General features: G+C 47.4%; 1 protein-coding gene and 4 long non-coding RNA genes across 5 annotated transcripts; 3 read left to right on the top strand and 2 right to left on the bottom strand.

Moving 5' to 3' along the window:
* Positions 1-13,792: 13,792 nt before the first annotated feature.
* On the top strand, positions 13,793-15,645 carry LOC119523579 (PC4 and SFRS1-interacting protein). The gene has a single exon (XM_037822390.1). It carries the CDS (start codon positions 13,942-13,944, stop codon positions 15,532-15,534), a length of 1,593 nt encoding a protein of 530 aa, XP_037678318.1. The 5' UTR covers positions 13,793-13,941; the 3' UTR covers positions 15,535-15,645.
* Positions 15,646-39,915: 24,270 nt separating this feature from the next.
* Positions 39,916-60,729, bottom strand: LOC119523484. The gene is made up of 3 exons (XR_005214634.1): positions 60,698-60,729; positions 40,325-40,360; positions 39,916-40,008 (listed from the first exon to the last, which is right to left on the bottom strand). It is a non-coding gene; the product is annotated as an uncharacterized LOC119523484 (long non-coding RNA).
* Positions 48,163-66,667, top strand: LOC119523483. The gene is made up of 3 exons (XR_005214633.1): positions 48,163-48,318; positions 52,286-52,417; positions 66,534-66,667. It is a non-coding gene; the product is annotated as an uncharacterized LOC119523483 (long non-coding RNA).
* Positions 66,668-99,590: 32,923 nt separating this feature from the next.
* LOC119523818 lies at positions 99,591-251,881 on the top strand. Its single transcript, XR_005214668.1, has 3 exons — positions 99,591-99,847; positions 242,242-242,553; positions 251,670-251,881. It is a non-coding gene; the product is annotated as an uncharacterized LOC119523818 (long non-coding RNA).
* Positions 125,200-127,587, bottom strand: LOC119523817. Its single transcript, XR_005214667.1, has 2 exons — positions 126,450-127,587; positions 125,200-125,453 (listed from the first exon to the last, which is right to left on the bottom strand). It is a non-coding gene; the product is annotated as an uncharacterized LOC119523817 (long non-coding RNA).
* Positions 251,882-288,358: the final 36,477 nt, after the last annotated feature.

Genomic DNA, 288,358 nt, shown 5'->3' with positions numbered 1-288,358 from the left:
AGGAGACAGGGCACCCCAATCCAACTCTCTAGTTGCATCCTGTGGAGAAGCTGGGAGGGCAGGCAAGGGAAAGCTAGGGAGTGAATGTGTAGGAAGATGGCATCAGAGACTGGGAAGAGGTACAGGGTCTTGGGGGAGATTTTGATCCCGGCTCCAGCATCCTCCCACATCCCCTTTTAGCAAAGAAGGATGACTCACCAGTGTTTGAAGGACCCCTCTACTGGCAGGAGCCCCTGCTGGGCTTTCTGTGCCCTCATTCTGGCCTGTGGCTATTTGGAACCCCCTTCCCAGCCGTCCTCCCTGACCCTGCCCTGTGCTCTCCCCTACCCACCCGCATCCAAACCCACTCTGGGCTGACCAGATAGAGATCATTTGCTGTTTAATTTGCACTTCCATAGGGGATAATGGATTATCGAGAGGAACGAAGCAGCAACTTTAGACTTTCAGGCTATTTATGGCTAGCGGAAGAGAAGGAGAGCTATTTCAGTACTTCTCGAATCATTCCAGAGAGGCCACAGTTTTTACACAAGCACTTCTAGGGAGGAGAATCATGCAAAGAGAAGAGAGAAATGTGGGCTGGGGATGAGCTGGCTGGGGAAGTGGGGGTGGGGGGGTGGGGGGGAGGGTGGACAAAGCAGGCCCTCTTGGTGATGAGTACCTTAAAAGTCATCACAGGCAATAAAGACAAGGTTTTCCCCAATGCCAATGAGTTAATTGCTTATGCACACCTGTTCTCTTTTTCTTCCTTACTGTGCCAGTTTGAATGTATTATGTCCCCCCAAACGCCATTATCTTTGATATAATCTTGTGTGAGCAGACCTATCAGTGTTAATTAGATTGTAATTCTTTGCGCCCCACCCAACTGTGGGTGATGACTCTGATTGGATAATTTCCATAGAGGTGTTGGCCTGCCCATTCAGGGTGGGTCTGAATTAAATTACCAGAGCACTATATAAGAGCTCAGACAGAAGGAGCAGTTTGCTACAGCCAAGGAGGACATTTGAAGAAAGCACAGGAGCTGCAGATGAGAGACATTTTGAAGATGGCCTTTGAAAGCAGACTCTTGCTCCGGAGAAGCTAAGAGAGGACAAACACCCCAAGAGCAACTGAGAGTGACATTTTTGAGGAACTGCAGCCTAGAGACAAACATCCTGGGAGAAAGCCATTTTGAAACCAGAACTTTGGAGCAGACACCAGCCACGTGCCTTCCCAGCTAACAGAGGTTGTCCGGACACCATTGGCCATCCTCCAGTGAAGGTACCCAATTGTCGATGACTTACCTTGGACACTTTATGGCCTTAAGACTGTAACTTTGTAACCAAATAAACCCCCTGTTATAAAAGCCAATCCATTTCTGGTGTTTTGCATTCTGGCAGCATTGGCAAACTAGAACACTTACTAACAGAATTCTGATCTTATTTACCCAGCTAAAAGCTTCGCCTTCCCAGCCTCCCTTGCAGCTAAGGATGGTCGCATGATACTGGCTGGCCAATGCAATGTAAACTGGAATTCTTGGGTGGAATTTTTGGGCAAGCTCCTCAGGAGAGAGGCAGATTCAATTTGGGGGCATCCTCCTGCCCTTCCTCTGTATCCCGCCTGGAATTCTGATGTGATGGCTGGAGTTCCAGCAGGCATCTTGAGAGTATGGGGATGAGGCTGACACCCTAAGAATGGAGGAGATCTCTCTCTAGCTAAGCCAACTTGGCAGGTGAAATCAGTGCCCTCCCTCCTATGTGGGATCAGACACCCAGGGGAGTGAATCTCCCTGGCAACGTGGAATATGACTCCTGGAGAGGAATGTAGACCCGGCATCGTGGGATTGAGAACATCTTCTTGACCAAAAGGGGAAGTGAAAGGAAATGAAATAAGCTTCAGTGGCAGAGAGATTCCAAAAGGAACCGAGAGGTCACTCTGGTGGGCACTCTTACGCACAATATAGGCAACCCTTTTTAGGTTCTAATGAATTGGAATAGCTAGCAGTAAATACCTGAAATTATCAAACTACAACCCAGAACCCGTGAATCTTGAAGACGATTGTATAAAAATGTAGCTTATGAGGGGTGACAATGTGATTGGGAAAGGCATATGGACCACACTCCCCTTTGTCTAGTTTATGGATGGATGAGTAGAAAAATGGGGGAAGGAAAAAAACAAACAAACAAACAAAGGCATTCAGTGTTCTTTTTTACTTTAATTGCTCTTTTTCACTTTAATTATTATTCTTGTTATTTTTGTGTGTGTGGTAATGAAGGTGTCAGGGATTGATTTAGGTGATGAATGCATAACTATGTAATGGTACTGTGAACAATCGAATGTACGATTTGTTTTGTATAACTGCATGGTATGTGAATATATCTCAATAAAATGAATTAAAAAAAAAAGAAGAATGGAGGAGAAAATGGCTGGCTGCCTGGTGACCTCATGGAGTGGCCGTATCAGCCCTATTTGACCCTGGATGGCCTGCCTCTGGAGAGAAAAATAAACCTCTATCTTGTTTAAAGCTACCAGTTTTCAGGTCCGGGTTACTCGCAGTTGAACATAATGTCTAACTGTCAAGGCAATAAGTACTTTGATTTTCTGGTTCTAGAAACGTGCTCCCTGCAGTCTGGCACAGCAGTTTATAGGGTGGGGATTGGATGGAGAGGGAGATGGCCAAGTGGGAGACAAATCTCTGGCACTGAAGGAAAGGAGGTAGAGAGAGATACTGCACATTGGTGACTCTGTAGCTGGGAAACTGGCAGGCAGCATTAGCCCTTCTGAGGATCTCGGCACAGCCGGTGTTTGAAGTGGGGTGCCATCCCGCGTCTTCTAAGAAGCACCTGAGGATAAAAGCTCTGGAAGCTGAGGTGTCTGTAAAAGTGACACACAGAGAATTGCTAAATGGCTGTGAAGGTGGCTCGGGTCCTTTCTGCTCCCTTGGCGTGGAGCCGGGGGCCTCTCCACTTAGCGGTCCTACCCTCGAGGGGTCGGTGTGAGTGGCGTTTGTCTGGTGGGGTGACACTGGTGGGGAAGGAGAGCAAGGCTTTCAGCAACCTCCTCCTCCTCCCCGGGCAGGCACTCAACATACCAAATGAACCCGAAGCGGGGATTCATACATGACAGCAGGGAGATAAGCAGGGAAGAAAAGGCACTTGGGGGTGGGGATGATTTTGTGACATTTTTCCTGTATTCAGTCAAATAGAAGAAAGTGTTCAAATAATGAGCAGTCACTTTGGTGGCTAACGTGGCAGTTCCTTGGTAACGTGGCTCTTAACATGCTCCCTTCTGAGAAGGGGCAGCCTTTTGTGGGGTGCTGGGGGGAGATGAGGGGGCGTGGGAACAGGGAAGAGATTCTGGGAGAACATTCCATGCCCAAGTCTGCCCCTGATTTTTGCCGTAAGGCGTCGCTGAGCCTTTTTGGTTCTGCTGTTCGTCCAGTGGAAGGAATAGAAGGGAACCAAATGGGGCCCCCTGGGTGGGGGGTGCAGTTATGAATACTTGTGATGGGACAGTCAGGGGTTTGCCTTCCCTGGCGTGGGGGATCGTTTCACTGCTGCCCCTCAGGCTCTGGGGCTGCTGCAAGGCATGGTGGTGAGAAGGCAAGGAGGCTGGCTGGGAGTGGTGTTAGGATGTTTGTCTTAGGTTGAGTTCCCACAGGCCCTGAGACAAGGATTGGAGTACAAGTGGTTTATTTGGGAGAAGGTGGGCAGAGAGTGAGAGGGAAGGAAAGGAAGTCAGTGGTGGAATGTGTTAACGAGCAGATTATCACTGTGGGCAACCTGGGCTCAATCCCACAGATTGAGGGTGAGGAAGCTGCCAACTTCTTTTTCACGGTGGATTGGGGGCTACTCCCAGGAATGTCACCTCCCCAGCTCTTCCCAGCTGCCTAGCACGCCCCTCAACATGCCCCTGTGTCTGGGAAAAGTCCTCAGGCCAAGCTGCAGGTGTCCACAGTAAGACCCTTCCGGCATGGGATTGGTGAATGTCAAGGGGATACGACTGGGGCACGGAGAGCGACTGCCAAAGTGCTTGTGCAGTGTGTGTGCCTGGGTGTGTAGATGTGTCCGGGCCTAGTAAAAGCTGTTCCGCTTACCTGTCTGTGCTTTAGAGCCATCCCCGCTCTTTTCAGCCCAGCTCTGCTCTCAGGCACCAAATTTCCTTGGTTTCTTTGTTCTTTGGCATCCTGGTATGTTTGGGCCAATGGGATCACAGAGGGAGACACTGTTCAGTGACTTCCAGGCTGCAATTCTACCATCTCCTCCTTCTGTTCTGCGAGCTTAAAAGGTAGTTTCGCAGTTGGGCTCCCCCCTTGCATCTCTGTCATCACCATAATAACCCCCCCACCCCCAGTGTGTGACCTGACCCACACCCAGGTGGGCTAACAGCCAGAAGCAGAGCTGCCCAGTAGAGCTCAACTGGGATGAGCTGACCTCCAGATGCCAGAATAAGTGAGTATAATTGTAAGCCACTAAGTTGGAGGTGGTTTGTTACGTGGCAAAAGCTGACTGATACACTGCTCACCCTGCCTTCCTTTATAACAAACATGACAGAATCATCCAGGGCAGTGAGAGTCTGGGGACAGGGAAAAGGAGATAACATTTTGTAGAGGAGCTGTTGTGTGCCAGGCACCATGCAAAATGCTTTGTATGTGCTACCTCCTTGAAGCCTCATGAAAGTCTTGTGAGATCTGTACTGTTTTCTCCAGTTGACGGATGAGAAAGCTGAGGTAGAGCAATATTCATTCTCATCATCTTGGAAGTCAGAGGCTCTTTCTCTCTGCTGGCCATGTTCATTCTCATCATCCTGGAGGTCAGAGGCTCTTTCACTCTGCTTGCCACTCTGATGCCCATTTGCTCATCAGTCCAGGATCTGGGGTTGCATCCATTCTCTGTAGCCATGCCCCAAGAACCCGGGAGCATCCCCAGCCCTCACCCTTTGTGGGTAGGGGCTACTCACCCAACCTGGCTCTGTTAAAGTCTGTCCCTGAGAGCTGCCAGATGTAAACTGTTTCCCAGAGATTCAGACATTTCTGGGAAACTTTGAATGAATTTATTTCACCAGGATGTGCTCACAATCTCTCTCTTTTAAGACATTTTCCACAAGGATCAGATTAGCTCCACCAAACGTTCATCACATCCAACACGTGTCTGTACAACATCAAGACTGGAGCTTTGATGCTTGAAGTTTTTCGATAACTAAAATTAATCCATTTGCCAAATAATTACTGATCACCCTCTATGAGGCAGGTATGGTGCCAGGAGCCAGGAATGCAGACATGCATAAGTCACCATCTCACTGGAATTTGAAGTTTAGTAACATCATTTTTCTTTTGGTATGGCTATGTAAAATATCCTTATAGTTTCTAGTTGACGCTGAGTGCCATTTTGGGGTCACCTGTGGTTTTTTTTTGGGGGGGGGGTTATGACCAAAAGGAAGACTCTAATATAGATGGAAGACAGTGGTTTTTCTTTCTTGATTCCCCTGTGTGGTCCTACGAATACACTTACTTTGGCCAAATCAATAACAGTTGGATGCCTTTCCTGAAAGTTCTGCTTTACTGTTTGCTGTTTGTTTCTCTGTCTTCTATCAAGTGTATGGTGAGGAAAGGTCTGTGATGGTTAGGCCTGTCCTTATTCCAGCCAGTTAACCCTCCCAAGCCGGCACCGAATTCTGCAATTTGGGGCTGAATCATCTATGGGAATCTTCTGACATTGAAAACACCATCCCGTTGCCACCATGTGATAATACCCCCCTAAAGCAGTGCTTTGCAAACTGTGGCCCACCAAAAGCCTACCTCAGAATCACATGGGGGCTTGTAAAAGTGCAGATTCCTTGGTCACATTCCAGATTTACCGAATCCAAGTCACTGGGGGAAGAAATAGACCTAGAATTTTATCTTTAAAATCTAAAACTAAAAAGACAGGTTATAAAAGGGAAGGTACACTTTTCCAGTTATCTATCATGGCAGAGCAAACCAGCTTCAAACTTGGTGACATTAAGCAACAGTTTTATGATTATTTCTCATTAATCTGTGGGTGGACAGAGTGCAGCTGGGTGGTTTTGGCCTGGGGTTTCTCATATTTTTGCAGCTAGAAGGCAGCTGGGGCGGGAGCCATCTGGAGGCTTGTCAGGGCTGGAACTCCCACATGGCTCCTTTGCTCCCATCCCTGGTGCCCCAGTGTTCTTGTATGTGACCCCTCTTTCCAGCAGAATAGCTTGGACTTCCTTCGTGGTGGCTCAGCGCTCCAGAGGCAGGATTTGGAATTGTCCAGTACTCTTTAAGGCAGGGTCTGCAACCAACGGACTTTCCTTCTAGAGAATTCTACTGGTCAAAGCAGTTGCAGGTCAGACCAGATTCAAGAGGTAGAGGAACAGATTCATAATTTGTGGGAACCAGTGCAAAATGAAAACGCAGGGAACCTTGTTCAAAAACTAGGGGAAAAAACTGCCATTGATGGTACTAAAATAGAAGGCTTTTTCCTTTCTTCTGGGGTTGCTCTCTAGACTTACGATGTTTTTATATTTGCTATGGAATGTTGTTCTAAGTAAAGAAAAAATTAAAAATTCAAATTATTAGCATGAATTTTAGCATCTGTCTTTATATCGTGCAGTGCCACTTTCAAATGCAAACATAAGAGCATTTAACTCACAGGTGGAGTCACCGAAATTACAGTTTGTATTTCGTAGCTTGTACATGCATATGCATTTCATTCTTACCAGAAACAGTGGAAATGCTGCAAAACACTAACTCGACCATTTTTATTTGACTTCTTGATACATGTCCTTTCTACCAACACTCTACTTTCAGTTTACTGATGAATAAAGAAGGACTGAAAGGAAAGGAAAAGGAACTCTTGTTTGCCCCATCTTTCCCTTTCCTTCTATGTCATCATTTTCAGCATAAGTAGTTGGCTAATACAGGGAAGTAACGTGAATGAGAAAGAATATGATAGAGTTCCTTGATTGCTTGTGTTTCTTAGAACAGCATCATCGCCTTCTGTCTGCATTGGAAGCAAATTCTGGTTCAAATGGAAAGCATGGCCTCTCGGGGCCATCAGCTCCCCAGCTCACTCAGTCATAGATGTAAAATGCTTGCCTTGTACTCACCTTGAGTCTTGCTGAACTCGCACACATGGTGGCTCCACTGAAATTCTGTGCTCATGGGGCATCGCCAACACCATATGTCCCCTACTTTCGTGCATGCTCTGTTGTTCCAGCGGACGTCAGTTACAAAGCACAAGTTCAAACCTCAAGTTATTAAGAATTTCAAGAGGGCAACTCCAGAGCATTCAACTTTCTAAGCGCGGGGTGCTGTGCAAGTGTTCACAACCCAGCTCTTTGAGAAAAGGAAAAACAATCAAACAAACAAAGCCCTGATTTGTAGCCTTTGCCACCGGGGCTGATTTCAAGTTATCAACCTGATGTTGTTGATGGCAAAGTTGGGACAAGATACACACGATCGGTTCTGGAGAGCTGGTGTGAGCCGTCTCCAGACCATGAGGGGCTCCAGTATAGGGAGGGAAGGAATTGATGGCAGAGTGTTTGAAGATAAACTACCACATATACTATGACCCCACTAAAAAAAAAAATATATATATATATATATATATATATACACATGTGTGTGTATGTATGAAGAGAATAAAAAAAGGCTGAAAGGATATATACTGAAACATTAATAGTGCTTATTTTAATTCTTGGTCATAGGATTAAAGGTGATAATAATAAAATAATTATTTTTGCTTATCTGTAGCATCCACATTTTGGAAAACAGCTCTGCATTTGTTCTAGTTTGCTAATGCTGCAGAATGCAAAACACCAGAGATGGATAGGCTTTTATAAAATGGGGGTTTATTTCACTACACAGTTATAGTCTTAAGGCCGCAAAGCATCCAAGGTAACACCTCAGCAATCGGGTACTTTCACCGGAGGATGGCCAATGGCGTCCGGAAAACCTCTGCTAGCTAGGAAGGCAGCTGGCATCTGCTCCAAAGCTCCGGCCTCAAAACGGCTTTCTCCCAGGACGTTCCTTTCTAGCAAGCTTGCTTCTCTTCAAAACATCACTCCCAGCTGCACTCTCTTTTCTCTCTTTGAGTCAGCTCATTTATATAGCTCCACCAATCAAGGCCCACCCCGAATGGGTGGGGCCACGCCTCCATGGGAACATCTCATCAAAATTATCTCCCACAGCTGGGTGGGGCACATTCCAAGCAAATCCAACCAGCACCAAAAACGTTTGCCCCACACAAGACCACAAAGATAATGGCATTTGGGGAACACAATACACTCAAACCGGCACATTCCACCCCCCTGGACCCCAAAATGACATTATCTTTCCAAATACAAGATATATTCATTCCATCACAATATCACAAAAACTAAATCATTTCAGTAACAAAAGTTAAGTACAAAATCCCATCAAAATCAATTTAGGGAGGACTCAGGCAAGATGGCGACATAGAGAGGAGTGGAAGCTAAGTAGTCCCCCTGGAACAACTACAAAAACACAGAAACAACTAGTAAATAATCCAGAATAACTGCGGGGGGACAAACGAGACCATCCACTCATCATACACCAACCTGAATTGGGAGGAATGCCCGAGAACACAGCATAAAATCTGAGGAAAGGGGCAGGGCCCTTTCCATTCAGAACCAGACCCCAGAGCCTGGGGGAACACGGCCATACCTCCTCACACCAGTCAAGAATTATAGGCTAACAGGCATCACCTGCTGGGCAGAAAAGCACAGTGACCCGAGGCATCAAAGGGTGGAGCAATTTTCTAAGACACACCCTCAGGGAAACCAGATACTGAATATTTCTTCCCTCTGGGACCTGAGCCTGTTCTGGTCTGGGAAAACCTGATTTGGATATCCAAGGAAACCATGCCTAGACAACAGAAAATTACAACCTACACTAAGGAAAACAAAGTTATGGCCCAGTCAAAGGAACAAACGTACACTTCAACTGAGATACAGGAATTTAAACAACTAATGCTAAATCAATTCAAAAAGTTTAGAGAAGATATCGCAAAAGAGATAGAGGCTGTAAAGGAAGCACTGGACATGTATACGGCAGAAATCAAAAGTTCAAAAAACCTACTAGTAGAATCTATGGAAATGAAAGGCACAACGCAAGAGATGAAAGACACAATGGAAACATACAACAGCAGATCTCAAGAGGCAGAAGAAAACACTCAGGAACTGGAGAACAAAACACCTGAAAGCCTACATGCAAAGGAGCAGATGGAGAAAAGAATGAAAAAATATGAGCAACGTCTCCGGGAACTCAAGGATGAAACAAAGTACAATAATGTACGTATCACTGGTGTCCCAGAAGGAGAAGAGAAGGGAAAGGGGGCAGAAGCAATAATAGAGGAAATAATTAATGAAAATTTCCCATCTCTTATGAAAGACATAAAATTACAGATCCAAGAAGCGCAGAGTACTCCAAACAGAAGAGATATGAATAGGCCTACGCCAAGACACTTAATAATCAGATTATCAAATGTCAAAGACAAAGAGAGAATCCTGAAAGCAGCAAGAGAAAAGCAATCCATTACATACAAAGGAAGCTTAAGACTATGTGCGGATCTCTCAGCAGAAACCATGGAGGCAAGAAGGAAGTGGTGTGATATATTTAAGATGCTGAAAGAGAAAAACCACCAACCAAGAATCCTGTATCCAGCAAAGCTGTCCTTCAAATATGAGGGAGAGCTCAAAATATTTTCTGACAGACAATGAGAGACTTTGTGAACAAGACACCTGTCCTACAGGAAATACTAAAGGGAGCACTACAGGGTGATAGAAGACAGGAGTGTGTGGTTTGGAACACAATTTTTGGAGATGGTAGCACAACAATGGAAGTACACTGAACAAAGGTAACTATGAATACGGTTGAGAGAGGAAGGTGGGGAGCATGTGAGACACCACAAGAAAGGAGGAAAGATAAAGACTGGGAGTGCGTAACTTGGTGAAATCTAGAGTATTCAACAATTGTGATAAAATGTACAAATATGTTCTTTTACGAGGGAGAACAAGCAAATGTCAACCTTGCAAGGTGTTAAAAATGGGGAGGCATTGGGGGACGGATGCAATCAGCATAAACTAGAGACTGTAACTAATAGAATCATTGTATTATGCTTCCTTTAATGTAACAAAGGTGATACACCAAGGTGAATGCAGATAAGAGGGGGGGATAGGGGAGGCATGTTAGACACTTGACATTGGTGGTATTGTCTGATTCTTTATTCTACTTTGATTTAAGGTTATTTTTCCTTTTGCTGCTTCCTAGCTGCCATTTTTTTGTTTCCTCTTTCTTTTGCCTCTCTACCTTCTTTGACTCTCCCTCCTGCCTTGTGGAAGAAATGTAGATGCTCTTGCTTAGTATGAGCAGAATGTTCAATTAGGATGAACTTAAATGTTTGGAAATGAACAGGGGTGTTGGTAGCAAGATGTGAGAATAACTAATAGTGCCGAATGGTGTGTGAATGAGGTGGAAAGGGGAAGCTCAGAGTCATATATGTCACCAGAAGGAAAGTTGGAGGTCAAAAGATGGAAATGTATAAAACTGAATCCTATGGTGGGCAATGTCCATGATCAACTGTACAAATAGTAGAAATCACTTCCATGAACCAGAACAAATTTATGCAATACAATTAGAAGTTAATAATAGAGGGGCATATAGGGAAGAACTATATACCTATTACAAACTATATACTACAGTTAGTAGTATTTCAACATTTTTTCATAAACAGTAACAAATGTACTATATCAATACTACGAGACAACAGTTGAGGGGGGTTGGTTAGGGATAGGGGAGGTTTAGAGTTTCCTTTTCTTTTTTTCTTTTTTCATCTTTCACTTTATTTCTTGTCTGGAGTAATGAAAAGTTTCTAAAAATTGAACAAAAATTAAGTGTGATGGATGCACAGCTGTATGAGGGTGGGTGCCCAGGGGCAAGTGATTGTACACTTTGGATCTTTGGATAATTGTATGGTATCTGAACAATCTCAATAAAAATGAAAAAAAAAAAAAAAACAACAACAACAAAAAAAATCAATTTAGGTTTGGTTAGTCCTAAGGCATAATTCCCCTCTAGCTGTGAATCTGTGAACCTAGAACAAGTTATGTGCTTCCAATATACAAAGGAGAGACATTCATAGGATGAACATTTCCATTGCCATAAGGAGAAACAGTAAGGAAAACAGGGTTAACAGGAGCAAAACAGTTCCAAAACCCGCAGGACAAACTCCATTAGATTTCAAAGTCTGAGAGTCATTAACAGAACAACGTTGCAACCTTGGGGCTTGAGAGAGCGGGAGCCTAACCCTTCCCAAGGACCTTTTTGGCAGCTGTTTCTTCTCCAAATGCTTGGGTGAGTGCTCCAACATATCCACACATTGGGGAGACCACCTTCTCGGCTCCACCCTCCTCAAACCTCGGGGCAGCTCCCGGATTCCCTTCCATCTCCGGGGCACACGCTCAACCCCTTCAGAACAGTGGGGTGGCAGCCAGGCTCTCCCCAATTCCCTGGAAATGTGCTCCACCCTCTTTGGGACCTGAGGTGGCAAAACTCTTCCAGAGCATCGAGGCGGAAAGCCCGCCCTCGACCTCCAGGGCAAACTCACCCTTTCCATGCATGTTGGCTGCTCCGCTCTCCCAGCCCGAGACCTCCTGACTCCAGACCTCAACCTCCATGGCTCTGTCTTTGAAGAGATTTTTCCTTTAATTTTTTCCTTGTCTGTCTCCTCCAGTCCAGACCGGCAATGGCTCCGTCTATAAAGATCTCGCAAAAATTCCGCTGGCCTTGCACGAAGCACGCAGGGGTCAAAGCCATCAGACAACAGGAGTTTCCACAAATCCTTCCTGCTTAACTCCTTATCCAATCTTGGCTTGTCCTCAGGTTGGGCTGTAGCTTCTGGGATTCTACCCACTGGAAGCCCGTAATTTTCCAAGCCATCAACTTCTGATTTCTTTGAACCCAAGAGTTCAGTTCTAAGTTTATCTCTCTCTGCTCGCATTTTACTATAAGCTGCAAGGAGAAGCCAGGATACGTCCTCCACACGTAGTCTGGAGATCTCCTCAGCTAAGTATTCCAAGTTGTTGCTTCCAGATTCTTCCTTCCATCTGACACCAGGACTCAATTTTGCCAAATTCTCTGCCACTTTAAAACAAGGATCGCCTTTCTTCCAGTTTACAACACATTCATCATTTCTGTTCAAGTCCTCATCAGAAGTATCTTTAGAGTCCATATTTCCACAAACAGTCTCTTTAAAGCAGTTTTGGCCTTTTCTATCAAGCTCCTCACAATTCTTCCAGAGTCTTCCCCTTATCCATTTGAAAAGCCGTTCCAACATGTTTGGTACTTGCAAACACAGCAGCAAAAGCACCCCACTTCTCTGGTACCAAAATCTGTTCTAGTTTGCTAATGCTGCAGAATGCAAAACACCAGAGATGGATAGGCTTTTATAAAACGGGGGTTTATTTCACTACACAGTTACAGTCTTAAGGCCACAAAGCATCCAAGGTAACACCTCAGCAATCGGGTACTTTCACCGGAGGATGGCCAGTGGTGTCTGGAAAACCTCTGTTAGCTAGGAAGGCAGCTGGCATCTGCTCCAAAGCTCCGGCCTCAAAACGGCTTTCTCCCAGGACGTTCCTTTCTAGCAAGCTTGCTTCTCTTCAAAACATCACTCCCAGCTGCACTCTCTTTTCTCTCTTTGAGTCAGCTCATTTATATAGCTCCACCAATCAAGGCCCACCCCGAATGGGTGGGGCCACGCCTCCTTGGAAACATCTCATCAAAATTATCTCCCACAGCTGGGTGGGGCACACTCCAAGCAAATCCAACCAGCACCAAAAACGTTTGCCCCACACAAGACCACAAAGATAATGGCATTTGGGGAACACAATACACTCAAACCGGCACAGCATTACTTTCGTAATAAAAAAACGATAAAGGCAGCCGTGGAATGCCTAGAAAAATTTCGCACCGTCTTGGAGGACTAGGTTTTGGTAGTGCGAGTCTGTAAGAGTTGCTGCATGCCATGAATAATTTACAAATTAAATTGATTTTAAAGCCCAGCTAAAATAAATTCGATAAGATGGGCCACAGTTATGTTCTTTCTTATCATTCACATTTGTACATTTTATAGTCAATGAAAAGTGACAGCAACTATTTAGAATTCCAGCAAAGAGCAACCATAACTATTTGTCACCTGCTCAGCCTCTAAACAATGGCCCTGCTGTTCACCTGCCCGGGGGGGCCTCGGCAGGAGCGAGGACAAGCAGAATTTGCACTAAATAACCGTGTCTGTGACCTGCGAGGCAGAAAGGCAGGGAGGAGGGTCTCCCTGGAAGAACTGATGAGAACAGTGGGGAGGAGTTGAAATATGGCAGCGATACTAAGGGGAGCGGAGAACGAAGGCGGGCGGAGGGCGTCAGCTGTATCAGAATCTTGCTCCGGGAAAGGTTGCAGGCCAGGAAGGAGAAACAAAGCAACAAGGGCTGGAGGGAAGAAGGGAAACCCAAGAGCGAGTCTCTCTCGGAGTGACCAGTTTGTGTCTTGTGTCCATGTGAAAGACGGATGATCAGATGACCAGCCAGAGACATTCCTAGTTCTCCCAGGGGTGGGTGGGAATCTGCAATATTCTAATAAAATAAACTGTGGAGCGGCGGCGGTTGTGATTCCGGGCCGTTGAGATACCTCTGCGGCATCTGGTGGCGCAGGTGGCTTGCGTGGACGCGGGCGGAGGCGGCCGACCCGTAACAGCAGCCTCTAGTGCCCGCGGCCCCGGCAGGCGCGTCTGGCCGCCAGGAGGCATCCTCCTCCTCCTCCCGCCAGCCCCGGCTGCGCGGCCAGGCTCGCCGCCTCGGCTCCAGTCTGCCCTCCCGCATCCCCTCGCTTCCCGCACCGCCGCAGCTCCTTCCTGGCCTTGGGACCCGCGGCATCACCCTCGAAACATGACTCGCGATTTCAAGCCTGGAGACCTCATCTTCGCCAAGATGAAAGGTTATCCTCATTGGCCAGCTCGAGTAGATGAAGTTCCTGATGGAGCTGTAAAGCCACCCACAAACAAACTACCTATTTTCTTTTTTGGAACTCATGAGACTGCTTTTTTAGGACCAAAGGACATATTTCCTTACTCTGAAAATAAGGAAAAGTACGGCAAGCCAAATAAACGAAAAGGTTTTAATGAAGGTTTATGGGAGATAGATAACAATCCGAAAGTTAAATTTTCAAGTCAACAGGCCTCAACTAAACAATCAAATGTATCATCTGATGTTGAAGTTGAAGAAAAAGAAACCAGTGTTTCAAAGGAGGATACTGATCATGAAGAAAAAGCCAGTAACGAGGATGTGAGTAAAGCAATTGATATAACTACTCCAAAGGCTGCCCGAAGAGGGAGAAAGAGAAAGGCAGAAAAACAAGTAGAAACGGAGGAGGCAGGGGTAGTGACAACAGCAGCAGCATCTGTTAATCTAAAAGTGAGCCCAAAAAGAGGACGACCTGCAGCTACAGAAGTCAAGATTCCAAAACCAAGAGGCAGACCCAAAATGGTAAAACAACCTTGTCCTTCAGAGAGTGACATGGTAACTGAAGAAGACAAAAGTAAGAAAAAGGGGCAAGAGGAGAAACAACCTAAAAAACAGCTTAAAAAGGATGAAGAAGGCCAGAAGGAAGAAGATAAGCCAAGAAAAGAGCCCGACAAAAAAGAGGGGAAGAAAGAAGTTGAATCAAAAAGGAAAAATTTAGCTAAAGCAGGGGTTACAACAACCTCTGATTCAGAAGAAGAAGGAGATGATCAAGAAGGTGAAAAGAAGAGAAAAGGTGGAAGAAACTTTCAGGCTGCTCATAGAAGGAATATGATGAAAAGCCAACATGAGAAAGAAGCAGCAGATAGAAAACGCAAACAAGAGGAACAAATGGAAACTGAGCAGCAGAATAAAGATGAAGGAAAGAAGCCAGAAGTTAAGAAAGTGGAGAAGAAGCGAGAAACATCAATGGATTCTCGGCTTCAAAGGATACATGCTGAAATCAAAAATTCACTTAAAATTGATAATCTTGATGTGAACAGATGTATTGAGGCCTTGGATGAACTTGCTTCACTTCAGGTCACAATGCAACAGGCTCAGAAACACACAGAGATGATTACAACACTGAAAAAAATACGGCGATTTAAAGTTAGTCAGGTTATCATGGAAAAATCTACTATGTTGTACAACAAGTTTAAGAACATGTTTTTGGTTGGTGAAGGAGATTCTGTGATCACACAAGTGCTGAATAAATCTCTTGCTGAACAAAGACAGCATGAGGAAGCAAATAAAACCAAAGATCAAGGGAAGAAAGGGCCAAACAAAAAGCTAGAAAAGGAACAAACAGGTTCAAAGACTTTAAATGGAGGATCTGATGCTCAAGACAGTAGTCAGCCACAGCATAATGGAGACAGCAATGAAGAAAGCAAAGACAGCCATGAGGCCAGCACTAAGAAAAAGCCATCCAGTGAAGAGAGAGAGACTGAAATATCTCTGAAAGATTCTACAGTAGATAATTAGGTTGGCATACCTAGAAAGAAAGAACATTTGAGAAGTTTGTAATGGTTTTCATTTGAAATACTGAGACTGCTGAAAGTTTTAAATTTTTGTAAGCATAGGTTTTGAGGTTTAAAACTCGTTTTGAGGGAGAAAATCCCATTATCTTTGTTTAAAAGTAATTAACCATTATTGCTATTTGTACTTGTGCAGTATTAACAGCTACATTATACAGTAAATGTGGGAAAAAATCCATTTAGAAAATGTTAAACTGCTTTTCCAAACATTATGGTTGTAGCATATTTTCAATTTGTGTATGTTAATGTGTAATTGATAGTAGAAAAAGGTTACATTTTAAAAACTGCTACTTATATAAATCTTTCCTCTTTTCCCAAATACCGTGTTTTTTGTGCATAGTTTTTACAAATCTTGGATTTACCTATCTTTTCACTGTTTGTGGGTTTTGTAGAAGTTGAGCATTTTTATGGTAGATAAAATGTTACTTCTATACAAGTACTCACTCCTTTTTATCAAAAGTTAATTTTAATCTCATAGCCTACATTGTGCAATTATCCTGCTTCTTTGTAACAATGTGTGGTCTGTATGACTTTTTGTATGACAAATAGCTATCCAACTAAAGTTGAACTGGCAATCCTGTGAGGTACAAAACTTGTGTTAATTTTTGAAGGTAATTTAGTTTTGTGCTGGGAATCCAGTGAAATGATATGACTGTCCTGCAGAGAGCAGAATGGGTTATAATTTGGAATGAATCTGGCTTTAGGGTTATTACCCCTCATGAAATCAACCATCAAATATTCTTTATAAGCACTAGTAACTAAATATTGAGAACTAAAAGATTAAAGTTTATTTTTGAGAAATGTCTCAAACTTCTACGTTAAAAAAAAAATCAATCCATGTTTACGCAGTAAATATAAGTAAAAACTATAAAGAAACTAGACTGTTTTGAAAACATGGCTACATTAGAAGGGAATTTTCATTTATTTCTATACCATATATGTGACAGGATTGCAAAGAATAGAAACGTAAGTTGCTTTGAGGCAGTAGACAAAATACGTCACTAAGGACTATGAACCAATGTTAAGAAAATTAAGAGTTCTAAGACGTTTTGAGTATTAGGTCAGTTAGTGTTTTTCAGTAGCGAAAAGAGACTTCCAACATTTTGAAAGTAAATCAATGTGTGAAAATGACTTAATACGAGGTAGAGTTATACTTGATGCCAGTGGTTTTTAAGTTGCCAATAAAAAAAAAAATGTATGTATGTCACATGTATTGCCCCTCATAGATAACTGTTTTCAACTAATTTTGAATTACAATAATTGGATTTCTGATTTTGAGGAGCTTTACAATGGAACTAGGACCCACTGTTTTGAGGGGACTCTGCTTTAATATTGTATAAACCAGTCATTATCTGTTTGGATTTGGACAGATTTATTCTAGTTAAGCCATAGTGTCAAGACCTGTAAACCTGTTTTCATTAAAGAATTTTTCTATCAAACTCTACTAGTTAATTACTTCTTTGCTGTTTACAAGAGGAAGTGACAGAATTCTAGATTTGCTGCCAAGGAAATGCTTTCTTAAGTTAACTGGTCAGAGATTGTGTTGTTTGGGGGAGACTGGAAACTAAAAAAGCTCAAAATGATAAAAGTAAAGGAAATGTTTATCATTTTGTTCACCTCCCTTTTCTTCCGTGCCAACAGTGCAATTTTAACAAGAAGCCACAGAATATTTGGTTTTACAGATCTAGCAGCATTCTGATCATGATTTATGTCTATTTGCATGAGTTGACCCTGCTCTAGCCAAACGATATGTGTTGTTTTAAAGCAGTTACCTTCTCTTTCATCTTAACCCTCAGATTATTTCTCAAAGAGTGATTCACAGATAACTACCATTCTAGTACTCTTAAGAAGTCATCTAAGGTAAGGAATAATTATCAAGAACTTTGAGGAGCATTGGCTCAATTTAAATTGTGTATTTGATCAAAGCTCCACAGCTGAACAAGTCAAGTCACTAAGAGATGCCTTCTTATTTAAAGGTAGCTACCCATTCCCTTCAGATATCAAAAACAAAACCTACTTTGTTATTGGATAACATTTTTAAGAGTAAGTTATTTATGACCTAGCAGAATCAACTGTTAATTTTCTCAGCTACTCGGAGAAATTTAAGATTGATCATTTGAATTGGAGAAGCTGATTGCTGCTCTGTACGTAGCAAACAGCTTGACCTTGAAACTTAAAGCCTTATAATAACTATTAAATTTTGTGGTTTTATATTTTACCCAAGTTTTTCCTGATACAGTGGTCTAGTATACTAAACTTGGGTGTACTCCACATACACTTAAAAAAAATAAAAAAATAAAATAATAAAATAAACTGTGGTGTGTCTGAGAGATTTCAAGTGGAGTCGAGAGGTTACTCTGGAGGGTATTCTTATGTGCTATATAGATAGCACCTTTTAGTCTTTAGTGTGTTCAAATGGCTAGAGGGAAATACCTGAAGCTGTCAAACTGCAACCCAGTGACCTTGATTCTTGAAGACGATTGTATAACTATGTAGCTTGCACAGTGTGACTGTGTGATTGTGAAAACCTTGTGGCTCGCACTCCCTTTATCCAGTGTATGGACAGATGAGTGGAAAAAATGGGGACAAAAATTAGATGAAGAATAAGGTGGGATGGAGGGGATGGAAAGTTTTGGGTGTCCTTTTTTGCTTTTATTTTTATTTTGAAGTAAGGAAAAGTTTCAAAAATTGATTCTGGTGATGATTGTACACTGTGGATGACTGTAGGGTGTGTGAATATATCTCAATAAAACTGTTTAAAAAAGTAAATGAACAATGAGGGGACGAGGGGACTGGGATGTTTTGGATGTTCTTTCTATTTTAGTTTTAATTTTTTTTTTTGAGTAATGATTGTGGTGATGAATGCACAACTATACGATGATACTATGAACAACTGATTGTACACTTTGGATGATTGTATGTTATATGAATATATCTCAATAAAATTGCATTAAAAAAAAATCAACTGTGGTCAACCAGAAACCCAGCTGGGGAACACGGGGTTCCTTCATCCAAAGGAAAGTTCTCTTAGTAAGCACCTTGGTGGGGGAGCGCTTTCTTGTTTGTCTGAAGGGAGGAGAATTAAGAAAGAATCTGTTGGACTCATCCGTGTTGCATTCTGCCAAACACCAGGGACCCCTGCCTAGCTATTCAAACTCTAATGTGTCTGGGAATCTTACAATGCACATTCCGCAGGTTGGGGTGGAGGCTGAGAATTTGCATTTCTAACCAGCTCCCAGGTGAGGCCGGTGAGGGTCGCAGAGGGCCGGTAGCTGGATCGGCAGGTTTTCCTCTTCCACAGCTGGGCTCCAACGACCCCCAGGCTCTGGCCGCCGCGTCTTCCCCGGTGGCGTTTCTTTTGCAATGGGCTGTTGGTCGGGAGAAAGCAGCCAGGGACATTTCCCCACATCCCTTCTTCCTGTTTGGTATACGGTTTCTCTCCCGCCCGCTCTCGGCTTTTCCTCCCTCGGTCTTGTCTTCTCTGCACGTCTTCCTCTTTGCAGCAGCCTAGTCATTCTTGCAGGAGATTTATTTTTAGAGTCAAGGCCACAGACTCGCCGATTGGGCAGGGCCTAAAACAGATCGACAAACGGAAAGTGTTTGTCTTTGAAGCGGTGTGAACGAGGGGCCTGCTAGCTCGGGCCTGTCAATAAGCTCTTATCTCGGCTTGTTTTCCACCCCCAGATCAGAAAGTAGATTGAAACAAAAGAAGCAACTGAAATCTCATAATACACACACACACACACACACACACACACTCTGCCATGAGAGCTTGCCCCAAATCCCCCCCCACACACACACACACACACTCTGCCATGAGAGCTTGCCCCAAATCCCAGTTTCATCTGACCACCACAGAGGAGGTGGGTTGCACACACACACACACACACACACACACACACACACTCTGCCATGAGAGCTTGCCCCAAATCCCAGTTTCATCTGACCACCACAGAGGAGGTGGGTTGCAGATTGCAGAAAACCGGCAAATAGAAATAATAACACAAAGTTGATGCCACGTCTTGGCCCCTGATTCCAAGTTAAGGGGTCAGGGTCAAGAAATAACGTTACTAGAAATAGCAAAGTATGAAATAGTAAGGTTGAAGGTGGATGTTATATAGGTTGTGAGAATTTTCTTTCCTTTTTATAGGGTTCCGGAGTGGGGACTCGGGGAAGGACGTGCAATAGTGCAATAGATCTTGCCCTCATGGTTGATGGCATTTGTGTAAGAGCCCTTCCAAGCCCTCTGCTTGGGAATTGCAGGGTGAGCATGATGGAACAGCAGCTCAGCTGACTCTTGTTCCTTTTTTGGGGTGTGGGGCCCCACTCTCCTCAGCTCCTGTTGGGTGGTGTCATAGTTTTCCAGGCTGCTAAGACAAATACCACACAATGGGTTGGCTTTAACAACAGGCGTTTCTTGGCTCATGGTTTTGAGGTTAGGAGAAGTCCAAAATTGAGGTGTCAGCAAGGCAATGCTTTTCTTCCTGAAAACCGTGGTGTTCCAAGGCTGACTGCTGGCGATCCTTGGGTTCCTCGGCTTTTCCGTCACATGACAGAGTCCTCTCCTTTCTCTCTGGGTTCTGTTGACTTTCAGCTTCTGCTTCTCCAGTTGGCTTTCTCTTCGTAAAGCCTCTAGAAATAGGATTAAGGTCCGACATCATTTAGTTGGGCCACATCTTAATGAAAAATAACATCTTCAAAGGGGTCCTATTTACTATGGGTTCGCATCCACAGGAATGGATTCAGAGTAAGAACATGTTTTTCTAGGGTGGATAATTCAACCCGCTATAGGCAGTAACTACCTCTTTTTACTGCTGGCTTTTCCAAAACCTGAGAGTCACACAGGAACCAGATCAAAACCACCTTTCCATTCTCAGGGGGCCCTGGGCCACAGGCATCCTAATTGTAGGACAATTAATTATAAACTAGAATGTATTGAGTGCTCCCTGTGTACCGGCTACTATGCTAAATGTTTAGATATGAATTTGACTATTCCCCTTAATTCTCATGACACTGCTCTCATTATACCCATTTTACAGATGAGGAAGCAGAGGCTGTGCTGGGCCTAGAATGAGTTCATTCTAATTTATGGACTCCTGATGATGTGTGCTTTGTGTTGGGATATACTGATGAACAAGTGTAACTCCCACCTCCTCCCCCACTCTCCAACTTCCCAACTCAAGCCTCTGAATTCCCTGGTTTTCAAGATTTCCTGTCTTCATGGGCCTGACCTGGGAGTCCCAGAGGTGCCTGCAGGTGTGGGGTTGGCAGGGTAACATGTCAAGTGTGCCAATTCCAGCCCCTGGGCAGACACTTTGAATGGGAAGGTCTGTGGAGCTTGGGGACCTGTGTAATAAGTTGCACTGGTGATTCCTAAGTGGGCGGGCCGGGGCCACACTTGGAGGAGCTTGGCTCTGAGCCTTGAACTTGGCTCTGAGCCTTGATCCAGGTGGTATAATAGTCACAGTTAGTGTCCCAGCCACAGTTTCTCAAGTGTCTCTGCTCAAGGGCCTTCTGTGATTGGCTGCCCGCAGGGCGGGCCTGAAGTGACAGGGCAGTCAACACCTGTCAATCAGTGACCATCAAGGAGTGGATGGATAAAGGCCGTGTTGCCTTGCCACTTGGTGGGCCATTGGGAGATGTGTTCCACGCAGTTGCCCACAGTGGTAACCCCTTCATGGATGCACTCCCTACTGGCTTTCTTCCTCTGTCCATCTCACTCACTGCTGCTTCCTGGAGCCATCGCCCAACGAAGCCACTGACACCCGAATCCTTGTCTCAGGGTCTGCTTTCGGGGGAACCCAAATTGAGGCGTTTGGTCTGAATGACAAGCAAGAAGGCCCCATCTGAAAGTCCCTCTCTCGTAAGTAACTGCATGATCCAGTTGTCCAGAAATCTTGTAGTGAGGTACATAGAGGGTGGGGGGTACTAGATGGGGAAAGGGGTGGAAATAGCAGTTGGGAGGGCCACAGGGAGACCCGGCCCCTCCATGATCCTGAAAAAGGAGGGCTGGCAGTGCTGGCAACCTTACAACCTCTACCAGGACCCCAGAAGTCCTCGGGAACATGGGCTCCAAGGACAGAGAAAGTGGATTGCAAACAGACAACTGAACTGACCAATTGAATCACTGGTCTGTTTTGTTCACTGCTGGCATCTCGTTGGTGTTCAATAACATTTTTGGAGTGAATGAATGAAGCAAAGAAAAAGGTCAAAAGCCATGGGGTCCTGTAGCATGAGAAGCACCTGTTGATGGTCTCCACTCTCTCATCTGGCCCTTCCTGAGTCTGCTTGGCAAAACTTCCTTGGATTCTGTGAGATGCCCAGTGCCCTTTTTCGGTCATCTCCATCCAACTTTTCCTGTTCCACTTGGTCACTGGTGACCCTTTTACTAAGATAGTAGCACAACACTGAAGACTGTGGCAAGGCCAAGACTCTGTCCTTGCCATACCCATTTCCTCATCTCCGTGGGTCCACAGCCAGACTACATTTCCCAACCTTCCTTGAAGTTAGGTTGGGGTCATGTGACTGAGTTCTAGCCAATGGAGGGTAGGTAGAAGTCACGTGCCTGGCTCATAGAAATCTCCCAGTCAGGATCGTCCATTCACTCTTCTTGTTCTGCTTTGGCCATGGAAGCCACATATTGAAGCTGGTGGCGCTATTTTCCACAAGATAGTGGAAGCCAGGGCCCGGAGGGCTGGCCATGGAACACCTGGGTGGAATGTAACACAAATGAGAAATATGCCTTTTGTACATTATGTTAAGCCACAGAGAGCCGGCAGATGTTCACCACAGCTTTTTGCCTATCCTGACTAACTGAAGTATCTTGTATCTCAGGCGTGGCTGGTAGACATGAAAGGCAATGGGGAAGATTCCTCCAAACCCAAAATATCTTTGAGGCATTTTCTGTGATGGAAAATGGGAGGCCTCCACTCTGTACCCTATAGCTCTAGGATTTCCCATGGAGTCTTTGAAAAGGAAAACAAACAAGAATTCAACCATGGATTCTCCGGTTGTACCAGTTACAGAAAACCCAAAGTGAGCAGAGCGCACCAGAAGTGGCAGCTGGAATGGCCCCAATTGCCCCGCTCAATCAAATGGTGTTTTTGAATAGGGAAGACTTTACAATTTTATTTCTTCACCGGTCCTTAGTTCGGATGGTCATGATGGCAAAATCTTACATTATTTATGGGACTGTGGAAAATGGGAGAGTGGGCTGGTTTGGTGGTTTGGAACCCTGGATCCCTCTCCCAGCCTGTTTCTGGTTTGTAAAGAGATGGGGCAGGTCGGGGGTGGGGGTGGGGGTGGCTGGAATAGACAGTTTTTGAGGTGCCTTCCAGGGCTAATATTCTATATCATTCAGCATCCACAGTCCTAAAAGAAAAGATGATGGATGCATTTTTCAAATGAAATGAAAACAGCATAGGTGAACCCATGGTGATGTGTCCTGTGCCCTGGGACTGAAATCTCGAGGCTGACTTTTCTCCCCTTCCTTCCCAACACCCACCCCACCCCATTCTGCCCCAAGAAGCTGACACAGTCACCCAGGGGCAGCAGGAAGACATCCATGACGACTGGCTTTCAGAGTCCTGGGGGACGGCATGGTGGGAGGGAAAGATCATCATAGGAGAAATGAGGAAGTTGGGGCCAAAAACCGAGCTGCCATATCTGTGACCCAGACTGACTATCACAGCGGAAAAGGCCAAACTGGGGAGGTCCAGGGCGGGGCCAGAGCTGTCACCGTCTGGGCATCTGAGCCCAGGGAGCCCTCGGGGTCAGCTGTCTCCCCAGAGTGGAGAGCAGCCCAGTTCTCACTGTCTCAGCTGCCAGCTGCCACCGAGTCATGGCAAAGAATATAAGGTACCAAAGAGTACACACCTTGACGACATCCTCCTGCCTGACTGAAGCCAACGCTGGGAGGAGGCCCTGGTGCACAGGAGTTGCTGTCAGGGAAGTTTTGTTGAGGGGGCTTAACCTTTTTCTTTTTGACCATGGACCCCTTTGGCATCTGGTGAAGCCTACAGACCCCCTTCTCAGAATAAGGTATTTAAATGCGTAAAATCGCATTACCAAGGAAGCCAATTATATCGAAATACGGTTATCCAAATCATAAAAAACAACTTCGCGACCCAGTAATATATGTGCTTCTTTATTAAGGCATTAAATAACAAGATTTAGTGACAGATCTAATCACCACTCTAATTTCATACCATTGAGGTGCGTATGTAAGCCATCTTCAGAGCCACCTGCAGTGACGACAAGGGGCTCTGAAGATAGCTGTGGCTTCTACTGGGGCCAGGCCTCCACGTCCTGCAAAGGCCACTCTGATTCATTGCCTACGTTTATAATGGAAGAAAATGTGCAATTTCAGTTAGAGGTTAGTGAAAGTGAAGATGTGATTCCTGCACCCCCCCACCCCCTGCCCCAAGTTCACGGATCCGTGAATACCAAGGCACAGCAGCCCCTTTGGTGAGCTCGGACGGGGCTGCCAGGGACCCCTGGGGAAAGTTCTAGGGTGTGGCTGGCCAGGGGATGGGGTGGGCACAGACCGGCCCGCGGAGCCGTTCTTTCCTCATCTGTCAGGGGAGCCGGTTGGAGTAGATCAGGGTTGGCTCAGGCGAGCCAAGCGCTGCCTCCCGCCCCCCCTCCCGCCCACCCCGTGGTAAGCATCGCTAATTGATCAGGCCCGGCTCCCCGCAGAGCTCAGAGATGCCCCAGAACGCTTCTCAGCCCAGCGCTTCAGGCAGCCATCACTAAACGATTGTAGCTGGCACCAAAATGAAACCGATTTGCTGTTCCCAGGCTGGAAGCTCTCTAAGGCCCATTTCAGCCCCGAAATGATATGATTACCCATGATTAAAATATGGTCCCTGCCCTCAAGGAACTTATGAACTGGTGAGTCTCTTAAAGGTGGGAGCAGGGCGAGGGGTGGGGGTGGGGGTGGGGTTGGCATGGTGGGGGTGGGGGACCGTCGCAACGCAGCGTCTCACCAGGCATTCAGTCATTTCACAGTCAGGGCATCGATTTTACTTTTCGACTTGTAATTTCCACCTCCTGGATTCCATTATCACTCGCTCAATAGACGACGATTCGCCATTTCTCTGGCCACGGCTCTGAGACGCTGGCATTGCTGAGCATAAGCAGAAGACATGGCCTAAAATGCATTACTACCTGGAAGTAATGATTGGGTTTTAACACAGCCAGGACCTTATGGTTCTGTATATAAGCAATAATTCCACCTCCCTTGTTCCCAGTCACGTGGTGGACTTCTCAGAAGGAATTCAGAATCGTAACCCCCTGTGCTCAAGCACCCCACCCCCACCCCCCCAAATCTGGCCTGCCCCAGCCTCCTTGTCCAACTCCCTTCCTTTATGTGTGAAACACCCAGCAGCTGGAGACTGCCACTCCCGCCTTATGTTTCAGATGCGCTGCCATTAGCAGATTCTTTGGAAAAGACCCAAATCTGTCCAGGCCGTAGCTGCTGGGAGCATTTCTTTATTAGCACAAGGAGGAGGTGCGAGGCAGTGTGGCAAAAGCTCTGGGCCCGTGGATCTCAAAACAGGGATCCCAGACCAGCAACCTCACCCTGACCTGGGAACCTGTGAGAAATGCAAATTCTTGGCCTCAGAAGCTCTGGGGGTGGGGCCCAGCCATCTGCGTTTTAAACAAGCCCTCCGGAGGCTTCTGATGCGAGACATCAAGAACAAGTGCTTTAGGCTAAGATTTAGAATCCTGGGATTGAGTAAGACCCAAGTTGACCACACCTGGGCCTCTTGGCTCACCTCCTTGGGTCTCAGTCATCTCCTCTGTTAAATGGGAGCAAGAAAGCCTGCTTCGCTTGAGCTTGACGATCAACTGGAACAAGTGAATGTGAAAAGTTTGCCAAGCCCAATGCAGAACAGCTCTGATGATGTCGATTAGCCTTCAGTTGCAGGACGTTTGTGGGGGGTGGGGGAGAGTTAGGGATGGGGGTGATACTTTATTTTAAACTGAGAGACTCGAACAAGAAGAAACTTGTTTCTCCCAGCACTGAGAATCCGGGTCCCAGCCCTGGCCCTGGCCTCACTCCATCCCCCCAGGGCTCGCCTAGCTGAGGCCGTCTCACCCCCCAGCCCCACCTCTGGATTTCTCCGGACTTGCCTTCTCCCCCCTGAAAGTCACGGGGGCGTTGGAAGCCCCCTCCGGCCTTTCTCTAGCAACTCTTGTTGACGAAGTGTCTAATTCCAGGTCAGTTAAAATTCTTAGGTCTGAGCTACCTCGGGTGTAATGACAGGGTGGCAGTCGTGGCAATGGACCCCAAGAGACCAAGCAGGAGGGCTGTTTGCAACCCCAGAATCCCCCACCCCACCCCCACCCCGCAGTGAGTCAAAGCAAAGAACACAATGGCTGCCTCTTGGCAGGTAATTGGGCAGATGTGACGACCTTACTGTCCCAGTTGAGCGGGCCAGGTGGTCTGTCAATCTCAGATCAAACCAAACAGAAGGCGGAAGAGGGAAAAGCTGGCAATGAACCCCAGTGGGCGCAGCAGGCCCGTTGGTCCTCTTGTGTGCACCCCTCTTGGGGCAGGGCCAAAGAGAGCACGTGTTTCTCTGTCACCCTCCGACTTCATTTGACACAGGAGGTCAGGCTCCAAGAGCTTTACTTAGACAAACTTAGCTCACATAGGGTACTAATTAATCTTCTTGACAAACTCTATGAGGTGGATGCCAGTATTATGCCCATTTTTCAGATGAGGATGTTGAGGCACAGAGGATTAAATAATTTGCCCAAGTGACAGAACTGGGATTCAAATTCAGCAGTCTGGCTCCAGAGCCCATGCTCTTTTTTTTTTTCACTTTTTAATGTAATTTTGTTGAGATATATTCACATAACATACAATCCTCCAAAGTGTACAATCAGTTGTTCACAGTATCGTCATATAGTTGTGCATTCATCACCACAGTCTTTGAACATTTTCATTACTCCAAAAAATAAAATAAGAATTAAAATAAAAAAGAACATCCAAAACATCCCATTCCCCTCCTTCCCCCCATTGTTCATTGACTTTTTTTTTTTTTACCAATTTATTATTTAATGTAATTTGTTAACTTATTCAGTTTCTCTCAGCAGCAGTTAGTTAGAATCACTAATGACACTGTGTGGATGAAGATTTGAAATTAAAGATAGTCACAGCAAATGTTTCATTTACTTTTTAAAATACAGTTTTATTGAGATATATTCACACACCCTACAGTCATCCACAGTGTACAATCAATTGTTTGCAGTACCATTGTATAGTTGTGCTTCATCACCACAATTTTTGACATTTTTATTACTCCAAAAAATAAAAAATAAAAGTAAAAAAGAACACCTAAAACATCCCATCCCCCCATCCCACCCTATTTTTCAATTAATTTTTGTTCCCATTTTTCCACAGATCTGTCCATACACTGGATAAAGGGAGTGCGAGCCACAAGGTTTTCACAATCACACAGTCACACTGTGCAAGCTACATAGTTATACAATCGTCTTCAAGAATCAAGGTCACTGGGTTGCAGTTTGACAGCTTCAGGTATTTCCCTCTAGCCATTCCAACACACTAAAGACTAAAATGTGATACTATATACCACATAAGAATACCCTCCAGAGTGACCTCTCGACTCCATTTGACATCTCTCAGCCACTGGAACCTTATTTTGTTTCATCTCTCTTCCCCCTTTCGGACAAGAAAGTCTTCTCAATTCCACAGTGCTGGGTCCAGGCTCATCCCCAGGAGTCATTTCCCGCATTGCCAGGGGGATTTACACCCCTGGGTGTCACATCCCACGTAGTGGGGAGGGCAGTAAGTGAGTGGGCTTAGAGAGGGCAGAGCCCATGCTCTTAAATGTGACGCCTTCCCCGGGGGCTCTTGGGGACAGACAGAAACCAATGCCATCTAACCTGTCAGAACGATTGCATAATTTCTTAGGAGCTGCAACATTTTCCTCTGAAGGATACTATCTTGAAAACATGTTCCACTCTGGGGAAGGATTTTTTTTTTTAATTTAGATGTGATGGAGGGAACCAGAAAATAAAGGCTAGCTAGACAGATAATCAAAATACTTAACACCAAGGAAATAAACAAAAAAAGAAGACAACCAAACCACATTCCAGTCAAATTATAAAAACAGGCTGGACTAAGGGCAAAAAAAAATGTGGTTGATGTAGTTATTTGATGAGAGAGCTCATCCAATTGCTAAGAAGATATTAATAGATGAGCAAAAGGCACAGATAATTCCCAAAAAAGAAAAGAGAATCGATTAAAATGATTTTACGTGTAGTTACCAAAAATTTAAAAATAATTATATCCAATGCTGGAGGGGATCGGGGTCAAACTACACTTGTCTGTAGCTAGCTTGTGGTGGTTTAAAAGGTGCAGCAACAGTGACACCTGTCCTCTTTGTCCTGGTGATCTTAATCCTGGGAATTTATCCCAAGGAAGGAGAAGTGTAGATAAATCAGCTGATACGACATGTCCCTCCTCTTCTGTGTGTGGGCTGTCAAGAGAAGCCATGGCTCCTAAACACTGCACTGTCCCCACACTCCGGGGACACTCCTGGAGTCCCTGCTCCTGCTTACCAAAATCCTACTCTTGCATATTGGTTTCATTCCAGGGTAATGATTTCTGGGAATGATCAACAAATTTTTTTTTTTTTTTAAAGGACCAATAAGCACATGAAACGTTACTCAACCTCATTAGCCATCAGGGAAATGCAAATCAAAACCACAATGAGATACCACCTCACACATACTAGGATGGTTCCTGATGAAAAAAAAGAAAAGGGAGATAATTGCTAGCGACGATGTGGGGAAATTGGAACGTTCATACGTTGCTGGTGGGAAAGTAACACAGTGCAGCCACAGTGGAAGACAGTTTGGGGATTTCTCAAAAAGTTAAACGTCGAATTACCATATTATAACCCAGCAATTCCACTCCAAGGTGAGAAAGGAAGGAGAAATGAAAACATACGTCCACCTGGAAACTTATATGCGAATGCTCATAGCAGTACCATCCATAATAGCCCCAAAGTGGAAGGAAGGCACACATCCGTCGACTGATGAATGAACACACTAAATGTGGTCTATCCATACACTGGAATCCTAGTCAGCTATAAAACGGGATACAGTTCTGATACATACTTCTACACGGATGAACCTGGAAAACATTTGCTGAGTGAAGTCAGCCAGACAAAAGGACAAATATTGTGTGAGTCCACTTACATGAAATGTCCAGAATAAGCAAATCCACAGAAACAGAGAGCAGATTTGTGGTTGCCAGGGAGTGGGGGAGGAGGAAATGGGACAGGGTTTCTTGTTGGGGTGATGAAAATGTTCTGGAATTAGGTAGTGTTAGTTGTACAACAATGGGATTATATGAACTGCCACTGAATTGTACTTTTAAAAGGTGAATTTTATGTTATGTGACTTTTACTTCAATTTAAAAAAAAAGTATGGCCATCCACCCCAGCTCTGGAGCAGGCGCTGTGGTAGGAAGGCCACCCTGTTACTTCTAATTCTTAGAACAAGCCTTTTAGGATTGAAGTAGGTATCGATATCCTCATTTTCCAGGCAACAATTGGGGGACTTGTTTCAGGGACTGCTTCCGGGAGAGCCTAAGACACTTCCCTTTGTCACTGTCTCATTGTCAGACCTTGGGCAAGTCACAGAACCTCCTGGAGCCTTTCAGGGGTGTTGTATGTGAAGAGGCTGACCCAGGGAAGGTGCTCAGTTACATATAGATTATTCATCTGACCTGGAATGATTTAGGGGGCGGAATAGTTATTATAGATTCTATTCCCACAGACCCAAGCCCATGAGATCACAGCAGCAGTGAGGGATTTTCCAAACGAAACCTGACCACTTTGGGGTGTGACCCTGCTATCATTGAGAAAATTTAGCCGGAAGCTGCCCCTCCTTCCACCCTTATTCCAGTCCACAGGGCAACTTCTTGGTCAGTACAGGTTATTGGGATGGGAGAGACAAAGACCCTGTTTTGATATTTCAGGTGTCACCAAAACCCCAAAGAGGGTGACCTTTGGGCTGGTTTTGCCTGGGCTGCCACTAGGCTGCCCAGAACCTTCCGGAACAGGGTTGACAGGACTGGGGGCTGTGGCTGGAACTCCACCATGGTGGATGGCCTTCACCTACCTGGGCCCAGCCCTGCCTCCCCCGGCTGTGTTGGCAGCAGGCTGGCCTTGGGGCTGGGGCCAGGGTAGGGGGCTCAGGGGCACTTCTTGACACCTCCCTGCTTTCTTTATCTCTCAGCCCACTGCAGGCCTGGCTGCGGACTTGTTTGCTTTTGGTCCTGTGTGCTTGTTCCTCATACACACAGCTGACTGACTTCCTTTTCAGAGTGTGTTTGAGTGTGTGTGTGTGTGTGTGTGTGTGTGTGTGTGTGTGTATGTGTGTAGGGAGAGGGGTGGGTAGGGGGTTGGGGGAAAGCTTATCTATAAATAGGAATGGAGCCAATAAAAAGCTTCAGCGGGGTGGGCCTCTGTCCTATGTTTTCAGGCTGCCAGCCTGGCTCCTGCCCCAAGGATTCTGGGTAAAGCCCTGGCCCACAGAGGAGGGAGGCTGTCAGAAGGGTGGGGACAGAGGTGAGGGTGTGACTGAGTCCAGGCCCTTGCCCTCTAGGCCCTTGGGTGACTCTCCCGGGTGTCTGGCTGGTTTTCGCGAACTCTGAAGCTGCTGGGGCTGTCTGCCTCTTTGCCACGTTCTGTTTCTCAGACAGATTCCTTTGCTCACTGGAACGGCAGAGCAGGAGGAGCAGCTGTGAAAACAAACACGCGGCAGCTGACTGGAGGGCTGTGGGCTGTTTACTGGGGTCTGCCCGGCCCAAGAACTCCCTCCCAGCCCCAGTGGGTGCCCTGGCTCGAACCCAGGAAAGGGAGGGTGGGCCTTGTCCCTTTGCTGCCTGGGAACGGGCCAGCCCTGCTCCCGGCGTTTTCCTCACAAAGGCGGTCCTCAGGTGGCTCTTGGCAAGCCTGGGTCGCTTTCCGAGCCCCCTGACCGGCTGTGACCATCTCCAGTCAAACCAGGAGAGAAAATATTTAGAGAAGGGGCCTCTCTTCCCTCTCGAGCAGAGTGGGCTCTTGGTGCATTGGTAGTGACCCTGGGCCTCCCTCCTGAGACCCTGCAGGGTGCTTGGGGTGAGGCGGCCTCCTTGCCAGGGGGGAAAGCAGGCCGTGGTAGGCTTGCCCACACGTCCCGAGATTGTGGGCCTCGTGGACAGCTTTTTATATCTCTAATTATCTCTAATTATATTCTACAGCGAGCGGTGAACCATTTATGTATTGGAACGGAGAAAGGCCCCCCAGGGGTGAGGGCAGCGACGGTGGCCCACTGCCTGTCAGAACGTTCTCTCTTCTTCCCTTCTTGGGGTGGAACAGCCAGCCCCGGGTTTACACGCCATCAAGGCTCCAGCCAAGAGCCCTCAGCAGTCAGCCAACAGCTTCCCTCTCGGGCCAGCTCTCCCCGAGTCCAGCCATGTGGCAAGCAGAGCCCAGGCCTGGCCAGGCCTGGAACCTGAGTGCACCCAGCGGTTCCACAGGGAAGAAACCACGAAAGGCAACCGCCTGCCAGCACCAGGGGAGGGGGCTCAGTTTGGGATTCTTTATACATTTACTCCACCAGACTCCCCCTGACCTTTCTGTCCCCTCTTGCTTTTCCTGCCTTCCCTGGAGGAGCAGTTTCCACTTCTGCCAGCAGCTGTGATGGAAGGGGCAGGGTTCTGCTGCAGGCACAGCCTTGTGGCCCCATGCTTTTCTAGAATGGGCTCAGGGAGAGTTACTTGGTGCTTTCCCATCTCCCCATCTCCCAGGGACTGGGGGCGTTGAGGGTTGGGTTTTTCTGAGAAGCAGACTCCAGAGATGCAATGTAGCCTGCAGGGTGTTTGCTCTACATCCGGAGTGGGAGCGGGCAGAAGGAAAAGCCGAGCTGTGTCACAGGGCAACGACAGCCTCCACCACCACTCCCAAGGGCACTCTAGGGCTCCGATGGCCCATCAGAGCCGTCTCCCTTTGATACTCTTACAGGGATCAGCGTCTGGGTGCTGGCCGCCCTGGAAGAGCATGGCCTCAGGCCAATGGCTCTCTGCAGCCGAGGTAGATCCTGAAGGGGCTGGGAGCTGATGGCCTTCTGCTGGCCATGTTCCCACAGCTGGGTGGCAGGTCCTCCTTTGAAGGGGAGATCTGGGTGGCACATGACAGCACCCACCAGGGGGATACTGTTCTGGTTTGCTAATGCTGCCAGAATGCAAAACACAAGAAATGGATCGGCTTCTATAAAAGGGGGTTTATTTGGTTACGCAGTTACAGTCTTAAGGTCATAAATGTCCAAGGTAATGCATCAACAATTGGGTACCTTCACTGGAGGATGGCCAATGGTATCCAGAAAACCTCTGCTAGCTGGGAAGTCACATGGCTGGCGTCTGCTCCAAAGTTCTGGATTCAAAATGGCTTTCTCCCAGGATGTTCCTCTCTTGGCTGCAGTTCCTCAAAAATGTCACTCTCAGTTGCTCTTGGGGTGTTTGTCCTCTCACTTTCTCCGGAGCAAAAGTCTGCTTTCAACAGCCATCTTCAAACTGTCTCTCATCTGCAGCTACTCTCTCAGCTTCTGTGCATTCTTCAAAGTGTCTCTCTTGACTGTAGCTCCTCTTCAAAATGTCACTCACAGCTGCACTGAGTTCCTTCTGTATGGCAGCTCATTTATATGGCTCCAGTGATTTAATTTAGACCCACCCTGAATGGGTGGGGTAACACCTCCATGGAAATTATCCAATCAGAGTCATCACCCACAGTGAGTGGGTCACATCTCCATGGAAACACTCAATCATACAATTACAATCTAATCAACACTAATATGCCTGCCCACACAAGATTACATCAAAGATAATGGCATTTTGGGGGACATAATACATTCAAACTGGCACAGATACAATGATGTCATTAACCCTGAACTTGTGAGCACTTTTGAGAGCAGGCCCTTGACTGCCCAGTTTTCACCCCTGTCTGCCCCAGTCCCTCACTTAGTGTCCAACATACAGTAGGTGCCTACTCATTATCTGTGGGAGGAAGGAGCTGCAGTAATTGTGCTCCATTTCATCAAGAATGTCTCTTTTGTCGATTCCTGGGGCTAGAGAGAGACTCTTTCACTTTGCATGCAGCGTGGATAATTTTTTTTGGAGTATTTTCATATGTATTTCCAATGGCTCTCTGAGCGTTACTGCGAAAGTTATTGCTCCACTTTTGGTCAAATTTTTGCTTTTGGTTGAATCCACAGGAAGAAAATAGGGTTGAAAGTCAGGTGTTGTCCGGAGAGAAAAGGGTTTTTTAAATTCTTTTAGTTCCTGCTTTGTGCATCAAGAGGCAAGTTCCAACCAGACAGGAAGAGAAATGGGGGAGAGGCGGTTCCTTCTGGTTTGGGGGGACTGTGGGAAGATGGAGCTGGAGCTGGGGGAGGGGGCGGTGATGGGGGGAAGCAATCAGAAAGAGTTCTGATCTGCTCTGGGATCTGGCAGAGGGAAGTACATTCCAGAAACGAGGGGGGCAAGCCATGTGCTTAGTATGTTTACTGCTCTTTGTATTTGGGGGTTTGTATTTGTATTTGGGGGTTTACCCCACCACAACTACAAATGTGATCCCGGGCCAGTGCCAATCCATGAACTGTCTGGCATGCCACATTAAAGAAAACCCAATGGGTCCAGATGGGGACATCAGAGTCTCCATGGGTTCCATAGCGCCTAAGATCGCCGAAGGGCACAGAGCTGGCCAGGGGCCACAGGGGACGAGACAGTAGGACCAGGAATTCTCTAGCCTCAGATTTAGGTTCAGGAAGGGCCGTCTGCACCTCAGCAATCGCCATTCGGGAGGCATTCCACTGTGGCAACCTGGAAGCTTCCGGGGGGTGCTGTAGGGTCCAAGGATCTGAGTACTCTCCCTGTATAAGGCCCCAGAAGCTTTTGCTACTCAAAATGAGGTCTGAGGACCAGCAACTTTGGCATCACCTGGGAGCTCATTAGGAATGCAGAATCTTGGGCCCCAGCCCAGACCCGCTGAATCAGCAGCTGCATCTTAACAAGATCCCCAGGGGATTTGCGTGCACGATAAAGGTTGAAAAGTGCTGGCATAAGCTCTGTTCTCCTCCATACACCCAGTGGCCGACTTGTGGAAGAGAGGGGCAGCCAGGTAGAAATCCGAGACTGGCATTTGCCTAAAGGGACCATTTAAACAATTGCACTGGACTTGATCTACGCGATAGAAATAAAATTTGATCATCCCGCCCTCTCCCACTATGCTGAGAAAGAACAGGATGGATTGGCTATCAACAAAATTCAGATCTGACATTCTCTTTCGCACCTCTGGCTGCTGTGTGGGTAAATTTGTGACTCTACTGGGTACAAATGACGTAGGGTGGCTTAGAGGGGGCAGCCACACAGCCAGTTAGGGGCAGAGGAGGGATTACAACCTGCATGCTTTTGACCTCAACTTTACCCCACCACGACTACAAATGTGGTCCCGGGCCAGTGCCAATCCATGAACTGTCTGGCACCTGCCCACAATGAGGTGCAAACAGAAATTGGGAGCTAGTGTTTAGAAACTTTTATAGCAACTTGATAGAGTTTTTTGGTTATGTCCGTTATGTCTAACGGATAAAAGTTCGGGCTTGCATTTTGCGTGTGATGTTTCTTTTTCATTTCATTTTGTTTTTCCTAGCAAATCACCTTGAGCGGACTTTACAGAAGTGTCAGTCCACGACAGAGTAGAAATCCACCAAAACGCAGACTACCAAAACCCCAGCTGGTCCCAGGCTGTAGATAGTTTGAGAACCGCTGCTTGAGGCTGTGCCATTTCAAACCGAGAGCAGAGATTCTGGAAAGAAAAAAAAAAAGAGAGACTCACCTTATGCTTGCCCCAGCCTGGGCAGAACACCGAGCTCTTGTCTAAAGGGCTGGGCTAACTCGAAAAGTTGGGGCCATCGTTCCCATGGTTCCCCAAGTTTCTCAGAGGCCTTTCTGCCCTGGGGAGGTGGGGGGTGGGGCAGGCATCAGTGGGGACCTCCAAGTAAGCCTCTCTGCCTCCCAGCGCCCCAGTTTCCTCACCTGGATCTGCAGACACAGCGGATCTCTGCAGCGGGGTGAGCAGCTTCTCCCGCCCCCTGCCCTGCAGGAGCGCACTGCCTTGGGCATGAATGTCCCGGCACCAGCAGCGCTTTGCTTCTCCTCTCTGCAGAACCTGGCGTGTCCTCCAGTCTGGCAGAGGAACAAGCGATTTCTTTTTACGAGCCTGCAAACCTCCGTCTCCCAGCCTCCCAGCTGGCCGGGCGCCAGGGGCCGGGCTCAACACACAGGCTGACACCACCACCCAGCCCCGCAGCCCCGACTGCTCTGAATTCTGGAGCGTCTGAGTCACCCCGCCTCGGCCGTCTCCATGAAAGTGTTCCAAAGAATAAAGGAACAGGCTCCTAGGGGCCTGCTTTTTTCTGCCACCCCAACAGCCTCTAACCCAGCCCAGTGGGCCGTGGGTGTCAAATGGTGGCTCTCCAAGCCGGGGAGGGAGCTCCCAGCAAAGCTTCCTTCTCCAAAAGGCAATCACGGTGCCGCGGCTAAGCCCCTCGCCTGTCCTTCCTGATGACAGCCCCGTTTGTTTCTGTGCAAGCTGAAGGAGGGCGGGAGAACGAGGCTTTTCTGTCCTCCTCGGGCAGCCTGCACATTTGTCCCGAATCGGGAGACCACCCGGCACTCGCCGGGCCAGGCTCAGGACCGAGGCGCGCCCGTCCACCTGCAGCCACGGGGCGTCTGGAGGCGGCCCCATCAGATTAGCCCCGCGGCTGGCCCCGTGTTTAATGAGTGTGGCGCCTGGTGTGCAGCTAAAGCCCTGCTTGTTTAGACAGCCTTGCTGGCTGCGCCACGCGTCCTCCTCCCAGGCCGAGGCGGGGCCGGCCCCCAGGAAGCCTGCGCCTTTCTTCTTTCAGAACCGAGCCCTGGCCGGCCCCAGCTGGGCTCCAAAGGGGTCTTGGCATGAGGCCTGAGGGTCTGAGGCTGGCCGAGGGGGCGAGGGACAGCAGTGGGGGGACACTCTCGGGCTGCAGGGGGCCGCAGCCAGTCCCTCCCTTCACTGACCTGCTTTCCGCAGCTGAGCTCCGGCCACAGGCTCCAGCCTCGCCGGGCTTTCACATCTGTGGCTGCCAGGGAAGGGCGCAGGAGCCATTTGGATGGCCCTGGCTGGGACCCTTAGTGGAGCAGTGGGGGACTGAGTGGTTTTCCTAAGATGAGAAGCCCTTTGGGTCTTTGTCCCCTCCTAGCAGGGTCCCCTCGGCCATGGGCAGCTGCCTTTGACCCTGGCCCTGCTCTGCAACTCCTACCCTTCCTCCACCTGTCCCCTTCCGGATACTTATTCTCCACCCAGCTGCCAGGGTGATCCTTTTAATTTTTACTTTATAAACGCTTGACTTTGAAATAATTTCAGACTTAAAGTTGCAAGTAAGAGTGCAAAGACTCTCCCTTTGTCCAGTGTATGGACAGCTGAGTAGAAGAATGGGGACAAAAACTAAATGAAAAATAGGGTGGGATGAGGAGGATGGAATGCTTTCGGTGTTCTTTTTTACTTTTATTTTTATTCTTATTTTTCATTTTTTTGGAGTAAGAAAAATGTTCAAAAGTTGATTCTGGTGATGAATGCACAACTATATGATGGTATGGTTGATTGTACACTGTGGATGATTGTAGGGTATGTGAATATATCTCAATAAAAATGGATTAACAAATAGTGCAAAGAGTTCCCATCTCCCCTTCACCCTGATCCCCCAAATGTTAACATCTCCTCATTCTCTCTGCTCCCCTACTTTTATTTCCTGAAACTTTGGGGAATAACAAGTTTTAATCTTTACCCCTAAATATTTCAGGGTGCATTTCCAAAAACAAACAAACAAAAACCAAAAAAAACAAAGACATGCTTTTAAAAAGCCACAGTACAGTTAATCAAAATCAAGAAATTAACATTGAAACAATACTGTTACCTGATAGACAGATCTTATTCAAATGTCACCAGTTGTCCCCGCTCGTGTCTTTTGTAACAAAAGAAAACAATATTTTTTTTTTTCTGGTCTAGGACCCAATCCAAGCTGGCATGGTGTATTTAGTTGCTGTGTCACTTTTGCCTTTAATCTGGCATAGCTCCCGTTGGGGCTTTGTCTTTCATGACGTAAGTGCTTTTGAAGAGTCCAGGCTAGTTATTTTGTAGTCTTTCCCTTAGTTTGGCTTGGCCTGGTGTTGCCCCGTGACCAGGTTCAGGTCATGCATCGTTGGTGGCAACGTCACTGAAGCGATGCTGGGTCCTTCTCTATGCCTTGTGTCCCCTTCCTGGTAGAGTTGTCTTTAATCCCTTGAGTAAGATGGTGCCTGCCAGGTTTCCCCATTTCATTGCTATTTTTTCCCTTTATAATAAATAGGTATCTTGCAGGCAGAGCAATCTTTTAAAATAGAAATCTGCTTAAGTCACCTCTTCTCCCTAAATCTAAACTCCTTCTTGCAGTCTACCAAGCCCTGTGGGATCTGCTGAGGTCTTTGATATCACCCACCATCTTCCAGGGGAAACCCAGGCACAGTTGGCTGTCCAAACACCGAGCTCAAGCCTGCCTCAGGGCATTTGCACTAGCTGTTCCCTTGGCCTGGAATGCTCTTCCAGCCAATCATCCCATGCCTGGCTTCTTTGTGCCTTTCATATCTTGACTTATAGGACACCTGAGGAAGAACTTCCCTGGCCACCCATCTAAAGGAGCTCCCCAGTCGTTCCACCACCGCACCCTGTTTGGGTTCTTAGCCGAGGAACGTCCTATCATTTGCCATTTGCTCATTGATTTGCTTGTTGCCTGTCTCCCCTAGAAGAATGGAGGCTTCTCGGAAGCAGGGACCCTGCTCACAGACCTTGCTCAGTGATGTGCCTGTGCACCTAGCACAGAGCTTGGCCCACAATTGTGAAAGGAATGTTGATTGGGAATTTGCTGAAGAATCTTGATTGGGAATTTGCGTGAAGAAGGACTGCTTAGCAAGCTGGGGTCTTAACCTGGAAGTCTTGTTTCTGTTGGTGGCAGTGCAGCTCTGCCAGGTTTGTGCTCAAATAGAGGCAGATGGCAACAGGGTAAGCTAAGGGGCCCCTGCACGGTGCTCTTAAGGGGGAGACAGAGGAAACACGGAAAGGCATGAGATGGGATAGGGAGATAGGGTCCTCTTTGAGTCCTGCAGTACAGCTCTTCCCTCCCTCCTTCCCTCCCTTCCTCCCTCCATCCCTCCCTTCTTCTTTGCCTCCCTTCCTCCTTCCCTCCCTCCCTTCTTTCCTTCCTTCCTTCCTCCCTCCCTCCCTCTCTCCCTTCTTCCCTCCCTCCCTTCCATCCGTCCTTCCTTCCTTCCTTCCTTCCTTCCCTTCCCTTCCCTTCCCTTAAGGAGTTGGGGGTGGGAGGTGGGGAATCAGATATAAATGCACTTATATTCAAAGCACAAAGGCAGCCCAGAAGAAAGACCTACAGATGTTGGCAGCTGCAGAGCAGCAGGAAGTGGCAGACCAGCCAGGCCATTAGAATGGAAGAGGGCAGGCTTGTCTGAGCTGCCAGGTTAGCAGCTTCAGGAAACAGATGCAGGGGAAGCCAGGCACTTTCTTCGCATGTCCCTTCCCTTGTGCCCCGGTCAGAGGGTTCCCCCAGCCACCCCAAGGCGAACAAATGCACGTGGGCAGGGGGAGGGGGCGGCACCCTGGTGGGGGGGAGTTCGCATTTGACCACAGGATTGCAATGAGAGGGCAATGCAAAGAGGGCCTGCTGCTGGGGAGAGCTGTAAGGATGGGGCTTTCCCAGGAAATGTTCCCCCAGTCACGTGCCATGGGGGCCCCTGCACGGGGATGTGCTACCAAGGATGCACCTAGACAAAGATGTCCCCTGCGTCATCAACGGCGACAATGGCCTGGAGTCTTCTCTCTCCCTTGCTGCCTCCCTCTTTCTTTCTCTCTGACTCTGAGCTGCTAGGGCTCCAGGCTTCATTCTGAGGAACTCTTCCAGTAATGTCATGTCCACCTAGGAAATGCGATCAGCCTTAATGAAATGGGATCCAGGCCTTAGAAGGAAAATCTTCAGGTGTCAAGATGGGGAGTGGGCAGTGCTGCATGAGGACCCCGGGGCTGGGATTCTGGCCTGCGGTTCACCTTCTCCCGTGTGTGAGTGTGTGAGCGTGTGTGCATGTGTACTTGGGTGTGAGGGTGCTCTCTGATTAGAACTGGCAGGTAGGGAGGGACAGTGGGCTTCCTCTGCCCTGAACTCACTGTCACCGTTTGGAAACTTGAAAGCTCCAGCCTGTGTCCCCTTTAGCCCTCCATCCCAGGTGTGATCCAGGACCCTTGCCTTCTACTCAAGAGTGCACTGAAATGAGGTTGGAACTTTCTGGAAGCGTCAGTGATAGCAGGGCACCATATAGGCTGGCATGCTGGCTTGTAGGGAGTTGCAATACTCTCTTGCTATTTAACAAACCATCCCCAAACTTAGTGGCTTAAAATAATGATGACATTAATTTTGCTCACAAATATACTATTTGGGCAGGGCTCAGCAGGGACAGCCCGTCTCTGCTCCACGTGGCGTCAGCTGGCGTGGCTCGAAGCTGGGGGCTGCGTTATCTGAAGGCCCACCCACTCACAAGTCTGGGGGTCCATCTGACCATAGGCTGTCAATCAGAATGCCTGTTCATGACCCTGCGAATGGCTCCTGGGTCTCCTCACGACATGGTGGCTGGGTTCCAAGCATGAGCATCCCAAGGGAGAGAGCCAGGCGGAAGCTGTATCATCTTTTATGACCCGGCTTTGGAAGTCACACAGCATCACTTCCACCATATTCTATTTGTTAGAAGGGAGTCATAAGCCTGGATGAGACCCAACTTCTTGATAAGGGCAATGTCAAAGATTTTGCAGACATGTTTTAAAACCACCACCTGGTGCACAGCTTCCTTCCCATTCATGTGGGACTTGGCATGCTCTCGTCCTAACGCTCAGTCTCCTTCCTTGCAGGGTCACTCTCATACCACCTGCCCGCACCCCCCTGGGGTGCCCTTGCAGAAGCCAGACTGGGAGAGAGAGATGGGTTTTCTCAGATCAAAGCCAGATCCAGACTCAGCAGCACTCTGCAGGGAATAATTTGATGTCCCTTCATACAGGCGAAAAAACTGATTTCCTATCAGAACCATGTTGGGCTGTAAGTAACAGAGAGATCTGAAACATCAGTGGCTTAAATAAGACACAGATTTATTCTTCTCCCACATATGAAGTGTTCAGAGATCCAGGCTACTTCTGTCATGTTGTTCTGCCAGACTTGGCCTCCATTCCCAAAGTCACCTCATGGTCCAAGGTGGCTGCCAGAGCTCCAGTCAGTGTGTCTGCATTCCAGCCAGCAGAAAGGAGGAAAGGATAAAGAAGCAGCAGAAGGTTCCCACCAGTTATTTTTAAAGGAAGTCTCCCAGAACTGTATCATGATAGTTCTATTATATCTCACTGGCCAGAACTTACTCACATGGTCACTCCTAACAGCAAGAGAACCTGGGAAAGTTAACTTTGTTCGGGGCAGCCATGTGCCCAGACAAAATTGCTGAGTCTCTTTGCATAGAAGAAAGGGAGAAAGGCTACTGGGGGCAAAAAGCAGACTCTGCCAAACTTATTCATTGAAACATTTTATCCACAGACAGATTTACTCACTCATTGGCCTCCTCTGGCTAAAGAAAAGCGAATGGTCTGAAAAACAAAACAAAACAAAACAAAAAAAAAAATGATTAAATGTTTATAATTTGGCTAGTTCTTTTCCTTACATCAAATTTCTTTGACAATTTCTTGAGGCAGATAATTTTTAGGGGGGGGTTCAATTATACAAATTATATGATAAAGTGAATCATTGTCTGTGGCAAATAGGAAAAGGACACCAGGCTTTATTTGGTTTCAGAATTTCAGCTGATTGTAACTCTATGTGTGCCTTGCAAAAATACCCCAAGGGAGGGGTCAGTGCCAGCCAGGAGTGTTTTTAAAATGCCCATATAAGGCTGCTGTTTACTCTGGTGGGAGCGTGTGGAAACTCGAGTCAACTGGCATGGGCATTTCTATTTATTCCAGTGGTATTTTGGACCCTCTAATAGACTGGCACCCTGGGTTGTTGCCCAGCTGGCCTGCCTTGTTGGTTCTGTGTCTGAGGATACCAGGAGGGACTTTACAATTTCCAGAAGACTCGGCCCACTGCCCAGAGGTATGATCTTGGCCTTGTGGTTTTCAACAGGTGAACTGTGCCTCAGTTTACTACAACAATCTCGAAATCCCTGGAAGAGGTATCTGCACACAGGATCATTGTGTGTGTGTGTGTGTGTGTGTGTGTGTGTGTATGAGACTTTGTGTATGTGTATATTGTCTCTCTATGCTTTCCCCTAAATCTTTCTGAAAAAAAATTTTTGGGGGTGGGGTGGGCACGGTCTTTCCACCAGTGATAGCAAGATGGGCTGAGGGGGTAAGTAAGGGGTTCGCAGGAAGGCCTTGGTTTCTCTCCCAGCCAAGACAGGGTGGCTGGGATCTTGGCAATATCTAGAGATGGGGCCTTGCCATCTCTTAGAATGGGCATTTGCAGGTGGTTTTAGTTTTAGTCAGTTAAAATGTAGCAGGAGGCTTGCAGCTATATTACACGCTTTCGGCTCTAATAACAAATATCCAGCCTGGAATGATATAGACAAGAGGGAGATTATTATCTCCTGTAACCAAGAAGGTTGGAGGCAGGGCCATCTAGGGCTTGGGCCATTCAGTGCTCTTTGGTGCCACCAAGGGCCCAGGTACTTTCCCCACTTCTGCTCTGCCATCCTCAGCCCGTTGACAGCGACCCCCGGCTCACCTCCTCGTTTGTTGCCGCCCCACCCAAGTTCCAAGGCTTGACGAGACAGCGCCCCTTCCTTGTATCCTTTTGAGAGGGCCCCAGCCAACTTCCTCTCACACCTCATTGGTCGGAATTGTGTCGCTGGGACAGGAAATGGAATGACCATGGCTAGCTCTGACTGATGAAGGCTCACCCTCTGGAGTCAGGAGGGGGTTTGGTCACAGGTGGCTGCCCTCACCCTGAACAAAATCAGGGTTCGGTTGGCAGGGAAGAAGGGATGGAGCTAGGCCTTTTGGGAAGGCAGCTCCCATAAGCTGCCACACAGGCCCTGTTTAATGGGGGAGGGCCAGGAGCTTCTCTCTGACTGAGGTTAGGGTGAGGTGGGTTGGCAGAGATGGAGAGAGGGAGGGAACACCACATAGGGCCATCCGTCGATACCTTCTTAGAACAACAGTTCTCATCAGGCGCTGGGTCTGACTTTAAGCTGACAAATGATTTTCCTTCACAATAAAAGTACAAACAGAATCCTAATTAATGAATTTGCCAATAGCTGTTGCCTATTTTATGGGCTTTAGCCCAGATTCGGTCTGTGGACAGGATGAGTGAGTGTGTGCGTGTGGAGGTGGCCATAAATCACCCAGGGCCCAGGACAAGGTCAGTCGGGTGGGCATCTTCCAAAGCAGCCCTTCCCGAGGGAGCTCCAGTTTGCCCCAGCAGCCATGGCAGCCACGGCAGCCAGGGCATCTGCTGTAAACTCAGCAGCCAGTGGCAGCGTAGAGTGCTCCGAGCTAGCTGCTTCTACTTCTTGGGGTTGAAAGGACTAACATTTTTTTTTTTTCCTCAGGAGGTCAATGGCCAATCTCCTGCTGCCCCTGGATGGGTATTTTCCCTTTTACAAATTCCCATCTAGGCGAGAGGCCGCAGTCCCTTTAGCAGTCTATCTGGCTTGGAGGAAATGCCTAGAAGGGGTCCTTCCGGTTAGGGGCGGATACTGTGCATGAAGCACTGGGGACAACCATGAAAGAAGCCAGCCAGGTCTCTTTCTCAGGGGCTCAACACTCTCGCCTGAGTGCTCCTCAGAGGGACCACGACAGAGGAAGAACTTTCTGCCAGCTCTTTGTTTTTCGCGGAAGTTGACGGAAGGGGAAGTCTGGTGAGGCCTGCTTTCAGCATTTGAAAATGGGAGTTTGGACAAGACAGTAAGACAACAGATGTCAGACCCCAAAGTGAGCATGAGATAGATCACTCTGAAAGATTTGCTACAGATCACCAGGTAAGTCTGATAGGATCACCCTTCCCTCTTTACACACCCCCCTCCCCTGCCTCACTAATAATCACCAAATTACAGGAAAATAACTAATAACCTCACACCTCCTTGAAGACAGTTGATTGCCTCCTCTTTCCACAGCCTTCTCAACCCCATTTCCTTTCATCTGCCTGCACAGGCCTGTTTGCCAACTGCCGTTAATGATTAATAATTTGTTTAGCATTAACTGAGCTTTTCAATTTTTTTCGGTCCATATTTTCCCAGCCATTTGCTACCATTTTTCAAAAAACACAATTCTTTGCCTTCACATGACATCGATAAATTAATTTCCTTTATTTTTGTCCTTGAGGTGGCTGAGAAAGCCCAGTGTTCCGTTTGCAATAACTGGTCCTTCAGTTTTTTTCTCTTGTCTTCCCAGGGGTGAGATGAACGGTGCAGGTTGGCTGTCAGTGGGGTGTCCCCTAGGCGAACCCCGCAAAATGAAGTCCTTCAGGGGATGTTTTCATCTTCAGGGTCAGGCGCTGTTTAATAGATTCCCCATCTCTTGTCTACACCGGTCCTACTGAGATGCTTCATTTCCTTCTGAATCTTAGTTTTGCTATCATGTTTGGGGAGTTAAATATGGCGGTCATTACTACGGCTCTTCTGAGAGGAGGTTGGTCTCTTTGTCTTCATTGCCCCCCTGCTACAGTGGGCTCCCGGGGCTGGAAGTCTCCAAACCCCATCGGTGCCCTGCAGACACCCTTGCCTTCTTACCTGGTCCCCTCTGGCAAAGTGGGGATCAGGGATCTGTCACTTACAGCTGTTCCATACCTACTCTGAGACTGTGTCCTCGCCTTTAATATGGTCTTTGTGAAGATGGAACATGATCATATTTGTAACTATCTAGGGGTATGCCTGGTACATATCAGGGTCTAAAAACCTACCGCTTCCATTCCATTTCCATGCATGGCCACCTGCTTTCCAACAGCCAGAACCTATGTCTTCTTGCTTGAGGGCTTTCTTTGGTCACCAGAACCTTCTCAGTCTGCCTGGGTAGCACAGCAGCCTGGGAGTGCCAAAGAATAAATGCCCTTCTCCCCCAACTACCTCCAGGGCAGACCTCCACCAATGAGAGATAGAAGTCAATATATAAATACCCCAGCTCCCTGCCATTCCTGTGGGATAGCTCTGAGGTGAGGTGTTTTCTCCATCGTCTCCCAGAGATCCCCAACAAGATAGAGCTCCAGTTGCCCACTTCTTTGGCTTCCTTCTCTGCCTGGTCTCACTTCCTCACTCCTCTACCAGTGTTTCTACCTCCCTGTGAACTATCAGCACACAAATCCTTGTCCTCGAGTCTGCTTCTGGGGAAACTCAAACTAGGGCATTTTCTCTAGATGTTCACCCTAAACCGGTACTCATCTCTAAAGTGCCTCCTGGGCACCCTCTGCTCACATCGAACTCAACAGGTGAAATTATACTTCCTCTCCTCCCTGTTCAAACTAGCCCATTCTCCCATCTTCCCCCCATCTCTTAGGAATTACACACCATTTCCCCCCAGTCATTTGGGGTGCAAACATGGACGTTATTCCACCATATCCAGTCACTGTTGAGAACGAATATTTATCAAGCTCCTTTAGCGCGAGAGCTACTCTGCATTGACTTCCAAGTCAGGAGAGTTTTTGTTTAGTGGTATTTCTTCCCTCATCTTCCATGCCCTCCTCACCTCACACCCAGCCTACCGGCTTTCCTGCCATTGACATCTTCCAGAAGAGATGTCTTCAAACTCTTTACTACTTCCTCTTTTTGCTCAAAACCCATCCACAGCTCCCCACTGGCTGAATAAAGATGGCGCTCCACAGATGGATAGGAAGGCCCTGTGATCTAGCCCAGCTGTCACCCAGAGTCATGGCCATGTCTTTGCTCATACTAAGTTCTAGCCATACCTTAGGGTTTGGGTTAAATCCCACTTTCTCCGCTGCAGCCTGCCCCCACTGGGAAGGAGGCCCCCTTCTCACTTCTGTCACATTATCGCTAGCACTCAGACTTATTCTTTTATTCACCAGAATACTATGTCCCAGGCACCATGATGGTTACCAGTGAGGATATATATTGAGGAACAAAATGGGCAGGGTCCCTGTCCTCATGGAGCTTACAGTATAGTGGAGGAGGAGACAAGAGTCCGATAATCACAGAGATGTAAATTATCATTTGCGTTAAGGGCTGTTATCCAAGGGCCAAACAAAGGGAAAGCCAATTTGCATTAGGGAGTAGTGGGGGTTTAGATGAGATCCCCCTAAGACATGAATTATGAAAATTAGCAAAGGGGCAGTGAAGACAAACAGACCAACCTCCTCTTGGAAGAGCCATAGTAACAACCACCACATTAGCTTGAATAAGGGTAGAAAATAGTTCCGGAAGGACAAACCTTTCATGAGAAGCCCGTAAAACTTTGGGGCACTCAAAAAGGCCAGAGTGGCTAGAATTGGGTGATCAACTGAGGCAGTGCAGAGGGAGATGGGGTTGGAATGGCCATCAAGGGCCAGATTCCTCAGGGTCTTAAAGACAACATCAGTCAGTATTCTGCTGCATTAATGCCACTTAACAAGCATCCCCCCAAATCTCAGCAGGCATTGATTTCACACTCAGGCCTTCCGACTGCCTGTAGTTCAGTCGGGCTCAGCTGGGACTCTGCAGACCAAGGCTGGGCTCCTGGCTTCGGGCTGGGCTTAGGTTGGCTCCACATTTCTCTCATTCCGGGGCCAAGACTGAAGGAGAAACAGCTCCTGGGGCAAGCTCTTCCCATGGCTGAGAGTGTACACTCTGGAGGGCAAGTGGAAGCAATGTCTCTTATGGCCAAGATTTGGAGTTGGCCCACTCTTACTTTGGTCCACATTCTGTTGGTCAAAATAAGTCACAGGGCCAAACCCTAAATCAGTGGAGCAGGAAATATACTCTGCCTGGTCAAGTAGGAGGTCAAGGGCGTGGGAGGGTGATTCTATCACAGGGAGAGGGAAGAGAATTAGGCACAATAATTCAGTCTCCACATGGATCATGATAAGGAGTTGGCTTTTTATTCAAATGGCAACTGAAAGCATTTGTATATTTCTCTCTTCCTTCCATCCTTCCTTCCTGCCCTTTCTAACTTTTTTCCTTTATATTTCTAATTACCCAGTGAACACAAGAGTTTATTTCTGCTGTAAATTATTCAAGCTATGTGGATAAAGTCAGAGGCCCCTTTTTTTATTCCTGGGTCCCCTAATCCAAGTCTCTATTCCAGACATGATCCCTATTCTCTTCTTGGATGCCTCTTCTCCAAGATTTTTTTTTTAATGCATGTCCGCATGCATATATGTCCACAGAAATACATACTTTTGTTTTTATGAATGGGTTTTTATCTAAAAGATAACCTACTGCATGTGCTGTTTAGCAGTTGCCTTGGATTTTAAATTTTTCAACAAATAATTTCTTGAGCGCCTAGTCAACACCTGGGGACAGCTGTGCCACAACATTTTCAAAGCTAAGGGTCTGCAAAGGTCTTAATTTGGCCTGGGTTAGATGGTTCAAGTTTGGTCCCAAGAAATATGCCTTGGACAGTCGGTTGTATTTTCTAAAAATAGCCACAATATTTCCAGTCCCACATGCTCTTCCAGAACCTCAACACTCCCCATCAAGAGATAAAGTCTACATCCCCTCCCCTTGAACCTGGGTGGGTCGTTGTGACTGCCTCAACTGAAAAAATATGGCGGAAGTGATGCTATGTGACTCCTGAGGCTGGATCATAAAAGGGGATTCAGCTTCTGCCTGGCTCTCTCTTGGGATGCTCATCCTTGGAATCCAGCTGCCATGTTGCAAGTTGGCCCAGAATATGCACAGAGGCTCAAGTGGAGGGAACCAAGACCCCGGGCTCCCAGCCTGGCTGAGCTCCCAGCTAAAAACCAGAACCAACTTGCCAGCCATGTGATTGAACCGTCTTAGAAGTGAATCTCCCAGCCGGGTCGTACTGCTCTGGATGATGCCACATGGAGCAGAGACAAGTCTTCCCCACCAAGACCTGCCCGAAGTGCAGACTTGTGAGCAAAATAAATGGCAGTTACTGTTTGATGCCTCCAAGTTTTGGTGTGGCTTGTTATGCAGCAAGAGACAACTGGGAAGAGGAAGCTGTGGCAAAGCTGAAACCCCATGCTTTGATTTCAGGAGCCCCTAGGTTTCTCCTGAGGAGGGGTCCATGTCCCCACAGCCCAGTGTTGGGCTGAGCCTGAGGGTGGGGCTGAAGCGGCCCCAGCTGAGAACCTCGAGGGGCCTGAGCACAGCAAGCCTGTCTTAGCACGGCATGGGAAATATGGGATGCAATGTGAGATGCAGTCCCTGACATTGTGGAGTTTGCAATCTCATTGGGATGAGAAGACTTGAGCATTTCCAAGGTCAGCCAGTGTCCCCAGGCACCATGCACTAAAATTCCAGATGCTGGTGGACACCAGGGGCCAGAGGTCTTCAGATATAGGAAGTGATGGTGGTAGCCTCAGGATGTGGTGAGTGGTTGACATCATTGGCAGTCACCAGAACTGGGGAGGGCTGCTAGTATGGGGGAAAGCAATGGGTTTGGTTGTAAATACACAGAGTGTGAGGAGGTTCAAGGAGGAGCTGCAGCAGGTGGAAAGAACACCAAATGAGGAGTGGGGGACCCTGAACCCAGGCCACTGACTCTGACAAACCATCCATGTGTCTTCATGTTACTTAACTTCCTTGAACCCCAGTGGTAGGGATGCCAGATAAAATATAGGGTGTCCCATTAAAGTTGAATTTCAGATAAAAGACAAGTAACTTGTTTTTTTTTCTTTAGCATAAGTATATCCCAAAGACTGCAGGGACATACTTATACTAAACAATTATTCACTGTTTACCTGAAATTCAAATTTAATTCTATTTTTGTTTGCTAAATCTGGCCACTCTACCTGGTGGCTGTATTTGTAAAGGTGGGGGCTTAAGGACAGCATGGTTTCCAAGGCACTAAAGCCTAGAAGCAAAGCACACAGGCTGTGAATGAAATAAATGCCCTACCTGGATGTGATCCCAGCTCTGCCACATATCACTGCATCTTAACCCCTTCCAGCCTCATCTGTAAAACGGGAGTAATCCCAGCCCTTATCCCACAGGGCAGTTGTGAAGATTGAATGAAATAATGTGTATGTGGTGGTTTGGAGCTATGTACCCCAGAGAAACGTATTCTCAAACTTAATCCATTCCTATGGGTATGAACCCTTGTAAATTGGACGTTTGGTGAGGTTACTTCAGTTAAGGTGTGGCCCAGCTGAATCAGGGTGGGATTCTGATTTAATCCTATTTTTGAAGGCTTTATAGGGAAGGTCAGAGAGAGAAAGTCATATAGAGGGAGCAGCCAGAACCTGGAAGTCAGCGGAACTGGGAAGAGATGGGAGAAGTCAGGAGAGGCCGCCATGTGCATGGCCATGTGACAGAGGAACCCAGGACCAAGGATCACCAGCAGTCAGCCCCAGAACAGCACAGTCTTCTGGGAGGAAGCATCGCATTGCTGACGCCTCGATTTTGGACGTCTCCTAGCCTCGAAACCGTGAGCTGGTAAATTCCCATTGTTCAATGCAGCTCCATTGCATGCTATTTGCTTTAGCAACAAGGAAACTAAAACAGTGTAGAAAGCATTTAATATGTTCTGGGCACACAGTAAGGGCAAAGTCAAAGTTAGGTATTGCTATTACCCTTTCCAGAGCCAGAGGCAACCATTCGTTTCGTTAAGCAGCAGACGTTGGCATGCCTTTGTGGGTAATGGGTAAGGCTGCGTGCGTGGGAGTGGCGGGGAGTGGAGGTGGTGGGGTTATCGTGTAAAGATAAATAAGCTGTAGCCTCGTGATCCAGAAACGGGAAGCCAGTGTCCAGCCAGCAGTTGTAGACAAGTCCCATGACCTGCTGTGCTCAACCCCCACAGTTACTAACGTTGCAAAATGAGGGTCGTGGAGGCATTCTCCCTTCCTTGGCAGCTTTGTGGGCAGGTTTTTAATTTGAAGCAGGAGAAAGCCCATCAGGTTTTTGAGGCTCCTGGGGGGCAGCTAATGCTTCCTGTCAAACACTCCCCCTGAGGTGCTTTGTTACCCTGACACCTCCCGAACTCAGAGTCAGCGGCAAATTGCAGGACAAAATTCTCATGCTGCAAGTTTATTGCATATTCATAGAATTTAGGCCATTAGGCGACATTAGCACTTTTTAAAAAAGGAACTTTTTATTGAAGTATAACCTACATTCAGAGACTTGCACGTATCCTAAGCATACAGCTTGGTACGTTTTTACAAACCGAAAGCACCCATGTAAGAGCACCTGGGTCAGAACCCGGAACATGACTAGCCCCTTGCAGAAGACCCCTCATGCCCTCTCCCAGTCACGGCTTCCCCCATGTGTGGTAGCCTGACGACACCACAGAGTAGCTTTGCCTACTTCTGAACCTTATGTAAATGGGATCATACCACGTGTGCTCTTTTGGATCTGGCTTCTTTCATGCAATGTCATGATGGCAGGGATTTTCCATCTTGTAGCGTGTAGTTAGTTTGTTCATGCTCATTACGGAGTAGCATTCCATTGTGTGGCTGTTTCACCATGTATTTATCCATACCACTTTTGGTGGACTTTGGGGTAGGTTAGCTTTGCTATGGAATGTTCTAGTACATGCCTTCTGGTAGATATATGTAAACTAAGGGTTTGTGTATTCTCAGCTTTAGTGGATTAGGCCAAACATTTTTTCTGCAACATTAGCTTTTCATTCCTAAGGCTGAAGATGTCAAAGAAAGGGGAAAAAATATATGTATATAGTTAAAAATTTGGGGGGCAGGGAGAAGCTGTATGCTGTAGTGGAAGAGCCAGCAGGCAGGGGCCCTAACTCAGAGGGCCTTGACTGCTACACCAAGGAGCTCAAATTAGTACCCCATGTGCCAGCTGGACACAAAAGTATAAAATAGGCTATGAGTTCCTTGACCATCCTTTCCAGAGCCTTTTTTCCTCCTTCAAGGAAACCCCCATCCCTGTCTTCTAGCTTTGGTGTGCCTAAAACACTAACACTCTTCCACCCCTGTGACTCTAGAGGGGGGTCCCTGGAGACCTCAGAGAGTGGGTGAGGGCATGGCTGCTCACACCACTTCCAGACGGCCACGGGGTGGGCTCAGCCAGGCCCCGCACTTTGCAGGGCTGCCCTGCTCCTCCACTCTTTGTTGCCCATCACGGCCCGTAGGATGTCTGGCCCACCGAGTCTTGCCAAGCCTGAGCCCAGAACGTGCCTTCCAGCTGCCCCACGGGGAGCAATGAGACAGCCTCCTGGAGCGCCTGGAGCCTGCCGGTCACCTCCCCTGGCAGAGAGTGTGCTGGCACCAGCCAGGAAGCCGAGGAGACTGTTGGGTTTGGCTCCTGAAGGCAGACATTGGGCCAAGGCATTGTGTCCAGCCAGCCCTTGCTGGGGGATAAACCGTGTCACCCGCGGCCCTCTAGACTTGGCCCTCTCCTTCCGGATCCAAGGCCAGGGCCAAGCCAGCTTCCCTTGCCTGTCCTTGGCCCCTCTGAGGACAGCGGTGTCAGCAGGGAAGGGGGTGACTTGATCCCCTCTACTCTGAGGCTGTACACATTCTTGAGTTTGAAGTCATGGAACCCTTTTGCTACACGAAATCATGTAAGTCTATCCCCAGATCAGCTGAGGGTGGAGGCCTGCACCCAACCTTGGCCTCCACCAGCCCCACTTCATACAGCTTTCAATGCCATGACCTGGGCCAAGCCCCTTATCACTCTTCAGTCAAAATCGATGCCCCAAAAGGGGCTGGGGGAGGACCAAAGAGAGGCAGAGGGGGCACAAAATCAGTGTCCGCTGTCTCTGGCGGCCAGCATCATGGATAGGGCAGCTCCTTGGTCAGTCGCTCCATGGAGAAGGGGGGCTGGTTCAGGTGACATGAGCCCCAGTATTCCTCCGGTTCTCCTGAAGGAGGGGGACTCCGAACCAGAGACTGACTGGATGGCGGGGTCACTGGTGGGCAAGGGGTAGAATATTCTACGCTAGGCCCTATGCCTCTGGGGTCCCTGGGAGCCCCTCCCCCTCCCCAGAGCTCACGCTGGCTCTGTGCCCTCTCCCCGCTGGGCCTCCGGAGAGACCCCTTTATCTCATGGGGGTTCCTGCCTGACAGGCCCCTTCCCCTACACCCCTGACTCCCCCTCTTCCCAGTTATTATTTGGGTAGCTGCTCTATTAGTGTTCCTTCATTCTGAGTGGGCCAGGGCTATCACTGCCAGGTTTTTCCTGCCCCCTCTCCTAATGATTAGTTCTGGCAACAGAAATATTACAGCGATGATTTCATGTAGAATTTCATTTGCTGTTTTTTTTTTTTAAATCCCTTGAAGAAGGGGCTGTGCGATTAATGGGTCTCCAAGAGATCAAAGCTCTATATAGCAAAGAGCGGATAGTAATCGCAGCTAACATTGATTGGGGACTTTGTACGTGCCAGGCACTGTCTCACTGTCACCACCCTTTGAGGCAGACACTGTTATTATTCCCATTGCGGGGACCTGGAGGGGGTCCCTGGGTGGAAACGGGGTTCTTAGCCAGGCCATGTGGCCCCAGTGTTCTTGATTACCTTGCTGGGCTGGGAGACGGGGTCTCGGGTCCTGTTCAGGAAGCTGGACAAAAATGAGTGTTTGGGTCCCTGTCCCCCTCCCTTTTCTGTGAGCTCCAGCCAGAGGTCAGGCCAAATTCGAATCACCAGGAAGCCTGAAAGATTCTGTTTCCACAGGTCTGATGGGCAGGGACGAGGCTTGGTTGGTTAAGGACTCCTCTGGTGGTGCCTTGGCCTGGCTTGCTGTCCATGCTGGAGTCTAGAGCCCCCAAACTGTTTCACTGTCCGTTCAGGTCACCTGGGCCTCAGTTTCCCCACTGCCTTTCACAAGAGGTAACAATGGTTACCATTTATTCAGCACCTCCCCTTTCACAGATGGGGAGACTGAGGCTTGGAATTCACTACCTTGACTCATGACCCCACGGTGAGTGGTTAAGCAGATTCCAACCCAGACCTGTTTAGACGCCAAAGAACAAGCTATTTCCCACCACCTCTACTTCACTTCCTTAGAAAGAAAAGAAAAGATCTACCACATGCCAGCCACTCTTTGGAAAGGAGCTCGTTTTTTCCTCGGCACGTCTGAGAGGTAAAGGTCTTGAGTGCCATTTTTAGGAGGAGGAAACAGATTCAGAGAGGTTTCGTAGGTTGCCCAAGGTCACACAGCCCAGTGTTGGGTCTGGCTTTCCAACCTGGGTCCATCTGCCTCCAAGCCCTCCCTCTTTCTGTGATGTCGTATGTGTGGAATGGCAGTTAATGAAACGTGACAATTTCCTACAGCAGGCCACCCTGCTGTTTGTTGTCTCCTGAGGAGCAGAGAAAAGGGAGTGTTTTAAACTCAGAGTTGGGAGAAAGAAAGCGGGACACTTGGAAACCCTCCCGATTCTAAGAACTGTGAGACTCCCGAGCAAGAAGCCAGAAGGGGCTAGGAACTCGGTCCATCTGTCCATCCAGCCATCCATCCATTGCTGATCATTGAAGGGAGACCAAGAAGTCTGGGTGTTCTGCTGGTCCGTCTGCTCAGTGTCTGCGTCACCTGGCCTGGCTATGACCTCAAGGAAGGGAGGTGCCTCCAGAGTGCAAGAGGTAATTATATGTGGGCGCCTCAGGCCCCATGGGGGGGGTGGTGGAGTGGGTGGAGTGGGGTGGGGTGGGGGGGTGGGGGTGGGGCTTTTCCTCACTGGCCCCGCCCCTCCCCAGAGCAGAAGGCAGGTCTTAGGGAGCACTTAGGGAACAATGCTGGGGGGGTTTGGGCTAGGCCCTCACTTTCAGCTCAGAGACCTGAGGCCAGAGAACCTAGAGTGAGGGTTGGGGGGAGAGTTTGGTAATTTTCTGGGGTGACTCTGAGACCCCCATCCTCCTGGGCCTAAGATTGACACTGGAGAGAGCGTCCACTAAATCTTCTCCCTCCCAGGCCACTTCTGCAAGGCAGGTGGGAATTTAGGGTGGGGTGGGGGGAGGGAGAGGAGAGGGAAGACAGTAGGCTCAGGAAGCCCATTTGGCAGTTTCGGCTGCTATTTCCACTTCCTGGAACAGATTTTTCCCAAGCCGCCCATCTTGGATGACGGATCCAAGAGATTGCTCAGGGCTTTTTGGGGATTGGTCCACTAAGAACCTCAGCCCCACTTCTGATTCTGCTACCCAGCCTCCAACTGGGGATCCAGACCTGGCAGCCCCAGCTTTTTTTTTTTTTTTGTAACTTGGTTCTCTCCTTTTCCTAAACTATCTCCACACTACTGGCCGCCACTGGCTTCCCTTCAGAGAGCCTTCCGGACCTTCACTGCTTTGTCTGATACTTACCCAATGCTGTTTCTTTTTTTTTTTTTTTTTTTCATTTTATTGAGATATATTCATATACCACGCAGTCATACAAAACAAATCGTACTTTCGATTGTTCACAGTACCATTACATAGTTGTACATTCATCACCCAAATCAATCCCTGACACCTTCATTAGCACACACACAAGAATAACAAGAATAATAATTAGAGTGAAAAAGAGCAATTGAAGTAAAAAAGAACACTGGGTACCTTTGTCTGTTTGTTTCCTTCCCCTATTTTTCTACTCATCCATCCATAAACTAGACAAAGTGGAGTGTGGTCCTTATGGCTTTCCCAATCCCCTTGTCACCCCTCATAAGCTACATTTTTATACAACTGTCTTCGAGATTCATGGGTTCTGGGTTGTAGTTTGATAGTTTCAGGTATCCACCACCAGCTACCCCAATTCTTTAGAACCTAAAAAGGGTTGTCTAAAGTGTGCGTAAGAGTGCCCACCAGAGTGACCTCTCGGCTCCTTTTGGATTCTCTCTGCCTCTGAAGCTTATTTCATTTCCTTTCACATCCCCCTTTTGGTCAAGAAGATGTTCTCCGTCCCACGATGCCAGGTCTACATTCCTCCCCGGGAGTCATATTCCACGTTGCCAGGGAGATTCACTCCCCTGGGTGTCTGATCCCACGTAGTGGGGAGGGCAGTGATTTCACCTTTCAAGTTGGCTTAGCCAGAGAGAGAGGGCCACATCTGAGCAACAAAGAGGCATTCGGGAGGAGGCTCTTAGGCACAACCATAGGGAGGCCTAGCCTCTCCTTTGCAGCAACCGTCTTCCCAAGGGTAAAACCTATGGTAGAGGGCTCAACCCATCAAACCACCAGTCCCCTATGTCTGTGGTCATGTTAGCAACCATGGAGGTGGGGTAGGCGAATACCCCTGCATTCTCCACAGGCTCCTCAAGGGGGCACTACATCTTTTTATTTTCCTTGTTTTTTTTTTTTTTAACTTTCCCTTCTTTTTTAAATCAACTGCATGAAAAAAAAGTTAAAAAGAAAACAAACATACAATAAAAGAACATTTCAAAGAGACCATAACAAGGGAGTAAGAAAAAGACAACTAACCTAAGATAACTGCTTAACTTCCAACATGTTCCTACTTTACCCCAAGAAAGTTACCTAATATAGCAACATTTCTGTGAACTTCCTCCTACTATATCCATCAGAAATTAACAGACCATAGTCATTCCTGGGCATCCCCAGAACGTTAAATAGCTTATCTGTTCTTCTTGGATTATTGTTCCCCCTTCCTTAATTGCTCTCTATTGCTAGTTCCCCTACATTCTACATTATAAGCCATTTGTTTTATATTTTTCAAAGTTCACATTAGTGGTAGTATATAATATTTCTCTTTTTGTGCCTGGCTTATTTCGCTTAGCATTATGTCTTCAAGGTTCATCCATGTTGTCATATGTTTGACGAGATCGTTCCTTCTTACTGCCGCGTAGTATTCCATCGTGTGTATATACCACATTTTATTTATCCACTCATCTGTTGAAGGACACTTGGGTTGTTTCCATCTTTTGGCAATTGTGAATAATGCTGCTATGAACATTGGCGTGCAGATATCTGTTCGTGTCACTGCTTTCCGATCTTTCGGGTATATACCGAGAAGTGCAATCGCTGGGTCGAATGGTAGCTCTATATCTAGTTTTCTAAGGAACTGCCAGACTGACTTCCAGAGTGGCTGAACCATTATACAGTCCCACCAACAGTGAATAAGAGTTCCAATTTCTCCACATCCCCTCCAGCATTTGTAGTTTCCTGTTTGTTTAATGGCAGCCATTCTAACCGGTGTTAGATGGTATCTCATTGTGGTCTTAATTTGCATCTCTCTAATAGCTAGTGAAGCTGAACATTTTTTCATGTGTTTCTTGGCCATTTGTATTTCCTCTTCAGAGAACTGTCTTTTCATATCTTTTGCCCATTTTATAATTGGGCCGACTGTACTATTGTCATTGAGTTGTAGGATTTCTTTATATATGCAAGATATCAGTCTTTTGTCAGATACATGGTTTCCAAAAATTTTTTCCCATTGAGTTGGCTGTCTCTTTACCTTTTGAGAAATTCCTTTGAGGTGCAGAAACTTCTAAGCTTGAGGAGTTCCCATTTATCTATTTTCTCTTTTGTTGCTTGTGCTTTGGGTGTAAAGTCTAGGAAGTGGCCGCCTAATACAAGGTCTTGAAGATGTTTTCCTACATTATCTTCTAGGAGTTTTATGGTACTTTCTTTTATATTGAGATCTTTGGTCCATTTTGAGTTAATTTTTGTGTAGGGGGTGAGGTAGGGGTCCTCTTTCATTCTTTTGGATATGGATATCCAACTCTCCCAGCCCCATTTGTTGAAAAGACCATTATGACTCAGTTCAGTGACTTTGGGGGCCTTATCAAAGATCAGTCGGCCATAGATCTGAGGGTCTATCTCCGAATTCTCAATTCGATTCCATTGATCTATATGTCTATCTTTGTGCCAGTACCATGCTGTTTTGGTAACTGTGGCTTTATAATAAGCTTCAAAGTCAGGGAGTGTAAGTCCTCCCACTTCGTTTTTCTTTTTTAGAGTGTCTTTAGCAATTCGAGGCATCTTCCCTTTCCAAATAAATTGGATAACTAGCTTTTCCAAGTCTGCAAAGTAGGTTGTTGGAATTTTGATTGGGATTGCATTGAATCTGTAGATGAGTTTGGGTAGAATTGACATCTTAATGACATTTAGTCTTCCTATCCATGAACATGGAATATTTTTCCATCTTTTAAGGTCCCCTTCTATTTCTTTTAGTAGAGTTATGTAGTTTTCTTTGTATAGGTCTTTTACATCTTTGGTTAAGTTTATTCCTAGGTACTTGATTTTTTTAGTTGCTATTGAAAATGGTATCTTTTTCTTGAGTGTCTCTTCAGTTTGTTCATTTCTAGCATATAGAAACATTACTGACTTATGTGCATTAACCTTCTATCCCGCTACTTTGCTAAATTTGTTTATTAGCTCTAGTAGCTGTGTCGTCGATTTCTCAGGGTTTTCTAGATATAAGATCATATCATCTGCAAACAATGACAGTTTTACTTCTTCTTTTCCAATTTGGATGCCTTTTATTTCTTTGTCTTGCCGGATTGCCCTGGCTAGCACTTCCAGCACAATGTTGAATAACAGTGGTGACAGCGGGCATCCTTGTCTTGTTCCTGATCTTAGAGGGAAGGCTTTCAGTCTCTCTCCATTGAGTACTATGCTGGCTGTGGGTTTTTCATATATGCTCTTTATCATGTTGAGGAAGTTTCCTTCAATTCCTACCTTTTGAAGTGTTTTTATCAAAAAGGGATATTGGATTTTGTCAAATGCTTTTTCAGCATCTATTGAGATGATCAATTGATTTTTCCCTTTCGAGTATTTAATGTGTTGTAATACATTGATTGTTTTTCTTATGTTGAACCATCCTTGCATGCCTGGAATGAACCCCACTTGGTCATGGTGTATGATTTTTTTAATGTGTGTTTGGATTCGATTTGCAAGTATTTTGTTGAGGATTTTTGCATCTATATTCATTAGGGAGATTGGCTGGTAGTTTTCCTTTTTTGTAGCATCTTTGCCTGGTTTTGGTATTAGATTGATGTTAGCTTCATAAAATGAGTTAGGTAGTGTTCCATTTTTTTCAATGTTTTGAAAGAGTTTGAGTAAGATTGGTGTCAGTTCTTTCTGGAAAGTTTGGTAGAATTCCCCTGTGAAGCCATCTGGCCCTGGGCATTTATTTGTGGGAAGATTTTTGATGACTGATTGGATCTCTTTGCTTGTGATGGGTTGGTTGAGGTCTTCTATTTCTTCTCTGGTCAGTCTAGGTTGTTCATATGTTTCCAGGAAATTGTCCATTTCTTCTACATTATCCAGTTTGTTGCCATACAGTTGTTCATAATATCCTCTTATAATTTTTTTAATTTCTTCAGGATCTGCAATTATGTCACCTTTTTTATTCATTATTTTGTTTATATGGGTCTTCTCTCTTTTTGATTTTGTCAGTCTAGCTAGGGGCTTGTCAATCTTGTTGATCTTCTCAAAGAACCAACTTTTGGTGATATTTATCCTCTCTATTGTTTTTTTGTTCTCTATGTCATTTATTTCTGCTTTAATCCTTGTTATTTCTTTTCTTCTACTTGGTTTAGGATTGGTTTGCTGTTCATTTTCTAGCTTCTTCAGTTGATCCATTAGTTCTTTGATTTTGGCTCTTTCTTCCTTTTTAATATATGCGTTTAGTGCTATAAATTTCCCCCTTAGCACTGCTTTTGCTGCATCCCATAGGTTTTGGTATGTTGTGTTCTCATTTTCATTCGTCTCTATATATTTAGCAATTTCTCTTGCTATTTCTTCTTTAACCCACTGATTGTTTAGGAGTGTGTTGTTTAACCTCCAGGTATTTGTGAATTTTCTAAGTCTCTGATGGTTATTGACTTCTAATTGTATTCCATTGTGGTCAGAGAATGTGCTTTGAATAATTTCAATCTTTTTAAATTTATTGAGGCTTGTTTTATGTCCCAGCATATGATCTATTCTGGAGAAAGTTCCATGAGCACTAGAAAAGTATGTGTATCCTGGTGATTTGGGATGTAATGTCCTGTATATGTCTGTTAAATCTAATTCATTTATCAGATTGTTTAGGTTTTCAATTTCCTTATTGGTCTTCTGTCTGGTTGATCTATCTATAGGAGAGAGTGATGTGTTGAAGTCTCCCACAATTATTGTGGAAACATCAATTGCTTCCTTTAGTTTTGCCAGTGTTTCTCTCATATATTTTGTGGCACCTTGATTGGGTGCATAGACATTTACGATTGTTATTTCTTCTTGCTGAATTGCCCCTTTTATTAGTATGTAGTGGCCTTCTTTGTCTCTCAAAACATCCCTGCATTTGAAGTCTATTTTATCTGAGATTAATATTGCTACACCTGCTTTCTTTTGGCTGTAGCTTGCATGAAATATTTTTTTCCATCCTTTCACTTTCAGTTTCTTTGTGTCCCTGTGTCTAAGATGAGTCTCTTGTATGCAACATATTGATGGTTCATTTTTTTTGATCCATTCTGCGAATCTATATCTTTTAATTGGGGAGTTTAATCCATTTACATTCAACGTTAAAACCGTGAAGGCATTTCTTGAATCGGCCATCTTATCCTTTGGTTTATGTTTGCCATATTTTTCCCTCTCTCTATTAATATCCTTTATTGTACCCATACCGAATCTTTTTAGTACTGAACCTTTCTCCAAGTCTCTCTGTCCTGTCTTTGTTTCTCTGTCTGTAGGGCTCCCTTTAGTATCTCCAGTAGGGCAGGTCTCTTGTTAGCAAATTCTCTCAGCATTTCTTTGTCTGTGAAAAATTTAAGCTCTCCCTCAAATTTGAAGGAGAGCTTTGCTGGATAAAGTATTCTTGGCTGGAAATTCCTCTCTCTCAGAATTTTAAATATATCGTGCCATTGCCTTCTTGCCTCCATGGTGGCTGCTGAGTAGTCACTACTTAGTCTTATGCTGTTTCCTTTGTATGTGGTGAATTGCTTTTCTCTTGCTGCTTTCAGAACTTGCTCCTTCTCTTCTATGTTTGACAGTGTGATCAGTATATGTCTTGGAGTGGGTTTTTTTGGATTTATTCTATTTGGAGTTCGCTGAGCATTTATGATTTGTGTATTTATGTTGTTTAGAAGATTTGGGAAGTTTTCCCCAACAATTTCTTTGAATACTCTTCCTAGACCTTTACCCTTTTCTTCCCCTTCTGGGACACCAATGAGTCTTATATTCGGAGTTTCATATTATCTATCATATCCCTGAGGTCCATTTCGAGTTTTTCAATTTTTTTCCCCATTCTTTCTTTTATGCTTTCATTTTCCATTCTGTCATCTTCCAGGTCACTGATTCGTTGTTCAACTTCCTCTAGTCTTGTACTATGAGTGTCCAGAATCTTTTTAATTTGGTCAACAGTTTCTTTAATTTCCGTAAGATCATCCATTTTTTTATTTAGTCTTGCAATGTCTTCTTTATGCTCTTCTAGGGTCTTCTTGATTTCCTTCATATCCCGTACTATGGTCTCATTGTTCATCTTTAGTTCTTTGAGTAGCTGCTCTAGGTGCTGTGTCTCTTCTGGTCTTTTGATTTGGGTGCTTGGGCTTGGGTTATCCAAATCGTCTGGTTTTTTCATATGCTTTATAATTTTCTGTTGTTTTTGGCCTCGTGGCATTTGCTGAACTTGATAGGGTTCTTTTAGGATTTGTAGACCAATTGAAGTCCTTATCTCTAATTTATCAGATCTACTGCTTCGTGGAGTACACTTTCTCTAACTAACCAGCAGGTGGCGTCCACGAACCACCTGTTCTCCACAAGCCAGTTCTCCCCTGCTTAGCCTTTTTGGTGAGTGGGGGAGTGAGTCTTGTGGGGTCCAATTGGTGTACCAAGCTTGCGTGTGTAGTTGGTGTTGCCTGCCCTGTGTACGGGGCGTGTTTCTGGGCAGTCAGGGAGGGGGGGGTGGCTCTAACAATCAAATCTCCCTGGTGATCCTAGAGTTTTAAAGCTGCTGCAATAGTCTAATCCTTCAGTTCAGTCCTGCCACAGTTTGTCTCTGCCACTGACCCACAAGTCCTTGGTATTGGCGTATGGCTCCTGAGACTTGCAAGTGGGCCCCTCTTCCAGGCCGTGCACCCCGGGCTGTGTAGGGAGGCTCCCAGTCTGCTGGAAAGATGGCTGAATGGGGCTTTGTTAATTCACACTGCTCTACCTTCCCAACTCTGGGACAATCAGCTGAGGTTGCAGGGAAGGCTAATGTCCACGCCCAGTTTTGTGGTGTGTGCCTGTTATTTGAAGCACTTCCGTCACACTGGGTTGTCTGGGGCAGTTCTGGGCTATGGGGCTGGCGATGGGCAGGAGTGTTTCCTGTCCACCAGGATGATGGCTGTGAGCGGACACTCCCCTTTTCTTGGGAAGTTGTGGTGTTTAGTGAATTTTCTCAGCCACTGGATTATTGCGTTTTGTCTCAGAGCTCTCCTAGTTCTGCTCTTGACTTGACCTGCCCAAATAGCAAGTCTTTGAAGCTTTCTGTATTGGGCTTCTTAGAGTAATTGTTTTAGAAAAAGAAAAAAGGATTAAAAAAAAAAAAAAAAAAAACGGGCCCTCCTCAGAGATCTAATGGGTTATTGAAATGCTAAGAGACAAAGCAACCAGGGCCATTAAGGAAAGGTCCACAGGGCAGAGAGATCAGCTTTTCTTCGGGATTTGCATATGCGCCTCAGGGCCCTTCCCCTTTCTATGTTCACCAGAACTCCAAAAATCCTCCGCTTTTATTTTGGAGTTTTTCGTGTTGTTGTTTTTCTATGCCTGTCTCCTCTCTGCTGGGCTGGCTGCTCTCAGATTCTCTGGTGTCTGGTCTCAGTCTATCTATGGTTGGAGTTTGAATCAGTAGAATGAGTTTCTGATAACGGCAGCCACTGCAGTTCTCCCTTCTCCTTCCCGGAGCTGACAGCCCCTCCTCCCCCGGGACTGAGCCTGGCAGGGAGGGGCGCGGGTCCCCTGGCCGCAAAAACTTACAGATTTCGCTGATCTCAGCAGTTCCACGTTTTCATGAGTGTTGTATGAAGTATGCCCAAAGTCAGATTGCTCTGTGGTGTCCAGTCCACGCAGTTCCTGGCTTTCTACCTACTTTCCTGGAGGAGTAACTAAAACATACAGCTCACCAGTCTGCCATCTTGACCCGCCTCTCTACTCACTTCCCAATGCTGTTTCACAGTGAGGCCTCTGTGTTTTTAATTTGGTTCTGCAAATATTTACTAGGCCTGGCCTGTGCCAGGCACCATGCAAGTTCTGAGAGGCAAAAGCAGCTTGCAGCTGGCGGCCTGAGGCTGATGCCAAGCTCTCCCTTTACTGGATGAGCACTTCTGGGTCCCTGGGAACCCCTGATCACTAGCTCCACCTACGAGGAGGTGGCCCTGGGACCCTCTTTCACATGGGCGATCTCATTTAGACCCTCCCAACAACTTGGTTAGGTTGACTTTGTGCCCATTTTTCAGATGATAAAACCGAGGCCTCAAGAGTTTCTCATTTACACTAGCTCACCCAGCTCGTGCTGGACTGAGTTGAGATTTGCGCTCACGTGGCTTGAATTTCAAAATCTGTGTTTCCACCACACCCTGCTGACTCACTTCTGCCAATTTCCCAAAGACTCGGTTTCCTTGGATGCAAAATGGGGACAATTAACCGTCTTAAGAGAACCTTGCGAGAGTCTAATGAGGGCTTTGGAAAATGCTGCCTGGCATTGCTTTCTTCTTATTATTATGAAATGGGGTCTCTAGGGATCCTGGAAAGCTGCTCTGCTGTGTGAGAGAGTTAACTGATCATATGACGTTATCGCAACCTCAGCAGAGCCCTGGAGGAGGAGGCACTTAAAACTGGTACAGGGAAGCCGGGCCGCCAGCCCCCTCCCCCACACCGCCAGCCCATCAGGATGCCTGGGCTCCCTAAACAGGACATTACTTCTAGGCTTTAATGACTCCTTAGAGCCCCGTGAAAGTGTCCCTGGGAGGGGGAGGGTCAGATACAGCCCGGAATGTTAACAGAGGCCCTTCAAAACCATTTGGTGAAAATCCAACCCCATCATCACACACAAAAGGAAGTTGAGGTCCAGAGGGGGGCAGAGACTTGCCCAAGGTCACACAGCTGGTTAAAGGCAGAGCTGGGGTGACCAGGCAGCTGTTAGGACTCTCCCGGTAGGGCTGAGGATTTGTTGATCATGTTTACTTCTCAGCATTTTGAGAGTGTGGAGCCCTGGGGGAAAGGACCCAGGGAAGGCACCTGTAGGAGGGGGAGGGGAGGGAGAAAAGATGGGAGGCTTTGTGGGGTGGGTGCTGGGCAGTGCCTTCTGAGAACTATTGAATATGGCGGCTGAGTCAATCAGGGGACCCCCGAACTGGCCAGGTGCCCCAGGATGCCCACCTGTAGCAAGCCTGGAGTCTGGCACGGGAATCTGTTTTATAAACAAGCTCCACGGCGTGCTTGTGGCTTTCCAAATCCCTCTTTCTGGCCCAGCCCCTCCTTTTGACAAGGAGTGCCTAAGGCCCGTGGGGGTGAGCCCGTTTGTCACTGTCCCACTGTCCCCGGCAATGGGGCAGATCCCACCCCTCCCCCCATCCCACCCCCAGTTCCATTTCCCCATGCTGACCAGGGTCCTGTCTGCCTACAGCCACCAAGGACTCCATGACAAACACACGGGGCCCGGACCTGGAAGATCTATTAGTGCCACTCCTGTCACCGCCTGCAGAGCGGGAGGAGAGGCAGCCAAATGCTGTGCTAATTATTCTAGCTTCCAGCAGGGTCTCGGAGGTCTCAGCCATGGTAAATCTTAACTTTCATGCTATGGTGCACCAGGATGCAATTTACTTCAAAGAGAGCATAAATCCCCACTGCGGTGTGTATCAGAGGAGTGTTACATAAAAGTGGCCCATGTGCTTCCCACCCTGGCTGCCTTCTCTCTCTCTCTCTCTCTCTACCCCCCTCTTCCCTCCCTCCTCCGCGCTCCCCTTGTAAGTTTGAAAAAGCCAGCCCGCGGTTGGCTACACATCTCGCACGCAAAAACATTTACACACACGTCTGCTCCCAGCCTTATAAATCACCGGGCTTGGCGACTTGGCAGTGGGAACACAGGCGAGCTCTATTTTTACCAGCACGGGCCGCAGACAGCACCCATCCCCCCGCAACGGGCCCCTCCTTTCCTACAGTGACATTTACTGGTGCCAGCTGCGGCCAAAGGCAGCGGTTCAGCTTCGGACCCATTTCTCAGGCTTCGGAAGACGGTCATTTACCCGCGATCTTGTCCTTCTTTCAGTTCTTCCTTCCTGAGACCCCCTGTGGCTTCTGGGGGGAGTTCCTCCAGCAAGAAATTCCATCCAGGAAGCCCCACCCCATCGCCCCCAACCAGGCTTGCTGGGGACCCGGAGGGTGGAGACTGGTGGGCACCAGTGACATAATAATTATCTTCCACGGAGCTGGGGGCTGCACAAGGTGAGGCCAGCACAGCTCATTAGGATGTCAAAGGATCATGGGAATTGGGGAGGGGGAGGCATCCAGGGTCACCCCCACCCCGCCCCCGTCCCCCAAAGCCAGACTCCCTTGCTCTAATGCAACCTCCTGGGGGTTTGTCCAGTTGTGTTTCAAGCAATTACTTCCCCGTGAAAGACATCTGTTATCTTCGCTGACACACACGGGGCTGGCGGCCGACGCGGTTTCTGCGAGGGGCTTGTGAATCCTAAACATTGTCATTGCAGCCCTGGCTGGGAACGGAGCGGGGTGGGGGGTGGCTCGGGTGAGACAGAGGCGCGTCTGTCTCCTGTCCCTCGGCCCCTGCCCCGGCCTTCTCCCAGCGACCTCTCCAGAGGCAGCCGTGCCAGGTCTAATGCGTCTACTGTCATCTTGGCCGATCCATTTGTGATTCCTGGATGCTGTAATTACCGCGCCTTCGCTCCGCTCGCAGCCGCTGCCATTAGCTGGGCAGACCGCAGGCTGAGGTGACGTGGCCCTGGCAGCCTGGGGGGGCCTCCGCGGAGGGCTGGGGGTGGCCAGGGCGCTCCCAGCAGGCACAGAGCTGCCCGGAGGCCAAGGGCGGTTGGCTGAGCTGGCCAAAACGCCCACCGATTAGTGGCTTTCCCCTGTGTGTAACCCCTGGCAGTCAGCTGGCGGTGGAAAACGCCCCGGGGCCAGAGGGCAGGGTGACAACAGAGGATAACAGCGCAGTTCCAGCTCAGCCACTAACATGCTGGTGACCCTGGGCCAGTCACAGCTCTTCTGAGCTTCAGTTCTCTCAGCTGGAAAATGAGGACCAGTAGCTCCCTTCCAGCCTTGACTCAGTACCCCTCTCCTCTTAGAACTAACTCAGCACCTGGAAGGGTCTGCATAAATGCTGGGTGCTTTTTCAGAGGCCCAGGCAGGTTAGCAGGTGCATCCTTGGGACTGGAGCAGAAAAGCAACGCCCCAGAATCCTGCCCTGCTAAGAACTCTAGCCATAATCTCAGGTGCTCTATCACTTTCTGTTAGAACACTTCCCTTCTTGGGATGAAACCTGGGGATAGAGTACAGAGGGTGGAAGCAGCCTGCCTTTGAGGTTTGAGGGTCCTGAAGGAAGGAAGATGGTTTTGTACTGTCTACTTGATCATGGCATCTCCCGTCTAAATTGCCCCCCAACCCCTGACCCACCAAGAAACCACCTTTCTCCAGACAAGCCTCCTGCCTCTCTCCCCACACTCTGCAAATGGTGGCTACATTTTCTGCACTCAGAATACGGTTGTCACGTGGCTCCTCCTTTCCCACTTATTTGGGGAGGAATCAACAAGGGGGGAAGGTCAGAAGGACCTTTAGAGGTGCTCAGAAATGAGAGAATAGAATTAAATCAACAGAATCAATTGCCTAAAAAAAGGCAAGTCAAAGTTTTGTCCCTCCCCACCCCCACCCCCTGCATTCCCCCATTCTCCTCCCCATCCCAAGCACTGATCTAATGTCAGTAATACTGATGTAAAAAACGTTGCCCCAGGGTTTGAGCCTGGCTGAAGGTGAAACATGGGCATGGTATAGGAGTCAGGCCCATGGTGGTCTTAAAACATGGCAGCCGATTCTTGGGCACTCTTCCACTCGAGAGGTGGGGTCCATGGCCCCTCCCCTTGAATCTGGGCGAGCTGGTGATTGCTTCAACCAGTAGAATACCATGAGAGCCATGCTGCACGACTTCCAAGGCTAGGTCATAAAATGCCATGCAGCTCCCTCCTTGCTTGCTGGAACGCTCACACTTAAAAGAGTGCCAAGCTGCCATGTGAAAAAGTCTGACTGCCGACTGCCAGGCTACGAGGAAGTACAAGTGCCACATGGAGTGCCCGCCTGCAGGCCTGCCCGTCAACGGTCCCAGCTGAGCCCAGCCTTTGAGTCTCTGCAGCCCAATGCCAGATGTGTACATGAGGGAGCTTCCGGTTGATTCCAGCCCCCAGCCATCAAGTTGCCCCCCACCCATTCCAGTCTTCCCAGCTGATACCCCAGACGTTATGGAGGAAAGATCAGCAAACCGCCCCTGCTGGGCCCCGCGTGAATTTCTGACCCACAGAATCCACGCATGTACTAAAATGGTTGTCCTTGGGGTGTTTTGTTAAGCAGCGATAAGCGGCGGGAACAGCCCCTGTAGGAAGACTTGGACACCTGTTTTCCATAAAGGCAGCAGGAAGTTTTCTAGAAGGCTGAGAACGGCATTGGGCCAGAGGAGCTGCTGTGTGGGCGACACTTAGATCTCCCCCACCCCCTCCCCAGCTGCAGAACTCGGCCCAGTTCAGAGTCCCTCATCTTTGGGTGAGGCCCCGGAGACGGTGACTTTCTTGGGGGCTGTTCAAGTCTCATTTCATTTCCTGTGGGACCCAGAAGCCTTCTAGCCAAGGTTGCGAGAAGGAATGAAAGATGTCCTGACTCTATTATTTGCCCCTAGTTTTTAACTTGGGCCTGAGAGGGATGGTTTTCATGGGGAGGGAGGGAAAGGGAGGGAGAGAGAGAGAGAATGAGAGAACACACATCTTTTTGTGGTTTATCCATCAAAGGACAGAGGACAGATCACCACCCAGGCACCCAAGAATGTCATCTGGCACGGTGACATACGGAGTTTTGGCTGCTGCTTTATAGTTTCATGAAGGGGTGTGAGGGCCTCATTTGGCTGTTGGTGATCAGAATCAGCCTGCTGGCCTGTGGACTTTTACAGTTTACAAGGAAATCAGACCCCCTTTCTCCATCTTTCGCAACTATCAAAAGACTGTGCTTTCAATTGTGGGCTAGCCTATGACATGCTTCAACATTTGCTGGAATTTATGCTCCTGGAAAGAGAGGGCTAAGCTCCATTTTACATATAACATTCTATCCATGACAAATTCCAGCTTGCTATCTGGAATTTCAAGATACTGTGTGCTAGAGGGCTCTGGCTTCTGATTGAAAAGATTGTCCGGGAGCCTAGACTGATAGTTTGGTGCATGGTGACAGCTGCAAGCAAAACTGATGTGAAAATACACATCTTGTTCTTCAGCTTGCAATGACTTGCTGTCCCATGGAACTTCGCAATTCTCGTCTTTGAGGGGACGCATTTTGGTGAAGGGGTAAACTCCATCACAATCAGGACCCAATAGGCTGCTGAAGTTTAGCTGGATGAGGATTTAGCTTTTAAGTGAGGCTTCAGAGAGCAGGAGAGGAACAAGCCAACTTCTTTAAAGAAGGTACCGTGAAGATTTGGGGAGCAGCCTTGGTGGGCATGTTTGTGTTCTTGGTGGTCCCAAAGGGAGCTGTCTGGAGGGACCGGGTTAGGGCCTGTAATTAATTGATTTTCTTCTGTGACCCACCCGCCTCCCTCGTGTCCTAGGCAGCAGCCACCTGTCTTCCAGCTGTCTGGGACTGTCTACTGGAGCAAGTGACATCACAGTGACCAGAAAACACCTCCCCTTTGTCTGGAGCAGTTATGATGTCATTTCCTCTGGCAGGAAGCAGGATGTTGGCAGCTGGGATTCCTTGGGGTCCTCCCAAAGTGATAATTGCCTTAGATTTTGTTATAAAGTGCAGCTGCTAATTATCTTGTTAAATCACAGCCATATACTTTTTGGATTTTTTTCTTCTTCTTCTTCTTTGCAATCCATTTAAACAGCCTGGGAGATTAAGTAAAAGCACACACCCTAAACAAAAACAAAAACAAAAGCCAAACCCAGAGCCACACACACACACACACACACACACACACACACACACACACACACACACACACAAAGCACACACCCTAAACAAAAACAAAAACAAAAGCCAAACCCAGAGCCACACACACACACACACACACACACACACACACACACACACACACACACACACACACGGGCACTATCTTCTCTTCTTTAAAACCACGTAAAAAATAATTTTAAAAACTGAAAAGGGCCCAGATATTGCATAATTAGATGGCTTCCATTAACGAGTCGTCATTTCAACATCCTCATATAAATATATATCTGCCTCACCGTTGCATATTTTAAGCCATTGCATAATAAGCCCCCGAGTGAAAAACAGAGCAAAACTCATTTCCTGACCACAAAAGGAGAAACGAGTCACTATGTGCTCTGAGTTCCAAGGAGAGCTGCATTACATTCCTCCCACACAGAATGCAGGGAGATGGCGTTCAGTGCTCCGGGGGAGAGAGTTATGACAATACTTAACCGCGGTGACCCTTGCTGCTCCGTGCCTCTCCACGCCGTTTGGCCATCAGAAGCAGGCGGCTCCCACCGAAGTCAGACGGGAGAAGAAGAGGGCAGGTTCCCTTCCATTTGGCCCTGGGTGCGCCCAGCCTGTGGGTGAAACCGCCCCGGGGTCCAGCCTCAACAGGTGAATGAATGTCAGAGGTGGTCTGGGATCACTGGTCTCACAAGTGACCGGCCGTTTTCAGGCAGCTGATTTTGGTGGTACTGCTGGAAAAAACTGGCGGCTTGGCTTCTTACCTGTCAAGGGGGAATCATACAACTCCCCACCTCAAGGACGGTTGTGAAGGTTAAATGGGGCAATGTTTGAAAAGCGCCTGTGCCAGGGATGCGCTCAATCAGCAGCGGAGCCAAACCACTGTCCCGGATGTGTTGCAAGGGGGTCTACAAATAATGAAGGTCACCCTTCACTTCTCCCATTTTTAGGGCAGGGATGGAGGCAGCTTACCTTGGGGTGGGGTGGGGGAGGTCTTGTTTGCCTGAGAGGCTGAGTCTCAGAAGGTGTGGGGTCTCTGCTAAAGGCCAGCCCCTCCCACAGTTATCCTGGGTGGTGACCACCTTTGGCAGTCACCACCCCCACTCCTCCCACCCCACCCCCATCCTCCTACCCCTCCCTGCCCTCCTGCTCCTCCCACTGGAATTCCATCCTATTCAGCCCATTCCTCTTGCCCCAGGGAGAATGGAGTGGCTACTTCCTTAAGGGGTGGGGCTCACGGCCCATACCTGCACCTTGTCTGCTGGCCTGGCCTGCGAGGGGAACCCAAAAATCTGTGTCAGGCTCAGCGTGTGCAAAGGCACGGCCTGCTACCAGAGTCACCCTGCTGGCTGGGATTCCCTTGGTCTGTCTCCCTCGGGGCATGCAGGCTCCTTGCAGAGCAAACATGCTCAGAGACAGGTGGCCCGGGGCTCTGTGGATACCGATGAGTTACCCTACTGCCACCCCTAGGCGCCCCTCTCCCCCGGGGAAGGGGTGGGGGAAGCTGTGAAGGCAAATCTTCAGAATCAAACTCCTCTCCCCCCACCCCATAAAATGCATATGTAGCAGCAGAATGCCTTGTATAGAATGCATCTATTTGCATATAAAGAGGATGCGAGGAGGGATTGGGGTGAGAATCAGTTACAGATTTGCTTGTATATACATACAACATCTCTAAAGAAAAACAAGGAAAGACAACAGTGGTTGCCTCAGAGAAAGGTAAATGGTTGGTCTGGGGAAGGCTGGGAGATTCTTCATTGTCCATTCATTTGTACCTTTTGAATCTTGAGCCATGTGACTATGTTAACTACGTAAAAACAATGAACTAAAAATACAAAGTCATGCACAAATATGTAAAAATACATATAGAAATATGTATATATATATATACACATACACATATACACCTATGTATATACACACATTTACATGATAGTGGATATCTGCTATTTGTGTCTCTACCATACCCTGCTCTCCTTTTGGGATAACCATTACCCCATTCTCAGTCCCCTGACTTCAGATTCCCTCCCCATACATACTCTACGAAGGTAGGTATATGACCCAGTCCTACCAATTGAAGCTCAGGATATCCCTGGCTGCCTGCCATGACTGGTTTAGGCTTGGGCACGTGATGCCAACGAAACCAATGAAAGCTCTTTCTGCGACTTTTGTATGTGTTATGGGAAAAGATATTCTCTGGTGTCTGCTATTACTAAGTCGATAGACTACCAGCCAGGACCAACCATCAGCCATTTTTGCTGGTACAAGAGGAGATCCTACCTTGGAATGAAGCCAACACTGGTTAATACAGAGGAGAGAGAGAGAAAGAGAAAGAGAGAGAGAGAGAGAGAGAGAGAGAGAGACCAAAACAGAGACAGAGAATCAGGAAGATGGAGAAAAACAGGCTGAGTCCTTCAACAGTGTTTGAGCTCTACTCCACAAACTTGCCAGTTTTATGAACCAATAACTCCACCCCCATGTTTTTTTCCTTCCGTCCGTTCAAACTGGGTTTCTGTCCTTGATGCTAGGAGTCTTGACTGCATATGTATTTATATGAAGCTGAGTTAGAAGGAAAGGAAATCTCTGGAGCACCACAGAACAGCAAAAAGGAGGGGCAAAGAAAGCTTTCTGAGAGTTTCTCTGTAAGTGCCACCTTTCTCATTGAGGATATTAGGATCGTACATATTCTTGTTGATCCACCATGTTGGGCCTTTGTTCCCAAGCTCACTTCATGGTTCAAGATGGCTGTTGGAGCTCCAACCAGCAGGATGGAGGCAGGGATGATCAGGAAGGAGGCAAAGGTCTCGTACGTGCCTGCTATCTCTTCAGAAAAGTTTCCAGAATATGTCACTTGGTCCTTCTGTTTATATCCACTTGTCAGAATTTAGTCACATGGCTATACTAGCAGCAAAGGAAGCTGGGAAATGTTGTTTTTGTTCCGGGTGGCCAAGTGCCCTGCTGGAATGCAGGGTCTTGTTACTGAAGGACATTGGGGGACAGCCAGAGGTCTTGGCCACCCACACCATGTGTCCTTTGATGTCTTCTTTAGGCCAGATGGAGCAATCAGCATGGGCCATTGGGCTTGAGTTCTCTACGTCCCCATTCCTAGGGCCTGTCATTTCTTTGGTACAGGTGATCTGGACGTTGTCCCAGGACCCAGCTTCCCCCAACTAATATCAATGAATATCATTTTTGGAACAGGCAATCTATTACTTATTAACAGCAAAGCTGGCAGACTCAACTTCATGCTGGAGGGTAGCAGTGTGGAGGGGTATATCGTGTGTATGTGCAAAACAATATCGGTTACTGTTTTTTCATTCCTTACATAATAAACAGATAAATTGCCTAGATCTAAGATATCATGAAACACTGGGTACTGGTGTGCACTGGCAGAGGGGGTGTTTCCTGTGGACCCCTGAGCTGGCATGAGAAAACCACAGTTTGAAATGCTAGTTAACACTTACTTACTAGCAGTGTGCTCTGGGGCTCATCACTTAACCTCTCTGTGCCTCAGTCTCTTTCACTGTCAAATGGAGATATAATAAGACCTCACTGGATTATTGTGAGGACCAAATCGGGTACTACATATGGATGTGTCAGTAAATTGCAAAGAACCATAGAAATTTCCTTATGTGTGAACGGCAGTACATTGGGGGCCCTTTTTCCAATGGCCCCTCATGAACACAAATATCTGGTGAAGACCACACATGGTGGTATTATGACAATCTGTAGCTAGAATATTGTTTATTTTTTTCCCCCTGAAAAGTCTGGTCCACTTCTCAACTTTTTGAAAATCAAAAATCAAGCAGGATGGTTTTGAAGCAAACAAGCCCAAAGAAAGTGCACTTTCAGTGCCTTATCTTGTCTAGTTTGTACAGAGGAAAAGGCATGATTGGCTAAAAGAACTGAAAGAAAACCCAAAAAGGACCTAAAAGAGGAACCCAGGAAGGGAGAGAGAGAGGAGGATCGCAGAAGGAGGGAAACAGAGGCAGAGAGAAGGAGGAAGAGGAGAAGGAGAGAGGGAGAGAGGGAGAGAAGGAGGCACAGGTACAAAGAGAAACACCGAGAAAGACAAAGTGAACTAGAAGCACAAACACGGGCAGAACTGAAGAGAAAAATTTGAATGAGTCTTGAGTCTGGTTAGGGAGACAAATTCCCTCCCGAACAACCACTGGACAATAGTGCACAGGCTAGAAGTGGTAACGCCAAAAGGACTGTGTACTCCCGGAGGGCAGGGTCCACTCCTTGCCTTGGCATCCCACCTCTCCCTGGGTCTTGCACTTGAGCACACAGTCAGGAAACATCGCCTTGCTAGGACCCGCTCTCAGCTGACCCTCTCAGCTTCTCAGGGCTATTTCTCATGAAACGGCTTGTCAGAGCGCCAGCCTTTCCGCTGAGTACGAAGGGCAGAATCATCTCCCGACATTGGGTCGGCGGAATGCTGATGGCAAGGAAAATGCTGTGGTCCGCGTTTAATATGGATGCGTTTCAAACCTCACAAATGATCCGAGCAGAGGAGAGAGCAGACTCTGTGAGCAATGTGTTTGGAAGTCAGTCCACATCCTGGCATTCCAGCGGAGCATTTGTTCTGGAGTTGTCACAGGCGCCTCTGCCAAGGGAAATAAGGCTGTTTTATTCTTTTGATAAGATGTGCCTGGGATGTCTGTTGGGAGGGTCTTGGGGCTTTGTGGAGTCTTTGCCAAAGATGGAGGCCCCAAAAAAGGGCAGGACGCTTCCCTGGTGTTTGCTGAATGGCATGGGAGGAGAACTTGCCTGTCTCCCCAACGGTGAGGTTATGCTTCACAATGGAACATTCTGGAAACTGTGGGGGTGGGATGAGGAGGGTGGCTGCAGAGAATATGGTGGCAGCCCCTGCTGGTTCCTAAATCAAGTTCCTTTCTTACACAAGCCCAACAGTATATTGCAAATATCATATTGGCTTCAATGAGCATTGGATAATAGGTGGGACGCTTAATGCACCTTAGACAACACCACTTCTGGTGAATCCTAATATGATGCTCTTTCTTGCTACTTAAGAACCAAATGAATGAGAAATGGAACAAGGGTTTGTAGTGACTGTGACAGTATTCTTTTCTTTCCTTTTTAATTGAAGCTGTACTGAGCTCTACTCCCTCATTTTGGATCCAGGAGAGATTTATAGATCAACTCTTCTCCCCTTTGCTCCTCCCACTCTCACTCTTGATTATTATTATTTTTTTTGCAGCAAGGAGCAGGAAAGCCATCCATCCACAGGGACAGGGCTCGTGTCTTAGGAGGGGTTGGAGGAAGGCAAGGATCCCACGGGGAGTGACAACTCTGTTTATCCATCAGTGGCTAAGTGCTTCCCGTGGGCCTTACTTACCCTGTGCCCAGTGCTGTGGGTGGTGGGTGGTGGGTGGGTGTGGGAAACTGAGTCTTCCATGTTGCCTGAGGCATATCTAGGGTGGTGGCTTAAAACGCTGAGCCGCAGGCCTGCATAGAATACCATGCAGGCCTGCCCTGTAAAGATGTGTAACTTGGGACTATGACGGTCCTGATGTATGACGATATACACCTGATGTAAGTCTTGTGCTTATGACGTTCCTGATGTAAACAAGATGTACACACCTGATGTAACTACACCTGATGTACCTCAAGCATATGCACGTGATCTGCTATAATAAATAGCTGGAGCAAAGATGCATTGGCGTCCATTCGCCCTAGAGGCGAGTGGGCCCTCTGTTCCCTTAACTCTTAGCTTTGTGTCCGTGTCTCATTCCTGCGTTGCCCTGTCAGCAGTAGGTGGGGTGTCATTTAAGATATGGTTTATGCCCTCAAAGATCTGGTGATCTAGGAGGGGAAACAAGGCAAGAAAAGACATGACCATATCTGTTTTAGGACATCTAGAACATTGACTACAGGTGTTGACTGGGGAGCAGGGCAGGGCGAGGGATAAGGAAGGCTTCCTGCAGGAGATGTGGTTTGCCTTGAAGGGTAGAGTTGGGTAGCAGGGACAGTGGGACCATCTCATCGGGGGAGCATGCCAGTGGGGGAGGATCCTGAGACCTTTGCAAAGTGTCCAGACCACCCACGTCGGTGTAACCTGGTGGTCTTGACACCCAAGAGTCCTGGGCCCAGCCCAGTCCTACTTTGTTGGATCATCTTCAGAGATGGCTGCAACAAATCTTCCCATTCCCCAGGCCCCTTGGCAAAGCAACTTTGCCTCTCTTTCTGTCAAGAGGGGGTGTCTATTTCCTCTCTCCTTGAATCTGGATTGGCCTTCGCCAACAGTGTGGCCAAAGTAATGCTGGGACTTCTGAGACTAGGCTTTAAGAGGCCTTGCAGCTTGTGTTTCTACTCTCTCTTAGAATGCTGAGACCGCCAGGCAGTGGGGAAGCCCAGGCTGGCAACCGGAAGGTGAGAGGTCACGTGGAAGAGAACTGAGGAGCCCCAGCCAGCAGCCAAGTTCCCAGACATGTCATTTCAGACTCTCCCGTCCCTGTGGGTGCGTCATGGAACAGCAGTTGTACGAGTGAGGCTAGGTGAGCCCCACAGGAGCACCTCCAGCCTACGCACAGGTTCATAAAAAATGAAAAATCACTATTTTACGCAAGTAAGCTATGGGGTGGTTTGTTATGCAGCAAGACAGAATGGAAAAACCTACTGAATTAGAATCTTTAGGAGTGCCTGTCGTCCACTCCCTCTTTGTCTCGAAATAATACCCTGGTTTCCTTTGGAGAACTGTCCTCCACTCCAAGTGGCCTTGGTGGGGCTGACAATTATCGGGTCCCCAGGCTGTCACCCTCCATAATCAGTCCATCAGAGTGTTTTCTTCCACATTCACAGTTATTGGTTCAGGGATGGGTGGGCAGATGGCACAAGCTGGGCCAATCAGCAGCTTCCCTGAGATTTGTTATATGAACACTGCAAAATCTCTCTTCTGGGATCTCAAGCTGTAAAGACCATGAAAGCCTGGGGCTGGCAAGGCTCACTTCCTACTACACAGGAAATCAGGACAGAAAGATGGAGAGAGGGGAATAGAACCCTGAAAACATCATTTGGGCCTCTGGATTCAGGCAAAGTAGAATTCAGTAAATCCCCAGACTTCCCAGTTGTGTAGCAAACCCTTTCCCTTTTTGCTTAAGCACAAGGGAATTTGAGTTGAGCTTCTGTCTCTCACCTAATAAACATAGTAGCCACACACTGTCTTCTGGACCAGCTATTAGTACTTATGTAACCTGGATTATTATTCTTTCTTGGCCTTGCCCACGAAGCTCATGGTAGATTGCATTATTGCAATTCTTTCCTTGATCTCAATAATGGGATTATGCAATCATACCAATGTGACTTTTCAGGCCCTCTTATTAGAGTAGACAGAGCATGCTTTCCTGAGTCATTAATGTTGCTTGGCTATGTGACTTGTTTGGCCAATGGGAAGTGAGAAGAACACGCGCTGGTCGCTCCTGGTCCCAGAAAGTAGAGATAGTCAGTGTAGCCCTGAGCCCAATCTGTAGCCTGGAGCCAAGCCCAGGTGAAGAAAAAGAAAGGATTGTTATTACAAGCCATCAGACTTGGGGGATGTTTGTTACGCAGCAGACCCGGATGGAAACCGGGCTTATATGAGGCTTGGAGCCAGGCAAACCAAGGATGTTAACCAGATTCCCTGCTTCCCCCTTTCCCTCAGACCTCTGTTTTCCCTGGACACTTGGCACAGGTGTCTTTTGTGGCACTCATTATGGGGTATGGGATTAATTGTGTCTCTGTCTAGTTCTCTCTCATGCCCGTGGGAGCCTCAAGGCCCTAGCACAGTGCCTGGTGCAGGCTGACTGTGTGCTTCACTTCTTCCCTGGGTTTGTTGATGGGGGTGGGGGGTGGACCCCCCAGCCCAGCCAACTTAGCCTCGTGCCTCCTCCTCCTCCTGGCAACATTTTTCTTTCCCTTCACATTAAAGCCAACCTTGAAGGGGGAAAGAAGGTGCAGAACGGCAGCAAGTTCAGAACATTTGATTCTGAACATAAAATTTGGTGCCCCATCTCTGCTGCTTTGGCAAGTTACTGAATCCCCCTTGAACTTCAGTTTACTTATTTATATGTTAGTCCTACCTCACAGGCTTATGGTGAGGAGCAATGGATAATAATAATAGTAATAATAATAATAATGGTAATAGCAAACATCTTGTTATGGATTGAATCATGACCCCCAAAAGACATGTTCGAGTCCTAGCTCCGGTCCTGTGAATGGGAACTTATTTGTCAGTAGGATCTTCGAAGATGATATTAGTTAAGAAGAGGCCAAAGTGGATTAGGGTGGACCCTCATCACCGCTATCACCTCTGGCAGGTGTCCTTATAAGGAGAGGAAATTTGGATGCAGGCAGAGAGCCAGAGCCAGAGAGAGATGGCCACGTTATGGAGGGAGAGAGTGAGTCATGCCATGAGCCAAGGGACATCATGGATTGCAGGCCCCGCCAGAGCCCTGCAGACATTGGGAGGGAGCCTGGCCCTGCCAACACCTTGATTTTGGGTTTCCAGCTTCCAGAACTGGGACATGATACATTTCTGTTACAGCAAACTAAGACCGTAATTATGGTGCTTACCACGTGCCAGGCTCCGTTTGAAGCAGTTTACACATATCAACTCCTCCAAGCTCACGCCTGCCCTATCAGGTAAGTAGATTATCATTCATATTTTTTTCTAGTTTCTAGACGAGGCACAGAGAAGTTGAGTACCTTGGCCAAAGTCACACAGCCGTCAACGGCAGAGTTGGGATTTGGGCCCGAGCAGACTGGCTTCAGAATCTGCGCTCTCAAACCCCACAGGTAAAAGGACCTTGTGTACCGGTAATATATTTATCAGAAACAAGACTCACATGCTGGCTACTCAAGGCTATTTTCAAATATCCCAATGTAATATCACAAAGGTTTAATCAAGTCATATCTGTGTGATGAAAAACATGGGTTTGAAAAATGGTGCCTGTGATGTATCCGGCTGTTGTAATGATGGAGCTGAATCTCCCGCACAGCCGATCTGATTGTCTCTAGAAATCATCACTCATTAAGGCATTGGGAGAAAAATGAATCGACCCCAGAGGCCACATGGAGAGACAGTTCCCTCCCAGGTGAGCCACTCTAGGAGAGCAGAACTAGGGCTCAGGCAGCCGGGGAAAGCCAAAGAGTATTCTATCTTAACATGAAACGTAAACACCCTCTCAAAGGCGGACGGTGCAGAAAAATGTAAATTTGATCATTGTCTGGTGACTCAGAAATCCAGTGGCCTTAGAACCCACATCCACATACTTTTAACTCTGCAGTATTTTGGATGATGAAATAGAGTTCTTCATTAAAAAATGCTGCAAGAACTGCAAAATATTAATGGTGATGTATCTAAGACAGGGACGCCAGGAGAACAGAGGGTGATAGCACCACAGCAGGGAAGCACGGGTGCTCATGTCTGTTAAAATGGCCACAGGACACGGAGCACAGCCACAAACATAGAGCAAGTCGTTCGGCTGTCTGGTGGCTGCATGCCCAGCCAAGACACAAATGAGAAACTCGTGGACCCAGGTACTTGCCATCCCCCAGAGTTTTCCGGAAGCAGAAGATTTATAGGAAGATCAGGAAGGAAGCAAGCACGGCCCCTCCTCATTTTAATCGATGCAGAGATGTCGGTGCTGAGAGAAGCCCAACTCTGCCCCAGGTCACACGGCCACAGCATGAGGTGGCAAATGGGGCCTTCGGACCTTGGCCCAAATTTCCAGGGGCAGCAGGTTCCCGCTGCTCAGCCAGGCCTAGAGAAATGCCTTTGGAAAGTTCAGGCTCCATTCCGGCTTGCCAGATTGCCACCTTTGGGATGGTACTTCGTCTCTGTCGGTGTTTTACAAATGCAATGCCTCCATCTCCATCTCTTGAGGGCTGTCACACAAACAGGTTGTAAAGAGTTCCCTCCTCGCAGTGCTTCCTCTGCAGTCCAGGGCTGGGGAGGGAACCTGGCCACCCCTCCCCCATCAATGAAGCTTTAAGACCCCCCCACCCCTTCCAGAGAGCATGGTGACTTCCCTGCCAGCATACAAGGCACAGCTCAGTCAATCAGTTAGTCAGTCAGCAAACACAAATTGAGTGCAGACAATGAATTAGTTACCAGGGTAAACAATGTCACTTATCCCCCCACCCCAAATCTCCTTGGATACTTGGTCCGATACTTGGATACTTGGTCAGATGTGATTTCAGGCAAAGTCCCTGAGGCTCCCCTGCAACCTCCTCTGGATGCACTTCCTTCATCAATCCCTTATAGACCACTCCTCATTTTGGGATCTGGTTCTGTGGACACTGACCTAAAATCTTCGCTGTTCTGGGTTCTGGGGACGCAGGGCTGAACGAGAGAGATGTGACAAAGTCCCTGCCTTCCCGAAGTCCTTGTGGCTGGGAATATCGTCGTTCCAGATGGTGGACTCCAAAGAGGGGTGAGACAGCTGGTTGACCCACGGCGGCATGGAAAGATCAGCTCGGTATCTCCATTGAAAGGCGTGTTTCTCTCTCCCTGTAACCTTTTCTATTTTTGTATATGTTGGATAATGAAGAAACTATTGGTATCGTGATATATCCATATAAGTCGAAATCAAATAAATGAACACAATCAGGGGGCGAGGGCTCAGTGTGTTTTCATTAATGAGGAAGGGAGAGCACAAAGTTTGGAAACAACGGGTGGCCAACATGTGGCGGTAGAGGTTAAACATGTCCCCAGTGGAACTGGAGACCCCACGTGGCCATTTTCCAGCCCTGGAATATATTGAAGACTGTAATTAAGCTACCCCCAAGGTCTTTTCCATTGAAAACAAGCCCCACCTCTCTAGATTTTCCTGCTAGCTTGATCTTTCTGCCCCTTCATCATTTCTGTTGCTTTTCTTTGGACCTTCTCCAAGTTCCACAGGCCTGGCGCTCATTGTAAGGCCCAATATTCCCATAATTGCAGGGTAAGGATTTCTGTGCAGATCACAAGTCTGACCTCCTTTGTTATTTAGTTTGAGCTGGATTCTCCGCGGACAGAGGGAGAGGCATGAAATGAGTAAATATTTAATTCAGGAGAGGCCTGCGGCTTCAAAATGTTTTCCCATTTGCTCGGCTGCCAGCCCACATACTGAAGTCGCTTCTGCGGAGCTCTGGGTTGCGCCCCGCCATGAAGGACTGGCTGGCCGGTCCCAGGAACCCCCAGAGCTCCTTGCGGCAGCACCTTGAAGAGGGCCAATGGGAGCTCGGGAAACCACTGCACATCAAATTGAAATCAATGAACAGTAATAAGTGCCTCGACATTCGCAGGCAATGTCCGTAGCCACATTAGCGACGCTGCCATCAGCAGCTCCTGGAAATCCCTGTTGCGTCTCTTGATGCCGCCAGTGGGGGGGTCCTGGGCCAGGGAGGATACTCTCCCGGGGTGTGGCAGGTGCTGGGGTGGAGGATTGGGGTGGGAGAGGAGGGCAGGGTGGCAGGCGGTAGGCAGGACGACCACCAGGCAGGTGAGGGTGTCCAGAGCCCTAGTGGCAGGATTCAGGTGGTGGTGGGGGGAGCTGTTGGCATCAGAGAGGTGAGTCGTGTGCCAGAAAGAGGCAACATGCAGAGGAAGCTGGCATCGGCGGATGTGCTCAGCGCACGCGTTTTCCAGCCACCGTGTCCTCTTGGTGACTAGCAGCTCCTACCTGGGTGTGGCCGGCGGGGTCTCCAGTGTTCAGACCTGGCCCTGTGCCAGATGACACCTTAGTATTCAGACCACAAAAAAGAGAAATTAATGAGACTGCAAAATGACATATAATTAAAGGTATGAATACTGTTGCAATTTTAAGGTGGCATTAATATTCCGTGACAAAGTAGATGCTAGAGAACTCGTTTTAAATGAGTTCTGGAAGTGACTAGCTAGTGGGGGAAACCCCCAAACATTATGAAATGATAGCGATGCTGTTGAAGATATTTGAGCACTTACAACACCCAGAGTGATTTAAAGAACTTTAGAAGAAGTCCTTGTTCAAGAGGATTATCTCCAAACAAAACCACCTCTATTCTGCCTTGGTTTACACCTCCAGGAACTCCAAGAAGTGAGTATTCATCTGTTCATCCGTTTATCGATCCATGCGTTCATCCATCCATCCATCCATCCATCCATCCATCCATCCCTGTAACGTGGGCAGGCACTGTGCTAGATGCAGGAGATGCTCAGAGGAATCAGACATTTTTGCACTCAAGGAATTCAGGGTTTAGTGGAATTACTTTGAATTATTCCTCCATTTAAAACCCAAGTAAATTTTGGTTGCTTACAAGAATTCCACGCTTGAAGTTTACACAGCATTGAACGTTCCAGTGAATAAGAAAAGAAATCCTTAGAGGAGAAACAACTCCAGGCAAGAAGAACCACTTGTGTTCCCTGATTTTCTCCTCCCGAATTTCTGCCTTTTCCTTGTTGTGTTTCCATACCCATGCCCCCCAGGAATTTCCTATTCCTCTTTTTCTCCCATCCCTTTGTAGACACCGATCTTTCTCTTTCTCCTTTAGCAAACTGGGCAGGCCACCATAAAAATTAAGGGGAGGAATCCTAAAATGTAAATATTTAAAAATGCATAAAACCATCTGTTTATGAATTCCCTATCCTAAGAATGCTAGCAAGAGATACTCTGAGTTGCTCAGCACACTGAATCTCTTTATTCTAAGAACATATCATTCTCGGGATTTTCTGGCTGGTCCCTGCTTATAGCTGGCTTCCTTGATTTCCAGCTGCTGGTTTTCTTGTCCTCAGAGCCTCTTGGCTTGGCCCTGAGATTTCCAGTAGGGTGTATTGGTCGACTACTGCTGGGTTAAAAGCAGCCACAGAATCTCAGGGGCACAACAATAAGCATTTGTTTCTCTCATACATGGGAGTTGTTTGGGGTGGCTCTGCTGATCTAGACTAGCTCAGCCGGGCTTGGCTGTAAGCTGTAAATAGGGTCCAGGTTTGTTCCACATGCCTCTCATCTTCCTTGTACCCCAGCAGGAGAGCTGGGGGCACGTTCTGGTGGCAGTGGCAGAGCCTCATCTCAGAATTGGCACGCTGTTACTTTCGGCTACGTTCCATGGACCAAAGCAAGGCATATGGCCAAAGCCAAGGTCAAGTTAGGGGAAGCAAAATGGACTACGAAGCTGTATGACCAAGGATGTGGAGACAGGCAACGGTGAAGAATCAGGGCTGATAATTTAATTTGCCACAAGGGGAAACAGAAAATTTAAAAAGTGAATATGTAGTACGTAGTTTTTCTAATCCTCACAGGCTATCCAAGCATAGATGATTATTACTCCTGACTTGCAAAAGCAACCACTGAGGCTAAGTGACTTGGCCAAAGTCCCCCAACCCATCTGCATGGTTGTCTGTCCTCAGCACAGCAGCACAGTCCAGGAGTAAGTCCCTGTTTTGGTTTGCTAAAGCTCCTGGAATGCAATACACCAGAAGTGGGTTGGCTTTTACAATGGGGATTTATTAGTTTACAAATTTACAGTTTTAAGGTCATGAAAGTGTCCCAATTAAGGCATCAGTAGGATGATACCTGGACTCTGAAGACAGGCTGCTGGCATCCGGGGCTCCTCTGACAGATAGCAAGGCACATGGCCAGTGTCTGCTGCTCCTTTGCTCCCAGGTTTCATTGCTTTCAGCTTTTGGTTCCAGCGGCCTCCTCTCTGAGCTTCTGTGGGTCCTCTCCTAGCATCTCCAGGGTTTTTCTCTCCAAACTCTCTGGGTGTTTCTCTCTGAGCTCTCTGAGCTTTTTTTTGTCTTTTATCCTCTTCATAGAGGACTCCAGTAAAAGGATTAAGACTTGCCTTGAATGGGCTGGGTCACATCTCAACTGAAATAACCTAATCAAAAGGTCCCACCCACCATAGTTCTGCACCCACAGGGATGGATTAAAAGAACGTGGCCTTTTCTGGGGAACATAAGAGCTTCAAATCAGCATAGTACACTAGCCACTGTCCTTGAACAGATACAGACCACAATTTCCCATTTCAAATGCACCCCTGAGCCCTGTCCCACCCCACCCTGTAGTGCTTGGCTGCTCTGTTCTGGTCTTTACTGCAGGATTTTGTGTAGCAACCCCAAGAGGCATGGCTCTCAAAGTGCCAACATTATTATCCATAATGTATAAAGCCCTCAAACATATATTGATTGGCATTAATACAACATGTAGTAAAATGGAGGGTCATTCTCTCACATGGGTTGAAATGTTCTGGGTGTAAATTAGCTTTACAACTATCAGGCAAACGCCTGTTAACCTTACGGTGACCTTTTGTCAGCCCCCGGGCCAGGCAGCTTGGAGTCTTTGCTTCTATTTGAGGCCTTTTAAGTCTCACCCACATGTATTTGTCTATAACATTGCCTTTTAAATTTACTTTTACTTGTTTACTGGTGAGGGGGAAAGCACAGCTTTTAGCATTGGCTTTGGGTTGTAAATGATAGGCTGTATTGTTATACAAGAGGTAGCTCACCTTTCTTTCAAAATCCCTAGCTTCTATTCTTGTCGAGTTATATGTGCATATAGTTTAAGCAGCAAAATCATTCTACAAGGCTTTTTATGAGCAAATGGAAATCTCTGGCAAGCCTCCTCACTCCTGTCCCCCACTTCATCTCCTTTGGCTTTCTCTTTGGGCATTTCCCTTTCTTCCTTATAATGCTACATCTTGATTTTTCTGTTTTAGGCATTATCTTTTAATACCCATTGACTTCCTATGAGGGCAAATTATTCTTCTCTTTCACCATCATCACCTATATCCACTCTTACCAGTCGCACTTTCTCCTAAAGTACTTGCATTATAATTGAGATTAGATCGATATTCAGTGTTCACATGATTATGACCATGTCAACACTATTCCCAGCTGAGCCATGTAGTGTACTGTCATGTTTTCTCACTTTCTCAAGGTGGTAGATTCTTTGCATAGATGGCTGTTACACTTCCTCCCTGAATGTGCACCCTGTCACAACATGACTTTTCTGCTTTTCCACCTCTTGGTTGGTTTCTCCACTTCTGGAATCTGAGCTCTGCCATGTGTCTTGCTGTGGCCAATGGGTCATCATATCAGTTTCCTGTTGCTGCTGTAACAAGTTTCTGCAAATTTAGTGGCTTAAAACAACACAGATTTATTCTCTGACAGTTCTGGAGACCAGGAGTCTGGAATCAGTTTCACTGGGCTAAAGTCAAGGTGTCAGCTGGGCTGATTCCCTCTGGAGGCTCTGAGGGAAGAGTCTGTTTCTTTGACTTTTTCAGCTTCTAGTGGCCGCCTGTATTCCTTGGCTTATGGCCCCTTCCTCCATCTTCAAAGCTCATTGCTCCAATCTCTGCTTCTGTCATCAAATCACCTTCTCCATTGATCCTGACTTCTCTTTTGTCTCTCTTATAGGGACTGCTGTGGTGACATGGGGCCCACCCAGATAATCCAGGATAATCTTTCTATCTCAAGACCCTTAACTTCATCACATCTGCAAAATCTCTTTTGCCATATAAGATAACATTCACAAGTCTGGGGATTGGGATGTGGATATATTTTTTTGGGGGGCAGGGGGAGGGTTGCATTCTTCAGGCTACCACAGATAGTAGTGAACTTGATGCAGTTGAACTCTGAGACCATGATGTGAATGAACCTGAGCTATCCTGCTGATGAGGCTACATGGAGAAGAACTGACACTTCCCAGCCAACAGCCTGGCAAACACCAGACATATGAATGAGGCCATCTTGGACCATCCAGCCTCAATTGAGCCGCCAGATGACTGGCCACATGAGCGTTTCAGGCAAGAGCAGCAGAAGATCCACCAGCTAAGTCCAGCCCGATTTGTTGACCCACAAAGTTGTGGCCAAATAAAGTATCTGTTGTTTTAAGCCACTACATTTTTGAGTGGTTTGTAGCATAGCAATAGAAAGCCGAGATATTTTCCTACATACCTATTGCTAACTCAACCCCTAAATCTCTACTTGTTGTCTAAATCTCCTCTTGATAGAGTCAAGCACATAAAATATTCTATTAATTCTTTCTTCTTGGAGACATCACTTCTGGAAACTTCTGGCCTGCTCTACTCTGAATTGATTTACTTTTCCCTATTCAGGCTGTACCACTGTTCTCCTGAGTCTCTCTTTACCATCTTCCTGGGATCCCCTTTTTTTCTCCTCTATATTCAGTTCCCTGTTGCTTAGATCCCATATGTTGGGGATTGAGTCAGGTACCCCACTAAAGACATGCCCAAGTCTTAACCCATATTCCTGTGGGCGTGAGCCCATTTGTAAATAGGACCTTTGAAGATGTTATTATTAGTGAAGGTGTGGACTCACTTATGAAAAGGATCTTAGAAGATCCTATTCATCTGAGGCCAAAATGAATCAGGGAGGGCCTTATTCCATATGACTGGAGTCCTTATAAGCAAAGGAAATTTGAATGCAGTGAATCAGAAGAAGCCAGAAGTCAGCAGAAATCAGAGGAGCAGACACAAGGAGAGAGATTGCCACATAACAGAAGATTGCTGGAATGCTACAGACTCTGAGAGAAAGTCAGCCCTGCCAAGACCTTGATGCTGTACTTCCAGCCTCCAACACAGAGAGACAATAAATTCCTGTTGTTAAAGCTATCCCATTGTGTGGCACTTGTCATAGCAGCCCTGGCAAACTAAGACACCACGTCTTCCTGCTTCCTGATTTACTCCCATGTTTTGGTGGAGCACATCCTCCATCAGTTTCCTGAGAAAGGGTGCATAGAATGTACATTTTCAAGGTCTCCATAGTTGCAAATGTCTTTATATCTCCTGATATTTATTTATGTTTTTTATGGGAATAGAATCATTTTCTCTTATCATTTTGTAGGCATTTCTCCATTGTGTTTAAGTTTCTTGTCACTGTTGAGAATTCCCACACAATTCTGATTCTTCATCTTTTTAATGCAATCCATTTTTTTTTTCTCTTTGTAAACTTTTAAGATCTTCTCTTTGCCCCAGATTTTAAAATTTCACAATGATGGATAGATCCTTTTCCATTGTGTTGGACACTTAGGAGGCCCTTTCGATCTGGAAATTCATATTCTTCAGTTCTAGGAAATTTTCTCGATTTTTTTTTTGAAGAAATTATCTCTTTGGTGGTTTGGAGCTATGTACACCAGAAAAACATGTTTTTAAACTTGATCCATTCTTGTGAGTGTGAACCCATTGTAAGTAGGACCTTTTGATGAGGCTACTTCAGTTAATGTGTGGCCCAACCCAATCAGGATGGGTCTTAATCCTATTACTGGAGTCCTTTATAAGCAGAATGAAATTCCGACTGATAGAGACAAAGCCACAAGAAGCAAGAAGCCGAAAGTCAATGGAGCCTGGAAGAGAAGGGTGAGGCCAGGACAGGCCGCCATGTGCATTGCCATGTGACAGAGAAGCCCAGGACCAAGGATCACTGGCAGCCAGCCCCAGAATACCAGTCTTCAGGAAGAAAACATTGCCTTGTTGATGCTTTGATTTGGACTTTTTCCTATCCTCAAAAACTTGAGCAAATACATTTCCATTGTTTAAGCCAACCCATTGCATGGCATTTGCTTGAACAGCCAAGGAAACTAAAACAATCTCCTTTATTTTCTCTCCTCTTTTTTTCTTGAAAGTCTATGATTCAGATGTATAATTCTTGGACTGATCATTTAATTTTCCTCTCTTTTCTCTCTTAATTTCCATCTCTCTTTTTGCTCTACTTTTTTGGGAACTTTCCTTAAGTTTATTTTACAACAATCCTATTGACTTTTTATTCTCTTCCAATGTATTTTTAATTCTCAAGAGCTTTTTTGAGTTTTTCTCTTCTTTTTTTTTGATTTTTTTAAAATTTTCCAAGGGTTCTTTTTAAATAGCAATCTGTTCTCACTTTAGGGATGCAAAATTGTTTGGTAGTTAGGGTGTAGACTCAGAAGTCAGACTGCTTAGGTTTGGATCTAACCTACTAATTGCGAAATCTTGGATAACAACTTTAATCTCCTTGGGCCTCAGTTTCCTCATCTTTAAAATGGGGATAATAATTACACCTACCTTATAGGGCTGCTTGAAGCTTAAATGAGTTAATTCATGTAAAGGGCTTAGACTAGTGTCTGTATATAGTAAACACTCAAAACACTCAAAAAATTTTATGCTCTTCTTTTTCTGATTATATTAATGATAGTTTTTTCCCAGTATTTTTTCCACATGTGGTGTTTGTTTCTGCTAGGTGTCCCCTTTTGCTGCTTGGTTTTGGTATCTCTTTTTCAAGTTAGAGACTTCCCTCAGGTGTCTGCTAACCCTTCACTATTGGTTTGCATTTAAGAGTGGGTCTCAGAGTTTTTAGACCTTCCTTCTTGGGCTTACCAGAATTCTCAGAGTAGGACCCTCTAGTTTCCTAACTGAGGGGTGGGTATAAGTCTGCTTGTCATCATTCCCATTGCTAGTGAGAAAGAGATCAGGTGTTTCTGATATTCAGAATGTTAATTTCATTTAACCCCTTTTTTCAGAGGGTACCCACACCTTCTACTCTACTGGTGATTCTCAGTCCAGAGATCTTTGGTTTTATGTTCTCTAGGGACTATATATCCCATGGGATGGGCAGTGGTCTGTCTGTGTAACTTGAGTAGAGTATCTGGAATGGCCGTCTAAATAGACTTTCAACCAATTCTTTGATCTTTAATCCCACGTTTACCTCTACTTCCACAGGCATCTGGTGTCACCAGTTGCTGGGCATTTGGGAAGTTCTATGGTGCAAATAAGATGAGAATCCTCTTCTCCCCATCACTTCCCTAGCTCCAGTGCCTCTTTAGTATTCACTTTCTCGAGTCTGCTAAGTTAGTTACTACTGTTTCACTTCCTTATTTTCTCTGCCTTTGTCTTTTTAAAAATTCATTTTCTACTGTTTAGTGATGTTTCAAGAGGATGTAGAGGTAAATAGTGTGTTCAGTCCACCATCTTTAAACAGAAGTCTCCATTGAACTTATATTTTAGATGCCAAAGCAAACTTAGAAATCCTATCTTGAACACCTTTATTACATTTGCACCTTGGTCTAGGTTGTTTTAGATAGTAATCCTTTGGCATTCTCTAATTTTGTTATTCCCACCCAGAGGTAGTGCATTGCTAATGGTCCTGAAAGTACTTGTGTGAAGGTTGAAGGAAGGAAGGAAGGAAGGAAGGAAGGAGGGAAGGAAGGAAGGAGGGAAGGAAGGAAGGAGGGAAGGAAGGAAGAAGGGAAGGAAGGAAGGAAGGAAAGAAGGAAGGAAGGCAAGAAGGAAGGAAGGAAAAAAAAAGGAAGGCAGCAAGATCCTGAAATGGGAAAAATTATGCCAGATACATAAGACAAATGGTGATCATGTGATGAATTAGTTGGGCCTTGAGCAGGCACTGATGCCTTACTTTTCACAATGCTCAGTGCTAGCACATTACGAGAGCCGTATATCCCACCAAATCCCACTTCTACCTCCTTGTCTTCTGATGGTTTGCTGGGAAGCAAATTTCTCTAAAGCCTAGCTTCCTATGGCTATATTAATGTGAAATGTAATAATACATACCCGTAAACTAGTTTATGTGATTCCCTAATGAATGAGTAGGGGGAAGGTAATTTATTATCAATTTGCATCAAATTTCAGTTAATGTAAAAAATGCAAAGCTTATTTTAATATACTTATCTCTGGAAAAGGCTTTCCATTAAACCGAGTGTCAAGTGGGGGAAACGATTTGCCTGGGGAAGAGCCTTTGTGGTTATGATATCTGGGCTTCCTGGGAGCAGCCATAGGCTTTTGGAAGGCTTTTTGGCCAGGCCTGAGGTTCAACGCACACTGGAGAGCTGAGTTTTTCAGCTTCCCTGCTGGCTGGTTAAAACACATGATGGATGACCACGATAGGTCCTGTGGTTACTTTGGGGATGACGTGAGAACCAGGGCAAGGACTACCAGAAGGAGTTGGGCTTGGAAGGAGGCAAACTGCGTAGCCTTGGTCCACAGTAGGGGTGGGCAAACTATGGCCCAAGGGTCAAACCCTGCCCACCCCCTGTTTTTATAAATAATGTTTTATTGAAACACAGCCATAGCCACTCCTTTACTCATTGGCTATCGCTGATGTCATGCTACACTAGGAAAGCTGAGTAGTTGCAACAGTGACCATAAGTCCTGCAGAGCCAAGAATACTATCTGGGCCTTCACAGAAAAGATTTGCCAACCCCCGTTCTATAGAACAGCTCGGCACCTATTTGAACGCAGTTCAGCTGCAAGTGGCAGAATGTTCTGGTAACCCACTGAAGTGTGCGAATGTAGTGGCTTAAAACAACAATAATCATTTATTCAGTTCATGAATCTGCAATCTGAATAGAGCTCGGTGGGGAAGGCTTGCCTCTGCTCCATGTAGCATCAGCTGGGACAGCTCAGTTTGGGGCTAGAGGAACTTCTCGCAAGATGGCCCACTTGCATGACTGGCAAGTTGGTGCTGCCTGCCAGCTGGGAGCTCAGTCAGGCTGGGGGCCAGGACCCCCTGGTTCCTCTCCACGTAGGCCTCTCCACTGGCTGCTTAGACTTCTTCACAAAATGGCACCTGGGTTTTAAGAGCAAGCACCCCAAGAGACAGGAAGGTGAGTCCCACCACATTCTATTGATCAAAGAGTCACAGAGCCTGGATTTGGGGAAAGAGCCATAGACCCCAGTCCTTGATGGAGGGAAAGTAAAAAAAGTTGGGGGGGCCGTGTTTTCAAACCACCACATGGAATAATAAATCTAACAGTGGCTTAGGCAATGCAAATTTTTATTTAATCTTCCATGACAAGAACTCTGGAGCTGGGGCTTTACAAGGCTGGTTGAGCTATCCAGTGAGTTTATCAAGGTCTCCCCTTCTTCATCCTTCTGCTCTGCAATCTTTAGCATGTTTCTTTCGACCATCAAATCTGTCCCCTCATGGTCACAAGATGGCAGTTACAGCACCAAACTTTATGTCCCCACATCACAGTGTCCCAAGCAGGAAAGAGAGTATGTGCAAAAGAAAACTTCTTCCTGCAACACTTTCTCTTATGTCAGGGGCTAGAACTCTCTTCCCAAAGTGCCCAGCAGCCTTCCAGTTATGACTCCTTGTTTGACACTGGGCCATGGGACCATTTCTTCACCGATCACTGGCAAAGATTGGGATTCCCCTGAGGCTGGGGGAGGGAGTTCCCTTTCCTGTCAGCAAAACCAGGGTTCTGTTAGCAAGGAGGAAGGGAGGAGAGGCTGTTGAGTAGCCAACCAACAGTGTCCATCATGTTGGACATTGCCCGAGTAAGTCTTTCCATTCCTGGTGGTCTTGGAGCAGTGGGGCTCCATGGGATTGAGGCCAGGGGTCTAGAAAATGTGGTGGAACTGGAGCCTGGATGCAGAGGTCTTCATTGCCATGGTGGACTTTCAGCTCTGGGACCAATTTCAGATATAGACCATCCAGGTGAAAGCCATGTAGGTTTCAATTTTTACGTTCTCATGAACTCCCTTCACTAACGCAGTGCTCTCCTGAGTGTCTGGAATCCAACTGCTGGTGACTAGGTATTGCAGCTGACAGAACATTCCATGAGGCTCTGAGGCTGAGCAGTTTAGGATGGTGGTTCTGAAATCCCGGTCCATGGGCAGGTGTCTGAATCCCCTGGAGATGTTTGTTAAAAGCACAGCTTCCCAGACCCCACCCCTAGAGATTCCCAATCAAGAAGCCTGACTGAAGCATCTAGGGGAAGAGATAGTGGAGCCTTGGGCTTCTTTAGCAAGTGCTCCCAGGAAATTCTGAGATGCAACCGGGTTTGGGAACCACTGGTTGATAATTCTGGACACAACTAAAGCCATCTGAACATGATGGGAAACAGTTGGGATACAGTTCTTGGTTAACCCTGTGTCTTAGTTTCCTAGAATGGCCGTAACAGAGTACCACAATCAGAATGGTGTAAAACAACAGAAATTTATTCTTTCATAGTTCTGGGCTGCAGGTCAGAAAGCAAGGTGTTTGCAGGGCCATGCTCCCTCCCAAGGCTCTAGGGGGGACTCTGTCCTGGCTTCTTCCAGCTTCTGGTGGCCCCAGGCATGCCTTGGCTTGTGGCAGCATCACTCCAACCTCTGCCTTCATCTTCACATGGCCGCCTTCCCTCTGTGTCTGTCTGTCTGTGTCTCTTCTCCTCTTCTTATAAGGATACTGGTCATATCGGATTAGGGCCCTAATCCAGTCTGACCTCCTCTTAACTAATTAGAGACCCAATTTCTAAATAAAGTGACAGTCACAGGTACCAGGGGTAAGAACTTCAACATACCTTTTTGGGGGATACAATCCAACCCATAATACTCAGTAAATCCCTGTGAGGGGAACTGCTTGCTAATTCCCATGGTGTTTAGCTCCCTGGTGGATTCAGGGGCTGGGGGTTCTCTTAGGCCTTGGCATTTTCTGGGGACCACTGTAGTCAGTCCTCCAAGAAGTGGGTACATGCTACCTTGTCCCTGGGATCTCTCATAGGGGTAATTATCAGATTGCTCGATTCTCACAATGAGCAGTCTGCCAATTTGGGGTAATGGTTTTGTATTGCCACGGTACATATTCCATGTAAGGTAACATATTCAGTGGTTCCAGGGATTAGGACGCTGACATCTTTTTTTTGGGGGGGGGGGTGTCATACTTCACACTTGGCAATATAGCACTGCTAAGAGTCATAAAAGAAATGACTGGAACTTTAATGGTTCCAGAGCCATCCCCTTAGCTGAAATTGCTTCTTTCCCTTGGGATAAACAAATTTCCCCGGAACATTCTACTGAGAGCATCACTGCTTTGGGAGAAGGTCCAGTTCCAGGGAGGGTTCTCATTCAAGGCAATTCCTTGTTCCTGTGAATAGGCAAAGGTGGGTCTGTGGCCCCCAGAAAATGCCCTGGGGGATGGGAAGCCAGAGCAGGGAATTCCTTGATGGAGAAGAACATTTTAAGGACTCTGGCAGCCCTTGGAAGGTCATTTGGTTACAGGTCATTTTCCTTCTTAGCCTTGCAGATAGCTCTTTAGGCATAGGAGTTTTGTTTGTTTGTTTTGACTAATCAAAAGAATTCTAAAAAATTGCCATGATGGACTATGGGATTTTCTTCTTCTGTTTAGGGTTTTGCCATATGGCAGCAAACATACTGAAACTCTTTTCAATTTTGTTATTCCTACTTCTTCTATCAGTACAGCCTACTGTTTCTGTCTCTTCTTTCCTTGGGGCATCCCAAGGGGACCCAGCTGTACTGTAATAGCTTAGCCCCTGAGTGGAGGGTCCCTTTGGTCTTGATTAAAGAGGTAAGACTTTTAAGGGCAGAGATAATGCTCTCTGTCCTTGCTGTCTTGAGATTTCTGGTGAGTCTGGTCTTCATCCATGGTCACCCAGACCTCCATTGGTGTATTATAAGGCCTCAGTTTCCTCATCTGGACAATGAAGATAATAATAGTATGGCAGGCACACTTGGGACCCTGCCATATTCCCCACTTCCTTACCCTTTGATGCACATGGGCATGACTTCCAACTGCTGGCATCTGCATCTCTTGGCCTAAGGGTTTCCTCTGACACTGGACTCCACTCTGTCCATATGGAGGCCAGAGGGGCTAGGAAATCAGTGCCCATCAGGGATCACCCTCAACTAATGACCAATGGGAGTTGGTGGATAAATACCCCTGTCTCCTTGCTCCTTGGGCAGGGTAATTAAGGTGCACTCTACAATGTCTCCCTAACAGGATCAAACCCCAGTTGCCCACGGTGCTAAGTTGCTCAGAAACACATGGCTTATAAGCTCCCTTCCCTCCCCTTTCTCACTTCCCCACTCTCCTAAGGGTAGGTGCTTCCTGGGATCCTCTCCCAAATAAATGACTCTTATCTTTATCTCACGGTCTCCTTTTGGGGGATCCCAAACTAAGACAAAGGCTGCTGAAGAGGGTTTTGGGGGGGAAGCAGACAAGACAAAACTAGTGACCATTTCTTGAGCCCCTAGCAATAATGAGTGCTCAAGAAATGTTGAGTTCAGTTGAGGGCCCTGGGTAAGCTCATGGCATGTGTCCTGAGCTGCCATTTACTAACCTGATGTTCTTGGGCCAGTTCTGGAATCCCACTGGGCTTTACTTTCCTCCTCTATCAAATGGAGATAATCAGGGTGCCCCACAGTTTTGTGTGATGGTTAAAGGAGATAATATACCCAGAGCTCTTAGCACGTGACAAGCGCTCAACAAATATTAGCTATTTTATTGGGTTTGGTATTCCAGCGTCTTCTGCCCACCAAAAAGACTAAAAAAGAAAATCTCAATTCTGAAACCCTGTCAGGAAACACAAGGAGAGGAGACTGGTGAATACATTTTAGTCTCTTGAAAATCAAGAACACTCTAAAATTTTCCAAGACTTTTCAAGCTAGAAAGGATGTCTGCAGTCAGCTCTGTCTCCAATAAGCTTGAGTACTTCCAGACAACACCCCTGATCCATAGAAGGGGCAGGGACATCAGCCTGGATGGTAAATGGTCTCTTAGAACCAAGCTAGAGTCTAATGGACAGATGATCACTGGTGAAAAAGCAATCGGTAAAATCAGACTGTGTGCTACTGACAACAACCCTCTCCGGTTTTCTTATTTCCCAGTCCCTTGATTTAGTTAATGGGGCCGAGAGATAGCAGTGAGAACAGACTCTCAGTGGCTGACATTTCCACTGGGTGAAGGGATAGCATGCACAGACTTTGACAGATTCTCATTTAAACAGAACCCCAAGACCCAACAGAAGATGCAAAATGGTAGATTACAGAAAGGGGGGGCAGGGAAATCAGTGTGGCCAGCAGTCCTAACCCCAAACCAATTTGGCTTCCCCAGTGCCCTCATGTCTACATTGGGTACAACCCTGACCCATCTCGATGACACGCACTATGCAATCTTCCCAGCTCCATAGAACTTGGTCTTGTCTGCTTTGTCCAAAGAGAAGGAGAGCATTTCAAGTAGCCTTTGAGTTGGACCAAATGCAATCACTTAAAATGGATAATACAGAACCCCAAAGTTCATCTTCACTGGAACCTCAGAATGTGACTGTGCCAGTTTGAATGTCTTGTGCCCCCCAAAATGCCACTACCCTGTTTTCCTTTCAGTTTCTCCTTAGGGCAATGGGAATGTTTATCCTATGACTGTCCCTCCTTTGTATATTGGAAGCAGATAACTTGTTCAAAGTTTCACAGGTCCACAGATAGAGGGGAATTATGCCTTAGGACAGACCATGCCTGAAACTGATTCTGATGGGATGTTGTACTTAACTATTGTTACTGAAATGATTTAATTTTTTGTGATATTGCGATGGGATGAATGTATTTTGTATATGTAAAGAGTGTGTCATTTTGGGGTCCAAGGAGTGGAATGTGCCAGTTTTGAACGTATTGTGTCCCCTAAAACACCATTATCTTTGATGCGATCTTGTGTGGGCAGACGTATTAGTGTTGATTAGATTGTAATTCTTTGAGTGTTTCCATGGAGATGTGACCCACCCAACTATGGGTGATGACTCTGATTGGATAGTTTCCATGGAGGTGTGGCCCCACTCATTCAGCATGGGCCTTGATTAGTTTACTGGAGCATTATATAAGCTCAGACAGAAGGAGTGAGCTTGCTACAGCCAAGAGGGACACTTTGAAGAATGCACAGGAGCTGAGAGAGGAGCTGCAAATGAGAGACAGTTTGAAGATGGCCATTGAAAACAGACTCTTGTTCCGGAGAAGCTAAGAGAGGACAAATGTCCCCAAAGCAACTGAGAGTGACATTTTGAAGAGGAGCTGAGGCCTAGAGAGGAACATCCTGGGAGAAAACCATTTTGAAACCAGAACTTTGGGAGCAGATGCCAGCCATGTGCCTTCCCAGCTAACAGAGGTTTTCCGGACACCATTGGCCATCCTCCAGTGAAGGTACCCGATTGCTGATGTGTTACCTTGGACACTTTATGGCCTTAAGACTGTAACTGTGTAACCAAATAAACCCCCTTTTATAAAAGCCAATCCATTTCTGGTATTTTGCATTCCAGCATCATTAGCAAACTGGAACAGGGACCTTATTTGGAAATAGGGTCTTTGCAGTTTTAATTAGTTAAGATGAGGTCAGACTCAAGCAGAGCAGGTCGTCATCCAGTATGACTGGTGTCCTTCTAAGAAGAGCAAAATTTGGACCCAAAGATAGATACCCACATAGAGAAGAAGGCCACATGAAGAAAGAGGCAGAGATTAGAGTGATGTGACTACAAGCCAAGGAACGCCAAGGATTGCCAGCAGCTGCCAGAAGGAGGAGAGAGGCATGGAAGAGATTCTCCTCCAGAACCTCCAGAACCTCCAGAAGGAGCCAACCTTGGCAACACCTTGATTTCAGACTTCTGGCTTCCGGATCATGAGAGAATAAATTCCTGTGGTTTTAAGACACCCAGTTTTGTCATACTTTGTTACAGCAGCCCTAGAAAACCAAGACAAGGCTCTACAGAAAGTCCTAGAGAGTTCCTTCTGATATTTTTGCCATAAAAATTCCATCACTCATGCATTCATTCATTCAAAAGTCATATTTTGCACACCTTTTATGTGTTCCTGGCTTAGTTTGGCTTCTCTAGAGCTGACCTGAGCTGACCTTGAGACAAGGATTTGAAGTAGTTAATTTGGGAGGTGTTGACTCCAGGGAACATGGGGGGAGCCCATTACCAGCAATTGAAGATTAATGCCATTGGGGAATGTTTGAAGCCAATGTTGAACACGAGCCTCAGTTTTCCCATCATGATAGAGCCTGGTGTGTGTGCGTGTGTGTGTGTGTGTATGTGGTAGTGGCAGGCGTAGCTGGAGTATTTATATACCCAATTCCCACCAGGTGTTGGTTGAGGGCTGCTGGGGAAGGCATTCATTGCCTAGGACTTGCAGCCTGCCACCGGTGCAGGTATGTGGGCTCAGAGAAAGCACTTGAGCAAAGTAACACAGAAGCAACCTGTGGGAGCTGAAGAGGTCTGCCCTGAAGTGGTGAGGGCTGGGGGACACAGGCGGGGCACTGACCGCACATACCAGGCTGAGACACCTACAGGGTGCTGGGAACACAGAGGTAGAGAAGGACACGCCCTGTCCTCAAGGAGCTTGCAGTTTGCAGAGGACAATCATCTTGCATGAGGAAGAAGGAGGCATCTGGGAGAGAAAAGCAAGAAAAGATTTTCCAGGTAGGGGGACTCACGTGTACAAATTTTGTACGTTTTGACAAATGCCCTTTATGCCTTGTTTTTCACAGCATTCATTCCCTTTACTAAGAGAAGCTTTCCTTCAGCTCTACAACACTGTCCGCCATGCCCATTATTGGATGTCTAATGCACGCAACAAATTCTATTATTTTATGCCGGATGTATGGGGCTATCCGTTAATATCTGACAGTTATTACCCAGAAACTAAATGAACCTTGGAGTGAATATTTTCTTTTCCTTTAAAAAAATAAAATAAGGAGAAGAGGTGAAATGTCAGGGAAAAGAAAAAATATTCGAAGCCATGAATCTTCACAGATGCGTGGCGTGCTTTTTAAAATGAAAAACATGAAAAGATGCGAATTGGAGATGGGGCTAGGATGCATTCCCAAGACCGGCGTGGATGTCTCCCAGACGCCTGCAAATGGCTTATCAAAGGCTCCAACTGTGGGCCGGACTCATTTGTCAAAGGCCTGACATATGGTGATGTCATAGCACCAGAAGCTTTCCTGGGGCCTGACTTAGAAAAGGTGTGTTGGCGAGAGCAGGGTGGGGCCACACCCCTGCCAACCCACAAGGATTAATTTTTATCGCCATTTGCTTCTTTTCTATGCATTGGGTGGCTTGATGGAATTGCTGTGGTTGATGGGGGTCAGGAGAAGGGTGGGTGAGTTCTTAAGTCCCTTAAACACCAGATTAAAAAAGTGTGCTCAAAGTCCGAGCTGGCCTTGCGTAAAATTGTGAAGCGAGTGAATTCCCTTCCTTGTGCCCCGCTTTCCTCTTTTTCTGCATTTCTTCGCTGGTTGATGAGGTTCTGTTGTCCCGGGAGCTGGTATAGAATGGTTGATCAGATATTTTTTCCGGTGGAACTAGGGAATCGCTGTCACCCTCACACAGATGGACTTACCTTTTAAAAGAGAACCATGGGTGGGGAGGGACACTGAACTCAGCAGATATGCGACTATGTTGTACGTTGATTGTGCAGAAGTGACTCCCACAAAGGTATTCAGATACCCAAAGTAGCTGTTGGAATTAGTCTCTAGTGTTAGAAGCCTGGATAGGGGTTAGTGGTTCCTTTTGCGGGGCAGGGACTTCCGGGGTGCTGGAATTGTTCTGGTTCTTGATCTGTGTGCTGGTTAGGTGGGTATGTGTGTTTTGTGAAAATTCATCACATATAAAAATGGGTCACATGTAAAAACAAAAGGGTCCTTTTCAAAAATTGCTTTGGGGTCTGGGAAAAGAAGAACTGGATCAGGGAAACTACTGCCTTTTAGTGTTGAGCGTCAGATCTTTCCCTTGCGCTGTGCCAGATGCTTATATTTATTATCGTTTATTCTCGCGGTCACCCTATGAGATGGCTACCATAATTATGTCCACCTTGGAGATGTGCACATCGAGTCACAGAGAGGTTTGGCCTCTTGCCCCAGACCACACAGCCGGTCAGCAGCAGAGCAGGGATCCAAACCTCTCTAAGAGTCCTCCCCAAACACCACAGGTGACTGTAGGAAAATCCTACTTTGGATGGGGGTCTGAGTGGGTTCCATGTTTGAGAAGAGATGACTGTCAGGAGGGACTGACAAGGATGGCAAGGTTCAGATTGGACGTTCCAGAGTGGTGACAGTGCTCCGAGCTTGGAGACGAACTGAGAGGTGTGGGCAGGGATCTAGGGAAGCCAAGTGCTCAGAGAACCAGTGGGCTGGCTCAGGGTGGGCACAGGTGGGGCATGCCGAGGGTCTGGTGTTGACATGACTAAGTGCATTGGTTTTGATCTGAAATGGAAGGAATCCTGGGAACCTTGCATGTTCAAGAAACAAAGAGGCCGAGGGAAGTTTCTGGCCTTCCTGGACCTACAGCTGAGAAGCAAGGTAAATGGACGAGGAAAGGGGGTATTTTACCAAAAATGGTCACAACTCTGGTTGTCATCCCACAGAGTCATCTGCAATGTGATCCGCCACTCATCCTTCGTGTCTGTGTCTCTACCCTTTGAATATGGCCCGATCCTGGTACTCATTTGACCAACAGCATACAATGGAAGTGAATCTAGGCCAGTTCCTGGGGTAGTCCTTAATTGGTGTGGCAGCTTCTTCTTCCTGCCTCTTGAAACTCTTGCTCTTGAGACACTGCCTCTCAGAACCCAGTCGCTATTCTGTGAGCAGCCCAAGCCACATGTAGGTGCTCTGGCTCACGGCCCCAGCCAACTGTCGGCCGACAGCCAGTGCCACCTACCAGCTCTGTGTGTGCGCCATCTTAGACATCCAGTCCTGAAGCCCTCAGAGGACTCCAGCCCCAGCCATGATCTGGCTGCTACCGTGAGCTCTGTCCTGCTGAGTCCAGCCAACTCGCAGTACCCAAGAGACAACAGTACATGCTCTTTTTGGTCACAATGTCTTAGGGTAGTTTGTTATACAAAAACAGGTAACTGGAAAAGAAGGACAAGGGTCCCAAAGGATTGGAGCCCTGGAGTTCTGAGGGTGCCAACCTGGGGTGTAAGAGGAAGGAAATTAAAGGAGGCTTCAAGTGGATCCAGGCTCAATTTCATTGGTGAAGAATGCTGGCAAGGCCAGGAGCCCGGAAACCTGAGTTCTGGGCTTGAGCCCACAATATCAGCAGTCTGGGAATCTCCAGCAAGTCCCTACCTCTTTGGGCCTCAGTTTCCTCATCTGTAAAATGGAGACGAGTCATTCTATAAGTCCAGAATATTGCACCTGGATCCCCAATGGGACAGGCAACACAAAGCTGGGATCTTGTGCCGATTCTGAGATGAAACCAGCCATAGTGAGAAAGTATGCATGCAAATGCATGTCAGTAAATGTTAATTACATGCAAATCCCATAGGCTGGCACCTAGCATATTATAAGTGCTCAATCTATGTCTTTATTATGCTGTGCCTTTAACTGGATAGCATTTGATTCCTGATTGCAGCTCTAAAAAGCTGACTGGGTGCAACTACTTTGGAAACTTAAACACATGCCTACCTTATGACCCAGCAATTCCACTCCTGGGTGTGCACCTGACAGAAACGGGGTCTTGCATCCACCAAAAGACACAGATGACAATCTTCAAGACCACTTTATTCCTACAGGCCCCAAGTTGGAGACAATCCAAATGCCCACCACCAACAACAAAAAATGGATAAATAAATCGTGGTATAGTCAAACAATGGACTATCACTCAGTAATTAAAAAGGAAGAAGCACTGCTTCATGCAATGCCATGGACGAATCTGACAATGAGTGAAAGAAGCTACTCCCCAAAGAGCACATGTTGCATGATTCCAATGATCAAAACAGGCAAAATGAATCTATGGTGCTAGAGGTCAAGTTGGGGGATATTGACTAAAAGGGGGCACCAGGAAACCTTCTGGGCTGCTGGAAATATCTTAATCTGGGTGGTGATTATGTAGGTTTATATATACATAAAAATCAATCAAGTTGTGCACTTCAGATATGCAGACTTCATCACTGAAGTATGTAAATATTAAGGGAGGAAAGCTCTCTGTGGGTGGGGTGCTCCACTGTGTGTGTGTGTGTGGGGGGGGGGGGGGAGTTGGGCAGGAAAGGGGAGAGGGGGGTAAGGGATTCCAGGTAGGAGTCTTTGGAAGAAAATATTCCCTCTTCCTTGGAAGGTGGTCTCCATTAAGCCAGGTGACCCTGGAGGCCATTGGGGAACTCTCAGCCTGGGACTGTCCCTAAGGCTGTGCTGGAGCCAGTATGGGGCTTCCCCACAAACCCCCAAGTATCTGAGGCCCAGGTCCTTCCTCCCAGCTGCCCAGCCTCAGCCTCAGCCTCCAAATCTGAGAAGCCACATCTGGAAGAGCGACTGTGAAGAATCCTGTTAACGGCGAAGCAACAGTGATTTCCAGAACCTAGAGCTGCAGCAAGGGACCCAAAGCATGGGCGGGAGTGGAGACCCGGGGAGGCTCAGTAGAAGTGGAAACTGAGGGGGGACACAGGATCAGTTTGCTTTGGAATGCAATTCCTGGAGACTGGACCACAGGAAGGGGTCAGCCCCTGGAGCAAGGGGCCTTGGGCCAGGTGGTGGCAGCAGGGTGGGCTTCCTGGACGAGGCGTATTGGCTGGCGAAAAGGATGCTCCCCAGCCAGGGGGGCCTCCCGGCTCTCCACAAAGCTCCGCGGACCTCTGTCACTCTCCGCGCACCCTCAGGCTCAGGTGGATTTTTGGAGCCAACAACACATGACTCCCCCGCCCACAGCAAGGGGCCACCCGCGCCCCTAGGTACAGACCGGCCAAGCCGGCTGCAGCCCGGCGGCGTCAGTATAATTAATTTAGAAACGAGAGTGAATTTTTATCACCATCTACGCTGGAGCAAGTTTCGCTGCAGCCCGCGGGCTTCCCTAGGAGAGCTCTTCCGCCCCGGACCCTGGGGGCATCCCCTCCCCGCAGTGTCCCTGCCCTAGGGGGCGCCTGGGCCGCCGCGGCCCCCTGCAGCGCGGTGAAGCCCCCAGGGGCTCCCCGCCCCTCGCCTGCTCTCGCCCGCGCGTTCCGTCCCTGGCACTTCTCCCGGGACGCGGGGGACGACCCGAGGGCAGCCGGAGGCCTTGGCACGACCGCAAGGTAATTGGAGCGCGCTTGGGGACCCGGTGGGGGCGAGGGACAGGGGATGTCCCTCGGGTCGCCAGTCCCCGCCTCGGCCCGGGAGGGGACCGCTGGGACCCGGAGGGACGTGCCGGGGTCCGCGCGGCCCCGGAAGCCCCCACCTCAGCTCCGCGCCCGAGCAGCGCTGCGCCCTCCCCGCGGCTCCGCCCGCTCATTAGCGAAGGCCCGGCTGGCCCGTTCGTCTCCTCGGGCCTCCAATTACCCGCCCTGCTGGCTCCGAACGCGCCGCTGGGCCAGACAAAGGCGCGGGCGGCGGACGCGGAGGGTAGAGGGAGGGGAGGGGAGAGAGGGAGGGGAGGGGAGGGAGGGAGCCCCGGGCGCCCGCGCCTGCAGAGCCGCTGCGGCGGCGGCGAGATAAGGGCGGCTGGGACGCACCGCGCTCGCAATGAAAATTAATCCTGCGAGCCGGGAAGGCGAGCGTGGCGGCGCGCCGGACGCGGGCGCGGAGGTCGGACGCGGCGCAGCCCTTTCACACCCGCGCTTATTAACGCGACCAACACCGTGCCCCCCTCCCACGCCCGGTCCCCGGTGCCCCGTCCCCACCCCCGGCGCAGGCCTCGGCCGCCCTCGCCCCCCGCAGCTGTGCGTTTGCAACGTGCCTGGGCGAGGCGCGCCAGGTGCCTTAAACCTCCCTAAACCTCGCTGTGGGGTTGTGCTTAGCACGGTGCAGCTACCAGAGACCTTCCAGCCCCTTTAGCAGCCGCCGGGGAGGTAGGGCTCTTCAGAAGAGGAAACCGGCCCAGAGAGGTTCGGAGCCTTTCTCAAGGTCACAGAGGCCAAGCCGGGTTGGGAACCTCGCGCCTGGGTAGCGTGGCTTCTGGCCACCTCCTTTGATTATTAGGCGACTTTTTTTTTTTTTTTTTTTTTTTTTCCAGTATTTGGAAAACTGAGATGAGGTGAGGTGAAATGATCTAGTCACAACAATTCCAAAGACCAGTGACAGCGTCTAGGGCATGGTTTTCCAGCATTTTTAAAATCCCGACTTTTTCAGAACAAAACCCCAGTGCCACCCAAATCTTGCACACTGAGGGTTTTGGACTCCAAAGCTCCACCAGCAGAGTGCTTCGCAGGCAGAGTCTTTTCTGTGAGAAAGACGACAGAGTATCTGAGGACCACCTCCCTGCTAGCCAAGAAGATTTTGAGGCGGTTTAGTCCCTCTGCTTTGCATTCTGAAAACCGCAGGTACGTTTTTGTTTTTGTTTTTTAGCATTGTACAAATCTGAGTATTGTGTTGAATATGAGTTTTGAACCCCCAGATGGTTGGTCCAGGAGGATCCAGATTTGGGGGTCTGAGTCTGTGAAGTGCCCAACCTGCCCTAGGTCTCTCCAGAGCAGAGGCGGTGAGCCCTCGGGGATGCTTCTGGTAGTTTCCCATTACTCTTCCCCGACAGACATCTGCCCCCCTGACTCGGCAGGGCTGTAAGAGGCTGCTTCACCCTAAATCCAGCACACCACCAGCACAGGGACAGCCCGTGGGATGAGATGGAGGCTGCCCCAAATGAAGACAAATGTCCCTCAATAAAGGGCTGTTCCCAAGGGTACTCCTTGCTGTCAGCTGTCAGCCAGCGGCTTAGGGCTCCTGAGGTCAAGGCCTTCCTCCCAGCCCCCCAGGCCACTTAGCTTTGTGAACAGAATAGCCGGTGGGGGCCTTGGCCTCCTCCTTCTGCTTCCCTTGGAGACCAGGCACCAGGCCAGAGACAGAGAGAGAGAGCCTAGGCAGCTCTGTGCAAATCACTCTGTCTTCCCTGTGGGGACAGGCATGTCCATGCGCCCTGGTGTGTCTGCAGGGGTGGGGACAGAATGTGGCAGCTCAGGTAGGGACCCACTTTCAAGTGGGCTCCTTGCTTGGGGGCCTGGGAGAACCTGCCTTACTGAGCAATCATCTGTCCTGCGGGCTTCCCACCAGCAAGCCCTGTCCTGGGTCCTGCCCCAGCAAAGCCTTCCCGATTGTGACAATGATGAAATCCCTCTGTACTCCTTGCTCAATAGCCCCAACCCCACAAGCGTCTCCTCTCCCAGGACCTCCTCACAGCCCAGCGATGAAAGGGTTAACAGCAGGTGCCACAGGGGGCCTTCAGGACCCTGCTCCAGCCTGCTTCCCTTCTGAATGGTCAGTGGAACCACCCTTGGCCCTGGCTTTTACTGAAAGTATTAGGTGGCCAGTTGGTGAACTTGAGAGACTTCACCCTCAAATATCCCTTCCGTGGAGGCCCCGGATGGTTCTCCCGTGATTTCTTTTCTTTCTTTTTGTATTAAGCATCGACCTTCCCTGTGTTTTCAGATATTCTTTTACATCTTAGTTTTTGCAAAAAACTGGCTTCCTGGGGATGGGGCAGCCAGGGAGGAGTGGGTGCCAAGATTCAGGAGATGGCATAACCACTTGGGCTCGCCAGCCTGCCTGGCTGGGAGACCCAGAGGCAGCCGTCTGTCTGGGAGGGCCTTTGGGTTGGGATCTCCCAGCAGTGCTGAGTGGGACGACCGTGTCCTCAGTGCCCTGGCATTACGTGCTTTGGAAAATCTGGAGCAGCTTCCATGCCCCTTAACCGTGTTTGGTGACGGGCAGCTGTGGGTAACTGCACTGTGAGTTCAGCAGCTGGCTTCTGTCATCCTGCCAGGGGTCAGCGGGATCTCCCCACATCCATGGGTTCCAGAAGGTCCCAAGTGGCCTTTGACCAGCCTGAGGACTATGCTTGGCTCTGGTCCTGTTGCCATGGTGCAGATGAGGGATGGAGGCCTCTGCAGACCTCAAGAAACCCAGTTCAGCCTTCCCCCGGCAACAGGTCCAGGTTTCCTCTGGGAAGCCTATGGGGAGGCTGGATTTTCTCCACTCCTTGAACTCTCCGATTAGCTATTCATGATTGCTAAGTTGGAAAAGCCACCTTCGTCACCAATGGGGCTGCCAGTTGTGCTGTTTGGCCCCAGGTCACGATGCACCTGATGGCTTCAGCAGTTGTCTCCTCAAGCCTCATGCTTCCACTAGAGAACACCCCGGTTCTTGGGAATTTGGGGAAAATAAGTGGAGTCAGTCCAAGGGGGAAGAGGGGGTAGAGGTGGGGGGATAAAGACTTGAGACAACTTTCTGAGGAGCAACCTTTAAACAACTCCAGGTGAGAGGGATTGAACTCTAAATACCCCTCACAGCCGGGGCCCTGCATGTTTCTTCAATACTGGGATGGTCAATGTCTGGGAATTGTGCTTTGGTGATGGCTTGTGGGAAATTCTGGAGGGGCAATGGGCCTGCCTCAGATGAGGCCTCCCTTGTCAGAAACCTTGCTTATTGGAAAGGTCCTTGGGGAATTGGGTTAATTTGGGGTTGCATCTTTGTTTAGAGCCAACAAACCAAACAGTGAGTCTTTGTGTATCTTGAACTCATGCATTTTGTTTATCGGGCATCTTGTTGTGGTGCTGGACGATTCCTGGCTTATTGCTTTAGCTTGCTGGGAAGTTTACTGCAGTTCCTGGAGGAACGCTTTGAGTGACTTGCGACATTTTAATGTTGATGCCATCTCGGGAATGCTCCCGCGGGCTGGCTGGAGCAAACTTCCTCTATGCCATGTGGGAACACGGCCGGGGCCAAGTGAGCAGTGGTTAGTGGGGTGATTCATTGTCTTTTGTCCCGGATAGCCACCGATGTTTTAACCTCACCCAGACCTCAGGCAGGGTAGGCGTTCGTTGGCAGAAGAGACGAGAGGCCTTTGGGACAAAGAACAAGTGATGGGCTTGCAGAACCACTCAGGCAGATCCCAGGCCGCGACCCTCAGGAAACTTGCTCCTGGCACCTAGGGAGGGAGAAGGGTGATCGCAAGAGTTCCTCAAGTGTTCATTTTCGGGTTGAAGGAACACGCTAGGAGAGAGAAGTTTGCCAGGCAAATGACTACATAAACAACTTTCCAGGGGGCCTATTTAAAATGCTCAGGGGAATAAATTGTTTTAAAGCATTTAAAAAAAAACACCATTTACATACAATTAATATGTTGATTGCACAGCGTTCTTATTAATTCATTATAGCAAGGACTTCCACATGGCAAATCAGCCTTTCTCTTAGCTTAGTTTGTGATATAGTATGAACCAGGAAATTATATGTATATGTGTGTGTGTATATATATATATAAATAATCCCTGTGTGTGTGTGTGTGTGTATACAATTTAGAGTCATTAGTAATGTGGACCTCATTTCCCAGCACCCACACTACCTGGTCACATGGGTGGAACAAAGGAGGTTTCATTTTAATGTCTCTATAACCCAGTAGTCCCGGTTTGTTATCACAGTAAAAGTCCATGACTGATAATCAAGATAGAGTACTTGATAATCAAGATGGAATGCGACAGAAACGTGAGGGCTGTGGTTTAGCAGAAAGTCTCCTTTTGCCGAGAAAGAGAGATGCGTATACCAGAGAGTAAGAGAAGTGTTAGTGGGAACCTAGTGTAGATTGGTGGGTGCCAGTGATGAACACTGGGGGGACATTCACAAGAACCCCACCAGAAATTGTGGTCTTGCCCTTGGGGCCGCTGGAGATGAAGGGAATGGTTTGGTTCTCCAACGCTGCATGACAAACTGCCTTGGTACACATAGACTTAAAACAAAAAGAATCTTATGATTTTTCATGATTCTGTGGGTTGACCCAGGGCTCAGTTGGGTGGATCTCCTGCTGGTCTTTCTTGGAATAGCTCCTGTGGCTGAAGTCAGATGGTGGATGGGGCTGGAATGTCCAAGAGGGCTTCATTCACCTGTCCGGCTCTTGGGGTAGGGTGGGGTGGGGAGAATGGCTGGAAGGCTGGAGCCTTTCTCCAATTGATCCTTCCAGCATGGCTCGTTTGGGCTTCTTTACACAGTGGTTGGATCCCCAGACTGAATGTTCCACAAGAACGCTGTGCAAGTGCCTCTCCAGCCTCCACTTGCATCATTTGTGCTAATGTCCCTTTGCCCAAAGCAAGTCAAATGGCCTTGCCTGGAGTCAGCGTGGGAGGGGGCTACTTACAAGTGTGACTACCGGGAGGTGCACTTCACGGGGAGCCACCCAAATAACAGTCTGCCCCGAGGGGACAATGTTTCTGTCCCCTTAGAGGTTCCCATTTTCATCCTGGATTCCCTGTTCTCTCATCCCTTCCTCCCTGCCTCTGCTGCCCCATTGCCCCATTAGGGGCAGATGTGGGTGGAGAAGAGCAGGGTAGTGGTCAGTGACGGTGGCGGTGGTGCTGTCACCACCATCCCCCCACCTCCGGCCAACATCTTGGACAAGCTGTCCTTATTTCTAAACTTAATCCCCGCCCCCGGGAATATGAAGGGTTATTGAATAGTTACAGACTGTGCAGTCAGGATGTTTTTTTTTTTTTTCTTTTCTTTTTTTTAAGATTCCGAGTCAGATATTTTAATATTTCACTGAGCCGCTGCAGAAAGCCCATCATTATGGGATGGAAATGCTCGGAAAATGGCCTTCTAATTAATGTGAAATGAGAGAGTGCCCCTCAGAGCAAGGGAGACTTGGCAGCTGTGAGGGTGATGTCAGCATGCCAGCGCTTCCTGGGCGGGGTGATTGGATGGGGCCCGACCCCAGGATATATTTGCGTCGCGGAGCCCATTCAGCATAAATCCTGCCACGGGGGGGGGGGGGGCAGGCTGGAGACAGCCAATTGAGAGCCTTCCACAGCTCGCTGAGTTACCGCTTCCCAGAAATCGCTGAAGCCATTGATCTCGGTCTTTTTAAATCATTAAATGATTTTGGCATTCAGGCCCCACCACCACGGGTCCGTGCTTGGTGATCTGCAGGAAGCAGGAGTGGGTCGAGCTGCGGATCCTGGCCGTGGACTTTCGCTGGGCACAGGCTCAGTCACGTGGCCACATCACGGTAACCTTTACACCAGCCTGCAAGGCTGCTTCTGAGTAAGACACAAAATGGCTCACTCCACTGGCCCTCCCTGTCTCCTCTAAGGGTCTCAGTACAGCAGCGCCGAGGGGCCTCCAAATCGGCTTCAATGCAAGCCCACCGTAGCCCGGAAGATGGTCACTGGGCTACCCAGATATATCTCCTCTGTGTTTCCCTCATTGAATGAAGTGGTTGGTGGAGCTACCGTGGAGTAAAGGGAAGCAAAAGCTTGTTGCAAGCTTAGATGTTGGGTAGGAATAGTAACAACTATTTATTAGGCACTTACTGTATGCTGGCACTGTGCCATGCACTCTACATGTTGTTTTCTTTCTTTTTTTTTTTTTTTTGCATTTGAACCTGACCACAAGTTGATGACGTAGGCACTATTATTATTCCCCTTTTATAGACCAAAGATGATAAGTGACATGTCCTACGGCTGGCTATTTTACAAAGATGTGGTGCCCTCATGTCTGCATTGGCTTAGTTCTGTGCGTCTTATGATATTCAATTTAATCAGTATTGATTGAGTGCCCACATAATGCCAGCACTGGAGGAAGGGGAAAAGGAAGCTAAAGGACAGAGAAAGAGAATAGAGTCACTGCACTGGAGGGCTTTATCATCCAGAAAGGTTCTGAAGAGTTAGGCACACTCAGTGCTGCTTTTGATGCATGCATCTTGGAGGCAGTGGAGCACGCCGGGGAGGTCATGGGTGCTGGCGGGCTCCCAGAGCTGGTTTTCGCATCCCAGCTCTGCTGTGTGGTTTTGGACAACTTAATTAACCCTTCTGAGCCTCAGTTTCCTCTTTGGTAAAATGAGGATGATAATACCCACTTAGAAATATCATAGGTAAAGAGTCTGGTGGCACGTAGGCTCTCAGTAATGTCCTCAGCAGGGGCAGTCAAGAGGGGAAGGTCCTCAGAGGTGGTGGGTGTGAATTAGAAAAGTATTTGGGGAAGAATATGGAGGAGGAAAAGGGCAAGTGAGAGGTATCCATTGCAGTTGATTTTGTGCTGGGTTGTATACACACTGCACACCCCTTTCACCCCCCACACACACCACACATACACACACCAAATGCATGCACACACCACACACACACTGCATGCATGCACACATCCCCCACACACATATGGCACACATTCACAGGTATCCCCTACACGCATACATGCACACACACACATCTCCCCATCCCACACACAGTCACACCACACACGCACACACACACACCAGGATGGAGAGCTGACAGGGAGAAGGTTAGAAGTCAGGGAGTGAGGTTCAGTGAGAAGCGCCAGGGAAGCTGGGTGGTCACCTCAGCCCTTGACAGGAACTTGCGCCCCAAGCCACTGGCTTTCTGCTCACCCAGGGGTGAGAGCATATTTGACCACAAGTAAGGCCTGGCTACCCATCTATCCAAAAGGCACCTTACTTAGTGCTGGACCGGGGCTGCAGCAGGGTTCTAGAATCAACCTTCCCGTTCGTGGATGGTAGGAAAGTTGGAAGGCTGGGGGGCAGGGAGAACACGCAGGAGTTTGGGTCAGTGGTGATTCGCTAACCTTTACATAAGCCTCTCAGTATTTTCATACCTGGTTTGACTTTCCCAGGGCACCTGGACATCAATTCTGAGCCTAAACATCACTTTCAGGTTCGGCAGCTTTGCCAAAATGCCTGCTGTGTGCAGGGCCCTGGGTGGTGGTTTAAAGGGAGCTAAAGTTGGAACTGGGGTCTCTTGCTTTGCAGTTGGGGAAGCAAATTCCAGTGCCCTCTCTGTTAGTGTCCGAAATTCAACACGCAGGCCCACCTGCCCAGGTAAGCAGGGAGTCCGGCTCTCCTGGGCCCCTCTCCTGCATGCCTTGGTGCATGGCTGGAAGTCGGCTGCCGCTCCTTCCTGCTGGAGAAGGGAAACTGCCCCTGAGGACGGCTGTCCCTGAGGAGCTGCTGGGAGCAGCTGGGCCTTGGGCAGTTTGAGGGTATCCTCGTGTACTGCCGCCTCCATCGGGGACAATGAAGCATGCCACTGCAGGCCCGCTTGAGGTGATTTGGTGGTTGCTGGCCCTGCCACCAGCTGTGCCCAGCCTTGTCCAGACCACAGGGCTCTTCAAAGTGTGAGGTTGACAGCTCCTCCCTGGGGCTTTTTTGGGCTGCAGCTGGTCTGAGATCCTGAAGTTGCAGATCTTCGCGGCAGGAGAGAGGCTGGCCTAGCTGCCCCATGGGGACCTTGGGCTGGCTACGTTGAGACCAGGTCATGGAGGGCCTCCTGCGCCAGGCTGAGGACTTTACAGTCATTTGAGGAGGAACTAATGAGTCCAGTCTCTTCGGGGGTGCAAACGACAGAAACCCAGCTCAAACAGGCATAAGCCGCAGGTAGAACTTACTGGTGCAGGGAACGGAAATGTCCAATAGGTAGCTTCAGACACAGCTGGATCCAGGGGTTCAAACAATAGTTTTAGGGCTCTGTCACACTGCTTCTTAACCAGCCTCAAACCACAAGGAGGGCAAGCTGGCTGCTGGCAGTGGAAACAAAAAGTCCTGTCTCTGGGAGAAAAGTCCCAAGAAGGGCTCTGATTGGTCGAGCTAGCAGCCAATGCCCAATGACTGTGCCAGGGTTGTTGGAGTATGCTGATTGGCCAGCCAGGGCTGGGTCACAGAGTCTTGTGGATGAGGTGGGTAGGAGGGGTGCAGGATGGGAAGGAGCCTTGGAAGGCTCAGACCCTTTAATGGAAAGAAAGGTTCTGCCCCGAGAAGATGGGGTGCTGGCCAGACAAAAGCAGCCATTTACCCACTACCCGTTACCAGTTCCACTTCCCAAACTATTGGCGAAAGGGTGTTGGTAGGGCAGTTCCAGAAGCTTCTTTCTAAAGAAGTCCTGCCATCCTGACCACCCTGTGAAGGTGCCTGGGGTGGCTGGCCCTCTGGCTCCCCTCCTCGCCCTGGCCCACCCCCGCAGTGCCCAGCTGCATCCATTTAGCCGGGCCATGGGGACTGGGAACAAGGGTTCCCCTTTCACTGTCTGTGGCATTCATTCTGGCCTCGTGCTCAGCCAAAGGGCTGTGCCTTGTCCAGATGTCCAGAGGGGCTGGTTTCATGTGTCTGACAAGGCCGCCTTTCTGGGCAGGAGGATATGAAGGAGGGAGGCATCTGTAGCCTGGGCACCGGGTGATAAATGCCCCTGCTGGAATGCAGACATGAATTCTTAAAAAAGAAAAGAAAAGGGGGGGAAAAAAAAGGCTTTCATCGTTATTGCAAAGACCCCAAACAAGGGGGTTTTCTCATCCCAAACTGCGGAGATGGGATGGAGGAGGGGTGCTGGGGAAACGGGGTGGGAGGAGGGGGCCGGTGACACAGACACTTGACTATGAAACCTCTGGGGACAGCCCAGCAGATCAGCAGCCTTTTTTTTTTTTCCCCTCTCGAGCAGCCCACGGGCATCTGCGGGCAGCCTCCCGCTGTGTGTGCAGTCGCTGTCTGTTAACCAGCTGGGGAGAATGGAGGTTGTGTTTGCCTGGTGCTCCCACCCAGAGCTGCCCGGCACAAATGGCATTGTGCAGCCGGGGACAAAACGGCCGTTTATTCTCCATCCGTGCCTGGGGACAAAAAGCCGAGTGGCCCGATTTGCTCTGGTTTGCGAAAGACGGAGCCGGTGGGGCGAGAGAAGGCTGGGAACTCAGGGGCCAGGCAGGGATGGCCGGAGGATACAGATCATCTGTTGCCACGGGAATGGACTGTGTGCCCCAGATCTGCCCAAGAAGGACAGTAGCCCCTTTGGTGGTCCTCAGCCCTGCTGGAGTAAGATCAGATCACCAAGAGTGGGGACTCGGGCTTCTGTGGCCTTTTCCCCATTAGACCTGCTCCCCTGGAGAGAGCCCCTGGCCTTTACAAATCTCCAGAGGTTTTCGTAGACTCAAATAGTATTTATGGAGTCAATACACTGTGGTTGCTAAGCATGGGCATTGGAATCAGACGGCCCTTGTTTCAAAATCTGCTGCACAGTCCCAGTTGTGTAACTCTTGGCTTGTCTCTTGCCTTCTCTTAGTCTCAGTTTCCCCTCTGTGATATGGAAACAACCAGAGTTTCTATAGGGTTGGTGGGAGGACCCAATGACATGATCCATGTATGGTGCTTAGCATAGGGTCTGGTATGTAGTAAGTGCACAATCAGCGTTGGTAATTAATAAATAATGTCGATAGCTCTGTCCCCAGTGCTAAACACTTTGCGGGGAAATGAGAATTCAGGAAGTCCCACCTTACAATGAGCTGCATTCCCAAGTTGACTTGTTAATCTGTTACTTGGACCTAAAAACATAGTTCCCATAGAAACACTGTCAAGAAGAGTCTTGAGGTTCCCAGTTAACCCACAAAAGTCTGTGTAACTGTCAATGTACTGGACGTAGCCGCATGGTGGCTTTGAAACATGGCTGCGGATTCTTTCAGGTGCCTCCCATGGAGAGATGGGCTCTCTCTCTCCTCCTCTCAAGTCCGGTGGGCTTGCGTCTAGTTCAATCAGTAGAAGCTGGCAGAAGTGATGCAACGTGATTTCAGAAGCCAGGCTGTGAAAGGCCAAAAGCCCATTGCAGCTTCTTCCTTGTTCCTCCTTGAACACTCATTCTTGGAGGCCTGAGCCATCACGTAAGATGCCTGGCTACTCTGAGGCCACCATGCTGGAGAGACCATATGTCAAGGCCCTGGGACCACAGAGAGGGAGAGAGGCTCACGAGTCCTCGGTCACCCACCCAAGTGGCTCCTAACAATTCCAGTCTTCCCAGCTGAGGCTGCTAGCATCATGGGAACAGGGAGACAAGCCACCCCTGGCTGTGCCCTCTCTGAATTCCTTACCCATGGCATCCCTGAGCTTAAGACAACAGTGTTTGCTTTTTTTGCCAGTTTACTTTGGGGTGGTTTGTTACACAGCACTAGCTAACAAAAGCACCTTGCATTTGTAATGATGAAGACCACCATTAACCCAGCGGCTAACGGATTTTGAGTGCTGACAGTGTGCCAGGCCCTGTGCCAAGTGCCTTTGGTGGATTAACTCACTCAATCTGCAGAAACACCATGGGAGATAAACTAGTAGAAAGTGATATGGTCATTAAATGCAAATACCACACACAGTAACTTTAAATGGAGAAAGTTTCTCATAGCTCAAAACTGGGGCTGGAAGAAAAACAGATATTAATGAGATGAGTCTGAGGAGGCATGTGGTAAATTTGCAGTGATTATGGATGGCCCTTCTAGACAATTTCAAGGGTTGTTAGAGATTGATGACATTGACTCTTTTTTTATCTAATTTCACTTCAAAACTAATAGCCTTTCTTTTCCTTGGTTCACTTGTATTTGTTGCAGAATTTCACATGGCCATCACATGGTTTTTTGGCTCAAATAAGGAATGAAGAAAAAGAAAAAAGAAAACCCCCCACACTCCCTGTGATAACTAGACAAGATGTGGAAGAGAGAGAGGTGGAAGTGTAGGGGTAAAAGTGAGACAGAAGTAGCCTGAGATTCCTCAACTGAGCAAAGCTGAAAAAAGAGGCAAGAGCTCTCCTTGAGTTGGGGATGGAAATGGCGGAGGAGGGATGTCCAGATGGAGAGAATTTTCCCCTTGTGGTGGAATGAATCATTGGCCCCAATTCTACACCCCTCCCTGCATCCACATCCTTGCCAGGGCTTCATGGGTCGAGTGTATATTCCACCCTTGACTTTGAATTTGACTGTGTGACTTGCTTGGCCAATCCAATGGGGTAAAAGGGACAGTGTTTTAGTTCTAAGCCCAAGCTTCAAAAGACCTCATGAGTTTCTGCTTGTCTTCTCGTGCTTCTGCGATTGCCACAAAAAGAACATGCCCCAGGTCCTGGGAGGAGGATGAGAGACTGGTGGAGCAGAGTCACCCAGCCAACAGAAACAAATATTCATTGTCAGATGCTGCTATGCTTTCGAGATTGTTTGTTACACAGCAATGGCTGACTGATACACCAATAATTGAGTTTGTTTACTATCCAGAGCAAGCACGACTTACTGGAGGGCATCAAGTAGGTGAGGAAGCAATTATCCAGTTGATGACTTGGTCCTGTGTCGACTTAGTTCAGCTCGATTATGTTTCCCAGAATTCTCTTCTCTGTATGTTTCTGCCACAAGGGAAATATGCATGAGATTTGGGAGGTAGAAGTGAAGGAGCAGCCATTTTTATGCTCTGACAATTGGCATGGGGCAGGCACTTTTGCAGCTCACACACATCATCACTGATCTGCTGGCTCACCTTGTTGGTGTGGGCAGCAGCCGAGTCTGTGGCTCCCCCAGCTCCCACCAGACCTCCTCCTCTGGCTTCTCTGAGTCCCGGGGGCTGGAGTATGTGCAGCTGCCTGGTAAAGACCACCAGCCCAGCCTGCAGGTCACCCATGTCCTTGAGGTTGGAGGTAGTGAGTGATAGATGCGGGTTCCAGTTTGTCTCACAGGTTCCAGCTTGTCCTTGGTCTCCCCCATTTCACATCCATCTTTCCTTCCCGATGGCCACCCACGGTGACTTCAGACCTGTCACCAGATGCAGAAGCAGTACCCTTCCAGGGTCTGCTTAACCAGCTCTCTGATGTCACTCACAGGGATTCTGCTTCCCTGATCAAACCCCAGCTGATAACAACCAGTTGGGTATCTGTTCACAGAAAACATTTGCAAGCCTGGTGTCCCTAACCACACAGATGCCACGTCCTTGCATTTAAGGAACTTAAAGTCTTACCAAGGAGAAAAGACAGGGCTTCATGAAACAGTCAGAGACTGGTGTGAGGTGTTATGCCCTGTGGTTTTATGGTCCATGGTTTCCAAATAGCCTACCCCAGCCCTATGCCATGTAGACCAGGCAGAAGAGAAAAAGCACCTGGGTTAAGACTACTGCTTGGAGCAGAGAGGAATTTGAGATGGATTTTGCCTCTAGCAGCCTTGGGAGAATTGCTCTCCATTGACTTTTAGGCCGGGCTGTTGCAAAGACCAAAAAAGTTCAGGGAAGGGAAAGCAGGAAGAAAAGAGAATTGCTGTCACACATCCTCAGCTGTAACCTGAGGATGCACAACTTATTTTTCCCTTCTTACCCTCCCGTAAGCCCAAGCCCCTCCACTCCACGGCCTTGGCTAGGGCCGGGCTGTGAACCAGGCAGCCAACAAGCACCACTGATCTTGGCCTTCCCTCTTAGAGGGCTTTCACTTCTATTTTTTTATAGTGTCAATGTTCAAGCTGCCTGCCTTTCAAATAGATGCACGTTCAGCTACAGCTAATTTGGAACTTGCTTCTCCAAAAGCATTTAGAATTGTTTTTGCCTAATGCATCAGATTTAAATCCCATGGCTAATTAATACCGAGGCATGAGAAGGAAACGAGAAAGTCGGTTAGAATGCCTAGTGGAAATGAACTGGAATAACCCTCTCTTCAGTATGGCACCCGGTGCAATCCCGACGTGCTGACGGGATCGTAGCTAGTACAGTGCCAGTTTCAGACGTTGCCTCCTGCCCAGTTAGGGAAGGGACCAAAAAAAAAGAGGTGGGGAGTGTGTGCATGTGTGTTGCGTTGTATGTGTGTGTGTTTCTGTGTTGCATGGGTTGTATGTGTCGTGTGTTTTGTATAGGTTTTATTCATGTCATGTGTGCGCTGCCTTGCCATGTGCATATCATCTGTGTCTGTGTATGTGTTGTGTTTACATGTGCTATATGTCATGTGTGTTCCACCTGTGCATTATGTGTATTGTATGTGTGTTGTGTGTTGCAGGGGTGTGTTGTGGTGTGTGTGTGTGTGTGTGTCTGTGTGTGAGAATGAGAAATTTTTCAAGATCAGTGCCCTGAAGCTCAAGGAGCTTGAAGTGGGCTTTTGTAGACGAGACTTACTGTATTTGGCTTGGAAGTTTGAAATCAATAGGGCGTTCCCACCCACTTTGGCTTGACATCGAAAGGAGTGGGGTGAGGGCTGGGAAATGCAGGAGAAAGAAGACAGTGTACAGCTGGAACGTTTTGGGTTTCTCCAAAAAAAAGTCTCATCTAGCTGGAATTGTCTGCACTGGGAGGTGAGAGGCTGGGTCCAAAAGAGAGGAGGTGAGAAGTGGTGAAGAAGTAAAGCCTCCGGGCTGGGTGGTGCTAGTGCCAGGGGCCAGGTGGTCAGGAGGGGTGGGGTATGACAGTGACAGGAGAGAAAATGGGACTCCAGTCCTGGCTCTGCCACTTGCTAAGGGTACGAGCTTATTTCTTCAGTTCACACAAGTAGAGAGTCTGATACCTCCCGGTGTGGTGCCTGGGGTTCCTGTAAAGTCATACATGCTTTGGCAGTAGGAGTCAGGAGACATAGCGTGTAGACCCAGCTTTGACCTTGAACAACTGCCTGACTTTGCCACATTCCTGGTCCCCTCTGGGTCTCACTCTCTGTCTTAGTTTGGATCCCCCCCTAGAAGAGACCTTGGATTAAAGATTCAAGGGCAAGTAGTTTATTTGGGAGACAAGCCAAGGAAATACTGGCAGGGAAGTGGGGGAAGTGAGGCAGGGTAGAGAAGGAAATCAATAAAGGGGGAGTCATCAGACTAGTTACCCTTTCGGGCAAGTGGAGCTCACGTCTGCTGCGGATCTCTAGGAGACAGTGCGGGACATACCACAGAGTTATCCTAAAAAAGGGGTGAGGGAGCTGGGGTATTTATCCACCAACTCCCGTTGGTCCTTGGTTGAGGGCTGCTCCTGGGGGTGGGGGTGGGCATGGATTCCTGGCATTTCTGGCCTGGGGCAAGGATGGGCAGAGCACATTCCAGAAGCCAGAGAAAGCCCCCCACCCCCCACCCCGGGCAGAGATGAGGTCCTGGCCGTTGGGGACTCGGACTGGGGTGTGTCGAAAGAGTAAAGCCTAAGGACAGGTAGGTGGGGCATTGGCAACCACTCTGCTTTCCTTTTCTGCAAAATAGAGAGCTCACACCATATTGTCTTTAACGTTCCTTTCCATTGTTATACGTGGTGGCCTATCAAAGAACAATTCTTTATTCCTTCCTGCCCTTATTTATTTCGTAAATACATGAGCATCTGCTTTGTACCAGAAACTGCTCTTGGTGCTGGGGATACATAGGTGGGCATGAAGAAAGGTGTATGTGGGGGGCAAGCCCAATGTAAGGTGGTTCAGGCCCCAGAGGATTATGGTCATGGCAGGGAGGAGGGCTGGGTTGACTCTGGCTGGAGGAGTCAGGGAAGAGGAAGATTGGGGATCTGTTGGGGGTGGGGGTGGGGCTTGGGGGGCCTGGGGCCAACATCAAGGATCTCCCCTTAATTGTGGAGGTGCTGGGGAGCCCTCAAAAATGTTTGCCAAGGGAGTGACGGGGCTGGATTTGACTTTTGGAAGGATCATGTGGATCACTGTTGTGGGTTGAGGTGCATCCCCCCAAAAAGATACGTGCGAGTCCTACTCCCCGGTACTTGGGAGTGTGACCTTATTTGGGAACAGTCTTTGCAGATGGAATTAGTTAACTTGAGATCAGACTCGAGTAGGCTGAACCCTAATTCAACATGACTGGTGGCCTTCTAAGAAGAGGGAAATTTGGATGCAGTGACACAGACAGACACAGAGGGCTGATGGCCACGAGAAGACGGAGGCAGAGACTGGAGTTATGCCGCCACAAGCCAAGGAATGCTGAGGACCGCCAGTAGCCTGCCGGAAGCCGGAAGAGGCAAGGAAGCATCCCGTCCCAGAGCCTTCGGAGGGAATACGGCCCCACCGATGCTTCGATTTTGGCCTTTTCTCCTTTGGAACTGTGAACAAAGACATTTTGGTTGTTTTGAGCCACCCACTTTGGCGTACTTTGATATGGCAGCCCAGATTGCGACGGGAGAGAGTGAGATGGGAGGCGGGGAGCGCAGTGGGTAAGTTGTTTCCAGGTCGGAGATGATGAGGGCCTGAGTTAGAGCAGTGGCTGAGAATGGCAAGGAAGGCGAAAGTTCTGTCAAGGGACCAGGAATTAGGTGTGAGTGGTGGGATGAGTGCGAGGGAGGGGCTGGCAGCAGCTCTGGGCTTTTCCATGGGTGTGGCCCATCTCTGAGTTCACCTGCAGCCATGGTGGACAGTTCCCACGCACCTGGCAGCTCCTCACCCCATCTCACGCTGCCTGACGATCTGCTGCGGGCTTTCTTTGGCGCTGTGGGAGCTGCTCAGCCCAGGTGCTGAACAGCTCAGAAGTTCCAGGAATTTAACACTCCCAGAGAGCATTTCCGGTAGCTGGGGGAACTCGAAGGCGTGTTCTCTACTCAGCCCCTCAGAGGGGCCGCAGCCAGACTGAGCTGCCCATATCCTTTACTGACTTTCCTCTCTTCCTTGTCTCCCTCCCCCATTCCCTCACCTGGAATCACCTCCCAAGTAAAGTCCCTGCCTCCAAGTCCTTGTTTTGGGATCCGCTTTTGGAGAACCCGAAAACTAACGCAGTTTGTTGCCAGGCAGTAAGAGTTCTGGAGTGTTGGTAGAAGGAGCAAGTTTCGGAGGAAAGATTAGGAGCTTGGGTGAGGGCACATTGGCATGGATGGGTTGGCTGTGGGCTGTCTGCGGAGCCCTCCATTCGGTGGCTGTCCCACGCTGCAAGAACCAGGACAGCTAGCTGGACTGTCCTCTTCCCACTGCTCCATCATGCCCAGGAAAAGGAACCCGGGGTTCTTAAAAGTTGCACAGGTGACTGTGTGCATAGCAGACTGCACCGAGGCTCCAGGCTAGGGCAGTGGGTTGGGAAAGGGACATCTGCGCCACGTAAATAACTTAACTCTTCAGAGCCTGACAGTGCAAGGTCTTCCGCTACCATATCACAGTGGACTCCTCTCTAGCATCTTTCTCTGTGGGTGTCTGTTGTTCGCGTCCTCCCACCCGCCACCCCGCCATCCTCACCTCTCTCTTCTCTTCCCTCCCCATCCCTGACTTCCTGCGTATTCCTTAGGCACAGTATTTTATTTACCTCAGTGGTCACCCTCTAAAGCATACCCATCGAGGCACTTTCCTAAGCAAAGACTGTTTCCTCCCTAAAAGGAACTCCGCTACCAGCTGCTGAAATAATGATCTCACCCTGATACCCCGACATTTCAGGGGGGAGAGCAGAGGCAAAGCAACACTCAAAGGAAATTCACACGGGACCACTTTGCAGTTACAAAGTGCCGTCGCATACATCATCTCACTTGATTCTTCCTTCAAGCGGGTGAAGCGGCTTGGAGAGGAAAAGGGATAACTGATTGTTCGAGGTTGGGTTACCCAGGAGAAAGCCCTGAAATGAGGACGCCGGTGCCAGTGATTGATTAAGGAAGTGTTCCCAGGGGAGAGGACGGAAGGAGTGGGGAAAGCACAACAGGGAAAGGGAAGAAAGAAGCCAAGCAAGTACCATCTCAGGCTCGGTTTTAGCCTCAGCCTGATCCTGCAGGGGAGCTCTAGAGTGTGAGTTGTACCTGGGAGTGATCCCAACTCGAGGCCAGGGAGCTGGTTTTTATGCTTCCACACTAGTCGGTCTTTGATGAAGGGTCTCCCTGGGGGAGCTTATACTCCCAGGCACTTCCAGCTCTGCACAAGTCGGGTAAAGCGGCTCCAGAAGCCCAAGAACAGACTTCTTAGTTTCCTACTGCTGTGTAACAAATTATTGCAAGCTTAGCCACTTAAGATGACGCACATTTATTATCTCGCAGTTCTGAGGGTCTGAAGCCCAGGCATGGGGTGACTGGATTCTCTGCTCAGGGCCGTATCTGAAACTTGGGATCCTCTTCCAAGCTCACTGGCTGTTAGCTGGATTCATTTTCTTGAGGCTGTAGGACTGAGGCTCCGTTTTCTTGCTAGCCATTGGCTGAGGACCACTCTCAACTTCTAGAGGCTGCCCGCAGTTCCTTGCCACTTGGCCCCCACAGGCAGTTCACATGGATGTTTGCTTCCTCCCGTGCTAGCCAGAGCATGTCACTCTGAATTCTTTTTCTGTGACCAGCCAGAGAAAACGCTCTGCTGTTAAAGGGCTCACCTGATTAAGTCAGGCCCACCCAGGAGAATCACTTTTGCCATATACCATAACAATTATGGGAGTGATAGTTCATTATATTCATAGATTCTGCCCACACTCAAAGGTGAGATGATTATACAAGGGTGAGAATCATTGGGGATTATCTTAGAATTCTGACTACCATACCTCACATCCTTGCAGATATTCCTGAAGTTGGTCTAGCATGATAATAGCTATTTTAGACCCAAGTGTTGGTAGATTCATGGGTACTGGAAAATTCCTGTACCTTGCCCTGGTCTTCTTGTAACAATGGTTATATAGTTATATAGCCAACCAACAACTGACTTATCTCCTGAGAAAACCATCCCCGGGAGACTGGTAGGGGGTCACTGGGAAACAGTCATTCAGCATTACCAGTGTCCCTTACTTTTCCTGGTGGTTTTTGAGATGTGCTTCTTTGAGTAGCTTGATCCACCATTACTCGAGGTCTCTAGACCCTGATCTTCTCTTCCCACTGCTGCTGCAAACTGTAGCTGTGTTAAGTCACCTCTGTACCCCCTGTTAAGTGCCTGGAATCCAGTGATACTCAGCACCCTTCTCCCTACCCCCCCATCGTGTTTGTGTTTGGGATCGAGTTGGACCTCCCACTGGTATAAGTGTAGCTCTAGCTGGTGTAACAAATAAACCCTCAAATACCAGTGGCTTAACACAGCTGGGGTTTATTCCTATTTCATCTAATAGTCTGATGCAGAGGCTTCCGTTGGGTGGGTGGCTCTCCTCCATGTGGTCATTCAGGAACCCAGGGTTCTTCAGTCTTGGGGCTCTGCCATCTCCTAGGGAGAATGGTTCTCAAAGTTGAGTGAGCATCAGAATCCCCTGGAGGACTTGTTAAAATCGATTGCTGGACCCACCTCCAGAGTGTCTGCATTAGTAGCCCTAGGGTGGGGCTTAGATGATGTTCCCAGATGATGCAGATGCTGTGGTCCAGGGACCACACTGGGAACCACTGTTGCAGGGCTTGGCGTCCTCAGTCTCCCATCTACAGAAAGGGGACAGAGCGAACATAGAGAAGGCAAGCATGCTTACTTCTTAAATGCCTTAGCCTGGGATGATAAACATCATTTCCTCTCTCATTCCATAGATGAAAACTAGTCACATGGCCACTCCAGAATACAAGGGGAGCTGGGAAATGTAGTCTCTGGCTGCACAGTATCAGTGACATCTCTATACTATGGAAGAGGAAGCACGCATTTTGGTGGAGCAGCTGGCTCCCCTCTGTAGCACCTCCCAAGTTAGGGCTGTTTCAAATCAATTAATACCCATGGCCCGAAAGACTCATGCGGATACTGTCAAGGTTCAAGGGAAGAACAATTTATGTTGTGCCAGGGACCTCCATGGTACAGCTATTTATACAGAACATGGTCTGATGATGTACTGCCAGCCCCAGCCCAATCCTATGGGGTCCCACCTGTCATCTCCCAGTTTTGAGGGACACATTTCTCTCCACTTCAGCAGCAGGCCCCCCTAATTTCAGGACCCAACCCCCAAACCCACAGCCAGACCAGATTGGCTAGTCAGACCTCAAGGAGGCATCTGTGTTGGTGCCCCCCACCCCCCAGCCAGTTCCCCAGGACTGCTGGGCCTCCTGCCCTCCCGCTGCCTTGTTCTGTAGCAAACGATGCCATTCCCACAGCTTAGGACACACCCTTGGCTTCCAGTTCTTCTCAAGCCCCTTCCAGCACCTGGCTGAGCTCCAAGGGGACTAGACACGTCTCCAGATCTACCACATTCCCAAGCCACTGTTGGTAGGACACAAGATTTGAATTTTTTCAGGGAGGTAATGGATCTCAACCCACCCTGCCACCCCTGCCCCCCACCTCCTGCCCCAGCCTGGCTTCCTTATTGACAGATAGCATCCATCACTCAGCTGGATGGCCACAGCTCAGAGTACAGTCTGGATGCCATCACTCATCATAGAAAGGTTGCCAACTTCCTGAGTCGGAGAGGGATTAACCACACAGGAATTTAAAAAAAGGCATGTTTTCAGTTCCCGTGTGGGGAAAATATTAAAGACACATAAAAAGAGCAATGCCAAGAGAACAATGAGGGCCACTTCTAACATAAATCCAGAATGTAAAAGGGTTCAATTCAGGCTTAGAATTCATGGCATATAATGTCAGTTAATGGCAAGACAGTCCTTCATTATTTCATTGAACACACAGTTATTCAATGTCTCTGTGTACCCTGAGTCACATGGCTCCCTGGAAAGCTGCAATTGATAGGTTTATAGGGACATGGAAACAAAGCCAAAGGGACATGATGAACAATGACAATTTGGGTTGCTTCCCAAGTAGTTTGGTTAGTGTAAGTGACTCCAGTTAGAGCCCCGCTCCTGGAATGAGAAAGTCTGGCTTTTGATCATTCACTGATTGGGTGACCTTGAGCCAGTTCAGCTCTCCTTGCTGGCCATTTGACTCCTCATCTTTGGGATTTCCAAGGTCCCTTCCAGCTCTGAGATATCCCTGGATCAGGGATAGTCCAACCAGAAATTTACAAATGCCCTTCTCGCCTTTCCTACTTATGTCATCCCAGCTAAGAACATGCAGATAAAGCCATCATTAATCTTGTGTCTGAAACAAGGCACATTTATTGGGTCTGGAGGTTTAGTCAAGGCAATTCGAGTTAAGGTGACTGCTTTCTAAATGACCAGAAGCATATAAAAAGGGGGAAATTTGGTAATGTTAAGAAAATAGGCGGTGAATAGTGAAATAAAGGAACTCGTAATTGAAGGAACACCCTCTTTGCTATTGTGGGCGATGCCAAAGGGGCATACTTATGTAGTTAAAAGAAAATACTTCAAAGGTGGATTAAATGATAATTCAAGAACCTGCTTTTTGCCAGATGCTTTATAAACATTATCTCTAATTCTCACCTCAACCCTGCAAAATAGGTACCATCATCCCATCCCCATTTTACATATGAGGGAACAGAAGGTCAGACAGAGAGCAATTTGCCCAACAACACTCAGCTGGAAAGTAATGGAGCCATGTTTTTCCAAGTCCAGAGCCCATATATGTTTTTTCCTCATACTCTGCGCTGCCTCTCTGGTTAATGACTTAATAGCACTACTCAAGTATAAAAGCAAGAATATTTTTAGATAAAGACCAACTGAAGAGGTATGAAGACAGAGTCCTGATTATGAAGGATCAATGCCAGTCAGCAGGCCAAATAATCCGCCAGGAGTTTGAATCCACCGTATAGTGAAACTGAATGCAACAGCTAGCTCTCATGATCATGATATTAAAAGATATGTGCACAAAATGTAAACAAGTATATTGATCTATCAGAGATATGTAAGGAAAGAATACTGATATCACAGCCAGGAATCTCAGCAACTGGTGGATTTCATATTTACGTATATAAATAAAATTTGACTTGCGGTTCTGGCAATAGTGGGATCAAAAGAACCCCAAAAGCCTTTTGCCACAATTATCTAGCAAAAAGCAATATTTTCTGAATAAATAGATGAGCACATCGGAGACTGATATGGGTTGTGAATGGAAAGTGTACTGAAAGCTAGGGTGGCAAGCTTGTGAACTAATGATGTAGCTGTCTTAAGGTGGAGGTGAATGAAGAGGGACTGTCTCAGTACTTTAGGGGCTTTCACATTTTAGTGCCCACTTGGGGAACAGGAGATGATTCCTTGGGTCGTCCCTGGGAGGAAAGAGTTGGAAATGAGGTATACCCATAAAGCTGGAACCCTCACTGTAAGGGCAGATTAGAAAAATATCTGCCCACTGACCCAGAAAAGCTTGTCTCTTTTGGTCTAGACTCTGAGGAGCAAAAAGTTGCTCCTAAAAATTTCTGGTCTCTATCTCCTGAGGATTTGAAATTGGATATGTATTACTTGAATGGTCCAGAAATCTCCAAGCTAAGACATTGTTATAAATATGAATTGCCTGATAGTGAAATCCCTGGAGAGCTTGGCAGAAGCTAACATAAAACATCACAGAAGAATACCCCATCAACCAGGCCCTATGGAATTCCCACAGATAAAGCTGTACTTAAGATGAGTTCACAATTCAAAAATGCAAAACAGTTGAAGAATCAATCCACCATGAGTAAGAGACAGCAGAATTAGATACCCAAGAATTTCAAATAACAAACGAATCTATGAGAGACCCTAAAATTAGTATGTTTAAAATGATTAAAAGTATAGGAGGAAAAACTATGGAAAAAACAGACACTGTGGGGAAAAAAATGTCAGATTTGAAAAAAGAACTAAAAAGAACTTCTATAAATAAAAATAATACTGTCATTGAAATAAAACAAAAAATCTCACTGTATGAGTTAAACAGAGAGTTGGTGAACCAGAAGAGTGATATAATAAAATTACCCAGCATGCAGCACAGAAAAATAAGAAAGGGAGATGAAGAGATGTGAAAAATAGAGTGAGAAAGTCCAATATACAACTAATAGGAGTTCCAGAAGGAAAGAACAGAGAGAATGGGGGAGAATCAATATTCAAGGACATAATAACTGGACAGATTCTGGGCGCACAATCCCCCTACCTCACACTGTATACAAAAATAACTCAAAAGGGATCAAAGACTTAAATGTAAGAGCCAGAAGTATAAAACTCTTAGCTGGAAGCTAAGGTGCAAACCTTCATGACCTTGAATTAGGCAACAGCTTCTTAAATATGACAAATAAGCACCAATGGAAAAAATAGATAAATTGGACTTCATTAAAATTAAAAACTGCTGTGCATAAAGGACACCATCAAAAAGTGAAAAGAATACCCACAGAAGAAAATATTTGCAAATTGTATATCTGATAAGGGTCTAATATCCAGAATATATAAAGAACTCTTACAACTCAACAACAAAAAGGCAAACAACCTAATTAAAATGGGCAAAGGATTTCAATAAACATTTCTCCAAAGAAGATATACAAATGGCCAATAAGCATATGAAAAGATGTTCAACATCATTAACCATTAGGGAATTGGAAGTCAAAATGGCAAAGAGATACCACTTCACATCCACTACGTTGGCTATAATAATTTTAAAAATGGCAAACAACAAGCATTGCCGAGGGTGTGGAAAAATTGGAAGCCTCATGCATTGCTGATGGGAATGCAAAATGGTGCAGCCTCTGTGGAAAGCAGTTTGGCACTTCCTCAAAAAGTTAAACACAGAGTTAACCATATGACCCAGTGATTTCACTCCCAGGTATATATCCAAGAGAATTGAAAACATATCTTCACTCAAAAACTTGTACATGAATGTTCATAGCAACATTATTCATAAAAGCCAAAATGTGGAAACAACCCAGATGTCCATCAACTGATAAATGGATAAAGAAAATGTGGTATATCCATACAACTGAATATTATTCAGTCATAAAAATGAATGAAATTCTGATATATGCTACAGTGTGGATGAACCTTGAAAACATTATGCTAAGTGAAAGAAAACAGACCCAAAAGGTCACCTATTATATGATTCCATTTCTATGAAATGTCCAGAATAGGCAAATCCATAAAGGCAGAAAGTAGATTAGTGTTTGCCAGGGACAGGGTGGGAATGGACAGTGACTGCTTAATGGGTATTGTATTAGTATTTTCTAGGGAAACAGAACCAAAAGAATACATGTAAACATCATTAGATTTTTAAATAAGAATTGGTTCACACAATTATGAGGATGCACAAGTCCAAATTCTGTAGGGCAGGCAGCAAACTGGGAACTCCAATGAAGGTTTTCGATGAATTCCCCAGGAGAAGGTGGCTGGCTGATGTACAGATGGAAATTCTCCCTTCTGACTGCTGAAATCATAACTTCCCCTTTTAGGGCCTTCAACCAATTCGACGAGATTTCTCTCATTGTTGAAGGCAGTCTCCTCAGTTGATTGTACATGTATTCAGCCATAGATGCAACCCACTTACTGATTATCTAAATCCATGAAATATCCTCACAGTAACAATCAGGCCAGTGCTTGCCTGATCAGACAATTGGACACCAAAACCTGGCCAAGTGACAAATATACTTAACCATCAAAGGTACAGACTTTCTATGTGGGATGATGAAAATGTTCTGGAATTAGACTGTGTTGATGGGTGCACAACATTGTGAATATACTAAAGCCCACTGAATTGTGTACTTTAAAATGGTTAAAATTTTAATCTTTTTATGTTTTGAAAATTTTATCTCAAATTTAAAAACGTTAAAAAGAGAGTGCACAATAAAATCTCAGCAAGATAAAAGTAAAACTTAGACACAGAATAGTGAAACTCTAAAGAGAAAGAGAATATCTTAAAAGCAATCAGAGGGGAAAGACAGATTACCTAAGAAATAGCATTTAGAACAACAGCAGATTTATCACCAGCAATAAAAGCCGGAAGGCAATGGAATAATATCTTCAAAATGCTGAGTGAAAACAGTTTACCTAGAATTACATATCTTGTTAAATTATTAATCAGGAATGAAGGTGAAGTAAAGACATTTTCAGAAAAATAAAAACTGTTTTCACCTAACAGATCATCACTGAAAAAACTACTAAAGGATGTACCTCAGAAAAAAGGAAAATTACCCCAGGAGATGAATGTGATGTAGGAAGCAGTGTTTCAATTGGTGAGCATATATTGTGTGAAAATAACAATGCCGTCTGATTTGAAGGGTAAAAACAAGGGAGTACCAAAGCAGGACAACAATACCATAAAAGATGGAGGAAAGCGATTGGAGGAAAGTGTTCTAAGGTCCTCGCATTGTTCAAGATAGGGGAAGAGCTATTAGTTACCTTAAAACTTTTTTATGTCAAGTATGCACGTTAAAAATTTAAGGGTAACATTAAAACCATAGAAATAGAGTGTATAATTTCCAAACCAATAGAGGGGAAGGAAAGAGTATAAAGAAAACTCAATCTAATAGAAGAAACAGAAGATTAAAAAAAACAGAACCATAGTAAATAGATAGCACAAAATAAGATGGCATACACAAATACACCTAATCATGCATCAAAATAAGTGGATTAAATATTCCAGTTATGACAAATATGGAATGTAAGAATGATTTAGTAATTTCATAAGAATATTGTTCTATAAAAAGGTAAGACACCTTCTTCCACCGTGTACATTCAGATCAACACAGAACAAAATTCTCAATGATACCAACATGGTGGTGGGTAGGTAGGTAGAAACTAGAAGGATGTTGAGCATCCTATAGTACTTCTTTTGTTCCATGGGAAATGTATCCTTTCCAGTTGTTACAACTGCATAAAAATCACCCCAAAACTTAGTGGCTTAAAATAACCACAATCATGTTATCTCTCATGATTTCTGTAGGTCAGGAATTCGGGAGGAGTTTGGCTGAATGGTTCTGCTTTGGCGGCTCTTACATGGTTACAGTCAGACTGTAGTTGGAATAGCATGGGACTGGAACAACTGGGGGCTAGTCAGCATCTTTTTCTTCATGTGATCACTCCTCTTGGGCTATTTGGGCTTATAGTGTGGCAGCCTCAGGGTAGTTTGACTGTTTAAATGGGGGCTCAGGGCTTCAGCACAAGTGATCCAACAGACAAGGTAAACATTGCATCGCCTCTTTGACCTAACCTTGGAAGTCACACAATGTTGCTTCCATTGCAACTTATGCTTGAATCAAGCCCACCCAGGTTCAAGGGGAAGGGACATGGACCCTACCTTCCCCAATTCCCTCTTGATGAGAGGAGTGTCAAAGACCCATTGTAGAAAAGTATGTGGTATGGGAGTGTGGTAGATTGAATTATCTACTCCAATTTAGACACATTCTTAATTTTAATTGGCATTCCTGGGGGTATGGACCCACTGTAAATGGGACTTCGTGAGGATGTTATTTTTAGGTAAGGTATGGCACAACTGAATGAGAGCAGATCTTAATCTGGATTACTGGAGGCCTCATAAAGCGAAACCAGAAGTCATAGATGCTAGAAAGGAGAGGACATTGCCACGTGGCAGGAGGTAGAGACAAGCCAAGGAACCCCCAGGATTGTCAGCAGCCAGCACCAGAATGCTAGTCTTTGAGGAGAAAGCAAGCCTTGCAGATATCTTGATTTCGGACTTCTATCCTCAAAACCATGAGCTAATAAATTCCAATGGTTTAAATCAACCCATTGTGGGGTATCTGTTTTAGCAACCTGGCAAACTAAGATAGGGAGGTATTGATGGGGCTGTCTTTGGAAAATACAATCTGCCACAGTGTAAATGTTGATACGTTTAATAAATTGATCAAAGAAATGAGTACAAATAAGCTAGGGGTAATAATCAGAAGAATAAAATTAGAATGTGTAACATTTGAACTAGCAGAGAAACAGTTGATATTTTCAATGAAAGTCAGGAAAAAAGAAAACAAACATAAACAGAAATTGTAGTTAATAGAAATGGGAAATGAGGTGGTAAAATTAATTCTTAATGTAGTATTAGTTACAATAAATATAAGTGGACCAAATTCACTGGTCAGGACCCTGCCTTCTATTGTTTACTTTTAGTGATTTTGTATTCTTAAAACTAAAAATACAGAATAGCTGAAAGTAAATGAATGGAAAAAAGACATACCAAGAAAAGTAAACCAAATGAAGCAGATTGGGTAGAAATTTTAATATAAGACAAAATAGAGTTCAAAGCAATAGGAATTATAATGGACAAAGGGGGATGATACATGCTGGGAAAAGGAATAATAATTACAGAGTATATAACAATTATGAACATATATTTATTTATTCATGTAACAAAATATATTAAATGCCTATAATATGCTAGGCATTGTTCTAGGTTTCAAGGATACAGCAGGGAACAAAACAGACAGAAATACTTCATTAGAAACCATATTCTATGCCATTATCAATATAACCTCCAAGTATATAAGACAACAGTGGGCGAAACCAGAGAATAAAATAGATAAATCCAGAAGTGTGGCTGGAGATTTTATGATTTCTCTCTCTGAACACTGGTGAATAAAGAAGACAAAACATGAATAAAGCCATTGATGATTTGAACCACACAATTAATACACTTTAATGAATATGGATATGAATCGAATTTGACATGCAACAACCAGATTACACATTCTTTTGGAACATACATGGCACATTTACAAAAATAGAGAATGTTATATACCAAAAAGGCAAACTAAGTAAATTCCAAAGCCTCGGCATGATACGAGTCTCAGACCATTGTTCTTTCAGCCCGGAGACCCTTCTTTGTGAGAACTTTCCGGAAGCAAAGCAGGAGAAGGTTGAATAACTTTTTGACTCTATTCCCTGCCCTATCCCCTGACTTCCCCCAAATAAAAACAAAAAACAAAACAGCAATACTCTTGGCCTGTACCGTGAGCTGGACTGTCCCTGTTTTTCCAAACTGGCACATCTTCTGTTGCCAGGGTCTGCCCCTTGCTCTCTTCAGCTCCCATGGCATTTCCACTTGGCCTTGTTCTGGGTTTCTCCCCAAGAGAAACAAAATGGTGCTCAGCCAGGAAGGAGAGGCTTTGTTCCCCTGAGACCTGAGCAGGACTTCTGCCTGCCTGAACCTGCCCCTCAGAGTGGCTGCTTGGGTTGGCAGTGGTGACAGTGTGGGTTTTTCTTTTACGCCGAGCTGGACTCTCCCACTTGAGAATAAAGTCATCTGCTTCGTAGGCTGCCCCAGTCAGAGACTGCCCCTCAACCTTCTATGAGGAAATGCTGCAACCAGCTAATAAAGGCCCCTCCAGAACCTCACCAACAGAAATTAGAACCTGCCAAGCCAATGCATCCCAACTCTTACTGGCAGGGATGCTGTCTGCAGGAAGTCCTCCTAGGTTTTGCCCCTTCCTGAAAGTATTGATGTAAAGGTTCATTCCTCATCCTCAAGGGTCATTCCACTTAGGGCATAATTGTACACCGAAAATCTATCCCTCATTTTTTCTTTAATTGCACAGATTTTCTCGAGCCCCACTCCCAAGACCTACCTTTCGGCAGATATTCTCAGGGCCCTGTCTGAGCAATTCTTTTTCTTTCACCCCAATTTTTATTCTGAAAAATTAAAAAAAAAAATAGAATGTCAGGAATATAAGCCTGTTTTAAACACTTCAGACAATAGTGCTATCCCTTTATTCTTAAAAAACAAAACAAAACAACAACAACAAAAAAAACCCACTAAACCAAAGCAGAGACAAATGGCATCTCAGTGCTACAGGAGGATTTCTGGAAAACGGCCTTTCAGATGCAATTCTCAACTCTCAGCCACATATTTAAAAAACAAATGAGTCTTTTGATTGGCATTTGGAGTATTGGAACCTGAACCCTGGCTTTATTTTTAAAGCCTCTTCCCATTTGTATTCAAGGGCTAGCTTTGCTATCTGGCTCCGTCCTTGCCTTTTGACATTTAGGTGTTACCCGAGGTAATAAGTGGCCCAGTTTTCAGTCTCTGAAGTGGAGATGGGATACCTCAAACCTGTTTCCACCTTGTCCTGGGTTACCACTCCAGGGTTTTCACATGCACAGCTTTGTATTTAATGGCGTTGAAAATGTCTGTAAAAACAGTTTCCACAGCAGTCAGTTTCCACAGCAGCTTCTTGTGAGTCTTCTAATGTGAATGGACTTCAGCGAATGCAGCCATTCCCAGAACTGCTGTCTGTTTATTTTGATCAAAGGCATCTGCATTTATGGCCCTCAACCTCCATCCCAGACCTTCCTGGAGGATGTGGGCAAAATGTTTAGGGCCATTGCTGAGCGATTCTCTCCCTCTGATTTTTATTTTGAAAAATTTCAAAACTTCAGAAAAGTAGTTAGAATAGGACAGTGATAGGCCCTACACCTTGATGAATTATTTTTCTTTATTTGCACTTCTGTTTCTCTATCATCTATGATCTATCATTTATTTATCATCTATATATCTATCATCTATCATCCGTCCATCCATCTGACTATCATCTATCTATCACTTATCTTTTCCCCGAACCATTTGAAAGGAATTTGCAGGCACCATGCTACTTCACCTTGTCGGAAATAAAGCGGTGCCTGTAAGGGAATAAACGCTCTCTCGGTTCTGGAGGAGAAAAGAATTTATTTACAATCTTGCAAGATGGGGCGTCCAGCCAAACACGCGGGAGGCTGGCGCGCCAGAGGAAGAGAATGGCGATGTTTAAATCCCCTACTCCTAATTCGCAAGTCCCTCCCCTGTTTCCCCATTGACTGGGTACTACAGAGGTTACAGCCTATCCGAGAACACTAACTAATTCATCTTTTGAGATTTTAATTTGTACAGCCAATCCCAGAGAGCCAACTAGCTCATTATTGAGATTTTGAACTGATTAGCCAATGCCCCCCCAAATTTTTATTTTTTGCTGTGAGTTCCCGCCTCTGATACTACCTCATGTCTCTTTACATCAGGCAGATTCTCTCTTCTCTTTGTCTGGGGCTTGTTTAAACTGGTTTTGCCTCCATTTCCCTTATTCCATGCTGTCTCTATGTGAAAACGAAACTTATTCCTTTCTTACAGATTCCCTCCTCTTTCTTTTTTAAACACTTTTAGTTTTCACATTTTAGATTCTCAAATTTGCTAAGGGCTTTTTCACATTCCTCATCATACGGATCTTTCTTATTTTTGATTCTAGTGGTTTTGATGGGTTTTTGAACTAGCCTTTGAGCACACAGGATTATGTAGCACCCAGCTGTTATAAACATTTTGGCTGGAATGATAAGGAAAATTAAAATAGATGTTGCAATTCCTTTCCATTTCTCGAACCAATTTTCCAACCATTCTATGAGTGGGTTGTTAATGCTAGAATTCTTTTCTAGTTTCTGAAATAAGGCTGTTAAGCCTTGTAGGGCTTTGGTGATAGTTCCATTAGGCGCGGTATTATAGGGGATGAATGTGCGACAATTTCCCCCAACTATAGCACAGATGCCTCCTTTTTCAGCTAGCATCATGTCTAGGGCCATTCTGTTTTCCCATGCCATTCGGCTAGTGGCATCTAACTGTTCTGCTATTTCTTTAATGACATCCCTGGTATAGTTGATAAATTTTAGCTGATGATTGACATTTTTATTGATGGTGACCCACCAGAATAAGGACGATTTAAATTCTGCAGCTACTTGATTTTTAGCTTTAAACTCATTAGGAACTTTCTGGGGAACCCCTATACTATCTACAAACATTTTTTTATTGAAGGAACTAGGTACACTTTGTACATTTTTCTTTTCTCCTTTGCCTTGGGTTGGTACTTTTTTATTACTTTCAAATGCCAGGGTAAATGAGATAGCCAATTGAACCAGAGCACAGGTTCCTCCCCACCTTTCAGGTAGTGTTGGCCAGAGGATGCCCTTCCCACAGTACCACCAGAGGTCTGCTCGGGGTATAGTTAGGCTGGAGAAGTTGCCAGTACTATCCTTGCTCACATTCCACACCTGTGTACACAGAGCCATGGTACCAAGATCCTGGAGCCCTTCTTCCCATCTGGAGAGACAGGCAGAGTGGTTTCCGGGACCGAGGTGAGACGCTGGTATGGCTTTGACACTTCCCTTCTGGACTGGAGGGAAAAGGGAGGACAACGTACTACAACTTTCACCAGGAGTAGCATTTTGAAAGAGGAGTGTTATACATTTAAACTCCCTTTCATGCTTTTTCATCCCCAAGGGGAAGGGCATAATCTGAACAGTGGGTTGTTTGGTTGTACAAGCATAACAGTCACTTCTGTTTAGACTCTGGATGGTATGTTTGCCCCATTCTACCCAGGCATTTGTATTTCCATAACCTGTCTCTATTTCTGTGGTTTGCTTTAAGTCTTTGGTCTTAAGTGTTCTAATGACCTTGGGGTCAATTTGAACTGGAGAGTTAAATTCCAGCCAAGTTTCCCTTAATGGTTTTTCCTCCAACCTGGGTAAGACCCATCCCTCATACTGTGTGGTCCACCAAGCAGTGTCCCAAGAATAACAGGGGTTAGGTGTCTCATAAGTTATACTCTCAAATGTTCGCCCCCCAACAATCTTGCTTTCTATTTGAACAGTCTGCTTACATAAATGCTTATATTCCTCACTCAGTTGTTGCTGACGTTTTAGATTTTTACAGCTCATTACTTGACAAACATCAAATTGTACAGTTTGAGACTTTAAGCCTTTGACTACACTTATAACCAGCTTAGCAGAACCTGTTACTCCTTGAATATAGAACATTATGATCAGTATAAGCAATTTCATCATTAAGCTATACACAGAGCACAATGCAAACATAGGGTTTAATTCAGCCCTTCCTCCCTCCTAGTATGTTCTTTCAACTGTTGCCTATTTAAAGTGATCCTTAGGGGATCTGAGGTAGGAGTCACTTTCCAGGATTCAGGTTGAGTTGCTGGATACTTATCGTCTGGTTCAGGCACCGGTCCCTTCACTCGTGTGTAATGAGTCCAGCCTCTTTCTGCCGTTCGGACTGCCGTCTCAGTTGTCAGCAAGACCTGATAGGGTCCTTCCCAGATCGGTTGAAGTTTGGATTCTTTCCACGACCGGATCAGAACCCAGCTGCCAGGCTGATGTCGATGGGCAGCAAATTCAAGAGGCGGGGTCTGAGCCAGCAGTCCACGGTGCCTGAGAGATGATAAAGTAGAAGACAAGGCCAGTATATAATTCTTAAGAAAAAGATCTTTTGTGTCTAGGGAGGGGAGCTCTCCAGTCCACCTGGGGAAAGGCAAACCAAAAAGCATTTCATAAGGGGAAATTCCCAGTTCTTTTCTAGGGGCAGTCCTGATTCTTAGTAGAGCTATAGGTAAGCACTTGATCCAAGGTAACTTTGTTTCCAAAACTAATTTAGAAAGATGTTTCTTTATGGTTTGATTCATTCTTTCCACTCTCCCAGAGGATGGTGGATGCCAGGGAGTGTGGAAGTCCCAAGTGACACCCAGGCTTCTCATGACATTCTGCAACACACAGGAGGTAAAGTGACTGCCATTATCAGAGTCTATATTTTCCACTAACCCATAACGGGGAATGATTTGTTCAAGGATAACTTTAGAAGTTCCCAATGCTGTAGCTGAGGATAGAGGGTAGGCTTCCACCCATCCAGTGAGGTGGTCGACAATTACCAAAATATATTTTAAACGACCGATTGGTGGCATTTCAGTATAATCAACTTGAATGCTCTGGAATGGTCTCAGGCCCGGCTCTCTTCCCCCTTGTACCTGTTTTCTTAAAACCTTTTTATTAATTTTTTGACAAATTATGCACCGCTCACAGATTTGTTTAGCAACTGTATAAAGGCCTACACATCCAAATTGTCTAAGTACTACATCACACATGGCTTGTACCCCCCAATGACTCCCCTGGTGTAGGACTGCTAATATCTCCCTCATTATTTGTTTATTTAACATTTGTCTGCCATCTGGGAGAAACCATTTCCCCTGATCATTTAAGGTTGCTCCTAACTGTTTCAACTCTTTTACTTCTTTGGCAGAGAATGTAGGGACCCCAAATTCCTTAGGGATAGAGGGTATTAGGATCATTATTTTTAAAGGGGGGTAGAGAGAGGCCTCCTTAGCCTTTTCATCAGCCAACCTATTGCCTTTTGCCTCAAAAGTAGGTCCCTTCTGGTGTCCATTTATATGCACCACTGATATTTCTCTAGGTAAGAGTAGATTGGTTAATACTTGTTTCACCAATTCCCCATGAACCAGTTCTTTTCCTTTGCTATTGATTAATCCCCTTTCTTCCCAGATCTTTCCAAAGGTGTGGACTACCCCAAAGGCATACTTAGAGTCAGTGTATATTGTACCATCCTTTCCTTCTAATAATTTGAGGGCTTGATTTAGTGCATACAATTCACAAGTTTGAGCTGACCACTTATTGGGCAATCGGCTAGCTTCTTTTACTTCACAAGTTATCCCATCCACAACTGCATAGCCATTGTGCCTTTCTCCTTCTAGGACTTTGGAGGATCCATCTATGAACAGTCTTTCCCCCGAGTGCAGGGGAAGATCCCTTAGGTCAGGTCGGACTCGAGTTTGGTATTCAATTAGGTCTAAACAGTCATGCTCAGGGGTCTCTACTTGCTCAGGCCCCTTCCAGAGGAAGGAGGCCGGGTTTAGGCTATGATCTGTTGTTAAGACCAAATCATCTTTTTCCATTAGGATTGCTTCATATTTTAAGATTCGAGAATCAGTTAACCATTTCCCTGCCCTTTGAGACAGAATAGTTCTCACTTGATGAGGAGTACTAACTACTAATGCCCCTCCAAAGGTTAATTTCCTGCTTTCTTCTACTAAAAGGGCAGTTGCTGCAATGGCTTGAACACACCCAGGCCACCCCCTAGAGACTGGATCTAAAACCTTCGAAAGGAAAGCCACCGGCCTTCTTTGGCCTCCCCAGATTTGGGTTAGGACCCCCAAAGCTGTTCCCTTATCTACTGTAACAAACAGGTGAAAGGGTTTTTTCGAGGGAAGGAAGTGCTAGAACAGGAGCTTGCACCAGTGCCTGCTTGAGTTCATTTAATGCCTTTATTTCCACTTCCTCCCATTCTATCTTGTCAGGCTCTTCCTCTAGTAATTTTTGGTATAGCTCTTTAGTTCGAGATGCAAAAGAATCTATCCACAATCTACAGTACCCTACCAATCCCAGGAATTTTCTTAGCTCTCTTTTTGTTTGAGGAAGAGGCAACTCTACTATGGCCTGGATTCTTTCTGGATGGATTTTTCTTTTTCCTTCACTTATGAGGTGGCCTAGGTACTTAACTTCCCTTGCTACAAATTGCAGTTTACTTTTAGATACCCTTAATCCTTGTTCCCCTAAAAAGTTCAGTAGATTTTTCGTAGCTTGAGCCACCACTTGCCTTTCTTTACCTGATATTAATAGATCATCTACATATTGCAGAAGGGTGATTTCAGGTGGGACTGGAAATTTTTCCAGTACCCTCTCTAACTCTTGCCCAAAGAGATTGGGGGACTTCGTGAAACCCTGAGGTAAGACCGTCCATCTGTATTGCTGCTTTCGCCCATTGAAGGGATCTTCCCACTCAAAGGCAAACAGGTCTCTACTTTCTGGATCAAGGGGACAGGCCCAGAAGGCATCCTTTAAATCTACTACACTAAACCACTTATGATGGAAGGGAATTTTACTCAGGAGAGTGTAAGGATTAGGAACTACAGGGTGTCGAACCTGGACAATTTTATTAATGGCCCTTAGATCCTGCACCATTCTCCAGCTACCATCTGGTTTCTGAATGGGGAGAATGGGAGTATTAAAAGAGGACATACAGGTTTCCAAGAGTCCATCCCGAAGGAGACCCTCAATGATGGGTTGGAGTCCCTGTCTTCCTTTAAGAGGAATAGGATATTGTTTCTGGCACACGACCTCCCCTTCCTTTTTTAACTTGATTTTAATTGGGGGAATTTGCAACCCTCCCCTGTTTCCTTCTTTTACCCATACCTCCTCCTTAATGTCTCTTTCATCTTCTTCAGTGAGCAGGGCCAAAACCTCAATCCGTCCATTCCTTACCTCTAAATCCAGTCCCATAGGTATTATTAGGTCTCTTCCTAATAAATTACTCCCAGCTTCTGGGATGTGCAACAAGGGAGCTATGATTTGATTATTTTCCCAACAAATGTTAGTAGGTTCAAGAATGGGAACTTTAAATCCCTCCCCTTTTACCCCTGTGACGGTGAGGGAACTGCCAGAGAGCCTGGCCCCCTTTGGAAGATGATTTACAGAGGAGCAAGCTGCTCCAGTGTCTACCAAGAATGTAATTTCCTCTTGATATGGGCCCACCTTTAAATTTACTAAAGGCTCCCGGTGGGCTTCTGAGATGAGGAGCCTCTGACTCTCCTAGTCTTCAAAATTCATTAGCGGTATAACTCGACCCTCCTTCTGTAAGTCTGGGCACTCCCTTTTGAAATGGCCAGGCTTTTCACAATGATAACACCCTGCAGAGTTCTGCATTTTCCTTGCTCCTTTTTTTAAATCAGCCCAGCCCCCTCCCCTATCTCACCTCTGTCTGCATCCCCCATTTCCTGTTTCTAATCTTTTCTTGACCAAGTGGTCAACAGTGGCTATCATGACTTTAGCCTGCTGCTTTTGTTTTTCGTCCTCCCTTCTTACAAATACTTTCTGTGCTTCCCTTAATAACTCCTCCAATGGCTTATTCATCCATCCATCTATTTTCTGAATCTTTTTCCGAATATCAGGCCAAGATCCCTTCACATAGCTGACCTTTAACATTCCCTGGGCTACAGGGTCATCAGGGTTCATACCTGAATATTTCCTTACTTGTTCTCTCAATCTTTGTAGATAAGCAGAGGGAGACTCATCTTTCTCTTGATTTACCTCAAAGGCCTTATCCAAATTTTGAGATTTGGGTACCGCCAATTTTATTCCCTCTACAATGAGGTCTCTGAGATCCTTCATTTGTGCCCTATCCTCTTTATCATTATTATCCCAATCAGGGTCAGTATTTGGAAATTTTTGCTCTGCTGCCATCACCCCTTGCCCTGGCGGGTGTTGCCTTTCCCATTCTTTCATAGCAGCCCCTCTTATCATTCCTCTCTCCTCTTTTGTAAAGAGGATGTTTAATATGGACATAAGTTCAGACCACGTGTATAGGCTAGAGCCTAGGAACTGATCTATTTGCTCAGCCAGCCCCATTGGGTCCTCTATTAGCAATTTCATCTCCTTCTTAAAATTTCTTACTTCTGCACTCGTTAATGGGGCATTTACATACCCGACTTCCTTTGGCCCCATAGGCACCTCCCTCAAGGGGTAAAGGGATTTAACGGGGTGATGTTCCCTTACTCTCTTTCCTTCAAGAGTTTTTGGAAATGGAAAATTCTGTACATCCTTTTTGCACTGTATTAATTCTTTCCTCAACCATTGATGGGTCATATCTGGTGGGGCAGTTGGCGCCGATGGGCCTCCTGATTCCCCTGGAACCTGTGCGGACCTTATTAGGTCCTCAGACTCTAACAATCTCTGCCCTGGGGGAGGAGGGGAATAGTAGGGAGGAGGAAGGCTTAATAAGGGGTCCCAGGGTTTAGATTCTACCAACTCATCTTCCAAGTTTGGGTTTTTATCTTTCACAGGGTAAAGGGGAGTTTTTTTGTTCTTTAGCCAGCACGTGGCATAATCAGACTCCTCCTTAGAAAAGGGTTTCTTCTCATTAACATAAATTCCAAGGTTGGCACAGAGCCAGTCCTCCTCTGACCCATACTTTGGCCAGAATACGTCTGGTGGTGAAATGCTTTCTTCAGTCCAAATGTAACAACAGTATTTAATCATTTTCTTTTTGTCCTTTCCCTTGGTCCGATCGCTATCGGTCCAATATTTTAACATCCTACCTAGTGGGCTATCTGGAGGGATGTCCCCGAGGGACTCTATAGGTGCCCCCTTTTCTTCTTCCCCGGCCGGCCAACTGCCTCTATTTCCCATCCTGAGTCTTGTCTGGGCTTCTTTCTCTCAGTTCCTTTCGCTTCGTCTGTCTCTGGCCCTTTCCCTCGCGGGAGAAGGGAACCGCAGATTGAGACTCCGCACTCGCTTCGTGCAGTATGTCGCACGTCTCAGTCACACACAAGCAGCTCCAGACTCATCAGGAATTCCCGACCACCAAGGCAATATATTACTTTCCTTACCTTGGTCCGTGCACGGAGTTGCCTGGTCAAACAGAGGCAAGCCCTTTCCCCCTTTTCTCATCCACAACCGGCAGATCCAAGCGTCTGGTCTCGGGCCCTTTAGCTGCCGGAGATGGGCCCCCAATGGCGGAGTCCGAGACCGCTCAATCAGCGGGGCGCGCCTTCCCTTTGTCCACCTCGGGGGTCCCCCTCCGAAGCTTTGGATCCCGGACGAGCCCCCAAGTTGTCGGAAATAAAGCGGTGCCTGTAAGGGAATAAACGCTCTCTCGGTTCTGGAGGAGAAAAGAATTTATTTACAATCTTGCAAGATGGGGCGTCCAGCCAAACACGCGGGAGGCTGGCGCGCCAGAGGAAGAGAATGGCGATGTTTAAATCTCCTACTCCTAATTCGCAAGTCCCTCCCCTGTTTCCCCATTGACTGGGTACTACAGAGGTTACAGCCTATCCGAGAACACTAACTAATTCATCTTTTGAGATTTTAATTTGTACAGCCAATCCCAGAGAGCCAACTAGCTCATTATTGAGATTTTGAACTGATTAGCCAATGCCCCCCCAAATTTTTATTTTTTGCTGTGAGTTCCCGCCTCTGATACTACCTCATGTCTCTTTACATCAGGCAGATTCTCTCTTCTCTTTGTCTGGGGCTTGTTTAAACTGGTTTTGCCTCCATTTCCCTTATTCCATGCTGTCTCTATGTGAAAACGAGACTTATTCCTTTCTTACACACCTCTAAACACTTCAGCCTACATTTCCTAAGAACAAGGGCATTCTTCCACAAAACCACAACACTACTGATATCCAACGAATTTGCAATCTTACAAAAATATTACCTAATATATAGTCCCTATACAGATTTTGTCAGCTGTCCCCATACTGTATTCTGTAGCATGTTTTTTTCCCGATCCAGAATCCAATCTAGGATCAATATTGCATTTAGTCGTCGTGTCTCTTTAGCCTCCTTTAATCGGTTTCTCCAAGGAGTCTGGCTTTCTTTGATGGGAAATGGTATTTAGAAACCACGGGCTAGGTGGGCCCATTCTGAGCAATTCCTTTTAAGCTGGGATGGAAATTGGCTGCAGAGGAGACAATGGTAAGCTACACTTAATCAAAATTGGCTCATCCCTTTCTGCCCCATCTTCTACCAATTCAGGAGGGAGGCCTGGGAGGCCTGGGCGAGGGGTGTGGAAAATGAGTTTGGAATCAGACAGACATGGGTCTAAACACTCCCTCCCCACCCTGCTATATGATCTCTAGTAAATTACATGAAGTCACGAAGCCTGTTTTCTCACTGTCAGAATGGAAATCATTGTACTAATTTCAGTCTATTGGGGTAAAGATTAGGTGAGGTAACATGGCAAAGATCTCTGCATCGTCATTTATTCCACATACATTTATTGAGCAAGTCTTCCACTGTGCTATATGCTGCAGATATAATCGTGGACAAAACTGGACATGATCCTGGTCTTTTCAAAGTTTGCAGTGTAGTGGGGAGACCCTTGTCTTGGCTGCCTGCTTCAGATTATAATGCCCCAGATGGAAAGGTAGACCCCATGTCTTCTTCATTTGAGCATCTTCAAAGCCTAGCAGAGTACCTGGGCACACAGTAGGAGTTTGTATCTGACTTCAGGACCACTGGACTGCAGGGATTTCTTGGAAACTCTCACTTTATTTGCACCCTTATCAGCATTCTAAAACAGAGTCCTTGGCAAGTGAAATCCTTAATGGATCTCTTTTGAGGAGTAGCAGGGCTTACAGGGATCGAAAAGTCATCTCCCAGAGACTTTCAAAGAAATCACAAGTACAAGCCCATGTTCTGTTAATCCACCAATTGGCACACATTTCTTGAGGGCCTACTATGTTTAGGACTTTATAGAACTAGAAATGCAGAGACGTGTAAGACTCAGTTCCAATTCCCAAATCTTAGTCTAACGGGGGAGGCAAAATAAAGGTAAGCGTCTATTTATGTATGAAAAGATAGGCAACAGGGAGATACTTGTGAAGTGTTCAATGTGTGGTACAGAAAAGAGACCTCTTTATGGGAGAGTTCCAAGGTGGGGAGAAGATAACTATCAACTTATCGACAGATTAAGTTAAGCCTTGGGGGCTGTCGTGGGTTGAATTGTGGTCCCCCCAAAAGACATGTTGAAAATCCTAATCACCGGGACTTGCGAATGTGACCTTATTTGGAAATAGGGTCTTTTGTAGATGTATTCGAGTTAAGATGGGGTCACGCTGGAGTGGGGGGGGGCCCTAATCAATTATGACTGGTGTCCTTTTAAGAAAGGGAGAAGAGACATAGACATAGATGTGGAGAAGGGGACACCATGTGAAGACAAGAGGCAGAGATTTGACTGATGCGTCTCCAAGCCAAAGAACGCCAAAGATTCCAAGCAAATCACCAGAAGCTAGAAGATGCCAGGAAGGATCAACCCCTGTAGGTTTCAGAGAGAGCCTGGCTCTGCTGACACCTTGATTTTGAACTTCTGGCCTCCAGAACAACAAATTTCTGGGTTTTAGGCCACCCAATTTGCGGGGCTTTGTTACTGCAGCCACAAGACATGAAGGCTTGGGTATTGGTAAATTGGAGATAGGTGGAGAAGGGAAGCCTAGGTTGTCTAGTCCAGAGATGGGACTACAATTACAGTCAGGTTGGAAGAACCAAATAGTGACTTGTACTTCTTGTCATGTTCAGAAAAGGGTACCCAGTCACTATGGGGAGCCATGGGCAGTCTGTTCTAGAATACTTAGTTCTCAACTGTAATTAAATTGTCTGGTTAGAAGAGAGATGGAGAAACATGCTCTTGAAGGCAGTTCACAAAAGGACAATCCAATGAGAAGGTGTATAGAAGTTGAAGCAGCTCAGATTAAGCCACATACATAGTGGGGTGCTGAAGACAGAAGATTCCAGAGTTACGTGGCTTGGGTTTCAATTTTCATTTGTGTGACCTTAGGCAGGTCATTTAACCTTTCCTATGGGTAATGATGGTTTCTACCTAAGAGGCTGTTGGGTGGTTTAAATGAGATCATACGTGGAACAGCATGTGGCTCACAGAATTCGGAATAAATGTCAGTCCTAATTATTCCCGCCGAAACTTTCCAGAGGCCCCAGTCCATCTAATTAGAGACGCTAGAGCTGAGGAACCTCCGGCAACTTCTCCTCCACGTCCCTCCTTCTCCAGGAGGCCACCGAGCTCAGCATCACCCATCGAGTCAGCCAGTCACACCATTCCTCTCTGCCTGAGAGCAGATGGTAAGGAAAGCAAACAAAGCCAGGCAGGAGAAGCAGCAACTTGCTCTCCAACGGGCTGGCAGCCCCCCTCTCCCCTCCCTGCCTCACCCTGGGCCGGGAGCGCATGCTGGGAAGAGGATTAAATCAATGCCAATTCACATCGCTCCAGAAGCTGGCTCCCTGATCCGAACTAATAAGCAAATCATTAGTGAATTAGGGCTGGGGAGGGCTCGGTGCAGCGCTCCTTAACTCCAGCTGTAAGACAAGTGTACAGGCCCCAGCCTCCTTCCTTAGAGACCTCAAAATGTTCACACCAAGGAGATTTGCTGGGTTAAAGCAACGATCAAGCTCTGGCCATTCCACCCCACTCCCACCCAGCCAACCCCAGAATCCTTAGGGACTGTCATGGGCGGCCAGCACCTTTCTTTCTTCCCCTAAATGCTGGTTCCCAGAGGGAGGAAGGGGACCCGGACGGGTCCACCAGGCGGCAAAACCCGCATTCTCGGTGGCCTCTGGGTCTAGAGGCCTTCGGAACGTGCATGCCAAGACGTCCTTCCCGAGGGCACAGACTTGACCCCTTGCTTATTTCCCGGCAAAAGCCCATTATCTCTCATTTACATCTAAACTAGCTTTTCATACTGTTTTAAAGGCTGCTCCTCCCCTTCTGTAATCTCCCTGCGAATGAATTAAAAGTTGATTCTTGAAACGCACAAATCTTGGGGGCAGTTTCTTTTTCCTTCTTGTTTAAATCATACGCTGTTTTGGACTAACCCTTTTATTTCCTCCCAATTATGATTTCTGGTGTGTTTTCCAGAGCTTTACAACATGGCATCTGATTATACACAAAGCTTCAGAATAAAGCCCTGTTTTCCCCTTCATTAACGACACAAAGGATGGCTGTGTGCTCCACACAGCACTTTGTGATTTAGTGCAGCTTTACATTCTAAATCGCACCCGGCTTGGGCAAAGCAGATTTGGGAGTGAATCAACGCATTTTCTTGCTGCCAGGAGCTCCCTTGCAGATTCCAGCAAATTCTTTCACCACACGGAATTAGCATTTGATTAAGCTCTGCAGACACGTTCAAACTTTTACCACGGAGCGCCGGCAGGGCTGCAGTAATCTCCCAAGAGGGGAGGTACCACGGGCAGCGGCTGCTCCCCCCACCCCCAATGGGGACACTCTGTGAAAACTTGTGGGAATGGTGGGCGGTGGACGCGGATGCCAGAAAATGCGAGGGCGCCAGAGTGGGAGGGAAAGGGGGTGATGGGAGGAACATCAGATGCCTGCTTGGGTCGTAATCACCCTTTCTGCCCCCAACTTGTGCTAGATGGGTTCTCTCTGCCTCACCATAAAGGCACTTTAAGTTTATGACTCAGAGTAATATGACCTTCAACCAGAACCTGGCCAGACCGGTGCGTGTGTGTGTGGAGGGAGACAGGTTGTTCCTGGTGTCCCTGCCCAGTCCTGCGGTCCTGTCGCCGGGGTTTTGTGCCTCCCCCAGCCACCCCCACCCGGGCAAACGCATGATTCGCTTCCAGGAGAGCTGCGAGTTATGCCTCCCGACAGCCTGGGTTTAAAATCTCGTCCGTTTCCATTATGCAAATGTGAGAAGCAGAAGTTTATCAAACTGGGGCTTTGTACCTAGAAAGCGGGCGTGCTGGCATGGGGGGCTATAAAGGCTTTATTGCCACAATTTTGGGGTGATTGCTTCCCTCGCAAATGCCAGGAGCACGATTGAATTATGCAGGTTTTCCCAAACAGGTGGCAATAAAAACTTTACAGCCTCCCACACCGTCGCATATTTTGTTTATGCCTCTTAGGTGTCTTATTTTGTTAGGTTTTTTTTTTTTTTAACCCTTTCGTTACTATGGAAACAGGAGTAGGTGGTAGTGGCTCCAGGATACCTGTTAAAGCAAATGCAAGGTAAGTCAGTTATCCTTATCACCCGGGTGCTCTGATTTTATCCTCGGAAATAACTGAGGTTCTGTGAGGAGGGGAGCCAATTCTGGAACAACCACAGCCATTCCAGAATCGCACAGCCTCCCTGTAGGGAAGGAAAGGAACTTTTGGGAAAAGTCCATTTTACAGACGGTGAAACAGGTATAAAAAGCATCTTTTGGGCAGTCAGAAGAGCAAGTTTGCCATAGAGGAAGAAAAGAAAGAGTAAAAGGAACCGTATCTTCTGGGCGCCTGTGTGTCCACGGTCCCACTAATGCGCAAAAACAGAATTAGGGGCTTGGTTTCGGTAACCCGAGGTCGGGCTGCAGTGACATCTGCTGGCAAAAGTGGAACTGGCCAAAGCAGGTTTTTCTGTTGCTGGCGGCTGCTGGGCCAGGAGATGGTGGTCCATCTACCGTGCGGGCTTGCGGCTGGCTGCGTTGGGAAAGAAGGTTGCGTGACCCCTTCTGAGTGGGCTACTGAAAACAGGCTCAGATAGCAGGGTGCATGGGCAAGGGCGCAGAAGTTCAGATCCAATGATTCCTGATCCCCTCTTAACCTCTCAGTTCCAGAAGGTACAATTCACCTGCGCATGACAGAAAATTTTTGTCCTGGTTCTTGTTGCCAAAGAGAATAATTTCCCTGATTGGGCATCCTGTTCTGCTCTTTCCCATGGTTGGGGCTGGGACATCCACTCCTTGCAGTAGAGGGAAGGAAGGAGGGAGGCAAGAGTCATGAGGAATCGGAATCTGGAGCCATGAGTAACCTCAGAGAAGAGTAGCCCCTCGCTGACCCCACAGAGGAGAAACTTGGGGTGCCCCTGCGTGGACAATGGGATCCCTTGGCCAGAATGAGGAAGTTGGTCAAAGAGGCAAGCTTCTTGAAAAGGAAGGAAGAAAACCTGGGTTTCGTGGGCTCCTTGTGAACTTCAATAAGTCCCATAATGGTCCTGAGCCTCAGTTTCCCCATTTAAGGAAGATGAAATGTACTGCCTGTCCTAGCTCCTTCCCTCAGGGAATTGTCACGAGTAAAAGTGTGTTAAGTGTGACATTTGTAAGGGCTGTCCTGGAACTCCTTTATCTGTTGCCCAAACATCTCCTCTTCAAGGATGTCTCAACTTCATGCCCCCTGCCCCCTGCCCCCTGCCTTCCTGGGCTGGATAATAGTTGGGAGCGGGAGGTCCTGCCTAACTATCACGGAGTCCACCCATCACCAAGTCCCTTGCTGCAGCACTACTCAAAGGGCCATCCACTGACCACGGCTGACTCAGGAACTATTTGTTACCTGTAAGTGAAAGAGAAAAGCACAGAGACTGAGAATAAGCATTTAGAAACTTCTATAACAGTACAACAGAATAATTTCACGTCAGTTGAATCTAAACATGAAAACTCTGGGCTTTTGAAATTTCATTTTCCCCTTAGTCATTCATTTTCATTGTATTTTACAAAAGATTTATCAGTGACAGATGGGGGTGGGGGGGTGGGTTGTGTGTGTGCGGAAGCCAAAGGGAAAAAAGGAAAAAACCCAAAAAACCCAACTGGTCCTTCACCACAGATAGTTTGAGAAACACTGCTCTGAGGGGTCCCACAGCCACCCTCTCACAGCCTCCTCCTGCTGGGAATCGTAGGAGGATGTGCGGAGCTGCTTTCTCAGTAAATTAAATTATGAATCGTTGCCAGAGAGCCTTGTTCTGTGCAGGTGGCTGCGCTGCCGGGGGTTGGCCAAGGACATCTGTCCGGCTGTTGGTGGCGACGCTCAGGCCTCGCAGCTCTCTTGTCCTTGCAGGGCCATGCCTGCCTCCCGGAGGCTCCCTGGGACCCCTCTCCCCATCACTCTTCCCACGCTTTGAAAGTGCGAAAAATGAGCCTTTTCCCAGCCTCCCCTTCCCTCCCTTTCCTTTTCCTCCTAAGTGAATCTGAGCGCATCCCAGAAGCGATATATCGAACACGCAATGAGGTTGCATGATCTAGTTCATTAGCCTGTGAAGCCCTGAGCCCCGCTGTCCAGAGACGCTGCTGAGGCTGGTTTTCTCTTCGGGTCTGTCTCCAGGGACACCCTCCCTGCCAGGGCCCCGCCCCTGCCTCTCTCTGCAGTTCCCAGGGGAGTTCCTGTCCCACCCCCAATCTCATTCATTCTCCAGGCTGAGAAACAGGCCTGGGGGTAATTTGGGGAAGGCGTCATATGCCTTTGGGCAAGTTAGCGCTCCCGGCCCCGCCCTTCTTATTTGCACAATTGGTATAAGACTATCCACAAAATGCAAGTTAAGTTATTCTGTCTCCTTTCTGGGACCATAGCAAGGGCTCACAAGTATTAGTCATCCAGATCTTGTGATTATTCTTTTCTACGTTTTGATTTGGGGATCTTGGGAAGTTAGACCCGGAGCTGCAGGACTTCATGTGCTTGTGGTGAGGATTTGATGACCCCCTGCTCAGGGTCAGGAGAACATTCTATTAACCCCGGGGGTGTGCCCAGCGTTTTCCCTCCCCCTCCCTCGCCAGAGGCCTCGGGATGGTCACTCAAGGTTTTTTTTTTAAAATCTGGCGTGTCTTTCTAGATTTGTCCTTCTCTGACAGGGGTACATCTTCTGGGCTTCCCCTGTCCCCACCCCAACCAGTGACTCATTACAGTTGGCTGACCTGAGGGTGTTTCATCCAGGCACCTTCTTCTGGTGCAGGATGGGAACACAGTGCATGCTCATTGGTGACAGAGTGCATGCTCATGGGTGACAGAGTGCATGCTCCCAGGTGACAGAGTGCAAGCTTGTGGGTGACCGCCTAGGCGTGGGCCCCGTCCACCTCCCCACACGTGACTCCAGCTGGAAAGGCCAACAATGCTGTTTTCCTAGGGGCATTGTCAGGCATTTTAGCAAACACAGGCCAGGGCAGGCGTCGCCAGCAACCATCTGACTAATTGGGTGATTCAGCTTTTAGTTTCTTCTATGTTTTTTTTTAAATTGACCTCACCTTCAAGATTGCCTGGCACCAGTTTATTTTTTCAAGTACACGGACAGCAGTTACTTTTACTTTATGTTACTAATTTTATAAATTATGTGTCTTTCCCCCATCCCCTACACTTTTTTTTTTTTCTCCTGGCAGAACATTCCCTGCAATCTTTTCCCTTAGCCAGCCTGCCTGGATGATTCAAACATTTAAAAATAATGAAATAAATACAGTCCTGAGGAAGAGTAGCAATAAATCAAGCCATTATATTAATTATTGTCATGATTGGAGTTCTCTAGAGCTGAAAGGCAGTATAGATGACACATTTTTTAATACCTATTTAATGTCAAACTCAGTGCTTTTAAATCTGCTCTGCATTTTATTTGACTCTTTCCTTTACAAAGTTGCTCAAACCACTGATAACTCTAGAAAACCCAATTGAGAACTACCTATCAGGTGCTAAATGCTAAACTCACAGTGGGACACCAGCTGGTAACTGCCCCACTGTGTGCTAGAAGCTGGTGGCAAGAGGCTACTGTTTAGGCCCCATACTCATATCCCAGCATGCACTGCAGCAGCACACCTCCTTTTCTAAATCTTGGAGGTTTATGGCCACTCTTTGAATGTTCCAGTTGTCTTCAAACTTAGTGGCCTAAAACCACTATTTTTTATGCTCACAGATTCTGTGGGTCAAGGATTTGGACAGGGCATGGGAACGGCTGGTCTCTGCTCCACTGGTGTCTGGGGCCTTAGCTCGAACACTCAAAGTCTGGAGTGTGCAGTCACATGTCTGGTGGTTGATGCTGGCTGTCAGCAAGCCCTTAGGTGGCTGGAGCTGTCAGCTGGAATGTGGCCTCTTCATGCAGCCTGAAATTTCTCATGGCCTGGTGGCTGAGTTCCAAGGGCAAGTGTTGAGAGAGAGAGACAGAAAGAGAGAGAGAGAGTGCACAAGCCAGGTAGAGCTGTATCCTTTTTATGACCTAGGCTTGGAAGTCATATAATGTCACTTCTTCTGTTGGACACTATGGTGGGAACAGTCGTGAGACATAAACTCCATCTCTTGATAGGAAGTGCAAGATGCTGGAAGAACACGTGGGACCATACCTATGGCCATTTTGGGAAAATACAACTGGCCACACCGGGGCTGTCCTCGGTGAGTCCTTTTCACTCCTAGATGGGAGCTGTCATTCGTGGTCTTCTGGGAGGAAGAGGGACTTGAGCAATTGCCGCAATAATGTTCTACAGTGGTAGAAATATGGAGGATAGGAATCTCGATCACCCAGCCAGACTTAAGGGAACTAGCAGAATGATCTTTCCCAAACTCAGTTTGGATCAGGGCACTTCCCTGCTTGTTTTCATTTCCTAGGCAGCAAATACCATGAAATGGGTCAGGTTAAACAGTGGGAATTTATTCACTCATGGTTTTGAGGCCAGGAAGATGTCCTAATTGAGGCATCATCTAGGCAATGCTTTCTCCCCTAGGACTGTGGTGTTCCAGGGCTGGCTGCTGGCGATCCTTGGTTCCTGTGTCACATGGCAAGGCACATGGTGGCATCTCCTGGTCTCTTCTTTCTCTTCCGGGTTCTGTTTCAGCTTCTTGTGTCTGTGGCTTTCTCTGTCTGAATGTCATTCTCTTATAAAGGACACCAGTAAGAGGATTAAGACCTATCTCGACTGAGGTGGGCCACACCTTCACTGAAGTAGAATCATCAAAAGTCCTACTCACAATGGGTTCACACACACAGGAATGGACCAAATTTAAGAACATGTTTTTCTGGGGTACATACAGCTTCAAAGCACCACATTGCTTTAAAATACCTTTGATGGTTTCCCATTTGGTCTTAGGAAACAAATCCAAGTTTCTTGGTGGGGCTTAGAAGCCCATATCTCCAACCCTATCTCTTCCAGCTCTCTTCCCACTTCCAGCTCTGTTCATGCCTTAAGTCTTGCCTGCGAGCTTTGAATAAAACATTGTTTCTACAAAATGTGGCCCCTGTTTAAAACACATCTCCATCAACATCAACCCTTCTGCTTCCTAGAGGTTCAGTTCCTTGGCTCTGAAGGATCCAGCTCCATGGAGACCCTATGGCCCAGGAGTACTCACCATGCAGGATTGCTGGGCCAGGAGAGGCTGTCTTCTGTGACTTTCTAGACCAGTGCTGTTCAATAGAAATATAATGTGAGCTACACATGCGATTTAAAATTTTCTGGTAGCCATGTTAAAAAAGTAAAAAGAAACAGGTGAAATTAATGTTAGTATTTTATTTAACCCAATATATTTGAAATAGTTGACCTTCTCTTTCCACACCAGCTCTTTGACATCTCCATTTGGACTAGCCTCATTTCAGGTGCTCAGTTGCCATATGTGGCTACTAGCCCTACTGGCCACTGTATTGGACAATGTCCTATAAATATAGGACATTTCCTTCATCACAGAAAGTTCTGTTGGGCAGCACTGGCCTCGAGTGTGTTTGTTATATATGAAAGATGTAAGGAATACAATCCCAAATGTACTTGAGTTTCATATATCAGAGGCATCCCTGAAAAGTTGAGTTTAAATAGAATTTTGGTGAATTGAGTGATGCCGAAACACACTGAGAGGGTGTGTTGTAAAAGAAAATTGAAGCCAAAAAGAATTTCAAACTTACAGAAAAGTTGCAAGGCTCATCATAGTACAAAGAACAGCCATGGGCCCTTTACCTGCATCTACCTATTGTTAATGTTTTACATTTTACTGCATTTGCCTTATTGTTTGTGTAGCCTCTTTTTATCTATCTGTTTATCTATCTATCTATCTACCTATCTGTCTATGTATCTAATCTAAATAATTTTTCTATACTGTTTGAGGGTAAGTTGCATATATCGTAGTTCTTTCCTCTTAAATATGTCAGTGAGTATTTCCTCTAAGAATATTCTCTCACATGATCATATTATATTCATCATAAATACAATATTTTTATTTCATCTACCATTCATATTTCAATTTTGTCAATCCCCCAAAAATGTTCTTAATAAAAGCATCTGTCCCCCCTTCCACTACAAGATCCAGTTTAAGATCAGACATTACATTTAGTTGACGCGTCTCTTTACTCTTCTGTGTGGAACCTTTCCAGGCTGATTATTTTAAAATAAAGAATTCTTTATGAAGTAACTCTCTCCCCTGCCCCCCCCCCATCTTATAAGTTTGAATTTTCAATACATTGATTTTCTTAAAGGAGAATGCTTCTGTTTTTGAACAGTGTTTGTTTGACAAGAGGCCGGGCCAAAGCCTTTAAGCAGTCCTTTCCAGTTTGGGGTGAAGCCTGAAATTCCAGTTCTGAGAAGGGGGCCTCGTGAATCTAGCCCTTCTTAATCTGGGAGATTGTACCCCTCACCCCCACCCCCCAACCCCCCAACCCCCCAACCCCCCAAGAAGCAGACTCGAGTGAACACTGGGAGGGACTGGGACGCAGTCAGGGTGGTATTCCACCAGCCACTGAGGCATGGGGCTTTGGCCATCCTCTCATCTCTCCTTGCCTTCCGGGGCTCAAGCGAGCCCACCAGGAAGGCCGGCAGTGCTGGCTTATGCCATCTGGGAGGCCGACTTGTTCACTCTGTGGTTTAAGACCCGGCTCCTCCACAAGTTCGTGTAAACTCTCCTGACTGTCTAGATTGCAAAACCAGGCAAGATCTCCCTGAACTCCCAAGGGGACACAGACATGTCCTCTCGTTTGCCCAATGCCTGCGATAGACCACAATGAAAGGAAACCCTAAATTAACGGTGACGATCATTAATACAATTGGCTCGGTGGCAGCGGCTGCGTTGGGGGATCGCAGATCCGGTGGCTATAACAGATTAGTGATGGGTCCTGCCCCCATTGGCGCCTCAGCGGGCCTTGAACTTGCCGGAAAAGACCAGGCGTGCACGCAGGGCCCCGTAGCCATGGTAACGGGCTCTCGCACAGCAAAACACATAAAGATGATTCATTTTGTTTTCCTTTCCTTTCTTTCCACCCAAATTTTCATGCGGGTTGGAATCTATTTTTAATTTTTTTTTTTCCCTTGGAGGAGAGGCTATTTTTAATTTTGTTACCTCCTTCCTGGGGTTTTGCCAGGCCTTGATTTGAATGGCTGAGGGAGGTGGGCTGCACCAGGCCTAAAGTCCTGGAACTTTTCTGGATTTGTCGGGGGGGGGGGGTGGGTGGAGAGGGGTAGGAAGATGCAGCCTGGTGGGTGCAGGGGTGGCCTTGCTACGAAAGCTGGGACTGCACTTCCTGAAAGTGCCCTTAAACTCTTCCCTCAAGCTGGCATTGGTCACCCCGACTCTCCGCTGGAGAAAAAAGGGCCCCGCCATATTGTTTCCCTGCTCTCCTAATGATTTGCCTTTCAGAAACCCAAGCTCCTTTACAGTTTGACAGTGGGCTTTCACCTCCATTTTCTTATTTGATCTTTGAGGTAGCTAAGTGTGACAGAGACCATGGGTGCCCAAAGGTCTCCTGGGTTGGGGGGTCCTTTCTCTCCAACCCAGCACGAGACTCTGTTTCCCCACCACCTTGGATCTGGGTAGGTGTATGAGTAGTTCTGTCCAGTGCACTGGGGCCTGGAGCAAAGCATGTACTGCCTCTTCCATGCCTAGCCCCTAAAACTTCCCTTTGCGAGGTAAAGAGGATCCCTTGGAGAAAACGAGGCCCTAAGGACCAGCGGAGCATCTCCATTAGAGGTTCTAAACCTGCAGGCTGGGAACTCTGATGGGGAACAACTGCCTCTTTATTTCCACTAACTTCTAATGAGATTTAACATTTCCTTCAATTACGAACGTAGGCAACAAACCACGGTTGTCTTAGCAGTACCTAAGACCTTGTCTCCCCGAGAAATCACAGATATTTCATATCATATTACAGTTGCTACGCATATCTCAAAATATCATTTTCACTTATCACTTCTTTGAAATTACAGCAGTTATTAGAGCTGCCACTCTATCTTATTAATTGCCATGTTAATAAAGAAGCACACATATTACAATATTGCAAATGTGGGTTTTTCTTATTTTGATAACTGCATTTCAATGTAATTGGTTATCGTCATAATTTTATTTTGTTTTATGCATTTACGAACCTTCTTCTGAGAGGAAGTCCATAGGCTTTACCAGAATGCTGAAGGAGCCTGTGGTACATGCACACATACACAAAACAATAAAAATTAAAATCCTGGTGCAGTGTCCTTGAATCACCGTAAGCAACTATGATGTGAATGAATGATACACCTTTTAATGTGCTACACCAGTGACATTTAGAGAGTGTTTGTTAAAGCAACTAGTATTGCTTACTCTGACTGATCTACTCGGGTGGGGACTTATTACCCCATTTTATAGATGGAGAACTGAAGCTCACATTTGTCAGATGACTTGCTCAGTGTCTCAGGATTAATAAATCTGGGGCTGAGTTTCGAATCCTGAGCTCCTGACTCCAGTCCAGGGCCCTTACAAACTCACTGTGTGCTCTGATCTTTTCCACAACTTAGTCTCCAGGTGCTTCAATGTGGAGGTGGCGTGGTAAGAAACACTTTTCCTCAGCCTCCACGTTTGTTGGTTTTTCCTGTTTGTGGGCAAAGCTTGGTGAAAACAAAGCTCTAGAACTTTCTGTGACGGTGGAAACATCCCACACCTGTGCTCTCCGATATGGCAGCCACTAGCGGCACTTGGCTAGTGAGCACTTGAAATGGGCTAGTGTGAATTGAGGAACTGAATTTTTAACTTTATTTAATTTAAATTAATTTAAATAACTACAGGTGGCTAGCGGCTATGATACTGGACAGGGCACCACTAAACCAGTACTTCTCAACTTTGAACGTGCATCAAGATCACCTGGAGGGCTTGCAAACATGCAGATTGCTGGGCCCCAAGCCCCAGAATTTGTCTTTCCGGACGGCTGGGTGGGCCTGGGACTTAGCATTTCTAACAAGTTTCTGGGCAATAAGCTGCTGCTGGTCCATTCCCAACCTTTGACATGGTTGCCATTTGGAGCCAGCTGAGTCTCTTTTGTGGCGGGGGTGGGGTATGAGGGCTGTCCTGGGCATTGTAGGATGTTTAATAGCATCCCTGGCCTCTACCCACTGAATGCCAGTAGCACCCCCGCCCTATAGTCATGACAACCAAAAGCATTTCCAGACCTCGCCAAATGTTCCTTGGGGAGCAAATCATCCCTGGTTGGGAACCACTGGTCTAGGCCTTTTTATTTTGCTACTATTATTTCTGACATCAGGGTTTAACATTAAAAAAAAAAATCCATCTCGAATTTAAATTCGAACTTAATTTCTTCTTATATCTGCTCTAAAAGCACCGAAAGTTTATTATGTTTCAGCAACACATGAGACTAGGTTGGATTTTATTTTTCCATCCTTTCAAAATAACCAGTCGCATCTGGTGCTGGGTACTCACTGGGCACTCGGGGCTGATACCAACCCCCTGTGCTGGTCAGTGCCCCTTCCTCTATCCCCACTTTTACCTCCCTTTCTACCCCCCCTCCATTTTCTCCCTCATCTTCTTCCCCCTTCCTCCCCTTCTCTTCCTCTTTGTCTTCCAGACTCTTCCCTGCCTTCATGCCTGTCTTCCTGCCCCCCATCTTTCTCTCTCTCCCCTCCTTCTCTCTCCTCTTCCCTTTTCACCCCCTTGCTTCCCAGCCTCCCACCCTGCTTCTCTGAGCAGCCGCGTCCCCCCTCCCTGCTCTGCTCAGACTTGCTTTCCCAGTCTTCTGCGCTGTTTATTTTCCATCTCTGTTGCTCCTGCCATCTCTGGCTGCGTTTCTTCCTCTCTTTTTATCTCCAGTCTGTGTTTGTCTTGGGCTGGCCAAGTTTGGCCTCTGGCCCCAGACAGTCTCGGCTCCGTCTCCGCACCCCCCCTGGCTCCCGCTCCCTTACAAAGCGGCGGCTCCTGAGCCTCAGCAAGTGTGACACGGATTTGGAACATTTGATAAATATAGATAAGAAAAATGCACAGGAGAGCCCTTCTCGGCACATGCCAGAGTCACGTTATGCCACCGATCAGGAGCACACCAAGGATTTGGTTAGTGCCTCTTGTAAATTAAGCATCTAGGAATCACTGTCATTATGGTTGTTATGGAAGGTAAGGAACAATCTATGTCAGGGGGCGGGGGACAACTGCACGTGGCTTGGCATTTGTCCCGCAGAGAAGTCAAACATGTCAGAGGCTGACATTCTCATATGGAGGTGACATTAAACAAACAAGGTGGCGGGGAACTCTTTAAATCACCTGCAATATTGTGAGCAGTCAATCAATAGCTCTGACAAGCCAGGGCCACACACTTGCCCGTGACCATTGGGGCTTTGCTTCTCACAGTAACATGCTTGACAGGAGCTGGGCTGCTAATTTGGGACATTATGCCTGCCCCTCTCCCCTGCCTTTTCCCCACCGTTAACGTGTTTTTAAATAATGACCTTTTAGAAGACCCAGGCTGAAGACATTTTCTATCTACCGCTAAGCATGTGGGATTACTTGGAAATAACAGATTGTTGACTAATATTTTCTGTTTTCAGCTGCCTGTTTGGGCTGGTGTCAGAGGCACTAACTCACACATGGAGTGTCCCACTCTATTTAAATCCTGATTTATGAAAGTAAAGAGGGGCTGGAGGAGCCCAACTGATGCTGGCTCCTGAAGGAAAACCAGGAGGCTGTTGTAAATCCCTCGAAGAAGATACAAGGTCTACCTTGCTTCATTCCATGGCGAGAGATGGCACTTAAAATTCAAGTGCTCCTGGGAGAGGGGGTTAAGACTTTGACTTCAATTCATGCTAAGTTGTAAATCACTAATATGGAAGAGTCACTTTTAGCCAGGTTTTGACTGAGGAAGGAGGACCTGCTCAAAGGTTCCTGCTGACCAATGGTCGGGGGAGACAGTATCACCCTGTAGATGGTGGAGAGAGGGCCTCACACAAAACTGGGGCCCTCTCCAGCGGGAATACAGACCCAGGAACCTCACAGGGGCCTTTCCCCACCACCTTCACCCAGGTGTGGTGAGGACTAGCCCCCTGATTTCATCATCAAAATTGAGAATATGAACCTTGGATGCAGCAATGGGGAGGATTGTTGCAGAGGAACGGAAATGGCCAAAGAAGGGGCCAGGGATGGGGTGTTGTACAGCAAACACAAGGAAGTCACGATCCACCAGGGAAAGTAAGACAGCAGTGAGAAAAGTGAGAAAAGTGTCTTTTGGGGTAGGTGATGGATGCTCAAAGTGTTTCAAGGTTGGAAGGAACCTTAGAGGACATCTCTCTACAGTTGCGTGTTCTCCACCACAATCCTGCCAAGAGGTTCTGCAGCCTCTGCTTGAATATCTCCAGCAAAGAGGAACCCTCAACTTCTGTAAACTAGTTCCAATCCCAGTCAGCTCCAATGGTGGGATCTATCCATGTAATTTCTCTCACCAGGTTTTAGGACTCCAAGTGTAATGAAGAATTAGTCTAACCCCTCTTTCATAGGACAGCTTTTCACATATTTGGAGACCATGTTGGTGTCTTCCACAAGTCTTCTCTTTTTCAGCAAAAATATCAGTGTTGTCAACTGTTCCTTACATCCTGTGGCCCTGTGGCCGTTCATGTTTCCCATTACTGCCTATCAGATGCATTCTAGCTTCTCAACATCCCTCATAAAGTGTGACTGTCAGAACTGCACATCATTCTTGTTTCAGTTAGCTATTGCTGCATAACAACCAGCCACAAAAATCTCAGTGGCATGCAACAATAAGCATTTATTTAGTTCACAAGACTCTGGATTGGCTGGGGGCCTGCTGATCTGGGCTGGGCTGGGCAATTCTGATTTTGATTGGACTTGCTTAAATTTCTGGAATCAGCTTATCTAGGCTGGGCTTGGCTGGGGTTGTTCAATCTGCTTCATGTCTCTCATCCTCTCCTGGGACCAGTGAATATTCTTTGCATGGCGATGGCAGATGCATAAGAGAACAAGCCCAAATGCACAAGTGTTTTTCAAACCTTTGGTCAACCTTTCATGCCTGCTAATAAAACAAGTCATATGGTCAAACCTAAAGCCATGGGGGGAAGGGAACTCTACATCTTTGGTGAAAGGAACTTTAAAGTGACATGGTGAAGGGCATAGACACTGGGAGGGCTGAATAATTGGAGCTATTAATAGTTTTGATCTGATCAGATCAGAGGAGAGCTAGATATCCCCTCTTTCTCTGGACACCATATTTCTAATAATTCAATCTAAGATCTAATAACCCTTGTAGGTAGCCATGCTGATGGCTTACACTGAACTTGCTGTCAAGTAACATATGCTTGCCAAGTCCTGGGCCTATGACATTGACCTTGTAGACCCAAATGCAGGACATTACATTTATTCCTATTAAATTTTTCCATTTATTCCTATTAAATTTTATCTGGACGGAATCAGGGCCTCCAAATATTTAAGTCAGAGTGAATCCATAGCCCCTTCTTCTATCAAGTATCATATTATCTGCAAAACTTCGTTATGATGTCATCAGGGTTTTTATCGTGGTCAATGGTAACAATGTCAAATCAACATGAAGATAAATAGAGCCCTGCATCCCACCACCAGAGACTGTCCTCTGGGTTGCCAGCCACCTGCTATTCTACGTTCCTTGCATCTCATAATTTAAACATTACAAAGTCATCTAGTATCATCTGGTCCCCATTTTTCATCTTTTCCCAGGGTTGCGAAGAGACTTTGTGGAATGCCTGTTATGATTATGTAAAGGATAGGAAGGAACTAGAGAGGAGATGGGGAAGTGGCATTTCAGACTGAGGAAGTGGAATGAGCAAGATCCCAGAGATGGAGATGAGTATGGGTGATAGGTGAGTACAGTAACTTCAAATAGGCACAGAGGCTCATGATGGGGGACCATGGGAGACGAGGCCAGAAGGGGAAGTTGGGTTCATGTGATGAGGGATCTTGGATACCAGGATTAAGATTTTGGAATTTTTCCAATAGACATTGGTTTTTTAAAATTTCTGCAGAGTAAAATGGCTCCCTAGAGGTGCCCAAGGGGTTGCCTTGCCTTGGAAACTGTGCAAAGACTGCTTGTCTACCAGCATTGGTTTTTCCCTTTCTTCCTCAGTAACAGTACCCTGATTTTTAGCAGGACATATGGCTCCCCAGAAGAAAGATGACATTTCCCAGCTTCCCTTGCATCTGGGTATGGCCATGTGACCACATCTTGGCTAATTGGGCATAAGTAGAAGGGGCATGTGTAACTTCCAGGGAGTGCCCTCCAAGGAATCAGATGCAAACTTCTTCATTCCTTCTAGCTGGCTACAGAGCTTTGATCCTGAAGTGACACTGGAAGCCATTTACAGCAAGAATAAAACAGAAGGAAGCTGGGTCCTTGACAACATGAGTGCCATGCCAGTCGGGCAATGACTGTTCTGGATTTCTTGTATGTTGGCAAGAAATACAGTTCTGTCTAGGTATTATGTTAGCATTCTCTTGCTCATAGCCAACCTGATCCTAACCAGTACAGAGGGACAGGACACCAAGTGAAGAGCTCTTCATTCATCTGCTTTATCTATCGGATTTTGCTAAGAAGAAAGGGCTATAGTGCTGGTCTATGGGGATCCACAGATGTTTTCTGTGTTTCTAGGAATTTGTCCATTTCATCTAGGTTATCTAATTTGTTGGCACACAGCTGTTCATAGTATCCTCTTATTGTCCTTATTTGTTTCTGTGGGGTCAATATTAATGTTCCTCTTTTCATTTCTGATTTTAGTTATTTGTGTCCTCTCTCTTATTTTCTTTATCAGTCTAGCTTTTGGTTTTGTTGATTCTCTCTGTTTTTTAATTTGCTATTTCATTTATCTCTACTCTAATCTTTGTCATTTTCTTCCTTCTGCTTGCTTTGGGTTTAGTTTTCTCTTCTTTCTCTAGATCCCCCAGTTTTGCGGGTGTGTCCTTGAGATCTTTCTTCCTTTTAAAAGTAAGCATTTAGAGTTATAAATTTCCTTCTTAGCACTGCCTTTGCGGCATCCCATAAATTTTGGTATGTTGTGTTTTCATTTTCATTAGCCTCAAGATATTTCCTAATTTCCCTTGTGATTTCTTCTTTAACCCATTGGTTATTTAAGGTTACATTGTTTAATTTCCACATATTTGTGAATTTTCCTTTTCTCCCTCTGTCATGGATTTCTAGTTTCATTCCATTGTGGTTGGAGAAGACACATTCTGTGAGTTCAATATTTTTGAATTTATTGAGACTTGTTTTGTGGCCTAACATATGGTCGATCTCAGAAAATGATGTGTATTCTGCTGCTGTTGAGTGAAGTGTTCTATAAATGCCTGTTTACTCTAGTTGGTTTAGAGTATCGTTCAAGTCTTGTGTTTCCTTATTAGCTTTCTGTTTAGGTGTTCTATCCATTATTGAAAGTGGTATATTAAAGTCTCCTACTATTAATGTAGAAGCCTCTATTTCTTCCTTCAAATCTATCAATATTTGATTCATATAGTTGGGGGCTCTGCTGTTAGGAACATATATATTTATAATTGTTATGTCTTCCTGTTGTGTTGACCTCTTTTATCAGTGTATAATGACCTTTTTTTGTCCTTTGTAACAGTTTTTGACTTAAAGTCTATTTTATCTGATATTAGTATAGCTACCCCACCTCTCTTTTGGTTACTACTTGCATGGTATATATTTTTCCATCCTTTCACTTTCAACCTGCTTATGTCTTTAAATTTAAGATGAGTCTCTTGTAAACAGCATATATTTGGGTCATGATTATTTACCCATTCTGCCCACCTCTGCCTTTTGACTGGAAAGTTTAATCCATTTATATTTAAAGTCATCACTGATAATGCAGGACTTTCATCTGCTATTTCATTATTTTGTTTTTGCAAGTCATACTTTTCTTTGATCCTCAATTCTTCCATTAATACTTACTTTCATATTTATTTGATTTTTTTGTGCCATATTGAGTCCTTTCTCATTTATTTCTGGATATATTTTTCATATATATATATATTTTATCTTTGTGGTTACCATGGGGTTAAAATTTTAACATCCTAAATAAATAATGATCACTCTTTGATACCATCTTAACTTCAATAGAACACATGTACACTGCTCCTATACCCCTCTGTCCCCCCATCGTTTTTTATATTTTTTACAAATTATATCTTTGCACATTGTAGGTTCTAACCCATAGATTATTGATTACTTTTTATGCATTTGCATTTTTACCAACTGTAAGAAGAAAGAAGTGGCATTACATACCAAAAAAATACAATAGTACTGGCATTTATAATTACCCAAGTGGTTGCCTTTAGTAGGCATCTTTATTTTTTTATGCTGTTTTGATCCACTGTCTAGTGTCCTTTCTTTTTACTCTGAAGAACTCCCTGTAGCATTACCTGTTGGGCAGGCCTAGTGGTAATGAACTCACCCAGCTTTTGCTTATCTGGAAATGTCTTAATCTCTCCCTCATTTTTGAAAGAAAGTCTTGCCAGATATAAAATTCTTGGTTGGCAACTGTTTCCTCTCAGCACTTCAAGTATTTCAACCTAGTGCCTTTTTGTCTCCATGGTTTCTGACGTGAAATCAGGACTTAATCTAATTGGGACTCCCGTGTACATAACATGTTGCTTTTCTCTTGCAGCTTTCAGAACTCTCTCCTTGTGCTTTGCATTCAATCATTTGATCACCATGTATCTCGGCATATTTCTCTTCAAGTTTATTCTGTTTGGTGTTCGATAGGCTTCTTGGACATGTATATTCATGTCTTTTGCCAGGTTTGGGAAGTTTCCCGTCATTATTTCTTTGAATATTCCTTCTGCTCTGTTCTCTCCTTCTTCTCCCTCTGGGACTCCCATAATGCGTATATTGGTATGTTTCATGGTGTCCCACGGGTCTCTTGGGCTATTTTCACTTTATCTAATTATTTTTTCTTTCTGGTCCCTGGCCTGATTCATTTCAATGGTCTTATCTTCAAGTTCACTGATTCTTTCTTCTGCCAGTTCAAATCTGTTGTTGAAACCCTTTTGGGAATTTTCATTTCAGTTATTGTGGTCTTCAACTCCAGTTGTTCTGTTTGGTTCCTTTTTAAAATTTCTGTCTTTATTGAGATTCTCATGTTGGGCATTCATTGTTTTCCTGATATCCTTTTGTTCTTTCTCTGTATTTTCCTTCATCTCCTTGAGCCTATGGAGGATCAGTTTTTTTGAAAGTCTTTGTCTGATGTGTCTGCAGTCTGGTATTCTTCATTGATGTTGTCTGGATTTTTATTCTCTCCCTTTGGATGGGCCATCACTTCCTGTTTCATTGTTTGTTTTGTAATCCTTTGCTGCACACTGTACATTTTATTACTTTAAAATGTTGACTCTGGAATTTAGTTCCTGAGCTGACTGTTTCTTGAGTTCACATCCAGCTAGTGATATGACAGAGATATTTTTGAGTGCCAGGAGCTAACCAAACCAAAGAAACCAATGCAAAAAAAAACCTTTTACAGTCTTTGAAAATTGGCTTTGTGTTGGCTGGCGCTCTCCTTTAGGTTTCAGCCCTCCGATCTAGAAGGCCAGCCCCAGACGAATGCAAAATGTAGGGTCCTCCCTGTCTTTTCTGCACCTGTGTCTTGTCCTGGGTTTGTGCTGCTAGTGGCCTTAGGAGTGCCCCTATTTAAAGGAACTTGAATGACTTCCCTCTACTCCCCAGGAAACATCTTCTCCCTCTCCCAGGTGCTCCACTGCAGGACTTAAAACAAATAAGACTTTGCCCCAGGCCATCTGACTCAATTGTTTCTTACACTGCTTTTTCTGTCTCAATTCATTTTGTGGGGGGAGGGTACGAGCCAGAGGAGTTTTCCAGGTCAGTCTTTTCCAGATGGAAGGAGGCTGTGGGCCCACAAAGGGAGCACTGGCAGCTCCACACTTCCCTGGAGAGGGGGTGAGGGAAGGGTCAGCATGGGTTCCAGGAGCTTCTCCTATGGTTCTTCAAAGCTGTGTTTTCTTGATTCAGCTCTTTCCCAGTAAATGCAGCCCTTTAACTGTTTTCTGTAGTTTTGAGGAAGGGTCTTTAAGGCTCCTCTGCCACTTTCGCCTACAGTAGGTTGGAAAAATGGCCACACTCAGAGCTGGGCACAACAGTGATCTGAATTATTTAATCAAAAGCAGTGATTAGCTATTGGACCACACACCTCCAGATCCGGGGGATTAAGTCTTTATATCCTACCCTGGTACCAGCAAGCTACACCAAGAGCCAGGATTGTGGATCCCACTGCTGCCTGCCATGAGACTGGGGGGTGGGGGATGGTAGCCACTTCAGGGAGGGTGAAATTCAGTGGTATTTACCATGATTTACCAGCCTCTTCCTCTTCATCCCTGGATGCTGCAAAGTGCTCTACTAGACTCTGGAGTTTCAAAATGGTTGATTCAGACAGTTCCTGTCTGTTTAATAGTTGTTCTGGTGGAGGGACTGATTTCTAGAGCTTCCTACTCCACCATTTTCCTACAGTCCATTGCCCATGGATGGTTTCTGAAGTGGGAGGGGCATGGAGCAACTGTGGTTAAGAAAAACAAAAGCAAGAGTCTGGCCATGATCCTATGGTGGTGAGAACATTCAGCTCCTGAGTGTCCCTATGTATGCTGGGAAGGGAGCCTTGATGTAGGTGATCAGGAACCACAGATATCTGACTCTGCCAGCCAACAAACCAGTTATACTTGTATGTATGGGGACATGGGATTTTGCTGTAGTATTTACCCCACTCTTCCCTGCCCCATGCCTGAGTCACTTTTCTGCTCTGTACTTCTGGTCTCCATGGTCCTTCTGGGTTGTTACCCCAAATTACATGGTGCTAGATTCTGCCTGGAGTCCAAGGATATGGTGTTTCAATTTGCTAAAGCTGCTGAAATGCAATATATCAGAAATGGGTTGGTTTTTACAATGGGGATTTATTAAGTTACAATTTACAGTTCTTAGGCCGTGAAAATATACAAAGGCATCAACAAGAAGATACCTTCTCTGAAGACAGGCCACTGGCATCCAGGGTTCCTCTGTCAGATAGCAAGTCATATGGCCAGTGTCTGCTGGTCATTCGCTCCTGGGTTTCATTGCTTTCTGCTTCTGATTTTATTAGATTTCTCTCTGTGCATCTGTAGGTTCTGTCTTAGCATCTCCAGGGTGTTTCTCTCTCTAAGCTCTCTCCAAATGCCTCTGCCTTTTATACTCTCACAAAGGACCCCAGTAAAGGATTTAGACCCACCGTGAATGGGCTGGGTCACATCTCAACTGAAACAACCTGTTCCGGTTTGTTAATGCTGCTGTTATGCAAAATACCAGAAATGGATTGACTTTTATAAAGCTGGTTAATTTGGTTACAAATTTACAGTCCTAAGGCCATGAAAGTGTCTAAATTAAGGCATCAACAAGAGGATACCTTCACTAAAGAAAGGCCGATGGCGTGCAGAACATCTCTATCAGCTGGGAAGGCACGTGGCTGGTGTCTGCTGTTCCTCTGCTCCTGGGTTGTGTTTCAAAATGGCTTCTCCAAAATGTCTCTGGGTCTCCCTTAGCTTCTCCAGGGCAAACTCTGGGCTTTATCTCTTAGCTTAGCATCTCCAAACATCCTTCTATCTGCATCTCCAAGTGTCTCCAAGCATCAGCAAGCATCATGAAGCATCTGGGACTGTGTCAGCTCTTAGCTTCTCTCTTAAATACTCCAGTGAACTAATCAAGACCCACCCTGATTGGGCGGGGCCACACCTCCATGGAAATAATCTAATCAAAATTTCCACCCTAATCAACAGACTAATAAATCTGCCCCCACTAGATTGTATCAAAGAACATGGCTTTTTGGGGGACATAATATATCCAAACTGGCATACAACCTAATCAAAAGGTCCCACCCACAATAGGTCTGCACTCACAAGAATGGAATAAAAGAACATGGCCTTTTCTGGGGTACATGACAGCTCCAAACTAGCACATATGGTCTGCATGAGCTTGCCTTCTTGAAACAATGGCAACACATGCCCACCAAGTTGCTGATCAGAATTACTTTTATTGCTTGTGATCACAATTACACTTAGTAAATACCTGTTTAGCACCCAGGAATTAGCAAACACCCCCTCCCCTGAAGTCTAAAAGTGGATGAGGAGATTAGGGAATAAGGAGATTTTTAGTACAAGTTTCACAATCACAGTGTTAGGTGAGTCACATTTTTTATTTCTATGAAACTGAATTAAAATTAGCCTGGAGCTCCTTTCTACTAAATTGCAGAAAACTTGACCTACTCCTCCACATAAATTTGTGTCACTTCGGGATTTTTTAAAAAGACAGTCAGTTCAGGGTTCAGTTCCCAATTTCCAAACCATCTAAGCTCTGGTGTGCTGACTGTAGTCTGGCATAGATGCGTTGCCTCTTGTCCTGTCCTGGTTGTTGGTGAGTGTTCCAGTTTGCTAATGTTGCCGTTATGCAGAATACCAAAGTGGACTGGCTTTTATAAACGGGGTTTATTTGGTTACAAAGTTACAGTCTTAAGGCCATAAAGTGTCCAAGGTAAGGCATCAACAATAGGGTAACTTCACTGGAGAAAGGCCAGTGGCATCCGGAAAACCTCTGTTAGCCGGGAAGGCATGTGGCTGGTATCTGCTTGCTCCCAGGTTGTGTTTCCAAATGGCGTTCTCCAAAATTTGAGCGTCAGCTTTCAACGGCTGTCTTCAAAATGTGTCTCTCAGCTGCAGCACTAAGTTCCTTCTGTTTGTCAGCTCTTTTATATGGCTCCAATGATTTAATTAAGACCCACCATGAATGGGTGGGGTAACACCTCCATGGAAATTATCCAGTCAAAAGTCTTGCCCACAGTTGATTGAGTCACATCTCCATGGAAACACTCAATCAAAAGGTCTTGCCCACAGTTGATTGAGTCACATCTCCATGGAAACACTAATCAATACTAATACATCTGCCCCCACAAGATTGCATTAAAGAACATGGTGTTTTGGGGGACATAATATATCCAAACTGGCACAGTGAGGGTGCAGGCTCCATGGATGTTTGGTCATTAGCACCCATCCCCACTGCCTGCACATGGAGAACATCTGAATCCTTTTTGCTTCCCCACCTGGCTCCTAGGTGCATGTTGTCACCTGGCAGCTTCCTTGTCTGGACTGCAGTCCCTCTCTAGGCCCTCCTGGCCAGTTCTCAGCCACTCTGCCAAGCTAAGCCCAGAGTTCCTCCCCAAGGCTGCTGTTATTTCAAACCCGAAGACACTCCCAACCAACACCTACACCCTCCCCCTCAGGCACCACCTTGTAAATCTCCTCTGCTCTGGGGTGCACCCAAGCTCATCTGACTTTTCCCCTGGTGGCCCTCTTCTCCCACCCCCGGGAATCAGCCAGGTTTGGTTGGGGATGAGTTGGAAGTGCCTTCTTATGGTAGACTCACCAGCATCTAAGCTCGAATCTCGTCCCCTGGACTCCTCTCCTGTCACCAGCTGGCCTGACCTTTTATCTATTTGGGGGCAGGAACCTGCCTTTTCCCTGCTCTGTCCTTTGTGGTTCCAGCGTCTGTTCTAGGTTCCTTAAGTTCTTATTCTCTTGGCACGTAGAAACCTTTGATCGCTCAAGAGCTCTGTGCTTGTCATCAGAAGCCCTGCCTTTCAAAACTTTTGCCTCTGCTCTGAGTTTTCTAAAAATCTGTGCAGACACTCAAATGGCTTCTTTGTTTTAGGCTGTACTCTCGCCCCTCCCACACACACGGGCACCACAAATGCCACTGACTATAAGCACCAAAGGCTTATAGAGGCAAAAGGAAAAATGTAGGAAAGAACATCAGGTTATTATTTCAAGACATCATACCATCACAATATTTTGCTTGTGTTTTACAAAATGAATGATCAAATGACCAAACTTCCAAAGAAAGTGGCTAGTGTATGTTCTGTGTGTTCACTGAACCTCTGTATCCGAGGAAGAATCTGATGAGAGAACCCAGTGCCTTGTTGCACCCTATTTTGAATGCAAACATCATTCATTATTGCTAGCACAAACTAGAGCACGGAGCTCAGAGCCAGAATTCTGGTGCTACACGGGTCTAGCTTTGCATAATAGAGCTCGCTCTTACCCCTTCTTCTCTTGCAAAACTTGAAGTGTTCAAAGCATTTAGGGTGAGGGTGGGATTTTGGTTCATTTGATTGGTTTAACTGAGGTGCTACCTCTTCCTTCCTCTCCCCACCAAACTTATGTGGTAGATTACAAAAATGGCCACAAATTCTTCCCCTCCCATCGAGAGGTGGAGACACCTTCTCCACCCCTTGACTTTGGCCAATGGGATTTACTTTGGCCAATGGGACCTTCGCAAATATGAAATGAGTAGAAGCTTAAAAAAATGCTTGTGCTCTGGGGCTTGCCCTCTCACTGCCCTTGGGAGCCCTGTGACCATGGCCATGGGAATGAACCCTGGATAAGCCCATTGGATGACTGGGGACCTGTGGCCTAGCCACCACTGTGACCTCAGCTGACCTCAGAAGCATGAGCGAGCCTGGCTACAACCAGCTGGACTGCCCAGCTAAGCCCAGCCCAAATTGCCAACCCACAGAATCTTGAGCTGAATCAACAGTAGTTGTTTAAAGCAATTGAGTTATTGAAGCAGTTTGTTATGCAGGAGAAGCAAACTGCTACAGGGTACCAAATGTAATAAAATGTTTGGTGATCTGGCATTTTGCAATTCTAGGGGCTCTAGCCTGAACATCAATTCTTTCCATACAGGACTATAGATTTAGAAGATAGAGGTTGAATTTATACTTTGTTCAAGGTATACTTAAGTCCTTTTTTTAAAAAAGTTAATTAACATTATTATGTTCAAATGCAAATGCCAGGATAGTATGTTGAGTATGATTCTACTAGATTAACTAAATTTATACTGCATATATGCTTGTATATACATGGAAAATTCTAGAAGAATACTGAAGAAAGTGCTAATATAGGATGTCTCTGGGCCTGAGACTAATAGGGATAGGAGGAAATTTTATTTGTTGTTTGTATCAAGTTTGAAGTTTTTACCTCGATCACCTGTTACTTTAAAGTGAAAAAAAGAAAACCCAAAAATTAAAATGTAAAAAATGAAGTCCACCACAAAATGGTTCGAGAATACCAGCCTTTTTCAGGGACTGTGCTGTTTGTTTCTTTTGTACTTTTTTTCCCTTAAGAGCTCAGTGTCCACAATACATCCTGATTACTTCGGGATTGTCATCAGCATAGGTGCCAGTGAATTGAATTTTAACTTCGGTAAGCATTTGCCGCCTGTCAAGAATTCTGGCTCTAAAGAAAGAAAAGACTTGTTTATTTAGTTTTATATTAATTTGCCACCTACTTTCAAGATAGATTTGAAACTTCTAAGCTAATGCATTAATTAAGTGCTGCTGAGGCAGAATTTCTGGCCAAATAAAGACCTAGTATTATCATAGCACTACATTTGCAAATTGGAAAAAGAAAACACCATAAAATCTGACTTCTCCAAGGGTTCCCAGCTCAGACCCACTGAAGAGAGCTTGAATCAAGACTAGCATCGGGGCATTGGAACTGGGAGATGGGGACCTTTAACCAGAATGAAAAAGACCCAGGCCCTGGGGAGTTGGCCTTTAGATGCTGTTCACAGACACGTGGCTACCAGGGCACCAGAAGCCAGCTATGAGCTGCTGAGAATTGTGGCTTTGCTTCCGAGTTCCAGGATCTGTCAAACCAATGCAGCAAAGAGCCCACAGGAAATGCTCTGACTTGGGCTCAGATGGCCCACTGAGGTTCTTTTGGGTCTGGCTAACCACGTGATCATATGACATCTAAAGAGCTGAATGCCATGGCACCATCAGCCCACCTCGCTGCAAAGTTGCAGCGGGAAACTGACCCTTGGCTTGGGCTGTGGAAAAGTTCCAGCATCGGGATTTGCAATGGCCCTCTCACATATGATCCCTAATGTGGGGGGTATCGTGGCTTAAGGATGTGTCATAGTGGGTTGGCAGTATGGAGGCAGTGCTTCTTGTAAGGATAGAGAAGATCTTATGTTGCAATGAGACGTAGATCCGAACCAAAGGAAAATGAAAGGGGTAAGGGGAAGGGAGAAAAGCACTGTATAATTAATTTGAGAAAGTGACTGAAAAGGGCATTAGGAAGAGTCCTGTTGCTTTAGAAATCTAGACACCAGTGCACCACCTATAAGCACAAACAGAAATAAATTTGAGATGTTAACAGGAGACCTCATAGATGGTCTTAGTCAAAGCTCTTTGGTTGGAAGGAACATAAACCCACTTTCGTTGGCTCAATTAAAGACAGGTTTATTTAAAAAGACACTGGGGCATCTTACAGGATGGGGAACTGGCATAGGCATTGCAAACAAGCAGACAGGGTTCAAGGCTGCCGATCTCTCCGTGGGACCATGTGAGCTCTTATTTCTCCCTTCCCCCGCATAGCTCCTCCACTCTCCCGCTTGCCTTTGCAGATGGATTTTTCTGTTTGCTCATCAGCATGCATGTGGCTGAAAAAGGCTGCCCCACCCCCAGTTCCACGGAGCTTCTCAATTCAAGCAATCATTCTATATGACTGCAGTTTCTCTGTCTCTCAGTTCGATTTCATTCAAGTTTTTGGAGACTCTGACATAGATGTGTGTTTCTTTCAGTCAGGAGACCCATGCCTGGTTGTAGCAGGTGCTGCCAGTGCCTGCCCTTTGCCCTTCAGCCTTTACCATTTTGGTGCATACTGGCTGTGTGTCCCACCACCAGCTCCTCCATCTCTTTGTGGGCTTCTCAGGTCACTGCTCTGATTCATGAGTGGCTGGCTAGAAGGGCTGGGTATAAATGCCCCATGACTGATGTGAGTTACTGTGTAGATACCCCAATCCCTGTGAACTTTTTGTGGGATAACTCTGAAGCTTAGCTTCCATATCATTCTCTAGTTACCCACAGTGGTAACTTGCTTGACAAGGCACCCTTCCTTGATGAGCTTGATGATACCCACTCCCCCCCCATCTCATTTCTCTATTCTCCTACCAGTGCATCTTGGCATTATCTTTTAAATAAATGACTTGCAGGTGAATCCTTGTCTCAGAGTCTGCTTCTGGGGGAACCCAAACTAAGACACTAGTCCAGTTAACTGAGGTCAAAGTCACTTGAGCAGAAGAGCCAGTCCTTCAGCAGTGGGGCTGGAGGTTGGGCAGACATAGAAAGGTTGATCTTGTTAAAAAGAAACCATTAGAAGCAGAGGTGGAGCATCAGAGCATGATAAAAGGATTTACACCCACATGGAAATCCGCAGTCCTGAGGGTGGGGTTGTGTTGGAAAACATGTGGGTGGACATCAAAGGCAAGGAGAACAGAAGTCACAGTGCTGTAGGGGTGTATTACAGGCTGCTGGACCAGATGGGGGAAATGGCTGATGGGTTCATGACCGAGACCACCCAACAGGCCCAGAGGCGAGAGGCCTACTGATGGGGGATGCCAGCAACCAGACAGATGCACAGCCCCCTACAGCTTCCGAACAAACTCTTGGCTGGTGTTGCTAACAGTTTCATCTCCTGTAAGGTAGAGGAGTGACGAGGGAAATTGCTACTCCTGCTTGACTCTGAACCAAGAAGGAGGAACTGTTTGGTGAGGGAAAGGGACAGGGACCTCGGAAGAGAGTGAGTCTGTCATCTCGGAATGAGGGTCAGGGAGGAGTGGGCTCTCCAGACTTCAAAAGCCTTTGGAGGGTCCATACAGATCCTCTGGGCTCTGCCGCCAAGATTTTGATCCATCAGGGCCCAGGAATCTCAGGTGTTCTTGATGCAGGGGGTCTCCAGAAGGCACTTTGAAGAATAGTGTTTTAGAGAAAACTCATGACAGGATAGGAACCCGTGCTAGAGATAGGAACTTGTGGTTTGAGGTGTTGAGACCATCCAGGAGGCTGGAAGGACTCCAAAGTGAAATTCCAAGTCAACCATCACAGAGGAGCCCAAGGAGGAAGAAAAGATGGGCCTGATGAAGAGCTACTGCTTGCAGTGAGCCTGGATGAACACAATTTTTAGAAGCCATGCCTTAGAGCTGGCAGATAGCCAATGATGAACGTCAAAACAGCTGCAATGAGCAGGAAGGGTGCTGTCAGGAAGGCTAAAGAGGGGATTGGGTCTTAAACAGTGCCAGGGCATCAGAAAGGCTCTTTAAATTAAATTCTGAGCAGGAGGGTGGACAAGAAAGGTGTGTCTGCTCACTGCTTGGGGGCCTGATGATATAATGTTTCACAGATGACAGCAGAAGTGGGTCTCAACACCCCATTTGCTTTGACCTTCTGAGAATGACCATGACCATTGATTAGATCCCTCCCTGTGCAGACATTCTCTCATTTAATCCTCATAACAATCTTGTAAGGCAGGCTTTACTCAGACTGTCAGCTTTCTTCTACTTGCAAGTGGGAAAGACCCAGCTCAAACTGATTTAGGTGAGAAGAGAATTTACTGGCCCAGAGTGATGGAGCTGGCCTTAGGCATGACTGGGTCTAGGGCCACATGTGATATAGGCCAGACTCATTCTCATTCTCTTTCTCTCCTTTCTATTTCCTCTGGCAGATAGACTCCTTACCTATGGTGGGGAGGATGGCCACCACCAGTGTCTGCTTTACATCTTTCCAGCTCCATGGCTCTCAGGCAAGGGAACTTCCATGCTAGTTCCAGTTGGAACAATCCTGGAGCAGACCTCTGATTGGCCTACTTGGGTCATTGTCCTATTCGTGAGTGGTCAGGCAAATGGGGTATTCTGATTGGCTAGGCCTATGTCACATGCCCCATGGCTTAGTAAGGGGTGGGTTGGACCTGCTAAAGAAGAAAGGAGTTAGTTTCAGAAAGAGACCTGATTAAATCAAATCAACAATGATCATTCCCATTTTACAGATGTGGCATCTGAGGCTGAGAGAGGTCAATGAAGTTGCTCAGACGACATGCATGGTATGTTGTGGAGCCAGGAGTCAGCCTTGACACTGTGGCTTCTGCCAAACAGAGGTGTCTCTTATTCATGTGTGCAGGATTGGAGAAAAAGGACAGGGATCAGAATTTGTTTTCTGGAAGAATGTAATGGAAGACGCTATTGGTGTCTCAGGCTCCCTTTACCAGCTGGTGCACCCATCTCCCTAGCTGCTGTGAGTGTTGGCTGCTAACAACTCACAGCTAGCTATTCCCTTCTCCTGACAATTGCCATCAGCTGGGATGGGAGCAGCCCACCAGGAAGTGACTGGAAGGTTCCACCCCAGCCCAAGGTGGCCAGCAGTCAATGACCAGCTGGTGTGGAAGTATAAAAACCCACCCCCTTGCCCCAGGATGTGCAACTCTGTGGTACCCTCACACTCCAGAGCTCCCCGTGGGATCAGGCCGACTCCACATCTCTGTTTACCCTCTTCTCCTCTCCTGCTTCCCTTATTCCCCTACAGTTTCCTCCTGGGAGCATTTCCTCATTGATTCACTTGCATAAGAATCCCTGTCTCAGGTTTTGCTTCCTGAGGGGGTTGAAAGTCAAAGTGTAGATGGCAACGTGGTTGTCAATCCACAGGTGAAAGGGGAGGAACTGGACCTGAAGCCTGTAGGAGCTTTTCCCATGACTCTCTGCAATGGATGCTGAAATATCTGGGTGGGACATCTAAAAGGAGCTGGGTGGTGTCCAGGGTCAAGGGCCCTGGTGCCTACCTCTGCCTTCTCTATGGCAATTAACACTGCAGGATGAGGTGCTGCAATGCCTCAGTAGTTTTGATTTTCTTTGCTCTTTCATTATATCCCTTTGCCCATGGGGGACAATTTTAGTGATGGATTGTTCTGGCACTGACCCAGACTCTCTCTTCCTCAAGGCTGATTCTCTCCAGGAAGCACCTGGGTCATACAGGGCTGCGTTTCCCCAATCCCTGGGTTTGCTCAGGCAGGGGAACCCCAGTGTGAACCAAGCCAAGGTCAGTGTAATTTCTCTCCCTCTGCCTTGTTGCTCTAGGTCTGAGTTTGGGCTCCCCTAAAAGCAGACCCTGAGATGAGAATTTCAGTGTGAGCAGTTTATTTGGGAGGTGATCCTGGGAAGCACAGTGAAGGAAAGAGGAAGTGAGATTAGAAAGGGAGGAAAGGCAATGAAGTGTGTGTTAATGAGCAGGTTATCCCTGTGGGTAACTGGGGTTCAGTCCCATGGGGACATCTGAGAGACTATGTGAAACCTGCTTCAAAACTGTCCCACTGAGGGGTGAGGAAGCTGGGGCATTTTTCAACCCACCCCTGAAGGTGATAGTTGTTGGTGCTTGTAACCTGCCAAGCACTCTGTTCTGAGTATGCCTCTTCAGCCAGAGAAAGCCCTCAGGCAGAGATATAAAAAGAGCAGCAGGCATATGGCCCTGGGCCAGGTTGAGGGGATTAGGAGAAGCACCCACAGCATCTGTTAAATTTTCCTTGACCTTCAAGGGTGTTGAGGAAAGTAACATCACCTGGAGGAAGGTGGTCAGACCAGTTGGAGGGGTGGTTGTAAGCTTGGTGTTAGTGAACACTTTCAGACTCCAGTTCTTTTTATTGTCATGGTTGTATTTTTTTTCAAGCAGCTTTGTTGAGATATAATTCACCCATTTAAAGTACCTACTTCATGCCAGGCACCGAGCTAGGAGCTTTCATATGCAATATCATATCTGACCCTCATGTCAAGGGACCCTGTAAAAGAAGGTACTATTATCTGCATTTTTGCAGGGGAGGAAAAGATTCAGAGAAATTAAGCTGTCAGAGGGTCACACAGCAAGTAAGGGGGATAGAGTGTGGTGTCAGGCCCCCTTCTACATGTTCTAGCAAGGAGTCTAGTGGTCTTTCCACTCCACCACTCCACCAAAAAACTCGCTTACCAACTTTGAGGATGGCTCAGAAATGGGAGGGCCGGGATGTTCCATGGCTGAGAGATCCAGGCCCCTCAAATCCAGATGCACAAGTGCTTGAAAGGACACTTCCCTGGTACCAGCCATGACTCACTCACTCTCTGAATACCCCTGTCAAGTTATTTAGCTTCTTCCATCTCCAAGTCTCTCACCCTTCACACCAGGAGCCTACGCCAGGCCATCTCCTGTGTAAGGCTCCCTTTAGCTCTCTGCTTTCATGTGATGGCACGTTCAGAAGGCAGATAATTCTAATGGCATGGGAGGTACAGTGGTGCAGAGCTGGGACCCTGGGCAGGGCTGGCTCTGTATCAGACAGCTCCCTGCAGAGGGACATTGACTTCTCCATGGCCTGGCATTGCTCTCAGCTCTGGAGACTCAGAAACCGAGTCTGTGTGAGTCAGTTCTGGAACCAAGTTAACATGAAGCTTTCAGAAAGAGCCGGAAGGTCAACACAGTCATGTACAATGAGAAAGGGGTGGACTGGAAGTTCCTTTGGCTGCACTCTGGCCCTGCAGGTGAGTCTCAGGACTGCCTAGTTGTCTACTAGTCCACACCACATTGGGTGGGTGTGGACTCAGGGCAAGGGCAGGGAGCTTCAGGTTTGCGTGTTTAATGGCATTAGTCTCAGAGAGCCGGGGCATCTAACCCTTCCATGAGGCCATGCCTGTTGGAGGTGGGACTATTGGCGCTGGCCTTGCTGCAGACTGCGTCTTCCTCCACAGGGCTCACGCGAGCACTCCCAGTTTTGGACTGGATGTCCAAATATTTGGACAGTTTTTTGGACAGTGAGTGGTGGGCTCCCCACCTTCTATATCTGCATACATCTCAGCACCCTGAAACAGCTTACACTACCCCACAAGGCAATTTTGCTTCTCAGAGAGTCAGATTGTCTTAGCCCTGGGCTCCAGGTCTTGCAACTCTTGTGTGCCTACAAGGAGACATCTCCCTTTATCAGCATCCACACTGTAGGCTCCAGGTTTTATTAGATCCACCAAAGGGCTTCCCATGGGCAGACCTGGCCATGGCCCTGCATGACCACTCTGCTCCATTTGACCCTGTTGTCCTAGCTTGGGTTCCCCTGAAGCAGACTCCAAGACAAGAACTCGGCTCTGGGTAGTTGATAAGGGAGGTGATTCTGGGAAGCACAGGGAAAGGAGCAAGGCCAAAAAAGTGGGTCATTGCTGTGAGCCACTGGGGCTCAACTTCTCTGGGCTCCTCTGTGTAGGATGTACTTCAGAATTGAGAAGGCTGGGGCATGCATCCAGTGGTCCTTGCTCCCCAAGGCTGAGGGAAGCTTCTGGGGAGTTAACTCCTTTCTTTTCTTTGTGCCTGCACTTAGCTGAGCAAGCTCCCAGGACACCAGAGAAAGCCCCATGGCTGAGACAGACCCGGCACTTAAAGCAGAGCAGCCCCACAGCTGCAGGTGAATTCAGGGGTGGGTTGAAGGGATAAGGGCTGGGTTCTCAACAGCGTGGGCTGCACCTGTCTCTCCTTCCCTCCCTCCTTGAAAGTCTCTTTTAAAAAAATTTTTTTTCATTGTAACATATATATAACACAAAATTTCCCATTCCAATCACTTTGATGTGGACAATTCGGTGTTAACACATTTGCAATATTGTGCTACCATCACCACCATCCATCACCCAAACTTTTTCATCACCCCATACAGAAACTCTGTACGCATCAAGCAAAAACTCCCTCTTTCCCTACCCACCCGTGGGGTCACCTGTCATCTACTATCTGTCTCTATGAATTTGCTCATCCTAGGTATTACATATAAGTGAGATCATACCATATTTGTCCTTTGTGCCTGGCTTATTTCGCTCGACACCATGTCTTTAAGGTTCATCCAAGGTGTAGCCTCCACAAGCCATTCTCTCTGCTTTCCCCCTTGCCTCTCTAGCTGTCTCTTCCCAGCACACTTTTCCGACTCATCTCTTCCTGCCAACTTCATGCCTAAATGCCAAACTGGTACCCACTTCCAGACCCCCACCCCTTCTTACTCTGCACATCCTGAGGGACCCCAGGGCTTTGATTACCATTTCTTTGCCGGTGACTCCTAAATCCGCGTTTTAAGAACAGAACTCTCAGTTGCCGTCCAAGCCATTACATCTAATTTGTCCACTTGATGTCTCTGTGTTTAGACATTTCACAGGCGTCTCAACTTAACATGTTCAAGACTGAACTCATCCACTTCCACCCCCATCCCCCAGCAAGCCTGTTTCTCCTCTGTATTTCCTGTCTCCACGGATGGCACCGCCAACCATTCAAGCTCTCAAGTCTGAAACTTGAAACCCATCCGTGGCAGACACTGTTGGCTGGCTGACTGCCCCCCATTCTTGACAATTAACCACACCGTGGGACCATGGGCTACAGTTCTGGCCAATGAACTGTAAGCAGAAGTCTATTGTGGTTTCCTGGGAAAGCTTTAGTTTTTCTGATACAGGTGCTGCCCTCTTCCCCTTCTTTCTACTTTCTGCTGGAATGCAGACATAAAGGCAAGAGCAGTAGCAGCCATATTGTAACCATGAGGGAAGGCCCAAGAGACTCCCAGAGACTATGGTGCTGACATTCTTGGGCCAATATTTGTCTACCTCCTCTCTTCTTCCTGTGTGAGCAAAATGTATGTATCTTATTTGTTTAAGCTGCTGTAGTGAGGTTTCTTGATACATGTGGTATGCAGGGGATGCACTGCTCAGATTCTCCCTTCAGGACTTTGGAGAGTGTTGAATGCTGGATGTCATCTAGTCTGAAATATTTCATTGCTTCTGTAATTTCTTCCAAGATTCTGCAGCCTTATTTAGCCTTCTCTCTTTCTGTGGTTTACTTTTTTGTCTGATTCACTCACTGGACTGTAAGCTTCTGAAGGACATCTTTTTTTTTTTCAGCCACCCTATCCCACTCTTTACTCATCCTGAGCTTACCGTCCACTAAAGTTTCGTTTTCATCTGAGATGTTGCTAAGACACATTTCTCACCTCCTATACCTGGGCTTATGCTTCTTAGATTGAGTCTAGAACATTCTATTTCTTCTTATTAAGTGTCACCATTCCTAACAGTCTTGACCTCCAACTCTACTTTCTGTTACAACTGGACCTGATTTTTACTTTTTTTCCATATTTTAATTTAATTTACTCTGATTTCTGCAAATCGCCTAAGAAACCTTTATGGAAGAGGCTGAGGAGGCATCTGAATAAATAAACAGCATTTTGACAGGTTAACTCTGAGATATTATCGGAGTCCAAGGAGATTTCCCAGCTTTTTTTGGCTACTGTTCCAACTGGGGGGTGCGGGGGTGGTGATGGGAACCAGGAATTTGATAGGTGTGTGTCTTCCACTGATCTACCTGCTCCATGCACAGAAAGGTTGAACAGGGCTGAAGAAAGGGCCTTGGAGGGGAGTCTGAAAGTGGATCAGCTACTTGGGATTTTATAAGGTGTCAGGCAATTCCTTCTTTCCCCAAGGCCACCTGGCTCCTGCGTGGATGACAGCAGGAGAGGGCAAGAGAGGGTCAGACTGGAGTCAAGAAGACCTGCGGGGTACCAGGCCCTGCCCTTACACCAAACCCAAAGAATTTCTTTCTGGATTACCTACTCCTTAACACCCGCGCCTTTCTCCTTTCTGGTCGTGCAGAAAATGGAGAGCAGACTGGCTTTTGGGCACGCAGGAGGACTGCTGGGCCCTGCAACCTGATGGCTCCACATGGTTAGGATTCAGGTATGCTGGGGTGCACTTTTTATGACCATGAGCTTTCTCTTTCTTCCAGCATTAAACTTTTATTCACCACCTGTCAGCCTGCTTATTAAGAAACTCCCAGGTGCACTTACCTCTGCTCTTTGCCCGCCCTCAGCTCCGCTCAGCTCAGCGGCTGCTGTTTTCTCACCTATGTGCTAAAAGGCCTCAGTTGGGTCTCAGAAAACAACACCGCAGGCGGGGAGAGGCAAAGGTGACAACTTCCAGCAGGCCCAACTTTCCCGGGAGGGTGGGGGCACCCACTTACCCTAGTTCTCTTTCCACCCCCCTCCTCCCCCAAGAAGTGAGATACCCCCGAACTCAGTTTCACACTCAGTTTCAATACCTTCCCCTCTAACTCATTCCATCCTCCACTCCAGCCCGGAAACTTCATGGTTAACCCTCCACACCTCTTTCCGAATCAGGGTCTGAAGAAATTTTTCCCCCCTCCCCTCCCTTTTCTTGTCTTAGAGCGAATCTTAACTTTTTTTTTTTTTTTTGTGCCAGGGATCCCTGATTTGTGCTTCTCAAATTTTAAGCAGAATGCAAACTACCCCAGGATCTCATTAAAATGCAGATTCTGATTCCGTAGGTCTGGGGTAGGGGCCCAAGATTTCCCATTCTAACAAGTTCCTAAATTGATGCTGCTGGTCCTTGGACCACATTTTGAGTAGCAGGATCTCAGAGGCTTTCAAACTTGTAGAGGACGAGGTGCTGCTCGTATCCCCCCCACTTCCCACCCCCACCTCCAATCGCCAGGGAAAGTCTTTGGTCACGTTTGATGCATAAATAGACTCCAGCAGGCCGAGGCCGAGAACTTGGAGCATCACAGGTGCAGGTCCCGCCAGGCCCCTGCTCCCGTCGCAATTCATCAGCTTCCAACAAATGCTTCTTTGTAATCAGGAAATAGGAACCGGTTCTCTGCTGGTCCCGAATGCTGACCGCGCTCCTCCCACCCTTGCCGGCCGCTGCGCAAGGGGCGGACTTCAGGAGGGGCGGCTTCGTAAACCAGAAAAAAAAAAGAGAGAGAGAGACGAAAACAATTCAACCTAGAGAACCGAGCCGGGATCGCTCCAAGGAACCGGCTTTCAAAGGCAGCGGAGGCTGGCTTTTTTCCAGGCTGTGGGATCAGCCAAAGGGCGCGGGCCTCCCTCCCTCAGCGTGGCAAGTGCGCCCCGGGCAGGCTCCGGGTTCCCGGCTTGCCCTTTGCGCCTCGCCCCTGCATTGGTGAAGAATGACCCGCGCTGGGGAGGGTAACGACCCCTGCTGTCCCCATGTAATACGAAAACACTGAGAAAAAGCCACATGCCTTTCTCTTTTAGCCTAGCTGTGGAGCTGTGCCCACTCCCAGACTCTTTAGAGCTTAGAATTAAATCTTCCAGAGATGTTCTTGAATCTGCCCTTCCCAACAGAGTATGTCTTGTCTTGTCTTTTCTGTTCCTTCCCTCCTTCCTTCTTTCTTTCCTTCCTTCCTTCCTCCCTCCCTTCCTTCTTCCTTCATGGTTATTTTGCTCATCGAATGCAGAGATCTCTTCCACCGGACAGACCTTTACAAAGTCAAATAAGCAGACGCCATTAGGTCCCAATTCCCAACCTGATACAGACACTAATCACAGTCTCCTGGGATTGGTCTGGAGGAATTGTCTAGAAGGGGAACTGATGTTCTGGCCTCAGACAAATCTGCATCTCTACAGGTGACCTGAGGCCAGGGGCTTCATCTGAGAGTTTTCTGGTACTTCATCTTGGAACCCATCTTTCCACTCACTGCCAGGAAACAAGGTTGTCTACTTTGCGCTAATAAGCTGCCGAGCTGCTTCTACCATGCCGGACATGATAAGAGCATGGTGAGATGAAATATCTGGAGTAGTTAAGTAATCAAGGCAGGAATAATTAGGTAGACTAAACCCCAACAGGAATAATCCATCTTTTGGAAAGAAATGACATTTTGAAAAATTTCAAAATCTTCATCAAGCTATTATGGTGCTGAAATATATAAGCACTTTGCATTATGTTTTCTTTCCCTGCAGCATGCAACACATGCGAGAGTAAGGGATTTCACTCCGTCCCAAGCACTTCCTCTCGATGGTAGCAGCACTGGATACTTGGAGGCTGATATAATTAACTCACAAATTATCACCCCTAAATAAATCATCTACCAGTTTAGAGAGAACATTATTTCGTATCCAGATATTTAAAAGACTTGTACTAAGTGCTACAAGCCTTTAGGATGTTTTTATTGTCATACAAACAAGGGAAACAAATCGGGTCCCCTTTGGAAAGTTTCCCACGGACAGTGAGGGTGCCCTTTCATCCGAGCCTGTCTTCCCTGGTTATCAGTTGGTATTTGTGATTAAACCACTCGTGTGAAATATGGGTGCTCTTACCCTGGAATACAGTAGGAGATTTTAGCAGATTATGTCCTCCTGTGACAAATGGCTTTTGTCATTACTGACTCGGAGAGGACACTGTGGGGTGTGCTCAGATATCTGGATTAGCTAGGGGCACCGTGGTTCGATATAAGGAAGATGGTACTGGGCTGAGCTTGGGAGTCCGGCCGTGTGACCGTGAACGAATCGTGTAAGAAATGGGAGCCTTGGTTTCCTCATCTGTACGGCAAGGGGGTATGGGGACAGCTCAAAGCCTGCTCGGTGCCTGTCACCCTTGATTCCGCAAGGATGAATTTCAGCCTCACAGAGTAGCCCCCAAATGGCTCCAAAGGGCAAATGGTGGGAAAGTGGTCGTGTGCTTCTGCCAGGAAGGCTGCTGTGGACATGTCGGCAGCAGGCATTGCTATGGCTGCCGTGGCGTGCCCCCTCCGCCCTTTTAGAGGCTCCGCTGTGTCTTTCCTTAGCTCCCTGCCTGTTCTCGCCACAAGTCTGAAACCGCTGCACAAAGATCCACCTGGCTTTAGGAAGCCGCCACGCCGCACAGCACATTGCTCCCCAGTCAAGGCTTGGAGCAACTGGAGCAAAGAGTTTAAATGACTTCCCCTAAGTTGCTGTAGGAATGTGGAGTGGAACGAGCGAAAGGGACGAGGGACCTGAATTTGTCACTTTGGGAGGCCACCTGCTGACTCCAGTCCCCCCCCCCCCCACCAGGCAGTTCTTCCGGGGAGGGGGTGGATGGGCAGTGCTTGGAGGGGAGCAATCCTCGTCCCTTGGGGCTCCTGAGCTTCCTCACAGCCAGGCCCTCCCTGGTAAGAGGGTCAGAGGCAGCTTGCTAAATCCCACACCAGCCGCCCCCAAGTCTGGTAATTTTCACAAGAGACCCCATGCTCTCAGCCCACTTTACAGCAAGATTTAATAGCAGAAGACTGGTTGCGAGGCCTCAAGCTACTGGGAAGAGAAGTGTTTGCAAATCTGTGGTTTGGAGAAAGCTGCGCTCAAAACAACAATTCAGATCTTAATTTACAGCCCGCGGATTTGCAGGGAAAAGGATTTCTGGTAAGACGGCAATTAATGGGGCTTTATTCCAAAGCCTAGTTCATTTCCTGCCTTTTAACTCCTTTGCTGCTGTCTCTTTGAGCTGCTGCCTGGGCTGGCCGAATCATTTCGTGCATGAAAGAGGTCATTCATTCATTCAACCAACATCTACACAACAAAGCCCGGGTGCAGATGTTGTCTTAGGTCCTGGGAATGCCAGCTGAATCAACCTTTGGTCCCTGCCCTTGAGGGATGGTGGGCCTAATGGGGAGAGATGAGCCTATCAACCCAGTAGTTCATGGACCAAATCCTAGCCCCAAGATTGCCTTTTTTTTTTTTTTTTTGGCCTGCAGAGCATCAAAAAAAAAAAAAAAAATGTAACCAACACTTCAATATTGAAATAAAGTAAGTCATGATTTCTGGCTTCTCTTGAAACATCAAGGAATTCTGAGCCTACATTTGCAGACAACGAGAGTGTAATTGAGGCTCAGTAGAGGCTGCCCCCTTTCGATGGACCTCACAGCGCCCAGCTGGACAGAGCGCTGAGGATGTGGCACACAACTGGCATGCAGGCCCTTTCCTGCCCCATCCCCCCACCCCCTGGCAGCTGTGGGCATTTGAGTGTGCAACTCTAGGACTCAAGGACAGTGGAGGGCAAAGGTCAGGAGAAGTTACTTCACTGGGTGGGCGAATGGGCTGCCTCTGTATTGCCACCAGGGCAAGAGACCCAGATGTGGCAGCGAGCATCATCGAGATCTAGGCTTTTTTTTTTTTTTTTTTCCTGGCTATGTTTCTAGCAGCAGCATCCAGGCACCCCAAACTTCTGCCTCATGCAACGATTTGCACTTCTGGGAATGCCTGCGGGGCTGCTCTGTCCGCTCTCAGCGGCAGCTAGCACGTGTGGCTGTTTAAATTTAAATCCACATAAATTAAAATGAAATAAAATTTAAAAATTCGGTTTTTCAGTTGCAGGCGCCACGTTTCAAGGGCTTAATCGTTATTAGCTACCGTGTTGGGCAGGGTAGAGAGGGAGCATTTTCATTCTCGCAGGAAGTTCTAATGGATGGTGCTGCTCTGGGGTTTTGGATATCTAACACCTGGTCTGCAAGCAATCACTCTTCTTTTAAGAGACCATGTAAGTGCGCCCTCTTCTTGGAAGACTTCCCAGATTTCTCCTTTTAGGTGGACTGATCCATACCCCACTCTTTGTCCCCACTAAGTTTCCCCCTGACACATTCATCACAGCACAAAGAACCCCTAATTTTTACAACTAGGAGCTACTTGCGGGTTGGGATTGTGTGTTATTCTTGGTTTCTTTCTCCAAGAACTTAGCCCAGGGGCAGTTCCATCGGGGCACAGTAAATGCTCAGCAAAGGTTAGCAGAATGAATGAGTGAGGGCGGGGATGGCATTCCAGGCAATGGGACTGGCATGGGACAAAAGAGGGGAGGCAGAGAGCGAGATGGGACAATTCAGCCATGATTGGTATAGTGGCCAAGAGCTTGGGGATGGGGGGCAGGGTTGCTGGGGCTCAGGCTGCACTCTCCCCAAAGGGACGCCTGAGGTCCCAGGCCTGTCAGGGAGGCAAGGATGCCAGAGGATGCCGGAGGACGCTATTTTTTTTTTTTTTTTTACAAGCTCAGCCTTGGCTAGCACGCACATTCACGGCAATTTCCAGCTCGAGCAAGCTGTGACTGCAAACCTCTAAGAAGTCAGTGTCTCGCAACATTGAGCAATGAGCAGCCAGCCTTGTGGGGATGAACTCAGAGTCCTTGTTTATCAACTCGCCTTTTTTTTTTTTTAACCCCTCCTCCCTTCCCTTCTCTGTTTCCTAGTTTGTCTCACGGGCTCGTTCCTGCCAACCCACTGACCCCACTCCCAGGTATCTGGGCTTCTCCGGTCAAAGAATGATGATGAATATCACTGAACAGAAACATCTTTTTTAGAAATAGGAATTCCTAATTAAAAATGATGCGAAAGGATAGAATGTGCCTCCGTAACTCTGCTTCACGTAGGCGGGGATTGAGTTTTTCTCTCCGTGGGAAGGAATACCAGTGTTGGATTCTAGAACTGGCAGCCGAGACAGGCGCTGACGATGGAAGCTGCGGTATAAAGGGAGAGATCTCGAAAGGTGTGGGTGGAACTTGGGCATATTCTGGAGTTTATCAGCTTGAGGCCACCATTTTCTCAAATTTGGCCAGGGATAAAAAATAATAGACATTTCTGTTGTAATGAAATATATGGGGTCTTAGATTGGGTTCCCTGAAAATAGACTTTGAGAAGGAGATTTGTGTGCAGAAGGTTTCTTTTTTTTCTTTAGCAGCTTTATTGAGGATAGTTTACATTCCATAAAATTCACCCTTTTTAACTGCACGGTTCAAAGGTTTTTAGTAAATTTAGAGTTATTCAACCATCACATTTCAACTTTAGAACATTTCCATCATAAGACAATCCCTTATGCCCGTTTTCATCCCCAGTCCCAGGCAACTGTTAATCTCCTTTCTGTCTCTATAGATTTGCCTTTTCTGAACATTTCATACAAATGGAGTTAGACAATATGTAGCTTTTGTGTACGGCTTATTTTGCTTAGCACGATGTTTTTGAGGTTCATCCATGTAGCATGTATCAGTATTTTGTTCCTTTTAATTGCCGAATAGTATTCCATTGTATGAATATACCACATTTTATTCATTCTTTCTCAGCTGATGGACATTTAGGGTGTTTCTACTTTGGCTGTTGTGAGTATAATGCTGCTATGAACATTTGTTTATTAAGTCTTCATGTGGACACACATTTTCGTTTGTCTTGGTTATACATGTAGGAGCGGAATTGCTGGGTCGTATGACACATTTATGTGTAACTTTAAAAAAAACTGCCAAATTGTTGTCCGAAGTAGCTCCACCACTTTACATTCTTACCAGCAATGTATGAGGGTTCCCATTTCCCTATATCCTTGCCAATACCTGTTACTGTTTGTCTTTTGATTAGAGCCATCTGGTGGGTGTGAAACGGTATCTCATTGTGGTTTTGATTTGCATTTCCCTAACTGCCAATAAAATGTTGAGCATCTTTTCATGTGCTTATTAGCCATTTGTGTATCTTCTTTGGTGAAACATCTATTTTTCAGATTTTTGCCCATTTTTAAATTGGGTGGTTAGTCTTCTTATAATTGAATTTTTAAGAGTTCTTTATATAATCTGGATATAAGACCTTTATCAGATATATGATTTGCAAATGTTTTCTCCCAGCCTGTGGCTTGTCTTCATTTTCTTAATGGTGGTTTTTGAAGTGTCAAAAGTTTTAAAATTTGGTGTAGTTCAATTTATTAGTTTTTATTTTGCAGATTGAGCTTTTGGCATTGTATCTAAGAACTCTGCCTAATCCAGGGTCAGAAAAATGTTCTATTATGTTTTCTTCTAAAAGTTTTATAGTTTTAGCTTTTACATTTCTGTCCATGATCTATTTTCAGGTTAATTTTTTAAAAATTATTTTTTTAATTACTTTTATTTTTTCAGGTTAATTTTTGTGTATGGTAAGAGGTAAGAATCTAAATTCATCTTTTTGCATGTGGATGCTCAATGGTCCTAGCCCCATCTATTGAAAAGACTATCCTTTCCCATCAAATTGCCTGGGCATCTCTGTTGAAAATCAATTGACCATAAATGTGAGGGTTGATTTCTGAGCTCTCAATTCTGTTCCATCGATCTATACATGTATCCTTATGCTAGTGTCACATTATCTTGATCACTATAGCTTTGTAGCATATTTTAAATCCAGAAGCATAGGTCCTCCAACTTTGTTCTTTGCAAGATCATTTTGACTATTCTGGTGCCTTTGAATTTTCATATAATTCTTGGGATCAGCTTGTCAATTTCTGTGTGCAGAAAGTTTGTTGAAGTGTCTCAAGAGACATGCTTGCAAGGGGATGAGGGAGGCAGGAATGGGAAGCTGACCATAAAGTGGTTGCAATCAAAGCCTCAGGAGATGTGAGAAGCTCTGGAGCTGGGGTGGCCCTTCAGAGTTAACACAAACTGAGGTGACAGGGCCAGAGCTTTGCACCCCTGCATCAGCCAGGGAGAACTTATGGCCATCTCCTGGGAAAAGAGCATAAACTTGGGCAGGGCTGTTTCCTATGAGTGAGGACAATTCCCAGTGAAGGAGCAGGCTGTGGGCGGTGAGCAAAGGATATATTCCCAGCTCAGGTGGATGGGCATGTTGGTCCTGAAGCAAGGAATCTGTGGGGAGCAGTGCAGTATTCACGAATTTCACCCCTTGTGCTCAGAGCCACTTGCTTCTTAGGTAAGTTTGCTCCATTCAGAAGGAGCATCACCAAGATTCTGAATGATCTGATTTCCTGGGAAACTTGCAAAAGAAGGGTTAGTTGATCTTGAGGCCATACCTTGTATTCACCATCTTCCTCCTCTGCCATCCGTTCTAGCCCCTCTGCTGGTCTAGGCAGCTTTCCTGGTGGGGTGACCCGGACTCTCATTCCCTATGGTTCTGAACCTCAGGTTACCATGTTCTTCTCAGGCTACAGCCACCATATTTGCCTACTTAATCAGTAAAACCCGACATGGGAGCACCAAGATGAAATTGGAGCAGAGGGGCTCCAGTGTCGGCTGGACAAGCCTTCATCAACCCCAAGATTCTAGGACATTCTGCTGCTGCCTGTTGGGGTCTCCCACCATCAACACTGCCCTCCTTGCTATGCTGGACTTGGCGCGGCCAACTTCTGTTCACGCTGGTGAGAGAGATTTGAGATAGGAGGTCCTGCGACAAGAGGAGCTGCAGCCAAACATCTTTGATAGGAATTCACGAGATCACACAGAACCCAGAACAATCCTCACCAGATCCAGAAAATTGGCCCTTCTTAGTCACTCCAGTCAAAATCCAATTATGCAACAACCATAACCAAAATTGTATTTTCATTTTTAAGTTTTTGATTCAATCTTCTGAGTTTTTATGAGGTGCCTAGTACAGGTAAAGTTCTGTCCTTGACCTTAAGTGAAAAACGAAGAACTCTAAGAGCCTCCATTCGTAGTGTGTGCTGGTTTGAATGTATTATGTCCCCCAAAATGCCATTATCTTTGATGTAATCTTGTGTGGGCGGACATATTAGTGTTGATTATATTGTAATTCTTTGAGTGTTTCCATGGAGATGCGACCCACCTGACTGTGAGTGATAACTCTGGATGATTTCCATGGAGGTGTGGCCTTGCCCATTCAGCATGGGCCTTGATTAGTTTTCTGGGGCACTATATAAGCTCAGACAGAAGGAGCAAGCTTGCTACAGCCAAGAGAGACACTTTGAAGAATGCACACGAGCTCAGAGAGGAGCTGCAGGTGAGAGACAGTTGAAGATGGCCATTGAAAGTAGACTCTTGCTCCGGAGAAGCTAAGAGAGGACAAACGCCCCAAGGGCAACTAAGAGTTACATTTAGAAGAGAGGAGCTGCAACCTAGAGAAGAACATTCTGGGAGAAAGCCATTTTGAAACCAGAACTTGGAGCAGATGCCAGCCACTTGCCTTCCCAGCTAACAGAGGTTTTCTGGACACCATTGGCCATCCTCCAGTGAAGGTACTCTATTGATGCATTAACTTGGACACTTTATGGCCTTAAGACTGAAACTGTGTAACCAAATAAACCCCCTTTCTAAAAGCCAATCCATTTCTGGTGTTTTGCAATCTGGCAGCATTGGCAAACTACAACATAAGGGTTATAGTTTAGGACAGGGGTTGGCAAACTATGATTCACAGGCCAAATCCGGTCATGCCCATTCATGTCTGTATTGTCTATGGCTGCTTTCGCTACAAAGGCAGAATAGTTGAGTGTTGAATAGTTGAGATGGAAACCAGATGGCTTGCAAAGCTGAGAGTATTTTACAATCTGGCCCTTTATTGAAAAAGTTTGCCAACCCCTGGCTTAGAAGACTAGATATGCGATCAGTCAGGGTAAGTGACGCTAGCTGCTGTAACAAACAAATACCAAATCTCAGTGGCTTAACTCAATAAAGGATTACTTCTTGTTCATGTCACAGTCCAATTCAGGTGGGGACTCTGCTCCGGGCAGTCCTTCAGGGACCCCTTGTAGTAGATGCTCCTGCATCTTTTACCAGTTCCCCTTTAATCAGGCTGCTGCTCCCATCCTGGGTAGCAGCTGCTGTAAAAGTTGGCTGCTAATTGTTCACAGCTGTACCATCATCCAGCTATTTGCCCTGAATTGACAGGCAGCTACTCCACCCAGAGATGTCTGGGAGGTTAGGCAGCCCCCTGGGGGCAGCCCACAGCCGCCAATGATTGACTGCTAAGGGGGTACAAATGCCTGGCTCCTTGGCCTCAAAGTGGATACAACTCAGTGGAGCCACACATGCTCCAGAGCACCCCACCGCGGGACCAAAGGCTAAGCTTCCGCTGAAACAACCTGTGTGCTCAGATTCGTGCCTTACCCTGCTCCTCTCGCTCCTTTGCAGGTTTTACCTGGGAGCACCTGTCCTTAAATCCCAGACATAGGAACCCCCATGTCAAGCTCTGCTTTTTAGGAACCTGATCTAGCACACATAGGCTCCTAAGGTGCTATGGCTCTGCCATCTTCAACATATGGCTTCAAGGTCGCTGTAGCACCATCCAGCTAGCAGACAGCAGGAAGAGAGAGAGAGAGAGAGAGAGAGAGAGAGAGAGATTGAAAGTGAGATCTAAATGGGAGAGAGAGGGAAAAAGAGAAAGGGGAGGGGAGGCCCCTTCACTCTTAACTGCCTCATCCTTGGAGTGGAACATCACTTTTGCTTACACTTGATTGGTGAGAACTAGTCTCTCATCAAGATGAAAGGGGGGAGGCGGGGCAAGATGACAAACTGGTGAGCTGTATGTTTTAGTTACTCCTCCAGGAAAGTAGGTAGAAAGCCAGGAACTGCGTGGACTGGACACCACAGAGCAATCTGACTTTGGGCATACTTCATACAACACTCATGAAAACGTGGAACTGCTGAGATCAGCGAAATCTGTAAGTTTTTGTGGCCAGGGGACCCGCGCCCCTCCCTGCCAGGCTCAGTCCCGGGGGAGGAGGGGCTGTCAGCTCCGGGAAGGAGAAGGGAGAACTGCAGTGGCTGCCCTTATCAGAAACTCATTCTACTGATTCAAACTCCAACCATAGATAGACTGAGACCAGACACCAGAGAATCTGAGAGCAGCCAGCCCAGCAGAGAGGAGACAGGCATAGAAAAAAAACAACACGAAAAACTCCAAAATAAAAGCGGAGGATTTTTGGAGTTCTGGTGAACATAGAAAGGGGAAGGGCCCTGAGGCGCATATGCAAATCCCGAAGAAAAGCTGATCTCTCTGCCCTGTGGACCTTTCCTTAATGGCCCTGGTTGCTTTGTCTCTTAGCATTTCAATAACCCATTAGATCTCTGAGGAGGGCCCGTTTTTTTTTTGTTTTTTTTTTCAATCCTGTTTTCTTTTTCTAAAACAATTACTCTAAGAAGCCCAATACAGAAAGCTTCAAAGACTTACTATTTGGGCAGGTCAAGTCAAGAGCAGAACTAGGAGAGCTCTGAGACAAAACGCAATAACCCAGTGGCTGAGAAAATTCACTAAACACCACAACTTCCCAAGAAAAGGGGGGTGTCCGCTCACAGCCATCATCCTGGTGGACAGGAAACACTCCTGCCCATCGCCAGCCCCATAGCCCAGAACTGCCCCAGACAACCCAGTGTGACGGAAGTGCTTCAAATAACAGGCACACACCACAAAACTGGGCGTGGACATTAGCCTTCCCTGAAACCTCAGCTGATTGTCCCAGAGTTGGGAAGGTAGAGCAGTGTGAATTAACAAAGCCCCATTCAGCCATCATTTCAGCAGACTGGGAGCCTCCCTACACAGCCCAGCAGCCCACAACTGCCCTGGGGGGACAGCACTCACCTGTGACATAGCACAGTCATCCCTCAACAGAGGACCCGGGGTGCACGGCCTGGAAGAGGGGCCCACTTGCAAGTCTCAGAGCCATACGCCAATACCAAGGACTTGTGGGTCAGCGGCAGAGACAAACTGTGACAGGACTGAACTGAAGGATTAGACTATCGCAGCAGCTTTAAAACTCTAGGATCACCAGGGAGATTTGATTGTTAGAGCCACCCCCCCCTCCCTGACTGCCCAGAAACACGCCCCATATACAGGGCAGGCAACACCAACTACACACGCAAGCTTGGTACACCAATTGGACCCCACAAGACTCACTCCCCCACTCACCAAAAAGGCTAAGCAGGGGAGAACTGGCTTGTGGAGAACAGGTGGCTCGTGGACGCCACCTGCTGGTTAGTTAGAGAAAGTGTACTCCACGAAGCTGTAGATCTGATAAATTAGAGATAAGGACTTCAATTGGTCCACAAATCCTAAAAGAACCCTATCAAGTTCAGCAAATGCCACGAGGCCAAAAACAACAGAAAATTATAAAGCATATGAAAAAACCAGACGATATGGATAACCCAAGCCCAAGCACCCAAATCAAAATACCAGAAGAGACACAGCACCTAGAGCAGCTACTCAAAGAACTAAAGATGAACAATGAGACCATAGTACGGGAGATAAAGGAAATCAAGAAGACCCTAGAAGAGCATAAAGAAGACATTGCAAGACTAAATAAAAAAATGGATGATCTTATGGAAATTAAAGAAACTGTTGACCAAATTAAAAAGATTCTGGACACTCATAGTACAAGACTAGAGGAAGTTGAACAACGAATCAGTGACCTGGAAGATGACAGAATGGAAAATGAAAGCATAAAAGAAAGAATGGGGGAAAAAATTGAAAAAATCGAAATGGACCTCAGGGATATGATAGATAATATGAAACGTCCGAATATAAGACTCATTGGTGTTCCAGAAGGGGAAGAAAAGGGTAAAGGTCTAGGAAGAGTATTCAAAGAAATTGTTGGGGAAAACTTCCCAAATCTTCTAAACAACATAAATACACAAATCATAAATGCTCAGCGAACTCCAAATAGAATAAATCCAAATAAACCCACTCCGAGACATATTCTGATCACACTGTCAAACACAGAAGAGAAGGAGCAAGTTCTGAAAGCAGCAAGAGAAAAGCAATTCACCACATACAAAGGAAACAGCATAAGACTAAGTAGTGACTACTCAGCAGCCACCATGGAGGCGAGAAGGCAGTGGCACGATATATTTAAAATTCTGAGTGAGAAAAATTTCCAGCCAAGAATACTTTATCCAGCAAAGCTCTCCTTCAAATTTGAGGGAGAGCTTAAATTTTTCACAGACAAACAAATACTGAGAGAATTTGCTAACAAGAGACCTGCCCTACTGGAGATACTCAAGGGAGCCCTACAGACAGAGAAACAAAGAAAGGACAGAGAGACTTGGAGAAAGGTTCAGTACTAAAGAGATTCGGTATGGGTACAATAAAGGATATTAATAGACAGAGGGGAAAAATATGAGAAACATAAACCAAAGGATAAGATGGCTGATTCAAGAAATGCCTTCACGGTTATAACGTTGAATGTAAATGGATTAAACTCCCCAATTAAAAGATGTAGATTCGCAGAATAGATAAAAAAAAATGAACCATCAATATGTTGCATACAAGAGACTCATCTTAGACACAGGGACACAAAGAAACTGAAAGTGAAAGGATGGAAAAAAATATTTCATGCAAGCTACAGCCAAAAGAAAGCAGGTGTAGCAATATTAATCTCAGATAAAATAGACTTCAAATGCAGGGATGTTTTGAGAGACAAAGAAGGCCACTACGTACTAATAAAAGGGGCAATTCAGCAAGAAGAAATAACAATCATAAATGTCTATGCACCCAACCAAGGTGCCACAAAATACATGAGAGAAACACTGGCAAAACTAAAGGAAGCAATTGATGTTTCCACAATAATTGTGGGAGACTTCAACACATCACTCTCTCCTATAGATAGATCAACCAGACAGAAGACCAATAAGGAAATTGAAAACCTAAACAATCTGATAAATGAATTAGATTTAACAGACATATACAGGACATTACATCCCAAATCACCAGGATACACATACTTTTCTAGTGCTCATGGAACTTTCTCCAGAATAGATCATATGCTGGGACATAAAACAAGCCTCAATAAATTTAAAAAGATTGAAATTATTCAAAGCACATTCTCTGACCACAATGGAATACAATTAGAAGTCAATAACCATCAGAGACTTAGAAAATTCACAAATACCTGGAGGTTAAACAGCACACTACTAAACAATCAGTGGGTTAAAGAAGAAATAGCAAGAGAAATTGCTAAATATATAGAGACGAATGAAAATGAGAACACAACATACCAAAACCTATGGGATGCAGCAAAAGCAGTGCTAAGGGGGAAATTTATAGCACTAAACGCATATATTAAAAAGGAAGAAAGAGCCAAAATCAAAGAACTAATGGATCAACTGAAGAAGCTAGAAAATGAACAGCAAACCAATCCTAAACCAAATACAAGAAAAGAAATAACAAGGATTAAAGCAGAAATAAATGACATAGAGAACAAAAAAACAATAGAGAGGATAAATATCACCAAAAGTTGGTTCTTTGAGAAGATCAACAAGATTGACAAGCCCCTAGCTAGACTGACAAAATCAAAAAGACAGAAGACCCATATAAACAAAATAATGAATGAAAAAGGTGACATAACTGCAGATCCTGAAGAAATTAAAAAAATGATAAGAGGATATTATGAACAACTGTATGGCAACAAACTGGATAATGTAGAAGAAATGGACAATTTCCTGGAAACATATGAACAACCTAGACTGACCAGAGAAGAAATAGAAGACCTCAACCAACCCATCACAAGCAAAGAGATCCAATCAGTCATCAAAAATCTTCCCACAAATAAATGCCCAGGGCCAGATGGCTTCACAGGGGAATTCTACCAAACTTTCCAGAAAGAACTGACACCAATCTTACTCAAACTCTTTCAAAACATTGAAGAAAATGGAACACTACCTAACTCATTTTATGAAGCTAACATCAATCTAATACCAAAACCAGGCAAAGATGTTACAAAAAAGGAAAACTACCGGCCAATCTCCCTAATGAATATAGATGCAAAAATCCTCAACAAAATACTTGCAAATCGAATCCAAAGACACATTAAAAAAATCATACACCATGACCAAGTGGGGTTTATTCCAGGCATGCAAGGATGGTTCAACATAAGAAAATCAATCAATGTATTACAACACATTAACAAGTCAAAAGGGAAAAATCAATTGATCATCTCAATAGATGCTGAAAAAGCATTTGACAAAATCCAACATCCCTTTTTGATAAAAACACTTCAAAAGGTAGGAATTGAAGGAAACTTCCTCAACATGATAAAGAGCATATATGAAAAACCCACAGCCAGCATAGTACTCAATGGTGAGAGACTGAAAGCCTTCCCTCTAAGATCAGGAACAAGACAAGGATGCCCGCTATCACCACTGTTATTCAACATTGTGCTGGAAGTGCTAGCCAGGGCAATCTGGCAAGACAAAGAAATAAAAGGCATCCAAATTGGAAAAGAAGAAGTAAAACTGTCATTGTTTGCAGATGATATGATCTTATATCTAGAAAACCCTGAGAAATCGACGATACAGCTACTAGAGCTAATAAACAAATTTAGCCAAGTAGCGGGATACAAGGTTAATGCACATAAGTCAGTAATGTTTCTATATGCTAGAAATGAACAAACTGAAGAGACACTCAAGAAAAAGATACCATTTTCAATAGCAACTAAAAAAATCAAGTACCTAGGAATAAACTTAACCAAAGATGTAAAAGACCTATACAAAGAAAACTACATAACTCTACTAAAAGAAATAGAAGGGGACCTTAAAAGATGGAAAAATATTCCATGTTCATGGATAGGAAGGCTAAATGTCATTAAGATGTCAATTCTACCCAAACTCATCTACAGATTCAATGCAATCCCAATCAAAATTCCAACAACCTACTTTGCAGACTTGGAAAAGCTAGTTATCAAATTTATTTGGAAAGGGAAGATGCCTCGAATTGCTAAAGACACTCTAAAAAAGAAAAACGAAGTGGGAGGACTTACACTCCCTGACTTTGAAGCTTATTATAAAGCCACAGTTGCCAAAACAGCATGGTACTGGCACAAAGATAGACATATAGATCAATGGAATCGAATTGAGAATTCAGAGATAGACCCTCAGATCTATGGCCGACTGATCTTTGATAAGGCCCCCAAAGTCACTGAACTGAGCCATAATGGTCTTTTCAACAAATGGGGCTGGGAGAGTTGGATATCCATATCCAAAAGAATGAAAGAGGACCCCTACCTTACCCCCTACACAAAAATTAACTCAAAATGGACCAAAGATCTCAATATAAAAGAAAGTACCATAAAACTCCTAGAAGATAATGTAGGAAAACATCTTCAAGACCTTGTATTAGGCGGCCACTTCCTAGACTTTACACCCAAAGCACAAACAACAAAAGAGAAAATAGATAAATGGGAACTCCTCAAGCTTAGAAGTTTCTGCACCTCAAAGGAATTTCTCAAAAAGGTAAAGAGGCAGCCAACTCAATGGGAAAAAATTTTTGGAAACCATGTATCTGACAAAAGACTGATATCTTGCATATATAAAGAAATCCTACAACTCAATGACAAAAGTATAGTCGGCCCAATTATAAAATGGGCAAAAGATATGAAAAGACAGTTCTCTGAAGAGGAAATACAAATGGCCAAGAAACACATGAAAAAATGTTCAGCTTCACTAGCTATTAGAGAGATGCAAATTAAGACCACAATGAGATACCATCTAACACCGATTAGAATGGCTGCCATTAAACAAACAGGAAACTACAAATGCTGGAGGGGATGTGGAGAAATTGGAACTCTTATTCACTGTTGGTGGGACTGTATAATGGTTCAGCCACTCTGGAAGTCAGTTTGGCAGTTCCTTAGAAAACTAGATATAGAGTTACCATTCGATCCAGCGATTGCACTTCTCGGTATATACCCGGAAGATCGGAAAGCAGTGACACGAACAGATATCTGCACGCCAATGTTCATAGCAGCATTATTCACAATTGCCAAAAGATGGAAACAACCCAAATGTCCTTCAACAGATTAGTGGATAAATAAAATGTGGTATATACACACGATGGAATACTACGCGGCAGTAAGAAGGAACGATCTCGTGAAACATATGACAACATGGATGAACCTTGAAGACATAATGCTGAGCGAAATAAGCCAGGCACAAAAAGAGAAATATTATATGCTACCACTAATGTGAACTTTGAAAAATGTAAAACAAATGGTTTATAATGTAGAATGTAGGGGAACTAGCAATAGAGAGCAATTAAGGAAGGGGAAACAATAATCCAAGAAGAACAGATAAGCTATTTAACGATCTGGGGATGCCCAGGAATGACTATGGTCTGTTAATTTCTGATGGATATAGTAGGAGCAAGTTCACAGAAATGTTGCTATATTAGGTAACTTTCTTGGGGTACAGTAGGAACATGTTGGAAGTTAAGCAGTTATCTTAGGTTAGTTGTCTTTTTCTTACTCCCTTGTTATGGTCTCTTTGAAATGTTCTTTTATTGTATGTTTGTTTTCTTTTTAACTATTTTTTTCATACAGTTGATTTAAAAAAGAAGGGAAAGTTAAAAAAAAAAAAAAAAAAGAAAAACAAGGAAAAAAAAAAGATGTAGTGCCCCCTTGAGGAGCCTGTGGAGAATGCAGGGGTATTCGCCTACCCCACCTCCACGGTTGCTAACATGACCACAGACATAGGGGACTGGTGGTTTGATGGGTTGAGCCCTCTACCACAGGTTTTACCCTTGGGAGGACGGTTGCTGCAAAGGAGAGGCTAGGCCTCCCTATGGTTGTGCCTAAGAGCCTCCCCCTGAATGCCTCTTTGTTGCTCAGATGTGGCCCTGTCTCTCTAGCTAAGCCAACTTGAAAGGTGAAACCACTGCCCTCCCCCCTACGTGGGATCAGACACCCAGGGGAGTGAATCTCCCTGGCAACGTGGAATATGACTCCCGGGGAGGAATGTAGACCCGGCATCGTGGGACGGAGAACATCTTCTTGACCAAAAGGGGGATGTGAAAGGAAATGAAATAAGCTTCAGTGGCAGAGAGAATCCAAAAGGAGCCGAGAGGTCACTCTGGTGGGCACTCTTACGCACACTTTAGACAACCCTTTTTAGGTTCTAAAGAATTGGGGTAGATGGTGGTGGATACCTGTAACTATCAAACTACAACCCAGAACCCATGAATCTCGAAGACAGTTGTATAAAAATGTAGCTTATGAGGGGTGACAATGGGATTGGGAAAGCCTTAAGGACCACACTCCACTTTGTCTAGTTTATGGATGAATGAGTAGAAAAATAGGGGAAGGAAACAAACAGACAAAGGTACCCAGTGTTCTTTTTTACTTCAATTGCTCTTTTTCACTCTAATTATTATTCTTGTTATTCTTGTGTGTGTGCTAATGAAGGTGTCAGGGATTGATTTGGGTGATGAATGTACAACTATGTAATGGTACTGTGAACAATCGAAAGTACGATTTGTTTTGTATGACTGCGTGGTATATGAATATATCTCAATAAAATGAAAATTAAAAAAAAAAAAAAAAAAAAAAAAGACATAATGCTGAGCAAAATAAGCCAGGCACAAAAAGAGAGATATTGTATGTTACCACTAATGTGAATTCTGTGAAAAATGTACAATGTTTTATACTGTAGAATGTAGGGGACCTAGAGATACCAATTAGTGGAGGGGGAATGATAATCTAATAAGAACAGATAAACTATGGAGGGTAATCTCAATGTTATGGGAATGCTCAGGAATGATTATGGTTTGTAAACTTTCTTGGATATAGTAAGATCATGTTGGAAGCAATAGAGTTATTTTAGGTTTTTTTTTTCTCTTATTCCTTTGTTTTCTTAGGGGTTGTTAATTTTCTTGGGGTATGGTAGGAACATGTTGGAAGCAATGTAGTTATTTTAGATTATTTGTTTTTCTTACTCCTCTGTTTGGACAGGGTTTATTAATTTTCTTGGGGTATGGTAGGAACATATTGGAAGCAAAGTAGTTATTTTAGGTTATTTGTTTTCCTTAATCCATTGCTTTGTTTGAAATGTTGTGGGGTTTTTTTGGTTGTTGTTTGCCTGTTTGTTTTTAATTTTTTGATAAACAAAGTTAAAAAATTGAAAAAAATCAGTAGAAAAATGGGAGTAAAAACTAAATGACAAATAGGGTGGGATGGAGGGATGGTTTGGGTATTCTCTTTTCACTTTTATTTTTTATTCTTATTCTGATTCTTTCTGATCTAAGGAAAATGTTCAGAAATAGATTGTGGTGATGAACGCATAACTATATGATCATACTGTGAACAGTTGATTGTATACCATGGATGACTGTATGGTTTGTGAATATATTTCAATAAAACTGAATTAAAAAAAAAAAAAAAAGAAAAAAAAAAAAAGATGAAAGGGGCCTTTGAAATGAGTTTAACTGTGTGCCTAGAAAGAGGAGACAGTTTTGGTGAACATCTGGCTCCTCTCTGCCTCAAGGCATACGTCTGAAACAATTCCAGGGTGAAACCTCAGATCAAGACATCTCTGCGAGAGCAGGTCACGAGACAGAACATGATGTCTTTCTAAATGAGTGGGCACAGCCACTGGGGTCGCCGCTCCCCACCCCCTTTGCATTCCTTTACATGGCTTGTCGGCCTTCCCAGCTCTGCTTTCGGGGCAAGAACTGTCACCGAATCATCTCTCCAGCACCCAGCCCAATGCATGGGTCATAGAAGGAACTCAATAAATGTTTGGCAAGTAAAATCACTGTTGGTTGGGGAAGGCCAGTGGAGGGGTTGGAAGGTCTGAGCAGATTTGGAGAGGGTTGGTGGGTGTGTGGGAGGGTCATTACAGGCAGGTAGAAAAATGGTGGTGGGGGTGGGGGGTAGGGGTGGGGAGCTGGGTTTCACACGCTGGCTCCCTAAGGAAGCAGAGCCTCCAGGGAGCAAATACACTCTTTTCTGGCCCAGGCGTTCTTTCTCTGATGGGCTGCGGCCATATCTCCAAGACCTCAAAATAAACAGCTTCTTTCTGCTCCCGCCAACACAGCTGCCTCGCCTGTTAGAATCCATACATGCTCTGAGAGAATACAGTTTATCTCCCCTCTCTGTCTCCCTCCCAAGGTCGTCTTGGTGGCCTCTCTCTGTCTCCCCAGTGCTGTGCTCCACATTCTTGGTCTGTTTTGGTCTCACTGCCAGCTCATTAGTTTCTGAGTCAGGCTGTTTCTTGGCTTGATAATCAGCAGCCCCGTTGGCTGGGGGCCTGCCTGCCTTTCATTAGCAGCTGCGGTCCTTGTGGAGATCACAGGGAACCCCTAAAGAAGTCATATTTGTAAATATCTGCTGGAATGATAACGACGAGACCGTAGAGAAGTGAACGGGAACACGGTAATTAAAAACACCGCTCGGTCACCCACGGTGGTTTGCCCCTTAATGAATCATATTAAAGACGAGATTCAAGAGGACACGGGTTTCGCATCGAGAGCTGGAGCGATCGCCAGGGCCTGAATGGGTTCTTAATGCAAACCAGGCACTTTGGGGTTAAATATGGCATTATCTTCTTTGGGATCATGTACTTCATTTCATTAAAACCCCGGCAAACTGTCATCTTATTTGTCTGACACAACTTGCCATACCCTTCCTGATGCCAGGCATGATAATTTTGCATGTTGGGGACCAACTCACATTTGCCTAACTATTGGCAAAATGTTTTGAATGCCATTTTTGAAATTCCTGGTGAGAGAGTTCCTGCTGCCCTGGAGATGTCTCTTTTGCGTGTTCTTAGAAACAGAACAATAAACAAGGACACTTGGAAGGAGGTTAAAAAAAAGGACAGCTTTCCCCGATTGCCAAGTGAAACACAACTTTGCTTGTGAAGTCTCCTGCTCTGCCTTTGGAAAATCTGGGATTATATGTTCTTTTCTCCAGTGTATTAAAAAAAAAAAAAAAGCAAAAAAAAAAAAAAACCAACCAAGACATTGGCTTTAAATTAATCCACAGAACTTTGAACTAAAATGAGATTTCTTTCTAGAATACTGCTCCAGAAAACAACACAGCAAGTTGCCGGAGCACGGACATGGCGTGGAGGAGGTTTGGTGGGCAATGCTTTGCCATTTCACATGCCTGGGTTCCCTGGTTGGCGTCTGCCCAGCCTGTCTGGAGCCTCGCGCTAAATGGGCCGCTTGAAGTATCTGAGAAAATTTCAAATTCTGATGCACACTCCTGCCATCACCCGTACTCTGCTGTCTGGGCAATGGGCTGTGGGTAACAACTAAGTGAGGCCCAGCTTCCTGTGAATTTTGAACAAATACATCTGCTGAAAGGGGGTTTTGAGGAGAGAATGAGGGAGAAAGAAGGATTCTGCACGGTTGCAGGGTCGTGGGTTCTAATTTAGTGGTCACCGTTCAGAGTGAGTTCTGTAGAGTTTGTGCCGGGGGCAAAGAGATCCTTTATTACCCTATGGAGTAGCTGCCAGGTGCTTGCTTGCCCTGGAGAAAGCCCCTGAGAGGTCATTGTCCATGGACCCTGCGTCATGAACTGGGTTAAAGAGTGTCTCTCCAATCCCATGTCCACCGGGATCCTGCGAATGTGACCTTATTTGGAAATGGGGTGTTTACAGATGGAATTAGTTGAGATGAGGTCATGCTGGAATAGGCTGGGACCCCGATCCAACATTACTGGAGTCCTTCTAAGAAGAGGGAAATTTGGACGCAGACACCCACATGTGCACACACAGAGGAGAAGGAGATGGGGAGGCACAGGCGGGGACTGGAGTGGTGCATCCACAAGCCAAGGAAAGTCAAGGATTGCAAAGGTCCACTGGAAGCTGGAAGAGGCCAGGACAGACCCTCTCCTGGAAACTTTGGAGGGCACATGGCCTTGCCACTGCCTGGAGTTGGGGCTTCTAGCCACGTGTTTGACTTTCTGCGACTCTCCTGCCAGCCTTTTACTTCCCCTAGCGATGTCCTTCCCCATCCTCTCCCCCCACCCCAGTAACGGAGTGGCTATGTAAGGGGACAGCCTGGAAGGACGAGGGTGTGCCGATCGCCATCCTCCTACCCGGTGGCTGGGCAGCAACATTCTTAATGATAATTTTTAAAAAGTGCCAGGCCTCTGCTCATTTGCAGATCATTGTGTCTCATTTGCAAATCAGATCCGGGAGGCCCTGAGTCCCCATGTAGAAAATGGAATACAGTATAAATAAGATAAATGGATTAGGTCAGCTGATGGTAACTGTAGCCATGGCCAACCCATGGTGCACAGTGCACGTGAGCTACAGAGGAGCTTTGTCAATCAGGCCATTTCTTCCTCTCCGGGAAGTGGGGTAGCGGGATGTGCATGCACGCACGCCCCGCAGACTCGCCTGCAGCCCCTGCTTGGAAATCGACCACCGGGCAAGCCCTGCAGGCCTTGAAGCCTCCAGTGGAGGTGAGGGCAAGTTCCCAGACACCACCTGCCTTCCAGGATCATGGTCCAAAAGCAAGTGTCTCCTGCAGACTGGACCATGGGTAGTCAATGGAAAGCCAGCCCCCTTGAACTTTGCTGACCGAGGGGCCATGGCTGAAGGGGCAGAGAGAACAGAGGCTGGAAGGAGGGAACTGGAGACCTTTCAGGCCTTCCCACCTGTCCTTATCCTCAGAGGCCCGGCCATCCTGGGGCAGTGGTCTGGGCTGCGTGTGGGTGGGGGCTGGGACACGGGGATCCTCGGCTCCCACTCTGCTGGGGACACAATTACCCAGGCCGCTGGCTGCTCGCTCCTGTCCACCTGTCAACCCCCTCCTCTGCCTGACACATGAGTCGCTGAGGCTGACCCACACCCTTGCCGGACACGGTTCATCCATCATCGCGGTGCCATTCGGGGCCTGAGCGGGCAGCTCGTCATTTTTATCAGCGCAAGTCATGGTCGCAGGGGCTGCTTTAGCAGGATTAATTTGATGTGGTGTGGGCACCTTTTGTAATTAGTTAATGGGTTGGGTATGTGGGGTAGGCTTCTTTGGCCTTCTGTCCTGGGATTAATGACCTAAGATGACAGATGGGAGCCTAAATTCGCTCAGGGAAAGGAAACAGGCCTGGGGTGGGGGGAGGGGGGATTGGTGCTCTGACCCATGACGGGCTGGGGCGGCGGTGGGGCCCAGAAAACTGGCATTTGGTCAGCGAGGAAGAAAGGGGTTTGATTGAGGATGCACCCAAGAAATTGCTTTGTCAACTCGGATTTTATAAGGCATGTGTGTGAATGGGTGTCTACGTGTGTGTGTGTATGTGATGGTGTGTGTTCATATCTGTGCAGGAGTGAGTGTGGTGTGTGTGTGTGCATGTGTGCTGTGTGAATGTATGGTGTGTGTGTGCTGTATATATATGTGGCACGTGTGGTGTGTTTGGGTGGTACATGTGGGATGTGTGTGGTATGTGTGTATCTGTGTGTGATGCATGGGTGGATGTGTGGTTTGGTGTGTGGATGTGGTGGATGTGGTGTGTGTGGTGTGTGTGCGTGTGTGTGGTGTGTGCAGGTGCATGTGGTGTGTGCATGTGTGTTATGTGGATATGTGGTGTGTGTGCTATATATATATATGTGGCATGCATGGAAAGTATGTGTGGTGTGTGTGGGATCTGTGTGTGATGTGTATATCTGTTTGGAGTGTGTGTGGCTGTGTGGTACATGTGCTGTATATATACGTGGCATGTGTGGTGTGTTTGGGTGGTATGTGTGTGGTGTGTGTAATGGGCATATCTGTATGTAGGTGTGTGGTGTGTGGATGTGTTAGATGTGGTATGTATGTGTGTGGATGTGGTGTGTGTGATGTGTGTATCTGTGTGTGATGTGTATATCTGTGTGGTGTGTGTGTGGCTGTGTGGTGTGTGTGCTGTGTATATATGTGGTGTGCATGGTGAGTATGTGTGGTGTGTGTGGGATGTGTGAGTATAAGTGGTATGTGTGATGTGTATATCTGTGTGGTGTGTGTGTATGTGTGATGTGTGTGCTGCATATATATATATATGGCATGTGTGGTGTGTTTGTGTGGTACATGTGTGGTGTGTGTGTGGGCATATCTGTGTGTGGGTGTGTGGTGTGTGTGGGCATGTCTGTGTGGGTGTGTGGTGTGTGGATGTGGTGGATGTGATATGTATGTGTGTGGATGTGGTGTGTGTGATGTGTGTATCTGTGTGTGATGTGTATATCTGTGTGGTGTGTGTGTGTGGATGTGTGGTGTGGGTGCTGTATATATATGTGGCATGTGTGGTGTGTATTTGTGGTGTGTGTGATGTGTATATCTGTGTGTGGAGTGTGTGTGTGTGGATGTGTGGTATGTGGATGTGGGGTGTGAGTGTGGTGTGTGAATGAATGTGTGTGTGTCCAGTTCTGGGTCTGGATACACAGAAGCCAGGCAGCCTGCAGCCAAGGCTTTAACTCGCCAGGTCCCTCCCTGCCGGCTGCGCTGTTTGCCCAGGGTCCCTTTTCTGTCCACAGCGGGCTGTCCCCTGGCTGCCTCCTTCTCCCAGGGTCCCGGGGCTCAGCCTGCTCTCTCTGTGCCTGCTGGGGCACCATCCTTCCCCTGCCCAGGCTGAGCTGTGAAACAAGTCAAAGTGTCTCCTCTTCCTCCTTTTCTCTCCTAGAAGGAAGACCTGTGGAACCTTCTGGCATCAAGGTTTCGAGACCAATCACAGTGGGGGGAAAACGATGGCGAGTGGGGTGGGATAGAAGGAGCAACCACCCTACAGCAAAAGATGGAGGTATTCATGATGGGGGTGGGGGAAGTTGGGGGGATGGCCCAGAAATAACACAAGTGGGGACTTTGGAAAGGTTCAAGGGTCTCACAAAGTTTGAACAGCAACAGGGTGCCTCTGAGGCTGGGATTGCCTGGGATGCCCTTGGGGGAGGTGCTTAAAATGCAGCCTTCCCTCTGTTGGGGTGGAGGCTGCCGGCTGCTTAGGGCGCGCCATCTTGTTCCGGTGTGCAGACCTGGCTTGGGCAGACAGAGCTGGCAAGATGGATGGATTTGGAGGCCTCCTGGCTGGAAAGGGGCCAATTCTCCTACAGTTGCGTCCTGAAATTCACAAGAAGGGAGACCAGAGGGTCTGACCTTGGCTTCATGATGGTGGTGGTGGGGGAGGTCTGTGAGCTGGTGACCTGACTTCTGGAAGTTGGGGGGATGGCTGGTTCTGCTCCTTGGGGGTGCTGGGGCTGGAATTCCCCCAGCTGGGCTAAGGGTGTGAGTCTAACACTGGAGAGCCACACCCTAGATGCTCTGCATCCTGGCTTGGCAGGGGCTGATCAAGCTCCCTCTCCTGCCACCCCGGAATCATGAGAACGACCCTCCTTTCAGGTTCTCAGTTAGCTTCCCTTTTTATGGTGACAATTTTAAGGAAGGCCTGAGAGGGAGATGATTTCTCCTAAGCCCCACTTTTTTAGGTTTTTTAGGTTGCTTGAGGGAAAAACCCAATTCAAATTAGCTAAGGCAAAAAGACAGTTTTTTTGTTTGATATAACTGGGATGGCTTGAAGTTCAGGCATGGCTGGATCCAGGGGGCACACACCATCTTGTTGGCAGTCTCTCTTTATCTCCTCCACTCTTCTTGCCTCTGCTTCTTTCTGTGGTGCCTTCATTCTCTGCTGCTGCCCAAGAAGTTGCTGCCTATGCTATTGTGTGCTGGTCAGTGTTCAAAAACTGGCTCTACAAAAGAAAAAAAAAAAAAAGCTTTGATTTTTAGCACCTGCTGATTTCTCCCTGGCACAAATAACTCCTGCCATGGCCAATTTTAAGCAACAAAGTGATGCACATATTTGGCTCTTGTGAGCCAATGCAAGGGGGGTTCCAGCCCATTACTGCCCCCCTGTCTGATAGTCCCTGCTTGGCACTCTGGCCTGGATCAAGCCCTTTGTCCAGAGCAATGCACCATGCTGATTGGCCAGGACTCGGTCCCTCATTGGCCTGTGGCTGGGGTGGGAGATGGCTCACAGGGTGGGACTAAGAACTAGACTAGATCCATCTGGAATGGGGAGGGGGGCTCCCAAAGAAGGTGTTCTAGTTTGCTAATGCTGCCGGAATGCAAAACACCAGAAATGGATTGGCTTTTATAAAAGGGGGTTTATTTGGTTACACAGTTACAGTCTTAAGGCCATAAAATGTCCAAGGTAACACATCAGCAATTGGGTACCTTCACTGGATGATGGCCAATGGCTCCCAGAAAACCTCTGTTAGCTGGGAAGGCACGTGGCTGGTGTCTGTTCCAAAGATCTGGTTTCAAAATGGCTTTCTCCCAGGATGTTCCTCTCTAGGCCACAGCTTCTCAAAAATGTCACTCTTAGTTGCTCTTGGGGTGTTTGTCCTCTCTTAGCTTCTCCGGAGCAAGAGTCTACTTTCAACGGCCATCTTCAAACTGTCTCTCATCTGCAGCTACTCTCTCAGCTTCTGTGCATTCTTCAAAATGTCCCTCTTGGCTGTAGCAAAGCTTGCTCCTTCTGTCTGAGCTTATATAGTGCTCCAGTGAACTAATTTAGACCCACCCTGAACGGGCGGGGTAACACCTCCATGGAAATTATCCAATCAGAGTTATCACCCACAGATGGGTGGGGCGCATTTCCATGGAAACAACCTACTCCAAACGTTTCAACTTAATCCCCACTAATATGTCTTCCCCACAAGATTGCATCAAAGGATATGGCTTTTTCTGGGGGACATAATACATTCAAATCGGCACAGGAGGGGCCCAAACAGCATGTGTTCATGGAAGGCCTTTTCCACTGCTGATCCTCCTTGGGGCCTCTCATCCATTACCCGAGCAGCTCTTTAGCAAAGATGGAAAAGAGGAGCCGCTGTTGGGATGCTGTCCTCAAAGCAGGAAGTGAGGAAAGGGATGGGTCAGCTGGGGAGCCGGGTGAAGACAAGAAGGGGAAGAGGAGAGCTGTCTGATGGGTCTCAGCCTGTCAGGAGGCCGAGGAGGGGGTGGGACACAGTTGGCCCGAGTTTGGCAGGGACCCGGGAACGTTCTCGGTTTTTTCCCCCTAAAACAAAGATGTCAGGGACAGCCACGGAGTGGCAGGGCTGCCTGCAGAGAGGCAATGTTGCGTGACCAGGAATTGTGACCTCCTGGCCTGAGCACAGAATGTCACAGGGCCCCAAGGAGTGATTGACTCATCTTCCCACAGGAAATGGGCCAGGCATCCAGGTGCAGCTAATCGGAGTGTGCATGTGTGTGTGTGTGTGCGTGTGCACGTGCCTGTGTGGTATCAATATGGAGTGACTAGGCAAACAGGACAAGGAAACTTAGCAAGGATCAGGCAGAGAACAAGGTCTGGAGACAGGAGAGACAGAGTGAGTGAAGGCAAGAGATAGTGACAAGGTGAGGGTGGTCTAGCTGGCTGGCAGTGTTCGTGGCTCTGTGGCTGGCTGTCAGGTGAGCACAGCTGCAGATGGCTGCTCTGGATCTTTCCAGAGGCCTGAAGCTCCCCCATGGGCAGAGTGGACCCAGTTAAATGCTGAGTAGGGAAGAAGGGAAGCTGCCCTCCAGCAAGCTCATGTCATAAAGCAGTATGCAACTCGGACCTGCAGAGTCAACATCACCTGGGAACTTCTCAGGAATGCAAATTCATAGGCCCCAGCACAGACCTATGGAGTCACAAACTCTGGGGATGGGGCCCTGCCATCTGTGATTTAACAAGCTCTCCAGAGGATTCTGATGCACACTCAAGTGTGAGAACACTGTTACAAAGGAATAGCTGAAATCTAGAAGTGTCTCAAGAGCACATATCATGGTACATGTGTGAGCTGGTTGTTTTCTGTTTGCCCCACAAGATCCATTCTTCAACCATTCCGTGCCGGGCTCTGTGTCCTGGAGACCAAGCTCTATGGATTGGCTCACTGGGTTCCCTTGCTGGTTGGTGTTCTGTTGGGTTTGGCCAATGGGAGGGTCACATTTCTTTTGAGGTTGAACAATTGGGAGCAACAGATCAGAAGCAGGAGGAGAGAAAGGTTGGGGTATTTCTTACTTGCTCCCTCCCTAGTACACCACCTGTCTCTGGTACTGTCTGTGCCCCTCTGTCATTACTGCTCCCACCATAGCCCCTTCCTCCAAGGTTCCACCTCTCCATGGACTCCCATATAACACTTCCTCCCTTTCCCTGCAAGGTGGTAATGGCTTCCAGCTGTTCCTAGTCTGCAGCTGCCTCGACATCCTCTCTTTGTTCTTTTCACCTGTCAGCAGCTCTGCAAGTGTCCCCCACATTATCTGTTTCTCCTGAGGTGAAAGTTGATTCTTGGCAGGACCTGACTGGTAGATAGGAGGTGTGGCATAAATGGAGTCCCTGGGAAAGATCAGCAGGTGTTGATGCTGTCACCAGCTGGCCTTCTGGAGATGACAATTCATTACTCTGGTGCCTGCAGGAAAAGAGAAGGAACAGTAATTGCACAGCACCCACTACATACAGGGAGCATTCTAGATGCCAGCCTACATATGATTTAATTTGATCCTCTCCCCAACCCTCTGTGGTAGGAACTATAATTTTCTCCAATTTAGCAATGATGAAACTAAGGCTCAAGTTCTAACAATTGGTAGAGGCAGAGCCAAGTTTTGCATTCATGTCTGTCTGGTTCCGATGTTTATGCGTTTCCTGCAACATAGGGTGCCTCCCACAGATTACAACAAATGCCTGGAATTTTCTAATGTCAAGATTATGCTCTCAATATAGATACAGAACAAACAGACCTGGAGGTTCCAAAATGCCATAGGGAAGGTGTTTCTTCTGAACATTCTCCAAGGGGTAAGGGAAGAATGGGAAGGGCACAAGTATTGAGTTCCTCTTAAGGCCCAGGTGCTATTAGTCCCTGTATCTATACTACAGTGTAATTTACACAGTGTAAATATCAAAGGAATCCAAAGAGGTAGACATTATGACCTATTTCACAGATGAGAAAATTGAGGCTCAGAAAGGCCAGCCATTGGTCCAATAGCAACTCTCTCCCCCACCCCTATGCTTTTCTTCCCTGCTTTATTTTTCTTCAGGGCACTGAGATATTGTATATATTTACTTGTCCATTGTCTGTTTTCCCCCACTGGAATGTAAGTCCTTGAGATTAGGGACTTTTGTCTATTTTTTTCCACTGCTGTATCCCTGGGACCTAGAATGGAGCCGGGAACCTAGTAGATGCTCAATAAATATTTATCGAACGTGCCAATGAAGGTACGTTACACAGCCAGTGAATTGTGAATTTGGGATCGGAATACAGATCTATTGGACTGAAAAGTCATGTTTCCCCATTATTATCACCCTGCTTCCCCCCAATTAATATCTAGGAACAGATACTGATTAAGCATTGACTGTGTGCCCAGCTCCGTTGGTGCATTTGTATGCAAGCCCACAAAGGTTGGGTGCTGGGGATTGTAAGTGTTCTTTATGTGATTCTGAAACTTACATTTTTTTTTTCTCTAAAACATCTCAGGGTTTATATTTTCCCCTAATTAATTTTAATCTGCTTATGCCCGCTGTGCTTGTTGGGTGGTGCTTCCATTTTTTTGCTCCTCATAAAGGGCCTGAGGTCATCAAGTCATCTGGATGAATGACTTCATTCATTATACTTAACCTACTCTTGACTAAAGTATTAACCATTTCTTTTCAAAGAGATGCCATGTTGGCTGCACAACTCTATCCACTAGAGTGGGCAAAGGCACAGAGGGGGTGACAAATGTCCCTCTAAAGTCCAGGTCTCAGATCCCATGGGGATCCTTGCTACCTCTTGTGTTGTTATGGTGGCCACTGCCCCTGACCTTCTGCTGGCACAGGGCCAGGTCTGTGTAATGGTGGTTGACATACAGTGGGCGCCCAATAAATATATGTCAGAGACATGATTAATGATATAATTGAATGATCATGACAACATTATGCATTGTCATCCCCATTTTATAGATGAGACCACTGAGGATCAATGTGGTAAACTAGAGGGTTGTTGACTTCCCAGTTGTCCTCTTTGACCCCTGGCACAGCATCACTATGCATCTGGAATATTTCTGTTGAGGATTTGGACAAAGGATCTTTTCAGCTGCCATCTTTCGTGGTTGTGGTGTTGAGACCATCTTCGAATGTAAGAACTTTTTGCTAGAAGAGCTAAAACATCCTTTGGCAACTCATTTCTGGAAATGTGTGCCCCCATCCCTCCCACCCCTGGCCAAATGTTGGGGGAAACCCTGGGAGAAGAAAGTTCCCACCTTTGGTTTGATGACCTTGCTGGGACATTCTACATGATGGACCACCTGCCACGTGACCACTCTAGCCACAAAAGATGCAACCCTGCTCTTGTCTTCTAAAGTGGGAAACTTGGTCCAGGCTCCCCTTCAGACCACCTGGTCGGAATTCCTGGGAGCCAGGAATTCTGGGGCCTAGAGCTGAGTAGGGGGCTAAATCCTTGTCCTTGGCACAGAAGTATGTGTCTCTGTCATAGCCCCTGTCATTTGAGGAGGAAAGAAACTTAAAACCACCAAACCTCACTACCGAGAGCATCGAGGAGACCCAATGTTCTGTTTCGTTAATGCTGCCGTTATGCAGAATACCAGAAATGGATTAGCTTTTATAAAGGGGATTTATTAAGTTACAAATTTACAAGTTCCAAGGCCATAAGAGGGTCCAAACTAAGGCATCAACAAGAGGATACCTTCACTGAAGAATAGCCTATGGCATCCGGAACACCTCTGTCAGCTCCCAGGTGTCTCTCCAAAAGTCTCTCTCAGCTGCTCTTGGAGCGTTTTTTCCTCTCTTAGCTTCTCTGGGGCAAACTCTGGGCTAGCTTCTCCAAGTGTTAGCAAGCGTCTCTCCAGAACTCTCCCTCAGCTGCTCTCTGTATGAGCTCCCTTTAAAGGACTCCAGTAAACTGATCAAGACCTACCCTGAATGGGTGGGATCAAACCTCCATGGAAGCATTCAATCAAGAGGTGACACCCTAATAAAAAAGATGAATAAGTCTGCCCCTACAAGAATATGGTGTTTGGGGGGACATAATATATCCAGATCAGCACACACAATAAATTGAAGTCAGAACCTGCAAGTTGAATGAATTAGAGTGTAATTCCTCACATTCCATTAGAGAAGGCCTAACCTCAGGGTACCTTAAATGGCAAGATCCCCCCTAGGGCATTTAAAATATAATTGCTCATTCATTCATTCATTCAACATTGGCTGAGCTCTTCCAATATGCCAGACACCCAGCTAGGTGCTGGGGGTTCAGAAATGAGATAAAATGTCATTTATACCCTTTAGAAAAGATACCCATGATCATGCTCCTGCTTGTCTTTCTGTCTATCCCTTAAGTTGGATTGGAAATGATTTCAGGTGGCTCACATTAATATATACACTACACCAACACAAAATAAAAAGGATAAGGAAAGAAAGTGAGGTGGGCACCCATGGGATTGCCCCCTCTTCTCCTATCCCAGCATCTATTTATGCGAACTATAGTCCCCCAACCCCAAACCAATGCCTGCTGCAGGAAGCGCCATTTTGTAGAGCATGACCCTACCCCCTGCCGCAGCTGATTGCCACTAAGCTCGGCACCTGCCCCAAACTGGGCCCATCAGAGCTGTCCTTGGAAGGTTTTAAACCTGGGATAGAAGCAAGCATCAGGCCAGCCAGGTGAGTCTCTTTCAGTGGTGGAGGCTGCAAGAGGTGAGGCTCAGGAGCCACAGGTGACCACTTTTCCCACCCTGTGGAGAAAGCTGAGCTGCAGTGAGAGAGGGCAATGAAGATGAAGTGAGAGAGAAGCCAAGATGAGAGGCCGGGGACCATGTGGCCCCTCACCCCAGCTGTTCCTGGGCCTGACCACATACCTCTTTCTTGTGACACCCTGGTATTCTTATAATGAACCCCCTCTTTTACTCAACAGAGTTCAAATTGGTTTTTGTTACTTTCAACCAAATCAGTTTTTAGACGAAGGGGAAAAACAAAAGCAGGAAGGGTTAACTTCAGACTCTGCAGCCCCACAGACCGGCTAGAACTGGGCCCCACATTTGGTGCCGAGCTTCCCAATGGCCAGCGCAAAGAGGGAGACATGATCGATAAGATTCAACATGTCTACAAAAATAAAAACGAGCCGGTTGGTCAAATGCAACACTCATCACGGTATTATACTGAGACCAGACAGATTTCTCGGTGGGTCTTTTTAAAGAAGGGCGTTAGGCAATATGTCAGCAGTTCTCAAAGTGGGATCTGGACCAGCAACAGCAGCATTTCCCAGGAACTTGTTAGAAATGGTACATTCTTGGGCCTCACCCCAACAACTCTGGGGATGTGACCTATTATCTGTGTTTTAACAAGCCTTCTAGGTGATTCTGAAGCAAGCTGATGTTTGAGAAACTCTCCAATGTAGTAAGCACTGTTCTTCCAAAATTCCATCGCAATGGTCAGCCCAGCAATGACTTTACAGGGCTATTTCTTCTAACAGTGCTCAATAACTGTAGTGGATGTCTGCTGCTTTTGTCTGCCGTGCAACCCTCTTTCCATTGAAGAAGTCTTCTCTGCCATCCCTGGTGGTTTTGAGGAGATTGCCAGTCACGATGCCCAAGGATGGACGTGTGTGACCCAGGCTTGGCCAATCATAGGACACTACTGGTCCTGTGCACCTCTGGTCCAGGGTGACTGATCCAAGGGGGAACCACATGACCTGAGGAGGGGCCCTTCATGAGATTTGAAAAATGAATGCAGGTTGAGGGGGTGAGAGAGTTTTTCGTCTTTTCTGATGGCAAGTTGAAAGATGGAGGCTCGGGCTGCCAGCTGCCATCACTCCCCACTGCGGAGAAGAGCCTGTCTGCGGCAGGAGAGAACGAGGCCAACATGGAAACTGAAGTAGAGACAAGCAGAACTGAGAGACAGGGGCAGGGAGTGAGCTCCGGAGAGCACGCGTGAGATCTGAATCATTTTTATGCTCCCGGCCCTACAATCTGTGCTCCTAACGGCTACAGTCTCCTGCCCAGCACGAAAGAAAAGTCCCTAACACTTTCCTGCCTGGATTCGGGCCAGAAATGAATCATTCTGAAGCTGCGGAAACTGAAGTTCCCACGACGGGTGCCCTCTGCCTGGCTGCAGGAGAGCGGCGAGGCGAGGTGTGGGCTTCCGGGTACATCTTCGGAGTAGCTGGGATGAGGCCAGAACAGAGGGGCGAAGGTTTCTTCTTCAAGGAGGCTCCCTTCCTTGACTCGGAATCCAGCCAAGGGTAGATTTTGCCAGAAGTTCATCTCGCAGAGTATGCCAGGAGGTTACCCAGCCTATCTGAGCGGAACGGCCCATCACCTCTTTACTGAAATCTGCAGGGCTGACGTGGACATGTGCTTTACAAATTGCAGCCTGAAATTATTACAGCCCAACCCTGCTGCAGATGCTGGACTTGGAACACACTTGAGCTCCTCAACACCCCTATTATCTATTACGTAGAGAATTCTGGAGTGTGGACATTTTTCTGAAGGGAGGGTCCTGAACTTTTATTGATTCTCAAAGGGTCTATGACCCCCGAAAGGTTAAGATCCACGACTCAATGGCAGGGAACTCTAGGATTGTCTTTTCTTCCTCTGCACTAAAAAGGATCAAAACAGTATTTGCTGAGCAGAAACTTGGTCTGGCAGATGACACTGCATTTGAACCCCTCCCCAGCCCCCTGCTCCCCCTTGGCAGGGAGAGGGGCCTTCATATCAGGCTGCGTCTTCCCCAGGCTCTCCAGCTTACACAAGATGTCAAAACTCAGCTCAGCTAATTGCTAAAGCATGTGGCTCTGCATCCAAATGGTGACACTTAATTTCCAAACTCTGGGAATCTGACTAGGAGTCTAACCTTGAATGCACTGTGGCTTTAATGCCTGCCAAAGGCTGGAACTAAAAAAAAAAATCATGTTTATGGAGGATTTCCTGAAGGAGACACAGCCCATATATCCCATACTCTTAAATTTATCTTTGGATTAAGCCAGAGCTGAGAAATGAAATGGTAAAGAGGAATGGGTAAGGGCATATGGCCTGAGGTAAGTTCTGGATACACCAATTACTAGCTGTGCTACCTTAGATAAGTATCTTAAACATTCTGTGCTCAGCTTTCTTGTGTAAAAATGAGCTTAATGATAGGACCTACTGCTTGTTTGTGGTAGATTATGTTATCTGTTCCAAATCTTCGGCCCTCCCTGAATCCCTGCCCTTTGCCTTGTGACTTTCAGTGCCCTCCCACTGTGAGCAGAGTAATCAACCCCACCCCTGGAGCCTGTGCTCGGCCATGTGACTTGCCTTGGTCAATGGAATGTCAGCAGATATGACCCAAGAAGAAGCTTGGAGTGGGCTTGTGTGCTGGAGCTTGCTCTCTTGTGCCTCTGCCCAATTTGCCATAAAGACATGCCCGCTGGAGGATGAGATGATATGTGGAAATGAGCCGAGTTACCCTAGCTGAGGCCAGCCTAGAGCAGCTCACCCCTGCCGACCCCCAGGTGCATGAGCCGGCCCAGGCAAGATCAGCAGAGCTGCCAGCCAAGCCAGCCTAGATCAGCGGAATCCTGCCGATACTTGAGAAATAAGGGTTTACTTTTGTATAGCACTGAGGTTTTGTGATGATCTATTCTGCAGCAAAGGCTTACTACTCCACTCTTGGTGATGCTGTGAAGATTGAATTAATGCATGTATAATGTTCAGAACAGTGAATGGTATGTAGAAACATTCAATAAGCATCAGATTTTGTGCCGGATTGTAAATATTATGTCCCCCAGAAGAAACTATACTCTTTGATGCAATCTTGTGGGGGCAGATTGATAAATCTTTTTGATTAGGGTGTGACTTCCTGATTGGATGTTTCCGTGGAGATGTGACCCACCCAACTGTGGGTAATATCTTTGATTAGATTATTTCCATGGAAGTGTTACCCCACTCATTCAGTGTGGGCCTTAATTTAATCACTGGAGTCTTGTAAGAGTGCACAGATAGAAGGAGCTCAGTGCTGCAGCCGAGAGAGACATTTTGGAGATGGCCATTGAAAGTAGACTTTTGCCACTCCAGAGTTTGCCTGGGAAAAACTAGGAAAATACCCCCAGACACCCAGAGAGACATGTCCTGGGAGAAAGCCATTTGAAATGTAACCTGGGAGCAGGCAGATGCCAGCCATTGCTTTTCCAGCTAGCAGAAGTTTTCCAGATGCCAATGGCCTTTCTCCAGTGAAGGTATACTCTTGGTTATGCCTTGGTTTGGACACTTTTATGGCCGTAGAACTGTAAATTTGTAACTTAATAAACTCCCTTTATAAAAACCAATCCATTTCTGGTATTTTGCATAATGGCAGCATTAGCAAACCAGAACAGCTCTTATTCCACTTATTTTGCACTCCTGCCAGGGGAGAGCTGGGCCTGCTCCTGGGGACCCCATCTTTGCAGATCTGGGGTTTCTTTCCCAGGAGGCTGACACCTGTGCTGTTCTGCCTGTCCCAGTGCCTTGGAGGAGGGCTGGTTGCAGTGAGCAGCTGAGATGGAACAGACCCCACAGGACCTAAAGTGCTGCTTGGAATTTGAAGAGTTTCCAACCTCTCCTTTGGGATAACCCCTCTGTACGATGTCTTTGGATTCCAAGCAAGTGGCTCAGACCCCAGCTATAAGCTCCATAGGAGCTGTTGCTGTATCCCCAGTGTTCAACTCAGTTGTCAACCCATTTAAAATTCTCAATCAACATTGGTTGACTAATTGACCTCAGTTCCTCTTTGACCTGGGTCTCGTTACTTTTCCCAATTTTGTGAACTCCTTCTAGCTCTTTTTCCCTTTTCCTAAGCATGGCAGAAGCCAGTGAGGCAGTGGAGTCCATGACCATAGGGTGGCTAATGAAGATCTGGGAAATGGAGCAACTCCCACCAGCTGTCCTCTATCCCCAGGAGCCACAGACAGGACTCCTAGCCATATTTGTATGTAGAGTCAAAAGTTGCCCTATCATGCAATTTGAGGAATATGGGGAGGGAGACTACTTTCTAAAACAGCTGCCCGTCAGTGATTCCAAAAATTTCACCCACAGCTTTTGTTTATGTTGAGCCATACCTCTTACCTGCTGTGCCAGTTTGAATGTATTATGTCCCCCCAAACGCCATTATCTTTGATGTAATCTTGTGTGGGCAGACGTTATCAGTGTTGATTAGATTGTAATTCTTTGAGTGTTTCTTTGGAATGTGCCCCACCCAGCTGTGGGTGATGACTCTGGATAATTTCCATGGAGGTGTTGCTCCACCCATTCAGGGTGGGTCTAAGTTGAGTCACTGGAGCCATACAAATGAGCTGACAAACAGAAGGAACTCAGTACAGCTGAGAGTGACATTTTGAAGAGGAGCAACAGCCAAGAGGGACACTTTGAAGAATGCACAGAATCTGAGAGAGGAGCTGCAACTTTGAGAGACAGTTTGAAGTCGGCCGTTGAAAGCAGACTCTTGCTCCGGAGAAGCTGAGAGAGGACAAATATCCCAAGTGCAACTAAGAGTGACATTTTTGAGGAACTGCAGCCTAGAGAGGAACGTCCTGGGAGAAAGCCATTTTGAAACCAGAACTTGGAGCAGATGCCAGCCACATGCCTTCCCAGCTAACAGAGGTTTTCCGGACACCATTGGCCATCCTCCAGTGAAGGTACCCGACTGCTGATGACTTACCTTGGACACTTTATGGCCTTAAGACTGTAACTGTGTAACCAAATAAACCCCCTTTTATAAAAGCCAATCCATTTCTGGTGTTTTGCATTCCAGCAGCATTAGCAAACTAGAACACCTTCCATCAACTTAGACATGCAAATACTCTTGTGAGGCACGACGCTTTGAGTACTTACCTCTTTAGTATGAATGCATTTCTAGAAGTATTGCTTCTTTTATCAATTCATTGAGAAAACATCTTTTGAGCACCTACTATGTTGCTGGGTGCAAGAGATGTAAAGATATCCCGCTCTTATGGAGCTCTAGACTAGTGAGAGAGGGGTGTCATGTCACCTCTATTGCTTTTCTTGGGGTGTAACATAAGCGCCTTCAGAGAAATGATGATAAGAGTAAGAACTGCTGTTGATGGCAAAGGTGGCCACAGATTTCCCCCTCCTTGAATTTGCGTGCTTGCAATGTGTATTTGCATGCATTCCCATCAGTAAGTGAAGCTTTTCTCTACCCCGTGAATCTGAGCTCTCCTTGTGTCTTGCTCTGGCCAGTGGGGGCCCCTGGCAAATATGCTGCACGCAGAGCCTGGACAAGTGTTTGCAAACCAGGGCTTGCCCTCTTGCTACTTTTGGAATCCAGCTGCCATCCACAAATCTTGGCTAGTCTGCTGGAGGCTGAGGGACACAAGGCCCCATCAGCGTCATTGCCAGCAGCCAGCCAATGTTCAGGCGTAGAAGTGAGGCCACTCAGGACCAGCCAGTCCTCAGCTGACCCTCTGACTGACCACAGGCACGTAAGTGAGCCTAGCTAAGATCCACTGAGCCCAGCCCTGCCCAGAAGAATTGACCAGCTGAATCATGATTGTTTAAGCCACTGAGTGTTTTTTTAATTAAATGCAGTTTTATTGAGATATAGTCACATACCATGCAATCATCCATGGTGTATAATCAACTGTTCACAGTATGATAACATAGTTATGCGTTCATCACCACAATCTATCTCTGAACATTTTCCTTACATCAGAAAGAACCAGAACAAGAATAAAAAATAAAAGTGAAAAAAGAACACCCAAATCATCCCCCCCATCCCACCCCATTTGTCCTTTAGTTTTTATCCCCATTTTTCTACTCATCCATACACTAGATAAAGGGGGTGTGATCCACAAGGTCTTCACAATTACACTGTCACCGCTTGTAATCTACATTGTTATCCAATCGTCTTCAGGAGTCCAGACTACTGAGTTGGAGTTTGATAGTTTTAGGTATTTACTTCTAACTATTCCAATACAATAAAACCTAAAAAGTGTTATCTATATAGTGCATAAGAATGTCCACCAGAGTGATCTCTCGACTCCATTTGAAGTCTCTCAGCCACTGAAGCTTTATTTTGTCTCATTTTGCATCCCCCTTTTGGTCAAGAAGATATTCTCAATCCCATATGCCAGGTCCAGATTTATCCCCGGGAGTCATATCCTGCGTTGCCAGGGAGATTTACACCCCTGGGAGTCAGGTCCCACGTAGGGGGAAGGGCAGTGAGATCACCTGCCTAGGTGGCTTAATTAGAGAGAGAGAAGCCACTGAGTTTTGGGGTATAAGTTTATTGCACAGCAATCGATAACTGATATAATATTAATAATAACAATAATAATGGTGATGGCTTCCATTTCCTGGTTGCTTATGAAGTACTGGACATGGAACACTCATGAATTTAACATACATTGATTTACTAATTACTACAGCTCTACCAGGAAGGTACGAGTTTACCACTATTCCACAAATAAGGAAGCGGAGGCACAGAGCAGTTAAGTAACTTACCCAAGGCCACACAGCTAGTCAGTGGTATAGCCCAGACTCAAACCCAAGTTTCTGAGACTCCAAGCTGGCATTTGTAACCTGGCACCAGGTGATTTACTCTGGGGCTATGGGGACAGTGGGTTTGGAGTCTAGACAGAAGTCCTTCCCCCTGCCTGCCTCAACGTCATGCCCAGTGCAGGCCCTTGCTGTGAGGACACCCCCTTTTGAGAGTAGCCCCCATAAGGAGGAAAAGGCAGGGCCACCTGTCCTGCCTCCTTTCTCTCAGTGATAAACATCCTCCCTCTTCACTGTGTGAAATCAGCCCCTTTCTGGAATTTTACCTGGTTCTCCCTCACTCCTCATTCCCTGGCTGGTTCTGCTACCTCTCAGCTGCCAATCCTCAGTGGCAAGCACCCCACTCCAACCCCCGGCGGCCGTTCCAGTGATTTGTCAATAATAAATTCTGAAGCAAATTGAAATATTTTGCGACGGCATAAAAACAAATGGGAGAAAACGGTTCCCACCCCGAAATGCTGATTGAATCAAATATTGCAATATCGATTGTATGATACATTTTCATATTTAATTCAATGAAAACCATGGGGTTTGAATGCTTTCCATTCCCCACCAGAATGTTTTCAGTTTGCTGGAGAATTTATTATTGGTGTGCCACCCAAATCGGATTACGATCGAATCAAAACCCTGCCATGTTATTCAATCAAAGACCGTGATTCTAACCCCAAGAGTCGATCATTACCACTTTCCCGAAGTGTGTTTCTTTCTCCCTGTTGGACTTGTGAACGGCCAGTTCTTTCGTCTGTAGGTACATTAACCCCCACCCCCACCCCCAGCCAATTAAAATCTCCTGCTGAAAAAAAAAAAAATAGCAAAGGGCTTTTCAACATAAATCTAGGCTTTTCTGGGAATTCACACTCTCACCTCCCAATTTTGGTCTCTTCTCTGGGTCCACCACCAGTAGCGGGTAACTCATAAAACAGCCCATCTGTCACCTCCGGGGATAAATGGAACTTTGGGGTTCACAGCAGACACTGTGATCCTCTCCCCATTTTTGTGCCCACCATCTTCCGGTTGCTTTTTGTGCCCAATGGCAGCCACACCTGGATCTCTTTTTCGGTGGGCTGCCCTCAGGCTTCCAGGACCCTATTGGCCTGCATTTTAGGGGAGTTGAGAGTGCCTGGGAATTTCCATCTTCTGGGGGCCTCCTTTAATGGATACCCTGGCTCCCTTGTTCCCTAGCAGGGACGACTTGGAGCATATGCCTACCTATGCCACCTCCAGGAATCCCCTGTGGGGTCGAGCCACAAGAGTTACCTTTGCGGGACTTTGCTTGACATTGCAACCCTTGCTTGTCCCCCTTCCCTCCCCAGGCTCACTGCCTCCCTCTCGTACCCAAGTCTCCTGGCAGAACATCTAAATAAAATCACTTTCATGCGTATCCTTGTCTCAGGGGCTGCCATGGGGAATTCAACCAAAGCAGGCCCATACCCAAAACCGTCCTGTCCTTCAATTCCAGTGCTCCATGTTGTGGATGCACATTTACACATTTGACTGTGGTCGAATTTCCAAAATCCGATGAGAAAACATCAACTTGGAAAAAAAAAAAAATCCTGGGCCAACCTGTCTGATGGCGGAGGGCATTTCGCCAGGACAAACCTGGCAGCGCCGGGCAAACTGGGTTCCTCACTCTCTGGCCTCCTCCTTGCACACATCTCTTTCTTTTGTGCCCCTCATAGCAGTGGCCCTGGCTGCCTCACCAAAGTTGAATTGAGTGTCCCTGAAAAATATAGCGTAGCATCCTTTCCCTGCCGCGAGACACTAAACCAATAAATTATAAATCAGCCAGCAGCCCCGTGACATGCGGATGTAATGAGAAATGCAAAATAAGAAAAGACACGGGAAAGAGAACATGCTCCTCTCTCTCCCCCATCTCAGCTCCAGAGCACCAGATCTGCTCCCTTTGGGGCTCAGAGAAAACAATTGTTTTCTTTTCTCTGTGTGTTTCTGTTGTTAAATAGGCACAACAAACATGCATGCACGCGTGCACCCATGCACACACACTCACAAAATATTTGGTTCCCAGGGCTTATGAAACTCTTGGGTTAAAGGGCAAATCGGTTCCACAGGCCAATTTCCTTTGGCAAATGGTCAGCTCAGACATGCTTCCTTCTTCCTCGATGGTTGGCAGCCAGGCAAATTCTCGCTTGGACTGGCACTTTCCACCAGAGTGTCCCAGTGGCCCCCCAGTGCACCTTCTGCATGCTTGGTGGAAAGGGGTGACCGCTCTCTCAGGGTGCAGAACCCAGCGGCTCTCCTCTCCTCTCTGTTTATTTATTTATTCATTGCCTTGCATCCATTTATTCTGCGATTCAGTGGCTGATAGAGGGGGGTCTGGGAATGAATGTTTTCTAGGTCTCTGGAGAGCAAAATTATGCTACTAGAAATGCAGGAACAATCTGTCTTCCTTTCCCACCCTCTGCCTGATGGCTAGTCTCCCATTCGCCTTCTCTCTCCTCCTGCCCCCAGAAGGGTGGCTGTCGAGCCCCAAACATAAGAGGCTTTCAGCTCAACACCCCCAGCCTTTTCCACTCCTCAGCTGTGCACAGGAGGCCCCCTCTCTGTCACTCACAGTCAGAATATTTGCAACCGAATGTCATCGTGATCGTGACTTACCTGCAGTACTAAAATCCCCCAAACCCTGAGAACTGACAGAGTCCTCTTGAGGTTTGGCAAGAACTTTTGATGGTGCAACCTGGCCTGAGCTGATGTGAGGTAAGTTTGGCCTTATTTAACCCCAGTTAATGTGAATGTTCATATATTTTGAACGTGTTTGATCATGAGGCACAGTCCCAGACACTGCTGGGGTTTCACATACTATACAATAACCACACCATACGCCCTGCCTAACACTGGAAAAATCCAGAGTTCTGAATTCTATCTGTCCCCATCGTTTGGATAAGTGACTGTGGACCCTACCTGGCTCCAATTTACTGAGCGTGTGTGCGCCACAGGCCAGGGACAGCGCCGAGCTCTCTCCAAAGAACGTTCACTTTGTATATTAACAAGAACCTGGTGTGGGGAAAGTATGGTGTTATTATTTCCCCTTTATGGAGGAAGAAACTGAGGCCCAAAGAGTTAAATAACTTGCCCTCGGTCCCCAGCTAATAAGGGGTGGGGCTGGGAATTGACCCCACCTGTGAACCCCAAAAGACTCATCTTTAACCACCGCGTCCATGGTCCTGCCTCTCAGTGGCTGCCTGACAATTGGCCTGTCCAAAATATCTCGGTGACTGAGGGCGTCGAAACTCTTGACGCCCAGCCAAGACCCTGGCACTCGCTAGGACTTGGGAAGGACTGCCAAGAGGAGAGTGGTGGGGAGGGGCAGCTCTGATCTAGATGATGAGGGGATGGGTAGGATAGTGGCGGGAGAAGTGGGCCCGGTTCAGCGTTGGAAAGTGGTAGAGAAAGAGCAAGATGTCCTACCTTCACCCTGGGTGGGGCCGTGGGGGAAGGATGTTCCCATGAGAACTCTCTCCTGTCTTGCTCTCAGTGGGCTTGCTGGGTGTGAAGAGGGCCGCATGGATTTGTGCTTCTGCTCATTTTCCAGGCCGTGTTGCTCCCCATCAGCTCTGCCCAGTACTGCCTTTCTCTGTCTTATGAGGGCATTCTGTTCCTGGAAAACCTCTTGTAGGATTAGTTTTCATAGGCCCAATCTTAATTACCAAAGGAGAAGCAAAAACATTGGGTGCATTCCTGAGCCCCTGAACGAATACCACCCTTAGGCTAAAATAATACCCAAATCCTATGAAAATGGAAAAAACAGTTTCAATAGTTATCATTAGTTATTTCAACTGATGAAGAATTTTCTCTTCATTGACTGCCCTACAGCTTGGCCCTCTACTTGTTCTGTTTCATAGGTCATATGCGCTGTCCTCCTAATGCTGTTTTCAAAAAACCAAACATACATGTAGCACTCAATGTTTCGTTGATTCAAAATTTAATGGAAAAAAATCATAAAGATGGAAAAAAATCAATGAAAAGTATGCAAACAAAACGCTAGTCCCCGAACAAATTGCTGTCATAGGGATCAGGAGAACTGAGGTGATCATTTTACAAACCAGTGGGCCACCACGTGACTTTTAAGCACCTCCCAGAAGATTAGGCAGAATATATTTCCTTACCTCTTGACTTTGGCCTTGGCCATGTGACTGGCTTTGGCCAATGGAACATAGGCACATGTGACCTAGGCCCTAAGAGGCATCTTGTGTTTCCACCCAGACCCTTTGCACTTCTGCTGTCTACACCAGGAGAATTCAGGTAGTCATTGGTTCAAGGAGAACGAGAAGGCAGGTAGAGCCCCCCTGAACCCACTTGGGAGCCTGAAGCAGAACTGCCCCTGGTGACTTGCAGACCTATGATCATGAAAAAAGAAATGTTTGTTGGAGAAATCACTGAGTTTGGGGGCAGTTTGTTATGCAGCATTATTACAGCAATAGCTGACTAACACACCTAGTATAGTATTCTTGAACTGAAATGGGCACACCTTAGATATGTCTGAAATCTCTGCAACAGAACTGGGTTAGAACCACTAGCATCCTTTGAGCCTTGCTAAAAGCCTTAGTTAACCCTGGAGAGTCTGAACAAACCCCTCCTTATATTTGTGGGTTGGTTTGACTCCTGAGTAGGTCTGGGTTGAGTTGCTTTTACTGCCCCATATCCTACTGCCTTTTGAGTCAACGAAGTATCAGCATCTCCATATTTGAACAGCATATTTCAGTTTCCAAATTCTTTTTAGATAAATTGTTTAAATGAGAAAGACCAAGGCTCAGAATGCTTGCCACGCTCACAGCTTTCTCCTGAGAAATTTCTTCTGAATAAGTTTCCATGCCAGGGCCACAGGTTGTTGCCACCTTGGCCTGTGGATAGACACTTGCCCAAGAGCAGCTAAGTCACAGGGCTGGCCAGCAGCCCACGTGATGGCCTGCTTCCAAAGCTCCTCCAAACAGGAGCATAAGTGACAGCTTTCTGTGCCCACACTGGGGAGGGTGTCATCGAGTCTGTGGTTTATCAGAACCAAGTCATGGAAGATGAAAACAGGCCTATGTAGCCATGTGCCCTCTATGATGCTGACGTGACAGCGTCATCAGCCTCGTCAAGGAGCTTAACAGAAATGCAGCCTCTTGAGCCCCATCCAGATCTGCTGAATCCGAATCTGCATTTTAGCAAGAGCCCCAGGTGATGTGCATGCATAATAAAATTGGGGAAGTACAGCTCTGAGACATAGGTCAAGTCCTCCTCTTCCATGAAGACTCCTCTGACGACCTGCTCCCACCCTCAAACTGGAGGAGTGTTGGCTCCTTCCAAAGAAGACTTTGCCATAAGGGCAATGGGTACAGGTTGTTTTGGTGGGAGATGATGGCAGGAAGCACAAAGGAAAAAGGACCTAAGTGGTACAGAGAAGGGAGAAAAGCCAATAGAAGGAGCATCAACGAGCAGGGCACTGCCAGGGACAGCTGAGGCTCAGTCACCCCTGAGTTCCTCTGATTAAAGCACCCGGGATGAGACTCAGAATTGTTCCACTGGAAGATAAGAAGGCATAACTCCATTGACTCCAGTCCCCATTGCTTGAGGGTTGCCCCCGGGACCATTAATTTCCTCCCACTTTAGGATTGAGCCTACACGTGACTGAGCAAGCCCTCCTGGTCAGGCTCGGCTTCATGGGTGTACGATCAGCCCAGAAGGGGACCACGCAGTTGAGGTTTAACGCTCTGCAGTCGCCATCTTGAAATTCTGAATATGTGTTTTGTAAGAGAATCCGAGGGGATAATGGAGCATGCCCCGGGCTTTGGAGCCTCAGCTCAGGTAGGGTCCCATCTTCCAATGCCTCCCTGTCTCCCAGGGGTGGGTTTTTCCAGCCGTCCTCTCCCCGGTGACTGCTGCTGCCCTCTACTCCCAGTGGGGATCTGGGCATGGGTGCCAACTTGTGGGGGACGGCTCCAGTGAGGATCTGCATTTGCTTTGCTGGTTTCTCCCTGTCTAAGGGAGCATGACTTTAAGTCGCAAATGAAAAACACCATGCCATGGAGAGAGAGAGAGAGAGAGAGAGAGAGAGAGAGAGAGAGAGAGAGAGAGAGAGAGAGAGAGGCACTGCGGAAGAAAGGAAAAAGCTCTTTTCCTGTTTTTTGAACAAAGGGCCCCACATTTTCTTTTTGCACTGGGTCTGCAAATTATGTAGCCAGCCCTGCCCCTGCTCCTGGAGGAAGCCCTGAGATAGAGAGCAGAGAGGGGCAGGCAGTTGAGGGCGGAAGTTGGTAGCACCCAGGGAACCAGCCACAAATGGCTGCAGGTGAAGTCAGGTGTTCTGGGGGCATAGGTAGTGGGGCACCAACAGTGGCTGCTGCAGGGTCCACCCCTTCTTGAAGCAGTTGCCTTGCATATCTTTATGCTACCTTCTGGCTGTTTAATGGGGGTTGGTCTCCACCAATCCGATTCTGGGTTCCATTAGGACTTGCGATTGCCTTATAGCTCCCGGGACACCTGGCTCAGCACCTGGGGTGGGGGTGGGGTGGGCATGGGGACTCATGACCTGCTTCTAGAAGAATGAATGAAATGTGCCAAATCAACAAAAGAGATGATTGCAAAGCCTTGGGAGGAAAGTGCCCTAAAATGCAGAATAACTAATAGGTGTTTCTTTTTTCCACTGAGAGCGGAAGCAAGGACTACCCGAGGCCCCTGGCCAGCATGTGTCCTGCACAGCAGCACTGGGACATCGGGGCAGGGGAAGCTGCACAGTGCATAGGAAGTGCTGCTCAGTGCAGCTTCCAGCTGGGACCCCAAAGTCAGTGGAGGACACCCAAATGCAGGGGGATGGGCAGGGGCATGCAGCTTGGAGAGAGAGGCAAGGAGACCGAGCAAGGGGAAACGAGGGTGGGGACGGGCATGTGAAGGGGAGATGGGGGCGCAATGAGGGAAGAGGGGATCTGCCTAGGCCTAGTCTGGGGTGGGGTGAGGTGGGTGGTTAGATACTGGTGCCCTGGAGCCAGCCCTGCCTGGGTTCAAACCGTGGTCCTGCCACTCGCTAAGTGCAAACCCATAAGGTGAAGGTCAGGGGTGGCATCAGGGCTAAATGTGCTCGGCGCTGTGCCTGACACAGAGCAGGGGCTCCCCAAAAGCCCGCACTTACACCAGTGCCTGGGCAGAAGGCACCGTACCGGGGTGTGCAGGCTGGTGCCTCAGATCAACCGCCCCACCTCCCACCCATATCTTTTCGTCTTTGGCCTCTTCTGGGTGAGGGCAGATCACGCCAACCTGGCACCTTATGTTTCTTCGGAGAAAAGGGACGTGACCAGCATGAAGCCCTGCAGGGCGAAGGTGGCCCAGATCTGGCTTGCCTGGGGCAGAGTCCCGTCCATTAACCACGTCTCAGGGCAGCCCCTCCATCCATGCAGTCAGGGATTTGATCTATCTGGTAATGGTAGAAAGGGCAGAGTCAGACTGCTGGGCTCAAATCCCAGCTCTACCCTTTCCTAACTGTGTGACCTTGGGAAAGTTACTGAACCCCTCTGGGCTTCCATTTCTTCATCTCTAAAAAAAAGTGTAAGAATATCGCCCACCTCATGGCCAGTGGAGTAGGGTTTCAATTAGCCTCTATAATGTAAAGTGCTTAGAACAGTGTCTGGAAAACAGTAAAGTCTACATTAAAGCGTGAGCTATTATTACTGACGGGTGCAAGAGATTGCTAATGAGGGCTCTCAGCCAAGGCCTTCTGGGGAGTTAGCCTGGGAAAAAATTGTTTAGCAGTTTTTTTTTTTTTTTTTTTTTGCTCAGGGACCTGGAATTTACCTGTCTAGCACTGCTTTTGGCAGTCCTGGGGTACAGGGGTCAGAGGGCAAGGGTCAGAGGACACAGGGAAAAGGCAGAAGGAAAGTCTCTTAGAATGAGAAGGCATCAGCCTGCCCAGCAAGCAGTGGGGGAGGCAGCCACTGGGAAGTGAGGCCAATTGGGAGCAGTAGGGTGGTGGTGATGAAATGATATATATGAACTTCAATCATTCATTCATGCATCAAATATTTTTTGAGCGACCACTACCAGCCAAGCACAGTTCTAGACCCTGGAGATACAAAAGTGAACGAGACAGGCACGTCTTGGCCTTCAAGTTTGAAGGCTGAGGGCTTGATAAACCTGCAAGTGACAACACGCCTGAGCCCTGCTGGGCCACAGGCCATAACTTTGGATTCCCCTTCCTAGGATGGGGCTTTTACCTCTGCATCAGGACCTGGAGGAGAAACCTCCTGTGGATTGTGGCTTCTTGGCAATTCTTCACCAACGAAGCCCTGCAGCCACCATTCTGGAAACTCCTCAAAGAACTATCCGATTTTAAACTAGATTTCTTCCGAAGGCACATGCTGGGTTTTGCCAGCGACCAGTTCAGAACGGCTTGACGTTTTCCCTGCAGTGGCTATCCGTCACCCCAACCCCCACCCCTCGTCCTGCCTCCAGTGTTCCTGGTACCCAACCAAGCGCCTGATATATTTTCACTGAATAGTCACTGAAGATAGCTGGAAGTAGAGTTCTAGAAAGCCGTTTTGTGGGAAAAAGATCTGTCTCGGGTTGGGTTCCCCAGGAAGCAGACACTGAGATGGAGTCAGTGATTGTGAGACATGATTGAGTCCTTCAGTGGCTTCCAGAAAGGACAATACATGTTGAACACAAAATAACCTGTGCAAGGAAATGGGTGGAATTCTGCTAGATTGGGCCGTCAAACTGCAAGGCCCCTCTGACAAACGTCCCTGCCGGCCCAACGGGGAGCTGTGAGCAAAGGGTGTCGTTAGAGGATTCCCACGTTGGGCAGAAATGGCCAGGCCCTAGTACCACCGCCTTGCTCAGCCATTGGCCCGGAGGCTACCATAGGAAGGGCATGACCTCGGCTCAAACGCTAACAGCTGGAGGCTGTCAGCAAAGCACACTGTGAGCAGCTGGGCAGCGAGCCCTTTCCTGAAGGGGCATCTGAGTGACACCTCTCTCTGTGTCTGTCACAAAACCCAAAAGGGGAATTTGGAGCCGACCCTGGCAACACGTGCATAATTCAGGCCAGGGCTCTCTCTGCCTTCAAGTTCCCATCCAGTGGAACTTATAAGAATTCATAATATCTAGAAGGCAAACCCGGGCCCCCAAATCCCCGATTCCAGTTTGGGAGAGGCCGAGTTGACGTGTTGGAGGCTGCTAAATACGCCTGATATTCTGGGAACTTCTCCACCCAGACCGATGGAAATGATCCTTCTTCCAGAAAAGGAGAAAACCTTTTTCTATTTTCCTTTTTCCTAATTTGGTGGAGAAGATGCAAATGGATACAGATGCCATCAAAATGCTCTCGCCAATGATAGATACCCCCTATTTTGTTGCGCTCCCATTTGGGTTGTTAGCGTGGCAGCAATTAAACGTGACAAAATAGTGATTAAAAAACAATGAGAGGCAAATGTACCAGCCCACGAGCGCACATCTAGACCATTCCGAAAATGATCTCTTAAGTGTTTGAAATCCGCTTTATTTTCCTACCACAGGAATGAGTTTTCAAAAAACAGCACTTAGGAAGGGCAATTTGCCACAAGCATTCCACGGCCCCAACAAACAGTATTTCTTTCTAATGGACTCTTTCCCCCTCCAAATTTAGGTGCAGTCTCCAATCAGATTCATTAGATGAAAGAACGAATGAAGGCCACAGAATGCCCCCAAACCGAGCCTTTTCCTGCCACTTTGAATAATGCAAAAGGCAAAAGAAACTTCTCAACTGTAACTTTGCTTCCTTGGGTTTCTGGGGCACCCGCTGCTGGGCTGCTCTTGTCTGAGAGGTCATGGCCACCGCGGAGCTGGGAGGTCATGGTTACTGCGGAGCTGGGAGTTTTAGCTGTGATCAACCCAAAGAGCTGGCTGGCTGTCACTGCCTTCTGAGCAGGGTCTTTATAACATCTGGCTGCTCCTAACAGAACTGAAGTCTGGGGCACAGGGGAACCTTTTGGAAGGAAAAGAAGAGAGCACAGGGCATTTTTAGCTGCAGGGGTTTCGTTCGTTCGTTTCGTTTGTTTGTGGAAATCCTGATGCATAGCTGGCTCGGGCTAAGCCACGGTCATGTCTTTCTCTCCCTTTCTGATGTGCAAGCAGCTTTCCGGGTCTAATTATAGATGCAGTCTGTGCATCCTTGATCAATAGTTCCGAGCGTCCTCCTGCTTTAAGAGCTGTTTAGTTCTTGCTGATGGGTTGGCATTTCAACCTTAGCTCTGAGCAGGAGTTTTCAGACTCCTAAACCCCAGCAGCAAAACCCCGGCTTCTCCGCGAGCACCCTTTGAACTTGGCAGAGTGTGGTTCGTCCTCCCCTCAGGAGGCCCCACCTGGCAGAGAGGCTGCAGACAGCCTGGTAACTGGGCAGACGACCTACAACGAGGGACTGGGGTTCAAAGCGGGGCGACAGCCAGAACCTGGGACAGTGTCAAAAAATGGAGCGTCGCCCCTGAGGCATCCCCTCAAAGGAGGGGCCGAGGAGATCCGCTGACAGCAGGGAATTGAGTCCTTGGGAGCAGCCATCCCTGTGCTCATTCTCAATTATCTCTAGCAGAGTTGCAATCGTGCTGGCTTTGGAGATCCAGAAAAGCCCTCTGTTTGCAGGCTTCTGTTTAATAATGAGAGCTGTACAGCTTGGGGTTGGCAGGGAAACGAAGAGGCAGAGCACAGTTTGACCTGCAGGGCACATGAAACCGTGGTGCAGAGAGGTGCTCAGTAATAGGGTTTTATGGATGAAAAAGCCAGGGCTGCTTCGCGTGGCTTGGCACCTCTTCCGAGAGAGTCCTCGGACAGGCTCTCTTCCAGGCTGGTGGGCATGGTGGGAAAACGAAACTGGGCATGACGTGGGGTGTCCAGGGAAGGAAAGGACTGGGGATCAGAGGGAAACAAAGGTTCCGAGCAAGGTGCCCCAGAGTTCAGAGTGCTGGAGGAAGCGCCCCAGCTCCCCTGTACTTTTGGTGCCTTTCCAGAACCGTAGTCCTTTCCGAGGCAGACCTGAGCCCAGGGAGGGCAGGGCAGGGCAAGTACTTGAAAAGCAGCCAGCGTGGGTAACACTCCCATGGCCACCAATCCCGGGCCTGCCCGTTCCTATGGAAACAGGCGCTAAGATGGGAGCCTGCTGCTGGGAGCCGAGTCCCCGGCTGCTGTCAGACTCAGCTGCCGGCTGTCCCCACCCCGGGGACCTGGAAGTGCCCTTTTCCCCAAACCATCCCCGCTGGCTCTGAGTCAGAGGGGTCTCCTGCCATCTACTGAGCTCAGAGCCTGGGTGGAAGAGGAGGGAGGAGAAAGAGGTGAGCGAATAAAAATATTTACACTTAACAAACACTTTGATGTTTGAAGACTGTGTGTACAAATGAGGGCTGGGAACATCGCTGGTGAGGGGTTGGCGTTTCCAAGCAAATCTCTTCATGTGCACACACACACACACAATCTCACTCTCTTTTTCTTTCTTGATGGGTTTAAGTTGTCACCACTGCAGGATGCAGAGCTGGCCTTGGGAAGGGTGTGGGCTGTGCTGGAAGAGAACCCAGGGACCACAGCTGGGCACCAGGTTGGCCTCCTTTGCCAGCCCACGGACTGCCTGGCATGGCTGGTTGGAAAGTGCCAGAGGCAGCTGGAGCCGCCGGGCGCGATGAGGCATGCTGGGAAGGGTGCTTGTTGCAGCTGCTGCTTGGGTGGGGGCCCCATGGCTCGGGAAGCCTGTGTGCCAAGCACAGTGATGATGAAGGCAAAGCAACCAGGCCTGGCATTCTGCTGCTCCGTTGAACACAAAGCCCTCTCTGGGGGAAGCGTGTGGTAAGGACTTGTGTGGGGGATTACTTTTACCATTTCCCTATCCTGACAATTGGATAGGGCGTGTGGCGGCAGAGACACCAGCACCCTGTTTGGGCAGAGGCAGTAGGGCGATGATGAGATGTGTGGGCTCTGGAACCAGATGGCCTGGGTTTCTAGCCCCCGATCTGCCACTTCCTGGCTGTGTGACCTTGGGAAACTCATGAAACCTTTCTGATCCTCAATTTCTTAAGCTGGAGGTAATAATAACTGCCTCATCGTGGTGGTGTGATAATTACATACATTAAAATATATAGCACGTGAGGAAATTGCATAATAAATGTTAGTGAGTATTATTATGTTCACCGAACAAATGATTGAATGTGGACAACGTGCAGGGAATTGTGTTAAGTCTGTGCTAATGCGACCATTCCTCAGGCATGTAATCCGCCCTCACGGACTTCATAGACTGGTGAAGAAGCTAGGATGTAAACATAGATAATTATAAATATAGGTACAAAATATAAAATGAAAGGTCAACGCTATCCACTCAGCCCTCCCTCAAATCATTCACAAAAGGTACGAATAAGATAATGGTAAGTGTTATTATTTGGGGAATGCTAGCTGCTGTAACAAATAGCCCTCAAATATTGGTAGTTAAACACTCATTGTAGTCGACTGTGAGCATTTGGCACACAGCTTTCCATCTTTTAGTTCTTCCATCTTTCAGAGCTTTGGAGTCTTCCACTGCATCCTTTCCATCAAGTGGGCAGAGGAGGGAAGGGAGAGAGCATATAGGACAGTGTGGAAAGTTTTAGAGACCAGGCCTCAATCTGTCCACATTTTATCATCTGGAACCCAGTCATTGGCCCCACCTGACTACAAAGGTTGCTGGGAAATGTAGTCTTCCTGTGTACCCAAGGGGTAAATAAAATGGGGTTTTGTGAACACATAGCATTGTCTCTGCCATAATTGGAAAGGGCTTTGAGAATCCAACCACCACACAAGTTTCAGGAGTGGGGATGTGTTCTTGTTACTTATTACTGTGTTATAAACCACCCTAAAGCCTAGTGGCTTAAAACAACAACACTGATGTAGCTCATGAGTCCCTAGTTTGGGCAGGGCTCATTGGTGGCAGCCCTTCTCTGCTCCAGCCAGTGTTAGCTAGGCTGGCTTGAAAGCTGGGGGCTGGATCATCTGAAGGCTCCTTGGGCATCCTTCTCTTTCTCTCTCTCTCTCATTGGTCTTTCCATGTGGTCTCTCCAGCATGGAAGCCTTAGGGTAGCAGGACTTCTTACATGGAGGCTCAAGGTTCTCAAGACATACACCCTAAGAGAAAACGGCATGAACCGCATGACCTTATCCAACCTATCCTTGGAAGTCGATCCCACCAACGACACCAAAGGACAAATTCATATAAGCATTTGCTGCCCAATCTTGAGGGCAAGAAATCTCATGTTACTTCATTTTGCTGGCTCTAAAGCCTGCTTTCCAGGGTCAGTAATTTCTGGGAGACCTCTTTCCTGCTCTAGAGTCTTTCAAGTCCCTAGGACTTCTGCAGACTAGAAATTGGAGAAAGGGCCATGGATGATGGCCACTGAGCAGCTCATTGTTGAAGCTTCCTGTTCACACTCCTCATTTTCTCAGAGCCCACCAGCGTCCCCAAAACAGAGGCTCCCAGGAACATAGAGTTTAGGGCCCAGGCCCCAGGATCCACACAGCATCCCTAGCAGAGACTCTGCCATCCCAGGGTCAATAGAGGAACTTGGCAGTGGCCTCCCACTGACACACCTGACACCACCAGCACCATCCTTTAAGTCTCGGGTTCTCTTCCATTCCTTTCTCCTGCCTGGTATCTTCTTTCTAACCAGGCCCTTACATGTTCCCCACTAGTAGCCCCCATCATCCAGGCTTTGGAAAACAAATCTTTTTGGGGCAGATACCCACCTTTGGCCAATTAGCATGGCCAATCATGAGAAACCAGCACAGGGACTTGTGCAGAAAGAGATGGGGTACACGAGAGGATCCCTGAAACCTGGTCCATCTTGAATAAACATGATGTTTACTTTTAGCAAAGCCCTGGCCTTCCAGGACTTAAAGGTCTCCTTAATTTCCCCGTCAGGCTCCCTCTTGCCAAACTTCCAAAACTTTTTAAGAAGAAGTCTGTCCAGAATCTTCCAGAACCTAGATCATGTGCTCCAGAGGCTCAGGGGAGGAAGGCATCACTTCTAAGTAGGGGCAGAAGGGATGCCTTCACTCTGACGGTAGAATATTGTCTTAGATTGACTTCCTCCAGAAAAGGGCCTGAGACTAGAGTTTGTGTGTAAGTACTTTATTTGGGAGGAGATTCTGGGAAACTCGAGTAGGGAAGTGGGGAAGTGAGGCAGGGAAATGGAGAAAGCCAATACAGAGTGTGCTAATGAGCAGCTGGGACTCAGGCCCACTGGGGACTCCTGGGAGATGGTGTGGGACACGCCTCACTGTTATCACACCCAAGGGTGAGGAAGCAGAGTAGCCGCTAATTCCATGCATCCACGCTGGAGAGTGGCTTGGGGGAGCGTTAGCTCAGGGCACCCCAACCTGCCCTGCATGGGAGCTGAACATGCTCCCACCCTAGACAAGGCCCACAGACAGACAGTGGCGGGTGCTGATGGTGAGAAGGCCCAGGAGCATATGAGGCCTTGTGGGCAGGACACCAACATCTGTCACACATATGAGCTGATTTGGGGTTTTAGCTTTTTACTGTGGAAAATGTCAGACACATGCGAAGTATAAACAGAGTAGCATAAGCAACCCCCTGTGTTCTCATCCCCAGCTTCAACAATCATCAACATTCTTTCCTTCTTGTTTCATCCATACTTCTGAACAGATTTTTGTAAGTTAGGGGAAACATGTTACGAAAAGGAGGGCAAGGTTCCAGGTAAAACGGACAGCTTAAACAAAGGCATGGGGATGGGAAAGCCGGAAAGGAGCAAGTGGTGCTCCTTGACTTCTGCGTCATGTGCATGATGGAGAAATGAAATTGGAGTGGATATTATGGGTTGGGACCAGCCTTGGAGAGTCTTGGATAGCAGGCTAAGGAGGGCATGGGGAGAAATTTTCTGGCAAGTTGTACCGATGGGTAACCTGATTATCTAAGCTTGGGTTCTCCAGAAGTAGATCCTGAGGCAAGAATTTGGGGGCCAGTAGTTATTTGGAAGATGATTGAGGGAAGTGCCAGTAGGCAGTGGGGTAGGGAGGCAGGGAGGGGAAGGCAGAAGTAACGGGTGTTACCATCAAGTTGCCACTGTGGGCAACTGGATCTCAATCTCGTGGGGAGCTCTGGGGAACAATGTAGAACACACATCTCAGAGTTATCTCAACTGAAGGGCAGGGAGCTGGGGCATTTATCCACTGTTTTAGTTTCCCGGCTGCTAAAACAAATAGCACCCAATGGGTTAGCTTAACAACAGGAATTTATTGGCTCATGGTTTCAGAGGCTAGAAGGCTTGTTTCCTCCCAGGGTCAGTATCTTCTGGCTGGCCGGCAATCTTTGGGGTTCCCTGACTTTTCTGTCACGTGGCAATGCACATGGCGGCATCTCCTCCTTTCTCTTCCTGGTTCTGTGGACTTCCAGCCTCTGGCTGCTCTCCATGGCTTCTCTCTCCATGGCCTTCTCTCTAAGGCCCCCAGTAATGGGATTAAGACCCAACTTGGTTCAGCTGGGCCACACCTGAACTGAAGTAACCTCATCAAAAGGTCCTCTTTACAATGGATCCATACCCATAGGAATGGATGAAGATGAAGAAAAAGTTTTTCTGGGGTACGTAACCCCGAGCCAACACATCCACCAACCCCCCTTCCATTGTTGCTTGAAAGCTGTTTCCTGGGAGTGCTAATTCTGCGGACCTTCCAACCTGTGGTTCTAGAAAGAGCTCTCAGGAAAAGAGATACCGATACTGGCAACTGGAAGTCAGCTGAAAGATGCCAAACTGGAAAGGTCTGGAGGAATTTGGATGGGTTTTCGACAGCCTCTCCTACACTGATCTTAGCTGGAGTTCATTAGGAGACAGGCTGTCAGATGGATTGGAGGAGGAGACACCACCAGGAGGCTTTTGTTGTGTTCTGGGTGGGAGGCAGTGGTGGTCTGAGCTAGGAGAGTAGGAAGGAAGAAGAGGCAACAGATGGGGGAGAGAGAGATTCGGGAGGTATCAGCAGGATTTGGCAACTGATCTTGCATGTACGCACGCAGGAGGCAAATTACCAGAGCTAGATTCTAAACAATGCTCAACCATAATAGCTACATTTTAAAACTTCTGGTAAAGCAATCAAATTCATCAACAGTCCTGCTGGGTCTCTCTTGATTCCAGCCGCTCAATCAGGCACTCAGAGGCTCAGGGGTAAAAAATTATGCTACCGAAGCAGCTGGCATCTTCTCAGGTGTGGCCGCAGGCCCAGCACATTCCGGGCTGTTCTGAGCCATGCTGTGGCTAGGTGAGGGGCAGCAAGGGCAGCATTGGATGTCAGGAGATTTGGGAGCAAGTCTTTGCCCCTCCGCTGTGTGACCCCAGGGCAAGTCACTGGGCCTCAGTTTCTTCAGCTATAAAATAGGGAAAATTATGCATACCCTCCCCACCATCGGATGTTTGTCATTAAGATCCAAGATGTTTCGTTGTGTCAGTTTGGCTCTGTTAATTGTTCTGACAACTGGATTTCTCTTTAATGCCTCAATGTAAGGAGTTCTGAGGCTGCCACAGACACCTGATCCACCTCTGCTGACTCAGTGTTTTCCCTTGCACATCTTTGCTTTCTTCTGCTCCTGCTAACAACAGCTAACTTTGCACCCTGCCCATACCCCCCTTCAACCTTCCAGCATACCTGCATGTCTGTATCTGAAAGCTTCTCCCTCCCAAAGAAGCAGCTCTGTCTAAATGGGGAAGGTCAGAAATGCCCAGTGTGGTAGAATGTCCTGAAGATGTCCACACCCTAACCCCCAGAACCTGTGACTATGTCACCTTATGTGGCAAAAGGGACTTTGCAGATGTGATGAAGTTAAGGACCTTGACATGGGGAGCTTATCCTGGGTTATCCTGATGGACCCAATGTCATCATAAGAGTCCTTATAAGAGAGAGGCAAGAAGAGAAGGTGATGATAAGATGACAGAAGCAGAGGGGAAGAAGGAGATGTGACAATGGAAACAGAAATCAGAGTGCTGTGGGGCCACAAGCCAAGGAATGCAGGCAGCCTTTAGAAGTCAGAAAAGGCCAGGAAACAGATTCTCCTCCAGAGCCTCCAGAAGGGCCCCAGGCCTGCCAATCCATTTTGGACTTCTGACCCCTAGAAGATTAAAAAATGTGGGTTGTTTTAAGCCCTGCAGCAGCAGCAAACTAACACACCCAGGAATTAACATCATCCAGGGAACAGCTCTCAACCAAGGACTGATCAGAGTTGATGTGTAAATACCTCAACTCTCTCATTTCTCAGGTGGGATAACTCTGAGGCACCTGCTTTTTACCATCTCTCAGTTTTCCCATGGGATTAAGTTTCTGTCACCGTTTCTGCAGCTGGCTTAAAAACGCATCCTTTATTGCTTTTCTTCTTTGCTCATATCACAAAATTTCCTGGGAGCATCTCCGAAATAATTACTTGCCCTGACATCCTGGTCTCAGGGTCTGCTTCCAGGGGAAACCAGCCCAAGACTGCCCACAGAGAGGAACTTCTATGGACCAAGGGCAATGGTAGAAACATTTAATCCTACCAATCCCATGAAGTGGATTGTGTTCCCATTCTTCAGATGAGGAAGCTAAGCCTGGCACCTGGAAAGAGGCCCAGCCCATATTTGAAAGAAGGTGTGCCTGACTCTAAAGCTGTACCTTGTTTGTGGGAAAGTTGAGAGAGGGATCACATGACTCCTGGGAAGTCCACATCAGGGGACCCTGTTTCTGCCATGACCACCTTGACTTTTGATCATCACCATGGGCCAGCTGCACCCTTAGTCTTCTTGTCTCATAGAACTGTCTCAAACCATATTTGCACCTGTGGAAGAGCCCTTCGGAAAAGACTTTTGGAGCCATGGGTGCTCTCTGGAGCCTGATTTTTCTTTTTTCAGAGCTCCAGAATGTACCACCTTTTATTTTTCAGGGATCAAAATGTCAAGACCAGACATGGATGAGGCAAAGAGGTGCCTCTGGTGTCTGTCTAGGTGATAGGAAGGTGTCCAGGTTATGAATTGATAACTTCCTGCAGGTGGGTGGGGAGAGAGGTCCCTTCCCCCCACCCCCCCAAAAAAGAAAAAAAACATACACCCACATTTTGGAAACTGTGAATGTGACTTTATTTGGAAAAAGGATTTTTGCAGATGTAATTAAGTTAGGAATTTCAAGATGAGATCATCTTGGATTAGGGTGGGCCCTAAGTCCAGTGACAAGTGTCCTTAGAAGAGACACACAGAGAAGAGATACATAGAGAAGAGGAGATGGCCACGCGAAGACAGAGGCAGAGGTTGGAACAATGTGGCCACAAGCCAAGGCATGTCGGGGGCCACCAGAAGCTGGAAGAGAAAAGGAAGGCTTCTTCCCCAGAGCCCCTGGATTTTGGACTGCTGGATTCCAGAATTGGAAGAGAATACATTTCTGTTGTTTTAAGCCACCAAGTTTGTGGTAATTTGTGACAGCAGCCCTAGAAAACTAAGACTCTGTGTCCGTGCCCTCCTGGAGCCTGAAGGAGGAGGTTGGGCTATGCAACCCTGCCTTAGGGCAGTGCCCAGTCTTTCTTGTTCACAATTCTGTCCCGTGCCTGGCGCTATGGACAGGCACATGGCAGGGCTCAGCAAGCACCTTCGATTGTGTGAATGGACAGTGGGCTTCTGGCTACTTGGTAGAGTTGCACGTGCCTTGGGTGTGTGGGCAGGATGTAAGGTCGGAGCCAGAAGGACTGACTGTGGGGGAATAAAGGAGCTGAGAGGCAGGCTGTGCCCCGGAGAAGATGAAGAACCAAATCCAAGTGGCGCCATGTTGAGTGAGCCCAAGCCGTGTCAGTGTGGAGTTGGGGCACATCCATGGAGTCGGAGGGGCAGCTGACCAGGCAGCTGTTTGCTTGTGTTGATGTGCCTGGGGAAACAAGGGTCAGGGTCGGGGAGGAGCCCTCTAGGAGAAAGGGAAAGAGGAAGATGGAGGTTGGCTAGAAGGAAGATGAACAGCTGCTACTGGCCTTTGTATTAGTTTCCAAGGCTGCCATAACAAATGATCACAAACTGGGTATCTTACAACAGCAGAAATTTCTCCTCTCACAGTTGAGGAGTCCAGAAGTCCAAAATCACAGTGCTGGCACGGTTGGATCCTTCTGGAGACTCTGGGGAAGAATCTCTTCCACGTCCTTGGTGTTCCTTGGCTGGTATACATTTCACTCTAATCTCTGTCTTCTCATGTCTTCACATGGCCTTCTTCTCTGTGTCTCTTCCCTTTCTCTTCTCTTAGTAGGACACTTGTCATTGGATTTAAGGCCCACCCTAATCTAGGATGATCTCACCCTTCATTACCTCTGCAGATGCTTTTCCAAATAAGGTCACATTGACAGGTTCCAGGTGGACATATCTTTTGGGGTGGCTGCTATTCAAGCCACTAGAGTCTTAGATGTTGGCCCCAGGCCAGATCCTTTGAACTTGGCCTGAGGTTTATGGAGAGAGAGGTTGTGGACCGAGGGGGGTATAAGCTGTTCTCGGCGATGATTCTGCCATGCAGAACGCCACCCGGCTATTCTGGGTGCTGGGTCAGAAGCGGGCCCTGGGTGAGGAAGAGGGCACGCCCCTCCCCTCTCTGCAGAGCCTGGTGGGGGGTGGGGTGGGGGCGGGGGTGGGGGAGCAGGTGACGCTTTGCCATCTCTGGAGTTGCACCTCTGCGTCAGCCCGTTAAACCTGGGGCACCAAAGACAAGAGCTAAGAAATTCCCACGTGAGACCCAAATGCATGTTTCTCAAGGGAAATATCAAGGCACGGGGTAAAGGGCTCTGAACCCGGAGGAGGATATAAAAGGCTGACAGGGGAGACCTTGGATTTTTTGTGAGCAGATCTCCCTTGGAGAGAACTGCTCCCCTGCTGGGAGCCCCAGCGCCCCCACCAAGAAAAGAAGGTTAGGGTGTGTGTGTGTGGGGTGGGGGGAGGGCGCTAACCGAGAGCCTGGGAGAGTGGAGAGGTGCCTCCTTGCAGTTATCTAACACATGCCTGCCTTATCTGAGAGGCGGTGGCTATTTGCCTGAGGCAATGAGGAAGGGAGAGAAAAAGAGAGCACGCCGAGCTGCTTCCCAGTAGAAAATAACTGCCCTTCCGTTGGTTGGCAGGTCAATGGTGCGTGAATCTCAGGCGCTGGCGCCGAACCACAGAAGGAATGTTGGCCTGTTTTATCTCTAAAAAGGATTCTGCCAAGACAGCTGCAGCAGACGCTTTTAGTTCCCTGGACCCACCCCTTAGCACGGATGCCTTGGGAGCCTGTCGCTTTCTGGCTGAGGGCACACACCCTAGCCGGGGCCATGGGCTTGGCTGCTGGCCGGGCAGTCCCCAGGTGTCAGGGAGCTGATGCCCCTTGGGGGGCAGCCGTAAAGCAGTGACAGATGGAGTGGGTCAGTGCATTGCTCACTGTCTCTCTGGGTCCCCAGTGGGATGAGTCCTGGTGACCCGCAGTGGTAACCTGCTCACCAGTGAACTCTTTATGACTGTCTTTCCTTCCCTGTCTCACTTCCCCTCTCTTCTCCTGGTGTTTCCTGGGACTGCCTCCCAAAGAAACGACCAGCACTCAAGTGCTTGTCCCCATATCTGCTGGGGGAGCCTAAACTCAGGCAAAGGCTTCTGCCAGAGGATGAAGGAACCACCACCAAGAGTCCATGTGGAATGGGTCCCTCTGAGGGTGGTGGACGGGACCTCCCAAGGAGACACAGGCGGAGCCTCTGCAGAGCCCACCAAAGCAACCATGAATGAATGAGTAACTCTGAGCAGAGGACATGCTCAGGATGTCATCTTACAAGAGTACCATGAAGTAAGAACTTTGCCCCTTTCTCCTCCTTCCTCTCAGCCCTCTAACACTGGAGTGGGTAGAAGCCTCAGTTAGTATGGGCAAAAGAAGCAGTCCATCCCACCCTGGGCCCCCAAAGCCATGCTGTGGCTGGGAGAGGGGTGCAGCTACAATGCCAAATTATGTCAGGGGTTCTGGTTGTCAGCTAAGCTTGCAAGGCGAATCTGTTCCATGCTTCTCTCCTGCTCCTGGTGGCCATGGGCGTTCCTTGACGTCCATCCCTTGGCTTGCAGATGCATCACTGCAATCTCCCTGAGGACCTGGCTGTTGTGGTGGGGGTGAGGTGCATCCTCGACTGTGGCCGTGGTCAGCAAGGCGGGATGGATGCCCTCACGGAGACCACAAGGAGGAAGGAAAGAGGCCTCCTATGGCCTCCCCGAGGACACCCTCTGGGGATGCCCCTATGCTCTCAGGGAGGGGTTTGGCAGGGGTGGGATTTTTCTGTTGGGGACTTAACACTCATGGTCTGGTGAGGCCTGGGGACACTTGGGCTACCGAAAAATCTGTCTGGGGGGGGGATGATGTCTGATTGCATAAACCTCCTGGAGTCCTGTGGCCCTGTTGGCCAAGACCCTGCTTGCTGGGCCAGGGAGAGATGGTTGGCTGCTTGGCTCTTGGTGGGCTCCAGGGCTCCGAGTTTGGCAGGGCTTCATCTGAGACCTTTGACAACATCGTGCAGCTCCCCCTGGGGTGAAGAGGGGCCCACGCTCTCAGCAGCCCCCTCACCGGGACTTGCTCTGACCCTGCTGATTGTCCCCTGGGGCCTGTTTGTCTGGGTTAGACAGAAAGCCTGCCAGGAGCTGGGGGGTGGCCAGGGCAGCTGTGCTGTCAGGAAAGGCAGGTTCCAACTCTCCCAGGAGCTGGCTGAGAGACCTTGGTCTCCGATTCTATTTCTGAGAGCCTTTGCCTTTCATTGGGAAAACTAAACCCAGGGATCCTTAACTGGGCTCCACGGACCTTAGGGCTTTAGAGGGTCTCAAACCTCTGAAAATTCTATCCACCCATGTACAAGTAGCTGCAAGCGAGTGTTTATCTGGGGAGAGAGTTCCTAGGATTCGCTGGATTTTCAGTGGAGCTTGGGATCCCCAAACGGCTGAGGCTGAATCAGATGTGCTTTCGAGCTGATTCAGCCCAACATTCCAGGACCCTGTGACTTGGAGAAGAGGGCAGATCCTGAGCACAGGTGACTCAGGGGTTAGTGGCAGATCCAGATGGACCTGCTCGTGTCCACCTCCAGGGCCCACTCGATGAGCGGCATGTTGTAGGCTGAAGTAGGTGCCCCCAAAAGTATGCTGAGGTCCTAACCGAATGTCACCATATATGGAAATAAGGTCTTTGCAGATGTGATCACATAAGTTTAGACGAGGTCAGACTGGACTTTGGCTGGCCTTAAATTGAATGACTGGTGTCCTGATAAGGAAAGAGAGACTTGGAGACACACACAGACACACAGGGGAGAAGACCATGTGGAGATGGGGGCAGATGCCTCTACAAGCGGGGAACGCAATGCATCTACAAGCCAAGGAATGCAGGCTTGCCGGTAGCCACCGGAAGCTGGGAGAGAGGCATGGACCCGATTGTCCCTCAGAGCCCCCAGAAGGAGCCAACCCTGCAGATGCCTTGATTTCAGACTTCTACCCTCCAGAACTGGTTTTTTGTTTTGCTTTGGTTTTGTTTTAAGGCCATCCAGTTTGTGGTACTTTGGTACAGCAGCCACAGGAAACTAAGGCGTAGTGTTTCCACATCTTGGCTTTCCTCCTTCCAAGACAGGACCACATTTGGTTTACTTGACTTTATGACTCACCTCCCAACTTGGAGATTATCCAGAGTAACTGAAATACCTCAGAGAGGGATCCCTCCATCAAATATTTAAGAGGTACTTCTACCCCACATGCCCATTTCCCCGTTTCCATCTTCCTCTTCTGCTCGGGAAGCAAGCAGTTTGCTTCCTTGGTTTTACTCATCCAGAGGGTCATAGGAGATCCCTATAAGCCCCGAGGAGGCCAGTTTTAGGCCCCAAGGCCCTACATGATCTAGTGCCCTCTTTCCCCTGCCCCATCGGGACACTTGCTTTCTTTACCCTCCGTGTTCCAGCCATGCCAGCTCACCTTCGAAACCTGGATTTGCAGGCTCCTTCCTGCACACGCTGCATACTTTACCCTGGATGCCTTTAAAAAAAAAAACCAACACCTTTACTTCTGGAGATTTCAGCATATGCAAAAAGTAGAAGAGAATAGTAAGATGACTCTCCATGTACCTAAAATCTAGCTCCAGTTATTACCAACTCAGGGTCAATCCTGTTTCATCCATACCCTTATCCACTCCCCTTTCCCCACTACATTATTTTGAAGCAAATTATAGCATTACATCATTTTACCCAGAAATCTTTTGGTATCTATCTCTAGAAGATGAGTAGTTGTAGAAACAGATAACTGAAATACCAATAACATGTCTAAAGAAAATCAACCATTTCTTAATAGCATCAAATATCCAGTGAGTGTTGAGAGTTTATAATTACTTCAAAAATGTCGTAATGTTTTTTTTAAATGCTTTGTTTGAAATGGGATACAAATAAGAGCTACACATAGCAAATCACTGACATCTATGTTCTCCCTCCATGGCTCGCTCTCTCCCGGTGCCATCTATTTGTTGAAGGAGATCAGGCTGTTTGTTTTGTAGAGTTTTCCAGTCCGATTTTTCTTGATTACGTACTTGTAGTGTCATGACGCACTCCTCTGTCACCCGTATTTCCTGTAAATTGGGGAGTTAGATCTAGAGGCTTGATCAGATTCAGGTGCATTTGGGGGGGAGTTGGGAAGGAGGGGGAAGTATGTCTTAGATGGTGCTGTGAGCTTGACCAGGAGGGGTGTGGAGTCTTGTAGATGGCTGTCCTCCTTTCGTGGTGGGCCTCTGTCTGTGTTGATGATCATTGCCTACATCCATTATATCAGGGGTCCCAAGATGTGCCCGGAATGTTCTTTACCCAATTAATTCCTACACGATCCTAAGATCTCAACTTAAAAATTACTTCCTTTGGGAAGAATTTCTTCACACCCCGCCCCCCCCCCCCCCACCTTCAAGGTCATGCTCCCTTATTAGAAATGCTTATAGCACCTTCTACTTTTCCAACCAAGCTCATACATTTGTTCAGGATGCTAAATGCTCTGCCTTCCCCCACCCCCCACCCCCACTGGACTGCAAACCCCTCGAGGGCAGAGACTGTCTCTTCTCTTCTTTCCTTTATTTGCAGTGTCTGGCACAGAAGAGCTGCTTAGTGAGTATTTGTTGAATGAATGAATGAGTGAATGAATGAATGAGTTCTTTTGTTCCCATCATGGCACCCAGGAAAAGGCTGGAGAGTGTTTGCAAAGAGGTAGCCATGGTGGTCCTCTGGAGAAGAAAGACCGGAATCTCAGAGGGTAAAGTTCTCTGTCATGACCCAGGTTTTCCACGGAACACGTTTGTTTCTGTGGCCAGAGCGCCGGCTCCGCCCCTCTGAGAGCCCTGACTGACGTCAGCACCGGCAGCCCCTGGCCCCTCCAACCTTGCCGCTGGCTTTCAGAGTGCTACTTGCCCCCTTGGGCACCGGATGGCATTTAAAAAAATAAATCATGCCTCTCTTTCCTCTTCCTCAACCCTTGGAGATGTGGACTATCCCCATCTTTCAGCACTGCCGAAAATGCAGGGTTTTTATTTCCGGAATTAGAAAATGTTTCCCTCCCCCGAGAGGCCTGATGCACCTTCAGGGGAGCCCTTTCCCTCCTCTTTTGATCTCAGAGCTCTCCACCAGCCACCGGCTCCTGATGAATTAAACAAAAGGGTAGACACTCAAGATTCTGCAAGAAGCATGTCACGTGGTCCAAATCGGGTGAGGAGGGAGCCTGAGAGGCTGCTGGGAACACACCGGGAGGTGACTGCAGGCTGCCCCTGGCTGCCGCCCCCCTGGGGACCATCTCAGACTGGAGGGCACCGGAAGGTCACGTCTCCCTGGAGTCCTTTTTGGTGACTGGCAGGAACAGGGACTCCTTTACTTGGTCCTCATCTGGTGATAACTGTGCTTAGCACCGGGCAGGCTTGAGGACGGCCTTCAGGCTGCCCTGCCAAGAGCTCAGCGGCTCAGAGAGCTCACGGCTCCCTGTGGCCAACAGCGCCAGGATCCCCGCCTGCTGGGCAGAGGGTCCTGCTGTCCATCAGAGGCTCAGCCAAGCATGTGAGGGGGAATTGGGGTCAGTCAGGCCACTGGATCAGTGGCTGGCTTCAGCCAGGTTTGGTTTTCTGGGCAGTTAGGCTCATAGTAGCGCCCCCCCCTCTGGTAGATGGTATGTTCCATGGAACAGAGTGGAAGGAGCCTGCTACTGCTTGCTCACTGGCCTGGCTTTTTTTCTGGAGCCCTTTGTGGGAACAAGGATTATTTATTCTTCATCTTTTGTCTGTCTGCCTGATGTAGGTTGGTTTGTCTGATTGGGGTAAGAGCAGTAATTGAAAAAAAAAGGTGTAATTGTAAGATAGTCAGAAGTACTCTTAAAAACAAGCATCCTAGAGCTGGTTTTGGCTCCTGAGAGTGGTGGTTTTCTGAGGTAGACACCTTGGGAGGCATTTTCCTTATTATTGGGTGGCTACCATCACTCAAAAATGCTTTTGGAACATGTCTTGTGGATATGTCTTTGGAGCCTGGGCCATATTCTTTCATATGGCTTCAGTGGTGGCAGATTTCAGTCTCTGGGCCACACTTTGGTGATCAGGTGAGAGAGGGGCCCCCAATGCGGAATCCCACTCTGCCTGGCTCACAGCCCTGTTCCCAGCACCCAGCAGGATGCTCAGGAGATGTTCGTGCAATGAATGAATGATCAAACCCTTTCTAGGATCAAACATGAGGTATGATGAATCACAACAGCAGAATGAGCTTGACTTTTTTACTTGGCTTGTCAATGATTCTGGAAGTTGTTTTCAGAAAATCACTTGCTGATATGTCACCCCACTGGCACATCCCCAGAGTTCGTAGAGCTGAGCCACACTTCCCGAGGGAGTGCCACATTTCTGAGGGAGCTGACTTTCTAGGTTCCTCAATTGTTGGGCTCGGAGTTCTGTGACTCTGGCTTTGTCTGCTCTGAGTCTCTTACTCCCAGTGCAATGCATATAGCGCTTGGCAGGTGTCCTGGTTCAAATTGTCCCCAAGCAGACCCTGAGACAAGGATGTGAGTCATTTATGCCGGAGGTGATCCCAAGAAGCACAGGGAGAGGGTACAGAAGTGAGACTGAGAAGGAAAAAAAAGCAATAAAGAGAGAGCTAACAAGCAGGTGGAAAACTGCTGGGGACCCTCTGGAACACTGTGGGGTCCATCCCCCAGAGTTACCCTCCACAGAGGGCCCAGGAAGTTGGGATACTTATGCACCAATTCCTGATACCTCCCACTTGGCTGGGGGTCATTCTTTGGGTGTTATCTCCTAGAATGTCCAGTCTGACCAGAGTGCAGGCCAAACACTCTTCTGTGGCCAGAAGAAGCCCGAAGGCAGAGAGATGAGTGCCTGAGACAGAAAGCTGTAGGAGTGTCTAGAACTCTCCACCATGCCGCAGGGAACCTCTGGGGTGGGCTTGGGGTGGGGGTGGTAAGAACAGGGCAGTGTTTTCTATAATAAGCAATCAAATGTTTGCTGAATGAAGGTTTGTGGTGTGAACTTCAGATCCTTATAACATGGGGATAATGGTTTTGGCCAATATCACAGTCAACAGGAACTAGCTTTCTCAATTACCTTTATCTCCATCATCTCTATCTCTATCATTTCTAAATCTCTCTCTCCCTCTAGCATCACTACCTCTATCATCTCTATCTCTATCTCTTTCTATCTCTATCATCTCCATCTCTTTCTATCTCTATCATCTCCATCTCTGTCTCTTTCTAATTTCTGTCATCTCCATCTCTATCTCTATATCTCTAGCATCTCTATCTGTATCTCTAGCATCTCTATCTGTATCATCTCTATATCTATCTCTACCTCTAGTATCTCTACCTCTATCATGTCTATTTCTATCTCTTTCTATCATTACCTCTATCTCTATCTCTATCATCTCCATCTCTATCTTTCTATCTCTATCATCTCTATATCTATCATTACCTCTTTCTATCTCAATCATCTCCATCTCTAGCTCTAGCTCTCTATCTCTAGCATCATATTAATCATCTCTATATCTATCTCTACCTTTATCATCTCTATCTCTACCTCTAGCATCTCTACCTCTAGCATCTCTATCTCTATTTCTTTCTCTTTCTATCTCTATCATCTCCATATCTATCTCTGTATCTCTAGCATCTCCATCTCTGTCTCTATCATCTCTATAGCTATCTCTACCTCTAGCATCTCTATCTCTATCTCTATCTTTTTCCTTCTCCATCTTTATCATCTCTCTCCCTACTAAATCTATATCATCTATATCTACATATCTACATCTTTATCTCTATATACACACATCTCTATCTATCTCTATACACACACACAGGTGCCAAACTTACAATTTTGAATATTAAGCATATAATAGAAGATTTATAATTAGCTCTGCTCATCTCACAACATCAGTTCACATAAGCTTGGTAACCTCCTAGCAATATTGCCTTGCACATGTATATGATAGAAAGTATGTGGGGTTTGGAGTCAGTCAGGCTTGAATTTGAATCTTACTTCCATCTCAGGTAAATTATTTAGTCTCTTTGAATTTCCTTCTCTGTGAAATGAAGCAATAATGTCACCTCCCAGAGCTGTCATGAGGATCAAAAGAGATAATGTTGGTAAAGGCAGTCAGCTACTTATAAAGCATCTCAGAGTATGAACTATTATTTTCCTTAACGTTCTTATTGCACTCAGATCATTCATTTATTTATGAAATATTTATCGAGTGCCTACTATGAGTTGGGCCCTATTCTACATGTTGCAGAAACAGCTATGAACAAAATAATAAGAATCCCTGCCTTCCCGGAGCTTCATTTCTAGTGGAGGAGAGATTATAGACAATAAATAAAAGAAATAAACCCATTTAATAGAATTCTGGAGGCTGATGAATACTACAAAAAAAAAAAAAAAAAATAGAGCCAGGAAGGGAAGTGAATGATGCAGAGGGGGTATGTGGGGCTGTGTATTTAGGTGGAGAAGTACAATGAGGCCTTACTAAAGAACTGATATTTGAGCAGACCTGAAGGAGGTGAGGGAGTGAGCCACGCTGGCATCTGTGGGACGTGCATTCCCGGCAGAGAGAATAGCAGGTACAAAAGCCCCGAGGCAGGAGCACGGACGTCTTGTTTGATGCACAGCAAAGAGGCGCTTCTATTTAGCTTCCCGTGGCTGCTGCGACAAAGTACCACAAACTAGGTGGCTGAAAACCACAGCAACGTCTTCTCATACGGCTCTGGAGACCAGAAGTCTGAAATCAAGATGTTGGCAGGGCCTGACAGGAGAATTCTTCCTTACCTCTCCCAGCTTCTGGAGGCTGCCAGTAATCCCTGGCTCTCCTTGGTTTATAGCTGCTTCAACTCTCCCTCCACCTCTATCTTATGGAGGTACTTGTGATTGTACTTGGGATCTGCTCAGATAATCCACGGTGATTGCTATCTCAAGATCCTTTCCTTCGTTACATCTGCAAAGACCCTTTTTCCAAATGAGGTCCCATTCGCGAGTTCTGGGGGTTCGGGTGGGGAACTCTATTTTAGGGGACTGCCCATTGCACCAGCATAGCTGGAGTGGAGTGAGCCAGGCCATGACCTGTTGGAGTGAGGCTGGAGACCCTGATGGTCCCTGGTGACCCCCCTGGGCAGAAGGCAGGCCTCTGCCCCCCGACCAGATTGCAGAATGGATCCTTGGAGTGACCTGCTCCCCGTTTGCCAATTGCCTGGTTCCCACCCCATTAGCTTTCTGAGCTCCTACCTTTCTCTTGATGCCTTCCTGGATTGCTCAGAGGTCAGCTGATGTAGGACAAGGGCTTTTCTGGCTGCAGAACCAAGGCTCGTCTCCACTGACCCGGGGATGGACGTCACACTTCTCAGTCTGTTCAAGTGGGAGGTCCGAAGTGCCTGGTGCAGCTTGTGTGATCCCTGCTGCCGCTCTGTGGAGCGGGGAGATCCTGCCAGGCTGGGGCCACATGGGTTAAAATCTACACCAGCCCCGGCACAGCACTGGGTGGTACAAGGTGCCAAGGAAAGGCCTTTGCTAACTAAGGCAATGGCTCCATTCAACTTGATAGTTACAGGTCAGGGGTTTTTCTCTACCAAACCTTGTACTGAAGTAAAGATGCAAAAAGGAGGAAGGCAGGATGCTTGATGTCAAGGCTCTTAAGTTATCACTGGGGAGAAAAACACACAAATAAACAATGAGATTCCTACTACATGTAGTGGATGCTGTTCGTTCACCTGTATCCTACTCCCCCACTCTGGTCCACTGGAGTTCCTGAGCCACTATGGTGGACAGTTTCCATCACATTAACTGCTCCCCATTGCAAGGGCCTGTGGCTCTCAGCTTCCCTGCCGGAGGGCTTCGTGGGGCCCCAGGGGAGCTTACTTGGGCCTATGCAGAAGCAATTGGAAAATGTGTGTGGAGGGGGCTAATGCCCCCCAAAACACCCTTGGCCAATGACAGATGGGGCTGGCAGAAAAATGCTTCAGCTTCCCTACCCCTCCCTGGTGTGGGGGGGTGCTGATTCTGAAGCATGTGCTACCTGGTTTCACAGGGGGTTCCCAAAGGGACTGAGCTGCCATTGCCCACAGGGACAATCTCCTCATTAATGCCCCCATTATTGGCTTCTCTCCTTGCTAGGTCTCACTGTGTGCGTCTTGAGCTCACTTCCCAAATAAATGACCTGCACCCAAATCCTTCTCTCCAGCTCTGCTTTTTGGGGGAACCAAACTATGACTCAAGGCGATGTGTGACAATAGACCTCTGTGCTGGTTTGAAACTGTTATGTACTCCAGGAAAGGCCATGTTCTTTTAATCCAGTCTTGTGGATGAAGATTTATTGTGGGTGGGCTCTTTGATTAGATTATTTCCATGGTTACGTGATCCTGCCCATTCACGGTGGGTCTCAATTAGATCACTGGAGTCTTTAAGAGAACTCATGGAGAGAAGGAGCTCAGAGAAGCTGAGAGAGACATTTTGGAGAGAAGCTAAGATATGTAATCCAGAGTTTGCCCCCAGGAGAAGCTAAGAGCTGACACAGACCCAGACACTTGGAGATGCAGTCAGGAAGATGTTTGGAGATGCTGAGCTAAGAGATGAAGCCCAGTTTGCCCTGGAGAAGCTAAAAGGACCGCCAGACACTTAGAGAGAAACGCCCTGCAAGAACAAGCAAGGATGCACAGGAGCTGAGAGAGAGAGAAGCTAAGAGAGACAGAAGCCCAGAGACATTTTGGAGAAAGCCGTTTTGAAACCAGAACCCAGGAGCAAAGGACCAGCAGATGCCAGCCACATGCCTTTCCAGCTGACAGAGGTGTTCTGGACACCATAAGCCTTTCTTCATTGAAGGTATCCTCTTGTTGATGTCCTAGTTTGGACACTTTATGGCCTTAGAATTGTAAATTTGTAATCTAATAAATTCCCTTTATAAAAGCCAATCCATTTCTGGAACAACCTCCAAACATCATGCTAAGGGATAATGAAAGAGGAGGAGGGAAGACGATGGGGAGATCTTAAAAAACTTCTTGGAGGTGGTATAATCTGATCTGGGTTTTGAAGGTAGTGCAGGAGTTTGACAGGCAGCAAGGATGGTGTTCTGGTTGGAATCATGCCCCCCACAAAGACATGTTCAAGTTCTAAGCCCTGGTCCTGTGGGTGTGAACCCATTTGTAAACAGGATCTTTGAAGAGGTTATTAGTTAAGGGGAGACCAAATGGAATCAGGGAGGGCCTTGATCCAATATGACTGGTGTCCTTGTAAGCAGAGGACATTTGGACACAGTAGTAAGAGACAGATGGGGAGAGAGATGGCCATGTGACAGAGGCAGAGAATGAGCTATGGATTCCTGGCAGCCACCAACGGAACACTACAGACTTCAGAGAAAGCACGAACCTTGCCGACACCTTGATTTTGGACTTCTGGCTTCCAAAACTGTGAGACAACAAATTCCTGTTGTTTAAGCCAAATAGTCTGTGGTCTTTGTTACGGCAGCCCTGACAAACTAAGGCCGATGGGAAAGGCAATCCAGAAAGAGCGGGTAGTTTGAACAAAGAGAGAGGAGGGAGAATAGAAGACGGACTTGGGGAATGGTGAGAGGGAAACTGGAGAGCAGGGTGAGTGGATAAACTAGGCAGGGGGAGGATAGAAGATAAGGCTGGAAAAGTGGGTGGAAGCTAAATTGTGACGGGCTATACTTGCAAGGTGAGACATTTCCCCTTTATTCGTAAATGTATTTACTTCACTCTACAAATATTCAGAGCATCAGTTCTAGGCTGCAGTAGAGCACCCAGGCAGGAGCAGGAAGGAGCCCACTTTCTACAGTCAGCTGGAAAGAAGGAAAGAGAAAAGCCCATTCACAACTAGCACGGTGCTTCTACTTGCATGATTTCATTTTCTGAGTATTTCCCGTCCTTTTCTTCCCTCAACAGCCTGGCTCCTGGCAGCAGGCTGGGGTCCTGGGTGAAACTGTGAAGAAAGCTATATTCATCTTTGGGGGGTAACTTTCCTTTCTCTTTTCCTTCCTGAATCTCTCTGCCTATCCTTTATCACCCCTCCCAGCTCAAGGCCCTCATGTCCTCCTCCCCCACTCCTCCCCCTTACAATTTATTCTCAAGCCAGCTTCTGATAGTATATTCATTTATACTAAAGTGTAAATGACTGATAAGCAATCAATGTATTGATGTACATCAGGGGAGGGCATAATTACAACTGAAAAGGGGACAAGGCCCTTGTTTGGCTTGAGCCATAAGAGTGCATCTAGTTGTGGAGTCAAGTGGGAGTGAGTGTTCGCTGGTCTCCCCAAGCCATATGAAGCTGCACATAAGTCGCTTCCCTTTTACCTCCTGGCAGGAGGGGTGGGGTGGGGCTTCCTGCCGGACTGGTGTAGATTTGATGTCAATGCTGGTCCCTGCCCCATCGGGGCTGGAGACATCTTAGCTGAACCTCCTGCCAGAGTCCTCATTGGAGGAAAGAATAGCTGGAACAAGGGAAAAACCAAACTCCTATCTGTTCGTCAGTTATTCTGGCCTTTCCACAAGTCTTGCGGACAGCTTCCCCCTTTCTCCCATGTGAGCTCCTTACTGGGGTGCCCTCTCCCTGATCCGGAGCCCTCAGAGAAGCCAGGGATCAGAACTGCCTCTTTGGTGCTTCCCCAGAGCACAGCTCAGCCCCGCTTCCCTGCCAGGGAGTGATTGGCCGTGACAGCCGTGTTGGCTTCAGCAAGACTTTTTTTCTTTTTTTTTCCTAATGAAAAAGAGGAAAATTAAAAACAGAAAGAAAAGGTGAAAACTCGGCCCTGAATCTGAAATTACTCGCAAAGTCACCTTTTCCAGTGCTCGCAGACACACGACGCGCTCTGCCTCTGCTCTCAGCAAACCATATGCTGCCACCGCTGCCGGCCCTGTCCTGGGGGATGGCTTTTTTCCCCTTCAGCAAGCCTCCAGAAATGTCATCGAAATTTATATGCTTATTCACAGAGCCGATAAAGCAGAAAACCGGCGTTTCAGCTATTTTTGTTTTGCTTTGCAGATGGAGAGGAAGAGGCATAAATCTCTCCCTCGTTGGATTCTGCACCCCGCCCCCCCGCCTCGGTTTTGCAGCAGATGCTCAGCCCATGGGAGTGATTCCCCGGGACTTGGGGTCTAACCCTCCTCTGCCACCACCCGCTTAGAGGGGCCGATGGAAGAAAGGATTAAAAACCAAGTGATGGTGAAGGTTCCTTGGGGCACTGGACACCCAGGGTCACATCTTCCTGGATGACTGATCGGAATTATCTTGGAGGAGAAAAGAAGCCCACAGCGGCACGATGCTGGCCTTGAGATGGCTGCCCCCCACCAGCAGGTAAGTGGGGGACACCACGTGACCAGTTTTAGTTGACCTACTGACTCTTGGCAGTGGGTCTTCAAAATCAACCAGGGGTTCAGTCCCGACTTGCCCTCAAACTTTGTGGCTTTGCTCCGCTCACACTTTTGTGGGTCAGGGAGTTTCAAAGGGCTCAGCTGAGCAGGTCTTGCTTTGTGTCCCTCAAGCAGTTGTGGCCGGATAGTGGCTGGGGCTGGCTGGAGACCTCCGAGGGCTCTGGTGGCTGGACATCCAAGATGGCAGACTCATAGGGCTGCGGCTGGCTGTGGGCTGGGGGCTCAGCTGGCACCATTGATGGGAGCTCCTACATGGGGACTCTGTCACCCGTATCCCCCAGAGTGAGCGTCCCAAGAGAGCCAGGTGGAAGCTGACCTGTCCTCGGAAGTCACCTGGCATCACTTCCCCTGCATTCTGGGGGTCCCAAATGAGGTACTAAGGTCAGTCTGGGTTCAAAAACAGGGAGCATAGACCCCACCTCTTGATAGAGGGCTTGTTGAAAAATACGCAGACATGCTCCCAGCCCATGACAATGGGGAAGGCTTACCCCGTGGTCAGGCTGGCTATGCAGCAGGGTTCTCGTAGGGTCCAGAGCTGGTTCTGGGGCAAACAGGCTTGACAGAGTAAATAGGGCTGGGAGTGGGGTACAGCAAAAACCTCTGTCATCTTCACTACCCACCGGAATCACCTTTGGGGAGAATAAACTCTCCCACCTCTGCCCCATTCCTGACAGGGTGAGTTTCTGGGGTCAATAAATAAATTCCCACCAAGCCAGACATCCAGAAAATCACTTCAGGGCCCAATACCCACATTTGAGGAAGAGAGGAGGAAAAGGCAAAAAAAAAATTCCATCCTTGTCCCATTTCTAGAGCAAGCACACTTGCCTGTTGGCTCTACCCTTGAAACGCACCCAGCTTCCCAGCTTGGTTGGAGCCACTCTCCCCTGTCACCCGCATTGCTGCAGTTTGTCTCCTCACTGACTTCCCTGCCTCTAATCCTGACCTCTACAGTTTGTTCCCCACACAGCAGACACAGGGATCCATCAAGCCAAGTCAGACATGTCCCTCTTCTGCTCAGAGCCCTCCGGTAACGTCCCCTCTCTCTCAGAGTCAAGGCCACCCTGGCCTCATCTCCTCCCACGCCCCCTCTCGCTCCCTCCACTTCGGCCACACTGGCCTCCTTGTGTGTTTCTAACATACCAGCCGAGCTCCTGCCTCAGGACCTTTGCACTTGCTAGTCCAGCTGCCTGGAATGTTTTTATCTCCAGCTACCTGCATAGCTCGCTCTCTCACTTCCTTTGGATCTCTGCTCCAATGCCGCCTCTTCAGAGGCGCCTTTGCCAACACCCCCCAACTTAAAAGCGGGGCCCCACTCCACCTCTGTTCCTCTCTCCATGCCCCGCTTTAATTTTCTTCAGAGCATTTATCATCCTCTGACGTATATTTCATTGCTTGCTTGTTTACTGTCTGTCCCCTCCACTGGAACGTAGGCTCTGGGAGAGTACGGCCTGCGTCTGCTTTGTTCGCTACTGTGTCCCCAGGCCCTAGAACGGGGTCTTGCATGAAGTGAATGCTCAATAAATATTGAATGAATGGACAGCCTCCCACTCCTGGCTCTTGGGACAAGAAATACAATAGCACCTAAATCCGTTTAGGCCAGGGGTTGGCAAACATTTTCTGTCAAAGGCCGGATAGTAAATATTTTAGGATTTGCCATCCAGGCAGTGTCTCTTACAACCACTTGACTCTGCCACTGTAGCATGAAAGCAGCCACAGAGAGTACGTCAACAAATGGCATGGCTTTGTGCCACTAAAACTTTATTTGCCCAAACAGGCAGTGGGCCAGATTTCCTCCATGAGCTGTAGTTTGCCAACCCCTGGTTTAGCTACAAAAATGTCCTCTGAAGTTGAAATCAGGGTTTCCCCTTTCTAGTTCGAGTGTTCGAAGCACGGTGAAGTTGAGTGGCTGGGCTGAGGTCACAAGCAGGCTAGAAGCCAAGGCGGGTAGGGAACCCCAGCTTTCTGACTTCCGCTCAGGGCTCAGTTTACCCCGATTGCCTCCTGTGGGCCACTCGGAGAAGGCCAGGGCCTACCCTAGCTCAGGGCCCAGCTGGGAGGCTTTCATTAGCATCACAGGAAGCCCACATTAAGTGCTAATTGCATTAGGTGCTAACTGCAGCCAGCCTTAGGTGTCAGTGTCACTGGCTCTAAGTTGCTATTAAGAGATGGAGAGAGGGAAAGGAGAGGCTGAAAATTGAGACCATGTCCAGGAGTCAAGAAATCAGGGACTGTCACGGGTTGGGTTCACCAGGACGCAGACTCTGAGATGGAGCTTAAAGTGCAGAAGAATAAAATTAGAGAGGGTCCTTGGGATCAGCACCTGGGAAAGGGAGGGGAAGGAAGCAAGGATGGGCAGGGGGAGAAGTCAGGCCCAGATGCCCAGTTCTTCTAGTTCTCATGTTAGTGGGTTATCGATGTTGGTTATATCAGGAAGGGCCTCCCACCTCCACCCCTGCCCAGGGGCTGACAGCCAAAGCCAAAGGCTGTTTGCTGACCCCACTCCCATCAGCTGGGGCAGCCAGTCAGTCCATTCCTCAAAAGGGGTCTGGTCAGTACATCCACCACAGGGATTAAGTGAGAGGAAAACAGAAGAGCTAATGGGAAATTGGAGGTGGAAATAAAAATTACGCATATGAGTCCAAGCTAGAGCCAACGTAATCCACTACCAGCATGTTTGGAACAGAATTGCCCTGCCCTCATTTCTTCTTTACCCGTTAGGATCAGGTTTGGCAGTGAGTGACAGGAAATCCCAAATAACAGTGGCTTAAACAAAATCGAAGTATTTTTCTCCGCAAAAGAAGCTGGAGTTACGCAGCCCAACAAACAGCTTCATGGAGTCAGTCATCAAAGACCCAGGCTCCTTCTCTGTTGTTCCACCATCTTCAGCACGTAGTTTCACCTCATGGTCCAGGGTGACTGCTCAAGCTCCAGCCCTTACCTCTGCATTCGAACCAGCAGGAAGGAGGCAGGGATGGAGAAGGACATGGTCCTTCCATGTAAGGACACATTCTGGAAGTCACATGGAACATCTTAATCCCCTTGGCCAGAAAACCTAATCATATAGGCACATCTAACTGCAAAGGAGTCTGAGAGTTTTTTTATTTTGGGTGTCTTTTGTTCAACTAGAAATCAGGAAGTAGTGGAGAACAGATATTGGGGATCAACTAGCAGTGTCTGCTTTAACTCCACGAACTCTTCATCTTTAAACATCAGACTCTCAGGGAAAATGTCAAGTTCCCTCTGCCCCCAGCACCCTGCCCCCCAGTTCAACTGATGCCCCTTCATCTATAAATCTGTTCCCTGTATCTGGCTTGCCCACTGGAGTGTGAACTCCCAGAGGACCCTATTCATCTTTCAATCCCCACCACCCAGCACCCAGTCACCTGGTGTATAGTAGGCATTCAACAAATGCTCGTTGAACAAATGAATGAATAAACCTGATGTGAACCTTAGGAACATGTTGACTTTTCACATCTCTATTTATGCCACAGTAATGTTACTTCTCTAGGTGTGAACTAATAACTTCCATTGGACTTGATACACCACCAAGGAATCACAAGGTGCCGGCACTTGCATTCTGAAAAAGCACAACAAAAAGAAAAATGCAAAAACCAGATGGTGGATAAGAGTTACTGATGGGCGAACATTTTCTCATTTTTATTAAAGCTCGGCTAAATGTAGAACGTGGTTGGAGGGTCTGATGAGGAGTTGTTGTGCTCTGTGTTGTTGATGCTCACAGCCACAAGCTGAATCTGGGGCCATTTGCTCGTGCATGGACGAGGCATCGGTGAGAGGCTTGACCGATGATGCCATTAGCACCTGCGGGAGGAAAGGGACTGCACCTGCCTCCCCCCAGGCACCTCCCCCCTCTGCCTTCTCAGAAGAATTGCCCTTCCACAAAGGAATCCACTTTACCCAGAAATATCTCGAAGGTGTTGCACCCCACCCAGGGAGTGGAGGGAGAGGGAAGGAGGCACAGCCAATGACCTCTGCCAGGGGTACAAGAACCTGGACACTTTGCTTCAATTGGGGGGGGGCGACTCTGTGGTGACATTCATGACCCAGAGCACCCTGTGGGATCAGGCTGAGGCAGGGTAACCAACTTGTCCCAGGCTTCCCGGGACTGTTCCGGTTTAAGTAGGGAAAGCCCCGCCTCCCGGGAAACCCTTCCGTCTTGGGCAAACCAGAACAGCTGATTACCTGGACTTTGGCTGCGTCCACCTGTCCATTTTCCTGCTTGCCCTGCCTTCTCTGGCTTCCTTCACTCCTTGACACGTTTTCTCCCAAGAGCCCTCCCTCCAAGCAATCTCTCTCAGCCTCTGCTTCCAGGCAACCAGATCTAAGACACCTGGTGAAAGCCTTTTCCGGTTTGCCTTCCTCACTGAGTGTGGTCCAGTTCTCACGAGGGCTCTTTGCTGCAGGCAAGGGGCTCCTGGAGTTACTAACCGGGTTCACTGCCCGTTCTAGTCTGCTAATGCTGCCGGAATGCAAAACACGAGAGATGGATTGGCTTTTATAAAAGGGGGTTTATTTGGTTACGCAGTTACAGTCTTAAGGCCATAAAGTGTCCAAGGTAACACATCAGCAATCGGGTACCTTCACTGGAGGATGGCCAATGGTGTCCGGAAAACCTCTGTTAGCTGGGAAGGCACGTGGCTGGCATCTGCTTCAAAGTTCTGGTTTCAAAATGGCTTTCTCCCAGGATGTTCCTCTCTAGGCTTCAGCACCTCAAAAATGTCACTTAGTTGTTCTTGGGACGTTTGTCCTCTCTTAGCTTCTCCAGAGCAAAAGTCTGCTTTCAAAGGCCATCTCCAAAATGTCTCTGTAAACTGCAGTTCCTCTCTCAGCTTCTGTGCACTCTTCAAAGTGTCCCTCTTGGCTGTAGCAAGCTCGCTCCTTCTGTCTGAGCTTATATAGTGCTCCAGTGAACTAATTCAGACCCACCCTGAATGGGTAGGCTCACACCTCCATGGAAACTATCCAATCAGAGTCATCACCCACAGTTGGGTGCGGCACATCTCCATGGAAACACTCAAAGAATTTCAATCTAATCAACACTAATATGTCTGCCCACACAAGATTGCATCAAAGATGATGATGTTTTGGGGGACACATAATACATTCAAACTGGCACACCGCCAAACTCAGCTTTCTGGGTTTCGTGACTCAGCGCAGGTTTAAGCCATCAGGCTGCTGCTCTTTGCAAGGGCTTCATGGAGTTGCCCTAATGTTTCAGTCTCTAGTTTCCCTCACCCTTGTCCACCCTTGGGAGGTGCCTGTCTGACAGGGGTACAACATGGAGTCAAGAGGACAGACTGAGGAGGCTGTGGGCTGCCTTCTAGCCCTGGCCCTCAGGCAAATTCCTTACCTCGTCTACTGCTGAAAAGTTTCAAGACCCCAGAAAAATAGGATCAGCAATAGCTGGTTCATTGGATAGTTGGCAGGAGCAGCATAGGGGCTGGCCAGAGCTGGCGCTCAGTAAGGGAACTCCCTCTGGGCCTCTGGTCGCGTTTCCTCACTTGTGAGAAGAGGTGGCTGGCTTAGAGGTCCATGAAGGCTGCCTCCACTTCTAAATATCTATGGGTCCATTCTGTGTGAGCCTCAAGAGGACAACTGCTGCCTTGGTCTCCTTGTTTGATCAGCCTTAAGTTTCTGTCCTACCGCTTGGAACTCTCTGGAGTTTTGCCGTGAGCCAGGTCCTCTTCTCCTCTCTCCTGGGCCAGTGCAGAGCCCATAACTGGTCCCCCATCCTAGACTTTTCTCCTGTACACCTTCCCCCAAAATCACTCTACTGACACACTCCCCTTTTCAGGAACTTTCAATGGCTCCCAATTAACTACAAATCAAGTCCAAGTTTATTAATATGATGCTAAAGAATTTCCACCCAGGAGCCAGCTCCAGATGCATCCCCTTTGACACAGGTCATAGCTTGACCTCGTCTGTCACCTCTTCTATTTGGGTTCTTCCTGGTGAGAGGTGGAAAGGGACCTTAAGAAGAACAGTTGGTTCCGTGAAGTCTGATCCTGCCCCAGAAGCAGGAAATGCCTGGTGCATGGATGCTGGAGAGAAGCACCCCGTGGCCCCCTTGCACATCAGCAATCTGCTCACTTTGGGGACATTCAGCCCAGAGAGAGGGTCCAAGGCCTGGGATTCATCTTGTCAATCTCAGGACAAGCACCCGAAGGAACTTGGTCTAGAATCGGTGAAGGAAGGGAATGGAAACTTGCAGAGTCCTTAGAGGTTCTTTTCAGGTCCACTTCTGGGCCATGATATGGGGTGGGGGCAGGTATGAAGGGGAGGGCAGGGGTAGCCCTGAGGAGCCGCGAGAGGAATGGAGGGCTCAGTGGAGGCAGCTGTGATGAATGGAGACGGGCTGCACATGTCAGGAGCACAGACGGGTTAAACGTGGGGTTAGCCGAGTGACTGAGTCACTGTTTCCCCCTCCCCGAGTTGAGGAAGGCTCTGTCTGCCACCTCAGCCCTGGAGAAGAAGCCATTCTGATGGTTGGATGTGTGCCACGCCATACATCAGCAGCTGGCCCTGTGTGCGGCTGTCGGTGCTCCCGGGGTGGGCATGTGATAATAGATGGCTGTCTGCAGCCTCTTCTGCAACTCCCCTCTCTGCCTGCAACCAAACTTCAGAATCTGTTGGGGTTGCAGAAGGGGTTTGGGGGCCTGAATCCTCCCCATCTGGGGAGCTGGACACACAGGGACCCAATAGCTGAAAGGGAGACAAAGCTCTGTTTTATTAATGGCAAGACAGATTGATCCTGGCTGGAGATGGTGCTTGCCAGGGCCTTCTGCCCTCCTCCCAGGGAGCGAGTCATGGGCGGCCTTTCCTACTGGGCATTGACTCAGTCACCTGTGGGCAGGGCTGCCGTGTTGCACAGCTTTGGGGAAAGCAAATCTCATAGACTACAATGTGTTTGGTGTCCCCTGGAGTTGTCCTTCAGTAACCTGTTACTTCCGGAATGTTCACTGCGCAGGGAAGGTATCTCTTTAACCTTTAAGGAGCCAGTTGGCCTTTGGGTCCTGCCAAGGTCTAGCTTGGACACAATTATGAAACGGGAGAACTTTCCAGCATCTTCCCTCCCAGCTGGTAGCCTCTGGCAGAAGGTACACCTGGTAGCTCTTGATGGTCCTGTGGTCTACTATGTAAATACGATAATAGTCTAAAGGGGTACTTTATATTAGGACCACATAAAAACAGTATGCCTTCTGGAATAAAAAATAATGCATTTAATCTTCCATTAACAGATGAATAAATGTATACATCAAACCCAGAATCATTGACAGTGGGTTGTACCATCACTTATTAAGATGTTCCCGCTGCCACCACCACCACCCCAGCCCATGTAACCCAGGGAAGAGTACTTTGCTAGATCTTCTTCTTCCAGGCTTCCCAGAGAGGTGTTGAAGCAGGACCGTGAGGCCCTGTCCCATCTCAGAGGGCAAAAGGAGCTGGATCGATTAGTGATGTCTGTTGGGGCTCGGCAAGGAAATTGGGAGCACGCGTGCTGTGCATTTGCTATCCCTGTCTCATGAAGCTGCTGGGTATGCCTGGCTTGCTCGGTTGCTTATTCCCATTCTCAAAGACCCCTCTCCATCCAGGTATTTGCGGTTGACATCTAAGGAAGTCTATTCTCCCAGGAACTGGGCTGACCAGCTTTTTCGTTTGGCTGCACAGCAGCCCTGTGACCCTGGGCTCTCCATGCTGGGTCCATGTTTCTGGGCTGTGAGCCATTCCCTGCTCTAGAGTAGGGAGGGCTAGTTTAATTTCCTTTAGGGGCAGGATGAGTCATTTTCCAATGGGGTCTGGGTTAAAATTAGTCATCCCGTTGGACGGATGTGGCGATTCCATGATACTTCCTGCAAAATAGGATCAACAGGGTCCCCCACCCCACCTCCCATCCCCACCCCTGCATTACCACGGCAGCTTAGAGGCTCTTCCGGGTCGATCATTTCATATCCAATATCGAGTATGTTACAACAGTGGTGATCAATATATTAATTCAAACTGATAAATGAATGGTCGATAATGGCCTCCACGTGGTAGCCCAGTTGGAGAGCATTCCGTTGAATGGGCCTCAACTTTACTTTTTGGAAAAAAAATAGTGTAGATTTTGTTACAAATATAACATCCTGATGAAAAGTGGATATATCATCCGCACAGAGCTTGATGAAGTTTCACAAAATGAATACACCCAGGTAACCACACCTGGATAGATCAGGAAACAGATCATTCCCCAAACCCTAAAGACCCCTCATGCCCCCTTCCAGTCTCTACTCACCCCCAGGGGCAAGCGCTATCCCGACTTTGAACCCCAGAGATTATTTTCAGTTTTGGAACTTCATCCGGAAACGAGATGCACGGTATGGACTCTTTTGTGTCTGGATTCTTTTTCTCAGCACAAAATGTGTGAGTGTCATGCACATTGTTGTGTATTGTAGGTCGATCTTTTGTGTTGCTGTAGAGCATTCCGTTGTATGAACACACTGCAATCAATTTGTCCATTCTTTCCTTGAAGGGGCATTTGGGTCATTTTCCAATTTGGGCTATGGGCTGTCATGACCTAGTGCTGGGATGACAGTTCTTGTGCACGTCCTTTGTTGGGCACAAGTGCACACTCTGTTGAGTATATACCGAGGGGTGGAAGGGCTAGGTCATTGGGTGGGCTGGCATTCAGCTTTATTTGAACTTTTAAAAATCATTAAAACATTATTTAAAATTAAGAAACATTCTGGTGATGAATGCTCACTTATGTGATGATACTGTAAGCCACTGATTGTAACTTTGGATGGATTGTATGACATGTGAAGATATCTCAATAAAATTGCATTAAAAAAAAAAGAAACATCCCTAACACAGAAAATTATGGGAAGTGAGACGAAACATCCATGAACCTGCCATGGAGATTAGATGAGTGTTAACATTTGGCCATACTATTGTTATTTCTCTCTTTTATATCTTTAAAAATATATTTTTCCATGTGTAATTAAGACCCCATCTTTCCCTCCCTCCCTCTCTCCCTCTCCCTAGGTCAGCCTCACTCAGGGACTGGTGGATCATCCCTCTGCACGTTCTAGACTCTTTACCACATATGTACAAATCTGTGAACCTTACACACCGTTGTTTCAAATGTTTGAATGTTTTACAATTTTACAAAGTGAGTAGCATCTGTACATGTCCTATTTGTAACCTACTTTTTCCTTCATTCAATATTATTTGTTTGTAATAACAAAACAGTGGAAACCCCCAAAATGTCCTGCAGTCGAAGGTTTATTACACTGACTCAAGTAAATTGACATGTATCAATGTGTATAAATATAAAAACATAATGTGTGATTTGATGTCTAAGGGCTGGGGCTTTTTTGCACTTTGGCAGGCAAGGTATGAGAGGTGTGTGTGTATGTATGTGTGTGTGTGTGTGTGTGTGTGTGAGAGAGAGGGATTGTGTGTATGAGTTATGTGTTCCTGTTTGCTAAAGCTGCTGTTATGCAAAATACCAGAAATGGATTGGCTTTTATAAAGGGGATTTATTAGCTTACAAGTTTACAGTTATAAGGCCATAAAAGTGTCCAAACTAAGGCATCAACAAGTGGATACTTTTGCTGAAGGAAGGCCAATGGTGTCTGGAACACGTCTGTCAGCTGGGAAGGCACATGGCTGGCGTCTGCTGGCCCTTTGCTCCTGGGATGTGTTTCAAAATGGCTTTCTCCAAAATGTCTCTGGGCTCCTCTCAGCTCCTGTGCGTCCTTGCTACTTTCTCCCAGGGTGTTTCTCTCTAAGCGTCCTTCTGTCTACATCTCCAAGCATCTCTGAGTTTCTCAGTCAGCTCCCAAGCGTCTCTCTAAAAGTCTCTCTCAGCTGCTCTGAGCTCCTTCTGTCTGTGAGCTCTCTCATAGGACCCCAGTGAGTTAATAAAGACCCACCCCGAATGGGTGGGGTCCACATCTCCATGGAAATAATTCAATCAGAGGTTCCACCCTAATCAACAGACTAATCAGTCTGCCCCCACAAAATTTGCATTAAAGAACATGGCTTTTTGGGGGACATAATATATTCAAACCAGCACAGTCTGTGAGGGTGAGAATGTGTGAGTGTGAGATTATGTGTATGAATGTGTAATTGTGTAGAAGTGTGTGAATGTATGCATGAGTGATTATATGAGTGTGTGAGTGTGAGATCGCCTGTATGAGTGTGTGTGTATATGAATACATGAGTGTGTGTGATTGTGTGTATAAGTGTGGCAGTGCATAAGCGTGTGGGATTGTGTGTGTTAGTGTGTGAATGTGTGAAGGTGGGAATGTGAGTATAAGATTCTGTATATGAGTGTGTGTGTATGAATGTATGAATGCATGAATGTGATTGTGTATATGAGCATAAGTGTGAGTGTGTGAGTGTGTGCGTGGGTATGAGATTGTGTGCAACGAGTGTGTGAGATTCTGTGTATGACCGTGTAAACGTGTAATTGTGTATAGGTGTGTGAATGTGTTCAAGTGGTTATATGAGCACGTGAGTGTGGGTTAGGGAGTGTGAGATTGTATGTATGAGCGTGGGTATGAATGTGTGAATGTGATTGTGCATATGTGTGTGTGAGTGTATGATTGCATGTGTAAGTGTGTGGGATTGTGCATATGAGCATGCGAGTGTGTGTGCGTGTGTGTATCAGCCCTTCCACCTGAGTTCAACGTGTACCAGGCAGCCCTGTTGAGGCCTGCTAAAAAATCTGGGAGCCCGAAACGCCGAGTGTCTGAGATGTTGTTTGATGGCCAGGCATATCTCCCTGCTCAAACCACCCCAAATCAAAAGGGAGTTTTGTCGCGAGGACCCAGAAAGGCCTCACAGCAAGCTCTGGGCCTCAAGAAGGAGCACAGGGGCAGGTCCAGGCCCAGCGCCCCGGTGGCAGGGATTTGTGTCCTCCCGCCCTGTGCTCTGCCATCGCCGTGGCTTGGCAGCACCCCACAGTTGGGCCTCTTTCCACTCAGATACCTGTGGCTCAGGCTCTTGGCTTTGTGCCTCAGTCAAGGCCCTGCGGCTGCCACAGGCAAAGCCGGGTTATTTGTCAGGCCGCCGCAGGCCCAAGGACCAAAGTGCAGCCGGGCTCTTTGGACCAGGGGCTGGCAGGTCCGGAGCTGCAGCTGCACGCTCCGTCTCAGGGACTGCACGGGCCTTCCCGGCCGGCTCCTCTTGGTCTTTGGCCCCTGACGTCCTGCTTCCATTTTCTTCTACTTGCATGTGCTCTCAGCATGCGCTCTTGCTGGACCCACCGCCTCCTGGTTCGAAGTCTCAAGGGAGAAAATCTCCACTCTGCCTTGGTCAAGGTGATGTGTGTCCTGAGTTCCTGGGGTGGCGTGTGGTGGGGCAGGCTATGGACAATTATGCCCAGAACACAACAGTCTGCTCCCAAGGGTCTTTGCCCAGCAGCCACAGATATGGCGCAAGAAGAAAATAACAGGGCCAAGAATGTGAGCCCATCACATGTCCTCCTATCCAAGGGGTCCTTTCTTGATGAAGTTGCCAAGAATAGTATACATTGCCAGGGTCCCTCCCAGATTTGTTCGGATTCCTTTTCCCGGGCCTGTGGGTCCATCCGCCCCCATCAGCTTGCTTCCAGCGAACCATGGTGGCCTTCAGAGGGTCACCTTTGGACCCTGGCACCTCCTCAAAGGTCTGGCCAGCAGGAACTTTTATGCAACCCTCCCCCCACCCCTCCACACCCCCCCCACCTCCACTGCCCCACGGCATCCATAGTGGGTGGGGTTACAAACAAAAACCAACCAACCAAACAAATCCAGTTTCTCTTTGCCTGGAGGTGGGACAAACCTGGATGTACCTGACACCCCAGAGCTCCCTGGGCAGGATCAGGCTGAGGCTGGGGCTTGGTGTTTGCACCCTCACTTGACTTCCCCCACCCTCTTCCTGGGTTCTCTTGGGAGCACATTATTAAGCCACTTGCACCCGGACCCTTAGCTCAGCACCGCTTCGGTGGGAACCTCATGCACAAAGCCAAGGTCTGGCATCACCTCCTGCAGGGGGAAAGCGGGGACCAGGGAGCCAGGCAGATGTTTCTTAACCTCTTTAAGCCTCAATATCCTCATCTGAAACATGGGGACACTAAAATAATGCACATCAGAGAACTTTGGGAGGATCTAATGAGGGAATGCATCGGAAGCACTTAGCTGGCACGTAGTAAACACTTAAATGGTAGCTCGCGGGGTTGTAATGAGAATTAAGAATATAATGTTTGTCCGATGGGCCTGGCACTTAGGAGATGCTCGATGTATTTTCACGCCTTTCCTCTCTCTCTTTCAAGGCCTCCAGCTCAGGTACTTATGGTTAATTTTTTATGCGATGAACACGCAACATAGCAGGACTGATCAGGCTGTAACCGTCCAAACGGCAAAAGAATAAAAAGGCAAATGATAAAGAAATGCGAGATGCTGACCCTCTGCGTAACTCATTTCTGGGTTCTTTTTTTTTTCTTTTTGTTTGTGCGATTTCCCCAATAAAAGTTTTAATTAAAAAAAAATCCAGGCCCTGGGGACTTAAGATAAATTTGAGTGCAAAGCTCCTTGGAGAAAATGTCTTGGCTGGATGCACGGAACAGATTATTATTATTTATTATCATTTCCATTCCAAGAAATGGCAAACATTCTTCTGCACTTTTCATAGTGATTTGTGGCTTCTGCAACTGTGGTCCCTGCTATGGGGAGAGGAGAGTGATGCCTTTTAGCTTTTAGAGATGCCCCGGGTTTGTGCTAATGGAGGGGGAAGGGGGCATGCACAGCTGGCTTTGCTCCTCATTTATTACTGTGGCTCTCTTCCCTCCTGGGGCCTCTGCCTTTTGCAAACCAAATAATTCAGACCCTGTTGTTTACCTCTGCAGAGGGATCAAGGTTACACCCACGTTAGACTGGTGAAAAGCGACCCAGAAGCTTTGCCCTGAGTCCCCGCCCTGACTTGGGGGTGGCTTGCCAAGTTATTCTCGGCCCTGGGAATTACCTTCTAGGCTTGGGAACTCTGGGCCTTGCAGCTGCAGAGTGATTTATGTGCTCCAAAGCACCCTCTCCTCCTTTCCCATGACTCCTTGTCTGGAGTCCTTTTCCACCCTGGCCAGACTGAGTCCCCAAGCAGTGGGGAAACAAGTGGGGAAATCAAGGCAAGGCAAAGAGAGAAAGAGTGGGGGGTGGGAAAGGGAGGGAGAGAGAGGGGGATGGGGAGAGAGGGAGGGGGAGGAGGAGGTAGAGGAGAAGAAGGAGAAGAAGAAGGAGGAGGAGGAGGAAGGAAGGGAGTAGAAAGAGAGTGAAAGACCTCTTTGCTCAGAGCAGATGGCAGGCAGTGAGGAAGAGAGGACACCAGCAGCAGGGAGACCTCAAACATGCAGCCCTGCCTTTGCAGGATACTTATCTTCTCTCTCCCCTTTCTCCTTCCTTTCCTTTGTCCCAAACACTACTTCTCCCTCCCTGCTCAAGCCCTAGCATCTTCAGAGAAACCCCCTCCAGACCATCTGTTGTGCATGAAGCAGGAGCAAAGATGCAGATTTGAGTGCAAACAGCTTATTCAGAAGGGGATTGCAGGGGAAAAAAACCCCAAACCTGTAGGGGAGTAAGGAATTGAGACAAGGAAGGGTAAGAAGCCAACAAAGCACACGTTATCAAGTCAGCAACCCGCGTGGCAACTGAGACTCAGTCTTCCTGGGGAACTCTGGGAGACATTCTGAACATGCACCTTGGAATTATCCCAACCCAGGGTTGGGGAGATGGGCTGTTTGTTCAGTCACCTCTTGTCAGGCCCTGGTAGCAAGCTGGCCGGAAAGCTCTCAGGCAGATGGGCAGGTGCTGGCCTTAGAAGTCAGGGCCAGAGGGCATGGATAGGACAAGTGCTGAGGGCTTATGGAGCAGGGCACAATGGCTGGAGGCCACCACTCTCCAGCACAGACTGGTCTTTCTTGTCCACGTGTTCTCAGTCCAGCATACTCATTTACTTATTTATTTTGACACCACTTTTCCCAAGAGTTCTCTGAGGAACGCTGGCTTTGGGAGATGTTCCCATGAGCAGAGAGAGTCCTGGGATCAAAAGTTGGGGGTGGGCCACAATGCTGCCCATCAGATCCCCTTTTGGAGATTTGCAATGCCCATGATTCTCTTCAAGGCTTTGCGATATCTTCCCGCCAAGGGACCTGTTTGAGTTGGCTCACCTAGAGTGTCTCAAACGGAATGACACGCGAACCCTTGTTTAGCTGCAATACGGACTTACCGTCTATGGAACTAGAGTTCCATGGAACACCCCAGAAAGCACAGGTTCAGCAGTTCTGTCAATGTCATGTCTTGGGGTTTCCCCTGTGATGTTGCCTTACATGAAAGGGGTGTTGTGGGGAGAGGTGGGCCCACTGGAGAAGGAAGGGGAGGCCTTGTCTGAGGAGCCCTTCAGAAAATCCGGCTCAGAGAAAAGAAGGCTCAGGGCAGAGGGGACCGCTGCCTGCGAATGTTCCAAGAGGGTGCGCATCACAGGAAATGGATTTCAGCTCCAAGTCCAAGGGAGATTTTTTTTCTCATGACAAGAACTGAAAAGACCTGGCCACCTGCATTGCCAGGCACCGAGCTCTCTGTCACAGGCTCATCTCAGCTTGGGTGGGAGTTGGGCCCAGACACTTTGGGCCCCTCACCTCTCTCAGATTTACCAGATTTGTTATGGAGGCATCGATTTCTCGTTAGACTGAGAGGTCCTTGAGAGACGGATTGTGTTTTTCATTCTTTATATTGCCCTCTGTGTCTGCAATGGTTCTGGGCATATAGTGGGCCACCAATAAAAAAAATTACTGAATGAATGGATGAACAAATGAATGGGTTTATGGGTGCCCACTGGCAAAGCTGCTCTTCTGCAAGGCTCATGCGAGACGTTTAGAACCCTAAGAGCAGGCTGTGCCTGTGTAGATTTGGCGTGAGGTTCAACCCAAGTATCTTAAGTCCTAGAGACATATAACAAAGACAGCTATGCATTTTAGAGGATCATTGTGGTCCAGCCACTGTAGACATTTTCCTCATTTAATCCTCTCAGCATCATTCCTAGGTGGTAGCTGTTATCATGAGGACTGTTTTCTCGATGAAGATGCTGAGACTTAGAGAGCCCCCCCAGGCTGGACAGTGGTGAGGCTTGGGTTGAGTTCAGGCCTGCCTGACCCCAAAGCTGGACCTCAACCTGCTTTGTCACACTTTACGGGCTCCACTCCACAAGCACTTAGCACCGCTGCTACACACATCCTGCATGACTTCTGTCTCCAGAGTAGGAGGTGAGGAGGACTGTACACCTGTCATTACAAGTGGGGAAACTGAGGCCGAGAGAGAGACGACAACACACCCAGAGCAGGAAGAGCTCAGCTGATCCTTTGACTTCATTTTGCAGCCCTGTATGGATGGAATTTCTCAAGAGGGAGGAAGAGGAGGAGGAGGAGGAGGAGGAAGGCAGCTGCAGCAGCAGCAGCAGGGAGAAGTACCATCACACGATGCAGCACGGCCATCTGGCTGTCACTATGGTGCATGGGGGTGTCTGGGCCATCCGGGCTCAAGCCCCTGCTTTCCTCTGCAAGCTCTCCCGAAGTGCTGAGGGCCACAGCACCTAAACAGGGTGCACTTGAAGACGTCTCTGATCTAATGGTGTTAATTGCTGTACAAATCGTGGTCCAGCCATTTGGCCCCACATTCCCTGTCCCGTCCAAAATCTTCTTCCCTGTCTCCCTCAACCCTCCCTGGAGACCTGTGCCCAAGTTCAAAATGAAGTACGTGAGAGGCGGGGCAAGATGGCGGACTGGTTAGCTGTATGTTTTAGTTACTCCTCCAGGAAAGTAGGTAGAAAGCCAGGAACTGCGTGGACTGGACACCACAGAGCAATCTGACTTTGGGCATACTTCATACAACACTCATGAAAACATGGAACTGCTGAGATCAGCGAAATCTGTAAGTTTTTGCGGCCAGGGGACCCGCGCCCCTCCCTGCCAGGCTCAGTCCCGTGGGAGGAGGGGCTGTCAGCTCCGGAAAGGAGAAGGGAAAACTGCAGTGGCAGCCCTTATCAGAAACTCATTCTACTGATCCAAACTCCAACCATAGATAGACTGAGACCAGACACCAGAGAATCTGAGAGCAGCCAGCCCAGCAGAGAGGAGACAGGCATAGAAAAAAAACAACACGAAAAACTCCAAAATAAAAGCGGAGGATTTTTGGAGTTCTGGTGAACATAGAAAGGGGAAGGGCAGAGCTCAGGCCCTGAGGCGCATATGCAAATCACGAAGAAAAGCTGATCTCTCTGCCCTGTGGACCTTTCCTTGAATGCCCTGATTGCTTTGTCTCTTAGCATTTCAATAACCCATTAGATCTCTGAGAAAGGCCCCCCCTTTTTTTTTAATCCTTTTTTCTTTTTGTAAAACAATTACTCTAAGAAGCCCAATACAGAAAGCTTCAAAGACTTGCAATTTGGGCAGGTCAAGACAAGAGCAGAACTAAGAGAGCTCTGAGACAAAAGGCAATAATCCAGTGGCTGAGAAAATTCACTAAACACCACAACTTCCCAAGAAAAGGGGGGTGTCCGCTCACAGCCATCATCCTGGTGGACAGGAAACACTCCTGCCCATCGCCAGCCCCATAGCCCAGAGCTGCCCCAGACAACCCAGTGTGACGGAAGTGCTTCAAATAACAGGCACACACCACAAAACTGGGTGTGGACATTAGCCTTCCCTGCAACCTCAGCTGATTGTCCCAGAGTTGGGAAGGTGGAGCAGTGTGAATTAACAAAGCCCCATTCAGCCATCATTTCAGCAGACTGGGAGCCTCCCTACACAGCCCAGCAGCCCAGAACTGCCCTGGGGGGATGGCACTCACCTGTGACATAGCACAGTCATCCCTCAATAGAGGACCCGGGGTGCACAGCCTGGAAGAGGGGCCCACTTGCAAGTCTCAGGAGCCATACGCCAATACCAAGGACTTGTGGGTCAGTGGCAGAGACAAACTGTGGCAGGACTGAACTGAAGGATTAGACTATTGCAGCAGCTTTAAAACTCTAGGATCACCAGGGAGATTTGATTGTTAGGGCCACCCCCCCCTCCCTGACTGCCCAGAAACACGCCCCATATACAGGGCAGGCAACACCAACTACACACGCAAGCTTGGTACACCAATTGGACCCCACAAGACTCACTCCCCCACTCACCAAAAAGGCTAAGCAGGGGAGAACTGGCTTGTGGAGAACAGGTGGCTCGTGGACGCCACCTGCTGGTTAGTTAGAGAAAGTGTACTCCACGAAGCTGTAGATCTGATAAATTAGAGATAAGGACTTCAATTGGTCTACAAATCCTAAAAGAACCCTATCAAGTTCAGCAAATGCCACGAGGCCAAAAACAACAGAAAATTATAAAGCATATGAAAAAACCAGATGATATGGATAACCCAAGCCCAAGCACCCAAATCAAAAGATAAGAAGAGACACAGCACCTAGAGCAGCTGCTCAAAGAACTAAAGATGAACAATGAGACCATAGTACGGGATACAAAGGATATCAAGAAGACCCTAGAAGAGCATAAAGAAGACATTGCAAGACTAAATAAACAAATGGATGATCTTATGGAAATTAAAGAAACTGTTGACCAAATTAAAAAGATTCTGGACACTCATAGTACAAGACTAGAGGAAGTTGAACAACGAATCAGTGACCTGGAAGATGACAGAATGGAAAATGAAAGCATAAAAGAAAGAATGGGGGAAAAAATTGAAAAAATCGAAATGGACCTCAGGGATATGATAGATAATATGAAACGTCCAAATATAAGACTCATTGGTGTTCCAGAAGGGGAAGAAAAGGGTAAAGGTCTAGGAAGAGTATTCAAAGAAATTGTTGGGGAAAACTTCCCAAATCTTCTAAACAACATAAATACACAAATCATAAATGCTCAGCGAACTCCAAATAGAATAAATCCAAATAAACCCACTCCGAGACGTATTCTGATCACACTGTCAAACACAGAAGAGAAGGAGCAAGTTCTGAAAGCAGCAAGAGAAAAGCAATTCACCACATACAAAGGAAACAGCATAAGACTAAGTAGTGACTACTCAGCAGCCACCATGGAGGCGAGAAGGCAGTGGCACGATATATTTAAAATTCTGAGTGAGAAAAATTTCCAGCCAAGAATACTTTATCCAGCAAAGCTCTCCTTCAAATTTGAGGGAGAGCTTAAATTTTTCACAGACAAACAAATGCTGAGAGAATTTGCTAACAAGAGACCTGCCCTACTGGAGATACTCAAGGGAGCCCTACAGACAGAGAAACAAAGACAGGACAGAGAGACTTGGAGAAAGGTTCAGTACTAAAGAGATTCGGTATGGGTACAATAAAGGATATTAATAGAGAGAGGGGGAAAATATGACAAACATAAACCAAAGGATAAGATGGCTGATTCAAGAGATGCCTTCACGGTTATAACGTTGAATGTAAATGGATTAAACTCCCCAATTAAAAGATATAGATTCGCAGAATGGATCAAAAAAAATGAACCATCAATATGTTGCATACAAGAGACTCATCTTAGACACAGGGACACAAAGAAACTGAAAGTGAAAGGATGGAAAAAAATATTTCATGCAAGCTACAGCCAAAAGAAAGCAGGTGTAGCAATATTAATCTCAGATAAAATAGACTTCAAATGCAGGGATGTTTTGAGAGACAAAGAAGACCACTACATACTAATAAAAGGGGCAATTCAACAAGAAGAAATAACAATCGTAAATGTCTATGCACCCAATCAAGGTGCCACAAAATACATGAGAGAAACACTGGCAAAACTAAAGGAAGCAATTGATGTTTCCACAATAATTGTGGGAGACTTCAACACATCACTCTCTCCTATAGATAGATCAACCAGACAGAAGACCAATAAGGAAATTGAAAACCTAAACAATCTGATAAATGAATTAGATTTAACAGACATATACAGGACATTACATCCCAAATCACCAGGATACACATACTTTTCTAGTGCTCATGGAACTTTCTCCAGAATAGATCATATGCTGGGACATAAAACAAGCCTCAGTAAATTTAAAAAGATTGAAATTATTCAAAGCACATTCTCTGACCACAATGGAATACAATTAGAAGTCAATAACCATCAGAGACTTAGAAAATTCACAAATACCTGGAGGTTAAACAACACACTCCTAAACAATCAGTGGGTTAAAGAAGAAATAGCAAGAGAAATTGCTAAATATATAGAGACGAATGAAAATGAGAACACAACATACCAAAACCTATGGGATGCAGCAAAAGCAGTGCTAAGGGGGAAATTTATAGCACTAAACGCATATATTAAAAAGGAAGAAAGAGCCAAAATCAAAGAACTAATGGATCAACTGAAGAAGCTAGAAAATGAACAGCAAACCAATCCTAAACCAAGTAGAAGAAAAGAAATCACAAGGATTAAAGCAGAAATAAATGACATAGAGAACAAAAAAACAATAGAGAGGATAAATATCACCAAAAGTTGTTTCTTTGAGAAGATCAACAAGATTGACAAGCCCTTAGCTAGACTGACAAAATCAAAAAGAGAGAAGACCTATATAAACAAAATAATGAATGAAAAAGGTGACATAACTGCAGATCCTGAAGAAATTAAAAAAATTATAAGAGGATATTATGAACAACTGTATGGCAACAAACTGGATAATGTAGAAGAAATGGACAATTTCCTGGAAACATATGAACAACCTAGACTGACCAGAGAAGAAATAGAATACCTCAACCAACCCATCACAAGCAAAGAGATCCAATCAGTCATCAAAAAGCTTCCCACAAATAAATGCCCAGGGCCAGATGGCTTCACAGGGGAATTCTACCAAACTTTCCAGAAAGAACTGACACCAATCTTACTCAAACTCTTTCAAAACATTGAAGAAAATGGAACACTACCTAACTCATTTTATGAAGCTAACATCAATCTAATACCAAAACCAGGCAAAGATGCTACAAAAAAGGAAAACTACCGGCCAATCTCCCTAATGAATATAGATGCAAAAATCCTCAACAAAATACTTGCAAATCGAATCCAAAGACACATTAAAAAAATCATACACCATGACCAAGTGGGGTTCATTCCAGGCATGCAAGGATGGTTCAACATAAGAAAATCAATCAATGTATTACAACACATTAACAAGTCAAAAGGGAAAAATCAATTGATCATCTCAATAGATGCTGAAAAAGCATTTGACAAAATCCAACATCCGTTTTTGATAAAAACACTTCAAAAGGTAGGAATTGAAGGAAACTTCCTCAACATGATAAAGAGCATATATGAAAAACCCACAGCCAGCATAGTACTCAATGGTGAGAGACTGAAAGCCTTCCCTCTAAGATCAGGAACAAGACAAGGATGCCCGCTGTCACCACTGTTATTCAATATTGTGCTGGAAGTGCTAGCCAGGGTAATCCGGCAAGACAAAGAAATAAAAGGCATCCAAATTGGAAAAGAAGAAGTAAAACTGTCATTGTTTGCAGATGATATGATCTTATATCTAGAAAACCCTGAGAAATCGACGATACAGCTACTAGAGCTAATAAACAAATTTAGCAAAGTAGCGGGATACAAGATTAATGCACATAAGTCAGTAATGTTTCTATATGCTAGAAATGAACAAACTGAAGAGACACTCAAGAAAAAGATACCATTTTCAATAGCAACTAAAAAAATCAAGTACCTAGGAATAAACTTAACCAAAGATGTAAAAGACCTATACAAAGAAAACTACATAACTCTACTAAAAGAAATAGAAGGGGACCTTAAAAGATGGAAAAATATTCCATGTTCATGGATAGGAAGACTAAATGTCATTAAGATGTCAATTCTACCCAAACTCATCTACAGATTCAATGCAATCCCAATCAAAATTCCAACAACCTACTTTGCAGACTTGGAAAAGCTAGTTATCAAATTTATTTGGAAAGGGAAGATGCCTCGAATTGCTAAGGACACTCTAAAAAAGAAAAACGAAGTGGGAGGACTTACACTCCCTGACTTTGAAGCTTATTATAAAGCCACAGTTGTCAAAACAGCATGGTACTGGCACAAAGATAGACATACAGATCAATGGAATCGAATTGAGATTTCAGAGATAGACCCTCAGATCTATGGCCGACTGATCTTTGATAAGGCCCCCAAAGTCACTGAACTGAGTCATAATGGTCTTTTCAACAAATGGGGCTGGGAGAGTTGGATATCCATATCCAAAAGAATGAAAGAGGACCCCTACCTGACCCCCTACACAAAAATTAACTCAAAATGGATGAAAGATCTCAATATAAAAGAAAGTACCATAAAACTCCTAGAAGATAATGTAGGAAAACATCTTCAAGACCTTGTATTAGGCGGCCACTTCCTAGACTTTACACCCAAAGCACAAGCAACAAAAGAGAAAATAGATAAATGGGAACTCCTCAAGCTTAGAAGTTTCTGCACCTCAAAGGAATTTCTCAAAAAGGTAAAGAGGCAGCCAACTCAATGGGAAAAAATTTTTGGAAACCATGTATCTGACAAAAGACTGATATCTTGCATATATAAAGAAATCCTACAACTCAATGACAATAGTACAGACAGCCCAATTATAAAATGGGCAAAAGATATGAAAAGACAGTTCTCTGAAGAGGAAATACAAATGGCCAAGAAACACATGAAAAAATGTTCAGCTTCACTAGCTATTAGAGAGATGCAAATTAAGACCACAATGAGATACCATCTAACACCGATTAGAATGGCTGCCATTAAACAAACAGGAAACTACAAATGCTGGAGGGGATGTGGAGAAATTGGAACTCTTATTCATTGTTGGTGGGACTGTATAATGGTTCAGCCACTCTGGAAGTCAGTCTGGCAGTTCCTTAGAAAACTAGATATAGAGTTACCATTCGATCCAGCGATTGCACTTCTCGGTATATACCCGGAAGATCGGAAAGCAGTGACACGAACAGATATCTGCACGCCAATGTTCATAGCAGCATTATTCACAATTGCCAAGAGATGGAAACAACCCAAATGTCCTTCAACAGATGAGTGGATAAATAAAATGTGGTATATACACACGATGGAATACTACGTGGCAGTAAGAAGGAACGATCTCGTGAAACATATGACAACATGGATGAACCTTGAAGACATAATGCTGAGCGAAATAAGCCAGGCACAAAAAGAGAAATATTATATGCTACCACTAATGTGAACTTTGAAAAATGTAAAACAAATGGTTTATAATGTAGAATGTTGGGGAGCTGGCAATAGAGAGCATTTAAGGAAGGGGGAACAATAATCCAAGAAGAACAGATAAGCTATTTAACGTTCTGGGGATGCCCAGGAATGACTATGGTCTGTTAATTTCTGATGGATATAGTAGGAACAAGTTCACTGAAAGGTTGCTATATTATGTAACTTTCTTGGGGTAAAGTAGGAACATGTTGGAAGTTAAGCAGTTATCTTAGGTTAGTTGTCTTTTTCTTACTCCCTTGTTATGGTCTCTTTGAAATGTTCTTTTATTGTATGTTTGTTTTCTTTTTAACTTTTTTTTCATACAGTTGATTTAAAAAAGAAGGGAAAGTTAAAAAGAAAAACAAGGAAAAAAAAAGATGTAGTGCCCCCTTGAGGAGCCTGTGGAGAATGCAGGGGTATTCGCCTACCCCACCTCCATGGTTGCTAACATGACCACAGACATAGGGGACTGGTGGTTTGATGGGTTGAGCCCTCTACCATAGGTTTTACCCTTGGGAAGACGGTTGCTGCAAAGGAGAGGCTAGGCCTCCCTATGGTTGTGCCTAAGAGCCTCCTCCCGAATGCCTCTTTGTTGCTCAGATGTGGCCCTCTCTCTCTGGCTAAGCCAACTTGAAAGGTGAAATCACTGCCCTCCCCCCTACGTGGGATCAGACACCCAGGGGAGTGAATCTCCCTGGCAACGTGGAATATGACTCCTGGGGAGGAATGTAGACCTGGCATCGTGGGACGGAGAACATCTTCTTGACCAAAAGGGGGATGTGAAAGGAAATGAAATAAGCTTCAGTGGCAGAGAGATTCCAAAAGGAGCCGAGAGGTCACTCTGGTGGGCACTCTTACGCACACTTTAGACAACCCTTTTTAGGTTCTAAAGAATGGGGTAGCTGGTGGTGGATACCTGAAACTATCAAACTACAACCCAGAACCCATGAATCTCAAAGACAGTTGTATAAAAATGTAGCTTATGAGGGGTGACAATGGGATTGGGAAAGCCATAAGGACCACACTCCACTTTGTCTAGTTTACGGATGGATGAGTAGAAAAATAGGGGAAGGAAACAAACAGACAAAGGTACCCAGTGTTCTTTTTTACTTCAATTGCTCTTTTTCACTCTAATTATTATTCTTGTTATTTTTGTGTGTGTGCTAATGAAGGTGTCAGGGATTGATTTAGGTGATGAATGTACAACTATGTAATGGTACTGTGAACAATCGAAAGTACGATTTGTTTTGTATGACTGCGTGGTATGTGAATATATCTCAATAAAATGAAGATAAAAAAAAAAGAGTTAGAAAGAAACAGATAAGACTTAAAAAAAAAAAAAATGAAGTATGTAATCCTGTCCCAGCATTGGACTAAAGGTGATGCCAGTCCCTTTTCTTCCTCCTCCCTCCTCCCCTCCCCCATCTTTACAAAAGAAAAAAAGTGTCGATGCTCATGTTTTGCTAACTTTTGGAATGACCCCCGTGGTAGGTTGCATAACTGTTTCTAATTCCTCACCACTCCTTCTAGCCATGCCCATTGCCTTGTGACTTGGCTGTTCCTCCCATCCCATTGCCGTTGGACTTGGTCTTGTAACTTGCTGGATGGAATGATGATGGGCCAGTTTCAAACCTAAGCTTTAAGTGGTATTATGTGCTTCCACTTGCCCTCTTGTATATTTCTGCCATTATCCTGAGAGAATGTGCTCCAGGGAGCCAGCTGGTTGCAGAAGAAGGAGGAGACACGTAAGGCAGACCTGAACTGAACCCATAGCTTGGAGTCCATGCAGTCTTGGTCAGCTGACCTGCAGATGTGCAGCTGAAATAGAACTCCCCCTGCTGCCCCTTGGACCCATGGGCCTGGGAACAAACATTTATTGTCAGATGCCACTGAGTGTTGGGGTGGTTTGTTATCCAGCAATAGCTGACTGATACAACCCATATCTTCTACAATCCATTCCCACTTCTCTGAGGTTGTGTCTGCAGCACAGTCATCAGAAAAAAAAAAAATAAATAAGGGGAGGAAAAAAAAAGTTACAGCACAGAAATGCTCAGCCAATAGCCTGCTCTGTGAACTTCTTTCGGCTAAGCATGTCGGTCTGTCTATGAATGCTAATTTACTTTGAAAGGCTGTGTTGATGACACTCTGACAGGAGGGACTGGGACATGGGAAGGGGCAGTAGCTGGGTGCCTGGAGCTGTAATCACACCACATGGGTTCAGATCCTGGTTCTAGCATTTCCTGCCTGGATATCTTTGGGAAAGTTCCTTTTCCTCCCCATGCCTCAGTCTCCTCATCTGTAAAATGGGTACCTTCTAATAGTATTATTTAGAGGTTTAAACACGAAAGAGCATGCTGAGTGTAGCGCCCAGCTGGCAGCAAGAATTCCTGAAACCAGTTAGCTAGTGTTATTTTTATGTACTGTCACAGCAAAAGCACCAAGTGATACTTTAAAGGGCTATGACTCATCCTCTCTCTCCAATTTCCATACAGATTTTGTTAGCTTTCACGATTCGGCCTTTGCGAAAGCAATCTCCCCAAATCGTAATTTTGTGCAGAAAAAAAATATGGGCATAGTAAGCCGCAGCCCCTGCATGGGTGGCCCTGGTTCTCCCATCAGCTTGCTGGGTGACCCCAAGCGAGCCTGCTCCAGTTTCTGAGATCTGTCCCCTCCACGGGCAAAGGTCAGGATTCGACTCATTTCTAAGGGCCCTTGAAGCCCATCATTTTACAAGTTCCCTTTGGAAAAGATCTAGAAGAACTGAAAAGTACTTTCCCGAAGATACCGATTACGCTTCTGGTCTAATAAGGGAAGAACTTTTCTTCACACAGAGGGTCATGTGTGGAATTGAAAAATCACAGACTCTCTGACCTGGAAGGCCTCAGAAAACTTCCAGTCCAGTGATCTCCCTTTACGGAGGAGAAAGCTAAGGCCCAGGGCAGCTGAGTGGCTCTCACTAGGGTTTTCTTGAATCCAGCAAGTATTTGTTGCTGCATATCTCGGGGCGTGGGCCCCGGGGTTGGCAATCGGGCTCAGAGCGCCTAGGATGTCCTCCAGGGCCTCCCAGCCTTGTTGGGGCAAAAGACAATAAATAGCTGATTGTAATCCAGACTGATCCATGCTGTGTACAGATAACTGTATCTGGTGCTAAGAAGCACTTGGGATGAGCACCCAATCTAATCTTCAGAGTGGTATAGAAATAACGATAATAGCTAACTGATCTTTACGATGTGCCAGGCACTGTTCTAAGCATGTTGCAAGTATGAACTCATTTACTCCTTCAAAATAACCCTGTGAGTTTAGGTCCTAACATCATTACCATCATCCCAGTTTATTGGGGGAAGAAATGGAGCCACAGAGAGGTTAAGTAACTTGTCTGAGGTCACACAGCCAGCAAGCAGCCAAGTCAAAGTTTGAACTTGGGCCTTCTGGCTCCGGAGCCTGTGCTTTTTATCACCCCATTATATGGACACTCTGGGGAAGACAATATCAGAGCTGTGACCTGAGGAATGAGAGGGAGCTGTCCGGGAGAGAATAGCCAGCCAGAAGGAAGGGCATGTGCCAAATCGCAAAATTCTGGAGGTGAGAATGAGTCTGGGGAACTGTAGGCTAGAAAGTATGTGTGTGTGTGCATATTTGTGTACATGTATCTCTGTATTTATGTGTGTCTGTGTATGTGTCTGCCCACATGTGCCTGTGTGTGCATGTATGTATGTGTGCATGTCTATCCATGTGTGTCTGGGTATATGTATATGTTTGTCCATCCGGGAGGGCCTGTATAACTGTGTGCATGTATGCATATTTGTGTGTGTCCAAGTGTATGGATATGATGTCCATGTATGTTTGTGTGTGTGTGTGTCTGTCTGTCTACATATGTTTATGTATGTGTCCATGAGTGTACACATCTGTGTATCTGTGTTTGTGAGTGTATATGTCTGTGTATCTAGGTGTGTGCATGAAAGTATGTATATGAGTGTGTGGTGTCTTTCTTACTGTGAGTGTGTGAGTTGTGGGATGGTTGGGGTGAGGACACAACTAGAGACACGCAGAGGCCAGATCACAAAGAGCTCTGTCGGACCTTACCTTAGGGCTAGGAAGTGTCATTCAGTGAATTGATGGGTCAGGTTGACATTTTAGAAAAGTTGTTCACTCATTTCATAAATATTTATTGAGCACCTACTACGTGGCAGATCTTACTCCAAATGATGGGGGTGAAATGGTGAATAAAAACAAAGCCTCTGTCCTTAGAGGGCTTACATTCAAGTGAGGGGAGCTGGACACTAAAACATAAACAAATATGTACCACAATGTCAGGTCCAACACTCGAGAGAAAAGAAAAGCTTGTCAAAGGCAATGATAATGGAGGGGGGGCATTTGAGCAGAAGCCTGAATGAAGTGAGGCATGAGCCCAGGGATGTCTGGGGGAACAGCATTCCAGGCAGAGGGAACAGTCAATGCAAAGGCTCTGAGGCAAGGGTGGGCTAGGCCTATTCAAGAAACAGCAGCGCGGTCAGGGGTGCTGAGGTGAAAGGAGGGCAGGGGGAATAGCAGGCCCTGAGGTTGGGGATGTAGCTGGGGCCGATGCCTGCAGGGATTTGTGGCCAGGCTGAGGGCTTTGGAGTCTGTCCCCCCACGTGATGGGAAGCCACCCCTCTGACTGTTGTGGGACAAACGTGGGAGGAGAGCCTGAGTTGCCACATTCCCAAGTCACTGCTCCCTCAACACCACCACCTCGAGAGCCAAAATGAAGGTCGGCTTTCTTTCTGATGTCACGTACAAGTCATATTACAAAGAAAACAAATCTGTTTTCAAGATATTTTCCAGTCCCAATTGATTATTCACTTGTTTCAAGTCCTTTCAGTACAGTTGATGTTGATCACAGTCAAATAATGTGTACAGATTCTCGGAGCCCAGCTTGGCTTATGGTGGCAGAAGTTTGTTCCAGGCTTCCAGGCAGAAGTAAGTCTGGGTGGCAGTTTCTGGAACATAGAGAGCACGCGATACGCAAGCGTTGTGATCTCGTCTAATTTAACATTCCCAAACCCCTTGAGGTGGGTGCTAGCCATATTTTACATATAAGGAAGATGAGGCTTTGAGAGTCTATGTAGTTAGCCGGAAGTCACACAGCTAATTACTGGCATCCCAGCGCCAGAGCAAAAAGCGGTTTAAGAAGGAGTTAGTGATTTGGGTTACTAGAACATGACTGTGGAGTTTTCACTCCGGACATTAGGAACCGGAAGAAGCCTAGGGAAACAGGTTTACACGGGTGTCCTCTTAGCCAGGTGTGCATGGGGAAGGGTAATGAGCTTGGACACTTGACATCATCGTCACTGTCGTCATCACGGTTAACGCACCATCTGTCCCCAGGGCTGCCTGGACCCCGGACAATGCGTTGCTGCCTTTTGAGATTCTTTCCAGGGCGAGTGGACCACACAGATGGGAACAGCTGAGAGGGAGATTAAAAACATCTGAGCAAGCCCTGGGGCCGCCCAACCTACAGATGTGAGGGACTCAACAAATAACAAATTCCGCAGACCCCTCGTGCCCCCCTACTCCGCTGTTTTGCTTCTGTCGACGTGGTGAGTTCTCTGAACTTGTCAAGTCAGCTTGGGGTTGTTATGGACTGGGCAGGGGAAGTGGAGAGTGCCACCCTGGTTATAAGTCCTGGGTGGCATTGTCCTGCGGTTATTGCCAGAACTAGGGAAGATAGAAGGTGTGACCCAAAGAGGGGCTGCAACTTAACAACATCAACCCTGCTCCATCTTATTAACATCAGATGGCCTTCTCCATCTCTTGTGGTGGGGTGTCACTTGAAGAAGTGCCAGGCATGCTTCTTTCAGATCTGTGAGTCAGGAAATGGTGTCAGGAAGAGTGTGATGGGGGCTGGAACCCCTCCACACGAGATGTTTTCCTTCCACTGGAAGACTTGAAGTTGGGGGGCTGGAATCATCCCAAGGTGGGGCACTCACACGTCTGGAGGCTGGGGCCATCATCCTTCTCTCCTTAGGCCTGCCTTGGGGAGTGGCAGCTGTTATTAGCGTGTGGACCCTCTGCCTGAGTTGATTTGGGCTTCCTCTCAGCAGGGTGGCTGGGTTCCAAGAGTGAGCTTCCGAGAGACTGAGTCAGGTAAAAGCGGTCTCCTCAGGACCTGGCCTTGGACGTCACAGTGCATCATTTCGGCTATACTCTGTTGGTCGGAATGGTCCCAAGCCCCACTCGGATTCAAGAGTTGGTGACACGGACTGCCGTCTCTTGGTGGGACAAGTGCTAGTCACATGGTTAGAAGAGCATGTGGGGTAACTATATTTTTGTGGCCATTTCTAGAAAATACCATTTGCCACACTGAAAGTCTCATCATGCTCCCCCCACCCCATCCCCTGTGGAGGGCTTTCTCTGGAGGAGCGAAGTGATGAGACCTTCCTTACCCTTTCCCCTCCCTTTGAGGAGCCCAGGGACAGAGCCCAACGCTGGCACAAACCCTCCCTCTAACCTACTAAAAGTGGTTCTCTTTTCTGCCCGTGAAATGGGGGCCCATGGGCCCCAGCTGTGAAGGCAGTGATAGAAAGAAGGCCAGGAAGCTGGCAGTGGCCAAGTTATGTGACATTTTCGCGCTGACCTTTGCCGGAGGGAGGATGGAAAAGTCCCAGCTTCAAACAGAGCTCTGAAAAAGAATCCGAGTGTGACCTTCACGGAAACTGCTGGGCCACCCGGGGTGTGCTGGGTCCTCGGGGATGGCTGAGGCTTGGTGGGGGTTGGGGGGCAGTGGAGAATTCGGACAGTGACGGGGGACCCAGGAGCCCCTGGCTGGGGAAGAACACACACTGAGACCTGCACGAATGATGACCAGGCCGCATCAGACCATCTGTCTCACCTGGGTACCAGCTGGTCCCCTTATTTGGAGTGCTACCTCCCCCACGTCCTGATGTGGGAATTTTACCTGGCCTCAATCCCATCTCCTCTAACAAGGATTTGAGTGAAATTAGCTTATGTGGGAGGTGATCCCCGGAAACACTAGTCGTATGTTGGGGACATGGGACATGAAAGGGAAGGCAGCAATTCAGGGTGTGTTTTCAAACATGTTACCACCGTGGGTGACTGAGGCTCAATGGGAAACTCTGGGAATAATTGTGAGACACACGTCTTGCAATTAGCTGATCCTAGGGGTGAAGGAGCTGAGGTATTTATTTATTTATCCAGCCACCCCCAGGGGTCATTGTTATATAGGGGAAGAAGTTGCAGACCCTCGAGGGTGCACTATCTGGGTTTGAACTGTGGCTTTACTGCTTTTTAGCTGCGTTATTGTAGACAAGTCAGGTACTTAGCCTCTCCGTGCCTCAGTTTCCTCATCTGAAAATGCAGATAATAAGAGTACGGTGTTGTGAGGATGAAATGAGTTAACTGAAGAAAACTACTTCAATCAGTGCCCGGCACAGAGTGGGCACGAGGTAAGGGATGGCTGTCATTATCATTCCCAGGTTTACCCATGGCTCAATGGCGCCCCCGGAGGCTGTTGTCATGAGCTACGGGCGCCCCTGGCGGCCATGTTCTACACTCGTGTCTTCACGCATGCTGCGAATTGCTTCCCTGCATTTACATGGAACATTCCACGCATCCTGCGAGGCTCCAGCAACATGGGCTGGACATGCCATGCTCCATCCTGCCTCTGAGCCTACGCACATGCTATTCCCTCCTTCTGGAAGGTTCTCTCCCACCCTCTTCACCAAACTAACTCCTTCTCAGCCTTCAGCCGCAACCTTCCCTGGCTGTCCCCATGGGGTCACATTCCCCTTTGTACCGCCCCTCTTGGCACTTCTCCCAGGCCTCCTCAGATGATTAATTAGGTGATAGATGTTTATTGTCCACTTCCTCAGCTGGAATGTAAGCAAGCCAGAGGAGACCCCCAGCCTGCCTTGCTGACCCTTTGTAGATTGGCTTGCTCCACATGCCGTGAGGGCTCTGGAGATGATTTCGGTTTCATCAATGAGAGAACTCAGCAAGTGTTTGCCTTGGGAGACAACTCACAGGCGTGTGACAAGAGGCAGCCCTTTTTTGTATCTGTTTGTTGGCTGGTGAGTGGCAGAGGCAGTGTGATCCACCAGCAGGGATGGTGGCTTTCTGACCGTGGAGCCCAGTGCTGTGGTTTAGCGAGTCAGCTGTTCCTGAAAGCTCAATCTAGAACTTGCTTCATCAGCCCGGCCAAATATTCAACAATTAACATCCCCCAATAAATTCCTTTCTGCTCAAATTAACTAACACAGATTCTGTTCTCTGTGGCTGACCACAGACCTCTCCACTGCTGCACCCCCAGGGTCTAAGGTAGTTCCTGGTGTAGAATTGGTGTCCAATATAAATAAATAAATGATTGAAAATCCAAAACCATTTATCCTGCAATCTGAGGACTGGCCTCTGGGTGTGCTTCAGAAAGTTTGCGTTTATCAGATCCTTCCGCATCTCCACCTTCCTCTAACCATGAATGACCTCTCGATGGCGGTTTTGGCAATTACCCGAATGACAATGTCTTGACTTATTTCCTCAGGTTGAATTAGTAGGGAGACCTGTCTTTTGCAGCTCTGAGCCAGCCGTGGGAGCATCTCTCCTTACTTTGAGTAAAGCTCAAGAGCCCAGAAATGGACCAAGTATTAGCTGCCCCAGCCGTGGCCCACCGAAGGATGCACAGCCGGCCTTGAGTTGAGCCCCCTTCCCTGAGCACATTCCCTTCCCCCTCTTCTGTGCACCTAATGGTCAGAACCATATCATAGATACCTGTGGTCAGAAACTGGAAGGAAGGTGACAGGGGTGGAGAGAAGGGCCCCAACTGGCAGGAACCAAAGGGTCCTTCCCCACTGCAGAGAAGCATGAAGTCTCCTATAAACCCCCAGGGAGGGGGTGGCAGGCAGAGCTGGGCGAGGTGATGACAAGCACGTGGCCAGAATTGCTCAGCTTGGGAAAGGCATCCCAGGATGCATGTAGGTGAATGAAGGGGATTGATGTTCATTGCTTTAATACTTCTACTGTTCTGCTCCTGAATTAGCTCAGGGACCATATGGAAAGCTAGGCAAGCTGAGGGATGCTTATCACAGTCCTATAAGAATGTCAAGGTAAAAGCTAGAAAATTCAGTCCCGGCTAGGTCACCGATTCAAGGAGCTAGTGGGGGCTGAGACCAGGGTGGGGTGGAGAGGCTTGAAGGGAAGGGGCATGGAGGTCCCTGATCACTATGGGATGGAGGAGATGCCATCCTGCCCATATTGTCAGTTGGGCATGTCCCATATACCCAGGTAGCATGGTCCAAAAATACAACAATTGGTGGGGCACAGTCCCCAACAAGCAGAATGGACACTGGGCTGTGCTTTGTGGGCACTGGCTGTTTACTTGCTGATCTGCAAGGAGGTCCACTGGCCCTAGAGGAGGGTCTGGAGAGGGCTGGGTTGGTGGGAGGGAGTTGCCGGAGGACTCAGGGCTGTAGTTATTTACTAAGGGTCTGAATGTACATCAAGAGTCTAATAATTAGAATATCTGCACCTGTGAGTTCGAGATGACTAAGAGCCCTGGCTATGTCTGAGCTGTTGGGTTGTTGTTTTTTTTTTCTCCACCAAGGGCATTCCAGAGAAAGGCTTGCTGGGAAGCTGAGACTTGGGTGTTTAGTAGGGGGAAGTAGGGGCTGGTCCTGCCCTGACTCTGATGCATGGTGGGCTCTACCTCCAGCCTCAGCCCTGAGCCTCACCCTGGAGTTGGCAGGAGTCCAGTCTGGCAAACTAGTTGGCACCATCTCCCCACCAGCTAGCAGGATTTGTGAGAAGTTGTGTGTTTCCACCTGGGCGCTGAGGAGTCCGGCGAGTAGAGCCTTCCAGCCTCCCTGCAACTCTGGCCGACGCTGCCCTTGGCTATGGCTGCCTGAGTCTTTGAGTTCCTGGCCATGTCCCGCCTTCCTGGGTCTCTGGGGCTTGAGCTGGGGCTGGGCCCCTTCCCAGGGTTTGGCCACCTTTTCCCAGGATAGCTCGACTTGGCTCCAGTACCTGTCCTGAGGCTGTCCATATCCTACTGCCTCAGATCTAGTCACTCTGGAATTCCGATGGCTGCTCAGAATTGTTGTGGCGCTTTGCCATGCCTCCCTGTGCTGTTTGCTGTGTGGCTCACTAGAACTTTCCAGGGTGAGAGCTGCTGCTCCGGCATGAGATTTTCCCCCAGCCTCCTTCTCCAGGGGTCCCTGGGTTGCAAGGCTTTCTGCAGCCAGGCCCGGCCTTTGGGCAGAGTCCCTCTCACCCACCCTACCCACCCCCCTTTTCATGAGCCATTCGAACTGTCGGGTTGCATGGACTTTGAAGTCCTGGTTTGGGGGTAGTTCAGGCAGCTGGCCCTACCTTCCCGAATGTCTGGCCCAGCTCCTGCCTAGGGGTAGGTTCTTGACTGAAGAACAGCTTGGGGACCTGTTGGTGGCCCACATGGAAGCATGCCGCATCACCTGGACACTTGGGGAGGTCTTGTGGATCATTGAAAACAAAAAGAGTCTGGGTCAAACATCTTTGCATTGTCAAAGGATAGTGCCCTGGGCATGGCAACATAATAGATAACCTATGTTCTGGTTCCGTGATCCCCTTTTTCTTTTCACATTTTACTATCTTTGAAATGACTATGCCATCATTTACATCGTATATATCCCTTTAATACGGTAGTCTGGCTTATACATTGATGAATCAACTGATCATGGGCTCCCCTTTCTTCTCCAGTATTCTCGATCCCTTTTCCCAGTTTTTTAACTCAGTGGCCTGGTGCAGTGATTCGGGAGCCCCTCTTCTTTGGGGGATGCAAGCCGCTCTCCCTGCTGAATCTGAAGTCCGCTTCCTGGAGGATGGCACTGCTGTCACCTGGCAGCCATATTTCTTTCTGGGGGTGCTTTGCCCAGCACCTAGCACATGAGGGGTGCTCAGTAAATATATGAGTGACAAATGAATGCATAATTAGGTGCTAATGTCCCTTGCCCCAAAAAGGGCAGGGGTGGAACTTAAAAGACATCCTTCAGAATCGTTGCAATGTGTGCCTTCTTTTCAAAACACCCAACACAGGCCAGCCACTGGTGGGGGAGGGATGTCATCAACACCCAAAGGTAATTCATAAGTCAGGTCTGCCCCACCCAAAGGAAGCTCTTCTCATGGGATGACACAGATACACGAGACCTAGGCTTGGGATGGATTTGTTGTCACTTCTGCCTCATTCTATTGACCAAAGCTGGTCATATGGTCAACCCCAATGTAGTAGGTTGAATTATGTACCCCAGTTTAGACTTGTCCTTAATCTTAACCTGCATTCCTGTGAGTGTGAATCCATTATAAACAAGATCTCTTGGAGATGTTATATTTGGTTCATTTGTGGCCCAACTGAATGAGGGTGGGTCTTAATTCTATTATTGGAGGCTTTATAAAGGGAAAGTCACAGGGAGGAACCAGAAGCCAGAAGCCAGCGAGAACCCAGAAGAGGAAGGAGGGGACATCACCATGTGATGGGAATGCCAAAGAACCCCCAAGGATTACCAGCCAGCCAGCACAGAATGCTACCCACCCCGGGAGAAAGCAAGCCTTCTTTCTCCGCAACCGTGAGACAATAAATTCCCATTGTCAAGCCAACCCATTGCGTGGTATTTGTCATAGCAGCTCAGGCAAACTAAGGCACCCAGAGTCAAGAGATGGCGAAATATATTTTGATCCTTTAGTGACGGGAGCTGCAAAATCTGATGGCAAAGAGCACGGGTAGAGGGAGGGGCAAAGAGTTGGGGCCCATGCAATCTGCCACACACGCGGCAACATTTTTATTGACTATTGCCTACCACGTAGTGCTGGAGTCTAGCCCGAAAATGGCACTAACACAGAGGGAAGCAGAACAAAACACATGGACAGAGCCTAGGGCAGTGCCTGGTATTTGGAATTTGAACCCTGGTCTCCTGGCTCCCAGGCCCGGGACTAATCCCTCACACCACGTTTTGCTTCCTTTCTACAAGTTCATCACCCACTGCCGCAGCTTGTCAAACCCAGACGAGTCCTGTGGCTATTTTTTTCCGCTGACTTTTCACCAGGGGCATGCCAGCCAAACAGAGCTGGTGTCACGGGCCTGACGGATGTCAGACCTTGTGTATGAAGAACGTCCGCGTCATTCTCTCTCCCTCACCCCCCAAACACTTATCTCATTACCGGGTGGGGAGGTGGGAGAGGGAGGCAGGGGAGGGAGGGAGGTGGCTTAGAAGTGTTTATTCTCTTCGGGAGTGTGTCTTTTCCTCTCTCCTAATTAGTAGGTGATTCTGCGAGATGAAGCCCAGGTGGGGAATCAAGATGGGGGGGTCTGGAGAGGTGCTCCAGCCGCCCCTGATTACCCAAATCCCCAGCTGGGGTGAGGACCCCTCATGTGGGGCGGGAAAGCGGGAGGGGGGGGGATATTAGTTTCGGATACAACGAGAGACAGAATAATTCTGCGAGGCCGTGTAGAACAAGCGGAGAGAGAAAAGCTCTTTGAGTGCAACAAGGAGCAGGGTTTTAAAATTTCATTTGCACAGCGGCAGGTCTTGCCAATTGGATCCTTTCCAGAAAGCAATCTGCTAAGTCTGACAGTCGGAAGAAATGCCGGGCTGCTGAGCAAGGAGAGGCTGGCTTTTTTTTTTTTTTTTTTAAGGGTTTATTTTTCATCCAGGTCCTTTGTGAGCAATGGCTTTTTTTTTTTTTTTTTTTAAATTCCATTTTAAAAGAAAAAGACACACAGTGATCCTCTTTGTGAGGCGGGAAAGGGCTTCCCTGACCATCTGGGCCTCAGAGGGACTCGGCGAGAGGCGGCCTTTGTGTCGGGGCATTCAATGCCCGCGCGGCCGCCGTTTATCTCTGCTGCCACTCACATCAGGCTGGCCTAGCTGCCGGCTGGCCCAGGGCACACGCAGGAGCTCGGAGCAGTCCTCCAGGTCCTTATCTGTATCACGGGCAGGAGGTAGGGGAGGGGGGCTTTCTGAGCCCACCCAGAGGCCCATTGTGTTGGCAGCTCGGAGCAACAGATCAGTGCGACAGACATCTCTTTGCCCAGCCTCATTCTTCGGCGCACAGCTCTCTGTCTGTCTCTTCCCTTCTCTCTCTCGGGCTCTTTTTCTTCCTCACTCCTCCTGCCAGTGGGGCTGGGGGCTGTAGGACGGGCATAGATTCTTGGCCGAGGCCAGCTGTTCCACGTTCCCAGAGCATTTCACTGAGCACGTGCACACACACACACACACACACACACACACACACTCACACACACACACACACACACTCCCAGCCCCGCCTGCCAGCCAGGCTCCAGATCCCAAGCAGTCTTTTTATAGAAATGCTGAGGTGACGCGACTGTCTCGTGGCGGGTCCTCCCCCGAGCGCCGGGGCTGTTTTGTCCTCGGAAAATTGCACTTTGTTCGGCAACGCCGGCCAAAGAAACTTGGGTGCATTCTGCACCCCAAGGGCACAGGGTCCTGGCTCAGGGCAGTCTCGGCAGGGAAATAGACAAACCCGTGCCTCCAGCTACTTGTCCCCTGGCATTGCAGCTGTGCAGGGACTTGGGCTATCTCCCGGCTCACGTGGGGTGTCATTTTTCACAGTGTATGGAGCTCATTTTCCCTCTGGACGCCATCTGATCCCCACAATAACCCTGTGATGTGGGTATGATACACATCGGCCCATTTCCGGGATGAGTGAACTGAGGGGCAGAGAAGCCAGACTGGCCTGATTTTACTGGTAGGGATATTGAGAAAGAGAGACGGGAAGTGAGTTGCCTACACTTAATTTATTTCCATCCCAGCCCAGGAGATTTCAAGATACACTCCCTGCGTCCTTGCAGGCAGCTCTTTACAAGCTGAACATCTGTTGCTTTAAAACCAAGGTCGCTGGAAGTTGCATCTGCTTTAGGTGGCCACGGGCCTTGGAAGACCCAAACATCCAATCCTGTCCCGACGAGAGCGTGTTCCTGTCTCTGGAAGTTTTTGGCTCGGGGTTGTCCTGGGCACCGAAGGGATGGGGTGCTATGAGCAGGAAGGGGCTTCTGGACCACTGCCCTGCCAGTCGCTAAAGTATTGCAATGCTTCTGTGTTCGTTGAGTGCCCCTCCACCCCTGCTGCCCTGACACAGCCAGAAGCACCTGGGTCCCTGCCCCGGAGCTAAGGCCGACGAATGGCCAAGTCCCAGGGTGCACCAGTTGTTAAGTATTTCAAATGTCACCCCCATGGAGGCATGTGGCTCCCTCCTGCAAGCAGCTTGGGTTGTGCCCCCCTTCTCCCCAAGGCCTCTGAGCTCAGAAATGCCAAACTTGCAGCAAATTCGGGTTAAGCTGGCCTCGCTGCTCTCCATGAGCTGGGCCACCCGGAGAATAATAGCATCTCCCGGGATGTCAGGAAAGCAGCGCCTGTTGATTTTCGCAGCCCTTGAATAGCAGCTTCATGGAAAACGGTTCTGATTTGTGCAGAGGCTCTCCCCTAGCCTCAGCCCCCCACCCCCACCCCCGAGAGGCCTGTGTAATGCTGCTTTTCATGTGGCAGGATCGGATATGACCAGTGTGGGTTCTTTCTGTCAGATATTACGAGTGGTTATTACCGAGACAGCACAGCTGTCGTGCAGGGCTCGGCCCTCGTTCCGGGTCTGGCGAGGCACCGCCGTCGTCTCTGAATTTCTTCATCTACAAGATCTGAATCCAATCTAGTTGCTGCGAGCCTGTTTGTGTAGCAGAAGGGAGGTGAGGGGGCTGAGGGGGAGGGGGCCCATGTGAGTTCACTCATCCTTCCGGGAGGCTTTGCTGGTTAATGAAATCTCTGATTTGTTGGCTGGGGGAGGCCCCCTTCGGCTGACGTTGAACAGCTGATGGGAACATCGGCATGTCAGGATGCCAAATGGTGACAGTTTGGACCTGCACCAACGGAACAGGGTGTTTTCCACCCTGATTGCCTCCAGTTCACACGAGAGTGGGCTTATGTGAATCAGGTGGATCTGGAAAACAATCACAGGGAAAAAATGCAGAGGCAGCCTTCAGAGCCTGGCGGGCACGTGTGTGCGCGCGCGTGTGCCCGGTGGTGGGCCGTCATTTATAATTCCACATTTATAGAATTCTTGGGGCTGCGGTAGGGTTTTTTTTTTTTTTTAAAGCTTTATTTGAATCCTGATTCTCTATAGACAAGCTGATTATTTCTCCCCTGAGGCAGGCAGGCCCCTGAGGGTGGTGGGGCCTGAGCCCCCATCGGGGGCTGCTGCATTGCTTTGTAGGGCAGGAATATTTCTCTGGCTGGGAACCCATCCCTACCCCCGGGGTGGGGTGTTCCCTAGTGTTCCCTAGTGTTCCCTAGCTGAAGGCCTGCTGGGAGTGGCTGGTTCTCTTCTTCTCTGGGGGAGGTAATCGGGTCGGGCATTAAAAACAAATAAGCGCCCCCAAACACAAGCTGCTGTCTGAAAGGCCCTTCAAAGGGCAGGCGTGTTTGTCTGCCTCAGCTGCGGTTTTAAGAGGGAGGATTAGGAGGGATATGGTCGTGCCCAATTCTTCCCACCTACTGTGCCTCTCTCCTACACCCCACTCTCCCCAGGGATGCGAGGGAGGGGGGACTGGGGGCTGCGGTGGGGGCAGGGAGGGCGCCCTCGGCAAAGTGAGCCTTTCTGCCTGGATTTGTTTAAAGTGAAAATCTGTCGCCCCCTCCCTCCCCCCCATGCACCCCCAAACATACATCCAACTGTGTGTTGATAAATTGGTGGGAATCACGCCTTGCTCTGACAGTCCGCAGCAGTGCGGCAGTGCAGACAGGCCCCATACCCAGAAGGATGAGGGAAGCCAGCAAGGAGGAGTGGGGTGTCCCTCCTCCGTGCCGGGGCAGCTCATTTCCAGGCTATTCTGAGGTGCCAGGAAAGCCGGATACTTTGTATTCAAGGGCCACTGAGCCAGTGTGGGGGAGGTGGGGAGCCAGGGGCCCGGGTGGTGGATCTGTTTGCTTCCTGAATGCTTGTAATCTCACAAGTCCTTAAGGCTCTAGAGGACAGGGTCCCTGACACCTGGATAAGGTGTTTTCCCTTTGTTTTCCATTAATTCATCCTGTATTGATCGCCTTGCGTAAACGCCTAACCCAGGAACTGGGCATGGCCCCTGCCCTCCAGGCGATCGAGATGGGGTGGGGGGTTGGGGGGGGGCAACTAGATGCTATGGGTGGTCAGTGCGGGAGACTGATGGGCAGGCGGGTGGGGGGATGGGGCGGGGCGAGCGGGTGGGGGAAGCGCATCACCAAGCTGACTTTGGCACTAGGCCTTGGAGAATAAGGATTTCACAGTGGAAAATGACATTCCAGGCGTTAAGCACGAAGGAACGGTTCCGCGATGAAGAAGGGAGAGTCGCTCTAATTATAACTGACACACTGATTTAAACATTTGTTCACTCCAACTGCACAGACACACACACGCAGGCACAAACAGCAGGGGCGGGGCATCCTGCGCGCTCTACCTCCAGCCGCCGCTGGGTGCCTCCTGTTGAAGATGACTCTGCTTTTTCCCACCTAGAGCTTGGCGTCTGGTACCACACAGCACAGCGCCCGGCATGCTTGCTGGTGATCCGTGGTCCGTAGGTCCAGGGACGATGCTCAGATACGCAGGGCTCCCAAGGTGATCTCTGGTTTAGGTGAAGGGGCCCTTTGTCTGGTCTCTAAAGAACCTGGTGTATATTCCTCCTGGGGTGGCAGGGGCGAGGACTGTCCTAGGTCAGGCTCCCTGGGAAGCAGATCCTGGTGGGAGATTTGCACGCAGGCGGCATTTCGGGGAGTGCTCTTGGAAAGAACGCCTGTAAGGAAATACAGAAGGCAGGACTGGGCAGAGGAGGAGTCAGACGTGATGGGATGCCGCCAAGGGCTCAGCTGACCCCACCTGAAGCCTTGGGGCTGGAACAAATGTGTGTGAGAGCACACTGCTTCCTCTCCACCTGGCCTTTGAGGAAGATCATTGTAGCATCTCAAAGAATTACATCCAAAGCCAGATATGATGTGAGCACCCTGGGTACTAGTCCCAGCGTGCTTCTGTTTCCTCCCGCAATGGAAGCAAGGGGGCAGGGCCTTGGTACTCCAATAAGGACCAGGCATTGATGGCTGCCCGTGGGGAGGGGCTGTGACCTTGGGTGCAAATGGCTCTGCTGCAGTGCGTGCCTCAGCTGGGAAGGGGGAATCTGGGAGGTGCTTCACGGAGTCCACTACGTGTGCCTACAGAATCTGCTACTCTAGGTCAAGGCCTCCAGTTGGGGAAGGTGGGGAGAACCCACACTGGCCATCCAGGCCCCATGCAGGCTCCCCGCATCTCCCCAGGCCCATACACGGTCTGGGAGATGCTGGTTTGCCGAGGGCCGGCCTCAGCAACGGTCAGGGTCCTGATAGGGGGGCTGGAGTCGGCAAAGAAAGAAGACAGACACCTTGTTGTGTCCGGGTACGAAGATGAAATCTCCGACCAAGCAGAGCATCAGAGCTTTATTTTTATAATTTTCTGTAACATACGCACTAGCATTTAGGCAAGCAATACTAGAATAGTTTGGCTAAATCTCAGACATTATTTATTCTTACACAATGATCAATGGGCTAGCAGGGATAGACTCCCTGAAGCGTAGCAAGACACAGTGTTTTTGGCACAGGCATAACAGTTCCTGTTATTTGGTACCAAGCAATCTATAACTATTTTTTGTGTTCATGTTTTTGAATCTGTTAATCATTACCTTTTTGTTTCTTCTAGCTAACTCTTTCAAAGCTGGGGAAGGGGGATTACCGCCTAGTTGACAGGTGGCCAGTGGGAGTGAGCAGAAAGGGTGACCTATTGTCTTCTAAGAAAGGAGCAGGCATTTTCACTACGCTGACGCTAATGCAGGGTAAGCCGTTGGCTCATTAATGTAGCTAGGTGTGGGAGCATTTCACCACCACAGAGCCCAAAAGACACCAAATGGGAAAAAGAGGCAGTAAGAATATAAGAAACAGCAGCAAGAAGCAAATTCCTTTTAGGCAGGAGTCATAGGTGCCACTCGGTGCTCCGCCTTGCGGAACGGTCACCGCGACATGTACTGAAGGCCCAGGGACCGTGCCACTAGGCCGACTGCCAGGTGCTGAGTTGGCTGCCCACACTGGTTCATGTCCCTGCCCCAGGCCCCTGAGCCACCTTCAGGTACCTTTAGCAACTCCCAGTCACACGTGTGACTGGTGCCCAGGGTGCTCACGGTGTGTCTGGCTTTGGATGTAATTCTTTGAGATGCTATAATGATCTTCCTCATAGGCCAGGTGGCGAGGAAGCAGTGTGCCCTCACACACATTCGTTTAATTTTGCCTTTCCCCTAGCCCTCTGAGAGAGCCAACTTAGGAATTACCATTCCCATTTTACACATGGGGAAACTGAGGATCTGGGAGGTTAAGTGGTTTGCCCATGACTCATGGCTAGTAAGTAAGGGATCCTGGACCCCATAAATAGCTGGATCCTTTTATAAAAAGCCACTTGGGGGAAGAATTAATCTTTATCCTACAGGTTGGCAAGTCTCCACTGTGGAAGATTAGATTATTGTCTCCAATTCCCTAACTCTGTTAAGGAATTCCCTGTCTGTTAGGGAATGATATATCCATACCCTTTGCTATGCAATCTTCTGGCACTTTCTGCTATAGTCGGTAATATTTCCTTCCCCGCCGTCAATGTCGGACTTGGCCATGTATCTTGTGTTGGTCAGTGGGATGTCAGTGGCTGTGAAACGAGCTGAGGCTTTGCTTGCACAATCTGGCTTGGCCTTTTAAGCTCCAGCCATCACCAGGAGGAGAACTCACCCTGCATAGTCAGGATGAGACAAGCATCACAGGCCTGAACCCAGCTTACACTCTGGGGAAAACCAGATGTTTAATATTGCAAGCTACTGGGATTTGGGGAACTGTTTGTTACGCAGGAGTATTGCATTGATAGCTGACTAATACATTAACTCTAGTTGGCCCTTAGAACCCTTGGGAAGTTTAAAAATATACCTATTCTCAGGCTTTACCCCAGAGATGCTGGTTTAATTGGTCTGGGGTGTGCCAGGTGTCAGTTGTATATATATATTTTAAAGCTTTCCAGGAGATTCTAACAGGCAGCCAGAGTTAAGAACCATGAACCCATAAAGACCATGAAGTCTTAGTAAATAAGCTTCTCTTTTTAGAGCTCCTTTTGCTTCATTACTCCTGCTCCTCCCCACCCCCACTGCACCCCTTCCTTTTTCCTTTAGATGCCCTTCTTTTCCTGGTTCTTTGCACCTTAGTGTGAATTCAGACACAGGAAGGACCCTCCTTGAGGTTATTTGCATTTCCAGCTTCACCTCTACCTGGAGATTTGTGGGTAAACCTTTGGGCGGGAGAGTTATCCCAAATCCCCTCAAAACCAGGACATTGGAGCTTCTTGGAGGCGGGGGGAGGGGGATGGGGTGAGGGTGGGGTGGGCACCCAGGCGGATCCCAGGCAGCTGGCCCAGGACTCACAGGGCCACCAGAAGATTAGGGAGCTAATCAGACTGTGTTTCCAGGGCACAAAGATGGGCGGGATCCGGCTTTCTTGGTGGCCTGCCTGTGTGAGGGTCTCCGGGAATGCGACAGAGGAATCCGGCCACTGTTCCGGGCAGCTGCATGATGCCTGCTTCCCATGCCCACAGGCCTCCAAATCCCCTGGGTTCCAGACTCACCCCGAAACAAGCAGGGGCAGGGTCCTCTACTACCTTTAGGACCACCAGCACTCCCCCTTCTCCCCCACCCCCCCCTCCATTCTCTCTCCCCTCTTCCTTTTCGGGGTCTGCACACTCTCCCACCCCAAAGGGCTGCTCTCACCCTCTTTTTCAGGCAACAGACCTTGATTATCTATCTACACCTGGGCCCGGACCTTTAAATCACAAAAATCCCTTTGCACGCTGGCTTTAGGGGGAGGCCCCCAGAGGCCTGGCTGCACTCCCTCCCCTTTCTCTCCTAAACCACGAAAGGCTGATTCCACCTGGCCTGGTGGGACTCCATGCTTCAGCGGTGACTGGCACCCCTAAAGGAAGCCAAAGATTTCCCCTTGGACTTCTCTCCATAAAGTAGACGCGAAAGCCCGTGTTTCATCTGCAACGCGACATTCCGCCACGACCTGTTTTCCTGAAGGTCGTGGTGTTACAGGAGACAAAATTCGATCCATGGCATTTAAGGCTATAATAACAAGCAATGTTGTTGTTAGATATCTGATATTTTCTGCGAGGTTTGGTATGAATGATAGCATCTGGCGTGGGCCTTGTGACGCACCTCCCAAGTGCCCTTCGGTGAAAGGCTCGTTGACCCAGCTGTGGTATGGAGGTTTCCGTGGTCAACATCTCCAGGGACTGCCTCGGCTGTAGCAACCTGGCTCAGTTCCCTCCCGCGGCAGCTCATCATGTCCAGTGACTAATCTTTGTGGAGGTGTTAGGCCCCCGGCCATTTGTGTCCAATAGGGGACAACTTGGAAGGGCCATGCCCACCCCAGAGTTCCCTGTGGGGAGATCTTTCTTCTCTGTCCAGAATGGACCAGACCCCCCTTTTGCTACCAGTGCCCTGAGCCCCTCACTGATTTTGTGCTGAAATCATATTTTCTTTGGTTCCATTTCTTCCCTGGAGATGGGGGAGATACCTCATCTCTTACCCTGTTTCAAGGGGATATTGGTCCAGTGCTACCTGAAGAAAGGCGCCATATCCTTGGCTTCTGGAATTTTCCACTGGGCTACAACGTGTCTCGGAACTGCTTGGCATCTGAGACAGCAGTTCAGTTCACAGAACTTGTGTCAACAGGTTTCCTGCTGTCAGGAAATTTCCCCCACTTCTTAGCAATCGTTTCATATGGATGCATTCTGTTCTTTGTCGTCAGAAAGAGGAGCGTGTGCAAGCCTGGAAATAATTAATTCTTCACAAATGATGGTCTCAGAAATGACTGTATAACACACATGAAATCACCAGGTGATGGCGATAATAATAATAATTATAACAAAACAATTGTGCACTGTTTATTTTAAATAGTTGTTTACCTTCTTCTTCCTAGAACTTGGAAGCAGAGTTACTAGTAAATAGGAAAAATTTACTGATTTGAGCTTTGCCTCTTCTATCTCCCCCTGTAAGAAGGCTTTTTCGGAGCGCTGAAATGCTCAAAAAGCATGTAGCAGCAGAGGGGGCATGGAGGGGGAGCAGAGGGGAAGCCCAGCTACCTGGGAATTGGTTTTGTTGAGCTCTGCCATTTATTTTGAAAGTCCACCGGGTGTTTGTGTTTTTCTCTCCCAGCACCCATTCCCCACCATCCCTCCTTTTTTTTCCCCCTGGTAATAGCATTCAATTATCCTTTGAGAAATTACCCCTCTCCCATTTCAGGGCATGGGGTTTGCTTGGGGCAGATGCCACACCCTTAGTGCTAGGGGTGAGCACACGACCCATGTTTGACCAGTCAGCAGAGATCAACCACCAATCACACAGTGATGTGTTCACAGATAGGCATGTGACCCACGCCTAGCCAATGGGACTTAATTTCGGGACTTTGTTTGGAAGTATTGGGAAAGAGAAGTTCTGTCATGGCTGCGATTTCTAAGGTACTAGCATGGAAACCTGGAGTTGCCAATCAGACATCTTTGCTGCCACTTTAGAGATGCTTTCCTGACAACAGAGCCATCACAGAGGAAGACAGAACCAATAAATGGGCGCACGTAGAGAGAAGGAGTACTAATGATGTCATTTGAACACCTAAATCCAGCCATGCCTGAAGCTACCTCTGGACTGTTTCATTGCATGAACCAATAAATTCACCGTTCCAATTGAGTTTCTGTGACTTTAAACCAAAAGAACCCTACCTTATACAGTAACTGGGAGGCTTTTTCACCTATTGTGTGTCTCTGAGGGTGTTGGCTTCATCAGGGGACAGATACGTGGGACGATGGGGAGATGATGATGGAAACCCCTGATTGCTTTGACTATATATCCCAGGAGGTTGGTACTGTGCGAATGGTTGACTGAGGAGGCCTTGGGAAGCCAGAGCCCTCTGGAGGAGGCTGTCACATTGGTGGCCCCCAATGAACCATGGCTTCCAATAGTCACACCCTGTGCAGTCCCTTGCCACATCAATTCTGTGGGCTTGTGCATGTGATTTGGCTTTGGCCAGAGCGACGTTTGCAAGCATGATGCAAACAGAGACTTAGTAAGCATGCCCACATTGAGCAGGCAGGTCCCCTTGGAACGCTCCCTCTTGGTTCTCACTAGTCATGCTGTGAGGAAACCAAGCCTGCCACGTGAAGGAGTTGTGGGAGAACCATGGCACCCTGGCTAACAGGCGGCTGATGGTCAATACCCACCTTGAGTGAGGCCATGCCAGCCCTGGTTGGGCATTCAGATGACTGCAGCCGCAGCCTGGGTGACCCCAGTTGAGATCTGCCCAGGCAGTCCACAGACTCCTGAGACGAAGAATAAATCACCACTGTTTTAAGCCACTACATTTGGGGATGGTTTGTGATGCAGCGATAGATAACTGAAACACCCTCCAAACTGAGCGTTCACAGAGCACGAATGATAATTGACCAAGAGACCTACTGTGTCATTGGTGGGGAAAATCAGAACCGTGTGTGTGTGTGTGTGTGTGTGTGTGTGCGTGCATGTGTGTGTGTTTCTACACATGCTAAAGCTGGCTTGGGCTTTGCAGTTTGGTGAGGGGGCCATGAATTTCTAGAACTCTGGGGAGGTACCACAGAAATTAGCACTCCCTTTCAGGGCTTGTGTTTCCCTGCTGCCCAGGACTCTGCTGGCTTCCGGGGAGACACAGGACAGAGAAGAATTAGGGGCAGGGCTCAACTGTCTCAGAGAGTTTCAGCAGCAGTACTTCTCTGTTCTTCCAGTAAAGAAGTCAAAGGCAGTGGTCTTCAAGCCCCCATACCTGGAGATGCCAGCTAGGACTGTTCCTGGGCACATGAACTTCCCTGGCACCTCCATCCTGTGCTGTAGAAGGTGCAGTTCCCTTCTGCAGCCAGAGAAAGCCCCCGGGTTCTTGCAGCGAGGAGCTGCCAGCTTGCACAGGAAGAGTGAGTGTCAGAGCACATCGGCCCGTCTGCAACATTAAATCCGTGCCCAGGGTCACAGCGATCCAAAGTGGGGGAGCTGCCATCTGAACTTGCTCGGCCCGCCTCCAAGTGCCTGCCCTTAACCTCTAGGTTCCTCAGTTTCTCTCTTGATAGGAAAGAGCAGACATATAGACAGAGCCTTTACTGGAGACCCATTTTAAACGGTGTCAAAATAATTATTCCTTCGACTGAAGGCAAAACCGCAGCTTCCACACCTTGAAAGAACACCAGTGAGCCTGTAAAATAAATGCATGCCGACACAGCCCTGAGCTGCTGCTGTTGTAGAAAAATGCTCCCTGCAGACCCTCGCCTGCTGCTCAGGAGGCCCTGGGAGACCAGGAGCTGCCAGGTGTCAGCTGTATCCCATGTG

The sequence above is a fragment of the Choloepus didactylus genome, chromosome X, assembly GCF_015220235.1.
Source record: "Choloepus didactylus isolate mChoDid1 chromosome X, mChoDid1.pri, whole genome shotgun sequence".
In the NCBI taxonomy this organism is placed as follows: domain Eukaryota; kingdom Metazoa; phylum Chordata; class Mammalia; order Pilosa; family Megalonychidae; genus Choloepus; species Choloepus didactylus.
The sequence above is the reverse complement of the archived record's forward strand: the minus strand, read 5'-3'. Positions and strand labels throughout refer to the sequence as shown.

Excerpts from the sequence above, each read along its gene's own strand:
- LOC119523579 (XM_037822390.1), top strand. The coding sequence starts at position 13,942 with ATGACTCGCGATTTCAAGCCTGGAGACCTCATCTTCGCCAAGATGAAA.